Source organism: Ahaetulla prasina, chromosome 7 (assembly GCF_028640845.1).
Source record: "Ahaetulla prasina isolate Xishuangbanna chromosome 7, ASM2864084v1, whole genome shotgun sequence".
NCBI lineage: Eukaryota > Metazoa > Chordata > Lepidosauria > Squamata > Colubridae > Ahaetulla > Ahaetulla prasina.
The window spans coordinates 86,103,427-86,391,784 of NC_080545.1; the positions used below are offsets into that span (position 1 = coordinate 86,103,427).

The 288,358-nt window shown below is 42.4% G+C and overlaps 2 protein-coding genes across 2 annotated transcripts in view; one reads left to right on the forward strand and one right to left on the reverse strand.

Annotated features, from left to right (window-relative positions):
• LOC131202583 (perilipin-3-like) overlaps positions 1 to 5,267 on the forward strand; it is a 5,403-nt gene extending 136 nt beyond the window's left edge. The window contains exons 2-7 of the mRNA XM_058191687.1: positions 1,732 to 1,927; positions 2,713 to 2,795; positions 3,292 to 3,490; positions 3,718 to 3,905; positions 4,690 to 4,752; positions 4,866 to 5,267. Coding sequence (XP_058047670.1) covers positions 1,732 to 1,927; positions 2,713 to 2,795; positions 3,292 to 3,490; positions 3,718 to 3,905; positions 4,690 to 4,752; positions 4,866 to 5,267 — 1,131 coding nt within the window. The remainder of the gene's footprint in view (positions 1 to 1,731; positions 1,928 to 2,712; positions 2,796 to 3,291; positions 3,491 to 3,717; positions 3,906 to 4,689; positions 4,753 to 4,865) is intronic.
• A 29,482-nt stretch (positions 5,268 to 34,749) lies between these two features.
• Positions 34,750 to 198,049, reverse strand: RERG (RAS like estrogen regulated growth inhibitor). The gene is made up of 5 exons (XM_058191444.1): positions 197,803 to 198,049; positions 178,944 to 179,123; positions 61,210 to 61,266; positions 45,890 to 45,963; positions 34,750 to 38,016 (listed from the first exon to the last, which is right to left on the reverse strand). Exons 2-5 carry the CDS (start codon positions 179,002 to 179,004, stop codon positions 37,609 to 37,611), a joined length of 600 nt encoding a protein of 199 aa, XP_058047427.1. The 5' UTR covers positions 179,005 to 179,123; positions 197,803 to 198,049; the 3' UTR covers positions 34,750 to 37,608.
• Positions 198,050 to 288,358: the final 90,309 nt, after the last annotated feature.

The following is a 288,358-nucleotide window of genomic DNA, read 5'->3' on the forward strand; positions in this document are numbered from 1 at the left end:
GCTAATGAATGAGTAATATCAGTAGACATCTGTATATAATTTAGATAGGATAATAAAATTGCAGGGCCAATTTAGACTTTCATGCCAAGTAATATTTAATGCGATAGAAACAATGTTTTATGTAGAAGCCTGAACCATGCTATTTAATTAAAGATAATTAATTTTCCTCAGCCCAGTTATTTTTTTTTTAAGTAGCATTCCTCAGTCCATAATTCAAAAGCCAGGTCTTTTTACACCAAAGACTCCATGAATGTGAAATGCTTCCAAAGCACATTATTCCACTCTTAAATTAATTGAAACACAATTGAATGCTTAGCCTTAGTTTCTCATGGTTTGAAATTTTACATTCTATAAATTGTAGAGCGTGAACCAGTTTTGGTGTAGTGGTTAAGGCACCACTATGGACACTAGGATAGCAGAAGTTCCAAGTCCCCATTTATGCACAAAGCCAATTGAGGTGTGGGGACTTGCTTTGCACTTCCAAAAACTTGCGAAGAAACTTCCAGGGATTAATCCAGGTGGTCAACAGGAGTCAAAAAACTGATTCAAAGGTGCTCGGGGTTGCAAAAATTAAGGCAACCACTAGATGGCAGTGAAAATAGAAGGCTAAGTTTGGCGCTCTTCGGAATTTTTGCAGCCTGTATCTCGGAGCCCTGCAATATGCAAGGGAGAACGGATGCCCTGTCCTAGCTGTGTTTTTCTGACCTGGAATGTCAGCTGTTTTTCTAGGAATTGTCTATTTCTCTTCCACTCACTCTACAATAAGAACTTTCCTAACTTCCTGTCCTAGAATGTACTAAGCCTAAGTAATAAGCAGACAAAGCTTATTGAATGCCTGACATTGTCATCTATAAATAGGGGGTGGGTGGGGGGTTCCTTGGAATTAATGGTTGAGGGCATATTTTAGCATGTTGAGAGCAAGGAATGGACACACTCACAAAATGACTACCCCCGGAAGTTTGCTTACTCATAAAATACCTACTATGGGATAAGTGTGGCCAGTTGCAAAACATTCATGGTTCAAAAACTGAATAGTTCCTTCAAAAAACTCATTTCCCTCTGTATTTTTATATGGTGCAAAAGGATACTTCATAAAAGTAATGCTGGAATTTTCCTTCTAATATGCCAGCTTTGTTTTATTGTTAATTTCTATTTAACTTTCTAAACCTCTTTATGTTTTTTGTTAAAAAAAGGATGCTTGGACTAAAAGCCTCATAGATACCCAAGCACAGTATATGAGAGCATATTTGTTCCAATGGGCATTATGTGTTCTCCGTCTTATTTTTTTTTTCTTTTGTGCTAATTTATGTTGAGTATGGAGACAGTGAACAATTGGTTGGGTAGTTGTGGTTTAACAAAATCTGAAGTATAATATATTAGATAGCTGCTTGGTATAATGATCTACACATTCTATGTTTTGGTGCCTATGCCAACAAATGCTAAAATGTTGTGAATTGACCCAGTGTGGTTGGGGAGAAAGATTATCCAAAGGTACTGCTAACACAATTGTGTCCAAACCAACCCTCATCTATTGTGTGCCTTGTTTGGTTTTGGATCGCAACTTCCAGACCTTTCCGCTAGAAGGGTTGTTAGTCATATAAGCCTGGGAGTTATAGTCCCAACACATATGGAGGGTACTCAAGGAAACCTTGTCTCTGTAGGTATTAGCTATAGTCACATTTGAATATTGGGTTTATTTACTAACCTCTTCTCTCCTATCATACCCCAAAGGATGTTCTTTCAAGAGCTACCAACCTGCCTCTTGTCAGCTCCACTTATGAAATGGCAGCTTCGGTTTATACCTCGACTAAGGAGAACTGCCCCTATGTTAAAGTCGTCTTGGATCTGGCAGAGAAGAGCGTGAAGCATGTCTCCGAGATGGCTATGAGTAGTGCTCAACCTTTTCTGAGTAAGCTTGAGCCCCAAGGTAAGGCACTGCCTTCATTCCCAAGATTTTCTCTTTGTAGAAAGAGGCAGCAAATCTTTGGGGGCACCTCACAGGCTTATTTTCACTGTAGGTTTTGGGACTGGAGAAGGAAGATTCAGTGATTATTGATTAGAATTCTAAACATAGCTACGGTATTTTTCAGAGTATAAGAGACACTGGAGCAGGGGTCTCCAACCTTGGTCACTTTAAGTTGAAGTCCACAAGTCTTAAAGTGACCAAGGTTGGAGACCCCTGCACTGGAGTGTAAGACGCAGCTTAGTTTTTGGGGAGGAAAATAGGAAAAAAAAATCTGCCTACCAAGTATTCATCTGGCTAGTGTCCTTAGTCTAGTGAGCTTCAGCACATTAGTTTGCTGGTTTTTATCCCCTGCTTGGGGATAAAAAAACAGCTTCTAAAGCACAACTGATCTTTGGAGAGAGAAGCAATGAGAAAAGCAGGCAAAGCACGGGAGATCGCTTCACCCGCTAGCGCCTTGTTAGGGCTGAAAAAAAACTTCACAGCTGAGAGTCAGAGGGAACAGGCAAAGCAGGAACATTGCTTCTCTGAAAAAAAGCTTAGCACAGAGATCATTTCACTCGCTAGCGCCTACTTAGGGCTGAAAAAAGCTTCAAAAAGCTGCATTCAGAGTATGAGATGCCCTCAAATTTTCAGCCTCTTTTAGGAGGGAAAAAGGGGCATCTTATACTCCGAAAAATGCGGTAGTACATTTTGGATGTTATGTCAAAAGTCTTGCAACCTATCGGCTAAAGACTGCCTCTCTGTAGTTTCAGTAGCCAGCCACTATGCCTCCAAGGGTTTGGATAAACTGGAAGACAACCTGCCGTTCCTCCATCAGACAGCTGACCAGGTAAACTGAGCTGCCTATTTTTACTTCTGTCTTTTAATATCATTGTTGATGGGGGATAAATCTCCTGGTGCCCTCTAGAGGTTTGGGGGTGCAACTCCAACGTGTCTTAAAATCCCCTTATATTGGGGATAGTAATCCAGTGTTCTTATTTCTGATCAAGAGCATGAAGAAAAGATCCAAAAATATACTAGGATATAAAATTAGAAGCCGCTTAATCAGGGGATGCAAATGTGTGTGAAACTTGATTTCAGCATTGTATTGATTTATTTGATCTGATAGCTTGGGACAGAGCAGCTGCTGGGGGAGTAAATGGAGTCTAAAAAGCAATAGAAAGGACATGTTGCTTGTTTTCCAAATATAGATTCTGACAACCTAACATTTCGATGACTTTTTGCCTACCCAGAGTAATTCTTAAGAAAATAATGGTTAGAACAACATTACCTGCACTTCCCAAGACATTGAATGTTGCTGCTTTTGTTTAATGGTATCCTCATAGGTTATTTCTGAGACACAGGAATTGGTGTCCTCCAAAGTAGCAGATGCCAAAGAAGCCGTAGCCAAAGCTGTCCAAGATGGCAAAGAGATGATCATAGACACAAGAATGGGTAAGCTCGCCATACGTGGGGTAGAAGCAGTCCTGGAGAAATCAGAAGAATTGTTGGATCACTATCTACCAATGACGGATGAAGAACTCGGTAAGCAATGACGGATGAAGAACTCGGTATCCCAACCTTTCCAGTCTGGTGCCTGTGAGATCATAGGAATTTAGCATTTGCAATACTCCCAGTCTCGCTCAATTATCTTTTGTGAATATTGCTGTTTTCAAAGGCCATGCCTTTGGAAAAAGAAAATGGCTTCCATGTGTTGAAGCCTGAGCAGACCGTTTCAAAGAAGTAACATGGTTTTTAACTCTATCCCACAGCTAAAATAGCACAGTCTACACCGGAAGGGATCCCCCTGCCACCTGAACCCCAAGGTTATTTTGTGCAACTTGGGTCCCTGTCAACTAAACTCCAGTATCGGGCCTACCGGTATGCTGTGGCAAAAATTGAAGCAACCAGGGAAAACATCCAAAATATATTCAGGCAGTTATGTCAAGCCATTGGGCAGGTAGGAGAATTCACCTCCAGTCCCTTCTTTTTATTATTGTTCAATATGGAATGAAATATTCTTCAGCCCCATCCCTCCTTAACTATGTTCCCTTTATGATATAAGACAGGGTCTCCAACCTTGTCAACTTTAAGACTTGTGGACTTCAACTCCCAGAATTCTTCTGGGAGTTGAAGTCCACAAGTCTTAAAATTGACAAGGTTGGAGACCCCTGGTATAAGCAACTCATGCTATTGGGGCAAAGGAGCAGTAAGTACATAGAAAGAACACATGTATATGTAATGTTGAAGGGACTTCGTGTGACACATCCAGAAGGCAGCTTGTATGGGAAATGATTTATTTAATGGGGAATAAGAAAGCAAAAGGGAAGATGATGGAATGGGGTGCTTAAGATTAGATATCTAAACTTAAATTTTCTTACAACAAAATGCCTTGCTTTTAATTTTTTTCCCCCCATTTGGAAATTAGCAGCCTTATTTTTTTTTTTCATCTTTAGCCCATATTGGTATTTTTGTGAATTGTTCATGGCAAACCGTGGTTGCCGGATCACACTAAAAGAGAAAAAAGCAGGGTGGGAATGGCAAAACTTTTACCTGTTTGCATTTAAGTTGGGAGTGGAGACTCCAACTGATAAACGTTTGTATTATTTATTTAGTGCTTTGAGACATTTGCAAGGTGGGGGGGCGTGGATAGCTTGCTCTGGTCACTATCTTTCTGATGGCAAAGCAAATTGTATTGCTCTAAACAAAGCTGTACTAAAACAATTCCTTGTTTTGTCCACCAGCTAGAACATACCACGCAAGATACCCTTCAGATACCCCAGGAAGAAAAGGAAAAGCTCCAGCAGGTATGGCTGGATTAAAGTCATAGGGAGACCAAGAAAGCATGAGCTCTTGATGTAATAATTGTAGGGTCATTCTTGAAAAGCTAAAATATTTGCTGGTTCATTCCTTTTCCCAGATGGAATCTCATACTTTGGCCATGAGTTATCACATCACTGAACAGCTGCATATGGCATATGCCAACTTGATGGGAAGCATCCAAGGTCTACCTGATACCTTTCAGCGGAATATTGAGATGGTTCTCCATAGTATTGAGGAACTTCAATCTACCTTTACTGGTGCTAAATCTTTCCAAGATCTTTCTAGCAACGTTTTGATGCAAAGCAAGAAGACAGCCAGCATGGCCCAGAAGTACGTAGATGATATTTTGGACTATGTGCTGCAAAACACTCCATTATCCTGGCTTGTGGGACCTTTTGTTCCTGCACTTAAGAATACCTCGGGTGACTTGGAGCCTGCAAAACCTAATGAAAGGGAAGTGGAAACTCTGAAGCCAGAAGCCTCCAAGGAAACTCAGTGATTTAGCACTCAGTCCAGATGGTGGCATGCTATTCCTGAGATACAAAGGGAGTGTACAAAAGTGGTTGTAGATTCTCGAGGGGGAAAAGCTGAAACTAACATGATTAAAATATTCCTGTCTTACCAAGTTGTGTCACAGTGGCATTTTGAGCTCAATTATTCCAAAGGAAAGATACATGTTAGTTGATTTTCCTAAGGGCTTCACTTTGAGAAATAAAACAACTGATTCATGTTGTACTATAACTTTTGATTTTGAAGCTTCCCAGGTATACTGAATGGCATCACTGTAACTCGGTGACTCTGATTTGAAATAAATGTCATTGTGCAAAAAATACAGGCAATCGTTTGAAGTTTGTTGCAGGGTCTTGCTATAGATAATCCATGCTATGGGGTAGTGATTCTTTTTCAGTATTCTGAAATCTTGATTTCACAAGGACACGATATATTTATGTACTGGAAGAGAAGAGACTGTTCCACTGGTTAATTGTTCTCACTGTCAGGGAATTTGTCCTTAATTCTAGGCTGGATCTCTCTTTGATAAGTTTCCAATTTTTTTGTTGGAAACTTATCAAATCTCCAATTATTCTTCAGTTTCCAAATCAGAACTGATCCTAGGCAATGATTTCAATGTCTAGCTGGGCCAGGAGAGTTTACTTTTCTCCTATTTTAATATTGTAAGTCTCCGTTTGAAAGTCCAGCTTGTTTTACAATCTGACATTCTAAGGTTAAGGACGGGTGAAGGTTGACACAACTGGCCATTAAATTAAACTTCTTTATTCTAATATTTAGATGCCCAGTGGCCCAGGAGGAAATTAGTTTCTGGGCAAGAATAACCATCTGTGCAATTGCCTCCAAAGAATTTCAGCCAAATTTCTCAACTGATCTGCAGATTTTAAGATAATTTTCCTTTTACTACCTTGATATGTAGGTAGAATACATACTGTATGTACGGAGATTTCCTGAGCTTATAACCTATAAATTATGTCAACAGGTGATTTTGAGAGAGTCTGACATACATTTCAATATATCCAAAGCATCTCACCTTAAACCCATGCGTACATAACAGGAAAAAGGATTGTGAAGTCCTAAGCATTTGCCACTCAAAGATCAACTGCATACTGGAACTTTTAAAGTCCATCATTGCACCTAGTCAGAAAGCCACCTCTCAATTCTCCAAGCCTTCATTTAACACAGCAAACGGTCTAGCCAAAGGCTATGTTGATACATGAAGAATCTTGCCTTGAACTGTGACCAGCCGTCTCAAGATGCGCAACATGTTCTAAAAACCTGTCAGGCTCCAAAAACTCAACACACGTTGAGGTTCTTATAAGCAGTTTCTTTTATTGTTCCTCACCTACAGTAGGCAAAAATCTTGCCGAACTGAAACAGACTCCTTGTACCATTAAACATCGTTCAATTCTAGATAGAGGCCCTAGATGTAGGCTCGCCTGCTTGGGCAGGGGGTTGGACTAGATCAGGGGTCTACAACCTTAGTAACTTTAAGGTTTGTGGACTTCAACTCCCAGAACTCTGGGAGTTGTTTTTTTTTAAATTTGAATTTATATCCCGCCCTTCTCCGAAGACTCAGGGCGGCTTACACTGTGTTAAGCAATAGTCTTCATCCATTTGTATATTATATACAAAGTCAACTTTTATTGCCCCCAACAATCTGGGTCCTCATTTTACCTACCTTATAAAGGATGGAAGGCTGAGTCAACTTTGGGCCTGGTGGGACTTGAACTTGCAGTAATCGCAAGCAGCTGTGTTAATAACAGACAGACTTAGTCTGCTGAGCCTTAAAGCTACTAAGGTTGGAGACCCCTGGACTAGATGACCTGCAAGGTCCCTTTCAACTCTGTTAAAAAAAAAAACTTACATGAGAGGAGCTGTCTTAACACTCTTTCTCTCACACAAACTATCTAGGCTTCACTATTGTTTGCACCTCTGGAATTCACTTCTTCCTTTCTGGCAATCTGGACTACATCACAAAACCATACTCCTCCCACCCCACCCCACCAAAAAAAAAGAAGAGACTGATATCCCAAAGGTGGACTTTCCTTTTCCTTGAAAACGTTTCTTCAATTTCAATTTCTTCAATTTCAATTTCAACTGCAATAATACAAGAGCTACCAATAGATTTAAACTTAATGTCAACCGCTCCAATTTGGATTGCAGAAAATATGATTTCTGTAACAGAATTATCTGTGTTACCTGACTCTGTGGCCTCTTCTCATAACCCCAAAAGCTTTAACCAAAATCTATCCACTGTTGACTTCACCCCATTCCTAAGAGGACTTTAAGGGGTGTGCATAAGAGCACAAACGTGCCTACCATTCCTGTCCTATTGTTTCTTTCCCTATATATATATATATGCTTATACTTCCTTGTTTCTCATCATATATATGTTTACATATTATATAATCTTTTTGTGTGATGCTTGTATATATTGTTATGACAAAATTAAAATAAATAAAATTATTCAGAAGCTGCTTTGATGAGAGTGAAACGTCTTCAAGGAAAAACCAAATCCAGTTGTGTTTTGAAAAAGCATCTTTGGAACAACCATTTATTTATTTATTTATTTATTTATTTATTCATTCATTCACACAGTATATGTAAGCATAAGCATGAAATAACTATACAGTATATAAGCATATATGTAAGTATGAGTATGTAATAACTATATTAATTGGATATAACGAAAGGAAACAATAGGACAGGAATGGTAGACACGTTGGTGCTCTTATGCACGCCCCTTACAGACTTCTTAGGAATGGGGTGAGGTCAATAGTAGACAGTTTTTAGTTAAAGCTTTGGGGATTTTGAGAAGAGACCACAGAGTCAGGTAGTGTATTCCAAGCATTAACAACTCTGCCACTGAAGTCATACCCTCCGCAATCAAGATTGGAGCGGCCAACATCAAGTTCAAATCCATTATGTGCTCGTGCATTGCTGCAACCGAAGCCAAAGTAGTCCCCGACAGGAAAGACATTGCAACAGATGATTCCACGAGCCAAACTCAGGCCATGTCGAAGGCGGCGCATTCCAAACCTTCCAAACCCAGGACCTCAAGTCCGGTGGCACAAGGCACCATGACCTGAATGATTTGAGAATTTCCAAAGATGAGGACAGATTGAGGTTCCAAATGGCCAGTTAGGATAAGCTAATACAGACAGCTCCAGAGGAAACCTTCCCTGCTTCCTGACTTGCTGTCACTTGAATTCCAAAAGGTCATTCAAAGTTTGGGACTTTGATTCAGATTGAAGCGTGGATCAAGCATTGTTGTGAAGTATTTAACATAATACCTAGTGACCAAGGTCCACCAAGAATCACTTTTCACTCTTGCACCCGCCATCCCCCAATCATTCTCCTGTCTTTGCATATTTTGGAGCCCATCAAGCTCATTGCATAACTCAAAAAATGGTAAAAGTTATCAAGGAGACTCAATTCCTGTGAAATTTCTAGATTCAAATCCCAGCTAGTGAGTTCTAGTGCTGGCCTCTCTATTTAGCCATACTTTTACAGATGTGTAAAGAGCAGAGAGGCTCTATGACAATCCCAACCTTTTCTCCCTCCTGGAGTTGGGCTGGGCCTCTCTGGAGATCCACACGAAACTTTCCTTGGGTGGTTTCATGGGACAATCTTTGCTGAGTCTTCACTCGAAGGAGGCATATTTTTGTCCATAAAGCAGTTAGAATGGAAAATTACACCTTTATAAATCTCCAGTTTGGTCTAGTTAAGGCAGGGGTCTGCAAACTTGGCTCTTTTAAGACTTTTAAGTCCACAAGTCTTAAAAGAGCCAAGTTTGCAGACCCCTGAGTTAAGGTATCAGGTTAGAAACCAGGAGACTATAAATTCTTGTTCCTCCTTAGGCTTGAAAACCAGCTGGGTGACTTTGGGCCAATCATTCTGCCTCAACCGAATCCACTTCACATGGTGGTTTTTGGAAAACAGGAGGAGGAATAAGTATTGGGTATGTTTGCTAATTTGAGTTATTTATAAAAAACAATAGGCAGGATAATAAAGACACTGAGAGTGTTGATAACATGGCCTAAACATTTTAGAAGTGCTCCCTTATTTTTTTTATCTATCTATCTATCTATCTTTCTATCTATCTATCTATCTATCTATCTATCTATCTATCTATCTATCTATCTATCTATCTATCCATCCATCCATCATCTATCTATCTCTTTATCTCTCTATCTCTCTCTTTCCATCCATCTATCTATCTATCTATCTATCTATCTATCTATCTATCTATCTATCTATCTATCTATCTATCTATCCATCCATCCATCCATCCATCCATCCATCCATCCATCCATCCATCTATCATCTATCTCTTTCTCTATCTATCTATCTATCTATCTATCTATCTATCTATCTATCTATCTATCTATCTATCTATCTATCTATCTATCTAATCTCACAGCCTTTCTTAATTCTATGGAAAGAAAATCCGCTTTAAGGAAGTTGAAACTAGGTAGAACATGGATTATGCCTGCTGTGTCCTCTTCCTGTGTGTGTTCAAGATACATCTACATCTCAAAACCAGAAGAGACAAAAAAGAGTGATGCCTTAAAGCAGATGTTCCAGAAAGAATCTTTTATTTATTTCTCTTATTTTGATCATGCTTATATCAATGATTTCCCAAACAACATGTGTCAAGTCACAGTGGTAGGCTTGGAAAGAACCATGAGAAATAATGAAATGTCCCTCAGAGTCTGGTGTGCCAACTCATTCAGATTGGGTGGAGAGCTGAACTCTTTTGCGGAAATATCACAGGAGTACAAACTCTGCCCCAGGGCAGCAGTTTGGAAGAAGATATAGCTCCTTGCTTTTTTATAGGGTTGGGTTTTCCTCGCCTTTCATGAAAAGTTTTAGAATCACTAAAGATATCATACTGTAGGAGGAGGGACAGAACTTGGGGGTGGAGTTGAGAGAGTTATCAGTCTGGAGTTGTTGCATTGCTACAAGCATCCAAGTCCAGCCCCCCCACCTTGAATTCTGTTGACTCTTATCTAGCACTAATTTAATGCTGACCTTAACATGTGAGCCTGATTCCTTGTGCCTGACACATCAGGTCTGATATACAGAAAATGGTTAAAAGGGGGAGATTTTTATTTTTCTGCAATCTAACACAGACTTCCCCAACGTTTCTGGCTTATACAGATTGGCAGGGGGGGGAGAAAGAGGTTTGTTCTGCACCAGTGGCTGGCAAGCACACTTGTGCGCAGCTCTATTTGCAAAAGCGACATGCATGTGTGCCTCCTGCTAGTGGTGAAATCTAAATTTTTTCCTGTGGGCGTGGCTTGATGGGCATGGCTTGGTGGGGGAGTCATGTGACTGGGTAGGCGTGGCTATGTGACTGGGGGAACTAGACAAACACTCACTAACAATGTCCTGCTTGAGCAGGGTTGGACTAGATGACCTGCAGGTCTCTTCCAGCCCTGGATTATCCTCTGAAGCTGCGTCTAGTGCCAGGTTTGTAGTCCTTCCTTCCTCTCCTTTTTCCTCCCTCCCTCCCTCCCTCCCTCCCTCCTTTCTTTCTTTCTTTCTTTCTTTCTTTCTTTCTTTCTTTCTTTCTTTCTTTCTTTCTTTCTTTCTTTCTTTCTTTCTTTCTTTCTTTCTTTCTTTCTTTTTTTCTCTCTCTCTCTCTCTCTCTCTCTTTCTCAAACGAACCCCCCACCCCCCATTTTTTGCTTACACACCCCATTTTTTGCCTAGGAGGCTTTAGCTTTTTTACCTTTAAAACAATGCTTTTAAAAGAAAAAAAAAGCTTCTGATGATCAGGCACCTCAGCTGGGATTGTCAGAGCCTTGTTTTAACCCTTTAAAAGCATTTTTTGCAACCTTTTCAGCAGCAGAGGTTGTTAAAAAAATGCTTTTAAAAGTAAAAAAAAAAGGCTCTGATGATTGCGTGGCTCAGCTGGGCATGGGGTGTGTGTGCAGGGATTTTTACTACTGGTTCTCCGAACCACCTGCCGCCATTGCTACTGGATCAGCCGATCCGGTCCGAACCGGGAGCATTTCACCCCTGCCTCCCGCTCTCTTAAATGGAGAGTGCCCGCCCCTGCTGGTCACACAAGTGAGAATGCGCCTGCATGCACAAACTCATTGGTCATTTCTGTGTCCTGCTTGCAAACCTCTCATTTATTATTATTATTATTATTTTATTATTATTTATTAAATTTTTATACCGCCCTTCTCCCGAAGGACTCAGGGCGGTTTACAGCCATGATAAAAAACAACAACAGGATACACATAAAACCATAATTAAAAAACTTATTATACAAATGGCCGAATTAAAACATTTAGAATAAAACCCCAAATTTTAAAATGTTAAAACATTAAAACTAATTAAAATCCTATTAAAATCCTATGCCAGTCCTGCATGAACAAACAAATAGGTCTTCAGTTCTCGGCGGAAAGTCCGAAGGTCCGGCAGTTGCCGAAGTCCAGGGGGAAGTTCGTTCCAAAGGGTGGGAGCCCGCACAGAGAAGGCCCTCCCCCTGGGGATCGCCAGCCGACATTGCTTGGCGGACGGCACCCTAAGGAGTCCCTCTCTGTGCGAGCGTACAGGTCGGTGGGAGGCATTCGGTAACAGCAGGCGGTCCCGTAAGTTTTCCCACTAGTGGGCCACACAGCCCACAGGTTGGGGACCCCCTGATCTAACAAATAAAGTAGGGTTAGTATTGAAGTATGGTATTGTTCTTCTATTGTAACTATGGTTACAATTAATAGGTTATCATTCCACAAGACATTCATAAAAATGGGAGAGGCTTCGGTTACATGGTCTTAGGCTCCATCTTGATGTTTTAGGATCCCGCTCCCACTTCAATGTCCCTACTCTGTGCTAATATGTGGATGTAAGAAAAGAAACTGAATGACTCACGTAATGGATCTGTAATCCAGCTCTCCCAAATTTTCCAAGTCAATAATTTAACAGCCCTTTAATACAGAGTGGGATTGCTGTGCTCTGGAAAGTGTTTTTAAAACTTCATTTCTCTCCATTCTTCTTTCCCCCACCCCACTTTCTCTCTATCTGCTTTGATGTAATAATATCCATGCACTGCTGGATAAAGGGGGTGTTTCCAACTTGGTGGAAACGTGATTTTTGTTCCCAGGGTATTATATCGGTCGCAAGTGGGTACAGAAAGGGTCCACCCGAGCAATGCAGGAACACAACTGTTTATTAACAATTCAACTAACCAAAACAGTGTGAGGAACATTAACAGCGAAACCCCCCTTTGACAGCTCTTAAATACTCGCTGCCTCAGGAACTACACCAATGACAGGGCTTTAAACTCCCGCTTTAATCCTAGCGCGTCTTGACCAATGAGGGACTGCCTGACTGTTGTCAGGGCTTAAACGGGTCGTAACCGCGAGGACTTTATTGGAGCTAACAGATATAACACCCCTCCCCTCTTGGATCGCGCATGCGTAGTCATCTAAATACGCTGGGCGTCTCCGGCTCCGCCCTGATCTCCTAAGCTCCTGGGCGGATGATGTTGCCACAGGAGTGGGAGGGATATGGGCCGGACTTGCTACCAAGGACGATTCCCCCTTTGCAGAAGGATTAGGCGAGGCCTTTTCTGGACTCGCCGAAGATGAAGACTCCGCCCCAAGGGAAGGACTACTCAGCGCGGGAACTTCCGGAGACCCAGGTACGTGTTCCGGCGAGATCGCTCTGCGGTTTGAGGGTTGGTGTCCCTCTCCAGGTCCCTGGCTCGGCCGGCTGGCCTTTGCCGAGGATTCAGTATTGTCATAAAAGGCCGTAGGGGTATCCGGCCTAGCAGTTGGAACTAGTTGTTCGTGGTGTAATTCCTCCGTGCTCGGGACTCGTCATCTCAACTGGTTTACATGACGTCGCCATTCTCTTCCATCGGCCAGCCGGACCCTGTAAGAATAGGGTCCGGTTATGCGGGTAATCACGCCGGGCACCCACTTGGGGGCGGCCCCGAAGTTCTGGGCAAATACCTGGCCCCCCATGTCAAATGCCCTACTTATTTCTTCATAGTCCCGTGTATAGCCAGAGTCAAATTGGGGATGCAATCGGTCCAAGGTAGTCCGGAGCCGCCGTCCCATTAGCATTTTGGCCGGGCTTAGGTAGGTAACAGGGTCTGGGGTGGTATGTTGTGCCAGTAAGTACTGGCAGATGCGGTGATGCCAATTTGAGGGCCCCAGGCGGGCTAACGCCTCTTTTGCAGATCGAACGGCCCGTTCAGCCCGGCCGTTCGCCGCCGGGTGGAACGGGGCCGTGGGCGCATGGCGAATGCCATGCCTAGCCAAAAACATCTGGAAAGGTGCCGATGTAAATTGCGGCCCGTTGTCGGTCACCACGAGGTCGGGCAACCCGTGTGTGACGAACAACCGCTCCAGGAATCTAATAGTGGCTTCCGCCGTGGTAGATGACATGTTTGCCAACTCCACCCACTTGGAGTAGGCATCAACTACCACCAAAAAGGACTGACCTAAATATGGCCCCGCGAAATCCAAATGGATTCGGGACCATGGGGCACGGGGCATCTCCCATTCCCTAACGGGCACTGCCGGGGGAGCCGGCCTTGACTGCTGACAGCTCTGACAACTAGAGACACATAGCTCAATGTCCCTGTCCACTCCCGGCCACCAAACATAGCTCCTGGCCAGTAGTTTCATACGGACAATACCCGGATGGGCCTCATGGAGGGTCTTTAATATAACCTCTGTCAGTTTGGACGGAATCACAACCCTACTTCCCCACAGAAGGCATCCTTTAAAGACTGACAACTCATGCTGTCGCCGTCGAAAGGGAATGAATTCCCCTTCCACCGGGCTTCCCGGCCAACCCCTCCGGACCCAGTCCAAGACCTGGGCCAGGATCCGGTCCTCTGCAGTATGGCTCGCGATATCCGCAGCAGATACCGGAGTCCGCCATTCCTCGACCATTAATATAGGAACTGCAGGGGCTGGGTCAGTGAGCGGAGTAATTAGAGGGCAGCGGCTCAGGGCATCAGCATGCCCGATCTCCTTACCTGGCCTATAGCTCAGCTTATAATTATACGCGGCCAAGAATTCTGTCCAGCGGGACATTCTAGGTGACAAAATCTGTGGCGAAGGTCTATCGCCAGCGATAAGGCCAAGTAGCGGCTTATGGTCCGTAATCAAAGAAAAGAAACGACCATACAGATAGTGGTGGAATCTCTTGATTCCCGCCACTGCCGCCAGGGCCTCTTTATCTAATTGGCTATAGTTACGCTCTGGCTTCGAAAGCGTCCTTGAGTAATAAGCGATGGGTGCTTCGGCTCCACTAGGCAACACATGACTCAGCACAGCCCCGACGCCAAATGGTGAGGCATCACAGGCTAAAGTGACAGGGAGTTGGGGGTCATATTGGACAAGGACTGCCCGGGACGTCAGGAGGCTTTTAACAGCCCGAAACGATGCAGCTGCCGCCCTATCCCACTTCCACGGCACGTTAGTATCTAGCAACCGGTGCAAAGGCTCTGCGAGGGACGCCTTATGGGGCAGAAAAATCGCGTAAAAATTTAGCAGTCCCAGGAAAGCCTGAAGTTCCGTCTTGTTGGTGGGCACTGGGGCACTTAAAACTGCTTCCACCTTAGAGGGGGCAGGGCGAATTCCTTGGGAATCCAGGAGGAATCCCAGAAATTCCACCTGCTTAACACCTATCTGGCACTTTGTTTTCTTTAGCGTTAGTCCAGCCTTCCGGAAACGGAGTAAGACGGCCCTCAGTTTCACAGCTAGGTCCTCTGGGTCGTTAGCCGAGATGAGGACGTCATCAAAATACGGAACGACCCCCTCCAGTCCCTGAAGCACCCGCTCCATCAGACACTGGAATATCCCGGGGGCAATACTAACGCCGAACTGTAGGCGATTACATCTGAATGCCCCCCGGTGTGTTACAATAGTCTGTGCCAAGGCGGAACCCTCATCGACTGGCAATTGTTGATAGGCTTGCGTTAGGTCAAGTTTCGCAAAGACTGAGCCCCGACCCAAGGTGTGCAGCAAATGCTGCACTACAGGCACTGGGTAGGGATTCGCTTGGAGAGCCTTATTAATAGTTGCCTTGTAATCGGCACATATCCTAACTGCCCCGTTAGATTTTAATGAGATTACAATAGGGGTCTCCCAGGGGGAGTGATCTATCGGTTCCAAGACCCCCTGTGAGATAAGTTTATCTAGTTCCTCATCGACCTTAGCTCTCAATGCAAACGGCACCCTCCTGGCTTTTAAACGGACAGGCGTTACCTGGGGGTCTAAACTGAAGGACACCGGAGTACCCGAATATTTACCCAGCTGCTCGCTAAATACGTCAGGAAAATCTCGGGTGATGTTCTCATAACAGACTGAACCCAGAGAATGGACTCCCAAAACATTCAGGCCGAAAACCCTGAACCAATCCAACCCGAGCAGGGTTGGCAGGTCCCCTTTTACAACAATCAAGGGCAAATTTCCGGAGAATTCCCCATAACTGACGAAGACATCGCAGCAGCCCTTGACAGGAATAGCCCTCCCTTGATAGTCCTTGAGGGTGACTGGACATGGCCGCAGGCGGGCGGTAGAAAATGTAGGTAAACACCGCTTTAACGTGGACCAGGCGATCAAGGTCTTTGAAGAGCCCGTGTCCAGTTCCATCCTGCAGGGCTTGCCATCTAGGTTTACCGTAAGGTACATTTTATTACCGAGTGGGGTGGCAGTGGCATGCCCGATCGCAAAACATTCATCTCTCTGCTTGGGAGCCCGGACAGGAGGCTTCCTGCGTTGGGTTGGGTCCCCGGGGGCATCGGCCAGTATAGAAGTCGCACGGCAGACTCGGGCCAGGTGGCCCCGCTTCCCGCAGCGGCGGCAGACGGCGTTCCGGAAACGGCAGTCGGCTCTCTCATGGCCACCTCCGCAACCAACACAAGACGGGGAAGAATTTGCGGTTGGAGGTTTCAGTCGCCGGGGGGCCGACTGGAGGCGGCGCACCTCCTCGTCCTCGTCCGACGAGTCAGGGTGCCCGCCAGAGGGGCTAGTTTCCTCATAATGGACCGCCAGTGCAGGGATGGCCGGGGCGGTAGGCAGGCGGAACTTCCGAATCTCCGCCGATGCTTCAGCCATCTCCGCCGCCCGAGCCTCATCCAGCGCCGTGGTTAAGGTGACATCAGAACGAGCGAGCAGCCGCCGCTGCAGTCTCAAATCCGCAAACCCGGCCACCAATTGATCCAGTAAGACATCATCAAGCTGAGGAAAGTCACAGTAGAGGGCGGCGGAGCGTAGGGCTGTAATATAGTCATTTACCGATTCCCCTGGGCGTTGGAGGCGCTGCCGGAACGCATGCCTGCGGGCTATACGCGACGGCGAGGGGGAATAGTGGTTCCTCAGTTTCTCCAACAATTCGTCCCACGGAACTTCAAACACAGGTTGGGGCGCGGCCAGGACCCTGGCCGTCGCCAAGACGTCTCGCCCACAGAGACTCAGGAAGTAGCCGCGCTTACGCGGGGGGGGCAGGTCTGCAAAGTCCTGGGCGTGCATATAACATTGAAAACGCACTAGGAATGAGTCCCATGTCTCAGCAGCCGGCTCGAACGGTAAGAACAAGTGAGCGCTTGCCATCACGAGGAATGGAGTACTTCGCTGTGTGGACCCCCCCACACCTTCGTCGCCAGTATTATATCGGTCGCAAGTGGGTACAGAAAGGGTCCACCCGAGCAATGCAGGAACACAACTGTTTATTAACAATTCAACTAACCAAAACAGTGTGAGGAACATTAACAGCGAAACCCCCCTTTGACAGCTCTTAAATACTCGCTGCCTCAGGAACTACACCAATGACAGGGCTTTAAACTCCCGCTTTAATCCTAGCGCGTCTTAACCAATCAGGGACTGCCTGACTGTTGTCAGGGCTTAAACGGGTCGTAACCGCGAGGACTTTATTGGAGCTAACAGATATAACACAGGGAAAACAGTATAAAACCTGTTTAAAGCGAGACGGAGGAGGTTACTAACAAGAGGTTAAAATAGAAAAGCCAAGGGAACCCGTGGGATTGGGGCCAGCAAAGGGTTAATGGCTTCCATCAGAGCTCTCCAAAAGATGACCAATTGAAGGGCCGATTTAAAGTCTCCTCTTCGCAAAGACAGAAGTATGATGTCGTTTTGAACCTGATTAATGTGCTGATCAGCCTCGCAGAATGATGTAAAAAAAACTAACATTTTTAGCACTTCCTTACTCCTCTTTCAGAAATGAAGCATTCTGCCATGTCTCCTGCATCTATGTAAAAGGCTGAGGACATTGTATCAGATCAGAAGTGGGTTTCAGCAGTTCTGGAGAACCGGTAGCGGAAATTTTCAGTCGTTCGGAGAACCGGTAGTAAACATTCTGACTGGCCCCGCCCCCATCTATTCTCTGCCTTCCGAGTCCCAGCTGATCAGGAGGAAATGGGGATTTTGCAGTATCCTTCGCCTGGAGTGGGGTGGGAATGGAGATTTTACAGTATCCTTCCCCTGTCACGCCAACCAAGCCATGCCATGCCATGCTCACCAAGCCACGTCCACAGAACTGGTAGTAAAAATTTTTGAAAACTCACCACTGTATCAGATGTGCTTTCTGCGGTGTTATGGCGCCAAAAAACATGTTGGAGTTGCAACAGGTGAACTCAGGATTAAATACGGTTTAACCTGATATGGTATGGAACAGGGGTCTCCAACCTTGGTCCCTTTAAGACTTGTGGACTTCAACTCCCAGAGTTCCTCAGCCAGCTTTGCTGGCTGAGGGACTCTGGGAGTTGAAGTCCACAAGTCTTAAAGGGACCAAGGTTGGAGACCCCTGATTTAGCTCACTGTATCCTTATATCAGTGCCCCAGGACAGGGGTCTCCAACCTTAACAACTTTAAGACTTGTGGACTTCAACTCCCAGAGTTCTTGGAGTTGAAGTTCACAAGCCTTAAAGTTGCCTGGGTTGGAGACCCTTGCTCTAGGATACATATTTCTAAATGCAGGTAGTTCTCGACTTACAATCATTTGCTTAGTGACCATGACCACTCAATGTTACCATAGCACTGAAAAAAGTGACTGATGACCAATTTTCACACTTAGGGACCATTGCAGCATCCTCACGGTCATGCAATGGTGAAATCCAATTTTTTTTTTACTACCGGTTCTGTGGGTGCAGCTTGGTGGGCATGGTGGGCGTGGCTTGGTGGGCGTGGCAGGGGAAGGATACTGCAAAAACTCCATTCCCACCCCATTCCTGGGGGAAGGATATTGCAAAATCTCCATTCCTTCCCCATTCCTGGGGGAAGGATACTGCAAAATCTCCATTCCTTCCCCATTCCTGGGGGAAGGATACTGCAAAATCTCCATTCCCACCCCACTCCAGGGGAAGGATACTGCAAAATCCCCATTCCTGGGGAAAGGATACTGCAAAATCCCCATTCCTGGGGGAAGGATATTGCAAAATCTCCATTCCTTCCCCATTCCTGGGGGAAGGATATTGCAAAATCTCCATTCCTTCCCCATTCCTGGGGGAAGGATACTGCAAAATCTCCATTCCCACCCCACTCTAGGGGAAGGATACTGCAAAATCCCCATTCCTGGGGAAAGGATATTGCAAAATCTCTATTTCCACCCCACTCTGGGGCCAGCCAGAGGTGGTATTTGCTGGTTCTCCAAACTACTCAAAATTTCCACTACTGGTTCTTCAGAACCTGTCAGAACCTGCTGGATTTCAAACCTGCGGTCATGTGATGGAAATTTGGGCCCTTGACAACTGACATGTATTTATGATGATTGCAGTGTCCTGGGGTCATGTGACCACTTTTTCCAACCTTCTGACAAACGAAGCCGATGGTGAAGCCAGATAAATTTAACAACCCTGTTACTAGCTTAACAACTGGTGCGGGTGCGCTTCAAGGTTTTGGTAACTATCTTCAAAGCGCTCCATGGCATAGGGCCGGGTTATTTACGGGACCGCCTGCTGCTACCAAATACCTCTCACCGACCCTGCGCTCTCACAGAGAGGGACTCCTCAGGGTGCCGTCGGCTAGGCAGTGCCGGCTGGCGACGCCCAGGGGAAGGGCCTTCTCTGTGGGGGCTTCCACCCTCTGGAACGAACTTCCCCCAGGACTTCGTCAGCTTCCTGACCTCTGAACCTTCCGCCGCGAGCTTAAAACACATCTATTTATCTGCGCAGGACTGGATTAGATTTTAAAATTTAAATTGGTTTTAAATGGGTTTTATTATGTATATTGTTATTTTTAATTATTCGGCCATTTCTAATAAGTTTTTTAACTGATGTTTTATTTTGTATTTATATGTATATTTTTTATTTGGCTGTGAACCGCCCTGAGTCTCTAGGGAGATAGGGCGGTATAAAAATACGAAAAATAAATAAATAAATAATAAATAAATAAACTGCACTAAAGGTGCTTTTTTTCAAGAGGCAAGTGGAATTTCTAGGTTTTCTTTGCTTCTCATCGAAGAAGTTCCTTCAGAGCTGAAGAAGCTTTTGAATGAGAAGTGAAAGGTCTTCAAAAAAAAAAACAAAGAAAGTCCAGTTCCCTCTTGAAAAAAAGCACCTTTGGGACAACCATGACCTGGATGACTGAGGATCTCCATAGACACTTAACAACTGCAGTGTTTCACTTAACAACGGTGTCAAGAAAGGTTGTAAAATGCGGCAAAACTCACAAATGCTTCACTTAGCAACAGAAATATTGGGCTCAATTATGATCATAAATCGAGGACTACCTGTAGACTCAAACAACCTACTGAGCTAAGAAAATCCCCCCCTAAACCAGATGTCGTGTCCCACTCCTCCGCTGACGGCCGGGTCGGGGAAGTCCGTATCAAGCGTGCCTCTGCAGCTCTGCCAAAGTCCTATCAGAGTTCTCAAGGCAGGCAGGAGACCAGGAAGTGACTTCAGCAATCCAAGTTAGACTTTGCCTGTCTCAGAGAATGCCAGAAAGCAGATCCTTTATACAGGCCATGGAGTGTGGCTCCATGACTCAGCACTTATCCAGGCCTGCCCCTCCCTTCCTTTTGCTGACGTCGCCTCTCCATTCTCCGGAAGCATGGGTCTATCCATTGCATCGTTTCGTCTCCAGTTGTTGGTAATCTCAGCTCGTGGCTGGCTTCAGGCGCACATGCTATCGGAGGGAGGTTTGTTTGTTTGGCCTGTCCGGGCATGGTGCCAGGGCTGGGAGCTGGAGGCATGCCAGGACATTCTTCAGCACTATCAGCGTCTGGCAGGAGATAAGAGGGGCCCGGCTGCGGCAGGGGGAGCGGGCGAGACACAACACCATATCATAATTTGGCATTTTGTATGGGTTCAGCTTGTACCATTATATCTAAGTTGCTAAAAATCTGGGACAGAATCTAAGCCCCCAAATCTTTCAGCCGTTGCGAGATACTGAATGAAACCACCTTATAATGAAGCTCCCAGTTCCAATAATAATTTGGTGAATGCAAGGTACTGGTTTTCTTCATGTGAGGCAAGGCTCAAGTCCTTGCTAGTTTGGGGAGAAAAAAAAAAGGAAATCCACCTCGCCCTTCCAAAACAGCATTTGATAAAAACGTGGTTTTTTTAAATTTGAATTTATATCCTGCCCTTCTCCGAAGACTCAGGGCGGCTTACATTGTGTTAAGCAATAGTCTTCATCCATTTGTATATTATATACAAAGTCAACTTTTATTGCCCCCAACAATCTGGGTCCTCATTTTACCTACCTTATAAAGGATGGAAGGCTGAGTCAACCTTGGGCCTGGTGGGACTCGAACCTGCAGTAATTGTAATTGCAGGCAGCTGTGTTAATAACAGACTTCATTAGCCTGTTGAGCCACCAGAGGCTGCTTTTTGTTGCTTTTTCGAAGGAAGACAACCTGCCTGCCCTCAGCAGAGCTGAATTATGTATAGTTATGTTACGAGGAACATACGCCTGGGATCCCATGCTGTCAAAAACACGGAGCTGACAACTTTGGAAATAGCAAACTGTGAACATCAGATGCTCTGCTCCCAAAAGCATCTGCACTTTTGCAGAACTGCAAAGTGTTACCATATGGACGCCGGTTGAAACAGAATTTCCTCAAACGGGGCATTATTGACAGCATGCATATCTCTGCACGCACACGTACAAACCAGCCAGCCATTAAAAGTGCAGTTTTATAGATATCTATTCAGAAGTCAATCCCACTGAGTTCATTGGGGCTTCCTTCTCATCAAGAGGGCATAGGAAACCAGTCTAAATCAATCTTCTTATTTGTAGCCTATGGCTATCATTAAGTGTTCTAAGTGTTGTACCTTGATGAACGTATCTTTTCTTTTATGTACGCTGAGAGCATATGCACCAAGACAAATTCCTTGTGTGTCCAATCACACTTGGCCAATAAAAAATTCTATTCTATTCTATTCTATTCTATTCTATTCTATTCTATTCTATTCTATTCTATTCTTAACATAACATAATAACAGAGTTGGAAGGGACCTTGGAGGTCTTCTAGTCCAACCCCCTGCCCAGGCAGGAAACCCTACACTACTTCAGACAAATGGTTATCCAACATCTTCTTAAAAATTTCCAGTGTTGGAGCATTCACAACTTCTGCAGGCAAGTTGTTCCATTGATTAATTGTTTAACTGTCAGGAAACTTCTCCTTAGTTCTTAGTTGCTTCTCTCCTTGATTAGTTTCCACCCATTGCTTCTTGTCCTACCCTTAGGTGCCCTGGAGAATAGTTTAACTCTCTCTTCTTTGTGGCAACCCCTGAGATATTGGAACACTGCTATCATGTCTCCCCTTAAAGTCTTAAAGTGGCCAAGGTTGGAGACCTCTGATCTAAAGCAGGGGTCTCCAACCTTGGTCCCTTTGTGGACTTCAACTCCCAGAGTCCCTCAGCCAGCAAAGTTGGCTGAGGAACTCTGGGAGTTGAAGTCCACAAGTCTTAAAGGGACCAAGGTTGGAGACCCCTGATCTAAAGGACCAAGTTGGCTACAGATTATAATGGAGGAAAAAAAAAAGCTGGCTGAGGAATTCTGGGAGTTGAAGTCCACAAGTCTTAAAATGGCCAAGGTGGGAGACTCCTGCTTTAGATCTTCCAACAGTGCATTCATCACCACTGTAACTGAATTCATCCAGCTTGCTGCTGATTGTCCTCCTATCCTTCTATCTTTCCTTCTATCTTTTCTATCAGCATAGACTTCTCCAGAGAGCCAGGTATTTACATTATGAGCCCAAAGTATAAACATTTGAGTCTAGCCATTTTTGCTTCAAGTGAGAATTATGGATTGATTTGTTTCATGACTTTTTGGAATCGGAATTCATTTATCTCAGAACCACTGAACATAATCTTTCAGTGCTCTTGACACACGGGGAAACTATCAGAGGAGTGGAAAAGAGCTGATGTGGTTCCAATGTATATATATATATATATATATATATATATAAAAAGGTGGGGGGAGGGAAGTGGGTCCAAAAAACTAGACCAATCAGTCTGATATCAGTACCTGGAAAGAACTTAGAAAAAATAATTAAGCAGCCCATTTGTGAGCATAGATCAGAGTTTCAGCAGGTTCTGGAGAACCGGTAGCGGAAATTTTGAGTAGTTCGGAGAACTGGTTGTAAAAATTCTGACTGGTCCCGCCCCCATCTATTCTCTGCCTCCTGAGTCCCAGCTGATTGGGGAGGAAATGGGCATTTTGCTGTCACCTTCCCCTGGATTGCGGAGGTAATGGAGATTTTACAGTATCTTTCCCCTGGATTGGGGAGGGAATGGAGATTTTATAGTATCCTTCCCCTGGATTGGGGAGGGAATGGGGATTTTACAGTATCCTTCCCCTGGAGTGAGGTGGGAATGGAGATTTTACAGTATCCTTCCCCTGCCATGCCCACCAAGCCACGCCCACCAAGCCATGCCACGCCCACCAAGCCACACTCACAGAACCGGTAGTAAAAAAAATTGAAATCCACCACTGGCATAGATACCAAAGAAGGATGACTTAAAGGCAGTTCCAGGACCAAAACAAATGGCATAATGTTTATTTAAATTAGTTATAGCTCTAGGGGTGGGTGAGCCCAAGTGGCAGCTACAGTATCCAAAATTTGACTCACGAAGGGGTTGCTTTGGTTGGTTTTAGATTTTATAGCTCTGCAACCTCTCTTTTTCTCTTCTGCCCAGCTGCTTTGTTTAGGCATCAGCAAGGGAAGGTTACATATTAATGAGGATTAAATATCTAGCAGGATGCCTGCTACAACAAAAGCGGGAAATAATTATCTCATTAAGCACAGAACTGGACATTGGTCATCTCACAACTCAAAAAGGTAAATACAGCTGCCTTGTCCAAGCAGCCTCTCTTCCAAATGTTAATTAAAATATGCAGGTCAGTCATAGGACAGATGAGGTTTGTGATCTGCTCTTTTATAATCCTACAAGCATTTTCTCCTATCTGCCTGAAACGTAATGGATGAAAATAAGCACAGGCTTGTCTTTTGCTGAATCTGTCTTATGCTTGTGCGACTGTATTCAAGCCAAAATGCAAAAAAATTGCATTGGAAAAACTGAAAGGTTAATTCATTCTTAATCTGATCACTCTAGCCTACAATGAAGAGTCATCTCTGTGCTATCATTTTTCTTGGAGATTTTATCAATATCAAGACGTGCTTTCCTTCGCAACTTCTTCGGTCACCCATAGCACTCTACCGAATGATCTGTCAAGCTTGATATGATGAAAAAGACGAGGCAGGTGACAGGATAGCCAGCAGTTTTGCATCCTGCTGGATGGAGATGGTCTACTACAGCTTTTAGAGCAAATCTCTTTTTGTGATCTCCACAGAGACCTCTCTACCTCCCAATTCAATGGCATTTCCCACTGCAACTTAACAGAATAATAGAATTAGAAGGGAACTAATGAAATATGATAATTTGGGTGAAAATTTTTGGATAGAACATTGAATTAGATAAATGGGAGAAATTATGGAATAAACACTACAAACTGACAATGTCTGTAACCTATAAAGAAAATATATATAAAATGTTCTATAGGTGGCATTTGCCACCAGCAAGACTGGCTAAGATGTTTCTCAATACCTCCTCAACGCGTTGGAAATGCAAACAACAAAGGGGAACATACTACCACATGTGGTGGATGTGCCTCCAATGCAGAGATGGGTTTCAGCAGGTTCTGACCAGTTCTGGAGAACTGGTAGCGAAAATTTTGAGTAATTCAGAGAACCGGTAGTAAAAATTCTGACGGGCCCCGTCCCCATCTATTCTCTGCCTCCCAAGTCCCAGCTGATCGGGAGGAAATGGGGATTTTGCAGTAACCTTCCCCTGGATGTGGGATGAAATGGAGACTTTACAGTATCCTTCGCCTGGAGTGGGCTGGGAATGGAGATTTTACAGTATCCTTCCCCTGCCATGCCCACTAAGCCATGCCATGCCCACCAAACCACACCCAGTAGCTACCCAGAACCGGTAGTAAAAATTTTTGAAACCCACCACTGCCCCAAAGCAAAACAGTATTGGAGTAAGATTAGATTACAATTAGAAGAGATAACCAAACAACATATTGAGATGAAACCGGAACGAGGAAACAGAAAAAATGTAGTTTGTAGAAATGAAATTGTGTACACTGTTATTTATATGTATATATGTAACTAAATTAACTTGTATGTGTAAAGGATACATTGAAATAAGGGAGAAAAAAATGGACAAGTAAAAAATGTTTAACCATTACGAAATTGTTGGAAAGAAACTATTGTTTAAAGATTCTTTTTTGTTTTTTGAAAAATGTTTAATAAAATTGTTTTAAAAAAAAGAATTAGAAGGGAACTTGGAGGTCTTCTAGTCCAACCCGCAGCTCAACCAGGAAACCTTATATCATTTCAGACAATTGGTCGTTCAACCTCTTCTTAAAAACCTTCTATGTTGAAGCATCCACAACTTCTAGAAGCAAGTCATTTCCCTGAATAATTGTTCCAATTGTCAGAAAATTGTATTCCTTAGTTCTAGGTTTGTTCTTTCCTTGATTAGTTTCCATCCATTTCTCCCTATCCGTCTTTCTTTAAACTAGACATACCCAATTCCTGCAACCCGTCTTCATATGTTTTATCCTTCAGTCCCCTAATCATATTTATTGCTCTTCTCTGCACACTTTCTAGAAATTTAACAATTTTTATATGATATCAACCAAAACTGAACATTCCAGGTGTGGTCTTCCTAAAGCATTATAAAGTGGTATTAACTTCATGTGATCTTAATTCTATCCCTCTATTAATGCAGCCTCAGACTGTTGGCTTTTTTGGCAGCTTCAGCACACTGCTGGCTCATATTTAAGTGATTGTCCACTAGGACTTTATTATATATTACATACAGACTATATGACTGTAACTTTGTTGCTTGTATCCTTACGATTTATATTGATATTGATTTCCTAATTGCTTATTTGTACCCTATGACTATCATTAAGTGTTGTACCTTAGAATTCTTGATGATCTTTTCTTTTATGTACACTGAGAGCATATGCATCAAGACAAATGCCTTGTGTGTCTAATCACACTTGGCCAATAAAAAATTCTATTCTATTCTATTCTGTTCTGTTCTGTTCTGTTCTGTTCTGTTCTGTTCTGTTCTGTTCTATATACCATAAAAACAAAGATACTCCATTCCCACTCCCACACAAAACCCAGAAAAAAAATAAATCCTTGAGTGCCTTCCCATTTTGCTTCCTTACCCATATCCTGGGATCTTCTAGTTCCTGTCCCCCAAGTCTTCCACTGTAGTCCCAATCCTTGGAAGATTGTCCAATGAGACATTAGGGAATGACTGAAGTGTGAAATACTGTAGCATGTTCAACTTGAGGTCACACCTCAATCTTTTTCATTCAGAAAGTCATAGAATCATACAACGCTATGGTTAGAAATGATCTTACAGATCATCTAATTTAGTGTTTTTCAACTTGGGAACTTTAAGAAAGGTGGACTTCGACTCCCAGAATTCCCCAGCCAGCAGGTCCACCATTCTTTATTTATTTATTATTCACACTTTTATACCGCCCTATCTCCCTAGGGACTCAGGGCGGTTTACAGCCATATAAAAAAACATATATATATACAGGGTAAAACATTAATTTAAAAAACTTATTACATAGGCCGAATATTTAAAATAGAGATATAAATAATAAAACCCATTTAAAACCAAATTTAAAATTTAAACATTTAAAAATTTAAAATTCTAGTCCAGTCCTGCGCAGATAAATAGATGTGTCTTAAGCTCGCGGCGGAAGGTTCGAAGGTCAGGAAGTTGGCGAAGACCTGGGGGAAGCTCGTTCCAGAGAGTGGGGGCCCCCACAGAAAAGGCCCTTCCCCTGGGTGTCGCCAGTCGGCACTGCCTGGCCGACGGCACCCTGAGAGTCCCTCTCTGTGAGGCGCGGGTCGGTGAGAGGCATTCGGTGGCAGCAGACAGTCCCGTAAGTAGCCCGGCCCTATGCCATGGAGCGCTTTGAAGATCATTACCAAAACCTTGAAGCGCACCCGGAAGGCCACAGGCAGCCAGTGCAGTCTGCGCAGGAGAGGTGTTACGTGGGAGCCACGAGGGGCTCCCTCTATCACCCGCGCAGCCGCATTCTGAACTACCTGGAGTCTCCAGGTGCTCCTCAAGGGGAGCCCCATGTAGAGAGCATTGCAGTAATCCAGACGAGATGTCACGAGAGCATGAGTGACCGTGCATAGGGCATCCCGGTCTAGAAAGGGGCGCAACTGGCGAACCAGGCGAACCTGGTGAAAAGCTCTCTTAAAGCTTGGGAACTTTAAGATGATGGACCCGCTGGCTGGGGAATTCTGGGAGTCGAATTTCATCCATCTTAATGTTCCCAAGTTGAAAAACACTGATCTGGTTCAACCCATGTCTAGTACAGGTCCTGTGTTGCATTTCCCCATCTCACCTTAGAAGGATCACGTGGCAAGAACGGACATAATCTTTGACTGGATCCCCAGGCAGCAATTGCCAGCACATAATATGGGGATAGATGGTTAAATAGTTCAAACAGAAATAAGGCGGTGTCTGCAATAGGAGAGACGGTATGTTCTAGGAGAAGCCGTTCTGTAGTAGTGCTGGATCTTCTCCAGCATGAGTAATGTTTAATTATGTTTAGAATTCAACTAAATGCCCCAAACTTCAAGGTCTTCCTTTCCCCCCCCTTTCCCCAAATGTGCAGCACAATTATTCAGCATGATTTGCAACCAAATGTGGAATATAATTCAGACACATGAGATCATAGGAGAGCAAAAATGTGCGAGGCGCTCCACAAACTGGCACATTTATAATCTTTTCAAGAGATGGCAAAATGTCTTGACCAATAAGGTATCGGGATAATATGTCCTTTTCACTTGGTCTTGGATTTTCAAAGTGATGGACACCCTGGCAGAGGGATCTTAACATAATTGGTAGGAGTGGAGAATGCAAAAATAAATGCTCTCCCACATACATATCTCCCGAAAAGGAGCATCCCCAAGCATGGAACGTGAGGCTTTGTTGCAGTGGCTTCTGCACCCAAGCCAGGATGATTTTAAGCCAGTGCTTCACTACTGTAAACATTGAGAATGAATAAGACGGGAGCTTTGGCTACTTCAAGCATCTCAACATCAAAACAGGAATGAACAGCACAAATAAAATTGTGAGACCAGAGTTTCAATTACTAGACCATTTGTTTTTTCCAGTGCATAGCCTAACCAAGAGGGACCAGTTCATGGGAAAGATTTCAGATCCCTGAAGGTCCAATTAAACTGATATATTGCTACTTCACGCCTATGCACTGTAATATTCTCAACTAAGAGTTAACACCTGCTAGGATTTAGAGAAGGGTCAACTTATTACAAGGGGATTGGACTTAGTTTGTTTGCAACTACATAGAGATTCTAGCAGTGGTAAAATCTGAACCGGTTTACTACCGGTTCGCTGGTTGCACATGCGCGCTACGTGCCAAATGTGTGCTGCGCCCATGGATGTGCAGTGCGCACCATGCTCAACTGCAAGATGTGCATGCGCAGTGCACGCCAAAATGAGGCATGGGATAAATAGAACAGCGCATGTGTGTGTGTGTGTGTGATCAGCTGTGGTGTGCGATCTTTTTTTTTACTTTTAAAAGCATTTTTTTACAACCTATTCAGGCAGATAGGTTGTAAAAAATGTTTTTAAAAGTAAAAAAAAGGCTCTGATGATTAGGTAGCTCAGCTGTGATTGCCAGAGCCTTTTTTTACCATTTAAAAGCATTTTTTGCAACCTATTCAGGTGAATAGGTTGTAAAAAAAATGCTTTTAAAAGTAAAAAAAGTAAAAAAAGAGGCTCTGACAATCACATGGCTCAGCTGTGATCGTCAGAGCCTTTTTTTTAACCGTTTAAAAGCATTTTTTACACCTATTCCTACCATTTGGGTAGGAAAAGTGAGTGAGCCAGAAAGAAGCGGCAAACGGGCAAGCAGGCAAGCGGGCGACCGGGCTGGCATGGGTGGTTCTCCAAACCACCCGCTGCCATCGCTACCGGATTGGCCAATCCAGTCCGAACTGGGAGCATTTCACCCCTGGATTCTAGGCTGATCCCTCTTTTAAGTCCCCCCCCCTCCCGCAAACTTCTGGGACTCCTTCCCCTATGCTTGGCACTCTCTGGGCGGCTTACAATTGTCAGCATATTGCCCCAAACAATCTGGCTACAATGTTGGAAGAATGGGAGGCTGCGTCAGCCTTGAGCCTATCAGAATCGAACTCCAGGCAGTGAACAGAGTTAGCCTGCAATATTGCATTCTAATCACTATGTCACAGGGCTCCTGCTGTGGTTGCACTGTCCCAGTGTCATGTGATCACTATTTGCAACCTTTGCATCTCTCTTTCCACAAGCAGTCAATAAGGAAAGCTAGATTCATTTAGTGACTACAAGATTCACTTCTGCAGGGATTTGCTGAACAATTGTGGCAAAAAAAGTAATAGAATTCAGAGTGACTTAATAACCCACTTTGCTTAGCAACAGAAATTCTGGACCCAGTTGTGGTCATAAGTCACGGACTGCTTCTATATAGGCCACAAAACATATTTCTGGACAACAGTCAAGCCATGGTCTTTATAGCGGTTCAGACTAAGTAATATGTTGGGACATTCTGAAGAAGGGTATGATATGTACCCCTTGTAAAACAGCCCTACAATTGATATATTTCTACATCTCTATTTGCTAAATTACTATATGGCTTTAAAAAATATTACAAATATGAAAATCTGTTCTCAATCAACCAATCAACCAAAAAAACAACAACAGGTAACCCCAACAACAAGCTAAACTTCGCAACCCTGCTAGTGATCTGTTTCTGTATTTAACTCGCAAAAAGTCCCGAAACAGTTTCTAAACAACCATTTAAGCTCCCCAGTTATAATTTCACGGAAAAGTTTTATTTGATCAAGAATCAAGTGAGGATATTTGATCCCGGAAGGATCAGAGATAATGATTGCAGTGTGATGTAGTTTGAAATATTTTATTTGGCTCATTTGACTACATTTACAAAACTACCTTTGTGATTGCTTTGTGCAAGAAAAAAAGATTAGAGAAGAAAGCTAGAGTAGTTTATTTACTCTTTCTTCACATAACAGAGAAGTATTTTGCCTTTCTAGCATCATGACCTAGGAATTTATGTTAAAATTTTGAAAGTGTAATGGAATTAGAAACTGTTCCATTTTTTTAAATTCCTCCTCCTCACCTCCATTTCTTGTTACCAATATTGTCATGCTGTTTGCATTTCACCTGTAATGCTCAGAATGTGCCTGACTCTGCGATAACCACAGGAAAGCAATTGCTGCTTAAATGAAAATGCACAGGAGTACAGTGAGGTGCAATCCCCAGCAATTATTTCAAATGCAAGAATAAATAGAGAGGAGAGGAAGGTCTGTGCCTTGCTGTTAAGGAATCTCATATATATGTTAATATTGGGAGAATGTCAGCTTTCTCCAATTTGTTCTCTAACAGTCCTGCTGACTTGTCTTCTCTGTCTTTTCCAGGCTACTAAATTGGGAGGGTGGAATGGGGATGGGTTGAAGTAGTATTTATCTTATATCATCAAAAAACATCTGTGACTCGTATTACTTGGGTGCATTGTGCACTGCAAAGGCCCAGGTTCCTTGAGACAGGAAAGGAATAAACTGCTTAAACCTCAGTTCACATTTGCTTTAGGAGAAGAAAAATATGAACTTTCTCCCTTTTGTACACCCTGGAATAATTCCCCATCAGAAACACTGCTTGAAGCTCTGCAGCCTGGTATCAAGGTCTCTTGTGATCCAGGGAGATCTCCCCCCCCCCTCTCCTGCCCCCATTTGTTGGTGAGATATTCCTTAGCAGTATTCAAAACTTTATTGTATTTGACATTTTTTTCAAATTACATTTCTGCCTTGGACTCAAACTTCTATCTGACCGGTGACTTTGTTGTGTCTCAATCTCTGATGCTCGTTGATTCGTTTCCATGGATGATTGCATGCAGCACTTTAGGGACTGCTCAGCCTATTCAGAAATTTTTGCTTTCAGATGTTTTTCCCCCCAGATGTTTGCTTATGGGTCCTTTGAGTGACATGCTTGGGCAGATCATGGAGGGCTAACTATACATAGTCTTTTACTTATGCCATAGTCACTTGTCCTTTGTGTTTTTTTTCTCCAAGAGAGCTAAAGGCCAAGTAAAGACAAAGCTTTAGTGCAGGGCTCTCCAACCTTGGCAACTTTAAGACTTGTGGACTTCAACTCCCAGAATTCCTTTGCAAAGCTGGCTGAGGAACTCTGGGAGTTGAAGTCCACAAGTCTTAAAGTTGCCAAGGTTGGAGACTCCTGCTTTAGTGAACAATTTATTTTATTTTATTTATTTATTTGTCGAATATGTATTAGGTGACATATATATAAGTATAAGCACGAATTAAATATATAAAATAAATACAATTAAAAGGATACAATTTAATTTAATACAATAGATACAATCCAATCACTGTATTTAATACAATTAAATACAATGATTGGATTGATTGATTTGGACAGTAACAGCATGAGAGATAGATAGATAGGTAGGTAGATAGATAGATAGATAGATAGATAGATAGATAGATAGATAGATAGATAGATAGATAGATAGATAGATCGATAGATCGATCGATCAAGGGATACATGGAGTGAGTGAGTGAATGAGTGAGTGAATGATAGATACATGGATGGATGGATGGATGGATGGATGGATGGATGGATAGATAGATGGAAAAAAAGGAAATCTAGTTCTCATATAGTTTCTGTTATGGACTGAGATTTGGGCTGTGTGAATGTGCAATGCGAATGTGCAATGCGAATGCATATAAGAGAGACAAAGAACTTGGCTAGTGGGAGAATCTAACTTTGATCAGCTTTTTCAGAGAGTAATTCTCCTGACTTGTATCTTCTCTTTCCAGCTTCTAGGTCTTTCACATGTATTATGTATGTGCACTATAACAACGTTTAGAATTCTTAACGAACCAGGACAAGTTTACTCCTCCGGAGTAAACCATTGTAAATAAACCTCCGGAGTAAATAAACCTCCGGAGTAAACCAGAAATTTCTCTGGGGAAAAAAAGTGAATAGAGGCAGCATGCCTGCCTAGTCATCTTTCCCCATGATGGGCAAGTGTTTGTAATCTTTTGTGTGCATTATAACCTCAAAGGTTGAAAGCATTAAGACACATGGAAGGCACCAGAATGAATAACTTTCTTTTCAACCGTTAAGTCTGCCGATAAAATACAGCTTCTCAAAGGGTTGCATTCTGGCTTTGCATCAGAGGTGGGTTGCAGCAGGTTCTGACCAGTTCTGGAGAACCAGTAGCAGAAATTTTGAGTAATTCGGAGAACCGGTAGTAAAATTCTGACTGGCCCCGCCCCCATCTATTCTCTGCCTCTCAAGTCCCAGCTGATCAAGAGGAAATGGGGATTTTGCAGTATCTTTCCCCTGCCACGCCCACCAAGCCATATCCACAGAACCGGTAGTAAAAAAAAGTTGAAACCCACCACTGCTTTTTACGATTTCCACAGTTGGATGATTTGCTATCATGGACAAGGAGGCATGCTGTCAAAGGGCTGTCATGCTGTCACTCTGAGCATGTCCAGAGTGTGGTGTGGAACTTTATTAGGCTTCCACAGTGAATTTTGGATGAAATCTCCAAATGAAGCCTACTGCTAATCAAATACTTTTTGAAGGAAAATGTATAGCTGTTTAGATTGAACAGAAGTATTGTTTCAACCATTATATGCTAAGCCGATTGAAATAATCTTTGATGGGAAGTGGGTATAACTCATTGCAGCAGCCCGACTGTTATGCGCACCAAGAATCAAAATTATTCAGTTGCTTACCTCCCAAATGATTGCCCATAAACACTGGCTTAGTTGTAATGACATTGTTGCTCACAATGTGCCCAGAAAGCCAATTATGAGAAATATAAACCACATGACTATCAGCCCCCAGGAAACACAAATATTATTATTAAGGTTGGTTATAAACAGTTAAGATCTGTAACACAATACACAGTTTGTGGCATCTAAGTTTGGATTCCATTAGCGCATTCAATTTCTTGGTTATTTAGATTTTGAAGATTAATGCTGGGTACACCATGGAATGGTTGTCACCTAAACAATAATCAGAGCGGCAACGACAACTGACTTGTCCTAATGCTACCTCCTACACGATTAGTTATGCATTTGAAAGTTATTCTTCCTTACAGCAGAGGAACAGCATGTCTTTTGACCTGCAATTTTAAGGAATTAATCAACCGAATAACTAAATTGAAGTTGGCAGTATGAATTATAGTTTGGATTTTAAATCTCTAGGATTTAAGAACTCTGGGATGCCCATGCAAATGCTTATTCTTCTTTGGGAAGGAACCAACTTATTTCAGTTTTTATCTTTCAGCCGAAGCTGGTGAACCATTCAGGAGGGCAGCTGCGTGGGCAAAGCTAATTGCCAGCATTCAACTGCATCCATTTATGATGCAGTCCACATCGGCAATTTTAGAAAATAACGAAAGCCGGTGGGCTGTCCCCTAACTCCTTCCAAAAGCAAACTAAATAAATTGCGCTATGCTGATATGATGAAAAGCTAAGGAGTCAGTAGGAGAGCTGAGAAGCAATCTGATGCATTTGGGTTTTTTTCCCCTTTTTAATAAATGATATTTTGTTGTTGGCTGAAACTCATTTTATAAATAGTTAAGCTCACAATTTGCTGAGAGGACAACGCATTTGCAGAATCCCAATAGTGCTATGAGTGCTGAAAGACATCCTATCCCTGTAGCATAAAGACGATGCCTGAAGAAGATGGTGGTGGGTGGGCCAAGGGACAAAAACAAAGTTCAATAGGATAGAAGATGTGCTCCTTTTGTATTTGTGATGCAATGTTGCTTAGTGGTGGTCCATAGACCATGGTGGTCTGTGGACCACTGGTAGTCCGCGAGAAAATTTTGGTGGTCCACAGAAAAATTATTTGCATTTTTTTTATATTGCACTAAATCAGGTGTCCTTAAACTACGGCCCCTGGGATGGATATTTGCAATGAACGTTTGTGTTACTGCAGAGTGTCTTCTTCTTTGGGGTCTTTTTTTGTGGGTCGGGGGGGGGAGAAATTCCAACTTGGGGTCTGCTTCAGCCTCCTGGTGCAGGGCTTTGAGTGAAGGCTAGAGGAAAGTGCTGCTGGTGGCGAAGAGCCGGAAGGCCTCGTTCCAGTGGGACTGCATCATAGCCCGGAACTGGTTGACTATCTCAGCCTGCTGAGCCTCCAGGCACCGGTACCTGGCCTTGCACTCCCGCAGGTCTTCCCTCTGCTTGGAAAGCCTATGCTCCTAATCCTCAATGAAGTGCTTCTGCTGAGCCTCCTTCTCGGTCAGATCCAATTTGAACTGAGCCAACTGTTTTGCTAACTATTTTTCATGGTGACTGCTTAACTCCAACAACTGCTTCCTGTTGGATCCCTAAGGAGCCCGGGCGGGCAGGCGAGAAGTGGGAGGGAGGGGCATGGTGTGTAGAGGCCGGCGAGGCACCCCTTGATGTGATTGACATGGAGGTGGCCACGCCCACCCAGTCACATGACCATCTAGCCACGCCCACCCAGCTGATCATTAGGCAGATCATATTAGTGGTCCACGGAATTTAAAATTATGAGTTTAGTGGTCCCTGAGGTCTGAAAGGTTGGTGACCGCTGGCTTAGAGGTATGAAAGGGAGACATTGTTTTGGGCATTGCATTGGCACACTTGTGGATACCTCTGGCTGTACCCTACCTGTGTGAGATAGCTGCACAGAATAAGAACTACATGGATTTTATGACCCAAGAGGCAATCTCCTCCCTTAACAACTTTAAATGTTGTTTTAATGCAAAACAACAACAACCTCTGCTCTGTAAGATTAAATCTCCAATAGATTTCCCATGGCTCTCTTAAAAAATGGAAACATCATTCCAAAGTCCAGAGTTGGTTTTTTTTTAAATCACGCTTTTATTATAGATTAACATTTGAAAAGAAAAATAAAGTCAGCTATGTCAAATGCCCAAGAACTTTGGTTCTATTCAAGCCCCTCTAGTTTACAAATGTTTTCCCTTAAAGATGCATTGTTCAAAGCTTAAGCCGTTCAAAGCCAAGTCAGCTTCAAAGCCTCCACATCTTTCTGCAAGGAAAAATCTAGGTTCCCTTCTCATCGATGCAAAGACAAGTCAAGAAACGTAAAGCTTGCTCAATAGCCCTCATTCCCCAAAACCAACAAAAGAAAAATAACGTGGATAATAATCATTACAGCCCAAATGAAAGATAACAGGGGTTCCAAGTCGTTTCCCGTTTGGCTGCCTGCCGCCGTTTTTGTGATGCCTAATCATGAAAGGTAATGGATTGTATTGGTTCAAATGTCACTTATCTGGTACTGTCAATACCTCCACCTGCCCAAAAAAAGCATCTGCGACTGTCATTTTCTTCTTTTACATTACAGCACCCTTATGTCACACCATTTAAAAAAAAAACCACAAGAATTAGCAAATCAGGCAAAAGGAGGAATAGAAATATTTCCCTTTTGTTGGAGGATATAAGGACCCACAGAAAATTAAAAGCAGCCACTTTTCTCCACAGTCCTTCAAAATTGCTTTCCAATCAGTTAACTCTTGCAAGCTTACAACAATCTTGCAAGATTCATTGGAATGAGGCAGTGGGAAAAAGAACAGCCAAAGGGTAACCAATGGATTTTTATGGGTAAAGAAAGATTTGAAGAGGTGGTGCAAATGCAATTCTATGAAATAGATTTTGCACCTTGCCTAAAGGTAAAGGTAAAGGTTCCCCTCGCACATACGTGCTAGGCGTTCCCGACTCTAGGGAGCGGTGCTCATCTCCGTTTCAAAGCCGAAGAGCCAGCGCCGTCCGAAGACGTCTCCGTGGTCATGTGGCCGGCATGACTAAATGCCAAAGGTGCACGGAACGCTGTTACCTTCCCACCAAAGGTGGTCCCTATTTTTTATACTTGCATTTTTTACGTGCTTTCGAACTGCTAGGTTGGCAGAAGCTGGGACAAGTAATGGGAGCTCACCCCATTACACGGCACTAGGGATTCGAACCGCTGAACTGCCGAACTTTCTATCAACAAGCTCAGTATCTTATCCACTGAGCCACTGTGTCCCTTGTACCTTGCCTAGAATTCGCTTAGAATGCGTTGAATGTACATAGCACACTGCACGGTGATCTACTTGAGTAGATGTTAGGCTAGCAATACTGGGGCAGCGTAGTTTGTGGTTCAACATCAAGCAACCCTAGAAAAGCGGATAAATAATTCAAATTAAGTTTATACTTGTCCACAGAGACAGTGAGATCTTTTCCCAATGTGTTCAAGCAGAACGTAAGCCATCGTACTTTCATTCGGGTAGGGTAAAATAGGCCCAATGAACTCAATGTCCCCTTTCAAGTTCTAGGAATGAATGAAACCACAGTTAAGTTAACCAAGGGTATGTGCGCCATGTGAACTCAGCCAGGATCTTTGCACAATGCTTAATTGGGAGAATCATAAAGTATACAAAACTGTTTTTAAAAATCCAGTTGATTGCATTTTCCTTTTGGAGAAAAGTTGCTAGGTAAACCATTATTTCATCTTCATACATACATTTATATTTTACATTTTAGGATTTTATTTTTGAAACACGTTCAGATTGAGAAGACAGGCCAATCAAAAGAATATTGCTTTCATTGGGACTTATGTTCATTTTTTTAACGGTGCTCTAAAGTGATGGCAGTTGTGAAATGCATACTTACTTCCCCAAATGCATTCTTACAACTATACTATAGTTTCAACTGAAAAATACATGTCAAGTATTTATATCAGATGATTTTTAAAAAAAACTGGGGGGGAAATTGCACAGAAATTGTATAAATGCCATCTAAAATTATATCTATTAAGAAAAGTTTCTCCAAAAAGGTGTCTGAAATAATGCACTTTTTTCCCTTTAAAATTGCAAATTAATGCAGATGTAGAAGGAAATGAATGTAAGGTTTAAAAAAGGCAAACTTAAGTGAAATTGAAATTCACCCATTCACACAGCCATCATTAACACATTTTTTTTCTTGCTTGGACATTTGAACTAGATGAAGTTTTTTTTTTTTATTTGAATTTATATCCCGCCCTTCTCCGAAGACTCAGGGCGGCTTACAATATGTCAAGCAATAGTCTTCATCCATTTGTATATTATATACAAAGTCAACTTATTGCCCCCAACAATCTGGGTCCTCATTTTACCTACCTTATAAAGGATGGAAGGCTGAGTCAACCTTGGACCTGGTGGGACTTGAACCTGCAGTAATTGCAAGCAGCTGCTGTTAATAACAGACTGCATTAGTCTGTTGAGCCACCAGAGGCCCTGTGTGTGTGTGGCAATGTTCATTTTCTTTGGATGTCTCATGTCCAGGGATTATGAAGTGAATGTAGTGGTGCATTTACCAGAGTTAGTCATCTACTGCACCCTATAAAGCTTATATAGTCAGTCTCCTCTTAAACAATGATAAGCCACCATGTATTAGCCACATGTGAGCATGCAAAACCAACGGTGATGGGTAAATTTCTGAATCCATTCTGACACATCTTCAACATATTTTTTTTTTTGAAGATATGATTTGGTGATCAACAAAACTGGAGTAGAGCATGTATTATCATTCCTGAAACTTCTTTTTTTTTTTGCATCTCTTAACTTTAAGAATAATGAGGTGATTGTATAATAATAGTAATAATAAATGCAAAGCTTTGAGCATCCTACTGACAAACACAATTAAACCTTCCGTCCCTCCTTCTTGCAAAATACACTGCTTTTAAAAGGAAAAAAGAAGAGATTTTAGCTGCTGATTTTGGTAAGCATCTTGTTAATTGCTTGCTTCACATGAGTAGTGGAACTTCGCCTCCGAGTCTTGCCTTGAACCATTTTCCGACGTCGTACTTCCCGGCAAAGCTCATAAAAAGCTTCCATAATGTTGCCTTCTCCTGTACACGCAGAGCATTCGTAAAAGGCGCAAGCTAGTTCCGTGGCCAGCTTCTCCCCTTCCTCAGTGCTGACCTGCCTGGAGTGATCCAAGTCTGCTTTGTTCCCCACTAGGATCAAAGTAACGTTCTTGGGTTTTTTGACTTCATCCAACAAGTTCTTTAGGGGAAGGACTTCTTCAAAGCTGCCTCTATCTGTGATGTCATAAACCAGCACGAATCCTTCACCCCATCGTACGTGTCCTTCCTTCTGAATAACATCTTCCTATTTCAAAAAAAAAAGAGAGACATAGAAAGAAGATAGTTATTTGCAGGTCTACAGGAGACAAGGGTCGTACAGATCTTTGCACAGCAGAGTTTCTATGCAATGTTATATTTTGGGAAAATTCTCTAGGGTGTGTTTAGTCCACATTCAAGAGAACATCACCAGAACTGAAATATCTTTGTTCCCAATTTTAGACCACTGTATTATTCTAACATTCTGGCATTTTAAAAAAGATAACAGTTCTTCCCCATTGAACTTTGCATAGCCTGGCTATTGTGGTCACACTAAGTTACACTAATTGATGGTTGTTCTAAGGAATGGCATATGAATCTCATCTATCCAAGTGAGAACTATTTACTAAATCTGCACTATTAATCTTCTCATCGTTCCCATCACCCATCTCCTTCCACTTATGACTGTATGACTGTAACTTTGTTGCTGGTAATCCTTATGATTTATATTGATATTGATTGTTTCCTGATTGCTTATTTGTACCCTATGATTATCATTAAGTGTTGTATCATTAAGTGTTAAATTTGTACCCTATGACCATCATTAGGTGTTGTAAGTGTTGTACCTTGATGAAGGTATCTTTTCTTTTATGTACACTGAGAGCATATGCACCAAGACAAATTCCTTATGTGTCCAATCACACTTGGCCAATAAAAATTCTATTCTATTCTATTCTAAATATTTGCACTGTGGATGAAAATACCCATACACATCTGGCTGAAGAATTGTCTTTGAGATTCGAAGATCTGAAAAACCTAGAATTATTTTTGAATTTAGCGCTTGCTTCTCTAGGTACGGTGAACCTGTGTTTTTCAGAAACTGCTGAGTTGCTTGTTAAGATATTTAAATTTAGTAGCCGGAGCAGTGAGCCGGAACACACAGTTGTGACTGATTGGTTGGAGAGTGCAGGCTCCTGTGTGAGGCAATCTGCGTTGTGATTGGTTGCTATGGGTGTGTAGGAAGAGTTCCCCTTTTCCCTGCCCTTTTTCTTCTGTGTGCCCTGTGATTTACTGCATGATGCTCCTGATTGCCTATCTAGTTGGTTGTAAAAACTCTACACTACTAACCAGAGCATACAAAACATTTGCTAGACCTATTCTCAGTAGTGGGATTCAAGTAATTTAACAACCGGTTCTCTGCCCTAATGATTTCTTCCAACAACCAGTTTGCCAAACTGCTCAGAAAGTTAACAACTGGTTCTCCCGAAGGGGTGCGAACTGGCTGAATCCCACCACTGCCTATTCTTGAATACAGCTCACCTGTTTGGAAGCCATACCACATCTCTGACAGTAATACAATTGAACGAGTCCAGAAATATTTTACAAGAAGAGTTCTCTGCTCCTCTGTAAACAACAAAATACCTTATACCACCAGACTTGAAATCCTGGGATTAGAAAACTTAGAACTCCACTGACTCCGACAAGACAGAATCATCTATTGCAATGTCCTTCCTGTTAAAGACTACTTCAGCTTCAATCGCAACAATACAAGAGCAAACAATAGATTAAAACTTAATGTTAACCGCTTCAATCTTGATTGCAGAAAATATAACTTTTGTAACAGAGTTGTTAACGCTTGGAACACACAACCTGACTCTGTGGTCTCTTCTCAAACTCCTAAAAGCTTTAACCAAAAACTATCTACCATTGACCTCACCCCATTCCTAAGAGGACTATAAGGGGCATGCATAAGAGCACAAAAGTGCCTACCGTTCCTGTCCTATTGTTTCCTTTCATTATATATATGCTTATATGTTGTATAGTTGTTTCATGCTTATGCTTATATATACTGTTGTAACAAAATAAAATAAAATTTAAAAAAATATATTGATGCAAAATATATTTATTTATATAAAACTACAAGTAGGCGTCAGCTTCTATGATTTCATTTTTCAAGATTTTTCACATTTCAAGACTACTTCAGCTTCAGTCATAACAATACAAGAGCAAACAATAGATTTAAACTCAATGTTAACCACTTCAATCTTGATTGCAGAAAATATGACTTTTGTAACAGAGTTGTTAACGCTTGGAACACACAACCTGACTCTGTGGTCTCTTCTCAAACTCCTAAAAGCTTTAACCAAAAACTATCTACCATTGACCTCACCCCATTCCTAAGAGGACTATAAGGGGCATGCATAAGAGCACAAAAGTGCCTACCGTTCCTGTCCTATTGTTTCCTTTCATTATATATATGCTTATATGTTGTATAGTTGTTTCATGCTTATGCTTATATATACTGTTGTAACAAAATAAAATAAAATTTAAAAAAATATATTGATGCAAAATATATTTATTTATATAAAACTACAAGTAGGCGTCAGCTTCTATGATTTCATTTTTCAAGATTTTTCACATTTCAAGACTACTTCAGCTTCAGTCATAACAATACAAGAGCAAACAATAGATTTAAACTCAATGTTAACCGTTTCAATCTTGATTGCAGAAAATATAACTTCTGTAACAGAGTTATTAGTGCTTGGAACTCATTACCTGACTCTGTGGTCTCTTCTCAAAATCCCAAAAGCTTTAACCAAAAACTCTTTACTATTGACCTCACCCCATTCCTAAGAGGTCTATAAGGGCACAAACATGCCTACTGTTCCTGTCCTATTGTTTCCTTTCATTATATCCAATTAATATAGTTATCACATACTTATGCTCATATATATGCTTATATATTATATAGTTATTTTCATGCTTATGCTTATATATACTGTTGTGACAAATAAAATAAAATAAATTTTTGACACCTGGTGTGCAATTCTCTGACATTGCAACTTCCAGCTTGCTCCATTTAACAGAGGTGTGCAAAATGTTCTCCTTTGTAATATTTTGACTTTGGAATAGCCAATTTAAAGGTTGGTCCATTTCCATTAAATTCAGAACAGTTATTCTTAAAGTTAGAATGTGACATTCTGAAATTAACCAAATAACAGAGTTGAGAGGGACCTTGTAGGTGATCTAGTCCAACCCCCGCCAAGGAGGGGACCCTACACCATTTTTGAAGATGGCAGTCCAGTCTCTTCTTGAATGCTTCCAGTGATGAAGCTCCCAGAACTTCCAAAAGCAAACTGTTCCATTGGTTGATTGTTCTCACTGTCAGAAAATTTCTCCTTTATTTGTTTAATCAATTTCCATCCATTATTCCTTGTCTAGCCTTTGGGTGCTTCGGAAAATAGCTTGACCCCCTCCTCTCTGTGGCAGCCCCTCAAATATTGGAAGATTGCTATCATGTCTCCCCTGGTCCTTCTCTTCACTAGACTAGCCATGCCCAGTTCCTGTAACCGTTCTTCCTATGTTTTAGCCTCCAGTCCCCTTATCATCTTTATTGCTCTTCTCTGCACTCTTTCTATTATAAATCAGAACATTCTGACTGCAAAACATATTGTACATTTTAATTAGTCAGCAGGTCCAAGGGGAGAGCAATATTGGTGATTCTAGCTTATCAGGAGGGCTACAAGTTCCATATCTTTTAAAGGTAAAGGTAAAGGTTCCCCTGGCACATATGTGCTAGTCGTTCCCGACTCTAGGGGGTGGTGCTCATCTCCGTTTCAAAGCCAAAAAGCCAGCACTGTCTGAAGACGTCTCCATGGTCACGTGGCCAGCATGACTTAACGCCAAAGGAGCACGAAACGCTGTAACCTTCCCACCAAAGGTGGTCCCTATTTTTTCTACTTGCATTTTTTATGTGCTTTCAAACTGCTAGGTTGGCAGAAGCTGGGGCAAGTCACGGGAGGTCACCCTGTTACATGGCAGCACCAGGGATTCGAACCGCTGAACTGTCAACCTTTCGATCGACAAGCTCAGCTTCTTAGCCCCTTGAGCCACCCTTCCATATCCTTTAGTTTTGCATATAAATAGATTTTTTAAAACACACCCAAATTTAATTACTTCAGCTACAATGATATAAGCCATTGCAACTGAAAGTTAAGATTCACAAAGATGAATGCAACATTGAAAAAAAAACTATTTGTGGAAAAAGAATGCGCAGCAAATGTCACACCATTTAAAAATAAATAACGATAAATATTTCAGTCCCATTATTGGCATAAGCATGTGACATTTCAGTAAATTCAATGTAACCTTCATTGAATTTTACTTTTGTATACAGATCAGAAGTTCCATTTCTACTCTTAGCTATTGCTAAGACAGATCTCTGGCATCTAGTCTGTCTTGCAAAATTATTATCCACTCAGAACTTTCCTACATTTAACTGTGTATGTGAAATGTGAAATGATGTGAAAAGTAAACCATTTTTCAAATATTATTCTTCATCATCATGAACACACAGAGGGAAAAAAAAACACTATAAAGGCTGCTGACGTCATCTTTCATGCTCTTCCGTTAGTGGCAAATGATAAAATATCAGTATCTCTTTGTTCCAGTTGGGATATTCTACAAATGTTCGCCAATTCTTTCTTTTCCATAATTTTCCTAGTGAGCGGAGGGCTGTGCTGCTAAGTTCCGATGACAGAGGCAGGATTTCTTTATCTATCTGATTAATGTCAGTGGAGAATTACATTTCTATAATGGATGAAATTCCCTTAGAAATGACGTTATTTTCCTGTACTTTTTCATACAGGTCTGACTTCTACATATTTCTTCCCAATTGCTTGTGAGCAAAATTGTTGGAGGGGGCTGAAGGGAAGAGAGAAAAGGGAAAGGAGGGAGGGAGGAAAGAAGGAAGGAAATGCCATTAGATGAATCTGGGAAGGAAGGAAGGAAGGAAGGAATAAGGAAGGAAGGAAGGAAGGAAGAAAGGAAGGAAGGAAGGAAGGAAGGAAGAGGACGAGGCACAATACTAGTTCAAGAATAGTATCAATATTATATGCAAGTTGAAAAATATTATTTTGATTGGAAGACTTCACTGAACTCTATGCTCTGTACTCTGTATAAACTCTATGTACTCTGTATAAACTAGGGGTGCAGTTTTATCTTTGTTTGTATTCCTGCTTTTTAAAATCCCCTCCTCATTTTATTTATTTATTTGGGACCTCCCAAGCCAATCATATATAAATCAGTCCCCCTGGACTTGGAGGGGCTAACTCTCAACTGCAGTGAGACAGGATGGAATCTTTAGATTCTATGGAGTGAAACAACCCATAATAATGTTTCTTAAAACTGTCCTAGCCCACATTTTTCTGCAACAGACTTATATGCAAAGATTCATAATCAGATGTCTCATTTATGTTCCTTTCTAAAAAATTATTTAAAGCAGTTGTGTGGGCACTAACTCTAACTGAACTCTTTTACCTCTTTTTCCCCTACCCATTATATCATTTTTCCATTAGGGAAAAAAAAAAGCCACGTAGGGGAATATTTAATACTTATATATCCTCACCAACAGACCAAATGACAGCTCCTGGGACCAGTTCCACATTTCAATTCAGGTTTAGCCCTACTCTGTCTTTCAAAAATACTTGGAACGGAACTATAATTCTCCTCCTTCATCATCACTTGGTCTCTAAGACATCACTTCCTTTGGAACTTTCACAGTATTCTAGGACTGGAAGGACCTTGGTGGTCTTGTAGTCCAACCTCCTGCTGAAGTCAGGATTCTTATATAATCACAGTCAAATGGTTGTCCAGTCTATTCTTAAAAACCTCCAGTGACGGACACCCACAATCCCAGGAGGTGAGCTATTCCATTGATTAATTTTTCTCACAGCCAGAAAAATTATCTTAATTTCTAGGTTGGATTTTTTTAATAAGCTTTCACCCATTACTTCTTGTCCTGATTGACCTTTAGTGCTTTAGAGCAGAGGTCCCCAACCTTGGCAACTTTAAGCCTGGTGGACTTCAACTCCCAAAATTCTGGGGGTTGAAGTCCTCCAGGCTTAAAGTTGCCAAGGTTGGGGGACCCCTGCTTTGGAGAATAAGTCAGCTCCGCATTTCTTTGTGACAGGCCCTCAAGTCTAGTTATCATTTAAAGTGTCTGGAGATTTGGTCTCTTTTTTGTAGCATGGTGACCAAAACTGGATTCAGTATTCTCACCAGCGTGGTGTAAAGCAGGGGTGAAATGCAGCAGGTTATGACAGGTTTTGGAGAAATTTTGAGCAGTTCAGAGAACCGACAGCAGAAATTTTGAGTAGTTAGGACAGTGATGGCGAACCTTCGGCGTTCTCGCGTGCTGGCCCGCATGCCTGAAGTGGCATGCGAAACTGTCCTGTGCCGAATGTGTGGCCTCGCTGGCTCCCATCGCATTCCTATGCTCAAACGCACGCCGGTCAGCTGGCCATCGCGCGTGCGGTGCTGGTGACCCCGGCAGTGCGGTGGTCCACCGTGCATGCATAAGCCGCCAACCCAGAAGGCTGGGTGCCGGCTTGCGCATGATCGATGGACTGCCGTACTTCCGGCATCCGCCGGCACTGTGCATGCGACGGCCAGCTGACCAGTGTGCATTTGAGCACAGGAACGCGATGAGGAGCCGGCGAGGCTGCGCATTTGACATATGACGGTTTCGCGTGCTGCTTCTGGCACGCGTGCCATAAGTTCACCAACACAGAGTTAGGAGAACCAGCAAATACCATCTCTGGCTGGCTCCAGAGTGGGATGGGAATGAAAATTTTGCAGTATCCTTCCCCTGCCATGCCCACCAAGCCACCCCCACAGAACCGGTATTAAAAAATATTTGGATTTCACCACTGATATAAAGTGGTATTATCACATCTTGTTATCTTGACACTGTGCCTCTGGTGATGCAGTCTAGGACTGGATTGGTCCTTTTGGCAGCTGCAGCACGCTTCTGACTCATACTTAAGTGATGGTCCACTAGGACACCTACATCCTTCTTACAGTAATTACCGTTGAGTCAGGTACCACCTATTCCATACCAGTGCAACTGGTTTTTCCTTCCTAAGTACAGGACCTCACGTTTCTCACCAATGAACTGCATCTTGTTGGAGAGGGCCCAATGCTCAAGTCTGTCAAGATCCTTCTGGATCTTCAGTGTACCTTCTGAAATATTGAATATTCGTTCCCAATTTGGTGCCATCCAGGGGTGAAATTCATCAGGATCTGACAGGTTCTTGAGAACAGGTAGAGGAAATTTTGAGCAGTTTGGAGAACCGGCAAATACCACCTCTGTCTGGCCCCAGGAGTTGGGAGGGAATGGGGATTTTGCAATATCCTTCCCCTAGAATGGGGTGGGAATGGAGATTTTGCAGTATCCTTCCCCTGCCATGCCCACCAAGCCATACCCACCAAGCCATTTGAATTTCACCACTGGTGCCATCTTCAAATTTGATGAGTTCCCCTTCTATCCCCTCATCCAGATAATTTATGCACATGTTGAAGCGTACTGTCCCAGTCAAGACTGAACCTTGAGGTACCCATCTGCATGCTTCTTGGCTTTCTCTTGTTTTGCCTGAACTAATAAGCACATAAACCAGGGGTCAGCAACCTGCGGCTCTGGAGCCACATGTGGCTCTTTCATCCCTCTGCTGCGGCTCCCTGTTGCCAGTCGGCTCCACAATTGATAGGACTTTCAGTTAGGACAGGTAGAGGAAAAAGGATGCCACGCTAGGAGGAGACTCTATGGTGGGGGAACAGGACTTCCGGTCGGCTCCAGAATTGAATGGGGAGCTTTTGTGGTTCTTCGAGTGTTTAAGATTGATAACCCCCAACGTAAACCAATAAAAATCAATTGCGATTTCTGACGTTGTAAGAAACACTAAAACTACCAGGAATATGAAGCTTTCCTTTCATACTCTCTCACAGATGGCCTACTATTTTTTTTTTATTATTCTCCTTTGTCCCTTTATATTCCACACATAAATACTTGACAACTTTCCCCTAGTGTTAATTATAGTTTTCTGGCATTGGTATTTTGCTAAAGGGGTCAACAGTGTTCTTACCTGCCCAGCTGTATCTAGTATTTCCATGGAAACAACTTCATCATCAATGGTGGCTTGATGACGATAAGTGGACTCTTAAAAAAGGAAGGAGAAATAGTACATTAAAAGGAAACAAGCAGAGAGTATGGTGCATTTCTTTATTTCCTGCTCATTAAACCTTTTCACTACTTTCTGTTCCAAGAACTGTGTTATTACTTCAACCCATTTGGTCTGTTTCGTTAACAGGGGGGCAAACAAAGAAAATGTTATTGAAAACCAGTCGTTTTGCTATTCAGTTTCAACAGTATGATCTGGAATTGTTCTGGAGATCAAAAATGGAAGCAAAGAGTAGATGGTTTGTTGGCTTCAGGTTGCTGACTTTGGCATATAACAACAACAACAACAACAACAACGAAAACAGAGTTGGAAGGGACCTTGGAGGTCTTCTAATCCAACCTCCTGTCCAGGCAAGAAACCCTACACTACTTCAGACAAATGGTTATCCAACATTTTCTTAAAAATTTCCAGTGTTGAAGCATTCACAACTTCTGCAGGCAAGTTGTTTCACTGATTAATTGTTCTAACTGTCAGGAAATTTCTCCTTAGTTCTAAGTTGCTTCTCTCCTTGATCAGTTTCCACCCATTGCTTCTTGTCCTGCCCTCAGGTGCTTTGGAGAATAGCTTGACTCCCTCTTCTTTGTGGCAACCCCTGAGATATTGGAACACTGCTATCATGTCTTCCCTAGTCCTTCTTTTCATTAAACTAAGACATCCCAGTTCCTATTAATAACCCAAAGAGATGGCAACAATTGCCATGGCCACAAATAAGTTCGACTGCCTTTTGTTCTGGTCTATGGCTTGTCCAAGGGTCAGGGCAGAGGGTCAAGCTCCACTTAGCGCTAAGAGATTAAAATGTATAGTATTTGGAAGTTGATAATCATATTATAAAATACATGTGAATCGGAGCTAAAATTAACTCAGCTCCCAAAATTCATCGCATAATTTATTTCGAATAATTGCAACAGTTACAACAGATATTGGTATCTGTATTTGATGCTCGGTATTCTAATAGTTGATGGCCAATATGCAATAAGATTCGGTATTTGACCGATCATGAGGTCTGGATATAAAATTTAATCATGCCCCAAATTCTCATGTCATATTTTAGATTTTTTTCTCTCTCTATTTAAATCTTGGTCAAATCAAGGTCCCACTCTTTTGTTCATGTGCAAAAATGTGAAAAGTCTTCCTTTTCCAAGATGCTTTCTACTTGCATTTGTTATTCATCCTGAAACCTGAACCTTGAAACAGAAAATGGCTGTACTTAGAAGTTATTTTGGTTGCCCTATGATGTCTTGTGGTTGTCTAGTTGATGGAATATCCAGACTGAAACTGAGATGCAAGGCTTTATTTTTTTGACAATACGCAAAGGATCTTAGCATGAGGCTAAAATATATTTGTCGTTAAGATTATCCCGGATGGGATAAGACCTTTTCATACCCTGGATTATAAAGTGACATACTCTGGAGTTATAAATCCAGGAGTCTCCATTGTGTCAGCTTTAACTAGTAAGATTTTCTAGAGAATCCTGAGTTAAGCAGAATGCTGGGCTAGATGACGTCAGTCTCTTCCAACTCAGATCCTACAATTAATCAGAAAGAGGATGCATGAAAAATTTGGTAGCCAGATCATTTATAAGTATGAATATAGTCAGTGGTGGGATTCAACCAGTTCGCACCACTTCGGGAGAACCGGTTGTTAACTTTCTGAACAGATTGGCAAACTGGTTGTTGGAAGAAATCATTAGGGCAAAGAACCGGTTGTTAAATTACTTGAATCCCGCCACTGAATATAGTGATCTTGAACTTCTCAAGTGTAGAGAAGACTCCAGAACATAAATGCATGCTGAAATATTCACTCTGAAATGTGGTTTATAACTTGAAAATATCTGCAAAAAATATGTGCAAAAAGGTCTATGTTAAGGAAAAATAGATACCAAAATGATCGTCTGAAAATTTTAACCCAAATAGTATTTCCTCTTTACAGAAAACTGATCGTCAAAATATGTAAAGAAGGAAAAGTTCATTAGAACACCTACCTCTGAAGAAATATGGACAAATATATAAAAATGTGCACAAATATTGCTATGAGCCTTTGATTTTTTTAAAAAAAATGAGTCCGTATAAGCCGGTAAACCAGGGGTGAAATCCAGCAGGTTCTAACAGGTTCTGGAGAACCAGTAGCAGAAATGTTGAGTAATTTGGACAACCAGCAAATACTACCTCTGCTGGCCCCAGAGTGGGGTGGGAATGGAGATTTTGCAATATCCTTCCCCCAGGAGTGGGGAGGGAATGGGGATTTTGCAGTATCCTTCCCCCAGGAGTGGGGAGGGAATGGGGATTTTGAAGTATCCTTCCCCCAGGAGTGGGGAGGGAATGGGGATTTTGCAATATCCTTCCCCCAGGAGTGGGGAGGGAATGGGGATTTTGCAATATCCTTCCCCCAGGAGTGGGGAGGGAATGGGGATTTTGCAGTATCCTTCCCCCAGGAGTGGGGTGGGAATGGAAATTTTGCAGTATCCATCCCCTGCCACACCCACCAAGCCACACCACGCCCACCAAGCCACGCCCACAGAACCGGTAGTAAAAAAAATTGGATTTCACCACTGCACTAAACCCAACTTTGATCTGATTAAATCAGAATCTTGGCTATGATAAGAAGTGACAGCTTGTCTTTAGCTTCATGGGAAAATTCTTTTTCTTTTTTTTTACACTGACATTGTTTATATTTTTGCCCCTTGAGTCAGAGTTGACTCTCAGGAACTGCTTAAATTAGTCTCTGCAATCTTTTCGGGAAGATTTTCAGAAATGGTTTACCATTGCCTTCTTCCCAGGGCTGAGACAGAGGGACTGGCCCAAGGTCCCCTAATAGAAAATAATTTGTGTAGCTCAGGGTTGAACTGTGGAGTTCTTGATGTTGTTTGAGGTTGGCTGGGACAATGTTAACATCTTCAATGCTAGAGGGGAGGGGAATTTGCTCTCCTGGTCCATCCAGCTGGTTTTGTAACTCATGGTGTCCCAGTTTCTAGCTTTGTGCCATACAAATGGATTCAAATCCATAATAATCTATAAAACTCATCACCAGAAACTGTCAGCCTAGGAGGTTTTAGAACAGGATTTCCCAATACACCTTTGGTGTTATTACATATGATTTCTGGTGCAGATGCCAAAATGCAAAGTTAAAGGAAAATGATCCCAAATTGAGGCGATCAGTTCATCTTACATCGTTTCCCATGGAATTTCAGTTAGAAAAACTGTACAATTCAGCAGTCTGGCATCATTTTAACCTAGTATTGTTTAAATTCATTTTTATTTCATTTGGGGATCTTGTAATAGTCAATAACTAGGACTTTTCATGTACTAAGGCTTTTGTAATGCTACAGAGATCTGCATAAAGGGAAAAAATTGGGGACCGTTGCTTTAGAGTAAGGTTGGCAGTTCAGGTTGGCAATTCAGCGGTTCGAATCTCTAGTGCTGCCGTGTAACGGGGTGAGCTCCCATTACTTGTCCCAGCTTCTGCCAACCTAGCAGTTCGAAAGCACGTAAGTAGAAAAAATAGGGACCACCTTTGGTGGGAAGGGAACAGTGCTCCGTGCGCCTTTGGCGTTTAGTCATGCCGGCCACATAACCACGGAGACATCTTCGGACAGCGCTGGCTATTCGGTTTTGAAATAGAGATGAGCATCGCCCCTTAGAGTTGAGAACGACTAGCATGTATGTGCCAGGGGAACCTTTACCTTTATACATTAGGAGAGGGTAATGCAATACATGTGACTTTTTCCCTGGCATTAGTTTGGATCTTCTGCCACTGTCATTATTCAAATGATGGACTTGCATTTGATTATGTTTTGGTCTTGTTCCCTGACTGGCTTTAGAGCTAACATTCTGGAATATGTTAAAGCCTACCCTTCAACTATTGAGATCCATATTTGAGATATTAGTCTGGTGTTCATTTAAAAGCAGCAACAACACGGCAGGGTGGAGAATTCTGTATCACACCTCATCACACCGCTCTCTTTCCCACTGACCTTATTAATTTACTCGAAATTGCCAGTTACACCGCACTGACATAAAACAAAAACAAGAGGGGAAAAAATTAAAAGGAGACGGGGAAACAGAAAACAAAGAAATCTCTCCTGCACTGCTGTGAATTGTCTGGTTAATGAGTTTGTTGCAGGATAAATAACCTATATAAATAACAGTGGTGCCATCTGTTTCTCTCTTCCAAGTTATTCTGTGCTGATAGGAAAAATACCTAGAGCTAGTGGAGGTTGTGAAGTAAGAACTGGGTGGGCAATGAGGTGCAATATCATGAAAAAACAAAACAAAACCTTAAAGCTGATTTTAAAACATGGCAATCGTGGCTGTACCATCCAAATTTCAGCTATGTAATCTACAAAAAAGAAGGTGGCGCTTCAATTGTACTATTTTGTCTGCTATCTTGAGCTCTTGACCAGATCCGACATACATTTCTTTCTGTGTATCCTCCCACAAACGCAGAGACCCTCTCCAGTGAAATTCAGAAGCCACCTGTTATCAACATTTGGCAAGTTCTAAGGCTTTTAATTAGTTCTAATAAATTAATTATTTTAATTTTAATTAGTTCTAAGGGATGCGGTGGCTCAGTGGCTAAGATGCTGATCTTGTCAATCGAAACGTTGGCAGTTCAGCGGTTCGAATCCCTAGTGCTGCCGCGTAACGGGGTGAGCTCCTGTTACTTGTCCCAGCTTCTGCCAACCTAGCAGTTCGAAAGCGTGTAAAAAAATGCAAGTAGAAAAATAGGGACCACCTTTGGTGGGAAGGTAACAGCGTTCTGTGCGCCTTTGGCATTTAGTCATGCTGGCCACATGACCATGGAGACATCTTCGGACAGCACTGGCTCTTTGGTTTGAAACAGAGATGAGCACCGCCCCCTAGAGTCAGGAATGACTAGTACATATGTACGAGGGGAACCTTTACCTTTACCTTTTTAGTCCTGCAAAAAAGTGCTAAGGCCAGAGCTGAAGATGGATGCAGAAAATCTTATCTTTCACTTCAGTAAGCAGATCTTTGTCTGTTTTGGCTGAATGGGAATGATTGAAATGTGGTATAATGGTATGTAGGAAAGACTTTGGGAGACAGAAGGAAGAGTGGCTGGCATAGAGTAGCTGACTAGGGAATTCTGGGAATTAAAGTCAGCAAGCCTTAAAGTTGCCAAGTTTGGAGATCTCTGGATTAAACCATGGTCAGACAAGTGGCAGCTGAGTCTGCAGAAGGGATGGCGGCATGGCAAACATGTCAGAAGGGAAATGTCTATGAAGATTCTCACTCATCCAGGTCATGGTTGTCCCAAAGGTGCTTTTTTTTTTTCAAGAGGCAACTGGACTTTCTTGTTTTTCTTTGAAGACGTTTCACTTCTCATCCAAAAAGCTTCTTCAGCTCTGACTTCATGGTGGGGAATGGAAGGATTTATATTCCTTGTTAGACAACTGGTCATTTGCATTCTTTTAGAGAGTTGTTGAGGCTATTTGAAGGTTTATCTGTGTCCTCAGGGTCACCAGAGTAATGCAAATGGGTGTGGAGCATTTTTGGAACCGCTGAAAGGACCGTATTGTAGACTGTGCCGTATCCCTCCCCCTCCGTTGAAAGAATTGAGTTTGGACATAGATGGCCTCTTTGACCCACTTTGAAACTAGCAGTTCTTTCTGTCCAAAATGTGGACTTTGCTGTCTTCAAAAGAGTGGCTGTTTTCTTTTAAACACAGATGGTCTACTGAATCTTGTCCTGATGGGTTTGTTCTCCTATGTTGTGCCATGAGTTTATGATGTGGTTGTTTTGTTTCCCCAATGGACAGATCTGCACATGTCTCACTGTATTGTACTGCATATAACACGTTGCTCAGTTTGTCCAGTTGCCTCTTGAAAACAAAAGCCACCTTTGGGACATGTCAGAAGGGACGCTCCCTAGTTGCTTGGACTGTAAAAGAAATGGGAGAGAGATGTACTTTCAGACTTGCAAGATTCTCTTAATGGAACCTAACAATAAAGATAAGAGCTAGTACTCCTGAGTGAGCTTGTTGTTTGGACTATCTCACAAGGTTGATATTGAGCAAGAAGTGTTGAAATTTAGGAAACCAAAGTAGAGATGAATATAGATTTTAAAGGTCAGAATTTAAATGTTTAGGTAAATGCTTCCATCCTAATAATAATAATAATAATAATAATAATAATAATAATAATAATAATAATAATAATAATAATAATAATTATAATATCAGAGTTGGAAGGGACCTTGGAGGTCTTCTAGTCCAACCCCCTGCCTAGAACCCTAACCCTAACCCTAACCCTAAACCCTACACCATTTCAGACAAATGGCTATCCAACATTTTCTTAAAAACTTCCAGTGTTGGAGCATTCACAACTTCTGGAGGCAAGTTTTCCCACTAATTAATTGTTCTAACTGTCAGGAAATTTCTCCTTAGTTCTAGGTTGCTTCTCTCCTTGATTAGTTTCCACCCATTGCTTCTTGTTCTACCCTCAGGTGCACTTATCTTCACTGAGGGAAACATAATACCTCCTAAAAAGTGGTGATGGTGGTGAATGATTGCTTTTTATATATTCTTTCCTTTTAAAAAATGACAGATTTTGTTTGCCTGGTTGAAAACATGGACTGTGAATAGGAGTATCCATCATCAAAATTATAGAGAAAATGGGTTTTTGTAAGCTACCTACATGACAACTTTTAATTTTTTAAAGTACCGGTAATTGCAAAAGGTCAGCTAAAGTTTTGGGCTGCATCAGCAGAAGTGTTGTGTCTGTGCTACCCGAGCTGGGGCCCCTGCCAGAAAGTGACTCGGAAAGTGAGGGGGAAGGGCCATCAGGACTTAACTTTGGAGCACCGGCTTCCCTGGCTCAACTCCAGGAGCCAGAGGCAGGCCAGGTGGAGGAGATAACGAGGCCTCTGTCCCCTGATTCTTTCCCTCCCCCCAGGCCACGCCTCCAGACCTGGCTGATGGCAGTCAGGCCTGGCTGGACCCTAGGTTTTGTAGGCAGGAGAGGTGGGAACAACAGAAGCAAGGGTGGGGCAGGCCTAGGAAGTGCTGAGTCATGGAGCCACATCCCACAGGATATAATTTTTATTTTATTTTATTTATTTTATTTGATTTTTATACCGCCCTTCTCCCGAAGGACTCAGGGTGGTGTACAGGCATAATAAAACCGACAATACAATATATAAGTTTAAAATACGATTTAAAAAACTTATTTTAAATTAGCCCAATGATTAAAATTTCCCATACTAAAAACCCCGTTTAAAATAAATAAATTTAAACATTAAAATCCCAATTTAAGCCAGCCCCGCGCGGATAAAAAGATGAGTCTTGAGTTCGCGACGAAATGTCCGAAGGTCGGGTATTTGGCGTAAACTCGGGGGAAGCTCGTTCCAGAGTGTGGGAGCCCCCACAGAGAAGGCCCTTCCTGGGGCCGCCAGCCGACATTGTTTGGTGGGCGGCACCCTGAGAAGTCCTCTCTATGGGGCGTGCGGGTCGGTGGGAGGCGTGTGGTAACAGCAGGCGGTCCCGTAAGTACCCAGGTCCTAAGCCATGGGCGATTTAAAGGTCATAACCAACACCTTAAAGTGCACCGGAAGGCCACAGGCAGCCAGTGCAGTCTGCGCAGGAGGCGGTGTTACATGGGAGCTACGCGTAGCTCCTCTATAACCAGCAGCTGCATTCTGGACTAACTGAAGCCTCCGAGCGCACTTCAAGGGAGCCCCATGTAGAGAGCATTACAGTAATCCAAGCGAGAGGTAGCAGGCGCGCATGAGTGACTGTGCATAAGGCATCCCGATCAAGGAAGGCGCAACTGCGAACCAGGCGAACCTGGTGGAAGGCCCTCCTGGAGACGGCCGTCAAATGGTCTTCAAGCGACAGCCGATCATCCAGGAGGACACCCAAGTTGCGCACCCTATCCTTTGGGGCCAGTAACTCGCCTCCAACAGCCAGCCGCGGCTGCAGCTGACTGAATCGGTGCCGGCATCCACAGCCAATCCGTCTTGGAGGATTAAGCTTGAGCCTGTTTCTCCCCATCCAGACCCGTACAGCTTCCAAACACCGGGACAGCACTTGACAACTTCATTGGGGTGGTCCGGGGTGGAAAAGTACAGCTGGGTGTCGTCAGCGTACTGCTGGTATCTCACCCGAAACCACTGATGATCTCACCCAGCGGCTTCATGTAGATGTTGAACAGCAGGCGAGAGAATCGACCCTGTGGGACCCCACAAGTGAGGCCCCTCGCGGTGACCTCTGCCCCCTGTCAACACCGTCTGCGACGGTCAAAGAGATAGGAGGAGAACCACCGATATACGGTGCCTCCCACTCCCAATCCTCCAACCGGCGCAGCAGGATACCATGATCGATGGTATCGAGCGCCGCTGAGAGGTCTAATAGGACCAGGGCAGAGGAATATCCCTGTCCCTGGCCTCCAGAGATCATCCACCAATGCGACCAAAGCTGTCTCCGTGCTGTATCCGGGTCGGAAGCCGGACTGGAGCAGGTCTAGATAGACATCTTCATCCAGGTGTTGGGGCAGCTGTCGCGCCACGGCACTCTCTACAACCGCAACAAAGCGAAGGTTGGAGACTGGACGATAATTACCCAAAATAGCTGGGTCCAAGAGGGCTTCTTAAGGAGGGTCTCACCACCGCCTCTTTCAAGGCGGCAGGAAGACCCGTCCAACAAGCGTTGATAATCCTCTGGAGCCAGCCTCGTGTCACCGCCTGAGTGGCCAGTACCAGCCAGGAAGGACACGGGTCCAGTAAACATGTCGTGCCGTGAAGCCTCCCCAACAACCTGTCCACGTCCTCGGGAGCCACAGGGTCAAACTCAACCCAAATGTGCTCAACAAGACGTGCCTCCTCTCCCTCGCTTGGATCATCCCAATATAAAAGCAGCAACGGCTGCTATACCACTTCGTGGCAAGCAAATCAACTGCTTAGAGGGAGAGAATTAGAGCTGAAGTCCTGTCTGTTCCTGGTTTCCTGGCTGACTCATCGGCATCAAGAGAGATAACAGAGACACTTGGCAGACGCTCGCTAGTTTGCTGCCAGAGCTGATAGTTGCTGGCTAATTGTGTTGTAAATGTTGTACCTTGATGAACGTATCTTTTCTTTTATGTACACTGAGAGCATATGCACCAAGACAAATTCCTTGTGTGTCCAATCACACTTGGCCAATAAATTCTATTAAAAAAAAAAATAATAAAAAAAATTAAGTCATCGCTCGTGTCTCCCAGACTGCGGAGGGTGACAGAACAAGAAGTATCATTTCTAAATCAAAGGGAATCATAGTTTAACTTTCTCTGCATGGATCAGATCAGTAGTAGGTTTCAATTTTTTTTACTACCGGTTCTGTGGGTGTGGCTTGATGGGCGTGGCAGGGGAAAGTTACTGCAAAATTCCCATTTCCTCCCGATCAGTTGGGATTCAGGAGGCAGAAAATAGATGGGGGCGGGGCCAGTCAGAATTTTTACTACCGGTTCTCTGGACTACTCAAAATTTCCGCTACTAGTTCTCCAGAACTGGTTAGAACCTGCTGAAACCTACCTCTGGATCGGATCCTACTTCAAGGATTGTGTCTAGTTTTGGGTACCACTCTTTAAGAAGGATTTGAACAAATGTGAAGATAATAAATGTCAGTCTGGACATGGAGTTAAGCAACTCAAGCTACTCAGCTCTAGCAGAGAGGCTGCTCTACAGAGGCCACAGCCATCTCATCCCTTCACAAGCTAGGTTTCACATTCTGGTATCTGTGTAGTAGTGTCTTTGAAAGCCACAAGAATCTCCTGGATGACTACAGCTATTTGCCTCTCCACAGTTTGCAATACTTGCAGTTATAAAAGTCAAAGGGACATTTCAAGCTGACATTTAAGAAAACAACACATACATATACACATACTGTACATATCATTGCCAAAAAAAAGAGCTCTTGGTAGCTTAAACATTGGCTTATTTCTAGTGACTCTGGCAGCCTTTCACAAATCAGTTAAATTATATTTAATTTGTGGATGTCAGTGCCATATGCTTGGAGTCTAAAAGAATTGCCAGGAAAAAAAATGAGACAAATCGTGACTATAATCGATTACTCTAAGCCGCTATTCATTTTCAAGTAGACCGCCATTTCAAGAGCCAGTTCGTTTGGGTTTAGAGCAACTTGGAGAATCTGAATCATCAAGAAGGGAGGGATATAAGTATTTTCTTTTAAATCTAGATTGTTCCCTGCCCCTTAGGGATGAATTTATATTGTATCATACTCGAAATTTAACTATTGGCTTGTTGGGGTTACATCAGTTCAAAGTTGCATTGGCTAGCGTATCACCAAGAAAGAATACTTTAATAGCATGTGGCTTGGCTAGCTACAGAAAAATTGGGGTGGTTTTCATTACAGTGTCAGTTTATGGCATTGTTAGTAGGAGGAGTTTTAGATTGGACGTTGTACTCTGCTCTTAACAAACTGAGTAAAATCATATGCCAAGCCAATTTAGGGTTAAGAAAAATCCATTTCTTCCACATTTATACTATATATGTGTGGTGTGCCAGTTGCACCCATTCCTGGTTCATGTTCACTTACAGTTACTCACGCCCTGGTGACCTCAAGAATGGACTACCGGGACACACTTTATAGGTGGCTGCCCTTGAAAAATATTTAGAAGCTTTCACTAGTGGAAAGTGCAGCGGTACAAGTAGTTATGAGTGTGTCTAGAACAATACAGGTTAAAACTCTGCTTTGCAACTGTATTGGTTGCCGATTTGCTTCTGGGTTCTTTAAGGTCCTGTTTTTGACTTTTAAAGCTTCACATGGCAAGGGGCACCTCTCCACAATTACATCTACCCATCCCATCAGGTCTGGCAGGAGGGGAATATTATGGGTCTCTTCAGTGGTGGGATTCAAATAATTTAACAACCAGTTCTGTGCCCTATTGATGGATGGGCGTGGCCATGGTGGGCATGGCCAGGGGGTATGATAGGCAGTAGTTGGCCTCCTGCACCCCCCTGGGAGCAAAAATGGGCCACCGGGGGGGGCACCACCCCCCTGTGCTCGGTTTTGGGTTTAGTAGGCCTCCCTGCAGCCTCCTAGGAGCGAAAACAGGCCATGTGTGTGTGTGTGTATGTGTGGGTGTGGCGTGCCCCCCACAGCCCATTTTGGGCCTAGTAGACCTCCCTGCACTTACCAAAATGGGGTGCATGGGGACTCCTGCAAGGAGTGGAGCGGGGCCACCCAGCAATTTATCTACCGGTTCGTGCAAACCAGCCTGAACCAGCTATATTCCACCACTGGATCTCTTCTGCTAAAGAATTCTATCTTAAGGGACTCAAGAGGCAAGCTATTTCTGTCACAGCACCCACACTTTGGAACAAGTTAGATTGGCCCCAATCCAATTGGCCTTCAGTGAGTCCTTAAAAGATAGTTTTTCAAGCAGGCCTGGGGAATCCCACGGAAATAAGAAGCCCATGCGATTACTAATTCATTGTCTTACAGTCTTATTTGTTTTTGTGTTTGTTTTCAGTTATTGTTTTAGCTTTGTTTTTAACTCTTGTTGTATGCTGCCCAGAGGCAGATAGCTTGTGCAATAGGCAGGTACTTAATTTTAACCAAATAAATAAATATAGTATGAATCTCAGAACCACTGAACTATATCTTTCAAAGATCCTGGAGCACAGGGGAGCTGCCAGAGGACTGGAAAAGAGCTGATGTAGTTCCCATCTTCAAAAAAGGAAAAAAAACAGATCCAGGAAACTACAGACCTATCAGTCTGACCTCAATACCGGGGAAGATTCTGGAAAAGATAATCAAGCAACGAATCACCGAACACCTAGAAGCAAACAAAGTAATAACCAAAAGCCAACATGGGTTTGTCAAAAACAGATCATGCCAGACTAATCTTATCGCATTCTTTGACAAAATGACAAAATTAGTAGACCAGAGGAATGCTGTCGATATAATTTACTTGGACTTCAGTAAAGCATTTGATAAAGTAGACCATAACCTACTACTAGATAAAGTAGAAAAATGTGGGTTAGACAGCACCACCACCAGATGGATTCGTAATTGGCTGACCAACCGCACTCAACGTGTAGTCCTCAACGGAACTACATCCACAAGGAGGAAGTATGCAGTGGAGTACCCCAAGGCTCTGTTTTAGGCCCAGTACTCTTCAACATCTTCATCAATGACTTGGACGAGGGATAGATGGGGAACTCATCAAATTTGCAGATGACACCAAGCTGGCAGGAATAGCCAACACTCCAGAAGATAGGCTCAAGTTACAGAAAGATCTTGACAGACTTGAACATTGGGCGCTATCTAACAAAATGAAATTCAACAGTGAAAAAAGTAAGGTTCTACATTTAGGCCAAAAACAAAATGCACCAGTACCGTATATGTGGTACCTTGCTCAATAGTAGTACCTGTGAGAGGGATCTTGGAGTCCTAGTGGATAACCATTTAGATATGAGCCAGCAGTGTGCAGCAGCTGTTAAAAAGCCAACACAGTTCTGGGCTGCATAAACAGAGGATAGAATCAAGATCACGTGAAGTGTTAGTGCCACTTTATAATGCCTTGGTAAGGCCACACTTGGAATATTGCATCCAGTTTTGGTCGCCACGATGTAAAAAGATGTTGAGACTCTAGAAAGAGTGCAGAGAAGAGCAACAAAGATGATTAGGGACTGGAGGATAAAACATATGAAGAACGGTTGCAGGAACTGGGTATGTCTAGTTTAACAAAAAGAAGGACTAGGGGAGACATGATAGCTGTGTTCCAATATCTTAGGGGCTGCCACAAAGAAGAGGGAGTCAGGCTGTTCACCAAAGCACCTGAGGGTAGAACAAGAAGCAATGGGTGGAAACTGGTCAAAGAAAGAAGCAACTTAGAACTAAGGAGAAATTTCCTGACAGTTAGAACAATTAATAAGTGGAACGACTTGCCTTCAGAAGTTGTGAATGCTCCAACACTGGAAATTTTTAAGAAAATGTTGGATAACCATCTGACTGAGATGGTATAGGGTTTCCTGCCTGGGCAGGGGGTTGGACTAGAAGGCCTCCAAGGTCCCTTCCAACTCTGATGTTATGTTATGTTATGTAATTAGGCTTACGTTCACATATTGGTTGTCTCATTTACCCTGTGCTTCTGCTAGTCACGAGGAAGGTGAGTTGCATTTAAGCGCAGTCCTTGATTTACAATTTTATTTTTGAATTTGATGACCAGCAGTGAAACTTGCAAAAATGACAGACAAAGGTATTCCACTGGAGACATTTCAAAGGATTTTTGAAGAAAAGGGAAAGAAATTCACAGCTGCAAGAACAGCAACCATATCTCAGTAGTGGGTTTCAATTTTCTTCACTACTGGTTCGCTATTGGGAGCACACTCACTTTGTGAGTGCGTGGTGCTTCTGAGCATGCACAGAGTGTTTTTGCTGACATCTGGGCAGGTGGGTGGAGCTCCTGCCGCCGCTACCGGTTTACCCAAACTGGTGCAAACCGGTAGCAACCATATCTACTTATATGAATACACTATTTGAAAAAGATCTTAAAGAAAAAATACATAAGAGGCAAAGAAGAAGAATATGAATACTAGAAAATAAAATAGAAGTTGTGAGCTATAGCACAGAAATGAAAACTAAAGTTGGAATACAGATGATAAGCCAAGAGATGAAAAATGACCTGAATAATGTTCCATTACTGGATTTGCAAAAGAGAGAACTATTAAAGCTGGGAAGAAATTCCCAAGAAAATTTGGATGGAAATCAGATCTTATGACAGCATCTTAATGAAGCAAAGATTAAGAATGATGGGAGGAAAGGAAATGAGTATAAAGTTGACCTGCTTGATCAGGGTAAAAACAAGAAATACATTTATAATGTTCTGAGAACCTTTTATGGACTTTTTGCTAATCCAGGACAGAAACATTAATAATTGGGGAATGGTTTATGGATATTGAACCATTGAGATATGAGAAGAAGTCATTTATGTAATGTCATATCAAAGGAGATAGACTGATATTAAATTTGCTTGCCTTTTTTTTAAATAAAGAAGATCAGAAGTCACTTTAACCATTCTTTCCTTTTTTTTTCTGTATGCATTTTTTCCTTTTCTTTCTTTCTATTCTTTTGTTACTCTTGGATTTCAGATGGTTTAATTTTTTTTTTACTATTGTTAAAGCCTTTAATAAAAAGTAATTTTAAAAAATAATTTCAATCAATGCTTTCCCTATCCAAAAAAATTAAAGATGATTTCAGGGGGCATTTCACTCACCCCTGCACCAAGCAAAATTTTCTACAGTACTCTCATTTTTAAATAATATTGAAGAGATTGCATTAGACTCAAGAGTGAAAGTTGTGCAGTCCAAAGACTGGCTCAAAATGTTTAAAATCTGTGAATTTAGGGTAGTTGTTTTTTTACGAAATTGCTTGGCTATTTTGCTTTGTTATGTTAACAATATAATTATGGTTAATGAAGTCTGCTTACATTAAGCTTACTTTTTGCAATTTGACTGCCAAAATGGAAACACAGTCTTAAATGCCAGCACAAAAATCAGGCTATTGGTTCATAATACTGTTTGTTCAGTTTGTTGGTAACTCTCTAGGATTTTGGGTATGTGTCTTTTCCACAATCACTAGTAGCTTCTTGAATGGAAATATGCTGGAGATTGAACCTACATGCTAGGGTCTATGACAATTCACCACGGCCAACTCACCATGGCCAACTCGCCACTGTCAACTCACCATGGTCAACTCACCATGGCTAACTCGTCACGGTCAACTCACTGTAGCCAACTTGCCATTGCCAACTTGCCATGGCTAACTCGCTGCAGGACAAGAGTTACACTAATATAAAAGAAATTGTGGAATAGAATAATTAAAGAAAGGAGGCAAATAGAGGGACAGAATGAAATGAAAATAGCAAAAATTAAAATAATTTTTATTTATTTTAAATAATTAAATTGTCCTGCAGCGAGTTGTTCAGCGGCGAGTTGGCCATGGCAAGTTGGCCCGTGAGTTGGCCATGATGAGTTGGCTGCGACGAGTCAGCCATGGTGAGTTGTCCCATTCCCTACATGCTACATGCAAAGGTTATATTTCAAGACTGTTCTAATGACGTAGCACATATGTCTGTGATGGTATATTATTTTTATTTATTTAAGAAAATTTATATGGCCATCCAACCCAATTCTCAGTGACTCTGGGCGGCTTAACAAAGATAATAATAGCAGGACACAACAGGATACAACAGGACAAAAAAAACTCACCAAGAGTGGGGTCATACTCCCATATGAACCGCTTGGTCAGGAAACGTACAACGAGAGCTATAGGAAAGAAAAATATATCTGGTGAGTTTAAGAGACATAATAGCCCAAATGGTTTAAAGGAGTACAAATAAATTCTCAGTTCATCTTATTTCTCCAATTTGAAAGCCATTTGATATATCGAACTGGAACACAAAGACAATTTAGGCTGTTAAAATTCAACAGATTAGGGAAAATTTGTGTTAATGAACAAGTCTTTATTTTATGGATAGAGGCAGATTTTTTTTAAAAAAAAACACAATTTGTAAATCTACCCTTTAATGAACCATAGAAGATGGAATAGACTGCCATTCCCAGTCAAATTTATATTTTTTGTATTTGTTTTGAATGGTTTCCATGCTAAACTAAACATATGACATATGTGCTTTGGATCTGTTCTCACATACATTGCAGTTTCAATTACGTAAAATTTCAACTATGGGCATGTTTTGGATTAGAGATTTGACAACTGATCCTTTTTGAATTTTGCAAACAACACTTAAAATCAACAGAAACCATAATTGGTTCTGTAAAACTTAATTTTAGAGAAAATAGAAATTAAATTTAAAGAACAAAAATTCAAAACCATGTAAGAAAATTCATAACGGTTAATTCGGTTATTTTTTCCTCATAGTACAGTCTCACATTTTATTTCATCACTAGTCATATCCCAGATTTCCTCAGGATAATATATACTATTTTTCCTCAGGATAATATATACTATTTTTCCCCCCATTTTCTCCTGGCAACAGAGAAAATTGACTTAAATCTTTACTGACGGTGATTCAACACTTGGTGTATTTAATTTGTTACAAAAAAGAAAGAAATGAAAACATATCATGGCTCTCAGCTTTTAGCAGCATCAAAGAAAGAACCGATAAACTCTAATAAGAATGTTTTTTCATGCGTTATGATCTGTTCATCCATCAGCAGCAGGAGAGGCAAAATCTTGTTAAGAACATTTTAGTTGAATGAATCATTCACTCTCAAAAGAGTTCAAGTAAACACTCTTAATATTAGACCTCAAATTCACTTCTGCAGCTTCCAGAGCTGTAAATCTGTCTCTACGAAGTTTGAAGATACAATTAACAAAGATAAAAAAATAAATTCAGGATCTGAGTATTTTCTTAAGATGATATATGGAATATATGTCTAAAAAGATTGTGCAAACCAGCTGCAAATTTTCTTCTTGTGTTGCCCCTTGGCTTTTCAAGTTTTGCAGATTTATCAATCCTATTCACTAGTTCATAATTAAAAAATCCCAGAGTTTCTTTTGCAAAAACAGGGGTTTATGTCTGTAAGACAACAGGTGCTATCTCTGATTATTGGTAGTCCTCAACTTACAACCATTCATTTAGCGAACATTTGACGTTACAACAACACCAGGAAATGTGATTTATGACCATTTTTCACACTTATGGTCATTGCAGCATCCCCACCTGATCAAAATTCAGATGCTTGGCAACTGGCATGTATTTATGATATCTTTTAAATAGCGCATTCATACGCAGGATCTTGGGGTCATGTGATCACCTTTTGCGGAATGGGACTTGTCAGAGTGAACTTGCCATGGTCAACTGTAGGGTTTGAAATGGTATAGGGTTTCCTGCCTAAGCAGGGGGTTGGGCTAGAAGACCTCCAAGGTCCCTTCCAATTCTGTTATTCTATTCTATTATTTCTATTATTAATTCTATTCTATTCTATTCTATTCTATTCTATTCTATTCTATTCTATTCTATTCTATTCTATTCTATTCTATTCCATTCCATTCCATTCCATTCTATTATTCTATTCCTACGGGACAACTCACCATGCCCAGTTCTCCATGGGACAACTTGCTCCAGGACAATTCAACAATTCAATTTAACTATTTAAAAAATAATTTAAAAAATATTTTAATTTTTGTTATTCACATTTTCTTTTGTCTTTTTTTTTGGCATCCTTCCTTTAATGATTCTATTAGACTATTTCTTCAATATTAGTGTAACTCTTGTCCCATGGCAAACTGTCCCATGGTGAGTTGGCCATGGCGAGTTGTCCTAGACCCCACCTTTTGCAATCTTTTGACAAGCAAAGTCAATGAATAGAATAGAATAGAATAGAATTTTATTGGCCAAGTGTGATTGGACACACAAGGAATTTGTCTTGGTGCATATGCTCTCAGTGTACATAAAAGAAAAGATAAGTTCATCAAGGTACAACATTTACAACACAATTGATGGTCAATATATCAATATAAATCATAAGGATTGCCAGCAACAAGTTATAGTCATACAGTCATAAGTGGAAAGAGATTGGTGATGGGAACTATGAAACGATTAATAGTAGTGGAGATTCAGTAAATAGTCTGACAGTGTTGATGGAATTATTTGTTTAGCAGAGTGATGGCCTTCGGGAAAAAACTGTTCTTGTGTCTAGTTGTTCTGGTGTGCAGTGCTCTATAGCGTCGTTTTGAGGGTAGGAGTTGAAACAGTTTATGTCCAGGATGCGAGGGATCTGCAAATATTTTCACAGCCCTCTTCTTGATTGGTGCAGTATACAGGTCCTCGACCCCACCTTTTGCAATCTTTTGACAAGCAAAGTCAATGGGGAAGCCAAATTCACTCAACCGTTACTACCTTAAATACTGCAGTGATTCACTTAACAACTGTGGCAAGCACAGCTCACTTAACAAGTGAGCTTGCTTAGCCATGGAAGTTTTGGGTTCAATTGTGGTCGTACGTTGAGGACTAACGTACGCATAAAAATATTACTTTCTACATGTGTCCAATTACAGATGCCATCATTCACAATAAAGACATTTTGCCATCTACTTGCGCAATACATCTGAAAAGCAATACATTGAGAAAACGTTTTCAAAGAACTGTATTTTTTGGAGTATAAGACGCACCTTTTTCCCCAAAAAAAGAGGGTGAAAATCTGGGTATGTCTTATACTCCGAATGTAGCCCCACCCAGCTTCTCAAACAGAGATTTCAGAGGCTGAAAGAAGCTTCAGAAAAGAAGCCCTCAAACAGAGCTTCAGAAAAGAAGCCCCCAAATCAGGGGCCGGATAGCTCAGGCTGGTACAGCCTGTTATTAAGAACACAAAGCCTGCAATTACTGCAGGTTCAAGCCCGGCCCAAGGTTGACTCAGCCTTCCATCCTTTATAAGGTAGGTAAAATGAGGACCCAGATTGTTGGGGGGGCAATAAGTTGACTTTGTAAAAATATACAAATAGAATGAGACTATTGCCTTATACACTGTAAGCCGCCCTGAGTCTTCGGAGAAGGGCGGGGTATAAATGTAAACAAAAAAAAAAAAAAAATAGAGCTTCAGAAAAGAAGCTCCCAAATAGAGCTTCAAAAAAGAAGCTCCCAAACAGAGCTTCAGAGGCTTTTTTTCTGAAGTTCTGTTTTAGAGGCTTTCAGAAGCAGGAAAAAAAGCCAAAAAAAAAAAAAAAAGCAAGGCACAGAGCTCACAACCAAGGAACCTGTTGCTAAAATTCACCTCTGGGAACAGCTGATTGGGGGTATTCCGGGAGGCCAATCCACCTGCCAATCAGCTTTTTTCTTATTTTCCTCCCCAAAAACTAAGGTGCATCTTATACTCCAGTGCGTCTTACACTCCGAAAAATGTGGTACATAGAAGAGCAACATTTTTTTTAAAAAAAGGAAAGAAAAAGGTGAAAAGTCAGTTTCTAGCACCAATAACTGATTATTAGAAACTCTGCACTTTGCTTGGATGTTTTACCTGTTGTATCTGTTTAGTATTATTATTACTGAATAGTAATTTTAGTAATAACACTAAATTGGCACAATCAATTTTATTCGATCAAACTGAATTGGCGCAATCAGTTTTATTTGACCAATTCCCCATTTCTGTTTTTTTGATTCAGGAAAATCATGAATGTGCATGTATATATATTCTGTTTCTAAAAACAGATACACATAAGTATTTTGATCTGTTCTATCTACTTTACAGCCCTCAATCCATAACTCAATACAACTGTCAGCATCACATGGTTGGGTGAAATTATCCACGGTTTCTTAATGAAATGGAACAAGAGTACATTCTAGAAATACAGCACAATCAATAAATCAAAATTCCAAATGACAGGTGGATTTTTCATGGTCTGGATGACAAAATGGCTCCTTTACTTTCTTTTGTGGCTTTGACACGTGAACGAACCTAAATCATCCTGTTGTCGGGCTTGTGTCAGTGTGTGTGCTTAGTGGTAGTAAAAAATTATAAGGTGGCGGGAGGAGAGGAGGCTCAGTTCCTGAGATACATTTTAAAAAAAAAAGAGCCATGGAATTGAATCTGAAGGAACAGGGTTGGATTGTGTTTGTTCATTCAAATCAATAGTTTGAGCAGAACAGGGTTGGGTTCTACTTACGTTTACTACCGGTTCGTATGGTGCTTGCACGCTCTTCTGCACATGCGCAGAAACTTCTGCACATGCGTAGAAGAGTTTTGATGATGTTTGGGTCAGTGGGCGGAGCCTCCCGCCGGTTTTACTACTGGTTCTATAGAACTGGTACGAACCGGGGGCAACCGGTGGCTCAGCAGACTAAGTCTGTCTGTTATTAACACAGCTGCTTGCAATTACTGCAAGTTCAAGTCCCACCAGGCCCAAGGTTGACTCAGCCTTCCATCCTTTATAAGGTAGGTAAAATGAGGACCCAGATTGTTGGGGGCAATAAAGTTGACTTTGTATATAATATACAAATGGATGAAGACTATTGCTTAATACAGTGTAAGCCGCCCTGAGTCTTCGGAGAAGGGCAGGATATAAATTCAAATAAAAAAAAAAAACCACCACTTGAGCAGAAGCTTCCTCATAGCTGACAATCATATTTTTGGGTCAGATGCATCATCCCTATTCACCCAGTTGTTTCCTTCCTGATCTCCTGGAAGATGGGAGGGGATCACCTGGTTCCTGCTTTCCATCTCTATTCTGCTGCTCTGATATACATCAAAGGTTAAAGCTATAGGGTGTTGTGGTCTGTCACCAGCCTATGGAGCTGGCAACAGAGTCGGACAGCGATGAGGCTGAAATGAGGCCAGGGCCATCGAGAACTGAGGTGCGGACTCCAGAGCCTGATAGTAGTGAGGCAGAGGAACAGGAGGAGCCTGTTCCTAATGAACGCATGAGAAGAGCTGCCAGAAGGCAAGAGCAGCTCAAGCAGAGAGGACAGCTCGGGAGTAGGGCCAAGAGATGATTGTCCCCTCTCATAAGGCTTAAAACAGACCAGCACCGGTGTTTCAGCTTTGCTGGAAAACAATGTTGTAGCTGCGTCTTCTGCTTCGTCTTCTGCTTTGTGTCCGTCTTTGTTTTTGTGGCTTCTGGAAGTTTGCCAGGAACAGCCTTTAGCAGTTTGCCTAATTGGAATAAGGTTTGCTAGATAACTGAGGAATTTGTGTTGGGAGGCATTTGTTTTCCTTTGAGTTGAACAACGCTGGGAATGAAGTAATTCCCAGCTGTTCGAATAACGTTTGTTTTCCATGGACTAAGTTTATTACTACCTACTTGGGTCTGGGTCACAACATAGGGCAGTCTTAAGTATTGTTTTCAGTGGATATTTTGATATATCAAGATAAAGTAGATATAAAGTCCCCTACCATTTTTATCTCTAGGAAACTCTCCCACCTCTAGCTAAACTCTAGTTCCAGCCTCTCATGCTACAGGAACAATTAGAAAGTGACTGCAAACTTGGAGAGAGTCTTGCATCCTCTGGTAGCTCCTGCTATGGCTCCCAATTAAAAATGGAACATAACATGAAAGATTATCTCTTCTTCAGGACTCACCGATGTCCCATCCAAGGGATGGATGAGTGGCAAACAGCTGCTTAGCTGTGTCAGTATTATAGCAGGTGGTGCTCCTATTCTGTTCATTGACTCCGATCGGAAAGATACCAAATTGAAACATGAAACTAATTACTTATTTCAGCTTAATCTAGCCAGTTATTCAAAGTATGTCTTCTTGCCCAGAGGCTTCCTTGACTTCTACCACCAAGCACTTGCTACTTAACTATTTTTAAAGGGAATTATTTGATGGATGAGCTGCAGGCACAGGTAATATCTGTGCTTACCAACTCGCCAACTCTTTCCTTGCTAATAATGTTACTGGAGGAACTGAACTGCCTGGTTTCTGTCTGTCCTCAAATTAACCTGCAACATTGGCAGGATGGTGAAGGTGGTTAGATATCTGCTCTTTTAAAAGCTCAAGACTTTTCTGCATGCTGCAGAAACCAGGCAGGATAGCCTGACATGGAAGAAGAAATGGAGAATCAAGATAAAGCAGAAGCCATATCAGCTTGTTTTAATCTGCACAAACTAGTTTTCAGCATTCCAATTACACTATAATGGGCCTCCATGATAGATGGAAGCAGAATTTATGCATACTTTTAGACTGGTTGGGATTAATGGATAAAGAACTTGGGGAAAAAATGGAACTTTGATGATACATATGTTGACAGCAGCAAGAATACCCTATGCGCAAAAATGAAAGGACACTTTGATTCCCACAATGGATGAATGGATGCAAAAGTCAATTGACTTAACAGATGGCTAAATTTACTGGTTTGGTTAAAGAACAGAACACAACTTTGCTTGTACTTGGAATTCACTTTTGGAATTTGTGCTTTCGATGGAAAAAAAAAGTGAAACTTTGATTTCGGATTTTGCTGATTAGATAGGTTTGTTGTTATGGAAATGACTAGTATATACTGTATTATTATATAAAAGAAAAAAGTTGAGGTTTCACCTTATTCTACTGTTCCAAAAAGAGTCGGAAATCAAAGCTTTTCTTTTTCTTTTCCCCTTTCCTCCTCTATTTCCCCATTATGGCCATTTTTCTTTGTATTTCTGTATTTTATATTTTGATAAACTAATGAAATATTTACTGATCCTAATTTTAGATGGCTTGGATTTCCAGAGGCAAGGATGGACCAAAATCTTGTGCCAAAACTTCTTTGTTAGAAGGTCTCTTTGACATGTCTACTTAAAATGAGCAAGGAACAAGAGCTGGAAGCATCTCAGTTTCTTCCCTAGATCCTCCAGTTATCACTATAAATAGTTTCATAGGGTAATGCACTGCATATATCAAGAGTTTATCATTACTCAAGTTCTCCTTTCAACCATTTTACATTTTGCTTGTACATCCTAGTCAGTGGAGTTATGCCTCATAAGAAAAATGTTTTGGAAGAAATGCTTCAAACCTCAAGACCTCTTTGCTATTCTTTAAAGAACCCCATCTTTCTCAGGCATCTATATAAAAATGAGTAAAAATGCTGTTATTTTAAGGGATGAGTCATTAATGTTATTATGACTATCTGACAGGGACAATTTGTTTAGGCCCTCATGGAAGGTTAAAAGAAGTTGAGCTGTTTCAATGAACAATAAGTCTTATTCTAAATTATTTTCAAGGGGTCCACAAATGTAGAGAGCAAGGAAGATGACCTTGGCAATGATATGCAATATCCATCTCCAGAATGATGAAGAATGAAACATATTTTAATTCTACAACAGCCAGATAACATTCTGAAGCAGCTCAGACACTTCCCTAATTCTAATAATTCCCAATGCCTCACTGGAGGCTTTTAAGAAGAGACTAGACAGCAATTCCAGTATTTGAGAGGCTACCACAAAGAACGCGGGGAGGGGGCGGGTGTCAACTTATTTTCCAATGCACCAGTGGGCAGGACAAGAAACAATGGATGGAAACTAACCAAGGAGAGAAGCAACCTGGAATTAAGGAGAAACGTCCTAACAGTGAGGACAATTAACTAGTGGAACAGCTTGTCTTCAGAAGTTGTTGGTGCAACTTCTTAAAAACTGGAGGTTTTTAAGAAAAGACTGGATAATCACCTGTCTGAAATGGTGTTGGGTGTCCTGCTTGAGCAGGGGGTTGGACTAGAAGACCTCAATGGTCCATTCCAACTCTATTAGCTATAAGCAGGAGAGGAGGTACAACCGTGATTCTGTTATTATAGCCAATCCCAATAAAAACAGTTTTAACAATTCCTATGGAGCTGATTCCTTGATGTCGTCTACCTAATGATCTTGACATTAATTCTAACAATCAATAGTATAGAATCATAAGACAAAAAACCAGTAACCTATAGTTATTGCTTGCATTAAGAAAATCCTCAAAGCATAACCATTCGTGGATATGCTATGCAAAATTTCCATATGAACTACAGCCATTCCTGATCCAGGAATGATATGTGACCCAATATTTTGCCTCAGGCTTAATTGCTATTTATCCATACTTTGTTATCCTATTCAGAGGAACCCTTTTCCAGTTCAACAAACCTCACAAATCAAAAAGTCTTTCAATATAAAAAGAAGGACTACGGGAGTGACATTATAAGAACGTCCCAATATTTGAGCAGCTGCCGCAAAGAAGAGGGGGGGGTCAACCCAGGGGTGAAATCCACTCGATTCTATCTAGCTCGCTGAACCAGTAGCGCTGGTGGCAGGAGGCTCCGCCCACCCTCTGCACATGCACAGAAGGCTCTGTGCATGCGCAGAAGAGGTCCATGTGCGCACAGCCTGCGCAGTGCGCACACTCCCACGCACTCCCGTTCCCAAACCAGTAGCGAAGGTAAGTGGATTTTACCCCTGGGTCAACCTATTTTCCAAAGATCCTGAAGGCAGGACCAGAAACAATGGCTGGAAACTCATCAAGGAGAGAAGCAACCTAGAACTAAGGAGAAATTTCCTGACAGTTAGAACAATTAATCGGTGGAACAACCTGCATCCAGAGGTTGTGAGTGCTCCAACGCTGGAGGTTTTTAAGAGATTAGACAACAATTTGTCTGAAATGTTATAGGGTTTCCCACTTGAGCAGGGGTTGGACCAGAGGACCTCCAAGGTCCCTTCCAATCCTGTTATTCTGTCATTGAAACATATTCAATCTTCTATTTCCCTCATTCAGATTTTTTTTCCCTCTCTCTCTCTGAGGAGAGAGAAAGTCTGAAGGTGCCTCTGACAACTCAATTGCACAGATGACCCAGATAGAGTGTTTGTCAGTTAGAAAATAAGTGCTTTGGGCTATTTGGGCCAAAAGACCTTCAACGCTTACGAGCCGTTTCCAAGAAGAAGTCTAAGGTGCCTTATGATGTGTGACCCTTGGGCTCCCATCACAATTTTCTGACATGAAAGCTTTCAACAGTACAGCAAGCTTGGGGAAAAAAAGATTTGTATGGCTTCTTCTGCCCCTAGCATTTATGTATTAGTTTCTTGGGCTTAACATTTCTCAGATATATTAATTCATGGGAAGTGCCATGTTGGCAGGCATCTTCCTTAATGCTTGTTAGGCTTCCTGTAAAAAAAAATATCTGACTTCGTTTCATCATTTTTTCTTCATTATAGTAAGACAGACAGCAACACGAAGTATCAGATTTCAGCACGATTGTGTCCTGTTCTGAGCACAAGCTCCAAAAGGACACTGACAAGTTCAGAGATGGTTCAGAGAATGGACACCAAGAAGGTGAGGGAATCGGGAAACCAAGTCCTATGAGGAACGGTGAAAGGATCTGGATACATTTAGCCTACAGAAGACATGATTAATGGGAGATAAGCTAGAAGGATTTAGATATCTTAAACCAGAGGTCTCCAACCTTGGCAACTTGAAGACTTGTGGACTTCAACTCCCAGAATTCCTCAGCCAGCAAAGCTAGCTGAGGTAGAAGCAAAGCTGGCTGAGGAATTCTGGGAGTTGAAGTCTTCAAGTTGCCAAAGTTGGAGACCCCTGTTTTAAACTGTTGTCCGTGGAGATTCTCAATCAACCAGGTCATGGTGTTCCATGGTGCTTTTTTCAAAGGGCAACTAGACTTTCTTGGGGTTTTTTTCCCAACAGAGCAGGAAAGGTAAGATACCACCTATCTCCAACACAATCCTTTCAGCAGTCTTGAACAGATTCCATACTCATTTGCATCCTGATTCAGATGACTCTGAGGATCCAGATCAGTGGTGGTATTCAGCTGGTTGTATCCGGTTCGGGCAAACCAGTCACGGTGGCTGTGGGAGGCTCTGCCTACCTACCTGGACATCATCACGTCCTGTTTTTGATGCTCTGTGCATGTGTGTTCACATGCATGCCTACCGTCCCTGTCCTAATATTCCTTTTTATTTACTCTTTTCATGTATCCAAATTATGTTTATACTTTTACCTGTTATATATGACTGACAAATAAATAAATAAAATAATAAATAAAAAAATTTGCAAACCAGTAGCGAAGGTAAGTGGATACCACTCCTGATTCAGATAAACCCCAAAATGGCCTCGACTTCTTTCAAAGTACTAAGGACCGATCCTCAGAGTGCTAACAATGATCTTTCCATTCCTCAACAGTTAGTTAGAACTAAAGAAGCTTCTTGGATGAGAACAAAATATTTTCAAAGAAAAAAAAGACAAGAAAGTCCAGTTGCCTTTTTTTGGGGGGGGGGACACCTTGTGATGATTTTAAGCTGTTGATGTTGAAGTAGACTTATTCTCCAATTGCTTCAAGAGGAAGGACAAAAAAACAAACAAACCAACAGGTTAAAAATACAGGAAAGAGGCACAAGTTAGAATTTCCTGACTTATTTAGCTGAAAGAATGGATACCACACAAAATGGGGTGAGTTCAGCCATAGGGAATAAAAAAAGTGGATATCTGCAATCTAATACTTTCCTGGAAACCCTAGACTTACCTGCCCAGCATATTGAGTTGTTGCATTCTGGAATGTACAAAAGATACTTAAAGCAAGGGTCTCCAACCTTGGTCCCTTTAAGACTTGTGGACTACAACTCCCAGAGTTCCTCAGCCAGTTCTTAAAGGGACCAAAGTTGGAGACCCCTGATCTATATCCATTCCAGGTCCAATCAATCAATCAATCAATCAATCAATCAATCAATCAGGATAGAGCTGAAAGGGACCTTGGAGTTCTTCTAGTCCAACTTCTTGCTCAAGCAGAAGACTCTATACCACTTCAGATAGGTGGTTGTCCAGTCTTTTCTTAAAAACCTCCAGTGATGAAGCACCTACAAGCTGTTCCACTGGTTGATTGTCCTTACTGTTAGGAAGTTTCTCCTTAATTCTAGGTTACTTCTCTCCTTGATTATTTTCCAACCATTGTTCCTTGTCTTGGCTTCTGATGCTTTGGAAAATAAGTCGACCCGCTCTTCTTTGTGGTTATCTTGATAATCACTGACACATTCTCTGAGCAACATTTTAGTTAGGCCGGACACCTAGAAATAGTGTGGCCCCAAAGCCAAATCTGATTGTCTTATGTATACAAGGCACCTAAACCAGTGGTGGGATTCAGTCGATTTGGGATAACTGGTAGTTAAATTGCTGAGTGGCCCCATTTTGGCTCCCAGGTGCAAGGAGGCCTACTAGGCCCAAAATGGGGTGCAATGGGGTACCACCACACACCCCTGTGATCCATTTTGTGCCTAGTAGGCCTCCTTGCACCTGGGAGATAAGATGGGGTGTGTGGAGACTTCTGGAAGGGGCCGGGTGGGGCAGGGCCAGCCAGCAATTTAACAACCGGTTCGGCTGAAGTAGTGTGAACCGGTTGAATCCCACTACTGCAGAGAATGCTTTTTAGACCTTGATATTTCAGGGTTAGGAGAGAGATCTTGGTCCAATCCAATCAAAAGGCTTCCATGCATACAGAGATATCTCATCTCTTTCATGAGGGTCCTGTTGAGGAGCAATTATGCTCCATGCTATTTGAAGCACCCTTGATTTTTATGATCCAGCTACCTTCTAATCTAATCTGCTGTCTGGAGATTTGATCTCGGACAACAACATTGACAATAATAACTACACAATCGTGCCTACCGTTCCTGTCCTATTGTTTCCTTTCGTTATATCCAATTAATATAGTTATTACATACTCATACTCATATATATGCTTATATATTGTATAATTATTTCATGCTTATGCTTATATATACTATGTGACAAAAATAAAAAAAAGATCATATCAGTAATAATAACCCAGTATAGTGTCAATTTAAGTCATTATCAGAAATTGAAATATAGTTTTAATTGCCTGCAACATCATCAAGTAGTAACTACGTCCCAGAGGGATTTCAAGTGATGAAAATGTTAAGTATCCTAGAGCTGCTCCATTGCAGATTGTAACATAGTTACTGTTTACTATAATGGTAGGATGGAACCCGCTAGAACAGGGGTGTGTCAAACTCAAGGCCTGAGGGCCAGATGAGGCCCATGGGGTGCTTAGGTATGGCTCGTGAGGCCACCCTGGAAACAGCAAAGGGCCAGCCCGCAGTGCCTCTGCTAGTGAAAACAGTGCTTGTGAGAGCTGTGCATGGACCTCCCGAGCTCCATTTTCACTGGCAGAGTGCTCGGGCAGCACAGGCACCCCAACATGATTGATGTTGAGCTGGCCACACCCACCCTGGCCACACCCACTCAGCCCCTGAGGTCAAGCGGAAACCTGATGCAGCCCTCAATGAAATTGAGTCTGACACCCCTGTGCTAGAAGAAACTTTGCCAGCTTCCTCTCTGTAAAACTCGAGTCATTCATGCTACAAAACTTTCGTCTTTTAAATGTTACTTAGAAGTAAGCCTATCTATGTTATTGGAAAATATCCTTATAATTAATATGGAAAGTACAGGATGTTGCTGTCGTGTCCCACTCCTCCGCTGACGGCCGGGTCAGGGAAATCCGAATCAGGCTTGCCTCTGCAGCTCTGCCCAAAGTCCTAGCAAAGTCCTCAGAGCAGGCAGGAGACCAGTAAGTGACTTCAGCAAGATAAGTTCGACTTTGCCTGACTCAGAGACTGCCAGAAAGCAGATCCTTTATATAGGCCATGGGGTGTGGCTCCATGACTCAGCACTCATTAAGGCCTGCCCCTCCCTTCCTTCTGTTGCCTCCGCCTATCCAGTCTTCTGATGCGAGGGTCACTCCAATCAGCAGCTGTTGGAAATAAACTTTCCTCAGGCTCACATGCTGTGGAGGAGGGGGAGGGGTCTAGCTACTCCATTTGCCTGGGCATGGAGCCAGGGCTGGGGCCGGAGGGTGCTCCCTCCTCTGCAGCCTGCTTGGGCATGGAGCCAGGGCTGGGACCGGGAGGTGCCCCCTCCTCTGCAGCTTGTCTGGGCATGGAGCCAGAACTGGGGCCGGGAGGCATACATTCCTCCGTGTTCGGGAGCAGATAAGCAGACCCCGGCTGCGGTGAGAGCGGACAAGACACAACAGTTGCTTCTCCATAATCCATAGCTTCCCTCTTTTGAGAGGGGGGCTTGCGCTGTATTATAACTGTGAAGCTTTTAGATTCTGTCTCCAAAAAGAGGCTTAGACCTATGCCAAGAAAAGACCCAGCTGCTTTAAAGAGCAGCAGAAAAGTGTGTGCACCAATACAATTTCCAGATTAACAGAGTTGGAAAGGACCTTGTAGGTCATCTACTCCAACCCTCTACCCAAGCAGGAGACCCTACACCATTTCTGACAAATGGCAGTCTGATTTCTTCATAAAAGCCTCCAGTGATGAAGCTCCCACAACTTCCGAAAGCAACTTCTGTTCTATCGGTTGATTGTTCTCACTGTCAGAAAATTTCTCCTTATTTCCAGGTTGAATCTCCCCTTCATCAGTTTCCATCCATTATTCCTTGTCTGGCCTTCGGGTGCCTTGGAAAATAGCTTGACCCCTTCCTCCCTGTGGCAGCCCTTCAAATATTGGAACACTACTATCATGTCTCCTCTGATCCTTCTCTTCACTAGACTACCAGGCCCAGTTCCTGTAACCGTTCTTCATATGTTTTAGTCTAAGCATCCTGGTTGCTCTTCTCTGCACTTTTTCTAGGGTCTCAACATCTTTTTTATAGTGTGGTGACCAAAACTGGATGCAGTATTCTAGGTGTGGACTTGCTAAGGCTTTATAGAGTGGTTTTAGTACCTCACTTGATCTTGATTGTATCCCTCTGTTCATGCAAAGTAGGATTGTATTGGCTTTTTTGGCTGCCACTGCACACTGCTGGCTCATATTTAGCTGATTGTCCACTAAGATTCCAAGATTCCTCCCACAGTTACTGCTATTAAGCCTGGTTTCACCCAGTCTATATGTGTACTTTTGGTTTTCCTTGCCTAAGTCTTTACTTTTCTCTACCCTGAATTTCATTTTGTTAGATAGGTATATCAGTATTTCAATTTGAAATACTGCAAGGCCTTACTGACCTTTTCTCTCAGGAAAGCAGTTCTCACATGGTCTGAAATAAGCACCCTGATTATCAAAACAAGTTACAGATGGAAATTGTCTGTTTTCGTGCAAAGGAGATTCAGTTTTAGCTCTTTATGCATGAAAAATGTGAATGTTTATTTTGGTGCAAAGACAGCTCACACGTATTAACAAGCGACTCGACATCTTCCAACAAAGATGCTTTTGTTGAATCCTAAAGATTCACTATTTTGGCCATGTTACTAATGAAAATTGCTCCAAAAGTGTTTCTCCTGCAAATTACACAACATAGTTCCCTGCAGAAGGGTCCAACTTGTGGGTCATATACTCCCTATGGTGAATAATTGAATTCCCAAGATGGCAATGAGATGGGTCCCCCCAGTGCCAAACAACCAAGAAGATCCCTCAAAATACATGGCGAAGAATATTCATAGATGACTAGACACAAGAACAGTTTCTTCCCAAACGCCATCACTCAAACAAATAATTCCCTCAACACTGTCAAACTATTGACTAAATCTGCACTACTATTAATCTTCTCATCATTCCCACCACCCATCTCCTTCCACTTATGACTGTATGACTGTAACCTTGTTGCTTGTATCCTTACGATTTATATTGATATTGTTTCCTGATTGCTTATTTGTACCCTATGACTATCATTAAGTTTGTACCTTATAATTCTAAAGACTTTAAACATCACATGGGAAGACCCTGACATACTCACCCAAAACCAAAAACATTGGAGCTTCCTTGCTGCCCAATATGTTACATAATACAGGAGGATCTAATGCCTAAGAGCTCATGTTTGATACGCAGTTGAGGGATCTGTATCACCTAGTGATTGCTTGCAGCGATGAAAAGGTAACTTAAGAAAACAACAAACCAACACAATTGGAAGGGACCTTGGAGGTCTTCTAGTCCAACCCCCTACTCAGGCAGGAAACCCTTTACCATTCCAGATAAGTGACTGTTCAGTCTCTTCTTAAAAACCTCCAGTGTTAGACCACCCACATCCTCTCCTCTCCGACCAGATTCACCAGGAATCAAAGGGGGGGGGAAGTATACAAAATCCCATTAATTAGAGCTACCAGAACTGAGGTGCAAACAATTGGATGATTGCTAAATGACAGCAACATTACCACCGGCTAATATTTAAAATTTTTGTAATCCGACTCTGGGGGCCTTTACCACTTATTTGTGTAATGAATGATTTCAGCAATTTTGGGATAAATCTGCCCGAACCAGTGGAGCGCATGAGCAGTTTGTCAGTAGATGACATTGGTAAAGGTAAAGGTAAAGGTTCCCCTCGCACATACGTGCTAGTCGTTGCCGAATCTAGGGGACGGTGCTCATCTCCGTTTCAAAGCCGAAGAGCCAGCGCTGTCCGAAGACGTCTCCGTGGTCATGTGGCCGGCATGACTCAACACCAAAAGCGCATGGAACGCTGTTACCTTCCCACCAGAGGTGGTCCCTATTTTTTCTACTTGCATTTTTACGTGCTTTCCAAACTGCTAGGTTGGCAGAAGCTGGGACAAGTAACAGGAGCTCACCCCGTTACACGGCAGCACTAGGGATTCAAACCACTGAGCTGCCGACCTTTCGATCGACAAGCTCAACGTCCTAGCCTCTGAGCCACCGCGTTCCTATTAGATGACATTGGTAGCACCCTCCAAACAGAACAGCAGTTGCATTACATCAACAAGTCTGCTTTTAATGAGATTTCCTGGCAGCCTGAACATTGAAGAGGGATACCAGGCAGTTCCAGCCACCTCATTCAAAATAAAACTCTGACAACACTATCTCTTTAACGGCATGGAATTGTTGTTTGGGTTTTTTTTTTTTTCACCTTTAGGATGAGTCACTCCACACTTGATGTGGCACCAGAGGTTCGTCAACACTTGCTGTGGCAAAAACAGATAGAATTTAGAAGGAGGGGAGGCTCTCCTCTAAACACACAGTGACGCAGGGATGCTCGCAGGGAACAGCAGTCAGCCATGGCTGTTGGGTGCACATCTGCTGTGCATCTGGTTGCCCACATTTTTCTGTGCGTATTTAAAATAAATGTGTGTGTTTATTTCAAGAAACCCTTGAAAGAAATCCAAAAAAAAAGAAGATTTCATTGTTCCCTTTGATGCCATCAAAGCAATGCTGTCGTCAACAGAATGTCAAGTGACTTTGTGAATGTGATGCCACCGCTTAACAGAGGCCTCTAAACTCCATGTCGATTGACTCCATATCCCATGCTTGTAAGCCCCACTGATGATCCCTGGGAAATTAGAAATAGCTCTGTAGCATGCTTGCGTGGCACCAGATTGAGAAAAAGAAATTGCATTGCATTGGTTTCAGTTTGACTCACAATTGGAAGATAACTCCCAGGTCTTCCTAATGGCTGGTTAAGGTAAAGGTAAAAGTTCCCCTTGCACATATGTGCTCGTTGTTCCTGACTCTAGAGGGCGGTGCTCATCTCCGTTTCAAAGCCGAAGAGCAGCGCTGTCCGAAGACGTCTCCGTGGTCATGTGGCCGGCATGACTAAACGTCAAAGGCGCACGGAACGCTGTTACCTTCCCACCAAAGGTGGTCCCTATTTTTCTAATTGCATTTTTTACGTGCTTTCAAACTGCTAGGTTGGCAGAAGCTGGGACAAGTAACGGGAGCTCACCCCGTTACGCGGAACTAGGGATTCGAACCACTGAACTGCCGACCTTTTAATCGACAAGCTCAGCTTCTTAGCCACTGAGCCACTGCATCCATTAGAACGGCTGGCTAAATGACAACAATTTTATACTGGAAATGGATTTGAGAACTTGGCTATGGTGCACCCTGAACTGAGGCCTTCCAGATAGGATCAGACCATATCAAAAAGGACACTAGGGTGGAGAAGGAAGAGCTTTGGTACAGAATACTTGAAGCTGCAGTTATGGTTTAGGAAAAGGTGCCAGGACAAAAAGAAAAGAGAAAAATGGGACTATTTTACATAAAATAGATGTGTCATTATCAGTAGAAGCCAACTGTCTGTTGTGGACTTGAGTACTTGAATCTATAGCAGGAGTCAAACTGCAAAATGTCATGCCTGATATTAAATATTTCAGCCTTGTCAAAAATCATGAGCCTTCCCTGCTTAAGAGCATTGACAGATTAATTCTACAGGAAGATACATTGGCTGCTACATATCGGTATATTAAATTTGAATTCCTTTAAAAAGATCTTTGCATTTCCCAAATAGGCAGGGTCAAGATGGGTAACTGGTTATGTTTGTTGGACATTTCATGTTACCTCCAAATCACCCGTTTATCTAGCATTTCCTTCCATTTGCAACAAAGACTAAAAATACCAATATTGGAGGGGCTGCCACAGAGAGGGGGGGGGGTCAGCCTATTTTCCAAAGCACCTGAAGGCCAGACAAGGAATAATGGGTGGAAACTGAACAAGGAGAGATTCAACCTGGAAATAAGGAGAAATTTTCTGACGGTGAGAGCAATCAACCGATGGAACAGCTTGTCTTCAGAAGTTGTGGGAGCTTCATCCCTGGAAACTTTCAAGAAGAGACTGGACTGCCATCTGTCAGAAATGGTGTAGGGTCTGCTTGGGCAGGGGGTTGGACTAGATGACCTACACGGTCCGTTCCAACTCTTTTAATTTGTATCTCTATCTACCTTACAAATCCTCTGTGGCTTTCTGAAAAATTCAATAATATCTCTTAACTAAAGGAGAGGAAAAAACGGTACATTTTTTGTTATTGTTGCTAGTTGCAAAATCCTGTCCGACCCATCGCAACCCCATGGACAATGTTCCTCCAGGCCTTCCTATCCTCTACCATCCTCTGGAGTCCATTTAAACTCATGCCTACTGCTTCAGTGGAAGAAAGAGAAGATAATGGATGATGCACTACTATATATAATTCTATTGAAAAACCTATTCAATTATTTTCAGCCATTTATAATTTTTTCCTCATAATTATTTTCTTTAATTGGATATACCTAGTATTCTGTTATCATCTCCTTCCATGTCCTCTTCTTAATATTCTTAACAAGAATTAGTATTTTTAAAAAATTATTTTTGGATATGCTGAAATCTCAAGACAGAGGTAGTGATTTATCTGCAATTAGGACAAAATGCAACATGAACATGAAGCATTTCTTTAAAAAGGGGAATTTTATTTGCATTTGACCTCATCTTTCTCCTCATTCAAATGTGCCATTCACATTCCTGCATTAACAAAAGCATCTACCCGAAGCCTTCTAAATCCGGTATGTATACCTCCCCCTCCAGATATAAGCTATCATGATTTGTTTATAATCCTAAATTAATTCAACAAGCATACTGTGCTTTGAGTACAGGAGGTTAGAGAAGCAATTGTAAGAATGGCAAAAATAATTCCTATGAGTCACTATAAATAGGAGAAAGCCACGCTGCTGCCTTGCTAAAGTCTCTGAGAACGCACAATGTTCCATTTTAAGCAAAGGGTGGGGAACCTGTAAGCCCAAGGCTAGATTGTAGTTCGTGATCTCTCCAGATTTACACCTTCTGAAGCCTATCCAGTAATTGAATAGAAGCTAAAATTTCCCTCCGGGTTAAGGCCGGACACAACCCAAACTTACAGAATGAACATTAAAAGAACTGTATCCCAACTTGGAGAAAATCAACACACACACACACACACACACACACACACACACACACACACACACACACACACACAGAGTGATATGGCCTGCTGTAATGGTATGTGTGAATGACCTTGGGAGACAGAAAGAAGAGCTGCAGACTAGAGCAGGGGTCTCCAACCTTGGCAATTTTAAGACTTGTGTACTTCAACTCCCAGAATTCTGGGATTTGAAGTCCACAAGTCTTAAAGTTGCCAAGGTTGGAGACCCCTGGACTAGACAATGGACAGACAAGTGGCAGTTGAGTCTGGAGAATGAATGGGGGCATGGCAAACATGTCACAATGGACCTTCGCTAGTTTTTTTTTAAAATTGTAAAGTGAGAGGGAAATAGATGTACTTTCGGACTTGCAAGTTTTTGTTAATGTATCCTTACAATGAAGTTACAATGTGTAGGTGTGATTCTTGTCTGAACTACCTTGCAAGGTTGACACCTGCCCGTTTGTTTTATCATCACATTACTGCAGCCTTCTGTCAGGCCCAGCCCAAGAACAATATAGAGCAATACAGTCAAAGCTCAGTTCTGTATTTGCTCACACCCAACAGACAGAATCTTGCCAGACTAAACCAATGTTAACTCTCATTCTAACGAATTTAACCAGAGAGATTCTAGGGATTGGCTGTCCTAATTCTCTTTCTCCATCTCTGATCCAGCTCCAGGTTATGTTGCCTCTTGCCTCACCCTGTTCCTTGGAATATGCTCCCTCCTTCCTGGAAAATTCCTGCTTCATTGTAGTCCATCACACCACAGGGACCATCCCTTGCATCTTCAGTTCTATATAGTTTGTTACCAAACTACCAGCTACCAAAAGGATGCTCATCCTTAGCATAGGAAGCATAGCAAACTCTTACCTTTTTATATAATAAAGTCTTATACTCCAGCATAAATTACAAGCAGAGAAGAATTTCAGGGGCCATTTCAAGTTACCACCTTTAAAGCGCTCCATGGCATGGGACCGGGTTATCTACGGGACTGCCTGCTGCCACCAATAGCCTCCCAATGACCTGTGCGCTCCCATAGGGAGGGCTTCCTCAGGGTACCGTCAGTCAAACAATGCCGACTGGCGACGCCCAGGGGGAGGGCCTTTTCTGTGTGGGCTCCTGCCCTCTGGAATAAGCTGCCTCCAGGGATACGTCAACTCCCCGATCTCCGGACCTTTCGATGCGAGCTGAAAACTTTCTTGTTTTATCGTGCAGGGCTGGCCTAACGTATTTTAAAGCTGGGTTTCTATTATGGTTTTACTACTTTTTATTTACTTCGGCCTTTAATTGAATATAGATTTTAAATATTCCTTAATTTTTGTAACTCTGCTTTTTATCTGGCTGTAAACTGCCCTGAGTCCTTCGGGAGAAGGGCGGTATAGAAATTGAATAAATAAATAAATAAATAAATAAATAAATAAATAAATAAATAAATAAATAAATAAATAAATAAATAAATAAATTTCGACATCTGCCACACTTTGACCGATCAGCATTGATTCTGATAGGCTCTTAGAGCCCAACCACTTAAATTTCCTATATCCAACATCTTAAATATTTTGCACGGGTGAGAAAACACCAGCAAAGCTGTTGAAGTTTGTATTAAGCTTGACATTAGCCTTTTTCTGTTGTGTATGTATGCACATTGCACACACACACACACACACACACACACTATAAATTTAGACTGACTTAGAAATTATTTTTGGAGGAGTAATTTTTGGCTGATAGCTAAATTACTGATTTATCATGAATGTTTAAGCTGTTTCTGAAGTCATGTTTAGGAACAATAAAATGAAAAAAAAATCCTTAATAGCACAAACAATTGTAACATGAAATAAGGAAGAAAGAGAATTAATGAGAAGATGACTTAAAATAAATTTACAGACTTGTTAAGTCATCGAAGCTTAAATGAGCTGCTATAGAGTTCCTTTGCTGTCACTGTTGTACTAGCAATTAGGAAACAAACAATTCAAATAGGCTGCAACCAGACATTTCCAACTCAAAAGATTCACAATGTTTTCATTCTTAGTCATTGCGAGCAGAAACACAGCTGTCTGGAATGATGTCATAGCAGAGCTAGTTGAAGAACAAATTATTGTCTGTGAAGAACACTATTTAGATGCGGACAAATATACTGTGGCAATCCTGAACCTCAGAAAAAGAAAACAGATACAACAGCTTTCAACAAAATGAATGCCCACACAACTTCATCAAAAAGTTTTCCTTTTTTTCCTCTGAAAACAACAAAATACCTTATCCCACCAGACTTGAAATCCTAGGCTTAGAAAACTTGGAACTCCGTCGCCTTCGACAAGACCTAAGTTTAACTCACAGAATCATCTATTGTAATGTCCTTCCTGTCAAAGACTACTTCAGCTTTAATTGCAATACAAGGGCAACCAATAGATTTAAACTTAATGTTAACCGCTTTAATCTAGATTGCAGAAAATATGACTTCTGCAACAGAATCATCAGTGCTTGGAATACTTTACCTGACTTTGTGGTCTCTTCCCATAATCCTAAAAGCTTTAACCAAAAACTTTCTACTATTGACCTCACCCCATTCCTAAGAGGACCATAAGGGGCGTGCATAAGCGCACAAACGTGCCTACCGTTCCTGTCCTATTGTTTTTCTTTTCTTCTTCCTATATATGTTTATATGTTTATATACTATATAATCTTTATGTATGATGTTGTGACAAATAAATAAATAAATAAATGAAAAAGTGCCTGATCATTCATCTCAATACAGCATAATCAACACAAGCTGCGAAAATGATAACACTGCTTTACATCAAAAACATCTCAGAAACCACTATTATAACCACAGGGCATCACTGTAGCACACAAACCAACTAAAGCCCTCCAAAACATTCTAAGTAAACCAAAGAACCCAACAGCCCCACAGAAGAAAACACAGGACTCATCTACAACATACAACGTAAGGACTGCAACAGCCACTATGTAAGACAAACAGGCAGAAGACTTAAAAAGTGCATCCATGCACACCAATTAGTAATTAGAAGTCATGACAAAAACTCATTTCATAAGAAATGGACAGATTTAACCCTAATTTCAACTGGGAAACTGGCAGCATCCTAGACCAAGACAAGTCCAAAAATTCGAGAGAATTCCGGGAAGTCTTCACTCAGTCAAATTGGCCTTCAATAGGCACATAGAGATAAACAACGTCTATATTTAAAAGCGGCAATCAAAAAGCCAAACGGAAACAGCAAAACTAAAACTGTTACCTTGTGCCTCCCACCGACCCGTATGCTCACACAGAGAGGGCCTTCTCAGGGTGCCGTCCGCCAAGCAATGTCGGCTGGCGGCCCCCAGGGGAAGGGCCTTCTCTGTTGGAGCTCCTACGCTCTGGAATGAACTCCCCCCCGGTTTACGTCAATTGCCTGATCTTCGGACCTTTCGGCGTGAGCTGAAAACGCACCTATTTATTCAAGCGGGACTGGATTGAAATTTTATTGGGGTATTTATGTTTTAAGATTTTAAATGGTTTTAAAATTTCGGCCACATTATAATATTTCTTTTTAACTTCTTTTAATGTTTATATATTGAATTTTTACTTGGCTGTACACCGCCCTGAGTCCTCCGGGAGAAGGGCAGTATAAAAATCTAAATAAATAAATAAATGAAAAAGTGCCTGATCATTCATCTCAATACAGCATAATCAACACAAGCTGCGAAAATGATAACACTGCTTTACATCAAAAACATCTCAGAAACCACTATTATAACCACAGGGCATCACTGTAGCACACAAACCAACTAAAGCCCTCCAAAACATTCTAAGTAAACCAAAGAACCCAACAGCCCCACAGAAGAAAACACAGGACTCATCTACAGCATACAGCGTAAGGACTGCAACAGCCACTATGTAGGACAAACAGGCAGAAGACTTAAAAAGTGCATCCATGCACACCAATTAGTAATTAGAAGTCATGACAAAAACTCATTTCATAAGAAATGGACAGATTTAACCCTAATTTCAACTGGGAAACTGGCAGCATCCTAGACCAAGACAAGTCCAAAAATTCGAGAGAATTCCGGGAAGTCTTCACTCAGTCAAATTGGCCTTCAATAGGCACATAGAGATAAACAACGTCTATATTTAAAAGCGGCAATCAAAAAGCCAAACGGAAACAGCAAAACTAAAACTGTTACCTTGTGCCTCCCACCGACCCGTATGCTCACACAGAGAGGGCCTTCTCAGGGTGCCGTCCGCCAAGCAATGTCGGCTGGCGGCCCCCAGGGGAAGGGCCTTCTCTGTTGGAGCTCCTACGCTCTGGAATGAACTCCCCCCCGGTTTACGTCAATTGCCTGATCTTCGGACCTTTCGGCGTGAGCTGAAAACGCACCTATTTATTCAAGCGGGACTGGATTGAAATTTTATTGGGGTATTTATGTTTTAAGATTTTAAATGGTTTTAAAATTTCGGCCACATTATAATATTTCTTTTTAACTTCTTTTAATGTTTATATATTGAATTTTTACTTGGCTGTACACCGCCCTGAGTCCTCCGGGAGAAGGGCAGTATAAAAATCGAAATAAATAAATAAAATAAATAAATAAAACATCCCTCACTAGCAATCAACACCCTGATGACCAGAGCTTAAAATTAAGCTTAACATTAGACGAACAATCAAGAAGCAAACAACCCAATCAAGGAACCACCAATGCATACAAACAAACAGTAAATGATAGCCAATCAAGGAACCATCAAGATTACTTCCACCAACACTTGATGGGATAAGCCACTAGCATAGGGGTGTCAAACTCATGGCCCATGGGCCAAATGCATCACACGCTGGCCACGCCCACACCCATTTTAGCAAAGGGGGAAAAAGTCACAATACATCATGTGATGACAATGTGATGCCGCGAGTTTGACATCCCTGCACTAGCATATAAAATGAGAATAAACCCCACTCCCTACTAGCACTGATGATTGTGCCTAGTTTGACAATGAAATATCTGCAAAAAGCATCCAAGCATCCATCCATCTGGGAGCATCAAGGACCCCACAGTTCAACCCTGAGCTACAAATATTCTAGCAATTTATTATCTATAGAATAGAATAGAATAGATTTTTTTTGTATTGGCCAAGTGTGATTGGACACACAAGGAATTTGTCTTGGTGCATACACTCTCAGTGTACATAAAAGAAAAGATACCTTCATCAAGTACAACACTTACAACACTTAATGATAGTCATAGGGTACAAATTTAACACTTAATGATACAACACTTAAGGATAGGCATAGGCTGCATAGGCTATTATCCTGATTTTGCTTCAGAATGCAGAATGGAGGATATTTTGTATACCTCAAATAAGAAAATGTGGGGGTGAGGGGGCAGCTGCAATTTTTTCAATAAGCATCCAAAAGGCATATTGGCTTCTCAACCCCACTAGTTGGTCCAGAGCAGGGAAACCAACTTTATATGAAGGTTAAAACTATTTATATAGTAACATAATCTTACAAGTCTTACTATGCTATGCTGCCTCCTCCTTTTGCTTCAGTGAATTAGGGAGATATCTCCCTGAGCCACTTCTAAATATTATTGTTTTGGTTTCAACAAATACTTCAGTTCCTTTTGCTCCTATACATTTCTATCAAGGTTTTCTTCCTTGCTCTCTATATAACATTCCCTAATCTGTACTTGTCCCATGGTGATCTCGGCTGGAATTATTAGAGTTTCAGTCCAACACACCTGGAGACCACACTTAAAACTCTCTTCCTTATCACAAAGCCTAACTTTCAAGTTCTTGACAATACAGATCATGCTGCTTCAAAGAGGGATTAGCCACATAATATGCAAAATTGCTAAATATGTCACCATTTTAATAGGCTAATTAGGATTAAGGGATACCTAATATTAAAAAAAAACATGTCTTGCTAAATTGGATCGTATTCACCAGGGGTGAACACTACGGACATTGTTACACAGATGACTTCCCCAGCATCAATTTAAGTCATTTAGGAATAATGACATGATTCTGCTTGTGATATTAATCGGTGTGGAAAACAGGTCAGCTCCATCGCCGCCATGTCAATCGAGGGTTCACTGAGTCTCTTTCGAGATGGTGTATCTCCGGATACCGTCTGCTGTCAGGGTCCCCAAATTAGAACATGGTTGTAAACTTTCAATTCCCCAACAGCTAATTGCCTCCGTTAATGTAAAGATGCAGTTCCACCTTAATTCACAGGAAATTTAAAACTACAGCGGCTGCTTTGCCCATGATTCAAAGGCCTTTTTGTCCTGTGCTTCATAGCCTTGAAACCAGGTCGGTGTTGACATAACTGACATCTCAGGTGATGAGTGGAACAACATTATTGTCTTCTGGCTCTTATGTGGCTGGCTGTTCCAGGAAACTGAAAGCTAGGTTAAATAGACCTTTAGAACAGTTAGCAAAGGCTTCTTACATAGTTGATCACATTTAGAAGTAGGAACAGCCTTGGAGATCTTAATTAAATGAAGCTCGGTTCCTGGAAATGCTTGTCTCTCTTCAAAATGAGATGTTTACCTTCAGGTCACTTCTCGATATTTGAGCACACTTATTCTAGCAGAAGATGCTATTGTTGCTTTTATTATAAAATATAAGAAAGTAAAAGTTGAAAGGGATCTTAGACCAGGGGTCAGTGTTGTGGTCCACCAGCAGCCTGCAGAGCTGGCAATGGAGTCAGACAGCGATGAGGCTGAGGAAAAACATGGGCCAGCCCTGGAGGCTGGGGAAGGCCCAGATGAGGGCTCTGTGTCTGAGGCAGAGATAGGGCTAGGGCCATTGGGAAGTGATGTGCGGACTCCAGAGCCTCCAGAGGCTGACAATAGTGAGGCAGAGGAACAGGAGGAGCCTGTTCATAATGCATGCATGAGAAGAGCTGCCAGAAGACAAGAGCAGCTAAAGCAAAGAGGACAACTCGGGAGCAGGGCCAAGAGATGATGGGCCCCACCCATAAGACTTAAATGACCAGCAACGGTGTTTGGACACTTTGCTGGAAAACAATGTTGATAGCTTTGTCTTGTTGCATTTGTTTCGTATCGATGTCTTCTGAACTTTTGCCAAGAAAGGCCTTTGGCAGTTTGCCTGATTGGACCAAGGTTGGTGATAGGACTGAGGAACTGTGTTGGGAGGAATTTGCTTTAATTTAGTTGGACTACGCTGAGAATGAAGTAATTCTTAGCTGTTCTAATAAAGTTTGTTTTTACACTGACTGGGTTTCCTACTACCTACTTGGGCCTGGGTCAAAACAGTCAGCAAATCTGGAGCCGCATGTGGCTTTTTCATCCCTCTGCTGTGGCTCCCTGTCGCTCAAAATATGTGTCACAACCACCAATGTGCAATACCTGCTGGCACACAATTTATTGAGCTTTTTGACTCCCAGTAGGCCAACCATGGATAAATCCAAGAAAAGAAAAGTTTCAGAACACTTAATTCAACTACTTATGCTAGCTTTGTGGCTGCTCAGGAAATAGTCAAGCATGGGAAGAGTTTTGTGGCTCCCAGTGTTTTTTTTTTGTATTTGGGAAACGGGTCCAAATGGCTCTTTGAGTGTTTAAGGTTGCCGACCCCTGTCTTAGACCAACCGTCTGCCTGGTGCAGGAATCCATTTCTGGAGCATTCCTAGCAAATTGGGCTTCTGTGAAACACCCAGGCCCGCCTGAAAAAGAGAACCCACCACCTGCCTATATTACAGCTTCTCTGATTTCATTATTAAATTGCCCTCATTCTATAGCTTTCTGCTTCTTAAAATAGATCCTAAGGGAGAAGTTCATCTGCAGTATCTTTTTGGGATTCAATAATGTATGGGGAAACCAGAATGGCTGAAGACTGTTGGAGAGATAATTATACAGTGAAAGGTATTTATTTTTCATGAGAACGGATGTGATTAAGAGTAAGGACTTTTCCTGTTTACTTCCCAGGGGGTGGGGGGGCTGCATTTGTCCTCCTTTTCCCATCCTAAGAAGGTCACTTGAGAGACATATCTACTTCTAAGTCTTGGTTTGGTTTTAGAATTTATATATTTTAATATGGCTTTGGTCATCCTATTTTAACTCTCTTAGGCATTTTTGTATTTTTAAAAAGGTGTTTGCTACCTTAAGCATTCTAGGAATGAAAATAACAGAATAATAGAATTGGAAGGGACCCTGGAGGTTTTCTAGTCTAATCTTCTGCTCAAGCAGGAGACCCTATACCAATGGTGTCAAACTCAACGCCCGGAGGCCAGATCCGGCCCACAGGGTACTTAGATCTGGCCTGCAGGGCCACCCTGCAAACAGCGAAGGACTGGCACATACGCGGCCCTCCCAAGCTCCATTTTCACTGGCAGGGGATTGCAGGAGGCTGTGGCAACCGAAAACAGAGCTCGGGAGCCTGTTTTCGCTGGCAGAGCGCTCAGGTCACCACAGCGCCCCCGATGTGAGTGATGTCGAGCTGGCCACGCCCACCCTGGCCCCTGGCCCCCCGAGGTCAAACACAACCCTGATGTGGCCCTCAATGAAATTGAGTTTGACACCCTTGCCCCAGGGGTGAAATCCAGCAGGTTCTGACAGGTTCTGGAGAACCGGTAGTGGAAATTTGAGTTGTTCGGAGAACCAGCAAATAATACCTCTGGCTGGTCCCAGAGTGGGGAGGGAATGGGGATTTTCCAGTATCCTTTTCCCTGGAGTGGGATGGGAATTGAGATTTTGCAGTATCCTTCCCCTGCCACGCCCACCAAGCCACACTACGCCCACCAAGCCATGCCCACAGAACCGGTAGTAAAAAAATTTGAATTTCACCACTGCCTTTCCCTCTACTATTCTGGACAAATGGCTGTCCAATCTCTTCTTAAAAACCTCCAGTGATGGAGCACCCACACAAGCTGAAGGCAAGCCATTCCACTGATTAATTGTTCTCATTGATAGGAAATTTCTCCTTAATTCTAGTTTGGTACTCTCCTTTGTTAGTTTCCATCCATTGCTTCTTGCTCTGCTTTCAGGTGCTTTGGAGAATAAAACGCAGAATATACATTGACATACGTACATTCACCACACACACACACACACACACAGATATAGCTATTGATATATAGATGTGTGTGTGTGTGTGTATGTACCATATTTCCCTGAAAATAAGACCCTGTCTTATATATTTTTGAACTCTGATATAAGTGCTTGGCCTTATTTTCGGGGAGGTCTTATTGTTTTGGGGCATGTGGAGTAAGATGGGGCTCCTCTTGCCATCTTGCCTGATTTTCAACTCTACATTTAAATATTTTTGGGGACGGCTTATTTTTGGGGAGGGTTTATTTTAGTGCATGTGCTCAAAAGCCCAATTGGGCTTATTATCAAGGGATGTCTTATTTTCGGGGAAACATATCTATGTATGTATGTATGTATGTATGTATTCTCATACACAGAACAAATATAAAGTATATATACCCACAAACACACACACACACATTTATACATCCATACAAATACATATCTACAATTATACATTTATACCTATTTGGACAACACTTGCTTCAAATGGTTGAGAATTATGCCAATCCAGTATATTTAGAGTCCCACTGATAGTCAGAACAGATAATACCAGGTTAAATAGGCCTAGATACTCATATCATAATGTACTGATATGAAACCTGAGGCCTCTCGGTATTATGCAACACCCTAAAATCTTAGATGCTGATTGCTACAGCCTTTCCAGAAGTTATCACCAAATACTAATTTTTAATATGATGAAAGGGCAATGGCAGATTGGTTTATCATGGGCGATCAGTTTTTAAGGGTCCATGTTGCATTCAAATTGAGGATAGCAAGACTTGAAGCCCCAGTTACAGGTGATCAATGGTAGGAGAAGTATCTATCTTCTTCTTCTACTTGCAAACACTTCAGAGGCTTCTGACTGGCCACTGTGAGAAAGAAGATGCTGGACTGAGATCTGGATTCTTTTTGTATGCATTAAATACCTTGAATTGCTCTTGCTTTGAAAATGAAATTACTTCGGACTTCATATGAGCACCAGCCATCTTTAGTCTTCATTAAAGGAGTCTGAGTTTTACCAGACAGCCACTATTTTAAGGAACCCTTGAGACAAGGCTGAAAAATGTCTGGCTATTTTAATGAATAGCAGAGACTTGGTCCTGCAATCACCAAAACACTTCTTCCTAATCATTTCTGCAGCTCTATTAAGTAAACATGTACTTGTTCATATTTTAAAATGAATTTAACTGAATCAAAATTTCAGCTTAGTTAAATATTGGGAGAGGGATCTTGATCTACCCATTTTCTGGAATTTGTTTTCTTTGACCACTAAAAAGTTCTTCTCCGCCCAGAATAAGCTGTTCGCCTCTCTGGAAAAGCAAGCAAAAAAACCCTCAACTCACTCAATTTGCATCCCTGCAGTCCTTAGTTTTATGGAATGCCTTCTGCTGATTCATCTTTGGCAGCAAAATTGGCCTTGCGATTTCCTAGTTTATCACTCCTCTGTTGATATGCTGGTTTTTTTTTTAAAGAAAGACTTCTTATCTCATATTATGCCCCCTACAAGCAACCTAGGATGAGTGAGTCATAATATATTCACAACACAATACACAAGAGGTAAGTGGGCATAGCAACCAAAGTACTTAGTTTCGAACGTTATGAGTGGTATAAAAGCAGCTCGCCGAGAACACAATACTCCGCTAGATAGCGTGACTTCCATCAGTGTGCGACTGTGGAGGTGGGTGGGAATTTATAAAGGTTTGACCACGCAAAATATAATATTTCTCAGGGAGAAAATGAGGAGACACCTGAATACGACTCTGTGTTGTGACCCAGGCCCAAGTAAGTAGTAGGAAACTCAGTGAAAAAACACACAAACTTTATTCGAACAGCTGAGAATTACTTCATTCTCAATGTAGTTCAACTAAATAAAAGCAAATTCCTCCCAACACAAATTCCTCAGGCCTATCACCAACCTTGGTCCAATTAAGCAAACTGCCAAAGGCCTTTCTTGCAAACATTCAGAAGACACAGATACAGAAATAAACGCAAGAAGACGAAGCTATCAACGTTTTCCGGCAAAGCCCAAACGCTGTTGCTGGTCTTTTTTAAGCCTTATGGGAGGGGCCAGTCATCTCTTGACCCTACTCCTGAGTCATGCTCTTTGCTTGAGCTGCTCTTGCCTTCTGGCAGCTCTTTTCATGCCTGCATTAGGAACAGACTCCTCCTGTTCCTCTGAGTCACTACTATCACCTCTGGAGGCTCTGGAGTCCACACCTCACTCCCCGATGGCCCTGGCCCCACCTCAGCCTCATCACTGTCTGACTCCATTGCCAGCTCCACAGGCTGCTGGCGGACCACAACACTCTGTATAATAGATCTAGTCAAGTTGTTCCAAAGCCCCCTCTCATGAATTAACAGCACATGGCATGAGAAGATGCATATTCTACTTTTTTGTTCTCAGCAATAATTTAGATCAGTGCTTTTCTTCACTATAGATCCCCATTAAATACCTTTTGTGGCCACAGACCACGGCCACAAACCACCAAGACGTAAGATTTAAATCATAATATTTCTTCAAGCCTTCACCGGGCCCCCTGTGATGATATTGCAGCCCCTACCCCAGGGTCCTGCAGACCACAGGTAATGAACCACTGGTTTAGATTAATATTTTTCAAACTTGGTATTTTTAAGATATGTGGACCAACTCCCAAAATTCCCTGTCCAATAGGCTTCCATGCATTTATTTCTTGCCCTTCTTTAAGATCAATGAAATTAGTTTCTTCGCAGGGAGCATTGTACAGTAAATGTGTCATTCACTGATCAAGGCACCACAAAGTTTGAGAAGCTCACTAGATTAAAACCAAATTACCATATTTTTTGCACTATAAGATGCACTTTCCTCCCCCAAAAAGTGGGTGGAAATGTCTGTGTGTCTTACAGAGTGAATGTTGCCGAAGCCCCGCCCACCCACCCACCGGTCCCCACCCTTTGGCCATTTTTGGTCTCCGCACACCCCATTTTCGGCTTGTTTCAGGTGGCAGGGATTGCCACTGTTGCCTATCACCATCGATTGCTGTTACCATTCGCCCCTGCCGTTTGCTGCTGGCCCGCCTGAAATGGGCCAAAAACAGGATGTGTGGAGGCTGAAAACAGGGGGCGTGGAGCCGAAAACAGGACACATGGAGGCAGCGATCGGCGACAGCAGTGGCGATGGGCAGTGGCAATCCCCACTGCCTGGAACAGCTGTTCGCCGGTATTCCGGGAGGCCAATCAAACAGCCAATCAGTTGCTCCTGCTAAATCAGGTTGCGATAATGTGCCGAAGCTGACCAGGTTGTTTGCTGTTTGCTGCAAGGACACTTGCCAGATGAATACCGACGGATGGACGCTAGGAAGCAGAGGCAGAATGTTTTTCTTGTTTTCCTCCCCAAAAGCTATGTGTGTTTTATGGTCCGGAGTGTCTTATGGTGCAAAAAATATGGTATTTATAAATTAGCCAGATGTGTAAATCTAATCACTGAATCTTTGACTATATGAACCTTTCAACAGCTGACATCTCGGCCTTAACCTGTCTTCATATCTATCTATAAAGAACCAGAATCTACCACCTCTGCTTCCTTCATTGAGTGACCCAATTAAGCAGATTGCACTAGATCAGGGGTCTCCAACCTTGGCAACTTTAAGCCTGGAGGACTTCAACTCCCAGAATTCTGGGAGTTGAAGTCCTCCAGGCTTAAAGTTGCCAAGGTTGGAGACCCCTGCACTAGATCAAAAATGGTCCACACACTTCAAACACCAGGGCATAATTCAGAAGAGTGTAAGTTAAAATCATGGGAAGCTGCCTTATATGAAGAACGATGCCTTATATTTTTGAGCTCAGCAGGGAAAAAATTCTTCACATCACCTGCTATATAATCTTTATAAATGGACAAGGGATGATCCCAGGGCTTTTGGCATGCAAAACAAGTACTTTAATACTGAGCTATGACTCTTCCTACGAAATGATCTACAAACAAAAATAGCTTATTACACAAGTCCAGGAAGGATTTCAATGTCAGATTCACCCACGGAATATGTTCTTTCTCTGTGGGAGTACTTGGCCCTTGCTTTTGTTGAATTTCACTTCTGGATAAGGGATGAATTTGGAAGTTCCCAAACACTGTAGCAAAATGATAGAGTACTGGTAACATTTATAACCAGTTAATAATTCTTCTTTGCCAGTAATTCATCTGTCTCCCTTGACTTCATTTGAAATCGGCAGATGGCCAAATGCACGGGAGATGGGGAGGTGGGGGTGGGGGGGAAACATTTAAAGAAATTGAAGTCAATCCCGACCAGAACTTCTTTCCCTCTCTAGTCTTCAGGGATTTAAAATATTTAAAGTTCCTCATGAAGGTATGATAGTGGAAGTCACATACGGAATGTATAAGACAGAAGGAACTGAACAGAAATCAAATGAAAACCAGCTGCTGGAATGGAAAAGGGATTCTTTCTTTGAAAAGCCAAGTTGATTTTTTTTTTTTTTTATGCCAAGGGGGCTGAGAAATATTTTCCTTATGGGAAATATTTTCCAGCAGGATGAGATCCTCAGACAGTGTGCTGCAGCTGGATGTGAAGGATGTTTGAGTTCAATACATAACCGGGTAACCTTGGGTCATTCCTTCTCCAATAGGGATTAACCGACCTGCATCACTGCCGTTTCATTGTTTGCTTTTAGGAGTGCATTTATGATCACTCTGCTAAACAACGAATTCCCACAACACTGTGAAAACTATTTACTAAGACTGCATTACTATTCTTCTTCTCATCCTTCCTATTACCTATCTCCTTCTACTTATGACTATAACTTTGTTGCTTGTAACTTTACAATTATATTGTTTTATTTAGTTTCCTAGTATGATTTTGATTGCTTATTTAGTATTTTATGACTATCACTAAGTGTTGTATCTTATGATTCTTGATTAACGTATTTTTTATGTACATTGAGACCTTATGCACCAAAGACAAATTCCTTGTGTGTCCAATCACACAAGGCCAATAAAGAATTCAATTCAATTCAATTCAATTCAATTCAATTCAATTCAATTCAATTCTATTCTATTCTATTCTATTCTATTCAATTCAATTCAATTCAATTCAATTCAATTCTATTCTATTCTATTCTATTCTATTCTATTCTACTCTACTCTACTCTACTCTACTCTACTCTACTCTACTCTACTCTACTCTACTCTACTCTACTCTACTCTACTCTAGCTGGCTTTTATATTACAAATTCTCCAGATGAAACCTGACAATGGGAAGAAGTAGATTACTTTAAAGGTTTAACATTGACAGAGAAGTTCTCACTATTATTTAAAAGTGTGAGAAATTTATTACAATGTTATGGTTTTAAGAACACAGCTTTTCTGGTACTTCCTGGACAGGCCAGAAAATTGCAGTAAGGAGATGGCATGCTCACATTTATTCCATATATTAGTATTTATTCCTGAAAGTGCCAGAAGGTTTTTTTTCCCCGTCAAGGAAAAGAACAACCCAGTTGCCTTTTGAAAAAGCACCTTTGACACATATAACCTGGTTGACTGAGAATCTCCATAGAAATACCGCTAGAAGAGAACTTGCATTCTCAAACACATAAGCAAATGGAAAGGGTATTTGCAAACTGTTCTAAGTTATACTTACATTTTTTTAAGTTTGCATCAGGGAAATATGTGTGTCAAGGAACAAAAACAGGGTAAAAAAAGTACATTAAAAAAAATTCTTGAGCAATTTACATTCACAGATCTAAATTTTAGCTTAAAGGAAATGTTAAAACATTTTAGCTAACCTAAATATAACGTAACTGTTAACTTAAAGGGAAAATGCATGCAGAGTATCCATATGATTCAAGATGTTAGGAACGTAAATGGTTACAAGTTGTTCTCTTTTTTAGAAAAAAAAATCTCTGTAGAAAAATGCTGGACTGCGATATTAATAGAGTTGTCAAAGTCACAAATAATGTTCGACAAAATACCTGGCACCCTATCAATATCTTGCTTTTTGGTTTCCTAACCTGGCTTGGAGATCAGGCTCAACCCAGTGGTGAAATCTGAACCAGTTTACAACCGGTTCGCTGGCTGCGCATGCGCACCAAATGCGAGGTGCGCGTGCGCGCAGTGCACGCCAAAAGGAGGCATGGGGTAAGTAGAACAGCACACTGCAGTTGGGTGGTGATCAGCCATGGCGCGCAATCTCTTTTTTTAACTTTTAAAAGCATTTTTTTTTACAACCTATTCGGCCAAATAGGTTGTAAAAAAAAAAGCTTTTAAAAGTAAGAAGAAAAAGGGTCTGATAATCAGGCAGCTCAGCTGTGATCGTCAGAGCCTTTTTTTAACCTTTTAGAAGCATTTTTACAACCTATTTGGCTGAATAGGTTGTAAAAAATGCTTTTAAAAGTAAAAAAAAAGGCTCTGACGATCAGACAGCTCAGCGTCAGAGCTTTTTTTTAACCTTTTAAAAGTATTTTTTACAACCTATTTAGCTGAATAGGTTGTAAAAAATGCTTTTAAAAGTAAAAAAAAGGCTCTGACGATCAGACAGCTCAGCGTCAGAGCTTTTTTTTAACCTTTTAAAAGCATTTCTTTACAACCTATTCGGCGGAATAGATTGTAAAAAATGTGCTTTTAAAAAGTAAAAAAAAGGCTCTGACGATCACAGCTGAGCTGCCTGATTGTCAGAGCCTTTTTTTTACTTTTAAAAGCATTTTTTAAAAGAAGCGGCAAGCGGGCAAGCAGGCAACTGGGTGATTGGGTGGGCATGGGCAGGGTGGGGCGGGGCAGGGCAGGGATTTTTGCTATCAGTTCTCCGAACCACCCACCACCATCACCCCTGGATCAGCCGATCTGGTCCGAACTAGGAGCATTTCACCCCTGGCTCACCATATTTCTTTCAACTAAGTTCTATTTCATAATCCAGGCAGGATTTACACCAATTGGGCTCAAAAAAAAAATCATGTTGTTTCAGTGCATCATGGGAATCCCACCCCTGATCATGAAGTTCATACTTTTGTCGTCAGACTGGGGAATTCTGGTAGTTGAAGTCCACACAACTTAAATTGCTGAGATTGAGAAACACTGGTTTATTGGGTGAAACACAGAAAGCTAGGGTCATTTGCATAAAACTTAATATTTCCCAGGATTTGTGGGAGGAAAGCTGTGGTATATCAGGATGGATTTTCCCTGTTCCCTAAACTTTTATGAAACATAAATATTTCCTCTGACATAGATGTTTACCTTGGACAGTGGAAAATTATTGTTTCCTGGCCTGAGCAGAATTAGGAATGTAGTTGAAATATGTAATTACATACTACAGCATTCAGATCTCTCCAACTCCTGCTAGTGCCAAAGAAGCACAATTTTGTCTGCTAAGAATAGAAAAATAAAATGAAAAGGACCAGAAGTTAAAACATCTGGCCAAAGAATGTAAGAATCCACATATTCAAAAATAAGGAACATTTTAAATCAAAGGAAAAAGACCTTCAGGTCAGGGAGTCCATTGGATGTGAACAAGTAACATCTCTGCAGACCTCCACAGATTTTCACATTGCTCACAGCTGCTGTGAAAACAGGTTTTGTTGTATTTTGTGATTTATGATGAATGTATTTTTATGAGACGATGATCATGATTTATCACTTGTTGCTTGTATGTACACTGAGACCTTGTGCACCGGAGGCAATTCTTGTGTGTCCAATCACACTTGGCCTATAGACGTATTCTATTCTATTCTATTCTATTCTATTCTATTCTATTCTATTCTATTCTAGTCTAGTCTAGTCTAGTCTAGTCTAGTCTAGTCTAGTCTAGTCTATTCCCGTCCCATCCCATCCCATCCCATCCCATCCCATCCCATCCCATCCCATCCCATCCCATCCCATCCCATCCCATCCCATCCCATCCCATCCTGTCCAATCACACTTGGTCAATAAAGATTCTATTCTATTCTATTCTATTCTATTCTATTCTATTCTATTCTATTCTATTCTATTCTATTCTATTCCAGTCCAGTCCAGTCCAGTCCAGTCCAGTCCAGTCTATTCATAGCTGTTGTGTTGGAAGCAAATTTGCTCATTTGGTCTCAGTGCAGCACCCATAGTGGGGCCTTTGTGCCCGAACTCTGCATCCTGCCTTCCTTTCTGCAGATGCAGTGGCCCAGGGGCTGTAACTCAGGGTGTGTGCAGGAGATCTAGGGCTGGGCTGATGGGGCACGAGCAGCAGGAACTGCCTACTACGGTGGGAGAAGGGAGGAAGGAAAAGTGGTGATGGAGGCTTTGGCATCAGGGTGGCAAGACTTTGGAGGTCCAAGTATTAAAGGGAGGGATGCTGGAGGTTGCAAGGCACCAGTCCCTCTCTAGTTTGGCAAAGATCCTTGGGAGAGGAAGTAGAAAGAGGAGGGTTGAAAAAGGAGAATCTGAGGACCGAGATACATGAAACAAGTATAATGATTTTGTAACTTCAGGTCTATATTTGAGCCTGAATCTTCAGTGGTTCCCCAAGGCCTGAAAAATATTTCAAGGATTCCTCCAGGCTGCAAAGGTTGAGAAATGTTGCTTTAACGATGTTGAGTGCACAGGTCTGCAACAACATTTTAGAACCAGTGACATTGTTAGTAGAGGCAGGACAGGACAGGACAAGATACAAGACAAGATAACCTTTATTGCCATTTTTTTTTTACTGTGAGCACACTGGCCCACATTAAAAATGAAATTCTATTGCCTGCTCTCAAGAGAAAATATGTATCTACCCATACCCATAAATCACACACTCACACGCACACACATTAATCACTGTACATTTTGAATACATACTAGAAAGCCTCGAACTACGTTGTCTACGTTTCGACCTATGCTTAGTTCATAAGATTATTTACCAAAAAGTTCTACCTGTAAATGAGTACTATAATTTCAACCATAATAACACAAGGGCCATCAATAGATTTAAACTCAATGTAATAATAATAATATCAGAGTTGGAAGGGACCTTGGAGGTCTTCCAGTCCAACCCCCTGCCCAGGCAGGAAACCCTACACCATTTCAGACAAATGGCTATCCAATATTTTCTTAAAAATTTCCAGTGTTGGAGCATTTACAACTTCTGCAGGCAAGTTGTTCCACTGATTAATTGTTCTAACTGTCAGGAAATTTCTCCTTAGTTCTAGGTTGCTTCTCTCCTTGATTAGTTTCCACCCATTGCTTCTTGTTCTACCCTCAGGTGCTTTGGAGAACAGCCCGATTCCCTCTTCTCTGTAGCACCCCCTGAGATATTGGAACACTGCTATCGTGTCTCCCCTAGTCCTTCTTTTTATTAAACTAGACATACCCAGTTCCTGCAACCGTTCTTCATATGTTTTAGCCTCCAGTCCCCTAATCATCTTCGTTGCTCTTCTCTGCACTCTTTCTAGAGTCTCAACATCCTTTTTATATCGTGCTGACCAAAACTGAATGCAATATTCCAAGTGTGGCCTTACCAAGGCATTATAAACTAGTATTAACACTTCACATGATCTTGAATGTAATTTGCTCTAATCTTAATTGTAGGAAATATGACTTTTGCAATAGAGTAATAAATGTCTGGAACAATCTACCTGATCCTGTTGTTAGTCTCTCTAATTCCCATACTTTTTACCATAAACTGTCTACCGTGGTCCTTTCATGTTTCTTAAGAGGTCCCTAAGGGGGCGTGCACAAGCGCACCAGCGTGCCTACTGTCCCTATCCTAATGTCCCCAATTATATCTAATCATTCTATGTATTTATGGCTATGTTTTGCCTATTTATATCCTTTTTTTGTGTGTGCCAAAAAATTTTCATGTGTCCATGTCTATGTCTACTCTGTTACTTGTTTTCTTGTATTTGTTGACAAATAAAACAAACAAATAAATAAATATGTAAATTGCTCTTAAAATCAGAAACAGAGAGAGAACAAGTGAAACATTGCACGATAAACTATCTGATTTTTTAATGCATGACAAAAATGGAAAGATTTATTGAAAAAAAATCACTAAAACTGACCCCATATTGTAATTTAAGAGAAAATATTTTACAGATGATACATAACCCCATGAATATTGGTACCCAGAAAAAAAAAAGATAAAGTATATTGGAATATTTTAAAACAATACAAAAAGAAAACTTAGTAAAGTTTATATTGCTTTATTGTTATATCCTTCTTAAAAAAAGATGGTGATGATGGATGGATGGATAGATAGATAGATAGATAGATAGATATAATGTAAAGATAGATGTAGCGTTTTTGAAAATGTCCTAATTAAAGAATATTGTATTTTCTCCTTTAGAATTTTATAGCAAATTCCTGTCCCCAAACTGTTGTTGTTATCATTGAATCTTCTATTTGAATCCTTATAAATTCAAATAAATAATGAATAAAGAGAAAACTTGAGAGTTCACAAGGTTGACACCATCAGAGGCTCTCTTGCTTCCATGGCAGTTTGAGAGTCTCCTAAAATTTCCTCAAATATTTCAAGATTTCCAGGATTTAGTATTCTTGTGCAAAATCACAGCTGACAATGCCAACATTCCACAAAAAATTGGCCAGCTCAAGAAGTTTGGGCCATTTAAGAGATTTTAAAGATTATACCTTCATTTAACAAGCTTCCATTCTACCACCTTGGGAATGAATTTTTGTTCTCAACTTTCCCAGATAGACCAGACAGGAAAAACAAAACAAAACCAGATGAGCTAATTCTATTTGATTGTAAGGCTACATTACCAAAATCTTGCAAATCTGAAAGTACAAATCTCCTGCCATCTCCTTCATAACTTGGGAACATTTTTAGAAGGAGCGCTCTCCTTCTACCCATTTTGGAACTTCGGCAGTGGTGGTTTTTAAAAAAATATACTACCAGTTCTGTGGGTGTGGCTTGGTAGATGTGGCATGGCTTAGTGGGCGTGGCTTGGTGGGTGTGGCAGGAGAAGGATACTGTAAAATCTCCATTCCCTCCCCACTCCAGGGGAAGGTTACTGCAAAAATCCCCATTCCCTCCCGATCAGCTGGGACTTGGGAGGCGGAGAATAGATGGGGGTGGGGCCAGTCAGAATTTTTACTACCGGTTCTCCGAACTACTCAAAATTTCCGCTACTGGTTCTCCAGAACTGGTCAGAACCTGCTGAAACCCACTTCTGGGCTTTGTGCTTCTCTTCTCTTATCTGACTCTTCCCTAGGCAGCTTCTCTCTGCCCCACATCCCAAGATCTTTCCCACATACCATTATATCTTGTCAATTTGAGAAAACTAATTTTTAAGCAAGTTTGAGGAGTTTTAAAAAGTATAAACCTGGTCCTTAATGCTACAAACATGCAAAAAGAGGAGGCAAAATGTTTGATCCTACCCAATTGTGAGGGACTCTGGAAACCTACAGTAATGGCCAAAATTGTGGAAACCTTTTGGGAAAAGTGTATTTTCTAAAACTAGCTAATAACACCACTTTTTTTTTGGGGGGGGGAGTAGTACCATAAAATTATATATCAATGGAAACATAATTTAATCAAGATTGTAATGCAATAATTTTTATTTATGTATTTATTTTGTCGAGTACATATTAAATAATATATATAAGCATGAATTGAATATATAAAATGAACACAATTAAAGGGAACATTAGGACAGGGACGATAGGCACGCTGGTGCTCTTATGCACGCCCCTTACAGACCTCTTAGGAATAGGGTGAGGTCAATAGTAGACAGTCTTAGGTTAAAGTTTTGGGGATTTGGGGATGAGACCACAGAGTTTGGTAGTGCATTCCAGGCATTAACAACTCTGTTACTGAAGTCATATTTTCTGCAATCGAGTTTGGAGAGGTTCAGTTTAAGTTTGTATCTATTATTTGCTCATGTATTGTTGTGGTTGAAGCTGAAGTAGTCATTGACAGGAAGGACATTGTAGCAGATGATTTTATGAGCTATGCTCAGGTCATACCAAAGGCGGCGTAGTTCTAAATTACTATATTAAATTACTATATTATTTATTGATTATAAATAAATTTATGAAGGATTTGCTATTAGAATAGCAGTTACAGAACAAAGTAGAAAAGTGAAACACGTAGAAAAAACGAGATATACAAAAATTATCATGTCAGTTAATACTTAGTTGGGTAACCTTTAGCATGAATTATGGCCTTACAATGTCTTCCCATGGAGTGAACCAAGTCTTTTAGTTCTGTAGCTGTTATAATGTGAAACCAAGATTGAATGATGGCTTCTATTAACTGGGTTTTATTGCTGGTCGCTTCTGACTAACAAGTTTCTTTAGTCGGCTCCATAGATTTTCAGTTGGGTTAAGATCTGGGCTATTCCCAGGCCATTCCAACAGTGGAATAGGATTATCTTGAAACTCAAAAAAAAAAAATTGCTGTTATTAGCCATCAAGCCTCAAAAATACACTTTTTCCAAAAGGTTTCCACAATTTTGGCCACTACGATACAAAAGTTATGTTCTAAAAGTTATGCAACCACAATCTGGGCGTAGGGGTAATCATATAATGGATTTTGTAGCACTTGCTTCTGGGAAGATATACAATTATCAGATTAAGAATGATCTACTTTTTATTTGCCCCTTCCCCCACACACAAAGTATTAACAGATGAAGCAGCTGCATTAAGGGAAAGTAATTCTTTTCCTCACGAATCTGGGCAAACTGTCTTAGCTACAATGCCCTCCCAAAATTATAACAACAAGACAAACCGCTGCTAAATTAACTTGCAAAGATGAAACGAGAAGGAAAAAGAAAGACAAAATGTTTTGCGTGTAATCCGAGTAAAAATTCCCTTAGGGCTGCAGCACTGGAATCCTGAAAAGAAATTGCTACCTAAGCAGAGACATTGTATGTTGACTGCTGTCTACATAAAAAAAGTTACAGATTCTAGTGATTAGAATAATTTATATAATCCTTGCACATATGTGTTAGTTGTTCCTGACTCTAGGGGGCGGTGCTCATCTCTGTTTCAAAGCCAAAGAGCCAGCGCTGCCCAAAGACGTCTCCGTGGTCATGTGGACGGCATGACTCAATGCCAAAGGCGCACGGAACGCTGTTACCTTCCCACCAAAGATGGTCCCTATTTTTCTACTTGCATTGTTTACGTGCTTTCGAACTGCTAGGTTGGCAGAAGCTGGGACAAGTAACAGGAGCTCACCCCGTTATGCAGCACTAGGGTTTCGAACAGCAGAACTGCTGACCTTTCGATCGACAAGCTCAGTGTCTTAGCCACTGAGCCACCGCGTCCCACTTGTATTGTATACCATACTGTATCTACGTATTTTCCAACAGCCTGAATGAATCAAGGCACAGTGCTCTGGTTATTTTCTGCTGCTGTACATGAACGCAAGTCTTTTCTTTACAAAATCAAACTACCTGAAACCTTTTAAATGTAGTGCATGGTCTGGCCTTCAGAAATCCCTGTGTCTTGCTTCTTGGAAGTTGAACTTTGGGTATTCTATTTCCAAAAGCAACATTTTCTTGGATTTCAAATCTCAGTAACCACCAATTTAGCCAACAATTTTCACAACATTCCTGCACTCATAGCAGCCATGGGTCACTGTTAGCTCAATGGTTTTTATTGTGCAGTTGCTCCACATTATTCAAGGGATTTTATGGCTGGTTAAGACATATTCTGTATCTACTTGAAATCTTATTCTGCTTTCCAAAGTTTCTTCCACCATTTCCTCTTCAACAACAAAATCCATTAAAAAGGACAGAATAGCGATGAACTGTCTTCTAATTAGCAGATCTGGGAACTGTCTGCCTTGAAATGTTTAAGAGGTATAGATCAGGAGGTTTTTAAAACATTTTCAGACTGAAAAATCAAACAAAATAGAATTATTGTTCAAGAGGCAGAATTTCAGTGGAAGAAAATTGGTTTTGTTCTAGTGAACTTGGAGAGTAAGGGTGTCCTCACAGAACCTTGGACTTCCATAGAACACAGCTGGGGGAAACCCTGCCCTAGATCACTCCATCTGAACATGCCTTCTATGGTATTGGAGATGTTCCCTACGTGTGCAATCTCCTTTTCTCTGCTTGTTATGGAGTTTAGGAGCTAACAAGTTTCAGAATGGAGTTTTAGCAATTTTATAATTGAATTTCTTTCTCTTTTGTTCTTTGCTTTATAATCTTCCAAAAAACTCACCATGAACCATCTAGTTCACATTGGGCTACGTGAAGCTTTTCTTTGATATCAAACTGACCTTAAGCTTTCTTTCTAAAAAAATAGCAACTGACTGTAGCAGTCCACTCGTTTCCAAATGCCAGTAATTAATACAGAACAATTTGTTTCAGCAAGCGGTCTGCTTATTTTGAATTAAAGGCAGGCTTTTATATGGGAGAATGTCACATCACATTAGTGTAACATTTTGGCCACCATTATTCACACAAACGAAGTGTACAATATGGCCTTCCCTTTGCAGGCTTTTAGAAACTTGTGGATGTAGTGAAAGTTCCAATTTTCTGATTGGTTTTACATTTTATTTTGTTTTACATTTTTGTAAAACATTTTTGTAAAAACATTTACATCATTTGTTTTACATTTTACATTTTTACAAAGGGCCTCTGGTGGCTCAACGGACAAAGTCTGTCTGTTATTAACACAGCTGCTTGCAATTACTGCAAGTTCAAGTCCCACCAGGCCCAAAGTTGACTCAGCCTTCCATCCTTTATAAGGTAGGTAAAATGAGGACCCAGATTGTTGGGGGCAATAAAGTTGACTTTGTATATAATATACAAATGGATGAAGACTATTGCTTAACACATTGTAAGCCGCCCTGAGTCTTCGGAGAAGGGCGGGATATAAATTCAAATTTAAAAGAAAATCAATTTAGAGAGATTCAGCAAAGGGCTTATTCACAGGAACATTAGATTTATAATAATAAAATAAGGTTGCACATAATAATGGATTATAATTACCTGTCTTCATATGCAGCTTTTAAAAGTCATCATGCCATTGATCTTTTGATTATGTCCCAAAACAAACGTACGATGTGTCAACGAATATATAACAAATGGTTTGCTATGTAGTGGAATACAATGTCTCTTCATTGTTAGGGTACACATTTCATGCTTGTAGGACAACTGGGAGTATCATCGTGACCCTGATGGGACCCCTGTAGTCATTTCCAGCTAATTGAAAATTCAGGAGATAGTTTTCCCTAGTTAGAAGAGCAATACACCATTAACAGACAAATGTGTAGCTTAGGCTGGAGTAGAAAACCAAAATAAGAAGTTGCTTTAAGAATTGGATGATTATTTCACTGCTGAATAAATTCAGGAGATATCTACTGAACTTGAATCCAGAGATTTTTATGGCTGCCTTTGAAGATGCCGGAGATGGATTTTTCCATATGTATATGATCTTTCACTGAATTATACGCTCTCCGTATTCCACAGTAAATATGCTTACACACATGTGCGCATGCACACTCCATCACATTCCTGGCCCTGCTTTTTATAAGTTTAACAGTGTTGGAAGGGACCCTGGAGGTCTTCTAGTGGCTCAGTGGCTAAGACACTGAGCTTGTCGATCAGAAAGATTGGCAGTTCGGCGGTTCAAATCCCTAGTACAGGTCTCCTGCGACAGCAGGGGGTTGGACTAGATGACCTCCAAGGTACCTTCCAACTTTGTTACTGTTATTCAACTCCCTGCTCAGGCAGGAAACCCTACACCACTTCAACTTCCAGTGTTGGAGCATTCACAACTTCTGGAGGCAACTGGTTTCACTGATTAATTGTTCTGTCAGGAAATTTCTGCTTAGTTCTAGGTTGCTTCTCTCCTTGATTAGTTTCCACCCATTGCTTCTTGTCCTCCTGCCCTCAGGTGCTTTGGAGAATAGCTTGGCTCCCTCTTCTTTGTGGCAGCCCCTGAGACAGTGGAAGACTGCTATCATGTCTCCCCTAGTCCTTCTTTTCATTAAACTAGACATACCCAGCTCCAGCAACCGTTCTTCTTATGTTTAGCCTCCAGTCCCTAATCACCTTTATTGCTCTTCTCTGTATTCTTTCTAGAGTCTTAACATCCTTTTTATATCATGATGTCCAAAACTGGATGCAATATTCCAAGTTTGTGAAAAACACACCTTTGCCCTGGAGACAAAATCTCTTCCTCAAAAATCACATTATGAGTGGCTTGCTCCTTCCACAGTGCACAGCACAAATAAAGTGTTTAACGTTCTAGTTTGAAGATGACTAGGCTGGCAAAGCAGCATCAGTCTTAAGAGTGTGCAAAATTAGAACACAGAAAGGCATATGGATTTATAAGGCACATCACTGATGCTAACAGACTCCTAGCAGCTTAGCTCAAGGAGATCCCAATTAAGAAGACAAAAGAAAGTACTTCATTACTTAGGAGTCAGGGGGAACAAAATGGAACAACACAAAGTAGATGCAGCACTGAAGTTCCCCTTTATTTCACCCCAACCAATAAATAAATGAAAGAACTCCTAATGCAGCTGGAAAGAGTACAGTGGTGAACTAATCTTCCTCAATGATGCACCAGGAAATAATTTTCTCTAGACCATTTGGGCTTCTGATGCTTGGGTTTGTTTTACTAAACATTTGATCCAGATGCACTCTTTTGATCTACTGAAAACCAGCATGGCAAAGTGGGTAAAGGGTTAGGTTTTGTGACTGATGGCTTAGGGTTTGACTCTTTGTTTGACCTTAAGGCAGCTCATAAAACTTCAGTCAAAGGAGAAATTTTACAAATGGTCTTTCTTAGTTGTTAGGACAAAGTGGAGGTAAACAACTATTACAACAAAAACAACAAAACCCCTGATGCATAAATGTTAGTGCAGGAGGAGGAAAGACAGTATTTTCATAATTTCTTGTTTACTATGACATTTAACTCCATTAACTTAGTGAACTTGGCAGAATTACTTAATATTGTCTTCTCTGACCAGCTCTGACTCTTCAAAATCTCCTGAGACTACCTAGTTAGATCAGCACTGTCTGAATGAGATGGCTTTCTAAAGGCTAAAACGTATGATGAATGATTGAGAATAGCATAGCATAGCATAGCATCGCATCGCATTGCATAGAATAGAATAGAATTCTTTATTGGCCAAGTGGGATTGGGCACACAAGGAATTTGTCTTAGGTGTATATGCTCTCAGTGTACATAAGGAGAATAAAATACATTCATCAAGAATAAAAAGATACAACACTTAGTGATAGTCAAGGTTACTAATAAGCTATCAAATCGTACAAGGAAACAAATAAAAACAATATAAATTTAAAGATACAAGTGACATGGTTATAGTAATAAGTGGGAAGAGATAGATACTAGTAAGGAAGAGAAGAATAATAGTAACACAGTCTTAGTAAATTATTTGACAGTGTTGTGGGAATTAGTTGTTAAGCAGAGTGATGGCATTCGGGGAAAAACTGCCATTGTGTCTAGTTGTTCTGGTGTGTATAGCACTATAGCATCTTTTTGAGGGTAGAATTGAAACAATTTATGTCCAGGATGTGAGGGGTCTGTAGATATTTTCACAGCCCTTTTTTTGACTCGTGCAGTATACAGGTCCCCAATGGAAGCAGGTTGGTAGCAATTGTTTTTTCTGCAGTTCTAATTATCCTCTGAAGTTTGTGTCTGTCTTTTTGGGTTGCAGAACCAAACCAGAAAGTTATAGAGGTGCAGAGTGTAATGTATTACTGTAAGTTTTGGCGGGAGTTTTAGGCGGGAAATATCTCGTTCCTGATTGGTTGCAGCCTCAGGCTGAAGTGTATATAAGGAGAGGTTTTTCTCCAGAGTTTTGCTGGGTCACACTATATTAAAGAGCTGTTGTCACTAACCTGGTCTCCTGCCTCGTCAATACCCGAACATAACATTGGCGACGAAGGTGGGATCTTGAGGCAGAGCACCAGAACAGAGCTGAACTCACTACGAGAATCAAACCCAGCAAGGTGATAGCGAATGCAGCGATGACCGGCTACACGCCACCCACTCCGTTTGACCCTGCCCAGGAAACATGGGGAATATATATGACCCGTTTCGAAAGTTTCCTGGAGGCAAACGAGTTACAGGGAGTCTCCGACAACCGCAAACGGGCTTACTTCATAAGCCACTGTGGGTCCGCAGTCATCGCCGTCGCAGAAGCCCTGGCGGAGCCAACACCGCTACACTCCGTGTCGTGGCAGACCCTTCAGACCCTCCTGAAGAATCACTTCGCACCGGCCCCGTCCAAATACGTTCGACGGTACGAGTTTGGGGCGCAGGCAACAAGAAGGCGAGTCTATCAGCGACTACATGGCAGCCCTGAGACAAGCCTCCAAGCATTGCGAGTACCGCGATCTGGACGAAGAGCTGCTGGAACAACTTATACGGGGGGTCAGAGACATCCGTTTGAGGAGACGGTTGCTAGCCAAGAGCAACCTGACATTGGCAAACGCTCTGGACGAAGCCAGAGCCCATGAGATGATCAACCATGCAGCAGACACCTTACAAAGCGACTCACGCCGATGGCGGGCGCAAAGCCGAGCACAGTCCACCACGAAGAAACCTATCGTGAGTCAACCAGCGAAGAGGAGGAAGAAGTCCACTACACCGGAAAATCGACAAGGAAGACCCGGAGGAATGCGGAAGTTGCGGGCGACATCAGCGCCAAAGATGTAAGTTCAGGGCGCCATTTGCCGGCGGTGTGAGAGAAAGGGCACCTGGCCCAAGTCTGCCGAGCACCCCAACCTTCCGCCGAAAATTCAAATCGGCCAATCAGAGCGGCTCTGAGTCAGAGATGCAAACCCCACATTCCGCCGAAATTTCAAACCAGCCAATCAGAGCGCGAATCGGCAAGGCGACCCGCGATTGGCCAGGAAAGAAAGAGCGAAGTCAAACCGAATGACTGTTACCATAGACCACGCAGCTACCCGCATCGAAGAAAAGATCTTCACTAACCCAACAATTGAAGGCGTACCGTGCGGCTGGAAGTAGACACAGGATCAGCTATCACAATCATGTCCTGGGACACTTTTGTGAAAGCCTTGCCGCACCTCGCAAAGCGCAAGCTACAGAAACAACGGCTCCGGGTGCAGGATTACCAGGGCAACCGCATCCCTGTTCGAGGGACAACGACCGTCGAGGTCAAGTACGGGACATACGAAAAGACCCTGCCCATCACCTTAGTCCTGGGAACCTTGCCAAGCTTGCTGGGGCTAGACTGGTTCAGGCGTTGGGAATGGGGTGACTGGCGTCCACGGGCGGATGCAACCTGCAAACGCCCTAATGGAGGAATTCGCAGACGTATTCGAGGACCGTTTAGGCAAGTACAAGGGGACCCCTATCTCCTTCAATTTAGACCCCCAAATAGCTCCCATTAGGTTAAAGGCAAGGAGGGTTCCTTTTGCACTCAAACCTAAAATCGACAAAGAGTTAGATAAATTAGTCAGCCAGGGGATACTAGTGCCAGTTGACCATGCCAAATGGGAGACGCCAATCGTCACCCCTATAAAACCAGACGGGTCCATAAGAATTTGCGCTGATTACAAGGCTACCTTGAACAAAGCATTGCAAAAGAGCGCCTACCCAGTTCCAGTAGTGCAACACTTATTGCACTCACTAGGGCACGGACAAGTTTTCGCCAAATTAGACTTGGCACAAGCTACCAACAGCTACCCGTAGATGCTAGCACAGCTGAAGCCCAGACCATTGTAACGCACGGGTGCCTTTAAGTGCACCCGGTTACAGTTTGGGGTGAGTGTGGCCCGGGCTATTCAAAATTTGATGGGCGGCTCCTACAAGGGTTACCGAGTCGTGCCCTATTTCGATGATGTGTTGGTATCAGGGAAGATTTAAGAGAACTGGGAAGCGATTAAGGAAAGTTTTGGCCATTTTAGGTCGGCAGGATTAAAAGTCAAAGCAAGCAAGTGTCAGATAGGGGTCGAATCTGTTGAATTTTGGGCTATAGAATAGACAAAAAAGGGATTCACCCCACGGAGAGCAAAGTCAAGGCGATAAAGAGAGCCCCAGCACCCAAAAACAAGACAGAACTCCAGGCTTTCCTGGGTCTGGTAAACTTTTACGCCGTGTTTTTAAAGATAGGGCAACCATTGCTGAACCGCTGCATAAATTGCTTGGAAAAAACACTGTTTGGTCGTGGGGGAAGTCAGAGAATAGGGCATTTGAGGCAGTAAAAGTTTGCTATCAAGCGATAGCCTGTTAATACAATACAACAACAGACTGCCGTTAGTATTGGTTTGTGATCGTCCCCTATGGAGTAGGAGCTGTACTTAGCCACAGACTCCCAAACGGCACTGAAGCCCCTATAGCGTTCTATTCACGAGCGATGTCCCGGCTGAGAGAATTACAGCCAGCTAGATAGGAGGCTCTCGCAATAGTGTCAGGGTGAAAAATTTCACGAATACGTTTTGGGAGAGACTTTGAAATTATCACTGACCACAGACCACTATTGGGATTACTGGCTGGCGACCGCCCAAGGCCAGTGGCACTATCACCCCGGCTGACCAGATGGACTATCTTTTTGGCCGCCTACTCTTACAAACTGCAGCATCGACCTGTAAAAGAGCTGGGGCATGCGGACGCACTGAGCAGATGCCCATTGCCGGGAAATCGAGGACCCTACTCCGGGCACCCCGTTCTACTAATTGACTCTTGGGACTCTGGGCCAGTCACATCGCAGGAAGTGGCTCGGCCTCCTACCGGACGTTGTTTTAAGAACTGTAATCGGTTGGGTTCAAGGGATGGCCATACCGGGCGACGTTTAGAGAATTTGTAAAGAAAAGAGGGAATTGTCTGTGCAAGGGGTGCCTGCTCTGGGGGATAGGGTGGTAGTTCCAGAGAAGCTGAGGAAAAAGTCCTGGAACTACTGCATGAGGTCACCCAGGAATTGTAAGGATGAAGGGTTTGGCTAGGAGCTATGTCTGGTGGCCCCTAATGGACAGGAAATCAGTGACAGGGTTGGCGATGCCAGGTATGTCAGGAATCAGACCACTACCACCTCGGCCCCAGTGTTGGAGTGGGAGAAACCCCAAGGCCCTTGGTCCCGCATACACATTGATTTTGCGGCCCTTCCACGGCCAAACATTTCTAATTGTGGTGGATGCATTCTCCAAATGGCTGGAGATCATCCTAATGAAATCCACAACCGCTGGAGCTGTCATCTCAGCACTAAAACACCTTTTCGCCACGCACGGGCTACCGGACACCCTCGTGTCCGATAACGCCCACAGTTCACTGCAGCATTATTTGAAGGGTACCTGGCTGAAGAGGGCATCCGACATGCCCTCTCAGCGCCGTTCCACCCTGCGCCGAACGGCCTTGCTGAACGCTTTGTTCGGAGTGCGAAAGAAGCGCTATCACGAAGCGGCCCGGCGATTGGCAGGCACAAATCGACGATTCCTAACCGTCCAACACAGGACCCCTGTGTGGCCACCGCCGCAGCCCAGCCGAGCTATTAATGGGCGGAAGCTACGGTGCCCGCTAGACCGGCTACACCAACTACGTGCAGGACGGGTTCAAAACAAAACCAGATAGAATCCGGGAATTAAACATAGGAGACTCAGTGTGGGCCCATAATTACAGCGACGGCCCAAACTGGAAGAGGGGATAGTCATAGACAAACGGGCCCCAAATCTTATCTAGTGGAAATAGACGATGGCAGAGTTTGACCTTAAGGCAGCTCATAAAACTTCAGTCAAAGGAGAAATTTTACAAATGGTCTTTCTTAGTTGTTAGGACAAAGTGGAGGTAAACAACTATTACAACAAAAACAACAAAACCCCTGATGCATAAATGTTAGTGCAGGAGGAGGAAAGACAGTATTTTCATAATTTCTTGTTTACTATGACATTTAACTCCATTAACTTAGTGAACTTGGCAGAATTACTTAATATTGTCTTCTCTGACCAGCTCTGACTCTTCAAAATCTCCTGAGACTACCTAGTTAGATCAGCACTGTCTGAATGAGATGGCTTTCTAAAGGCTAAAACGTATGATGAATGATTGAAAATAGCATAGCATAGCATAGCATAGCATCGCATCGCATTGCATAGAATAGAATAGAATTCTTTATTGGCCAAGTGGGATTGGGCACACAAGGAATTTGTCTTAGGTGTATATGCTCTCAGTGTACATAAGGAGAATAAAATACATTCATCAAGAATAAAAAGATACAACACTTAGTGATAGTCAAGGTTACTAATAAGCTATCAAATCGTACAAGGAAACAAATAAAAACAATATAAATTTAAAGATACAAGTGACATGGTTATAGTAATAAGTGGGAAGAGATAGATACTAGTAAGGAAGAGAAGAATAATAGTAACACAGTCTTAGTAAATTATTTGACAGTGTTGTGGGAATTAGTTGTTAAGCAGAGTGATGGCATTCGGGGAAAAACTGCCATTGTGTCTAGTTGTTCTGGTGTGTATAGCACTATAGCATCTTTTTGAGGGTAGAATTGAAACAATTTATGTCCAGGATGTGAGGGGTCTGTAGATATTTTCACAGCCCTTTTTTTGACTCGTGCAGTATACAGGTCCCCAATGGAAGCAGGTTGGTAGCAATTGTTTTTTCTGCAGTTCTAATTATCCTCTGAAGTTTGTGTCTGTCTTTTTGGGTTGCAGAACCAAACCAGAAAGTTATAGAGGTGCAGATGACAGACTCAATAATTCCTCTGTAGAACTGAAACAGCAGCTCTTTGGGCAGTTTGAGCTTTCTGAGTTTGCACAGAAAGACCATTCTTTGTTGAGCTTTTTTGATGATGTTTTTGATGTTAAGTGTCCATTTTAAGTCTTGAGACATGATAGAACCTAGAACTTGATATGATATATGATATGAGATATTGAGATATGATAGAACTTGAGGGAGCTAGATATACCTAGCCTATGGAAAAGAAAGATTGGAGAAACATGATAACAGTTTTCTAATACTTGACATGCTGTCACAGAGAAGAGGGGATTGACTTGTTCTACAAAACACCAGAGAGCAAGACAAGAAGTAATGGGTGGAAGCTTTTTAAAGAGATATTCAACCTGTAAGTAAGAGAAATTTTCTGACAGTGAGAACTATTACCAATGGAATACGGTAGCTTGCCTCATGGAGTTACGGGTGCTCCAGCCAGGGAGTTTTTCAGGAATAGATTGGACAGCCGTTTGACCAGGATGGTATAATATCTCCTGCCTTGAGCAGGGGGTTGGACAGAAGACCTCCAAGATCCTTTTCAACCGTATGATTCCATATTATATGTGTCACTGGAGTGTCAGCAGGATGGAAAGTAGCGTCTCAACCCAAACTTTATGCTCAGAACAACTTTGGGAATGTTGTTGGGTGCCTGCCCTCAAAGTTCATGTAGCACACAGAAAACAAATCTGCCGCTAATGGCAGCCCAACTCTGAAATGCTCTCCTCAAATATATCTGTTTATGGCTTTGTTTTTAAACAGAACAGTCTCAACATAGTACGAAGAGTGAATGTGGAGGAGGTATAAATATTGTTAAGGAGTAACAATTGATAGTGGCTGGGATGCCAGATTTTCCTTTGGATTTAAGAAAGGATTCCTCCAACGTGGCATTTATAGAATGACAATTGAACAAGTACCCTCTTGCAACTTACAACCGTTTTAGAGAGGCTGGTTGTTAGGCACCTCTAGACTTCATTTATTAATTTATTTGGATCATTTTTTAAATTTTTATTCCAAATACACTCTAAGCTACTAGGTGGAGAACTGTTTATTTCCCTCTGTCTTCCCTGTGAAACAGATGGTGAACAGATAGCTAGAACTTTTGAAAAGAAATAGCTGAATAATTCAGTCAACTAAAAGTTAAAAATTAAGCAAATTATATTTCCACCTAGAGTTTATCAATGCAGTAATAAAAGAATCAAATTATTATTTCCAGATTTAAAATGTGAGACTTAGGTTTAGGTGTGAGGCAGTGGTGGGTTGCTACTGGTTCGCCCAGGATCGGGCGAACTTGTAGCAGCAGCGGCGGGAGGCTCTGCCCACCCGCCCGGATGTCTCTGCGCATGTGCAGAAGCTTTGCGTGTGAGCACGCCCACAAGCAAAACAGTACCGGCGAGATTTGAATCCCATTACTGGTGTGAGATCATTCAGGTCCTCAAAGAATGAATGATGGTCACAAGGTCTATGCATTCTTCTCTGCTTATATTTTTAATTTTGTTGTGAAATAATTCTTGCTATCCATCCAAACATTCTTACTTCTTTTTAATTGTAGCTCACCCTCATTTTACTACTGCAATCGGGACTAGAATTTCAGTTGCTAGGCAATGCTGTCATTAAGTAAGTCATCACACCCAATTTTACAACCATTTTTACTGTGATCGTTAAGCAAGCCACCCAGTCATTAAATGAATCACACGGACATTAAGTAAATCTGGCTTTCCCCATTGATTTTGCTTGCTGGAAGCTGGCTCTGAAGGCTGTAAATCACAATCATGTGACTGCAGGATGCTGCAACCATCATACAATCATGGAACACACAGGTGGTGCAATGGTTATAACTTCAAGGATGGATTGTAAATATCTTTTTTTCCAATCTTAACTTCAAACCATCCTTAAAGAAATGGCCATAAATCAAGGACTACCCATAATGGTCAATATGATTTAAAAAAGTTTAGCTATTTCAAGGAACATTTGGAATCGCCTGGAATTTCCCCACATTGTATGTTTACAATGAACTGTTGTGGTCTACCAGCAGCCTGCGGAGCTGGCAACCGAGTCGGACAGTGATGACACTGAGGAAGAACATGGGCCAGTCCTGGAGGCTGGGGAAGGCCCAGATGAGGGCTCTGCATCAGAGGCTGAGGTGGGGCCAGGGCCATTGGGGAGTGAGGTGCGGACTCCAGAGCCTCCAGAGACTGATAGTAGTGAGGCAGAGGAACAGGAGGAGCCTGTTCCTAATGCACGCATGAGAAGAGCTGCCAGAAGGCAAGAGCAGCTCAAGCAAAGAGGATGACTCGGGAGTAGGGCCAAGAGATGATTGGCCCCTCCCATAAGGCTTAAAACAGACCAGCAACGGCATTTGGGCTTTGATGGAAAACAACATTGGTAGCTTCGTCTTGTTGCATTTATTTTTGTATCGGTGTCTTCTGAACTTTTGCCAAGAAAGGCCTTTGGCAGTTTGCCTAATTGGACCAAGGTTGGTGAAAGGACTGAGGAATTTGTGCTGGGAGGAATTTGCTTTAATTTAGTTGAACTATGCTAAGAATGAGTAATTCTCAGCTGTTTGAATAAAGGTTTTTTTTTTTTACTGACTGAGTTTCCTACTACCTACTTGGGCCTGAGTCACAACATGAACCCTTTAGGACATGGGTCTCCAATCTTGGCAACTTTAAGCCTGGCGGACTTCAACTCCAAAGTCTGCCAGGCTTAAAGTTGCCAAGGTTGGAGACGCCTGAGTGCAGTCCTGCAGGCTACTTCTGCTGACTGCTGGCTGACTGCAGTTTGGCAGTTCAAATCTCACCAGGCTCAAGGTTGACTCAGCCTTCCATCCTTCCAAGGTCGATAAAATGAGGACCCAAATAGTTGGGGGCATTAATGCTGATTCTGTAAACTGCTTAGAGGGGGCTGTAAAGCGGTATATAAGTCTAAGTCCTATTGCTATTTACATTTTAATATAGGGAGTCCCTCACTTAAACAGTAATCAAGGGCATCTCTCATTACTAACTCAGGAAACACCTGATCGATAAGAAAGAAAACTATGTAGAACCACAGAATGTTAATTGTATTCTCTTGAATAAATGCTTATAAATGCTACATTGTGGATATCTTGCAATTGCTTGGGTGAAATAAAGCACTTTGTAATTACTGACAGGTCATGCAAACAGGATGGGACGGATTTTAATTCAAAGGACCATTCACACTTAATTTCAGTGTATTGAGATTGTTCCATCTCTTGTACAATAGCTGACTCATGTTAGAAGCACTGTTTCTGTCAGAAGCATTATTTCTGGGACTTTAATTGCAGCAACATGAATGTTAAAAAAAAGATGTTTATTTGCAAGCTGTTTGATCATTACCAATGCTGAAATATTTCATCTTCTTGATTATATTCCATACCGGATCTGACTACTGATTAAACTGTCTGCTGCACCCTTTTATGTTCAACTATCTAATGAGTACTAATGACAAAGTACTGATCCCATACTAGCAAAATGCCTGTCGGTATGATTCACACTGTGTTCATGGGGAAACCAGATGCATAGACTGCAAAGACTTTGTTTTGTGCTGCCAACTATAGACACAGCCAGCTTCAGATAATGAACTCAAGATATTTGCTGCAGTCGTAAATCTTTCAGCAAAGAAACACAAAACACACTCCAAAGTAAAAGTGTTGTAAATGTTGTACCTTGATGAACGTATCTTTTCTTTTATGCACACTGACAGCATATGCACCAAGACAAATTCCTTGTGTGTCCAATCACACTTGGCCAATAAATTCTAGAAAGCGGGCATAATAGCTTACTTTGGTAAGAGGCTTGAGAGACTAATCTCACATTCAAGAAGATTGGGAGATTACATATGCAAAGGATGAGATAGATAGATAGATAGATAGATGATAGATAGATAGATAGATAGACAGACAGACAGACAGACAGACAGACAGACAGACAGACAGACAGATAGATTTGTATATACAATAGGTAAGTAAGCAGGGAGAAATGGAGAGTTTCTCCATATACAATAGGTAAGTAAGCAGGGAGAAATGGAGAGTTTTCTATATATAATAGATAGGTAGATAATATAGATTAATTTAGGATAGGTTAGACTAGTTTGGATTAAATTAGATTGACATACAGATTTATATATACCGGTACTATATATATATAGCAGGTAGATAGGCAGGTAGTTAAGGATAGATAGATAGATAGATAGCTAGATAGATAGCTAGATAGCTAGATAGCTAGATAGCTAGATAGATAGAGATATATGTATAGTTCAAGATTGCAAATAATCCATCCACAGCATACAGATAGATCCATAGGTGGAATACTCATTGGAACATATACATATAGACATATGTATATGTCTATACATATCTATCTATCTATCTAAAGATGCCACAAGTGCCATCTCTTTTACCTTAGCCGTTTATCTGTTTGACTAACTGGTTGTTATCTTCCTTCCTTCCTTCCTTCCTCCTTCCTCCTTCCTCCCTCCCTCCCTCCCTCCCTCTCTTTCTCTCTCTCTTTCAGAGCTTGACTTCCTTTGCTCTTCTTAATTTGCAATGGGTGGCTGGGTTTAGGACCTTGCTTACCTCAGGTTCTAGGCCAGTTACTCATCCTGCATCTGGGTCCCCTCAGATGGCAAAGTTCTCCAACAACTTCCTGCAGGCAGGCTGAAGCTCAGACTAACCAAGTTTTTTTCATTTCTAAATGTGAAGGCTCAGACTGATCCTTAACAGACACCTTCATTGTAACGTTTTATGATTATAAAGCTGAAGGAAAAAAAAAGAGTGGGAGGAAAGCTATTCATTCTTTTCTTTTCTCAGGAAAAAAATGCTTTAGAAGCAGTAGCAATTCCTTAGAATAGCCTAATTTTTGCACTCGTAAGTGTCAAATTGAATTACCAAGTCCAGGGCGGGGTAACTTTTATGTAATCAAGTGGAAAACTTTTTTTTTTTTTGGAAGAAAAAAGGATTTGGAGGCTGAAAGGAAAATGGCTGACGGGGCCTATACTTTCTGGCCCTTTTAAAAATGGTTATTTGGGGGGGACAAGCCATAAAGCAGGTATATTAAAACCAGTCTGACTTGCTGGCTTCTTGTTCTGAGCTATATAGCACCGCCAACTTGACGAAGACAAGATGTACTAGTGAGAAAACACAGAAAAATTATGAATAATTCACTCCTACCTCTGCATCAAAAGTGGTATTCAGTCAGTACATACCGGTTCAGGCGAACCGGTAGTGACGACTGCAAGTGGCCCCTCCCCCATCCACCCCGCCCCGGCATAATGCCATCCTATTTAGCCACATTTTCGAGGCCGTGTGCATGCGCAGAAGGCACGTATACAAGCAAAGTGCATGCGCAGAAGGCCGGACACATGTGCGGAAGGCGTGCGGGCGGCAAACCAGTCATAAGAGTTTGTGAAACCCATCGCTGCTCTGCATGCCGACTTTCCTCATTTATCAGCAGGAAGACTCAAATCTAGGAAACCTCCAGTGGCACTTGCAGAACATCTGCCCCACAGCTTTAACACTGATTCCCAATGGAAAGCCAAATGGGTCGCTGAAGGCCCAGTCTTAGGGAGACATATAAATGACCCCACAAAAAAGGTGCAAGGATTTGAACTACCATGGATAATCCTGAAGAGGATTTACACCTCATAAGGCGTCAGTCGGGACGCTCTATAAATGGGGCATAGTATCCTTCCCTCAGTGTGACTGCGGGGTCCCCCAACAAACGGTAGATCACACTGTGACCAGCTTTAAAATGAGGTCACATATTCCAGCCCAGTAACTGATTTTTTTTAACTATAAACTATGCTGCACTTCAATAGTTGGATGGCCTAGACCAGTGGTTCTCAACCTTTATAGTGCTGCGACCCCTTTAATACAATTCCCCACGATGTGGCGATCCCAACCGTAAAATTATTTTCGTTCATAGGCTTGCCCTGATGCGCTTCAGGAAGACCGCTGATTGATTTCATCACGGTGATAGGCAGAGATCTCAGGGCGCCTCAGCAGCCACAGAAGGGGGAAAAAAGTGGCAAACTGTTTTTTTTAATTTATCGCGCCTGAAGCCGTATTGGCTAGCGATCTGAACTGCTTGAGATTGCCTTGAGGACGGAGGCATTAAAGCGGAGACTCCTCCCCTATTAAGTTTATCGCGCCTGAAGCCAGATTAGGCTAGCGATTGGGAGTGATTGCAGCTGGCTTGAGAGGGAGACATCAGAGCAAAGATTTCTCTCTTTTTTAATTCATCGTGCCTGAAGCCAAATTCGGCTAGCAATTTGAAGAGCCTGCAGCTGGCTTGTGGAGTCAACCATTGGAGCGCGATTCTTCGACTCGCAAGTATACTTCCCATATTTCCCATGGTCTTAGGCGACCCCTGGCAAATCGTCATTAGACCCCCAACAGGGTCGCAACCCACAGGTTGAGAACCGCTGGCCTAGACATTGATATTTGAACACGGATCTTTTTAAACATGTATATTTTATTGGGTTCTACTAATCTAGATGAAATGTTAATATATATTGCTAGTCCATGTAGGACTAGGGGGGGTCAAACTCGCGGCCTGCTGATCAGATGCGTCACGTGCTGGCCATGCTCCCCCCATTTTAGCACAGGGGGGGAAAGTCACGATATGTCACATGACAACTTGATGCTGTGAGTTTGAAACCCCTGATGTACGATATGCCACATGATAAATAAATAAATAAATAAATAAATAAATAAATAAATAAATAAATAAATAAAGGATAAGTAGATAGTTTGAACGGGAACTGGTTTAGTCATAATAAAAGGAGGAAGTAGAACCACAGAGATACGAATTGAGGAGAGTTCCCACTTAAAAGCAAGCTCTCCCTGAGCCTCCACAGAGCTAATATCTCCAATTACAGAACAGAAGTTTTATGAATTGGTGTTTAGAACTTCTAAGCAGTGTCAAAAGGACATTTTAATCCACGGGGAAGCAATTTTTGGCAGAAACACTTTATCAAAGCCTCACATGGAAACCTCCTTCAGTATGGGAATTCGGCTTTTTCAAAACCGCCTAGCATCAAGGTCCAAGAAATCCTATCTCTCGCAGCCTGAGTTCTGCTTGTTTTTATAATATAGCGATGACACACTGTTTGCCTTTCCCACGGGGTGTTTGTATGGCTCTCCACGGAGTGAAATAATACGGGAGAAGCACTTTGAAAATTCAAGGCCATTGCAAGAACCAAGGCCCCATGAATGGTGAAATATGAGCTACTTAGGCAATATTGAGGCTGAGATACAAAAATGCAATGAAATCAGGAGAACTTTTCCTAATAGTGAAAGCTCTACGTTTCTGCTGACATCTACAGGTAGTCCTTGACTTACAACAATTCCTTCAAAGTTACAACAGCATCAAAAAAAAGTGACATGACTGTTTTGCATACTTACAACCATTGCAGCATCCCCTGGGTCACATGATCAAAATTGGGACACTTGGCAACTAGCATGTATGTATGACAGTCGCTGTCGTGCCCCAGCATATAATTTTTATATACTGTTGTTGCTCTCTAGCCCCATCTAGTGGCCTGAGAGACAAATACCAAGTATATTGTTTGAAGCTGACCCCACCCCATTGCCCATCAGCCTGCACTCTCAAAACAAGTGCATGCTGGGAAACCAGATTCCATTTCCTTTAGCATTTGGAGGAGGCAGAAGCACAAAGAAGAATCCATCTTAATCTGTGGCACATGTTCATCCAAGGACAAACCCACATCCCACACACAGAGCATCGCTGGTGAGACTTAAATTGCTTGTATTTATTAATTGTTATGTTCAGGAGTAACTCAATGCTGTCTATCTTGTATTTGTATCCCTATTTTCCCTAGTTTCACCATATCCTGTTGTGACTCCAGCCCCCGAACCTGGTCCCATGCCCGAAAGTGACTCCGAAAGTGAGGGGGAAGGGCCGGTAAGGCTTACCTCGGGAGCACCGATTCCTTTGGCTCGGCTCCAGGAGCCAGAACCAGACCAGTCGGAGGACATAATGAGGCCATCATCCCCTGATTCCTCCCTTTCCCAGGCTACGCCTTCAAACCCAGCTGATAATAATAATCAAGCTTGGCTTGACCCGCGCTTCAGAAGATTAGAGAGGTGGCATCATCAAAAGGAAGGGTGGGGCAGGAGCCCCACCCCACAGGATATATAAGGAGCTTTGGGACTGCTCTCACTCCACGGGAAGCAAAAGTTTAGCTGAACTGTTTCAAAAAGAGCTGAAAGTCTTGCTACATGAGTCATTTGTTTGAATTTTGGCAGGCAGCTGCAATTTCTCTGCCAGGACTGATAAGAGCTGTGAATCCATTGGCTGAAGGCCAGCTCGTGAGTCTAAAGTGGGGAAGGAGACAGAACATATCCTGTTCTTTCAATAAAGCATTCAGATCTATGCACACAGTCTATTTTATTGGAGGATAGGTGGGTTTAGCTGCATGTTGAGCTGCAGCTACACAGATTAACATGTAGTGAGGACAGAACAGTCACAGTGTCCTTGGGTTAATGTGATTCTTCTACAATCTTCTGACAAATGAAGTCAACAGGAAGCCAGATTCACATAACAACCTCGTTACTGACTTAACAACTGCAGTGATTCACTTAGCAACTACAGCAAGAAAGATTGTAAAATGGGGCAAAACTTACTTAACAATGCTCTTGATTAACAATCCAAGATGGCGGTGCACATAGATGCTACAGCTTTGAGCTCCTGGTATTATAGTGGAGTGAGTGGGCAAAAACTAGTCTATACCCATGGCAGGGGTGGGCTCTACTTACCTTTACTACCGGTTCGCAACGGGATTGTGCATGAGCAGATGATCTGTGACAACATTCGCAAGAACCGGACCAAACCGGGGGCAAACCACCACTGACCCGTGGGGAGTTACTAAAGATTGGATTTTCTATTCGACTAGATATTACCAGCGACTTCCAGCAGTCTCATAATATACCGAGTAATATAGTAAGAATGCCAGGGTCTCCATGGATCGTTTTTGGGCTTGGGAGGTGGTGTCAATGTCAGCTTTGGAAGCCATACTAGGCCGAAGGCTTCCTCACGCTGCCACTTTCTCCTGTGTGGGAAAGTAGGAGAAGGGGGTGGTGGTACAAAGGGCTATTAGACATAACCACATTCTTCCTGCCGGTCAAGGTCAGGCTGAGCTCACGAGAAGGAGTAGCCAGAGTGATGTCTCAACATGGGACGGTTGAAGATTGGAGCATGTGATCGGCAGAGGGGTCATGAGGTGGGGATTTTGGAGTTTGTATTACTGAGGGAGGAACCCGGATCCCCAGATTCGGATTTCATCCAACTGTGCCAGTTTACTCATGCTAGTAAAATAACTTTGAAAGATGTTTGCTTCGGAGTCTTTTCTGCAGGAGGGGTTTTCTGGAACGCTGACAGTCAACAGCGAAGAGAGAAAGCCTCACAGACCAGCATTACCAAGTATTTTTCTAACCAATGCTAGATCCTTTGTCAACAAAACTGATGAACTAGAGCTATGGATGGAGGTGAATAAGCTCATTCGCGACTGCTGTGCGATGATTATCACAGAGACCTGGCGTCATCCACTTGTACCAGATGCGTCAGTGGAGCTAACCGCACCACACACCACTTTGACAGAAATGGCAACTCTGGTAAAAGCAAAGGTGGAGGACTTTGTACTTGCACACATAATGACTGGTGTAGTAACAGTAGAGTTACTTATACACATTGTTCTCCATATGTGGAATTCTTAACTGTCATTTGTCAGCCATTTTCTTTACCTAGAGTTTAACCAATTTCATTGTATATATGATGTACAACGACGATAAAGGCTATACTACTATCAATGGAAATTTTGGGATCAATTGTGGTTGTAAGTTGAAGACTACCTTAAGTAGTTTTTGTAATTTTTTTTGCTGTCCAGATCAAATTAGTTACTACCAGTTGCGTTTTCAGGATCCAGCTGGCAAACGATCTTACACAGCACATCAATGTACCCAAGCAGAGTTGAAAAATAAGATGAATAAAACAATTTCAAAACTGAACAACTTAAACAGCCATTAGGAAGAATTCTCCCCATAAGATTTGCAGGGGTAAAAAAATGGTGAGATCCTGTTGCTTTTTCACTTCCAGCAGAGAAGTGAATTTTGGGAGACCCTGAGAATGATAATCAAACCAGAAATACAAACCTTTTGAGATTTTTTTTCCCCCTGCACTATTTTTGACGTTTGCATTCCTCGGAGATTGGCAGGCTCATACGTGTATTATTTTAAGCTTTTCCCAACCATTCCTTTTTGTATGGCAAGTCAGAATCTGCTGAGTCTAAGATTGCTGTCTCGCCTGTAAACCTGGATAGCCATTTCAGTCTGGCCAAGGACTCAGTTCCATCTAAGTTCCTCACTCGGGAGAGGCTGGGAACCAGTCTGTTCCCACACAACCTGGCATCAGAAGGAGTGTTAATGAGCTGGCAGAGAATGGCTGTCCTAGACTTTCATAGCAGGGACACCTTGGCTTAACTACAAAAGGTTATTAAAGTTTAGAGCAGGGGCATCCAATCGTGGCAATATTAAGACTCAGTGGTGGGCTTCACCTAGTTTAACAACCGGTTCTGCAAGCGTGCGCTTTGCATGCACACGCAGGCTTTGCACGCACGCCTAACGCGCTTACGCGCAGTGTTCAAAATACAGCAATTTGAAGGTCAGCTGCTTACCTTCTAAGGCAGCCCTGCTAAGTAGAACAACGGAGGCGCGGAAATCAGCTGCGCCATGCAAATCAGCTAAGCCAGAAAGAAGGAAATATGGGACAGGATAGGGTGGAGACGGGTGGGTGGGCAGGGCCAGCTCATTGTCGGAACTACCGGTTCGTTAGAACTGGTCCAAACCGGCAGCAGCCCACCACTGTTAAGACCTATGAATCAGGGGTGGGTTCTACTTACCTTTGCTACCGGTTTGTAAGGGGAGCATGTGTGTGCTTGCTTCCCTCACACATAGCGCTTCTGCGCATGTGCAAAACGTCCATGATGATGTCTGGGTGGGTGGGCGGAGCCTCCCACTGCTGTTACTACCAGTTCGCAAGATCTGGACCGAACCGGTAGCAACCCACTATTGCTATGAATCAGTGGTGGGTTGCTACCAGTTGGCACCAGATTGAGTTCAAGCACAAATGAACCAGTAGCGACGGGATTTGGAACCCACTCCTGCTATGAATGGCTAGCTGTGGACTTCAATTCTGGGAGTTGAAGTCCACAGGTCTTAAAGTTGCCATGGTTAAATGCAAGAGATTCCATATTTAAGATAATGTTAATATATCATATAAAAAAATACAGGTAGTCCTCAAGTTACAACCACAAGTGAGCCCTAAATTTATTTTGCTAAGTAAGACATCGGTTCTATCATATCGCAAGATCTCAAATGGACAGCTAACATCAAAAACATCATTAAAAAAAGACAACAAAGACTGTTCTTTCTGCGCCAACTCAGTAAGCTCAAACTGCCCAAGGAGCTGCTGATCCAATTCTACAGAGGAATTATTGAGTCTGTCATTTGCACCTCTATAACTGTCTGGTTCGGTTCTGCAACCCAACAAGAAAAACACAGACTTCAGAGGATAATTAGAACTGCAGAAATTGCTATCAACCTGCCTTCCATTGAGGACCTGTATACTGCACGAATCAAGAAGAGGGCCATGAAAATATTTACAGATCCCTCACATCCTGGACATAAACTGTTTCAACTCCTACCCTCAAAACGACGCTATAGAGCACTGCACACCAGAACAACTAGACACAAGAACAGTTTTTTCCCGAAGGCCATCACTCTGCTAAACAAATAATTCCCTCAACACTGTCAGACTATTTACTGAATCTGCACTACTATTAATCGTTTCATAGTTCCCATCACCAATCTCTTTCCACTTATGACTGTATGACTATAACTTGTTGCTGGCAATCCTTATGATTTATATTGATATATTGATCATCAATTGTGTTGTAAATGTTCTACCTTGATGAACGTATCTTTTCTTTTATGTACACTGAGAGCATATGCACCAAGACAAATTCCTTGTGTGTCCAATCACACTTGGCCAATAAAAATAAATAAATTCTATTCTATTCTATTCCATTAAGTGATTTTTTTTTTGCCCCATGTTACGACTTTTCCTGCCACAATTGTTAAGTAAAACACTACCGTTGTTAACCTAGTAACATGGCTGTTAAGTGAATCTGGCTTCCCCATTGACTTTGCTTGTCAGAAGGTTGCAAAAGGTGATCACTTGACCCCAAGATATGGCAGACGTCAGAAATATGAGCCAGTTGCCAAGTGGCCAAATTTTGTTCAAGTGACCATGGGGATGCTGCAATGGTCATAAGTGGGAAAACCGGTCATAAGTCACTTTTTCAGTGCTGTTGTAACTTTGAACGGTGAATAAATGATGACCACGTAAATTGAGGACTACCTGCAATTACCGTACTGGTTCTGAATAGTCATACAATTAAGGACTTTTTGAAAAAGCCAATTCTTGGAAGACCATGAAAGTGGAAGCCAGCGATGACTTGGAGGTGGGCTATTCCAGTGACAGACATCGTATGTCATCTCAGTGCCCCATTCCAGGAGGGGATATTCAGTAGGTACTCCCTGTCCATCCGGATTGGGTGATCAGAATCTACTTGAGCAAGGAACTCTCTTAGATACTTAAGCCCAAGGACAATAGGGCTTCGTAACTGAAGAACTGCACTCAAAATCAATGAAGCTGTAAAATGGCATTGCCAGTACTACCCTATAAGCACAGATTATTACATTTGGACCAGTGATGGGTTTCAATTTTTTTTACTGCTGGTTCTGTGGGTGTGGCTTGGAGGGTGTGGCATGGTTTGATGGGCATGGCTTGGTGGGCATGGCAGTGGAAGGATACTGTAAAATCTCCGCTCCCACCCCACTCCCACCCCACTCCAGGGGAAGGTTACTGCAAAATCCCCATTTCCTCTCAATCAGCTGGGACTTGGGAGGCAGAGAAGAGATGGGGGCGGGGCCAGTCAGAATTTTTACTACCAGTTCTCTGAACTACTCAAAATTTCTGCTACCGGTTCTCCAGAACTGGTCAGAACCTGCTGAAACCCACCTCTGATTTGGAGCAGGTGAAGGTTCCAAGCATTCTTCAAGGGATGTCAGATCTAGAATGAATTACAATAATCCTATCAAAAGATGAGGAGACCATATGTGACTCCACTCAGTGCATTCTGCTGCAAGGAAGGTTGATTGCAACTGACAGACTAGCCAGAGTGGATAAAGGTCCTTCTAACAATGAGCCAGGAAGGACCTCCATGTTCTGTATCTGCCCTCTCTCAGAGACAGGGGTGGAGTCCTGAGGGTTCAGGCGAACCTCTATCCAAAGATTGCTGGGGTTTGGCAAATCCCCAAATGCCACCACTGGCTTGCCCCTCCCCTCCCCTCCTGCCCCTCCTCTCCCGCGAGTCTCTACGTGGCCCGTTCATCATTCCAGGCAAATGCAGGAGCCGCACGGAGGGACTGGGAGGGCAAAAAACAGGCCTACCGGAGGTTCCGGAAGTCAGAAAATGGGCCTGTTTCTGGCCTCCAGAGGTCCTCTGGAGCCCGAGTGAAGCAGTTTTCGCCCTCCCGGAGGCTCAAGAAAAGCCTCCGGAGCCTGGGGAGGGTGAAAAATGCCCCCCACCCCGCTGTGGTGCAGGCGCCTGACTAGGCCATGCCCACCATGACCACGCCCACCCAGCAACTGGGTAGTGTACCCTTTGCTAAAGGATCTGAAGCCCATCTCTGCTCAGGGACAACCATCATGTCAAGTGTTACATTTGGTGGTATCCTTGAATAAGCTGCTTTCTGAATTAGCAGAGATTTTGTCTTGCCTGGAGCTCTTGAAAAACCTGGCTCAGGATAAATTCAAGACATATGTTCATATATATATATATATATATATATATATATATATATATATATATATATATATATATATATATATATATATTATTTAATTGTGAGCCACTGTGAGTCATTTCTTGAGATGGGCAGTTATAGAAATCAAATAAATAAACACATATAAATAAATATCCAAACTATTATTTATATTCTGAGCATTTTAAAACTTTACTAGATTGCTTTTTGTTCAATTGCTTTTGGGAGGTTCCTCCATCCCTCCCTCCCTTACCTCACCTCACAGTATGGGAGAGTTGGAAAGATAAATTGGCGGTGGGACAATTCCCTTGATTCCCTAGCCAGGTTCAAAATGTACTACAATCTTCCAAATAGGTCAATTTTTTTTGTTTCTCTTTGCATCCCAGGAGTGTCCAATCATGACCTATGGACTTCAACCCTCAGAAGTCCATAGGTCATGATTGGACACCCCTGGGATGCAAAGAGAAACAAAAAAAATTGACCTATTTGGAAGATTGTAGTAAATTTTGAACCTGGCTAGGTGGCAGCAATTAGCTGATTTTGGCTGAATTTAAAGATTAATCCCCATGAAGTGGAAGGAGTTGGGTGGTGGGAACGATGAGATTAATAGTAGTGCAGATTTAGTAAATAGTTTGACTGGGTTGAGGGAATTATTTGTTTAGCAGAGTGATGGTGTTCGGGAAAAAACTGTTCTTGTGTCTAGTTGTTCTGGTGTGCAGTGCTCTATAGCATCGTTTTGAGGGTAGGAGTTGAAACAGTTTATGTCCAGGATGTGAGGGGTCTGTAAACATTTTCACAGCCCTCTTTTTGACTTGTGCAGTATACAGGTCCTCAATGGAAGGCAGGTTGTTAGCAATTATTTTTTCTGCAGTTCTAATTATCCATTGAAGTCTGTGTCTGTCTTGTTGGGTTGCAGAACCAAACCAGACAGTTATAGAGGTGCAAATGACAGACTCAATAATTCCTCTGTAGAACTGTATCAGCAGCTCAGTTTCACACATATTAGAATTAAGGTGGACCTCAGCTTTCTTGCTCTCTGAGACTTAAGTATAACATTGTTCTCATCTTCATGCCACATAGAGAAATTAACACAATTCACAATTGGCTTCTCCCTTAATATTGGCCACAGGTTAGAATCCTCCATCATAGCTTGTTAGGTGGTTAGGATTGGCAGTGCAGTCAGACATCTCCAACGAACACCATGATGATGTCACATGCATCAGGATATCATTTCACGAGCGGAACACAGGATACTATTTACGTCAGTTGCAACTTGCATATGCAATTAACATTACTTGTTGGATGGCATCATGATGCACATGGACAAAACTAGAACGACTGTGGTAAAAGAAAGCAAAAGTAGTGCCAATATTTATAGGGGCCTTGGTTGCAATCCAAAAACAACTGGAGCACCACTTGAGCATCATTGGCATTGACAAATTCACCATCAGTCAATTGCAAAAAGGCAGCTTTACTTGGAATAGATTACATCCTGGGACGATAGCTGAAACACCATCAAATATCCACATCTGCCTATCCCAGATCCTTGGAAAGGACTAGATAGGTAGACAAAAATGCCAAATCCAGACTCAACATCTGGCAACAAACAATACAACATCTGCAAAAATACAGCCAGCACCCTTTCATCCTTTATGTTGGGACATTTTTTTTGCATTGTGAGGCTGCTCTGTAGAACTTGTGTGGTTTAATTCTGAAGAGCACAAACACAATATGCAGCCAACTCAGAAAGAATCCCACCCTTTAAAACACTAAAATACCCACTGTGGCCTCCGAAAACCTAGAAGTAAACTGAACAAGGTCATTGCCAAAAAGGAAGGCGTCTGCTATGGACTCTCATTCCAAAGATCCAGAAATGTATTCATTCCCTTTAATTGTACTCTTGAGTGAAGAGAAACTCCGTGTGATGCTGTAATTCAGAAAGGGCCTGATTTAAGACCATGACTTCCATGTACCCCTTAAAGAGATTCTGATCAGGTTCAAACTGCACAACTGGAGCAGGCTTACCACTTTTCAAATCTGATGTGTCGTTATTGTTTTCTTTGCATGGAGTGTTACCTTTTTATACCTTTAAGAGCTGAGTGATTATAATTTTTGCCCAAGGTATAGTTTGGAGCCTTTATAAACAGACACCGGATTTGCATATTTTCTCTCTTAATCCCTTCTAAGAATTACTTGTTAACAGGTGGAGGTTGTTTTGTTTTTTTGTTTTGTTTTTGGGAAAATTCAGAAAGGCAATCATACTGGGTGAGTCTGAAAAAAGTTTTATGCAAAACTTTTAAAGACAGAAATATTTTTATTTTGGCATAAACAGCAAAAGGGTAATTGGAACGTTGATTTTGTAAAGGTATAGAAGGTTTAAGGGGCCAGATAGAATTGAAATAAAACTTTGTAATTAATTACAAGAACCCTTCTTGTCAATTGTTTTGAATTTTATATATATATATGTATGTATGTATGTATGTATGTAAAGGTAAAGGTTCCCCTCGCACATATGTGCTAGTCGTTGCTGACTCTAGGGGGCGGTGCTCATATCCATTTCAAAGCCGAAGAGCCAGCGCTGTCCAAAGATGTCTCCGTGGTCATGTGACCGGCATGACTCAACGCCAAAGGCGCACGGAACGCTGTTACCTTCCCACCAAAGTCCCTATTTTTTCTACTTGCATTTTTACGTGCTTTCGAAACTGCTAGGTTGGCAGAAGCTGGGACAAGTAACGGGAGCTCACCCCGTTACATGGCAGCACTAGGGATTCGAACCGCTGAACTGCCGACCTTTCGATCGACAAGCTCAACGTCCTAGCCCCTGAGCCACCGTGTCCCTATTTTTTATAGGTCTTTGGTTATTTGGGTTTTCTCCCACGTAAAATTGGAAGTGTCTTGGCGACGTTTCGACGAAGTCTCATTCGTCATCTTCAGGCTTCAGCTTCGTGCTTCTGGGAGCAAAAAGAAGCACGAAGCTGAAGCCTGAAGATGATTTAATGAGACTTCGTCGAAACGTCGCCAAGACACTTCCAATTTTACGGGAGAAAACCCAATAACCAAAGACCTACATACAAACACCTGCGAAAACCTCAGAAAACATATAATATATATATATTGTTCGGTTTTCTCCGCACGGTTGAAGCCTGAAGATGATTTAATGAGACTTCGTCGAAACGTCGCCAAGACACTTCCAATTTTACGGAGAAAACCCGAACAACCAAAGACCTATATATATATATATATATATATATATATATATATATATATATATATATATATATATATATATATATATATATATATATATATATATATAGGATTGGAAACTAATTATAAAAAACCATCCTGTGGGAAAATGATGCTGATTACAGAAAAAACATAAGCAGATTTCAAAAGTTGGATTTTAAAGGGAACCAGAAAGAAATAAAGATAATGAAAGGACTAGAGGCTCATTAATACAAAATGGAACAAAATATTCTAATTGTGGAGACTTCAAGGATATTTGGAAATAATGCATGCAGATGTTTCTCTCAAATTGCCTGCTAGTATAAAAATGGGACTTAAAGAGGTTGTAAAACAGATCTCATTGGACAGAACTCAGTTAATTCAAAAGTGGATAAGAGGCTACAAGAATGATATGGAACCTCCTGCGCAGACTGCCCTGGCTACCTGTGGCCTTCCGGGTGCGCTTCAAGGTTTTGGTAACTATCTTCAAAGCGCTCCATGGCATAGGGCCGGGTTGTTTACGGGACCGCCTGCTGCTACCGAATACCTCTCACCGACTCGTGCGCTCTCACAGAGAGGGACTCCTCAGGGTGCCGTTGGCTAGGCAGTGCCGGCTGGCGACGCCCAGGGGAAGGGCCTTCTCTGTGGGGGCTTCCACCCTCTGGAACAAACTTCCCCCAGGACTTCGTCAGCTTCCTGACCTCCGAACCTTCTACCGCGAGCTTAAAACACATCTATTTATCTGCGCAGGACTGGACTAGATTTTAAAATTTAAATTGGTTTTAAATGGGATTTATTATGTATATTGTTATTTTTAATTATTCGGCCATTTGTAATAAGTTTTTTAACTGATGTTTTATTTTGTATTTATATGTATATTTTTATTTGGCTGTGAACCGCCCTGAGTCCCTAGGGAGATAGGGCGGTATAAAAATACGAAAAATAAATAAATAAAAATAAATAAAACAATAAAACAAGAAGTTATGTTGGACTTATAAATGAAACCAGAGGATGTTTTAATAATTAAAAGGGATATACAAATAGCAGACTGGAAGGGGACTAGAATAACTTTTTTATTTTGGATTTAGAAATGAGAACGGTTAAAAGTTTTAAAGGAGTTTTTGAGAAGAGACAAAGAGAAACTTAAAAGAAATCAAAGACTGGGGCATTGATTAAAGCAGTGGTTCTCAACCTTTATAGTGCTGCGACCCCTTTAATACAATTCCCCACGATGTGGCGACCCCAACCATAAAATTATTTTCATTTTGAATTTATCACGCCTGAAGCCGTATTGGCTAGCGATCTGAACTGCTTGCGATTGCCTTGAGGACGGAGGCATTAAAGCGGAGACTCCTCCCCTATTAAGTTTATCGCGCCTGAAGCCAGATTAGGCTAGCGATTGGGAGTGATTGCAGCTGGCTTGAGAGGGAGACATCAGAGCAAAGATTTCTCTCTTTTTTAATTCATCGTGCCTGAAGCCGAATTCGGCTAGTGATTTGAAGAGCCTGCAGCTGGCTTGTGGAGTCAACCATTGGACCACGATTCTTCGACTCGCAAATATACTTCCCATATTTCTGATGGTCTTAGGCGACCCCTGGCAAATCGTCATTCGACCCCCAACGGGGTCCCGACCCACAGGTTGAGAACCGCTGGATTAAAGGGATTAAAAACCAAAACAGTTAAACGAATATAAAGTTGGGTTATTCAATCAAGATATGTCTGTCTCTGTGTGTGTTTGTTTCTGATAACTCCTAATGGATTTTTGCTATCCAGGACCAAATGATGAGGCTTTAAAGATTAATTTATAATTGGCTATACATAAGAGACATGATATGAGAAGAAGGGATTTTTAATTATATTTTACAGAAAGTGGTAAAGGATAAAGAGGAGAGGAGAGGAGAGGAGAGGAAAGGAGAGGAGAGGAGAGGAGAGGAAAGGAAAGGAAAGGAAAGGAAAGTTCATTTTATTAATGTTAAAATATATATGTTGTTATTCCTGGTAATTCTTAATGGACTTTTGAATATTATGATTGAATGACAGAGCTTTAAGAATTTGTTTATTGATAGGAGATGAGATGTGGGATGCAGAGACCTTTTGTTGTAGTATCAGAGGTGATAAGTTACTGAAATCGTACTTGTCTTGATGAAACCAGAAGTCATTTCTTTGTATCTTTTTCTTTACGATCTTTTCCATTTTTTGTTTGTTTTCTTGCAGCTGTTTCATTAGCAAACGGATGAAGTTACCTACTTTGGCAATGAAACATCCGCAAAAAAAAACAAAAAACAAAGCTCCGTGAAGACCACAGTCATGCTCTACTTGTCACATCACTGGATTTGCCCTTCCTTTCCATTGGCCAAGTTCATACCACATATGGTTCAACATGTCTGAGAAATTCAACCACTGTCTTCTTAGCACATTGTAGTATAGTCTCCAACAAAAAAAGTTTATTGTGCATTAGAAATGGTGAGTACTGCAACTATGCATTTCCTGCATCGGATAAGGAAAGCAGATCTTTCTCCTTCTGTCCTGGCCACTGTTTACAGAGGCACGATTGAGAGCGTTTTAACAAACTGCATCACTGTTTGGTTTGGTGGTATCAGTGCCTCAGATAGAAAGTCCATACAGAGAGTGCTAAGGACAGCCGAGAAGATTCTAGGAAGCTTGCTTCCCATTATTCAGGATACTGCTTATAAGTGCTATGTGCTTAGAGCTCGAAAAATTGTTAAAGACCCCACATACCCACTTCACAGTCTGTTTCTGTTGCTCCCCTCTGGGAGGAAGTTTCAAGGTATTTCTACCAGGACTACCAGATTCTGTAACAGCTTTGTTCCTTATGCCATCCGTCTGGTAAACTCACAATATTCATTTTTCTTGAACTAGACTATGTTGTTTCTCAGTGTCATATAATATATGTAGATATGTAGGTATATGCATGCATTATTTATTTATTTATTTGTCATGTTTATGTAGTGAACATTGGAGGTGATGACCCTTTGAGAGCTGTATGCAATGAAATGTCATTTTAATGTATGCCAATTAGTGTACATTTAAAGTGACAATAAAGTTATTCTAAGTTTTTTGAAACTCAAAGTTAGGGTCGAGTTTATTGTGCGAGACCAGCCATGCAATGAGAAACAATTTTCTAGGAATATTATTTTCTCCAGCAATGTTACGGTGGCCTCAAATACATTCCAACCTGTATGTTATTCATATTCTGTAAATTTTGTGTATTGAAGCCTTGTATTTTTTGTATACAGCCCTGAAACCAGGGTTTCGCTGCTGTGGGTTCGCAGAAGTTTGGGAGAACTTCTAGCTAAGTTTCTGTGCAGTTCGGAGAACCCCCCCAAATTTCACTCCTGGCTGGTCCCGCCCACCCCACCCCGCCCCTCCCAGGAGTCCCCACATGGCCCATTTCAGATGCAGGTAAGTGCAGGGCACACACGGAGCCTTGAGGAGGGCGAAAAACGGGCCTACCAGGAGTCCAGAGGGCCTCTGGAGCCTCGGGAGGCTGTTTTCACCCTCCCGGAGGCTCAAGGAAAGCCTCCGGAGCCTGGGGAGGGCAACACCCCCCCAGTGGTGCAGGTGGCCATACCCATCATGGCCACGCCCACTCAGCAACCAGGCAGAGAATCCCTTGCTAAAGGTTTTGAAGCCCACCCCTGCCTGAAACCCTTTTGTTTTTGCCTTGCTATAAGCAGTCTTGACTTAGACTTTTCCTTTTCCTTCGCCTTCTCTTCTGGCTTTCTTTGCCTCAGAAATTGAAATACAGGGAGTCATTTTCATGGTATAAGTCACTCTTGCTGAAACATTGATGAGGTGATGGCAGAATTTCAAAATCTTACAAGATAGAAAAGAAGGTTGTAAGGCAAATGTGGATGATTTTTAGTTTTTTTAATTTCTAACCTTAATTTGCAGCGAAAGGCTGACTGAAATGACCTATTGCTTTTCCAAAAATACAAAGCCCAAACTCTGAATAAAACAAGGGCGCAAGATATTGATGGGTTATTTCAAGGCCTGCAAGCTGGAGAAACTACCTTTGTCATTAAAGGTACAGCCAATGGTGTACACGGCTCTTGAATTCGAGATGCGGAAAATAGAAGACAGATCCTCCAAAGAGATCCAAGCAGTGATGGGATTCAAGTAGTTCAACAACCGGTTCTCTGCCCTAATGATTTCTTCCAACAACTAGTTTACCAAACTGCTCAGAACGTGAACAACCGGTTCTCCCGAAGTGGTGCGAACTGGCTGAATCCCACCACTGGATACAAGGGCATGATAGAAAGTGTGATGGCATCATAGGTCATTATTTCATTCTGCAAGTGATATGATACGCAGAATAATAGAGTTGGAAGGGCCCTTGGAGGTCTTTTAGTCTAATCCCTTGCTAGAGCAGGAGACAGGATACCATTCCAGAAAAATGACTGCCTCTTCTTCAGTCTCTTCTTGAAAATCTCTACTGATGGAGCACCCACAACTTCTGGAGGTAAGTCACTGATCCATTTTCTCACTGTCAGGAAATTTATCCTTGGTTCTACATTGTCCCTTTCTTTGATAGGTTTCCAGCCCTTACTTCTTGTCCTGCTCTCAGGTCAGTGGTGAAATTCAATTTTTTTACTACTGGTTCTGTGGGCGTGACTTGATGGGTATGGCAGGGGAGGGATACTGCAAACTCTCCATTCCCATCCCACTCCAGGGGAAGGGTACTGCAAAATCTCCATTCCCACCCCACTCCAGGGGAAGGATACTGCAAAATCTCCATTCTCACCCCACTCCATGGGAAGGATGCTGCAAAATCTCCATTCCCACCCCACTCCAGGTGAAGGATACTGCAAAATCTCCATTCCCTCCCCATTCCAGGGGAAGGATACTGCAAAATCTCCATTCCTACCCCACTCTGGGGCTACCCAGAGGTGGTATTTGCCGGTTCTCCGAACGAATCAAAATTTCCGCTACTGGTTCTCCAGAACCTATTAGAACCTGCTCGATTTCACCCCCTGCTTTGGAGGGTAAGTCAAACCCCTTTTTTCTGTGACAGACCCTCAAAACCCTATCATGTCATCCCCTGGTCCTTTGTTAGGCTAGCCCAGGGGTCTGCAAACTTGGCTCTTTTAAGACTTGCGGACTTCAACTCCCAGAGTTCCTCAGCCAGCAAAGCCTGGCTGAGGATCTCTGGGAGTTGAAGTCCGCAAGTCTTAAAAGAGCCAAGTTTGCAGACCCCTGGGCTAGACATATCCCATTCTTGCAACTGTTTGTCTTATGCTTTAGCCTCCAGTTCTCTAATCATCATTGCCACTCTTCTCTAAGGTCTCAACATCTTTTCTGTACTGTCGTGAGCAAAACTGTACTCCAACTGTGGTCTTACCACTATGAAAGTTAGCTCTCAAGACAACTACAAACAAAGCGTCTGATACCAAATCTGTTTGTTGCCACAGCAAGAAACAACTCAACATTTGTGACACTCATGCTGATGCTGTCATTATTTATGTAGTGTCTCTTGCTCCCTTGTTCCCCATCCTTCATGCCAAAGGATACTGTTATTTTTACTTAGAGAACAATGATAAACTGTTTTAATATTGCGGATGAAGGACAGTTCACACTCCAGACTAGGACTGAGTAAATCTGACCTTTCCTGTATTCATTGGGTTTCTGAATTCTGTGAAATACTTCTGATTTGGAGGCAAATGACTGAATGGAAGCATCCTGGTAGTCTTTTTTTAAGTTAAATCAAAATGGTTTGGGTAAATGTTGATGGTAGGGGCTACTCTTAGCTTCTTTTGTAGAGGCTATGGTGTAACCTGTAGATGAAGCACAGACACAAATTCGGAAAAATCAATTATGCACATGGAAAAGATGTTTAGATTAGATTCGGTAGGAAATGTAAATGTAAGATGCGCACTTGCATACATAAACTCAGGAAGGACTTCTTTAGCCCTCTTTTCACAATTGTTATTGTTGCAACCTCCCACAATCTAAGGGTAGGACCAGGGGTGACATCCAACAGGTTCTGACAGGTTCTGGAGAACCAGTAATGGAAATTTTGAGCAGTTCGGAGAACCGGTAGCGGAAATTTTGAGCAGTTCGGAGAACCGGCAAATACCACCTCTGGCTGGCCCCCGAGTGAGGTGAGAATAGGGATTTTGCAGTATCCTTCCCCTGCCATGCCCACTAAGCCATGCCCACCAAGCCACACCACGCCCACCAAGCCACACCCACAGAACTGGTAGTAAAAAAAATGGATTTCCCCACTGCATCCAACCCCTCTGAATTCTGTTGACTCTTATTTGGCACCAATTTAGTGCTGAACTTCAGTCAACTAGATTCTTATGTATAGCCTTGAATGAATCTTCTTTGTTGCAACTTAATGAATGGTCTTGATTCTTTGGACCTGCGAAGGCCCAGAAATCTGATATCATCTCCCTGAGCCAGAAACCACATCCTGCCCAAGTTCCCTACAGCCTATAGTATTAGGCCGAATGTGTAACCAAAATGAATTATGATGTATCAAAATGAATTGAATTATTTTTTATGCGTACGTGGAGAGAGCTTGCTCTACAGACAATGGCAGTCAGGACAAGCGAGACTTCAAGTACCTTTTCTCTTTCACTGCAAGTTATATTACCAGCTTAAACTCCCATTAAAAGCTCAAGCCATAAAGCACACTAAAATCAAAGGATGTCATAAAAACTCCAGAATAAATAAAAGCGGGGGTGAGGTAGGTGGGGAGAATATAGCAGCAGTAATTCCAATAAGGCCTCAGCTCAGCACGAAGAAGAAAAAAAGAAAAAAAAAAGATTTGTGTGTCTCCAAAGGCTCAGTGGAACAAAATAGTTTTAACGGAGCTCTTCAAAAGCCAAATATCAAGACAGCTTTCCAATCTTCTCAAAAGAATGTTTATTAGCGTGACGTAAAATATCCCCTGCATATAGAAAGCATGCATAAAATGAGATGTATTGAAGTAAGTCCTTCATGGCATCCCTGCCAATTTCCACGGGAGATTAACAGGGGTTATTTGAAAATTCTCCTGGCCTCGATGTCTTTTGGCTTTGACATTTTTGTGGCATTAAACCAATTCCCCTTCGGCAGGCTTTATTTGCTTGCTTCCCTCGGTGTCTGGGCAGTGTTGAAACAAGCTTTACAAGATAATCAAGTTTGTTTAAACAGTAATGTGACATATAATGTGGAAACAATGATCTCTCCTACCCGCGGCATGAGATCTTCAGAAAAACACACTCTTCTTAAATGAGGATGAACAGATAAGCAAGCAGTTTTCCAACTTTGGATTTCGGTACGGAACAGTAGTCCTTTTGTTCCACTTTCCAGAAAAGAGTTGCTGGCTATTATGGCCCCTCACTAAATCATCACTGGTTGATCCACTTGCACCATTACAAACTCTGCTGACTTGTTTTCCTTCAGGGATCAATAGGCCAACAGAGGTCAGGATGAGAAAGAGGGAGGCGGTGATGAAGTTGTCTTACAGACCTTCTCAGATCCTTCCTGGTGGAGTCACCCAGTTCTGTGAAGCTAAACATTAACTACCATATTTTTCGGAGTATAAGACGCACCTTTCCCCCCCCAAAAAAGAGGGTGAAAATCTGGAGCCCCGCCCAGCTTCTCAAACGGGTTTCAGCCATCAGAAACGAAGCTTCAGAAAAGAAGCCCCCAAACAGAGCTTCAGAGGTTTTTTTTCTGAAGCTCTGTTTCGGAGCTTCCAGAGGCAGGAAAAAGTTCCAGAGACAGAAAAAAAAGCACACACACACAAAAAAAAGCAAGGCACAGAGCTCACAACCAAGGAACCTGTTGCTAAAATTCACCTGTGGGAACAACTGATTGAAAGTATTCCAGGAGGCCAATCCACCTGCCAATCAGCTTTTTTCTTATTTTCCTCCCCAAAAACTAAGGTGCATCTTATACTCCGAAAAATAAAACTTGTATTTTTCCATAAATCTTCACACTATCCAACAAATCCATGCATGAGTGCATCTTTGCATCTTCCACAACTTGGCTCTTCTCCAGTGTCCCAGTTATAAGAATTTCTTGCCAACATGATCATTGGAGAACCTTAAATGAAGAATGCAGTCGACGAATTGTCTTACCTCCCTTACAAAAAAAAAAAAAAAAAGGTGGGGGGGAAATATGATGAAGTAGATACACCGGAGGCGAGGAACTACTTGGCCTCCAAATGTTGTAAACCGCATCTCTGTACATCCATAATTTGTGTAGCCAATGGTAAGGAATGCTAAGGTTGTAGTTGACCCAGTGACAAGATGATTGATCTATGATTGGCCACATTTATCAACAACCACTTTTCTGCATTGTGTTCATAGAGCTGAGAGACTATGATGCTTTCAAATTCCTCAGCAAACAATAGTACAAATAGATATGTTTTCCCTCCTACCAGTGCTTCTTCAACTTTCAATTCTTGTGGTGACAGTGGGATAAAAAGCGGGAAATCTAGAAAGGAAAGAAGGCAGCAAAGTTATCCCTTTCTCTTCTCCATCATCTTTTCCATTGATCTGCACAGCTGGGAAGTGTAGTTCTCCTCTGATGCAAAATTTAGTAACTGATATGGAACAAACATGAAAAGCAATATTTTTCTGCAGCTTGGTCCAATTCAACTTTGGAGATAGATCTCTTTTCAAATTAAAGCTTGATTCACCACCATTACCTTTTCAGTAGCAGGCACTCATTTCCCTTTTTTCTTCTTTTGGGTATTCAGACAAAACGCTTTTTCCTGTGGAAGCCTTATTTTAGGATGTTTATACTGATTCACCGATAAGCTACCTGATAATGCGGAACTTGAAAGGATAATATTGATTGTTAGAAACGCACCTAGCAACCTTGCGAGGTTCAAAAATGTTCCGTGGCAAAATGCCAGTACTTGATGTATTAATATGTTTATTTGTCTTGGATTTTGTCTTTGAATATTTGCCAAAGGCCTTCATCCAATAAAAAAATGTTATTTTGTTCCTAAGGGATTCACCGCAGATGAAAATTTCAGGTTTCTTAGGTCTAAATAAACATTCCCCCCTCCATCCTAGTATTTAATGATTCATTTTTCTTTTTAAAAGTTAGAATTTTCCGTAAAACTGCATCCTTTTCCAATGTCCTAGCTCAGAGGTCTTCAAACTTGGCAGCTTTAAGACGTGTGGACTTCAACTGCCAGAATTCTCCAGCCAACAGAGGTCCTGAGCTTTCCTGCCTTAAAAGATCAGACCAATCTTCTCCAATCATGAACCCATTCTGTGGAATCATGGCAATGGAAGTGCTTACGGTTTTAATGTTAGCAGCCTGGTGAAACCTGAAGATGTCCAGCTTGCTCTGTGTGTTCCTCATTTGCATTTGCAGTCTTTTCCTTATGTTATAATTCTTTGATACTTTTGCCATCTAGGTTGTTTATTCTGGTTTTCTGAATCCTTTTAATCGGTGGTGGGATTCAGCCAGTTCGCACCACTTCGGGAGAACCGGTTGTTAACTTTCTGAGCAGTTTGGCAAACTGGTTGTTGGAAGAAATTATTAGGGCAGAGAACCGGTTGTTAAATTACTTGAATCCCACCACTGCTTTTAATGCTATCTGAGATGCGCTTATTATTCCTGGAGTTGGTTTTAATGGTTGGCATGTGGCTATTCTTTATTTGTGTGTGTGTGTGTGTGTGTGTGGTTTGCTTTTCTCTCTGTCACACATACACTCAGAGCCACAAACACAGAAATCCACCAGCTGCTTGGAGCGTCTAACGTTTTAGTATAAATAAATAATTTTCTTAGCGTTTTAGTATTGAAAGACTCACAGCCATCCCATAAATGTAGTTTATTAGCTTCAGATGGTTAGAAAAGCCCATGTACCACGATTAATACATAAACACTTGGCAACTCAACACTTGAGTCATCTATAGTCTTCTGCAAAAGTTGAAAATTGGTGTCTATTGTGCTTTGTTGGGGGCATTATAACTGAATCACAGAAATAATTCCTAAGGTCTAAGAGTCCTAAAATGAGATCCAGAGACTGACTTGCCAACTTCTGCAGAAACCCTATTGCTTCAAGGGTCACACTGAGAGAGGGAGTTTTGGAAGTTAAAAGCCGTGAATTGGGAACTCTATATCCATTTCATCCTTAAAAGGACTCGAATGTTTAAAATGGACATAAAAGAAAGATGGTAGCAAGCCAAAATTAGATCTGGCCTGAACTTCCAAACAGGCTTTTTCAGGAGGCGACTGGACTTTCTTGTTTTTTCTTTGAAGACGTTTCCCTTCTCATCCAAGAAGTTTCTTCAGCTCTGACAGGATAAAGGGGAATGGAACGATTTATATTCCTTGCAGACAGCTGGTCATTTGCATCATTTTATGGGGTGGTCAATGACAAATGAGCAGCTGTCTGCAAGGAATATAAATCCTTCCATTCCCCACCATCCAGTCAGAGCTGGAGAAGCTTCATGGATGAGAAGCGAAATGTCTTCAAAAGAAAAAAAAAACAAGGAAGTCCTGTTGCCTCTTGAAAAAGCACCTTTGGGACAACCATGACTTGGATGATTGAGAATCTCTACAGACTTCTGGCCTGAACCGTTTGCTCTCTATCGCTTTCTCAGGTTTGGTTCCATAGCATATCTATTCTTCTTTGAAGAAACTCCTTACAAATAGTGGGGGTTTTTTTTGAGTGGTTGCAAGATCAATATGGCATGTTAGGACTTTGCCCAAAGACTAGTGGCTGTTCTGAAATTTATGTAACATGTATGATAGTCGAGGCTATAACCAAAACCCATCTCAATAATCCTGAAAGAGATCATGTGAGATCTTGGGGTTCTTACACAAGATTTGGGTATTTTAAAAAATTATATTAGTTTGCAAAAAGCAGAAATACTTTTGGGAATGGAAAAATATGCCATCCATTGAATGGCCCAACAGGAATCTGTATTCATTCGTTAGTCTCCCCTATGCAACATCCATCCTATTTCATAAGAACAGGCAGAGTAAGGGAATTCAGAGATATCCCTTTCTACCATTGTGTGAGCTTTCATGCAGAGCAAAAAGAAATGTTTAACCCAAACAAGCAAGCTTGTCAAGGGAAAGTTTCAGATATCTCATGTTGCTGCTAAGTAGCTTCTGCATCAAAGGGAAGGGAGGAAGCCAAAAGATCAGGCTTCTACCAAGAATGCAGTTGTTTATTCTGCCCCCTCACTTACTGTCCTTGAGCAAAGAAGATTGGGAAGGAAAACAATAATAATGTAGGTTTGGCTCAGCAATTTTCTTTTTAAGCACGTTGTTGAATCAACTATACCAGTGTCTCTTGGGAGGGCAAGTGGAGAAGGAAAGGGCGATCTATCTATCTATCTATCTATCTATCTATCTATCTATCTATCTATCTATCTATCTATCTATCTATCTATCCATCCATCCATCCATCCATCATCTATCAACCTATCATCTATCTGTCTATGTCTATCATCTATCTATCTATCTATCTATCTATCTATCTATCTATCTATCTATCTATCTATCTATCTATCTATCTATCTATCTATCTATCTATCTCTATCTATCATCTATCAATCATCTATCATCTATCTACCTATCTATCTGTCTATGTCATCTATCTATCTATCTATCTATCTATCTATCTATCTATCTATCTATCTATCTATCATCTATCTGTTTATGTCTATCATCTATATCATCTATCTATCTGTCTGTCTGTCTGTCTATCTATCTATCTATCTATCTATCTATCTATCTATCTATCTATCTATCTATCTATCTATCTATCTATCTATCTATCTATCTCTAGCTATCTATCTAGCTATCATCTAGCTAGCTATCTAGCTATCATCTATCTATCTACACACAGATGATGTTGTTCTCTTCTCACAAGACCTAGAAAAGCAAAGAAGATACTTATAAGAGCTGCACAAAGCAGGAGAACCAAGTGGCTTAAAAATAAACCTGAAAAAGAGCCAGGTTATGTTTAATAAATTCACCAAAGAAAGAAAAAAATTATATTTGGAGAAGAACTAGACATAGTAGACCACCACATACACTTTGGCCAATGGATCTCAATGGAAGGTGATACAATAAAGGAAATTGAACTGCGTGTTAAATGTAGTTGGCAGTCATTCAGCAAGCTAAGCATAATTTTCAAAAACAACCTCCTCCTATGCATGAAGAGAAAAGTTTTTGATCAGTGTGTGCTACTTGCTCTAAAATGTGCCAGTGAAACATAACCTCAGAATTGATGCAAAAGCAAAGAGTGGTGCAAAGAGCCATGGAAAGATACATGCTCAGCATCACAAGGCAAGATAGAAAGACCTGCACATCAGTGATGGGTTGCTACCGGTTCGCCCCGGATCAGGCAAACAGGTAGTGGCAGCGGCAGGAGGCTCCGCCCACCTGCCTGGAGATTTCTGTGCATGTGCAGAAGCTTCTGCACATGTGCAGAAATCTCACACGCGCATGCAAGCATGCGGGCCCACGAGCAAACCAGTAGCAATAGGTTTTGAAACCCGCCCCTGCTGCACATGAATTGGAGAGCGAAGTAAAATATACGATGAGAGACCTTCCTGTCTGCAGAATAGTTGGCATAGTGGGTACACTGCATTATATGCTTGTTCCAAAGAGAATCCCACTCTTAAAGAATAGTCTAGGCTAAAATAATATGAATTTCTCCCTCGGGTAATTCCCTTTCAGCCTCCCTACAGTCAAAATAAGGATCGTTGCTAAGTTTGCAGATGATCTCAGAATAACAAGGACAATCAACTATAACCTGGAATCCAGAGCTGGTCTTTCATGACATGTGGTGGTCTTATTAATGAATAAGGAATATAAAATGAAATCTTTGTGACAAAGGACTTGGAATAAATATCCAGATATTCAAGGTGAAGTCAAAAAGGGATAAAGCAAATTGCAGAGCTGAAGGTAATAGTAGGCCAGATTTCCATCTGGGATTAGACAGAAAGAGAAAACTAAAAATGAACATGTTAACATCCCCTGGAGCAAGGGGCTGCAAACTTGGCTCTTTTAAGACTTGTGGACTTCAACTCCCAGAGCTGGCTGAGGAACTCTGGGAATTTAAGTCCACAAGTCTTAAAAGAACCAAGTTTGCAGACTCCTGCCCTGGAGTAATGGTTGCCTAATCTCTGGGATACCCCCCAAGGGTCTGAAAGTCTCATGTGCGCTACACATCACCCAATCTTGCCTTAAATAAACCAGGAATTGGAATTCATAATTGAATACCAAAAGCAGGGGTTTGTTTTTTTCATCACCACCACTCTGGTTTCATCAAAGTTATATTTTCAAGTTATATTTCATGGCTTGTCAAAGAAAACGATTCCCTTAGCTATGTGGAATTAACATCTCCTACAAAAAGGGCAATACCAACTTTGATGTAATACATTTTTCACCCACACAAACCTTAGTTCAATAAAAGGTCTTGCCTAGCTTGTTAGCTTTGAATACAAATACGATTGAGCGGGTCCAGAGGTATTTCACGAGAAGAGTCCTCCACTCCTCTACTCACAATAGACTTGAAATTCTGGGCTTGGACAATCTGGAACTGCACCGCCTGCGGTCCAATCTAAGCATAGTACGCAAAATTGTCTCTCTGTGTGTTCCTCCGTCGTCTTCCTCTCTCAGGTGACAGCCAGGGCTTCACTGCCTCCTCTTTTCCTAAGTGGGTCAGTGTCTGCCTCCAAGTCCTTGCAGACACACACACACACACACACCCTTGTTGCCCCCACTGCCACTATTTTTGTTGTCAGCTTCTCAGCACTCTTAAAGTCGATCTGGAAGAGCTGGAAGATGTATCCTCAGATCGCCTAACGTCAGCAATCTAAGGAAACGTCTTCTTACACCTTCTCCTCCCCATTCCCCCTCTCGTTTTTCCATTTCTGTGCCTGGATTCTGCTTCTTACACCTTCTCCTCCCCATTCCCCATTCCCCCCCCCCCGTTTTTTCATTTCTGTGCCTGGATTCCGCTTCTGCAAGAGAAGGCTCCAATGTTCACTTGGGTGGCGGAGGGAAACTCAAAGCACTGGGGGCTTCAGAAGGGCAGAATGTGCTTCAAAATGCGCAGCTCCTGGCTCTAACAGTGAGCAACATCAAGTTGGCCATGCCCACCTGGTCACATGATCACCGAGCCACACCCATCAAGCCACGCCCACAGAACTGACATAGTGTAAGCTGCCCTGAGTCTTTGGAGAAGGGCGGGATATAAATGCAAATAAAATAAAAAAAATAAAAAATAAAAAAACCGGTAGAAACCTTTTTACATTTCACCCCTGCATGAGATGGTCCCTCAAGTAATTAGCAATGGCATGGATGAGTGCGAACTACCACTGGTATACCTATCTGAAGTGGTGAGAGGCATCATCTCTTACTTATGTCACTTTATTGAATTATTTAAATCAAAAGGAACAACTGGTGATACATGAGCATGTATGGTCCTGGTGGTTCCAGCAGAAGGTTGGGTAGGAGGAACTGGATAGTAGCAATGTGCCTCTTTCTTTAGCCGCGTGGTATGCAGAATTCTTTAGTCCTATGTAATAGCTGAGTCTGTAACACAGAATTAAGCAAGCTCTTATTTTAGTTGCCAAAGGGTTATACTTTGTTATGCCCCATCCTTGGTTGGACATCCATGTTTTTTATTTTCCCTCATCTTCTCTTCAATTAACCTTGAGAAACAAATGCTCTTTAACTCTGAGATGGTCTCCCTGCCACCTGGTATCAACAAAGACTCCTTAGCCTTGATGGTTTTGTTTTTTTGGCAGAGCTTAACAAAGCCGGCCTAGCACACGATAAGATAAACTTGTCCTTGGCAAACTCCAGCCAGATGAAACCTTCAAAAAGGCGGGTGAGTAACGGTGGTTCAGACCCTATATAAGTTAGTCAAGATTCCCATGGGATGAAACTTGGATGCCAACCTAACTCTCAGTGCTTGCTGGCTTTGGAGGGATTCAACATCGGTCATCCCTCTATGCTTCCCTGACCAGCAGAATGGATCATAAGATCTTTCTTTCTTTGTCACTCTTATTTCTCACCAATCTGGAATATACATTGATAGCTCTCTCGTCTTAAGTCATTATTTATTTCCTTACGCTGCTGTAGAACAAAGCCTTCACTATTCACTCCACGCAGTCATTGCTTCCAAATCCCCCAAAAAACCCTGTGACCCAACCCTACTGGACTCCAAACACGGCAATATGACATGTCAGTGTGGCTTCAGTTAATTTGGTGTTGCCTTCTTCCAAAGCAAAGTTAAAATAACGGCACTCCAGCACGCTGAATTTGATTTTTTTAAAAACTTTGGCTCCAAATCCATCTTCTTTTCACACCCGTTCTAAACCAAAGACAAATGTTTCCAAACTTCGAGGCAAAAAACTCCCCCCCTCTTTGCAAAAGCCTACACAACCTTTGGCAAGGAAAGCTTTAGCGATGCCTAGCAATCCTTTGGAGTACAGGTAGCCGTAACAGATCAGAGCATGCTTTCATAGCCTTGGACTGGGGGATTCATGTTTCCCTTTATATTACAAAAAAGGAAAAGACAGGAGGGGGCCAACCATCCATCCCTCCAAATGGAACAAAGAACATCCTCTGATATCAGCCCAGATATAGATTCTTGAATCAAGAATGATTGATACCCTAAGATAACAAATCGTTTCAAGTTATTAAAAGAAGGGGGGCGGGGAATCTGTTTTCAGAGTATCTTTGAGTTAATCATTCAAAACCGGCACATTATGTCTCGTTTGATGAAAAGAAGGACTAAGGGGAGACATGATAGCAGTGTTCCGATATCTCAGGGGCTGCCACAAAGAAGAGGGAATCAAGCTATTCTCCAAAGCACCTGAGGGCAGGAGAAGAAGCAATGGGTGGAAACTAATCAAGGAGAGAAGCAACCTAGAACTAAGGAGAAATTTCCTGACATTAATCAGTGGAACAACCTGCCTCCAGAAGTAGTGAATCCTCCAGCACTGAAAGTTTTTAAGAAGAGATTTGATAACCATTTGTCTGAAATGCTATAGGGCTGTGATGGCGAACCTATGGCACGCATGCCGGAAGTGGCACGTAGAGCCATTTTTCGGGGCACACGAGCTGTCACCCAACTCACTTGCAGCTATGCATGTGCGCATGCCCCAGCTGGTGTTCGGGCCTCCAGTGTCCATGCGCACAATTCAGGGGACCAACCTGATGTTTGGAACTCTCCTGCGCATGTGCGTGCGTTTGTGCATGTGTGCAAGAGTGCTGGTGCACAGCATGCGCGAGCACAGATGGCATTCACCTGTGGGCATTGTGTGTGCGAAAACCACATGCATGCACAGATGGTGCGATTGCGTGCACAGCACACAGTGGGGCACGCGTGCGAAAGCTGTGCGCAGGCTCAAATGGTGTGGTTGCATGTGTAGTGCACAGAGGGGGGCGGCCACGAAAGCTGTGTGCATGCACAGATGGTGCGGTTGCATGCACAGCACATGGGGAGGAACCGCACATTAGTGGGGATGGCACACACGGGCACAAAGCACACAAAGCATGGACCTGTTCGGCACTCAGTGAGTACTGTACTGGCTGTACTGAAGGCCACCACTGCTATAGGGTTTTCTGCCTAAGCAGGAGGTTGGATTAGAAGGCCTTCCAACTCTGTGATTCCAGTTCTAATTATTAATCTTGCTGCTGTCAATTGCAAAGGAAACTGCCTCAAAAACAATCAAAAACAATCGTTCGCAAAGAACCATATTAATTGTCAAAGAAATATGTTTTGTTAGTTTGTAGCTTCGGTGCCAACGGTGTTTAGCTGCAAAAGCAAACAGAAACAAAATTCTCCAAACATACCAAGAAGGTCTCATCTATTTTATGACCCACCAGTTCATAAGCATTCTTCCCCCTTTAAAAGGTTTGTGTTGGTGAAGCTGAATCCAATAGCCACCATCAACAAAAAGACATGTTTTTTTTATAGATGTATTTCCAGAAATATTCTAGATCAGAAGGACCACTTTCTCTGGGCCATGAGTTTTTGAATGACATACTCAAAATCACATGCGAAAAAGTGATGGAAGGAGCCAGAGAAAAATTAAATTTAATATTATTTACTTTTCCATGTAATTACAATTTCTAAAGAACCATCCTCCAAACTGGAGCTTTCAAGGTACACCGACATTTTGAACATGGCAGTCATTTGCACATCTAAAGTTATTCTAAAAATAATACAGCTTGGTTCATTCATAATGCTGACCCATAATACAGATGAAGTCCCACATGTCAGGCTCATACGTTCAGTTGCAGTTTAAAACTTAAGCATCTACTCCAGGGCTCTCAAACTCCTGGCCCGCAGGGCTAGATGCATCACACGCTGGCCATGCACATGCCCAATTTAGTGAAGGGGGGGAATCCCAATACGTCACGTGACGCCACGGTGATAATGTGAGTTTGACATCCCTGATCTAGTCAATTAAAGTTCAATATTAAATTGGTGCCAGAGGAAAGTGCAAAGGAAATTCAAGAGGGGTTGGACCTGGACCGTTTGTGGGAATGTAACAATTTTAAGCTGATGATGCACTTAACTCTGCTCCCCAGCTCTGCCTGTTCTTCTTCCATAAACAGTTCCCAGTATTGCCAAATCTCAACCAACAAATGCTTTGTCTTACACATTGGCAAAAAGAATCAGAACACAAAATACAAGCTAAGTGGACATGACCTTGTAGACGACCCTCACTCTGTCAAGGACCTTGGAGTACTCATATCAAATGATCTAAGTGCCAAAGCCCACTGTAACAACATCGTCAAACAGGCATTAAGAGTTGTAAACCTAATCTTGCATAGCTTCTTCTCCAGTAATATTACACTACTAACCAGAGAATACAAAACATTTGCTAGACCAATTCTCGAATACAGTTCATCTGTCTGGAACCCACACTGCATGTCGGACATTAATACAATTGAGAGAGTCCAGAGATATTTCACAAGAAGAGTCCTCCACTCCTCTGTTTGCAACAAAATACCTTATGCCACCAGACTTGACATCCTGGGTTTAGAAAATTTAGAACTATGCTGCCTTCAGTATGACCTGAACATAGCTCATAAAATCATCTGCTACAATGGCCTACCTGTCAATGACTATTTCAGCTTCAACCACAACAATACACGAGCACACAATAGATACAAACTTAAAGTAAACAGCTCCAAACTCGATTGCAGAAAATATGACTTCAGTAACTCTGAAGTTGTTAATGCCTGGAATGCACTACCAGACTCTGTGGTCTCATCCCAAAACCCCCAAAACTTTAACCTAAGACTGTCTACTGTTGACCTCACCCCATTCCTAAAAGGTCTGTAAGGGGCGTGCATAAGAGCACCAGCATGCCTACCATCCCTGTCCTAATGTTCCCTTTAATTGTATTCATTTTATGTGTTCAATTCATGCTTATACTTATATATATTATCTAATATGTACTCGACAAAATAAATAAATTAATAAATAAAATCACTTTTTCATGGCCTTCCAAACTCAATCATGAAGTTGGATGGGGTCATAGCTCTCAATCTAGATTTCGATGTGGTCATTAATACCTTTTTTATATTTTTTTATTATTTAGTTTGTCAATCACATATAAGATAACAGGTAAAAGTATAAACAATTTGGATACATGAAAAGAGTAAGTAAAGAGGCACCGTAGGCACGCAGGTGCACTCCAACTTCCTGCTCTGGGCACGAATCCAAGTGAAAGCAACTCTGGCATATGGCTATCCAGACTCCTCTTTCATATATCTACACCAGGGGTCAGCAACCTGCAGCTCTGGAGCTGCATGTGGTTCTTGCACCCCTCTGCTGTGGCTCCCTGTCACTAAAAATATACATCACAACCGCCAATGTGCGACACCCACAGGCACACGATTTATTGAGCTTTTCAACCTACAGTAGGCCAACCATGGATAAATCCAAGAAAAGAAAAGTTTCAGAAGAAAACAGAACGTTTAATTCAACTACATATGCTAGTTTTGTGGCTGCTCAAGAAATAGTCAGGCATAGGAAGGATTTTGTGGCTCCCGATGTTTTCTTTTCTGTGGGAAACGGGTCCAAATGGCTCTTTGAGTGTTTAAGGTTGCAGACCCCTGATCTACACAAATGAAGCCACCATAGCCACAAATCCCTTCTTCCCCCACTGACATGCAGCCAGCAAAGGGTAAATTCCAAAGAGTAAGCTCACATCTAGTGACTCAGAATTACATTATGTGTGAACTCTTGACAAGTTTTCCACACATGGGATTTTGAACTTGTTTTCCCCATTCTTTGCTGACTCCCTCATCCAAAGTTGGGGAATCCATCAATACATTGCGGTGACATCAGTGTCTTGATTTTTATTTTTATTTTTTTGCTAAGCTACTGGATGCCAGAGTCCTGGAAAAGTCATCCTCCAGATTTTGCGCAACCATCTTTTCCATTAGTTAAGCTGGCTGGAGCTTCTATGAAGTATAATTCAACAGCCTCCAGAGACTCAAGTTTAAACATGAGTATAGCTCTAATTTGAACACAAGTAACTGTGGAGTGGATTTTGACCCTGATATTTAGCATTTAGTCTTCCCCAACAAAAACTATTTTAATTTTTGGTTCCTTAGACTACATTCACTATAAATAAACTCTCCACATTTCAAGACTTTCTATTGGAAACATGGGCTTGGTTCATAAAACATGCTAAGCCTTCATTCTCATTTCTGACTGAACATGTTTCATTCTTGCTTAACAATATGTTAAATGAACGCAAGCATTATTATTTGTTTAACAAGCTATGTTTCTTCAGTTATTAATCCAGGTTACCAACTGGGCTCAAATATGGAATTACGATATGATGGATTATTTGAATCTAATCACTTTCAGGTCAAATCTCTGCCTTGAAGATTTGCTTGTGGCTTAGAATTTTTTTTTTTTAAGAATAGATTTTTTTTTATTGGCCAAGTGTGATTGGACACACAAGGAATCTGTCTTTGGTGCATACTGTAGGCTCTCAGAGTACATAAAAGAAAAGATACGTTCATCAAGAATCATAAGGTACAACACTTAATGATAGCCCTAGGGTACAAATAAGCAATCAGGAAACAATCAATATCAGTATAAATCGTAAGGATGCAAGCAACAAAATTACAAAGGAGATGGGTGATGGGAACTATGAGAAGATTAATAGTAATGCAGATTTAGTAAATAGTTTGACAATGTTGAGGGAATTATTTGTTTAGCAGAGTGATGGCGTTCAGGAAAAAAACTGTTCTTGTGTCTAGTTGTTCTGGTGTGCAGTGCTCTATAGCATCATTTTGAGGGTAGGAGTTGAAACATTTTATGTCCAGGATGTGAGGGATCTGTAAATATTTTCACGGCCCTCTTCTTGATTCGTGCAGTATACAGGTCCTCAATGGAAGGTAGGTTGGTAGCCATTGTTTTTTCTGCAGTTCTAATTATCCTCTGAAGTCTGTGTCTGTCTTGTTGAGTTGCAGAACCGAACCACACAGTTACAGAGATGCAGATGACAGACTTAGTGCAATGCTTCTCAAAATTAGCAACTTTAAAGTATGTAGACTTCAATTCCCACAATTCCCCAGGCCAGTATAGCTGGCTGGGAAATCCTGAGAGTTGAATCCACATGTCAGAAAGTTACCATAAAAATTTAATAAATAAAAATAAAATAAATAAAATAAATACCATGGCTGAGAAACACTAGCCTAGTGTGTTATATCAGGTCAGAGAAATTTAAAATAATTACTGGAATAAATTCCATCTCCCTCTCCTTCTCTCTCTGAAAAACTGGCAATATATATTTCTGTCTTCTTTCCCTTGAAGTGTTTTTGATTTGCTGGTGCTTTCTGTGGAAACTCCCCCACGGAGTGGTGGTCTTGGCCCATGAATGCAATAGAAGAGGCCTTTGTTTTCCAGTTATCTGTCAGTTTCAAGGTAGTGTGGGAATATTGCTGGAAATATTTGGGTTTTGCAATGTGGAGGGGAAGCCAATATTAAATGTTGGCTCCCTCAGTGAAAGATGTTGACTATAAATCAAAAAGGCTTCTCTGTATGTCTTAAACAAGAAAACTCCACATCTTGGCTGCCGAAATGATAAGAAATGTATTTTTGGAGGGCTTGCTTTTCTTTTTCTTTTTCTCTCTCCCCCCCCCCCACCTCCTTTGGTTATTTGTCTGAATCCTCAGAGAACCTTTGTAAACTTTCCAGTGGAGCTATTTTCAACACACAAGTAGCAGAACTATACAGAAGTTTGCTATATCCAGGCTGCAAAAAGCCAGACGACCAAGTGGAAGTTAAAGAGGTGCAAAGTAAGTCTCAGAATTGCCTGTTTTTCCACCGCCCTTCCATGACAACTTTTCATGTAGAGCAGGAGTGTCAAACTCAAGGGTGCTTAGATCTGGCTTACCTTCACTTGTTGTTGTTAGTTGCAAAGTCGTGTCCGACCCATTGTGACCCCATGGACAACGTTCCTCCAGCCCTTCCTGTCCACCATCCTCTGGAGACCATTTAAACTCACACCCACTGCTTCAGTGACTCCATCCAGCCACCTCGTTCTCTGTCGTCCCCTTCTTCTTTTGCCCTCAATCTTTCCCAGCATTAGGCTCTTCTCCAGTGAGTCCTTCCTTCTCATTAGGTGGCCAAAGTATTTCAGTTTCATCTTCAGGATCTGGCCTTTTAAAGAGCAGTCAGGGTTGATCTCCTCTAGGACTGACCGGTTTGATTGCATTGCAGTCCAAGGGACTCTCAGGAGTCTTCTCCAGCACCAGAGTTCAAAGGCCTCAATTCTTTGGCGCTCAGCCTTTCTTATGGTCCAACCTTCACAGCCATACATTGCAACTGGGAAAACCATAGCCTTGACTATACGCACTTTTGTTGGCAGGGTGATGTCTCTGCTTTTTAGTACGCTGCATGCACCACCTTTGCACATCCGCAGGGCCTTCCGCGCATGCGCAGAGCATAAAAAACAGGACATGATGACATCTGGGCGGGTGGGTGGAGCTTCCCGCAGCTGCCGTTTTACCAGTTCACACGAACCGGATAGAACCGGCTGAATACCCCTATTGGATCTGGCCCGCCACCCTGGAAACAGCGAAGGACCGGCCTGCGGTGCCTCTGCCAGTGAAAACAGAGCTCAGGAGGGCCGTACACGGCCTTCCCTAGCTCCGTTTTCACTGGTAGAGGGTTGCAGGAGGCCGTGGCAGCTGAAAACGGAGCTCAGGAGCCTGTTTTCAGTGGCAGAGCGCTTGGGCCACCACAGGCGCCACCGACACAAGTGATGTCAAGCTGGCCACACCCATCCTGGCCATGCCTTCCCCACCCTGCCCCCCAAACACAACCCTGATGCGGCCCTCAATGAAATCAACTTTGACACCCCTGATGTACAAAGCAACCCAGTTATCCAAGTTCTTCAACTGGCATGCAGAATATGCATATCTCAAATTACGGCTGGAATTCTCCCATTCACCTTCCAATGAGAGGTCCAGACATTTCATCTAGCCATGATGTCATCAGTTTGGTTCTTATTAACATGTTGTCTGAACTGTGGTTTATATACTGTGATTTATGGCTATAGCAGGATGTCTGCACCCTGTTCTCCTTTGTGTATATAGAGATTTCATTCACACATAGGATCTTGTCAAATAGCTTTGGTTTTGACTAAGCACATGTGTGGCTATCTCAAGAAAGAAACCATTCATTATTTTCAACCAATCACAATTCAAAACTTTGGCTTTGCTTAAGTTTGTAAATCTTGGCTGTATCTATTTGTTAGATTGAGATGAGATCTCACATTTCTTCCTAGAAAGCAAGGTCACCAAGGTAGCTGTCGCTCCAACAGTTTATTCCCTGCAACAAACACACCGTGAAATAAGACTGGGTAGAATAAGACACGCTATCTTAAATTAATCCAGTGAGCTTCTGTAACTGAGATGGACATGATCCTGAGTCTTCCAGGTCCTAGTCCCACCCTGTATCTACAATACACTGACGCAATAAACCATGAGTAATTCTATTTCATATTTTGAAGATATTTTGATCACATATGCAATCTATCCTTAGTCAGTTCTATGAACCCCTTGACCTAAAATACACATTATTATCCTACCTACACCTCCTTGTGTGCAATTTGAGCAGGCCACAGTATTTCAAATCTGCTATGCTGTTGCTGACATTCTATTGTAGGTTTTTATTTAATTCCCAGTAGAAAGAAGGGTAGTTAATATCGACCCTCCTGCCAGATTAGAATGTTGTGACACTTCTTTTTCCAACGTGCAAGAAAAAACAGAACAAATTACAGTACATACAATTTTAGAGCCCACACCTCCTGTTCAGTAATCCTGGGTGTGTATCATCCTTTTGAGGAAAAGGCCTAGTATTCCCATTTTTAAAATAATAATAACAATAATTAGAGGCCGAAGGGCATGGAGAAAACCATGTGGCTTTGAATTGTGTTGAATTCCCTTGTTGTTGGTTTTTTTTTAGGTAGCACAGCCAATCTTCCTGGGTGGCCATACAGCAAAACCAGTCCAAAGAATGTGGCACCTTGGAGCAAAGCAGGCTCAGCTGCGGTTTAGTATATACTACATGCATTTTCTTTGGTGTATAGGTACTTTCTCTCTCTGGTCAACAGGTTAAATGCAAAACACCACAGGACATGCGACCCTGAAACCAAAGTCACACTTTGAACGAAGCTGCGGCTTGTCGAATGAAGCGTAACGGGTCTGGGTTTGCAGAACCTAGGAAAGCAAAACTAAACCAAGCCAAGCCAAGCCAACCACAAAATAGCTTCTTTGAACCTTCTTTGCTGGTATGCAAAAACACAGTGGAAATGAGTTTGCAGAACAATGCTAGGATGAGGCTAAAATCGGAATGGTAGTTTGTGGTTCTGACTACCATGGAACACCCAGCTAATGACTGAGAACATTGAGGGATCCACGTCACCACACTCCGCTATAAAAGGATTTGTGTTCAAAACACATCTGTGTTTTGATCACCTATTTAGGGTAAGGGCTGTTACAAGGGGTGGGCTTCCAAAATTTTAACAAGGGGTTCTCTGCCTGGTTGCTGGGTGGGCATGGCCATGCTGGGCGTGGCCTAGTCAGCCTCCTACACCATGGCGGGGGGGGGGCGTTTTTGCACTCCCTGGGCTCCGGAGGCTTTTCTTGAGCCTCCGGGAGGGTGAAAACGGCTTCCCCGGCTCTGGAGGCCCTCTGGAGGCCTAAAACGTACCCATTTCTGGCCTTCCTGAACTTCCAGTAGGCCCATTTTTCGCCATCCTCAAGCCTCCACACACGCCCTGCACTTACCAAAATAGGCCATGTGGGGACTCCTGGGAGGGGAGGGGTGGGCGGGGCAGGGCAGGGCAGGGCCAGCCAGGAATGGGATTTGGAGGTTCTCCGAACTGCACAGAATCTTAGCTAGAGGTTCTCCCAAAGTCCTGCGAACTCCCAGCAGCCCATCTCTGGCTTGTTACTAAACAGCAAAGATCAAAATATTATATTGCTCAATACGCTCCCGTCTTTTCAATTATTCGTTTTCACGCTTGTGATTTTTAATGTACTGGAACTTCTGCTGGGAAAGTCTGATTTGAAAGGGTGTCATCACCCCCCCCTCCACCCAAAATCCCTTAAATAAATATATTATGCAAATACCAGGCAAAAATCGCCTTCCATCTGGCTAGAACTGAGTTCCTTCGACCGGCAGAAGCTCTGAAGGGTTTCAGACAGAAGCTCTTCTAAGAAAGAATTGGAAAACTCAATGGGAAGAATGCCTTGTAACAAACCATGCACTTCGCTGCTGAGTTATGGCCTCTCTGAAGGAGGGAGGCCTTCCCCAGGCTCAGCTTGCTTGCCAAAAAGGTTGGCTACTATTGCCTTAATTTCATCCAGATGTAGCTACTCCTGCACTGGCTGGCTGAGAAATGGATGAAAACTAAAGCACAGGCAACACAGACATTCTCTCTCCGGAGTGTTTTCCTGGTTGCCTTGCGTTCCTTTTCCTTCCACCCAGAAGATGTTTTGGAAACTCTCACGAGAAGTTCCAAGAATAACCTCCCTTCCTTCATTCTGATGAAATGTCACTCCTGGCTCAAAAAGTGGGAAAAGACCAGGGCTGTGGGGGTGGCGGGAGAAATCCTGCCTGGGTTATTATGCAAGATTTGGCCTCTCAGGATCCAACTTTTCCATGGATCAGGTGGGACCTCTAAGAGAGAAGCCCAGATTAAAAGAGAAGGACAACCGCTTGCAAGACTGTTAGGCTTGGTGTTCTGTTTCCCTCCCCCAATACTCCCAACAAAGAGTCAGTCAAAGGCCTTCTCTTCTAATTTATTTACATAGATAAATGTCCTGCCCACGTCTACCCACGGGCCTGCCAAGTCTCTGGAGATAACGAGGAAATTATAGATAAAGCCAGAATTACTCACGAATATATTCTTCCCTCCATTGATACAGTTTGCCCACGCAAATTCATTGCTTTGTCCAAGACAAAAAACCAGGAAGTCCCGCCTCCTTTTTATAGTCTCTGCAGATGTCACTGCATGGCCATCATTCTTTGGCTTTGTCCCAACGCTTCCTCTGCTGCACGCGCCAGTCACGTCTGCGCAGTCTTGCATCACTCCAAAACTGTTCTTGGAGCGTTGCCGAATCAGAAGAAGGCTCGGGAGAATAAGGCCTTGCCGCCCCTCCTCCTCCCTTTGGGTGGGTGCCAGGGAGGGAGAGGGCCCAAGAGAAGCAGGCCTTGCCAGGTCTTCTCCCTCACTTTCTGAATCATCCGAGTCCAGGAGTCCGGGTCCAGGAACCTGGGTCACAACACTTGATTTCTCAGCCCCAACTTCCAGCCTCTTCCTCCAAAGATACTACACTGGTACTATGAAGCTGTTGGCTCGTAACTAACTGAACTTCTTCCATCAGCAGCAAGAAGGCACACAGTGCTCACCCGAGAAAATCCTGGAATGACATTATTTGTTCCATATGGATGACATCAATTTCATCATGAGGGCTTTCAAATGTCAACCCATTTACATGGCTTCTGCATTCCCTGGCAGTGGCTCCTGAACACTGAAATGCTATAACCACAAAGCAATTAGATTCATCCTTTTAAAATATATATATATATACCATGGTTGTTTTCACACTGCACGCAAAACCCCAAATCATCAGTGCCTTCAGGCTATAGTACTGTCAAAGCAAGTAAAATGGTAGAAGCGGCATTGCAATCCAAGCCATAAGCTTGAACTGTGGTGTTAATGCCAGCATATTACTCTGTGGTTGTAGCTGCCCAAAACATAGATAAACATAGATAAACAAAACACAGCTATGTTCACTTTACACATGATACCCAAATGAATTAATCCATACGGTGTCTTCCTGTGATGGCTTGGTTCACACACTATGCTAAATCTTTGCTTGAATTCTCACAACATGCTCAGCCATAAAATGCTCAAACCTTTTTAGCTATATTTGTGTGGTTTTGAAGTCAGCCCATGAGAGTTACTTTCTAAGGATCCTTAAGGTATTCTATAGGCATAACACAAATGGGGCCTCTCTCTTAACTTTTAGCACTAAAGCACAGATCTGAGTGTGAATATCTTTTGAAACTCTTCATATGTCGAAGTTCCTCACCCTACAAGATTAAATGCTACTATTTTCTTTTTCTTCTTCAAGCATTTCAATTTTAAGCTGGATTCTCACATTAACAGAATAACAGAGTTGGAAGGGACCTTGGAGGTCTTCTAGTCCAACCCCCTGCCTAGGCAGGAAACCCTATACCACTTCAGACAAATGGTTATCCAACATCTTCTTAAAAGCTTCCAGTGTTGGAGCATTCACAACTTCTGGAGGCAAAAGTGATGTCAAGCTGGCCTTGGTTTACTAACCCACATGAACTGATTTAAATCACAACCGGATAAGCTCACAAGTCTTTTTACATCAAAAACTACAGATTACATAACCACAATGGCAAGGTTCCTGCCACACGCATTATATGATTTTACGCAATGTAGGAACCAAGACTTAGCTTCAAGCTAAAAATGTAGCATGTAATCAAAAGGTAAAAAGATGGCAATAAAGAACAAATAATTCTGTAATTACCAGTAACATTTTTATCCTGGGTGATGGGTGCTTTGGAGACATAAGCGAATCTTTTTTAAAAAAAAATCTAATGGTGGCAGTTTAAAAAAAAAAAAAGGCTTGTGAATACAATTGACTTTATTATGCTCAGAAACTTGTTTTCCGTTCAGTTAACGCTCTCTGTATTTCGCAGTCACATATACAAAAGTAAGTGATTTGTTTTTCCTTGTGTCAACTCTGATCATGGCCTGCACCGAGAGAGTGGAGCCAAATCTCATTAAAATCAAACAAATCACCTTCTACTATCTCTCCTAGCCTCTCAACCTCTAGGCCAGGGGTGTCAAACTCAAGGCCCGGGGGTCGGATCTGGCCTGCGGGGTACTTTGATCTGGCCAGCGTGGTCGCTCTGGAAATGGCAAATGACCGGCCTGCAAAAAGAGGCTCCTGAGTTCTGTTTTTGGCTGCCATGGCCTCCTGCAACCCTCTGCCAGTGAAAACAGAGCTCGGGAAGGCACGCGGCCCACCCGAGCTCCGTTTTCACTGACAGAGGGTTGCAGGAGGCTGTGGCAGCCGAAAACGGAGCTTAGGAGATTGTTTTCTCTGGCAGGTGCTCAGGCCACCTTAGGCACCTTTGACAGGAGTGATCTTGAACTGGCCACGCCCACCTGGCCACTCCCCCCCAGACCCCCCTTCCCCAAGGTCAAATACAACCCTGATGCAGCCCTCAATGAAATCCAGCTTGACATCCCTGCTCTAGGCAATCTTTCTAAGTGATGGCAGCCATGGACAGTCTACGCAAAAGATTGTGGTGGAAAAAAGGCAAATCCAGATCAAAATGCTTTCGCTAAAAGCCCGGAAATGTTGACTAAAGCTTTTATTTGACAAATGAAAAGAAGGAAAAAAAGAGAAAGACAAACAAGCTGGGTCATCAAGGATGTCAGAAAACCAGCACTATCAAAGGGCCCTTTGTTGAACCTAAAAAACTGCATAATCTACAGGGTCAAATGGGCAAATTTGAAGCAATTGTGTCTTTTGTCTTGCATGGAAGGAGGCATTTTTCACACTGCAGGATGGTGGCACCGAGCAAAAAGTGTTGAAAGACAAATAAAATTCCTGGAACTGACTGGAACAAGCAATGCTAAAGGTCTTAAAAGGCTGGTTCTGATGGCTCGTAATGTCTTATTTTGGAGCTGGAACACATTTGTAGGCGTTGAAAAGTACGTTCTCTGTATCTCAAGCAGCTTTACAAAAACGGAGCAGCTTCCTTTTTCTAACAGAAGAAAAACCACCCAAATACTTCCTAATTGTAGAACTTTTAAACCAGAGTGGAAACGGGCACGACTCCTTGTCAAAACCCATTGGAGAAATGCATAGCTATTGGAAGGCCATTTACAGATATAGGAAAGCTCGATTCTGGTTCATTGCAGACACAACGTTCCTGGCTTCTTCTAGTTGTGGTTAAGAGGAACATCTCAAACTCATTTGCCTGCTTTTTTTTTCTTCCACTCATATTGCTCAAATTCTGTCCCTCTACCCATCTCCATTTTCAGAGATAATGTCAACCTTGATTTAATGTCATTTCTTTCCACCCCTATGCAGTGACTCCCATGACAACAGAAAAACAGTGATGGTTTCCAATGATCTTACCTTCATCTCATCTCAACATCCATGATGTTATTTGGAGTACAAGTAGAATTTTTCTCCTCTCATTCCAGCATTAGACAAGAATAGTCCCGATGGGTGTAAAATCTCTTCGATTTTTATCACTCACTACCTCGGAGAAACAGTGCCGATAAAGATAGGATAGAGATTGGCAATGGCACAACAAATCTCATGGCAGGACTGTTTGTTGATGAGTCATGCTTGGATGGAGGGCACTTTTACTAAGCACTGGAGAAAGGCCTGGTACCCCAGGCAGTGAGAAGAGAAATGGCAAATGCTCCCAAATTGAGTTCATAAGTTCCTTGTGTGTCTATCACGCTTGGCCAATATAGTTCTGTTCTGTTCTGTTCTACTCTACTCTACTCTACTTCTGGGATAAATTGTTGCAGGGGGAGACAGCAGGTGAACTATTGCCTATGTGCCTAGTTCATTAACTTCCTAGACACACCCAACTGGTGAGGGTTGGCTACAAAATGATATATTACCCTAAATAGAATAGAATAGAATAAAATAGAATTTTTATTGGCCAAGTGTGATTGGACACACAAGGAATTTGTCTTGGTGCATATGCTCTCAGTGTACATAAAAGAAAAGATACGCTCATCAAGGTACAACATTTACAACACAATTGATGATCAATATATCAATATAAATCATAAGGATTGCCAGCAACAAGTTATAGTCATACAGTCATAAGTGGAAAGAGATTGGTGATGGGAACTATGAAACAATTAATAGTAGTGCAGATTCAGTAAATAGTCTGACAGTGTTGAGGGAATTATTTGTTTAGCAGAGTGATGGCCTTCAGGAAAAAACTGTTCTTGTGTCTAGTTGTTCTGGTGTGCAGTGCTCTATAGCGTCGTTTTGAGGGTAGGAGTTGAAACAGTTTATGTCCAGGATGCGAGGGATCTGCAAATATTTTCACGGCCCTCTTCTTGATTCGTGCAGTATACAGGTCCTCAATGGAAGGCAAGTTGGTAGCAATTATTTTTTCTGCAGTTCTAATTATCCTCTGAAGTCTGTGTTTTTCTTGTTGGGTTGCAGAACCGAACCAGACAGTTATAGAGGTGCAAATGACAGACTCAATAATTCCTCTGTAGAATTGGATCAGCAGCTCCTTGGGCAGTTTGAGCTTACTGAGTTGGCGCAGAAAGAACATTCTTTGTTGTCCTTTTTTAATGATGTTTTTGATGTTAGCTGTCCATTTGAGATGGACAGTGAAAAGCCAAACTTTTCACTATAAACCAGTGAAAACCAGTGAAAAACCAGTGAAAAGCCAAACTTTTCCGGACCGAGTGCCCAAAGCATGTGCGTTCGCCCGTGAATGTGCCCCGCACATGCATGCACGCCCCCATATGCGCCCCACCCCCCGCATGCATGCATGGGCCCCCGCACTCCCCCCCACGCATGCTCAAACCCCCCAAGCATGTGCCCTACTCCCCACACATGCAGGGCAGAGAACAAAGACCAGGTGATTGGCGGGAGGCACACACGCATGTGTGGCAGATCTGAACTGAGGTGATGGCTCACGTGCACACAGAGAGGGTGCTGCGTGCCACCTCTTGCACACATGCCATAGGTTCATCATCACAGCCCTAAACCTTCATGTACACAGATTGAGGTGTTCTGATGTTGGGAAACTCTAGGCTAAATCTGACCTAGATGATATGTTTGCAACCCAGTTATCCATCCCAGGCATTCATGGGACATGACCATAACGACTGCCTTTTCCAGATAGGTTTTAATCCATTTCAGTTGACCTTCCTTCTTTAACCATTCTTAAAATCAACAACTGTCTCCACACAATGGCAGCGTTACGTCAAATGGCAGGTTTAAATGATGAGGGCATTTAAACAAATATAAAGTTCATTCACCGTATGTAATCTGTACCAATGTGTGCATACATTGGTATGTCCATGTGTACATCACACAAACACATACACACCTATGTGTGGTGAGACCTCAATGGAATTCTCAATCGACAGGCCAAATTTCCGTGGGAATTCATGGCATTTGGGTAACAACCTCATCGTACAAATGACATAAAATAGCATCAATTCTGTGTCGGATTTTGTGTCATTTGCATAATGTCAACCTCAGGAATTGACATAAATCTTTTCAATGACAGACTGTATAATTTCTTAGACAGTTGGAAAGAACAGACAGCTCCCTCTTTCTTGCTGGTCCACTAAAGTTAAGCATTTCATTGTTTGTACATAAATAAATGGGACACAAAGGCTCAACGGTTAAGACATTGAGTTTGTCAGCTGGAAAGCTAACAGCCCAGGTTCGAGACCCGAGCTTTGTGTCTTGGATGAGCTCCCATTATTTCTCTCAGCTCCTGTCCACATAAAAGTTTGAAAGCATATAAATGTGAGTAGATTAATAGCTACCACTTCAGTGGGAAAGTAACACCATTTCATACTCCTTCGGTGTATAGCCATGCTGGCTGCATGACCACGGAAATTGTCTTCAGAAAAACGCTGGCTATCTCAGCCAAGAAACGGAGATAAGCACTGTGCCCGAGAGTCAGACATGACTGGAAGGGAAACCTTTTATCTTTTTACATAAATATATAGATGCAAACAAACCTATCATAGAGAAGCACATGGGCTGGCTAGGCCTTCTGGGAATTGTATCCCCCATACATTTGGACACTACCAAACTGGACTAAAAAGCAGAGACATCACCCTGCCAACAAAAGTGCGTATAGTCAATGGCTATGGTTTTCCCAGTTTCCCAGTTGTAATGTATGGCTGTGAAAGCTGGACCATAAGAAAGGCTGAGCGCCAAAGAATTGAGGCCTTTGAACTCTGGTGCTGGAGAAGACTCCTGCGAGTCCCTTGAACTGCAAGGCAATCAAACCGGTCAGTCCTAGAGGAGATCAACCCTGACTGCTCTTTAGAAGGCCAGATCCTGAAGATGAAACTCAAATACTTTGGCCACCTAATGAGAAGGAAGGACTCACTGGAGAAGAGCCTAATGCTGGGCAAGATTGAGGGCAAAAGAAAAAGGGGACGACAGAGAACGAGGTGGCTGGTTGGAGTCACTGAAGCAGTAGGCGTGAGCTTAAATGGACTTCAGGGAATGGTAGAGGACAGGAAGCCCTGGGAGGAATGTTGTCCATGGGGTCGCGATGGGTCGGACACAACTTCGGAACCAACAACAACAATAACAAAACTGGGAGAAGCCAACACATCTACACCTGACCCAATAGGGCAGTGCTTCTTTCTTTTTTCTACTGAAGGAAAAAAAAAATATTGGCAGGGAGAGGCTCAGGAAGAATTGTCTGGAGTCCCTGTTCAACTTTAAGAAGCAGAAAGCATTTCCCTACTAGTTCTGCCCCAACTGTTTTCTATTTCAAATTGATAGTGGTGTTATTGTTTTTTTTAATAACTCCAGCTTGAGAACATACTATGATCAATGTGTCCCGAGGGATTTTGTAGGCCTGCGTTTTTCAACGCATTTCTGCCTTTTGATAATCCCAGTGATGAATGTTTCAAAAAACAACAACAACAACAACAACCAAAAAAACCGAACTGCCTGCCAGATTTCTCTGCTAATCCTCATTTCATAAATATGCCTATGGGCCTTGATCCTTTTAATTTTTGGTTTAAAGTTTCTTTTTGGGCCATTTCTCTTGAATACAGCATTCAAGATATTTATAATTTCCTGGCAATATTTCATGCTTTAATGGAACAGGTTTAGGAAGGAACATTCAATAGTCTACCCAGGGTAATAGCTTGTTGCAGAAAACACCAAAATGTTGGTTTGTTTGGGAACACTTGTGTGCATGGTTAAATTACACAGGGGCACCGATGTAGTTGACCACAAGTGCGGTTGCTCCTGCTGAATTGTGAATATTTAGTTATTTCACCGAGATCAGATATTAATGAACCTTATTAATACATTAGAAAGCAACCTAATGCTCAGTTATTAACCTAAAGCTCTCATTGCTGCATACAACTGCTTAAAATTTCCAATGTGAATAGAATAAATGTTATGTAGACACTTCTTCAGAAAAAAAAAGGTGATTTTTTAAAGCAGAAATGGACACTCTTCATCCAAGGGTTGTGCATGGTTAAATTACACAGGGGCACCGATGTAGTTGACCACAAGTGCGGTTGCTCCTGCTGAATTGTGAATATTTAATTATTTAACCGAGATCAGATATTAATGAACCTTATTAATACATTAGAAAGCAACCTAATGCTCAGTTATTAACTTAAAGCTCTCATTGCTGCATACAACTGCTTAAAATTTCCAGTGTGAATAGAATAAATGTTATGTAGACACTTCTTCAGAAAAAAAAAGGTGATTTTTTAAAGCAGAAATGGACACTCTCCATCCAAGGGTTGTGCAGAGCCCATCAACACTTCTTTTGTGGCCGCCCAACAGGAGCCTCACAATTTGTCACTGAAATTTGGAAACAAAACGTCCAAATTTCAATGGAACAATTTCAGATTATTTGGAGGGGATTTCAGAGTAGGTCTTGCAATGGTTTAGTTCCCAGTCCCCTCTTCCCTTTCTAACTATAATGGGTTGGGGGGAAAAACACACTCTAGCCCAGGGGTCAGCAATCTTAAACACTCAAAGTGCCACAAAGGTCCTAACCGGAAGCCCCCCGTTCAATTCTGGAACCGACCAAAAGTCCGGTTCCCCCATCATAGTCTCCTCCTAGTGCGGCGTCCTTTTTCCTTTGTTGACCAGAAGTCCGGTTCCCCCACCGTAGAGTCTCCTCCTAGCACAGCATCCTTTTTTCTCTACCTGTCCTAACCGAAAGTCCTATCAACTGTGGGGCCGACCAGCGACAGGGAGCTGCTGCAGCAGAGGGATGGAAGAGCCACATGCGGCTCCAAAGCCACGGGTTGCTGACCCCTGCTTTATCCTATCCATCCTCCTCAAGTCCTAGGCTGCCCCAAGGCATCTGCTTGGCTAGACTAAATTAGCTCTCAGTGTGATCCATCAAGCTGCTTGACTAAGGCCTGGATGGAACCATGTTAAACAACTGGCAGTGCCAGCAATGTTCTTCACCAGCTCTAGTATCATGTTGAGGTTGGCCTCTTTGCTTATTTATGGTACTAACACTTTGATTGCTGATCTCGTTAATCTATACACATATCAAACTAGTGGAAAAATGAAGCAACGGGTCCTCCTAAACTCTGTTCGGTTGAAGAGCAAATCCGTAAATTTTCGGCACTGCTGCTGGGTTGCATTTTACAACAGTCAACTCATTGAAGGTTTATCCCATTAATTTCTCGCCCTTCCAAACAGTGAGTCTCAAGCAGTGTAAACCAACAGGCTGCTAGGATACATGAGCCTCAGATGGTTTGCAGAGTGAAACAGGCGGTTTGTACTAATTAGACTCCACAGCATGATTAACCACGTTCTGGGATGAGGTGGCCTACTTTCTTTTGAGGGGATGATCTCTAGGTCTTCAAGGGATGCAAACATTTGAGCATGACATCATGACATTAATGGACTGAATGGTTCTCATAATTTCAAGTCATTTTCTTGAGGAGGTCTTAGAAGGCTTACATAGTCTCTTAAGTGAAAAGGAAAGAATTAAGCGATGGGACAAAATGGGGTTTAAGTAGTGTCTTGTATGTGCTTTTGTTCCAGAAATCCCTGCAAATCGCCCAAGAAAAAGGGGTTCCCTATAGTATCAGGGTATCAAAGGATAGTTAGTCAGTTGTGTCAAGGATTTTATGAATGTGGACTACTGTGTAGAAATATATTTCCAGCCAACAAGAATCAAATTGGAGGTTAAGAAAAGAAGGAAGGAAGGAAGGAAGGAAGGAAGAAAGGAAGGAAGGAAGAGCAATAGCAATAGCAATAGCAATAGCAATAGCAATAGCATTTAGACTTATATATTGCTTTGCAGTGCTTTATAGCCCTCTCTAAGTGGTTTTTTTACAGAATCAGCATATTGCCCCCAACAATTTGGCTCCTCATTTTACCGACCTCAGAAGGATGGAAGGCTGAGTCAACCTTGAGCCTGGTGGGATTTGAACTGCCAAATTGCAGGCAGCCAGCAGGCAGCAGAAGTAGCCTGCTGTACTGCACTCTAACCACTGCGCCACCTAGGAAGGAAGGGAGGGAGGGAGGGAGGGAGGGAGGGAGGGAGGGATTCTCTCCTTGCTTTCTGCAGCCTTATCCAGAGATCAAACAAAATGAATACCAAATACTCCCATAAGATTACAAGGGAAACTGGAAAACAGAAAACTATCAAAAAGTTTGGGAAGTTATTTTCAGCAGTAGTTCCCTAAATAGGAGCATGGTGAACAGATGCTACTTCAAAAGCTACTTGTTCTATGGTGAAATGTTCTGCTGTGAGGAAGTTGTCTGGACTTCCCTGAGCTTATTTTCATAAATCGATTTGAAACAGACAATGGTATTTAAAGTAATCATTGAAACGTTCTTGCTCGTTTTCCTATTTATGATAATATGCTTTTTCTGTAGTCTTTATCTCCTTTTTTGTATTTCATTCAATTTCTTAAAATCAGATTGTACCTCAGGAATGTCAAACTCAATTTCGTTGAGGGCCGCACCAGGGTTGTGCTTGACCTTGGAGAGCCAGGATGGGCATGGCCAACTTAACTCACTCCTGTCGGGGGCGCCTGTGGTGGCCCAAGGACTCTGCTACCAAAAACGGAGCTCAAGAGAGCCGCATGCAGCCCTCCTGACTCCGTTTTTGGCTGCAATGGCCTCCTGCAACCCTCTGCCAGCAAAAACGGAACTCCGTTTTCGCTGGCAGAGGCACTGCAGGCCGGTCCTTTGCTGTTTCCAGAGCAGGCCCCATGAGCCAAAGGTGGCCCACAGGCCTTGAGTTTGACATCTCAGTTGTATCTACATTACAGTACAATGTACAGTGCCCTGAGTTTGCTATCTTATGTCTTGATCACTGCCTAGTTGGTGTTGTGACCGAGGCCCAAATAGTGATTACCAAACACAAGTCAGGCCTGAATAAACTTATTTTATTAAAACAGCTGAGAATTAATTCATTCTCAGATTAGTCCAAAACAAATTCATCATAAAAAGTCCTGAGGCCTTATCACCAACCTTTGTTGTCTTTGGCAACTTGCCAAAGGCTTTTCTTGGCAACCCCCCCACAAAGTTCAAGGCACGTTGACAAGAAACAATGGAATCAATGTTCTTTTCCACAAAGAACCCAATGGCTTGTTGCTGCTCTTTTAAGCCTTATGGGAGGGGCCAATCATCTTCTGGCCTTACTCCCAAGTCATCCTTTTTGCTTCAGCTGCATTCTTGACAGCTCTTCTCATGCATGCACTAGGAACAAGCTCCTCCTGTTCCTCTGCTTCTCTGCTGTCAGCCTCTGGAGGCTCTGGAGTCTGCGCATCGCTCCCAGATGGCCCTGGCTCCACCTCTGCCTCCAATGCGTCCGGGCCTTCCCCTCACTCCAGGATTGGCCTATTGTCCTCCCCACCCTCCTCACTGTCCGATTCCACTGCCAGGTCCGCAGGCTGCTGGCAGACCACAACAGTTGAATTACTACAACATACTCTATGTGGGACTCTCTTTGGAGATCAGCCCAAAGTTACAGCTAATACAAAATGCAGCAACTAGAATATTGGTCCGACAATCCCACCAGCATAGAAGCAATTTTATTGTTGCTGCACTAATTGCCAGTAAGTGGATTCTTACCTTTAAACCTTCTTTGATGTAGCAGGATACAACCGGTGACTCCTTGCCAAAATTGAATTTGCCTATCTCTCACTTGGAAGGGACAATTATTATTATTTTTATTTGCATTTATATCCCAACCTTCTCCAAAGACTCAGGGCGGCTTACACTATGTCAAGCAATAGTCTTCATCCATTTGTATATTATATACAAAGTCAACTTATTGCCCCCAACGATCTGGGTCCTCATTTTACCTACCTTATAAAGGATGAAAGGCTGAGTCAACCTTGGGCCTGGTGGGACTTGAACCTGCAATAATTGCAAGCAGCTGTGTTAATAACAGACTGTCTTAGCAGTCTGAGCCACCAGAGGCCCCTAAGACCTCCCCACCATGAAAAATACATAAGGAGGAATCGGTGGGGGTGGACCAGGCAGCAGAACTTTTCTGTAGTAGGCTCCCACTCTTTCAAACACCCTTACTCAGGGTATATATCAGAAATACTTAGATCGACGGATTTAATTGTTATGTTACTCACATATATTGTTTTTGTAACTGTTTGTAACTTCAAAGGTAGTGGTTCCAGTGCAGGGAAAATATGACTAAGAAGACCTGAAGTCTCATTAAACCTTCTTGTACCTCAAATGATGTACAGTTATGGACTTCCTTGCCTTTTTCAATCACATATCTATTTTTTATTGATCACTTGGTGGAACTTTGGTAGAATCATAGGCTGAATATCTGGTGTCCCACTGGTCTATTCTCTGAAACATCCTTTGCCTAATTGAATCAGTTTGATGTCAGGGCTTGAGATCTGTGTCTAAACCAGTTCTCTGCCATAATCTTATACCCATCTGTGTATCATTTCTTCTCCTATCCTATTTCATACAAGCCTATTTCTGTCCCTTGTATTATTGATGGCACCATTTTGAATTCTCCATTATTGCATTTGATCTGTAACTTGATCTCAAGTTTGTAGACGACTGGCTTGATCTCATGCAATAGTTATCCAATTATCCTGACACATGGGGTTTTTTTATAGCTGCTTTTCTGACATCTGCTGTTTTATAAGATGCCCCCAGTTATGGGGTAGAAGATGATGCTATTATATAATTTAAGAAAGTATAAAACTCATATTTAGAACTTTTGTAGGATTTATTTTTTCTTCAAGGTATTGTGAGAACAATCTCAGGAATGTTAGGAATGCCAGTAATCAGCAATCAAGAGACATTTCTGAAGCACCTTCTCTCTCCCTCCCTCTCTCTCTCTCTCTCTTCCTCTCTCCCCTTCTCCCTCTGCCCCCTCCCTCCCTCCCTGCTCCTCCCCCCTCCCACTCCACTCCTTCTCTTCCCCCATCTCCTCTCTCCTCCCCTCCTCTCTCACTCCCCTCCCTCTCCTCTCTCTCCCTTCCTTTCCTCTCCCTCTCCTCTCCTCCTCCCTCTCTCTCTCTCCCTCTCTCCCTATCCCCCTCCTTCCCTCTCTCCTCTCCTCCTCCTCCCTCTCTCTCCCTATCCCCCTCCTTCCCTCTCCTTCCTCCTCTCTCTCTCTCTCTCTCCCTCTCCCCCTCCCTCCCCTCTCCCTCTCCCTCCCTCCCTCTCTCTGTGCGTTTATGTATGAAAAGAGGAAGTATGGGAAGACTTCAGGGAAGAAATTGAGGACTGAAAATGACTCTGAGAAAAGCAGAGCCAATGACTGCAGTGGAATGAAGAGCTAGCAAATAGACCTTTTCTTTGATAATTCCTCCCTGGACAAGGGAAGGACTTGAGATACCCATAAGTGCATCACAGAGTTGTTCCTCACAAAAAGGCTGCAAATCAGACAAATTGTCTCTGGTTGGTTTAGCACTCTGGAAGACAAGAGAAAGTCATGTTTGAGGCAAACATGACTTTCTCTGGCCAGCATCTATGAAAGGTTGCCAGATTTGGATACTTCCTTTTTGTAATCCCTTTTGGAAATTGTTCGTTAACTGCTTTCCAACAATTAAGAACTTTTGCATCAACAGGTTTTACAGCATCAAGTTTTTAAAAATCAATTTTAAAAATTTAAATACAAGTTTAAGGACTTTATTGATTTTAATAATAATAATAATAACAACAGAGTTGGAAGGGACCTTGGAGGCCTTCTAGTCCAACCCCTGCCCAGGCAGGAAACCCTACACCATCTCAGACAGATGATTATCCAACATTTTCTTAAAAATTTCCAGTGTTGGAGCATTCACAACTTCTGCAGGCAAGTCGTTCCACTTATTAATTGTTCTAACTGTCAGGAAATTTCTCCTTAGTTCCAAGTTGCTTCTTTCCTTGATCAGTTTCCACCCATTGCTTCTTGTTCTACCCTCAGGTGCTTTGGAGAACAGCCCGACTCCCTACTCTTTGTGGCAACCCCTGAGATATTGGAACACTGCTATCATGTCTCCCCTAGTCCTTCTTTTTATAGGGCCCCAGATAAATTTGAAATAGGGTTTTGGAATTAATTATAAAAAAATCCTTCCTGAGAGAAAAGTTTTTGTTTTCAATTCTTAAAAAGAAAAAAAGATAAAAGATAAAAAATTGGATACTAGAGAAAACTAGAACAACTAAAATTTACAGTTAAAAAGAACTTGACTTACAAATACAAAGTGAAGCAAAATATTTTAACATTGCACATATTAAGAATATTTTGGCACAATGGACCCAAAAAATAATTTTAACCCTCTAAACAGAGATAGGCTATGTTTAAAAGATGTTATGAACAAGGTTTACCTGATAAGAGTGAGACTGATTTAAAAGTAAAATAATTTTCCTATATTACATTTACAAAGCAGTTTTGTTAAAGCTTTGAATAATTTTGTGAGAAGGGATAAAGGAAATAAATAAAAAGAAAGCAACTTCTAGGACATTATTTGAATGGACTAAAGATCAAGATTGTTAGAAGTAAAAAAAGGGGGGGGGAATATAAAGTTAGTTCATTTGACTAAGGTTAAAATAAATATGTTTTTGTTTCTGGTAGCCCTTAATGGACTTTTGCTAACATCACAACTGAAATGAAATTACTTTAAGGATTTGTTTATAGATAAGAGGTGGGATATAGGAAGAAGAGATAATTCGTTGCATTTTAAGATAAGGTGATAACTTACTAAAATTGTTTTTGCTAGTTGTGATGAAGGAGGAAGTAATTTCTTTATATATTTTATTTTCTTTTTCTTTATTATATTTTTCTTTTCTTTTTCTTTTCTTTTTTCTTTCTTTTCTATTTTTCTATTTCTTTCCATGTTTTTCTTTTTTTGCATCTTCTAATTTTCTTTATATTATTATTTTTTATTTGAACTTATATCCCGCCCTTCTCTGAAGACTCAGGGCGGCTTACACTGTGTTAAGCAATAGTCTCATCCATTTGTAAATTATATACAAAGTCAACTTTATTGCCCCCAACAATCTGGGTCCTCATTTTACCTACCTTATAAAGGATGGAAGGCTGAGTCAACCTTGGGCCTTTTAATTTGTGTTTAGTTTTTATTGTTATAATTGTAATTTTTAAAGACATTACTACTGAAAAAATGAAAAGGAGAAATACATTCTTTCTTAATTTATTAAAACATATTCTAAATTTTAACCATTAAGTGAATAGCTATAATAAAGATGAATCATTTTGCATACATTTCTATTTATCTGCATTACTAGGAACACTTGGAATCAAATGAATATGAATAGTGCTGAGTTCTATATTTTGGAAGTGAAATCTCTGGCCAAAAACCATAGTAAAAAGGCAGCCAACAGCAGTGGTTGCTTAATTCCATGCTTCCAGTTTAATCCCAAGTACTCCCTAAAATTTGCTCTCCACAATCTTCTTCCAAGCAAAAGACCATTTAAAAAGCAGAATATTAACACTGATTTCACTTTATTACCAAAGGAAATGCTCCAGCGCACAAATCAAAGCTCTTCATTGTATTATGGTACCACACTATCCCATGCTAAGTTTTGCCAAGGAATGAATTAGTCTAAGGTTGAATTTACTAAAAAGATTCAAGAGGGCCAAAATGATGAAAGAGGCAAGTGTCATTTAGGGGGAAAGAGCAGCTACATTTCCTTCAGCACAAAAGCTCTTATTGGTCATACTAGAGCAGGTAGGTAAAGGTAAAGGTTCCCCTCGCACATACGTGCTAGTCGTTCCCAACTCTAGGGGGCGGTGCTCATGTCCGTTTCAAAGCCGAAGAGCCAGCTCTGTCCAAAGACGTCTCTGTGGTCATGTGGCTGGCATGACTCAATGCCAAAGGCGCATGGAACGCTGTTACCTTCCCACCAAAGATGGTCCCTATTTTTCTACTTGCACTTTTTACATGCTTTCGAACTGCTAGGTTGGCAGAAGCTGGGACAAGTAACGGGAGCTCACCCCATTACATGGCACTAGGGATTCGAACTGCTGAACTGCCGACCTTTCGATTGACAAGCTCAGCATCTTATCCACTAAGCTACCGCTTGATGTAGGATAAGGACAGGCAAAGACTGGAGGCAAAGTCAAGTGAGAAATCAGCCTGGAATCATTATTCTCAAAAGCAGTCTAAGTTCAACCCCTCTTGAAGTCCACCAACTCTTATCTAGCAGCAATCTAGTGCTGACATAAATTGAGTAGATTCTTGTGTTTAGGCATGAGTAATAAATCGATTTCCTTGGGATGTGGTGGCTCAGTGGTTAAGACTCTGAGCTTGTTGATTGAAAGGTCGGCAGTTCAGCGGTTCGAATCCCTAGTGCCACATAATGGGATGAAATCCCGTTACTTGTCCCAGCTTCTGCCAACCCAGCAGTTTGAAAGCACGTTAAAAAATGCAAGTTGAAAAATGGGGGCCACCTTTGGTGGGAAGATGACAGCGTTCTGTGCGCCTTTGGCATTTAGTCATGCCGGCCACATGACCACGGAGTTGTCTTCTGACAGAGCTGGTTCTTCGGCTTTGAAATGGAGATGAGCACATATGTGCGAGGGGAACCTTTACCTTTATCTCTTAATAAATCAGTTTAACTAGACTGAATGTATGACACTAATGGCAAAAGCCCCTTGATTAATAGATGGAGTGTATTTACAGTACTTCCCAATGACAGAGCCGCTAGCAATAATATAATTATTGGCTAACACAAGATTAAGTGTTACAATAAATTCTGAAATAATAGTGAAATAACAATAATAAATATTATTTCAGGACACAACTTTCACTCCCCACTCTGGTGGAACAGAATTCACCATCTCCATTATTTTTGGCTTCTAGAAGGCAAGTTCATGAAAATCCAATTCATTCAAAGACCCTTTTCAGCAGGGGTGAAATGTAAAATTTCTTATTACCGGTTCTGTAGGTGTGGCTTGGTGGGGGGGATAATGTGACTGGGTGGGCATGGCCAAGTTTTTTTTTTTTACTGTTAAAAGCATTTTTTCTACAATCTCTTCGGCCCAAGAGGTTGTAAAAAACATGCTTTTAAAAGCCTGTGATGATCAGGCAACTCAGCTGGGATCGCCAGAGGGAAAAAAGCTATTAAAGGGTTCTGACAATCCCAGCTAAATTGCCTGATCGCCGAAGAGCTTGTAGAAAAGATGCTTTTAAAGGGTTCTGACGATCCCAGCTGAGCTGCATGATCATCAGAGGCTTTTTTTTTACTGTTTTCGGCTGAAGAAAAAATGCTTTTAAAAGTAAAAAAAAAACAACCTCTGATGATCTCGCAGCTCAACTGGGGCGGGGGACGGACGGACAGGGATTTTTGCTACTGGTTCTCCGAACGACCTGCTGCCATTGTTAACGGATCGGGTGATCCGATCCAAACCAGGAGCATTTCACCCCTGCTTTTCAGGTAATTTTACTGGTAGTTCTAGCTTAGTGACCACAACTGGGACTGGTAACTTTGTCAGTAAGCACTGCGGTTACTATTAAGTGGAAAGCCACATGACTGCAACAGAGTTGCAACCACACTTCTGCTTTTGTCATTAAGTGAATAACTCTGGTCATTAAAGCCATAGCTGTGATTTATGATTTTACTTCCACATTCATCATGAACTCTGCTTATCCCAGGCCAATTGCAAAGCACACAAACGGCAATCCTGTGATTGTGGAATCCTGTAATGTTATAAATGTGTGTTGGTTGTGTGAAGTGCATGAATATACCATTTCAGACACTCTTTTAAACCTCTTCTTAAAAACCTCTAGTGATGGAGCACCCACAACTTTTGGAGGCAAACTGTTCCACTGATTCATAGTTCTCGCTGTCCGGAAATTTCTCCTTAATTCTAGGTTGGAGCTCTCTTTGATAAGTTTCCATCTCTTGCTTCTTATTCTGCCTTCAGGTGGTTTGGAGAATAGCTTGACCCCCCTTTTCTTTGTGGCAGCCCCTCAAATATTGGAAGACTGCTATCATGTCACCTCTTGTCCTTCTCTTTGTTAGGCTAGACATACCCAGTTCCTGCAACCATTCATTGTGTTTTAGCCTTCATCTCCCTAATAATCAAAGCCAGGAAGGGAAAACTGGGGGGGGGGGGGAAAGGAGCACTTATGGCTCAGGGACTAGGACATTGAGCTTGTTGATCGAAAGGTCGGCAGCTCAGCGGTTCGAATCCCTAGTGCTTCCGTGTAACGGGGTGAGCTCCCATTACTTGTCCCAGCTTCTGCCAACCTAGCAGTTTCGAAAGCACGTAAAAATGCAAGTAGAAAAAATAAGGACCACCTTTGGTGGGAAGGTAACAGCGTTCCGTGCGCCTTTGGCGTTGAGTCATGCCGGCCACATGACCACGGAGATGTCTTCGGACAGCGCTGGCTCTTCGGCTTTGAAACGGAGATGAGCACCGCCCCCTAGAGTCGGCAATGACTAGCACATATGTGCAAGGGGAACCTTTACCTTTACAGGCATTGTATGCTAATGGTCCTGATGCATACAGTATGTACCATTTCAAGTCAATTGTTGATTTAAATGTTCCCTTCCTTTTGTTTTACAAAATGCCTTTAAAGGGTTCTGACAATCCCAGCTAAATTGCCTGATCGCCAAGAGCTTGTAGAAAAGATGCTTTTAAAGGGTTCTGACAATCCCAGCTAAATTGCCTGATCGCCAAGAGGTTGTAGAAAAGATGCTTTTAAAAGCCTGTGATGATCAGGCAACCCAGCTGGGATCGCCAGAAGAAAAAATGCTTTAAAAGGGTTCTGACGATCCCAGCTAAATTGCCTGATCGCCAAGAGCTTGTAGAAAAGATGCTTTTAAAGGGTTCTGACAATCCCAGCTAAATTGCCTGATCGCCAAGAGCTTGTAGAAAAGATGCTTTTAAAAGCCTGTGATGATCAGGCAACTCAGCTGGGATCGCCAGAGGAAAAAGCTATTAAAGGGTTCTGACAATCCCAGCTAAATTGCCTGATCGCCAAGAGCTTGTAGAAAAGATGCTTTTAAAAGTAAAAAACAACCTCTGATGATCTCGCAGCTCAACTGGGGCGGGGGACGGACGGACAGGGATTTTTGCTACTGGTTCTCCGAACGACCTGCTGCCATTGTTAACGGATCGGGTGATCCGATCCAAACCAGGAGCATTTCACCCCTGCTTTTCAGGTAATTTTACTGGTAGTTCTAGCTTAGTGACCACAACTGGGACTGGTAACTTTGTCAGTAAGCACTGCGGTTACTATTAAGTGGAAAGCCACATGACTGCAACAGAGTTGCAACCACACTTCTGCTTTTGTCATTAAGTGAATAACTCTGGTCATTAAAGCCATAGCTGTGATTTATGATTTTACTTCCACATTCATCATGAACTCTGCTTATCCCAGGCCAATTGCAAAGCACACAAACGGCAATCCTGTGATTGTGGAATCCTGTAATGTTATAAATGTGTGTTGGTTGTGTGAAGTGCATGAATATACCATTTCAAGTCAATTGTTGATTTAAATGTTCCCTTCCTTTTGTTTTACAAAATGCCTTCTGGGAAAGCAATCCAGATTTCATTCATTTTCTTATATTGTGACACCCCCACCCACCCAAATCCTACAACTCTAAAACCATAACCTGCCTTCAAATGTGTTATGAGCAGCCTTAAAGCAAAGGGAGGGGATGCAGTATTGAAGAGAACAATACTTAAGAAAGATCCTGACTTTGTGTACACCATAACTTTGGATTGAGTTTTGCTTGATTTTTCAATAGAAAGTGGAGAAATAAACAGGTCTAACATAGCATGGAGAAAACAATCCTTTTTCATCCCAAGAATTGCATTCATTTGGACTTTGGGATTCACTGATTAGATACGCTTGTTGTTACAGAAATAGTCAGTATATATTAAATATGCAACGTAAAATGTTGAGGCCTTTATTCTAGTGCAGGGGTCTCCAACCTTGGCCACTTTAAGCCTGGAGGACTTCAACTCCCAGCTTTGAAGCAAAGCTGGCTGGGGAATTCTGGGAGTTGAAGTCCTCCAGGCTTAAAGTGGCCAAGGTTGGAGACCCCTGTTCTAATGCACTGAAAATTATTGGAAGTTAATGCTTTTTTTCCTCTTTTTTCCCTTTACCCCACACTTCTCTCTTCCTCTCCCCGCCCCACTTCTTAATATCTCACTATCTTTATTTCATTTTGTTTTATATTTTGATGACAGAAGACAGCAGTAGTGTAAGATCTAGTGGGTGCCAAGTGACAGAAACTGGAGAGTACCAGGGCCTGAAGGAAGAACGAGAGAGCATGTGGAAAGCAAAGGCCAAAGTGATCCCAGGGATGGCAGGAACTCTTGGAGTTATGACTCTTAAATTGGGAGAATGGCTCCAAAAACCCCAGGAGCAACATCAGAACTGTCTGTCCAGAAGGGTCCAATGTTAGGAAGAGCTAAGATACTGCACAGAACTCTCGAACTCCTAGATCCTGATAGAAGACTGGAGATTGAGGAAAACACATCCTACCCATAAGGGTCTCATTTCTTTGATTGTAATATTTGATGGGGCTATAACAGTGTGGCTAACGTTTTCGGCACCGAGTGCCAAAACTGGAGCACGTGCACCAGAGCGCTGGAACCCGGAAGAGAGTAGCTGGCCGGTGAGCATGCGTATGGCAGCCAGCTGCTCTTCCGAGTTCCGTCATGCGCACATCCGTGCCAGTCAGCTGGTCTTAGTGTGAGGACCAGTTGTTGCACCAGAACCCGGAAGAGAGCAACTGGCCAATACGCATGCGCATGGCAGCCAGCTGCTCTTCCGAGTTCCATCATGTGCTTGCGCTCCAGCCAACTGCTCTCTTCTGGGTTCTAGTGCGTGCATGCGCTCCAACTAGCTGGCTGGCGCGCTGGTGTGCGATGGAACCAGAAAGAGCAGTTGGCAATGGCCACAAAGAAGGCTCAGCATGCCACCTCTGGCACACATGCCATAGGTTCACTGTCACAGGGCTATAAGATAAAAAAAAATGAAAATAGTTGGACTGAAAGCTGCATTTTATTTCATTTCCCCCCCCACCTCATCTGATTTTGATCTCCCGCTCCACCAAGCCGATTATCCAAACGTGTTTTCAAGAGTCTTTGATGAAGACAAGAATTCTTCCTCCCTCCAGCCATTTTCAAGGAGGCAGAATTAATTTCCTAGACTTTTACATTCGGGGAGGTGACTTCCTTACAAATTGATTTGCAGAGAGGAATGAAAAGGCTGCCGTCTCCAAAATGACTTGCAAGCAGAGCCCATCCCCTACCAAATATCACTGTACCTCAATATTTCTCAACCCTGTTGAGAATAAAAGAAAGTATTTGAGGAGTTTAGATCCTCACATCTTAAAGTTGGTAAGGTTGAGAAACACCACTGCACTTATTCTCCATCACTTTTCAATGGTTCAGGTTTTCTTTTCCTATACTTTCGTCTAGCTCAGGGGTCTCCAATCTTGGCAACTTTAAGTCTGGAGGACTTCAACTCCCAGAATTCCCTGGGAGTTGAAGTCCTCCAGGCTTAAAGTTGCCAAGGTTGGAGTCCCTGGTCTAGCTGAAGGCATCTCTAGCAGTCTGGATACCCTACAGCGCTCCAAAGTAGTTTTAAGGATTTGGGACCAGCTGTTTTACTTTAGGAAAAACTCATTTTCAAGAACACCCAGCCTTGCTTTTGATATATTCTAACTTGGCTCAGTATCCGGATATTATCCAAAATGGATGCACACCCACAGTTTAATCCTCACATTTGCCTGCTGGGTGGGTGGGTGGGTGGAGGGAAACAGAAGCAACAGAAGAGCATATATCATAATAAAACTCTTGTTATGAACTTCTGGGAACCATGCATTGCCTCCTTTGTTATGTGTTTGATCACAGACTCCTTCAGGTCCTTGGCAAACTTTTCAGTTAATATTACTTTCAACTGTCTGGCCAGGATGGCAGCATAATATATTCAGCACAAACCACAATTCCAGAAGTAATTGTGAGGGATATGCTTTCTTTCTGGCAATTTTACAGAATAGAATAGAACAGAATAGAATAGAATAGAACAGAATAGAATAGAAGTTTTTATTGGCCAAGTGTGATTGGACACACAAGGAATTTTTCTTGGTGCATTTGCTCTCATGTACATAAAAGATACCTTCATCATGGTACAACACTTAATGATAGTCATAGGGTACAAATAAGCAATCAAGAAACCATATCAATATAAATCGTAAGGAATGGTCTTCCCATCTTTATAGATCAGAAAAAATGCAGACCATCCGTGATCAATCTTTTTGAATCCAAGCTACTTCCCTGAGAGCCTTGTGAGGTAGTTCAGACAAGAAGAACACTCAGGAGTACTACCTATCCATCTTACTTTAAAGTTACACTAGCAAGATTTTGCAAGTTTAAAAATACCACTCTTCCCACACACACACATATACACACCTTTACAAGTCCAAGAAAACAAGAAGGGTTCCTCCTGAGACATTTGCCATATCCCCATTGCTACTCTGTGGCTCTTCCTCCTGTCTCCCAAGGCCATTTTCACATACCATTACATCCAGGGGTGGGCTTCAGATCTTTTATCAACGGGTTCGCTGCTCTGTTGTTGGGTGGGTATGGCCATGGTTGGTGTGGCCTAGCCGGCTGCCTGCACCATTATGGGGGGGGGGTGTTTCACCCTCCCCAGGCTCCGGAGGCTTTCCTCGAACCTCCAGGAAGGGCAAAAACTGCTTCCCCTGGAGTCTGGAGGCCCTCCGGAGGCTGGAAACAGGCCTGTTTCCGGACTTCCGAAACCTCCGGTAGGCCCGTTTTTTGCCCTCCCAGACACTCTGCGCGGCCCCAGTACTTACCTGGAATGATGAATGGGGACTCCTGGGAGGGAAGGGGCAGGGCGGGAGGGGCAGGGCAGGGTGGGGCGGGGGTGACAGCCAGGGGTGGCATTTGGGGGTTCACTGAACCCTGATGATCCTTGGCCAGAGGATCGCCTGAACCCTGCAGAACCCCCAGGAGCTCATCCCTGATTACATCACCGAGTGCTGACTGAGTAATTTACATATATTCTGCTCTCAGAGCAAGCATCCAGCCTCTTTAAGAAAAATAGACTCTACTGAGAGTGTCAGTAGGAAAAGATGAAAATTCTTCGGCCGAAGAGGTTGTAAAAAAAATGCTTTTAAAAGGCTCTGATGATCCCAGCTGAGTTGCCTGATCGTCAGAGCCTTTTTTTCCTTTTAAAAGCATTTTTTTTGCCTTTATATTATGATCAGGCAACTCAGCTGGGATCGTCAGAGGCTTTTAAAAGCATTTTTTCTTGTTTTTAAAAGCCTCTGAGAATCCCAGCTGAGCCACGCGATCACCAGAGGCTTTTTTTTTACTTTTAAAAGCATTTTTTCGGCTGAAGAAAAAATGCTTTTAAAAGTAAAAAAAAAACCTCTGATGATCACGCGGCTCAGCTGGGCATGCGGGGGAGCAGGGATTTTTGCTACCGGTTCTCCAAACCACCTGCTGCCATTGCTACCAGATTGGGTGATCCGGTCCGAACCGGGAGCATTTTACCCCTGCTCACTGGGTAACTTTGCCCATACACTCTGTGGTCCTTAAACTGGAAGTAATGGGGCGTGTTCTGGGGGTAACACAGAAATGCATTTTTCAGAGGCAGCTCTTGCTGCTGTAGGATGTCTCCCTTTTCTTTTTTATTTCAGCTACTCTTTTGCCTTTTAACTCTCCCTCAATATTCTTTGGCTTGGAACAATTTCTACTACTACCAGAAGGCCTAAATTAGCAAAAATTATATGTGATTTTACAGGGAAGCAAGCCATGGGAGAGACGAATGCCTTTTTCTGGCAAACCAGATTCTCCCCTAAAGTGACAATGCTCTGAATACAGGAAATTGCTACAAAATCAGGTCTTTTCAGAAATTCGCACGGTCCTCATCAAGGGAAGCATTTTAGTTCTCTGCGGTGCCACTAACATGCTACAATAAAAGAGAAGTACTTAGCGGGGCAAACTGGATTCATGCACTTTTCAGGAGAGGGCGGGTGGGTTGATGCTCGTAGCGATCTGGATTATTACTCTTTGGAAGGAGTGCCCCAGGATGGGGGTACCCCACCTTTCCTGTAATATAGGAATTAAAACAAATGCCACCCAGAGCATTTCTTTTCATGCCTGGTACATATGAAAAACCACAGATTGCTTGAATAACCTTATTCCGCTAATATATACCTTGATTTGCAACAGCCTCTGTAGGAAGGAAGTTATATACTGTAACACAATTATATTTTTTGTACTAGAATGTAGGTATTAAAACTGCATGCTCAAAATTGCATGGCTAGATGGTATTGCACTGATTTTTCTACAACTTTACAGGTGCTAGAAACAAATCTGATTATTCCCCCTCCTTCCCTCTTTCTCCTTCCACCTCCACTCCTCTTCCTCAACCACTCTGTGCTTTCACTCTGTGAAAACTTTGACAAGTTTTCAGAAGTTTTTTTTTTTGCCTTGGCTTTCTTCGTGCTGAGAGAGATAGGAACTGGCCCAAGGTCATCCAGCTGGCTCACAGTCTGATGGTTTCTAGCCTGGTGCTTCATACCAACACATCAAACTGGTCATTTTCACCGAGGGGAGAATAGTCGGAAATGCTACCAATTCGTAAAAAGTTATTCACAATGCCTACCTGACATTAGCAGGTAATTCAGTGGCAAATAGAGATTCGGTAACCTCAACGATAATGGACAATCTAAACCCCAAAGGTGCTTTTTCAAGAGGCAACTGGACTTCCCTTCTTTTTCCTTGAAGATGTTTTACTTCTCATCCAAGAAGCTTCTTTAGTTCACTTGCAGAAAAGACCCCACCAAACCACAATCTGGATGACTAAGGATCTCCATAGACAAAACCTAAATCCAGTGGTGGGATTCAGCCGGTTTGGGCCGGTTCGGGCCAGTTCAGGCCGGTTCAGGCGAACTGGTAGTTAAATTGTTGCTGGCCCCATTTTTCCTCCCAGGTGGGTGCAGGAGGCCAAGTGCTGCCTGTCATACCCCCTGGCCACACCCACCAAGGCCACGCCCACACAACCGGTCATTAGAGCAGAGACCCGGTTGTTAAATTATTTTGAATCCCATCGCTGCCTAAATCAGGGGTCTCCAATCTTGGTCCCTTTAAGACTTGTGGACTTCAACTCCCAGAGTTCTTCAGCCAGCTTTGCTGGCTGAGGGACTCTGGGAGTTGAAGTCCACAAGTCTTAAAGGGACCAAAGTTGGAGACCCCTGGCCTAAATCCCAACTTGTTTTTTAATGACACTGACTGAATAAACTCCAGTGATTTGCAGGTGACAAACCAAGGAGGAAAAAAAGAAACTTACCTGACTTTCCTACTCCAGCTCGGCCAAAGATGGCCAGTTTTACCTCCGCGCTCTTAGCCATGGCAAAGGGACACACCGCAGGCTGGGGGCTTCGTCACTGATGTGTCCGAACTGAATCAAAGGATGACTTTCCCAGCCCAGCCTTCAACCTCATCGTATCATCACGTTTTCCGAGGAGAGCTGTGAGAAAAGACCCACCAAGGAGAATTAAAGAGCTCATAAGGGGAAGGAAGCGGATACTCTCGACTCTAGGCAATTTTTTGATTGCTACCTTCATAGCACGTCAGAAACTCCTTTAAACCAGTTACTGTACTGTCATCTGCATTGAGCACACAGTGGCTGAGTTTCCATAATACCAAAAGATCCAGATAAAATGGGGCGACCGATCTGTCCTTCCGCATATTGCCATAACATGTTCTGTGAACCACACCATCATATATCATAGCCTGGCTGGACAGCTCATTGGCTAAGACACTGGACTTGTCAATCAGAAAGGTCGGGAGTTCGGCGGTTCGAATCCCTAGTACAGGTCTCCTGCACAAGCAGGGGGTTGGACTAGAAGACCTCCAAGGTCCCTTCCAAACTCTGTTACTATTACTGTTACGTCAAGGCACAGTATTGCAGGATCCAAACTGGGTCAGACACTGGGACCAGACGTTTTGTCTTCTGAGCTTTTGGACTCATGCTGGAGTCACGTTCACCTTCAGGGAATGTCTCTCTAGCAGAGGTTGTGGCCCGAGCTAGCTGCAGAGTCAGAGGAGGAAGAGGTTGAGGGAGGACTTGGGCCAGCTTTGGAGCCTTTGGAAGGCTCTGATGAGGAAGCAGGATCAGAGATAGAGGCAGAGTTGGGGCCTGAGCTGAGTGAGGGGGATGAACAGATGGGGCCCACCCCAGATGCGCATATGTGCAGAGAAGAAAAGAGAGGAGAGCAAAGGAAAACAGTAAGCCGGTTCTCAGGGAGAGGCAGATGCAGACAATAACCAGCCCCTCCCTGGCTGGGAAATAAATAGGAGGGGCTTGGGTGTGGCTGGTGGTCGCAGACAACTGTTCATTTCTAGTATACAGCAAGAAATTCAGATTTCTTGACTAAACCCAGCTTTGTTGGGACTACAACAAATTACGTTTGATTTTTTTGTTTATCCATGTGAATAAAAGACTGTTATTGCCCTGTTGTTAGAAGGGGGCTGTTTTACTCGTGAGTAAACATCTTATCACGACTTGCGAAGGCTGGGTCAGAACAGCAGAGTGTGTGAAAATTTTCACACCTGACACCTGCTTTGTTATCCTGCCATCAGTTCTCTCCATTTCTTGACATTTTTAATGTCTTTCCTGGTGGCTTTTTTTTTTTTTAATAATTTGTAAATAGCCAGAGTTGCTGGAAATTGGATGGCATATAAATTTAATGAACCATCATTTTCAACAGCAGCAGCCGCAATTTGCACTGGAAAGGTATGAGTTGAAGTCCTGGAACTGCGGTGGCACGGTAATTAGAATGCAGTAATTGCAGGCAAACTCTGCCCACAGTGAATAGTTCGATCGTGACAGGCTCAAGCTTTCCATCCTTCCAAAGTCAGTTAAATGAGGACCCAGATTGTTGGGGGCAATATGCTGACTCCGTAAACTTCTCGGAGAGTGTGTTGTAAAGTATTATGGAATGATATATACATCAAGTGCTATTGCTGTGCTCACCACAACATTTATGCAGAGATTTGGGAAAACCTTCAAAACATGGGCACTATTTTTTTTTTAATCGACAGACTAAGTTTGCCTTGTTTCTGAGGGGGAATTCTACCGATTTAGACCGGTTCGGCCGGACCAGTAGCTCCAACTATTAGCCCACCTGCCCTTGCGCTTTACGTACCTATAACTTTGCAGCTGATTAGCGTGGCAGAGTGGATTGCCACATCTCAGCTGTTTTAATTCCCTAGCACTAACGCAGAAGGTGATTTTTCATTCAATTGTGCACATGCGTGTAGCGTGCTTCTGGCGCGGGCACGCTCGAAGTGCATGGGCATGCGCAAAGCAACCGCATCAGTCGTAAAACCAGTAGGATCCCACCACTGGGAATGTTTAACGTAGGGGTGTTCTACTTTCAAAGGACTTTTTTTTAAGCCTTTCAACAGTAAGGAAAGAATGACCTAAAAGTTTTATTTGCTCCCTATAAAATATTCATTTTCTACATTTGGAGAGATTTGCTTTTAGTGTATAACTACATAACCGAATAAAGTATCCAGATGCATCAAGGTTCAACTTATAGTACTGCTATTTCTTTTTTTAAAACTCCACTTTTCCATTGTTCAGCGGGCCAAGACAGCTTCAGTGATTGTTCCCAGCATCTGGCCTTGAACAGTAACTTTTGAAGCATTATCTGAAATTGCTTCATGTATGAAAGATACATGAAACCTTTGGCAAAGCACTGGGAAAAAAACCCAGAGTTTACAATAACCCTCTTTTTATTAGTCAGCAGGAATTACTTTAAAAGCTCGACTAGTGGGGGAAATGAAGCTATCTTGACATTTCTCCTAAACAAAGTTTTGCACTAAAGGTATTCAGAAGCTTTTTGGATAATCAGCATCAGATGCAGAAGGCAGGATTGGAGAAAGCTGGAAATGTTTGGTTGAAAATGTGCTCCCTTGAAGGAGCACAGAGCTTACCCCCCTCCCCATCTAATTCTTCCCCATCTGTCGGATGGAGATATTATGATCCAGAAATATACGAGTCTGGGGCACAGAGAAATGATTCCCTGTTCATTGACGCTGAATCCAAGATCGTTATGCCTCTTAACCCAGGGGAAAAGATACGACACATTGATGTATTTATTCTTGTTGTGTTCCTTTGCTATTGTTTACTTTATCGTTCTACTGTTTTACACTTCAGGGGTGAAATCTAAATTTTTTTGCTGCATCTAGTGCCAGGTTTGTACTCCTTCCTTCCTCTCCTCCTTCCTTCCTCCCTTCCTCTCTTCCTTCCCTGCCTCCCTCCCTCCTTTCTTTCTCTCTCTCTCTCTCTCTCAAAAATGAACCTTCACCCCCCGTTTTTTGCCTAGCAGGCTTCAGAGAAGCCTGCTGGGAGCAGAAATGGATTCCCCCCACTCCCACCCTCATAAAAACAGGCTCCGACGTTTGCGCGCCACAGCTGTGATTCTCGGAGCCTTTTTTTGCCTTTCAAAAGCATTTTTTACAACTTATTTGGGCAATAGGTTGTAAAAAATGCTTTTAAAAGATAAAAAAAGGCTCTGATGATCACAGCTGTGGCATGTGATTGTCAAAGCCTTTTTTTTACCTTTTAAAGGCAGGAAGTAATGACACCTGGGTAGGTGGGTGGAGCTTCACTACCGGATCACCAAACTACCGGCCATGATCACTACCGGATCGCGCGATCCAGTTCGATCCGGGAGCATTTTACCCCTGGTTTACATGTCTTTCATTTTTCTTCCTTTTTATTACTGTAAGCTGCCTAGAGTAGCCCCAAAGGGAGATCGGCAGCAAATAAATTTAACAAATAAATAAAAAGAGGTTTGATATATGTCCTTTTTTTTTTAATGATATGAAACTGCTACCTTTGGAAGCTTTTTGGCTTTTTCCATTCAATGGTGTCCAGTTTTTGGAGACTACCTGAACAAAGCATACTCATCACTGCTCATGCCACCACATTCTGGGCCAGTTGAAGCTTGCAGGTGGTCTTCAAGAGCAGCCCCATGGAGGGCACATTGCAGTAGTCAATAGTCCAAGACAGGAGTCTCTGTGGAGGTTTCTTTGTCACAAAAAAAAAAAGTCAAGATGATAACCTCAACTAGACAACCAAAGCCTTCAACACATGTAAAAAGTCTTTGATCTTATGGTTATGGCTACAATCTTGACCTTTCTTTACACAAATACCCCTCGGACACCTCTGGTCTAATATGTTAGCCTGTGACAGTTTTGAGTAAACTAGGAAAATGTGAGGAAGCTCCATTCCCACATTAGTGCATTCTTTCTTTCTTTTTCTTTTTTTTATTTGTCACACAGTATATATAAGCATAAGCATGTAATTAGGCTCAAGCTTAATCCCTCCAAGACGGAGTGGCTGTGGATGCCGGCACCCCGATTCAGTCAGCTGCAGCCGCGGCTGACTGTTGGAGGCGAGTTATTGGCCCCAAAGGATAGGGTGCGCAACTTAGGTGTCCTCCTGGATGAACGGCTGTCGTTTGAAGATCATTTGACGGTCGTCTCCAGGGGGGCCTTCCACCAGGTTCGCCTGGTTCGGCAGTTGCGCCCCTTCCTTGATCGGGATGCCTTGTGCACGGTCACTCATGCGCTCGTTACCTCTCGCCTGGATTATTGTAATGCTCTCTACATGGGGCTCCCCTTGAAGTGCACTCGGAGGCTTCAGTTAGTCCAGAATGCAGCTGCGCGGGTGATAGAGGGAGCTCCGCGTAGCTCCCATATAACATCGCTCCTGCGCAGACTGCACTGGCTGCCTGTGGCCTTTCGAGTGCGCTTTAAGGTGCTGGTTACGACCTTTAAAGCGCTCCATGGCTTAGGGCCTGGGTACTTACGGGACCGCCTGCTGTTATCACATGCCTCCCACCGACCTGTACGCTCTCACAGAGAGGGACTTCTCAGGGTGCCGTCCGCCAAGCAATGTCGGCTGGCGGCCCCCAGGGGAAGGTCCTTCTCTGTGGGGGCTCCCACACTCTGGAACGAACTTCCCCCGGGTTTACGCCAAATACCTGACCTTCGGACATTCCGTCGCGAACTGAAGACGATCTTTTATTTGCTGGGCTGTCTTAAATTGAATTTTATCCTTTATCAATTTTTAAACGGGGTTTTTAGTATGGAAATTTTTTAATTTTAGGCTAATTTAAATAAGTTTTTTAAATGGTATTTTAATCTGTATATTGTATTGTTTTATCTTGCCTGTACACCGCCCTGAGTCCTTCGGGAGAAGGGCGGTATAAAAATCAAATAAATAAATAAATAAATAAATAAAATAACTATACAATATATAAGCATATATATAAGTATGAGTATGTAATAACTATATTAATTGGATATAACAAAAGGAAATAATAGGACAGGAACAGTAAGCACGCTTGTGCTCTTATGCACGCCCCTTACAGACCTCTTAGGAATGGGGTGAGGTCAATGGTAGACAGTTTTTGGTTGAAGCTTTTGGGATTTTGGGAAGAGACCACAGAGTCAGGTAGTGTATTCCAGGCATTAACAACTCTGTTACTGAAGTCATATTTTCTGCAATCAAAATTGGAGCGGTTAACATTGAGCTTAAATCTATTTCTCTCACACATTCCCATTGTAATATAGGGAAGGGCTTAGAAGAAGCCAGATCATGCTATACTGTAAATGGCTGCCATGGGCATGACCTATCATTATCAGTCACTGTCACTGTCAGCCACACCCACCTACGAAAAAAACCTGGGGGGAAAATTAAAATGAGAGGACTAGAAAGCCTGCAGGCAGTATATGAAAGAGCCGCAGTGGCGCAGTGGTTAGAGTGCGGTGCTGCAGGCTACTTCTGCTGATCACCAGCTGCCAGCAGTTTGGCAGATCGAATCTCACCAGGCTCAAGGTTGACTCAGCCTTCCATCCTTCTGAGGTGGGTAAAATGAGGACCTAGATTGTTGGGGGCAAATAGGCTGACTCAGTAAATCACTTAGAGAGGGCTGGAAAGCACTGTGAAGCAGTATATAAGTCTATAAGTACTATTGCTTCTATACTATCATCCCTTTATATCGTTTAATATATAGCAATAGCACTTAGACTTATATACCACTTCATAGTGTTTTACAGCCTTCTAAGCTGTTTTACAGAGTCAACATATTGCCCCCAACAATCTGGGTCCTCATTTTACCCACCTCAGAAAGATGGAAGGCTGAATCAACCATGAGCTGATGAGACTCAAAGTGCCGGCAGCCGGCAGTCAGCAGAGGTAGCCTGCAGTACTGCTTTCTAACCACTGTGCCACCATGGCGCCACCTTGTATATAGCAAAAAATATAGGAAGAGTTAAACTGGATTAGCACCCAGCAGCTTGGTAGCTGGTGTTATAGTTCAACCTCAGCTCTTTCATTTTTGGTAAATGGGCATCATTTGATCGGTCCTGTTCATCACTGCCACCATTTTGTGAACTATCAACCTTTTCCCACTGAAAGGCATTTTGTGAGAGAACCACCATTTTTCTTCAAAATTCCAAAGACAGAGTAGAGAATTAACTACTCTAAATGCTGGACTTAATTAATGCTGGACTTAATTGTAACTTAGTAAACTCAAAAGCATCCAATTTGTTCTTTTCTTATTCCAGAGAGGTAGGGTCCTTTTTAACTGCTCTGCTATCTTCCATATCACTGCCTCACCAATTTTGGCAAAAGCAAGACTGTTGCAACAATGCCCTTTTTCTCTCAAATTTTCCCAAAGACCAAAAAGAAAATTCTTCATAAAGCAATGGATCCTATGGAGCAGGGGTCTCCAACCATGGCAACTTTAAGACTTGTGGACTTCAACTCCCAGAATTCCTCAGCCAGCAAAGCTTTTTGCAGCATTTCCAAGCAGGTAGGAATATATTATTTTCCTGTTTTCTCCCTATCCCACTCACAACAACCTCTTTTGTTTCAGCACTTGAACCAGCAGGACGCTGGGTTATTTTAAGTCTGTTCATTGATTTTCATAATTTATGTATAAATAGTTTTGCCAGCAATCCTTCCAACTGAAGAATCAGAATCATAGGGCTGCAAGGGACCTTGGAGATCTTCTATTCCAACTACTTGCCCAAGACAGGAGACCTTATATCATCCTGGACAAAGGGTTGTCCAATCTTTTCTTGAAAAACCTCCAGCTGTTGTGACCCAGGCCTAAGTAGGTAGTAGGAAACTCAGTCAGTATAAAAACAAACTTTGTTAAAACATTCTCAGCCTAGTCCAACTAAATTAAGCAAATTCCTCCCAACACAATTCTTCAGTCCTATCACCAACCTTGGTCCAATTAGGCAAACTGCCAAAGGCCTTTCTTGGCAAAAGTTCAGAAGACATCGCTACGAAACAAATGCAGCAAGACAAAACTATCAAGATTGTTTTCCAGCAAAGAATCCAAACTCCATTGCTGGTCATTTAAGCCTTATGTGAGGGGCCCATCATCTCTTGGCCCTACTCCCGAGTCGTCCTCTTTGCTTTAGCTGCTCTTGCCTTCTGGCAGCTCTTCTCATGCGTGCATTAGGAACAGGCTCCTCCTGTTCCTCTGCCTCACTACTGTCAACCTCTGGAGGCTCTGGAGTCCACACATCACTCCCCGATGGCCCTGGCCCCACCTTTGCCTCCGACGCCGAGCCCTCATCCAGGCCTTCCCCAGCCTCCAGGACTGGTCCATGCTCTTCCTCAGCCTCATCGCTGTCTGACTCAGTTACCAGATCCACAGGCTGCTGGCGGACCACAACACCAGCGATGAAGCACCCAGAACTCAGAGAGGTAAGTCATTCCACGGATTAATCATTCTCACTGTCAAGATTTTTTTTCTTTAGTTCCCAGTTGGATCTCTCTTTAAGGAGCTTCGGCCCAGTGCTTCTTGTCCTGTCCTCAGGTGCTTTGGAGAATAAGTCTTCCCTGTGTGTTGTGGTGTAAGGAAAGAAAACTGCATTCTAGAACTCAGCAGCTGGCTGCTTTCAAGAAAGGTTCATTTTGAGAAATATCATATTTTTCAGAGTATATGACGCATTGGACTATAAGACGAACCGGAATATAAGACGCAGCTAAATTTACAGGAGGAAAACAAGCAAAAAAAAATAGTTTTTGGCCTCCATGCATTGAATTTTTGCCATCCCAGGCCCCCCGAAGCACTCTGCAGTGCTCCGCATGCCCCATTTTTGCCAAAAATGCACCATTTTTGGCCTGCAGAGTGCTTCTGGGGGCTGAGGAGAGCAAAAATGCAATGTGCGGAGGGCTTTGGAGCCCAAAATTGGGCCTGTTTTTAGCAAAAATGGGCCATGCGGAGTACTGCAAAGTGTTTCTGAGGGCCAGGGAGTGTGAAAATCTGACACACAGAGGGGTCAGGAGGCAAAAAACACCCGTATTTGGTCTATAAGACGCACCTAAATTTTCACCCACTTTTAGGGGGGGGGAAGGTGCATGTTATATTCCGAAAAATATGGTAAGCTACATCTTACAGACTGGAGAGGATCCCTCAGTAGGGTGTTAAACAGGAACAAAGGGTCAGAAGTCAATGTGCAGCCAAGACTGAGGGCAAGCAGAAGTGGTGGAAACTAAGATTCAGGAGTTTCACTGGAAAGCTACCAAAACAAGGTCCGCAGATGGATCTACTTGGAATCTCAGAAAATTCTAGCTCAACCCATAGATCATGAGAAATAAAGATAGAGAATAGAGATCTGAACTCAGGAAGACAAATCCGATGTGATGATTATCACTGATATTTGGTGGAATGTTACTCACGATTAATACAGCAGTACTGGAAGGCTACAACTTACTCAAAATGAACAGAGCTAGTAGAAAAGGCAGGGATATTACACAGACATTCTGAGTAACAAAAACAATTTGGGGGGTGTATTTTTCCCCCTTTTGCCACAGGAAATATTAATCCTTGTGTTTCTTTGGGTGGAAATGTAATATAGCAACAAGTACAAGTAATCATTGGGTTATAACACGATTGGGACCAGAATTCCTGTTGCTAAGCGATGTGATTGTAAAGAATGACATCGTACAACTAAATTGCTTAGTGATGGAAATCCCCACAGTCCCGGTTGCCATTGTAAGCCCCGGGCTATGTGAGTCATTAAGTGAGGACCTCTTGTGGATATGATGATTATGGTATGTGATTATGATGCGGTCATAATCACATAGGGGAAGAGGCAGGAAATCTAAGCAAGCAGGCTGGTGGGAGAGAGCTGAAGGTAAAAGCTACATGTGGGCAGATGATATGGACAGGCAGGTAGGTGCTAGGTGCAGATGCTAAGGTGCACAAGAAGGGGTGTATGGTGCTGCATGTGGGCAGGGGGGCTGTTGACGGGTGCCACAGAATGTGGGCGGGCAAAAAAGCAACGGGAGCAACTTTTGACTTCCTGCTGGCTTCCCCATTGACTTTGCTTCCCCCATTTGACATTGTTAATTGCAAGCTGGATACTGAGTACAGAGTGTCTCAGTACAGAGTATCTCAGTACAGAGCACATGACCACAGGAATGCTGTAATGGTCTGAGCTCCAAAAATCAGTTACAAGTCTCATCATTCATCCCCACTGTAACTCTGAGTGGTCACTAAACGAATACTCCTAACCAGAGGACTACTGTACCTGTAGCTTTCAAAAATCTAAGCTTTCATAGAACTTAACCTATCTGTCTTATTTTGCAATGCTGATTTTGGTTGTGACCAGGGGTAAAATTCAAAAATTTTCCCTACCAGTTCTGTGTGCGGGGCTTGGTTGGCATGGCAGGGGAAGGATATTGCAAAATCTCCATTCCCACCCCACTCCAGGGGAAGGATACTGCAAAATCCCCATTCCCACCCCACTCTGGGGCCAGCCAGAGGTAGCATTTGGCGGTTCTCTGAACTACTCAAAATTTCCGCTACCGGTTCTTCAGAACCTGTCAGAACCTGCTGAATTTCACCCCTGGTTGTGACTGCTGCTGGATCTCCATTTATTCCTTTTCTCCTTACTTCCCAAGTTAAGAAGAGACTGGATAGACACTTGTCTGAAATGGTAAATTAGACTAGAAGACCTCCAAGTTCCCTTCTGACTCTATTATTGTGTATCCTGTATCTTCGTGTTTTTCATCTATTACAATGTTTCTTTCTAGTTTACGGAACACAGAAAACATGAAAATCCTGTAGAAAGAAGTTAGGCATGAATAAAACGACAAAAAAACGGAAGTCCTACTATTGTGGGGAGCTTATTTTTCCAGATACAAAAGTCGCTTATGATGTTCTTCACAAAATGGTACAGGCAGTCCTTGACTTACGACCAGTTGGTCAGTTGGACCGTTCCAAATTCTGATGGCGCTGAATGAGGGGGGGCTTGTGACGGGTCCGCAAAGCTGCAGCTGTGCCAGGGGGTCCCCACAGTCATGTGATCGGGATCCAGACACTTGAGTATGCAGCTCACAATTACAACATCACAGCAAACCATTTATGTGATCACCATTTGCATCCCTGCTGGCTTCCTGCAAAGTCAGTGGGGAAGCTGGCAAGAAAGGTCACAAGTCACTTCTTCCATTTTTTTCCCCATTCCTTGGGAGTAACACACACACACACACACACACACACACCGCCTGTCTGTGCTTCCAGTGCCTGCCCATCGCCCTAGCCAGCCTGCCTCCTGGCTCCCTCAAAGCTTAGATCAGGGGTCACCAACCTTTCAGACCTCAGGGACCACTAAATTCATAATTTTAAATCCCGTAGATCACTAATATGATCTGCCTAAGGACTGGCTGGGTGGGCGTGATCAACTCAATGTCACTCATATCGAGGGTGCCTTGTTAGCCTCTATTCGCCCCTTCCCTCCCCACCCGGGCTCCTTAGGGCCCCAACAGGAAGCAGCAGTTGGAGCTAAGAGAAAGAGTTGGCAAAACAGCTCAGTTCAAATTGGATCTGGCCGAGAAGGAGGCCCAGTAGAAGCATCTTACTGAGGACTAGGAGCATAGGCTTTCCAAGCAGAGGGAAGACCTGCAGGAGTGCAAGGCCAGGTACCGGTGCCTGGAGGCTCAGTGGGCTGAGATGGTCAGCCAGTTCCAGGCCATGATTGCAGTCCCACTGGAACAAGGTCCTCCGGCTCTTTGCCACCAGTGGCAGTTCCCTCCAGCCTTTGCCCAAAGCCCCACACCAGTAGCTGAAGCAGACCCCAAGTCGGAATTTCTGCCCCCCCTCTGATCCACACAAAAAGACCCCGAAGGGGGAGACTCTCTGCAGCAACACATAAATTCATTGCACGTATCTGTCCCAGGGGCTGTAGTTTGAGGACCTCCAATTTAGTGCAATATAAAAAATGCAAATAATTTTTCTGCGGACCACCAAAAGTTGGTGACCGCTGGCTTAGCGCACAGGACTGAAGGAACTTTCTCCTGGGCTCTAGGCTCTTCAACCTCTTTATCAATGAGCTAGGGGAAATTCTTTCCCTTGTACAATATAATCCTCCCCCCACCCCTCAAAAAAAAGATATTATAATGGATTGGGGCAATTTATCTATCTCGTTAAATGAATTTTTTTGATCACATGACTGTGGAGATGCTGCAACGGTCATGAGTGCACAAACCAAGTTGTAAGTCACTTTTTCCAGACCCATCGTAACTTTGAAGGTCTAGTCATAAATTGAGGACTAGTCATAAATTGAGGACTGCCTGTGCCGTACTTGCAATAAATGGAATATCTCTATCTCTATCTCTGCGTGTCTGTACAGGTAGTCCTCGAGTTACGACCAGGCCAAAATTTATGTTGCTAGGTGGAACATTTGTGAAGTTGACTTTGCCCCATTTTATGATTTTTCTTGCCACGATCGTTAAGTGAATCATTGCATTTGTTAAGATAGTAACACGGTTGTTAAGTGAATCTGGCTTCCCCCATGGGCTTTGCTTGTCAGAAGGTCGCAAAAGGGGATCACATGAGAGACGACTTCCGGTGTCCAGTGGCAACGGTCGTCTGGAGGCGCTTCTCCTGCCTCCAGTGCCCGAATCCGGCCGCCGCCGAGGCCCCTAGGGGCCAGGTGTTCCGAAAAGGACACCTGCCGCACGGACGGCCCGCCAGGGGCCTCCCAGCCGACATACAGGACTGGGGGGACCGATGCTGGCGCGTCCTAGGCTCGGCGGGGTTCGGAGGCCACAGGCCACGGCCATTACTTTGGTCGTCGCCTGGGCCGCTGTGCCCGGTGACACCGGGGCTTTGGATTTATAACTGCAGCAGCCTGGTGGTGAACAGGGAACGGAGAAGAATTGAGGAATGGAGAAGGGAAGGGGATATCGGTAAACGCGAGTGGAGTGCTCCGGAGTGCGGGGGGGTTTTTCTCCCCTGCGGCTGGAAGGAGCACGAGTCATTCTGGAGAGAGGAGAACTTAAAATAAGAAGATTACCGGTTTTGTGGAGCTCTGGAGAGAAGAGGTGATGGAGAAATTTAGGAGGGAGGGTTTGAGGCCCCCCCTCCCTCTGGGGAACAATGGTGGCGTCCAGCTTCCGCCTTCACTATGAGAATCTTGATGACATCACTTCCCTTCGGCTTCCTGGTTGACTAACTGTACTCTGGACTCGTTGCTCCTGTGAGTGCCCCCTGGTGGATCCGGAGGAAATTACAAGGATACTGTGCTTGCCTGAGGATTTTGAAAATTTTTTAAATGGCAAAAGGTCAGAGACCAACTGCTGGAGAGATGGAGAGAATTCTGGAAAAGTTATCCAATATGGACAAGAAACTGGATGATTTGCAAAGAGGCCAAACGGAAATAAGAGCAGAAATTGTGACTATCCAAAAGGATTTAAAGGATACTCAACAAGTCTCAGCAGAAAACAAGCAGAAAGTGGAGGGTCTGAGGGTGAGATGCGGGCAGTGCAGAAAAGAGAGGAGACGACAGGCAATGCTGTGCTTGACCACAGATGGATAAAATGTCTTATTTCCTTAGGTTTCAAAATTTGGAAGAAGTGGACCAAGAAGATTTGAGAGATGTTGTGACTAAATTGTTGGGAGAATTTCTTGGGAGAGGTGTTGATTTTATGAATTGGGATGTGGATCGAGTTTATAGAGTTAATTCACAATATGCACGCACGCATGCAGTTCCCAGAGAGGTTCATGTCAAATTTGTGAGAAGAGAGACGAGAGATGAAATTCTTAGAAAACATAGGAGTGGGGCACTGACTTATAGGGGCAGGGAGATAGCCATTCTGAGGCAGATTCCCAGACAGGTACGTGAAATGAGAAAGAAATATTACTTTTTGTCAAGCAAATTGTACCAGAAGGGAGTAGGCTTCAGATGGCTGATGCCAGAGGGATTGATGATTTTCCGGGAGGGCATTACGAAAAAAATTAGTACAATTGCGGAGGCTGCGGCCTACGTGGAGGAACACAAAGCCCTCCTGGAATTAGATGACCCAGGAATTGAAGAAGGGGAGGTTATAGACCATGGGGCGGAGGCGGCTGCCGCTGTTGCGGCCCTGGGGTTGGGTCAGGGTGGACCCAGAGTTCTGGGATCCAAAACTAGGAAGTGACAAAGATATTTGGTATTGTGTTGGTTTTCCTTATTCTCTTCTGTATGATATTCTGTTTATTCTTGACCCTTCTTTATTGCGTATGTAAGATTTGTAAACTTAGCTACTTCGTGTTACCTGCTTGCCATATGGCTGTTGTATGTGTTTAAAATCTGAGCAAAATTCTTATCTTGTATAAGAAAAATGAAAATTTACCATACCTGATATGTATTTGTATAAATCTTTTTTGACCAATAAAAACTTTTTTGAAAAAAAAAAAAAAAAAAAAAAAAAGGGGATCACATGATTTCCCCCCTCCAGGACCTGCAACCGTCATAAATATGAACCAGTTGTCAAGCATCTGGACTTTGATCATGTGACCATGGGGATGCTACAGTGGTCATAAGTGTGAAAAATGGTCATAAATCACTTTTTTCAGTGCCGTTGTAATTTTGAATGGTCACTAAATGAACTGTTGTAAGTCCAGGACTACCTCTATCTATCTATCTATCTATCTATCTATCTATCTATCTATCTATCTATCTATCTATCTATCTATCTATCTATCTATCTATCATCTCTTTATGTCTATCTCTAACTCTCTCTCTCTCTCTCTCTCTCATTTGTCTGTCTATCGCTATTTATCATCTCTCTATGTCTCTCTCTATATATCTCTATCTCTCTCTATCTCTCTATCTCTCTATTTATCTAACATTTGTCTATCTATCTCTATTTATCATCTCTCTATGTCTCTCTCTTTCTCTCTCTCTCTCTCTCTATCATTTGTCTATCGCTATTTATCATCTCTATGTCTCTCTATATATCTCTATCTCTCTCTATCTCTCTAACTCTCTATTTATCTAACATTTGTCTATCTATCTCTATTTATCATCTCTCTATGTCTCTCTCTTTCTCTCTCTCTCTCTCTCTATCATTTGTCTATCGCTATTTATCATCTCTCTATGTCTCTCTCTATATATCTCTATCTCTCTCTATCTCTCTAACTCTCTATTTATCTAACATTTGTCTATCTATCTCTATTTATCATCTCTCTATGTCTCTCTCTTTCTCTCTCTCTCTCTCTCTCTCTCTCTCTATCATCTGACTCCAAACACCACAAGATTCATACTTTTATTCTGGAGATTTTGTAATAAAACAAGACAACCCAGCTCCCGAAATCAATTGGGTTACACGTAATTTGGTATGCAAACAGAGAGCCTTTTTAAAAAAATTATAACATTGTTTCCTGCTCTATCCAATAGCTCAAGAATGTTTATGACAGAGATATAAATCAATCTGTTGAAAGTCTCGGTAGGATGAAAGGTTGGGATTAAAAAACAACAAACCCAAGCTACCGTCACAATACAAAGGTTACATGTTTCAAGCACATTCACAAATTTGTCAAAGCTTCAATTTTAGAGGATTTCAAATGCCCAGAATATTATTTATTTATTCGAGATAAAGAAAGGAAATGTCAAAATCTACAGTCAGTCAATACCTTTATTTGGCTCGGACAAACATGAGTAACATTCTAAATGAAAACTTCAAGGCACTTTCTAGAATGCTTTAGAAGGCTCTTTCTTGGAGGATTTTAAAACCAAAAGCCATCAACATCTAAACATTTTCAAAGAACCCACACAAAAGAGCCAAATTTTTGTATCTCTCTGTTTCCCAACCTCAGCACCCTTAAGCTGCATGGAATTAAAATTCCCAGAATTCTCACTTTGAGAAATATTGCTATGAGAAATCATATGTAAATCCTTTCATAAAACAAATATAAAGAGTTCCATCAAAGGCAAAACTTGACATCCCTCCTATGACCTGGAACCCGTTTTGCATGCAAATGTTTAGATTTGGAACTAGAAGTTATTCTCGGGTATTTGATGTTTGATATGCCAAATGGAAAGAGAAGCACTGTTCCCCCCTTGTCTATGCTTTAAAACAAAGCGTAGACAGACGCATTAACTTCCTTCTCTAATATTTTTTGTCTATGGGTAGTCCTTGACTTATGACTACAACTGACACCAGAATTTTGGCTGCCTAAGCAAAGCGGTTGTTGAGTGAGCCACGCCCAATTTTACAACCTTTCTTGCCGTGGTTGTTAAATGAATCACTGTCCTTAAGTGAATCACAGGTTACGTCAATATGGTTTCCCCCGTTGACTTTGCTTGTTGGGAGCTGACCAGGAAGCTTACAAATAGCAGATACAAGAACCAGTGTTGGGATTCAAAAAATTTTACTACTGGTTCTGTGGGCGTGGCTAGGTGGGCGTGGCTTGGTGGGTGTGGCAGGGGAAGGATACTATAAAATCTCCATTCCCACCCCACTCCAGGGGAAGGATCAGTGGTAGGTTGCTGGATTGGGCGAATCAGTAGCGGCGGCAGCAGGAGGCTCCGCCCACCCACCCAGATGCGTGGCACTTACACACGAGCAAACTGGTAGCAAACTAAATTGAAACCCACTCCAGGGGAAGGATACTGCAAAATCCCCATTTCCTCCCGGTCAGCTGGGACTCGGGAGGCAGAGAATAGATGGGGGCGGGACCAGTCAGAGGTGGTATTTACCGGTTCTCTATAATTACTGAAAATTTCCACTACCGGTTCTCCAGAACTGGTCAGAACCTGCTGAAACCCACCTCTGACATGAACCCAGGATACTGGAAATACGTGCCTGAATTCTGATCATATGATTGTGATGATTCTGTTGACCAGGGGTCTGCAAACTTGGCTCTTTTAAGACTTGTGGATTTCAATTCCCAGAGCAAAGCTGGCTGAGGAACTCTGGGAGTTGAAGTCCACAAGTCTTAAAAGAGCCAAGTTTTCAGACCCCTGCTGTTGACAATATGAGGAAGGGTTTTTCTGTGCCGTTGTAACTTCAAATGGTCACTAAAGCAAGTGGTTGTAACCAAGGACGAGCTGTATTTGTTTCCTTAGCGGACCAGAGAAATACCCCTAGAACAGGAGCCCCCAACCCCTGGGATGTGGCCCACTACTGGACAGCAGCCTATTCGGAATTGGCCAGAGTGAGTGCTGGCCAGAGCGAGCACAAGCGCGTGACTCAAGTTGTGTGAGTGGCAAGCCGGCAGGAACTTGGCTGAGTGCGCACCAGCCCACCGCTCTCATGGCCCAGTTCCCCTCCACACCCCAGCCAGGCCGCCAAGCCGCAAAGGTTGGGGACTACTATATAGATAGTCCTTGGCTTACAACAGTTCATGTAGTGACCGTTTGAAGTTACCAAGGCACCGAAAAAAGTGACTTAAGACATTTTTCACACTTACAACCGTTGCAGCATCCCCATGGTCACGTGACCACAATCCAGACACTTGGCAACGGATTAATATTTATGACGGTTGCTGTGTCCCAAGGTCATGTGATCCCCTTTTGCGACCTTCTGACAAGCAAAGTCAATGGGAAAGCCAGATTCACTTAAGAACTATATTACTAACTTAACATCTGCAGTGATTCACTTAACAACTGTGGCAAGAAAAGTCGTAAACTGGGGCAAAACTCACTTAACTCTCTTGCTTAGCCACAGAAATGTTGAGCTCAAATTGTGGTCATCAGTGGAGGATGACCTGTACATGGAAGATGAGAAGTCAGCCACTAGCAGCTAAATTTGTCATCCCAGCTGCCAATCTGAAACATAGTGGAGCCCTGCAGACCATATTATTACAAGAAAGTTGTATGTAATTTAGGATGCTGCTTAAAGTAATTTGTTCTTTATGCTACAAGTCTGTTCAGGAACCAGATGGCGTTGAGGTAAGATTTTTACAGTTATGTGCAGACTTTTGTAATCATTCCCAAGTTTCCTAAAGAGTATTTGATAGCGACAAACATTTCCAGGGACAGGATATGGTATGTCGAGTTAGTTTTACCGATAATGTTTAAGAAAATGATTTTTAAAAATAGTAACAGACTACTTTATAACAGGGGTCTCCAACCTTGGCAACTTTAAGACTTGTGGACTTCAACTCCCAGAGTTCCTCAGCCAGGCTTTGAAGTCCACAAGTCTTAAAGTTGCCAAGGTTGGAGACCCCTGCTTTATAACACATACAGAATTCCTGCATTCTGTGGGATTACATCTTTTTCTCAGCCTCAATAACTTTTAAGCTGCTGGCTGGAGAATTCTGGGAGTTAATGTCTAGATACCTTAAAGTTGCTACTGGCGAGAAACATAGGATTAGATTAAGCAACCAAGGTGTCCCCAACTCATCCAAGATCTTTTGAAACTGCAAATGGTGAAACCGTGAACCTGAACAGCCCTTAATCACATCATTCTCCGAAGATTGCAAAAAGAGAGCAAGGGGGGGGAAAATCACAGCCCAAAAGTTGGGATTTCTAAAACATTTATGTGGAAGACTGGGTTCCAAACCTAGCAATCTGGTCAACCTCTTTGCAATACCTGTAGGATATTTTCAGCTGGTGCAATTCTCCACCCCCATTTAAAACAGACAAGCTTGGAGAGTCCTGGTTTTTCCTTCAGGTTTGGCAAAGATGTTGCTCCAACCCAGGTTACAAGTCCTTAAGATATTCAGTCCCCAGGTGTGTTAAAAGTAACCTAGGCAGGTTACTTTTAACTTCTGCAGGTTCTGCCTGGCCAGGTGGCTCAGTGACTAAGACGCTGAGCTTGTCGATCAGAAATGTTGGCAGTTCAGTGGTTCGAATCTGCGTGTGCGGGGGGGGGGAGGTTGGACTAGATGGCCTCCAAGGTCCCTTTCAACTCTGTTACTGTTAGGTTAATGAAATTACAAGAACCGAGTTTGTACATTCTGCTGAAAGAGTAGCTGGTTAATATCCAGTATGAACGGCTGCCCCTCCCCCCAAGTATTTTCCTCTTCAACCTGTCAGAACACCCCCTTCTTCCATCTCATGCTCCCTTACAGATAGTCCTCGACTTACAACAGTTCATTTAGCGACCATTCAAAGTTACAACGGCACTGAAAAAGGCGACTGATGACCATTTTCCACACTTACGACCATTGAAGCAACATCCCTGTGGTCAAAGTGATCAAAATTCAGACACTTGGCAACCGACTCATACTTACGACGGCAATAGCGGCCCAGGGTTTATACGATTTCCCTTTTGCGACCCCCTTCCACGAAAGGAAGCCAGGTTCACCCAACAAGCGTGTTACGGGCTTAACAACTGCAACGATTTCCCCATCTTAGGTCGCGAAACGGTGCAAAGCTCACTTGGCCAATGTCGCACTTAGCAACATAAATCCCGGGCTCAACCATGGTCGTAAGACAAGGACTATCTGTCCTTGGTTAATCTGGCCCTCCTAACTGAATGGGATTTTTTTTTTATTTATTTTTTTGCCTCCAAGGAAGAAGAGTTAGTTGTCAGGAGCTTCTTTTGTATCATTTTCCACCCTGCAGAGCAGCACCCCCAGAAAGTGTGTGTGTGTGTGTGTGTGTGTGTGTGTGTGTGTGTGTGTGTGTGATTAAATCATTATTTTCTCGCCCCCTCTGCCCCCGCTCCCCGGTTAAGACAAGGGTGATCTCTAAGAAAGTGACCCACCGCTTCTTGGATAGAGAAAGAGAGCCACTCACTCGCCTCTCTCTCCAGCGACCCGCAAGCTGTCGGTTGCGCTTTTCCAACCCTCGGCCAGTCCCCACGGCTGCGCTTGGAAATCTCTTTTCCCCCCCCCTCGCCTCCCAGCGTCACCTCGGAGCTTCACTTCGGACTCTTTCGCGGCTCTCACCTCGCCAGACGTCCCGGGACAGCCCCGCGCTTGGCCGAGCATCCGCTTTCCTCGGGTCCTGGACCAGAAGATGCAAACTGCGCAGAGGATCCGGCGGGAAAGGCAGCGCCGTCCGTCCGCTTCCCCTGCAGCGACCTTTAGAGAAAGTACCGCAGAGAGCGGCGGGGCGAGGAGGGGGGCGGGTGGTGGAGAGAAAGGGCGACCGGCGCGAAGAGATCCGAGCGGAGTTTGATCACCGCCTCTGCCTCCTTCGGCTGACATGCAACCCGGTGGTCGCAACGCGCAGCCCGGCTTTTTTTTTTTTTTTCCTTTTCTTTCTCTGTGTTATTTTTAAAGGAGGCTCGGCGGCGTCACCTGCCGGCTGTCAACCTGCACTGCAGATCGCGGGAAGGGGGAGGCGAGATGCGGCCGGAGGCGAAGGCGGTGGCACAAGAATAGAATAGAATAGAATAGAATAGAATAGAATAGAATAGAATAGAATAGAATAGAATTTTTTATTGGCCAAGTGTGATTGGACACACAAGGAATTTGTCTTGGTGCATATGCTCTCAGTATACATAAAAGAAAAGATACGTTCATCAAGAATCGTAAGGTACAACACTTAATGATAGTCATAGGGTACAAATAAGCAATCAGGAAACCATATCAATATAAATCGTAAGGAATGGTCTTCCCAACTTTTATTCTTTATTGGCCAAGTGTGATTGGATACCCAAGGAATTTGTCTTGGTGCATATGCTCTCAGTGTATATAAAATATACCTTCATCAAGGTACAACACTTACAACACATAAGGATAGTCACAGGGTACAAATTTAACACTTAATGATGCAACACTTAATGAGAGTCATAGGCTACAATTAAGCAATCAGGAAACAATCATGGACAGTATAAATCGTAAGGACACAAGCAACAAACAACCCGAAATCCTGTCCGCATGCACAAGCGGACGCGTAAATGGAGACGCACAGACCAGAGATGGATTTCTGCAGGTTCTAACCAGTTCTGGAGAACCGGTAGCGAAAATTTAGAGTAGTTCGGAGAACCGGTAATAAAAATTCTGACTGGCCCCACCCCCATCTATTCTCTGCCTCCTGAGTCCCAGCTGATCAGGAGGAAATGGAGATTTTACAGTATCCTTCCCCTGCCACGGCCACCAAGCCATGCCACGGCCACCAAGCCACGCCCACAGAACTGTTAGTAAAAAAAATTGAAACCCACCACTGGCACAGACACACACACACACACACACACACACACACATCCTGAAAAGTTCACTTTGTTGCCAAGGGCCGCCGATCTCTCCCTTAGGTGCATGGGCGCTGATGCCCTTTTGGCTATTAGTGAGTAACGGCACTCAGAAATCGCCAGCCTGGGAAAATAAGCTTCGATTTTCTCACCATCGCCGATAGGATGTGTGTCCGCACCCACGCACAAATGGACACACAAACGGAGACACACAGACACATCCAGAGACACACACAGAGAGAGAGAGAGAGAGAGAGACAGACAGACAGACAGACAGACTAGGTCGATCAGAAAGGTTGGTGCTTCAAATCCCTAATACAGGTCTGCAGGGGTTGGACTAGATGACCTCCAAGGTCCTTCCAGCTCTGTTACTGTTACATACAGAGAGAGAGAGAGAGAGAGACAGACAGACAGACTAGGTTGATCAGAAAGGTCGGCGCTTCGAATCCCTAGTACAGGTCTCCTGCGTGCGTAGGGGGTTGGACTAGATGACCTCCAAGGTCCTTCCAGCATGTTACTGTTACATACAGAGAGGGGGGGGTCACTTCGTCCCAAAGGGTGGCTGACCTTCCCTTGGGTTCACGGGCACTGACGATGCCGTTTTGGCTCTTGTTGGCGAGTAAAGGCGCTCAGCATCGGCAGCCTGGGAAAATAAGCTTCATTTTTTTCTCACCGTCGCAGGCAGGAGAACGATTGCGGGCAAGGCTAGGGGTTTGCTTTGTGACCTTTGCTTTGCTCTCAGTCTAGGTTGGGATGGTGGGGGAGGGGTTGTGGGCGGGTTGCCGTTGGTTTCTCCCTCTTTTTGGGTGAAGGTGAGGATTCCCCAGCTGAGGATGATGGGGAGGGGAAAGTCCAAAGTATTTGGAAGGCAGTGGTGAAATCCAATTTTTTTTACTACCGGTTCTGTGGGCGTGGCTTGGTGGGCGTGGCAGAGGAAGGATATTGCAAAATCTCCATTCCCTCCCCACTCTGGGGCCAGCCAGGGGTGGCATTTGATGGTTTTTATTTATTTTATTTTATTTATTTTATTTTGTCATAACAATATATGTAGGTATCATATAAAAAGATTATATAATATATAAACACATATATGAGTAAATATAAGGAGGTATAAGCATATGTGTATATAGGAAGAAGAAAAGAAAAACAATAGGACAGGAACGGTAGGCACTTTTGTGCGCACTGCTCAAAATTTCCACTACCGGTTCTGCAGAACCTCTCAGAACCTGCTGGATTTCACTCCTGCTGGAGGAGGGAAGGATCGTGGCGTGTGTCACGCATGGGAATTGAGCTTTCAAGGTCGCCGCGCCGTGCCAGATCTGCAGATTTCATCGCCTCATTGTGCGATTGAGTAACACTCGTTGAAAGATGGTGCTTCTTGCTTAACTTTTTATTGTAGGTTTGAGCTGACAGGCAAATGAAACGCTATTTTTTCCTTAGCCTTCTCCCGTACAAAAAAGCACATTGTATTGTCTTCTTTCCCACCCCCCTCCTGTTCTTTAATCCTTTTAATATACATGGGAATATTCCCACAACAGACCCTGGTAAGCCCACGTTTGCCATAAAGACAAATGGCGCCCTGCTTAAAGGGTTGGATATTGGAATTTGGGAATTCCGGGATTATATCCCCCATCAGTCATGAAAGTGCCTGGTTGAGCCCAGCATATTCTCTCAGCCTAACCTACCTTACAGGGTTGTTGTGAGGATAAAACTGGAGGTGGGAGCTAGAGTCTGTGTCGCAGTGGTGGGTTTCAATTTTTTTTACTACCGGTTCTGTGGGTGTGGCTTGGTGGGCGTGGCATGGCTTGGTGGCGTGGCATGGAGGACTTGGCGGGGGGAAAGTTACTGCAAAATCCCCATTCCCTCTTAATCAGCTGGGACTCGGGAGGCAGAGAATAGATGGGGGCGGGGCCAGTCAGAATTTTTACTACTGGTTCTCCGAACTACTCAAAATTTCCGTTACTGGTTCTCCAGAACTGGTCAGAACCTGCTGAAACCCACCTCTGCCGCGCTGATGAAAAATTGACTAGGAATGTAAGAATCTCCACTCAAACCTCAGTTACAACCAGTCTCTGCTCTCTGACAAATGTGCAGTTTCTCTTTTAAAGTATCCCTTTCTTCATTATGTAGGAAGTTAGCACCGCACCCCACTCCTAGGAAAAATGAAATATTCTATAGAAATATTAAAAAGGCAGAATATTATATTATTATATTATATTGTCCTGGATGAGAAATGGAGAAATGGAGAAATGGAGAAATGTTTTTAGGCAGGAAACAGACTCACTCTTAATAGCCCCCACCATCCTTAATAGCCCACAGCAGATGTCCACACTTAAGAGATAAAGAGATAGCTAGGTCTATTCATAGGCAAATGCCCTCACCCAAGATCCAACAAAGGTAGGATTAGCCCTCTACCCATCTAGCAACAGAACTCCCCACATGGCACCTGGGGAGATTGCATCACCCAGCAAGGCTCAACCAAACCTAGGACACAGGACAACCTACAAAGTTGCCCCTGCATGGCCCCATGGGAGTCTGACAACCAATCGGAATACAAGCTCAAATTCAAAAGTCCAGAGAGGGCATAAAACTCAGGCACTCTCAGCATCTATCCCCCACTTTTTTTCTTCACCCAAGATCTTCAAGGCATGTGATCCTGTCCACCATTAAAAACCATCTTTCCAAACGGTCTCCATGTTTCCAGTGTCTTTTTCCCCACTTGGAACTGAGCCCAGATGGACATTTCTTCCAACAATTATACACCTGGATATTATACACTTACAATATACACTTCATTATACACTGGGATCCAATATTGAGAAAGTATACTATCAAGTGTGTAGCAGACCTTGTGTTCAGATCCGTCCTGTGGTTCCTCCAAATGTTCAGAACCAATTTAGAGATGTGTGTGTCCTTGTCTGCAAATCTGTGTGTTCATCTACAGAACGTGTAGAATAATGTGCTGCATAAGATCTACGCATGTTAGTGGATTTCCATGTTATGTGCACCATATCGTATGGCCCAGGGGTGGTATTCACTTACCTTCTCTACTGGTTCGCAAATCTGAGCACATGCACAGAGCATCAAAAACGGGATGTGATGACGTCTGGGCAGGTGGGTGGAGCCTCCCACAGCCGCCGCTACCAGTTTGCCCGAACCGGGTAGAACCGGCTAAATACACCACTAGTGTGGCCTGAAAGAGATACTTATTAGGGTCTTTGTTAGTGCACAAAGATACACTGTTGAAGTGCTGTCCCGGTGCGTGGAAGCCGTACGGGTCTGGATGGGGAGAAACAGGCTCAAGCTTAATCCCTCCAAGACGGAGTGGCTGTGGATGCCGGCACCCCAATTCAGTCAGCTGCAGCTGCGGCTGACTGTTGGAGGCGAGTTATTGGCCCCAAAGGATAGGGTGCGCAACTTAGGTGTCCTCCTGGATGAACGGCTGTCGTTTGAAGATCATTTGACGGCCGTCTCCAGGGGGGCCTTCCACCAGGTTCGCCTGGTTCGGCAGTTGCGCCCCTTCCTTGATCGGGATGCCTTGTGCACGGTCACTCATGCGCTCGTTACCTCTCGCTTGGATTATTGTAACGCTCTCTACATGGGGCTCCCCTTGAAGTGCACTCGGAGGCTTCAGTTAGTCCAGAATGCAGCTGCGCGGGTGATAGAGGGAGCTACGCGTAGCTCCCATATAACACCGCTCCTGCGCAGACTGCACTGGCTACCTGTGGCCTTTCGAGTGCACTTTAAGGTTTTGGTTACTACCTTTAAAGCGCTCCATGGCTTAGGGCCTGGGTACTTACGGGACCGTCTGCTGTTACCATATGCCTCCCACCGACCCGTACGCTCTCACAGAGAGGGACTTCTCAGGGTGCCGTCCGCCAAGCAATGTCGGCTGGCAGCCCCCAGGGGAAGGTCCTTCTCTGTGGGGGCTCCCACACTCTGGAACGAACTTCCCCCGGGTTTACGCCAAATACCTGACCTTTGGACATTCCGTCGCGAACTGAAGACATATCTTTTTATTCGCGCGGGGCTGGCTTAAATTGAATTTTATTAAATTTTAATTTCTTATTAACTAATTTTAAATGGGGTTTTTAGTTCATTGTATACTTTTCAGGCCAATTTTTAAAATAAGTTTTTTAATTGCATTTTAAATTGTATATTGTACTATCTGTTTTATTTTGCCTGTACACCGCCCTGAGTCCTTAGGGAGAAGGGCGGTATTAAAATCAAATAAATAAATAAATAAATAAATACACACATGGTTGAAGTATTTAATTTTCTGCCCTTATCTCACCGCCAACTGTTAAATATTTGGGTGGGGTTTCTCATTGTAGAAAAGACTGAGGACATCTTCACCTGAGACAGGGGTGAAATGCTCCCAGTTCGGACCGGATCGCCCAATTCGGTAGAGATGGCGGTGGGTGGTTCGGAGAGCCGGTAGCAAAAATCCCTGCTCTCCCCCACCCCACCCCCCGGCCCAGCTGAGCCGCGCAATCATCAGAGTTTTTCTTTTTTTACTTTTAAAAGCATTTTTTCTTTGGCCGAAAAAATGCTTTTAAAAGTTAAAAAAGCCTCGTATAATTGCACGGCTCAGCTGCGATCATCAGAGGCTTTTAAAAGCATTTTTTCTCAAACTCTTCGGCCGAAGAGGTTGTAGAAAAAATGCTTTTCAAGGGTTCTAGCAATCGGCCGAAGAGGTTGTAAAAAAATGCTTTTAAAAGGCTCCTCTGGTGATCCCAGCTGAGTTGCCTGATCATCAGAAGCTTTTAAAAGCATTTTTACAACCTCTTCAGCTGAACAGGTTGTAGAAAAAATGCTTTTAAAAGTAAAAAAAAAAAGTTGGCCATACCCACCCACTCACATTGCCCCCCACCAAGCCACGCCCACAAAACCCATAATAACAAATTTTACATTTCACTCCTGCCTGAGACCTTCCAAGATCAGTTCTGAACTTCTATGGTCTCGCACCCTAATCTGCATTTTCAGCCTCTTAATTTGATTTCTCTTCAGCTCTGATGGAAATCTGATGGAAGGATTTATATTTCTTGCAGACAGCTGGTCATTTACATCCTTTGAGCATATAAATCCTTCCATCTCCACTATCCTGCCAGAGCTGAAGAAGCTTCTTGGATGAGAAGCAAAATGTCTTCAAAGAAAAGCAAAAACCAGAAAATCCAGTTGCCTCTTGAAAAAAACACCTTTGGGACAGTGGTGAAATCCAATTTTTTTTACTACTGGTTCTGTGGGCATGGCTTGGTGGGCGTGGTGTGGCTTGGTGGGCATGGCAGGGGAAGAATATTGCAAAATCTCCATTCCCACCCTACTCTGGGGGCAGCCAGAGGTGGCATTTGCTGGTTCTCCGAACTGCTCAAAATTTCTGCTACCAGTTCTTCAGAACCTGTAAGAATCTGCTGGATTTCACCCCTGCTTTAGGACAACCATGGCCCCAATGACTGAGAATATCCATGGACATCTCAGTGTTCTCCCTCTCCCTCCCTCCCTCCCCCCCCTCTCTCTCTCTCCCTTTTCCCAGAAGTGCTCCATTAACTTCCAAAGTTGCATAATTCTCGAAAGTTCTGGTGAGCCCATGGGCATAAATCTAACTCTCCCATCCATCAAACCCAAGTAACAATAGATGCATTCTAAAAAGTGTCCCACAGGGCTACTCCATAGACTTTAGCAAACTCCTCCCTGACCACTTCATCTTCCAAGTAACGCAGATCGCCTGCCCACTGGTCCTGAAGCCCATAAATCACTTGACTTAGAAAATCACCCACCTATGATTGAACAATTCCTATTACGGGAAAGAGTCTCAAACGAATACGTCGTGGTCTTTAGAGCGCCAAGAACAACATCATGTACAATGCTTGTCTGACATAGGTGAACCACTACATCATACCTCTCAAGTTCAGTATGGACACCATGCAATTCATCACAATCCAGAAAACCCAACGATCCAGGGCCTCTGGTGGCTCAATGGACTAAGACAGTCTGTTATTAACAGCAGCTGCTTGCAATTACTGCAAGTTCAAGTCCCACCAAGCCCAAGGTTGACTCAGCCTTCCATCCTTTATATGGTAGGTAAAATGAGGACCCAGATTGTTGGGGGCAATAAAAGTTGACTTTGTATATAATATACAAATGGATGAAGACTATTGCTTGCCATAGTGTAAGCTGCCCTGAGTCTTCGGAGAAGGGCGGGATATAAATGCAAAAACAAAAACAAAAACAACCTAGCAGCACTGGATGGGCAATAATATGTGTCTGGTTTCATACTTGGGTCCAAGTGTACAAGACATTTCTGAGATACAAATACCATGGTTCCTGCTGCAGGTTGAAGGCCTTTCTGTTTGCTCTATTCTTGGGCTCCTGGTGAATTCGTGAGATTGATGGTGCCTATTTCAGTCTATCTCAAAATCTTGGGAATACAATTTCCTTCTCCTTGGACAAAAGAAAGCTACAAGAGAAGCTTAGGAAAAGAGTGACCTTCTATACCAGGGTGTTGTTGCTCCCACCCCCGACCCTGGCCCCATGCCCAAAAGTGCCTTGGAGCCGGGCCTGCTGCCAGAAAGTGACTCAGAGCTGGGCCAGCGGCCAGAAAATGATTTGGACAGTGAGGGGGAAGGGCCGTCAGGACTTACCTCGGAAGCACCGGCCTCCCTGGATCAGCTCCAGGAGCCAGAAGCAGGCCAAGTGAAAGAGATAACGAGGCCTCCTTCTCCTGACTCTTCCCCCCCCCAGGCCACGCCTGCAAACCCAGCTGACAGCAATCAGGCTTGGCTCAATCCCAGGTTTCGTAGGCAGGAGAGAAGGGAATGACAGAAGCAGGGGAGGGGCAGGCCTAGGAAGTGCTGAGTCATGGAGCCACACCCCACAGGATATAAAAGGCAGCAAGAGTTGGTGTGTCTCTTTGTATCAGGCAAATCCACAGATTGACTACAGCTGAAGGTTGTGACTCACCAGTGTCTTGGCAACTATTGAGGGCTCTTGGCAGACGCTGGCTCTTTTGCTGCCAGAGCTGATAAGAGCCGGCTAATTAAGCCATCGTTCGGACGGAGGCGAGGAGGACACAACACAGGGGTCTCCAACCTTGTCAACTTTAAGACTTGTGGACTTCAACTCCCAGAATTCTGGCTGAGGAATTCTGGGAATTGAAGTCCACAAGCCTTAAAGTTGACAAGGTTGGAGACCCCTGTTCTATACAGAAATGCAGCATTGGAGTTTGAAGACTTTTATGTCTGCAGGTAGCTTCCCTGAGACCATAACTTTCAAGTGGCTTTTGAAACTACATCAGAAAAGAGATTTATTTATAGGAAATATATTACAGGAAGAAGCAACATCTGGCACAAGCTAACAACAGGTAGTCCTCGACTTACAACAGTTTGGTTACTGACCGAAGTTACAACAGCACTGGAAAAAAGTGACTTACGACCATTTTTCACACTTACATTGCAGCACCCCCATGTCATGTGATTTACATGCAAATGCTTGACAACTGACTCATATTTATGACGGTTGCAGCGCCCGGGGTCATGTGATCACCTTTCGCGACCTTCTGACAAGCAACGTCAATGGGGAAGCCAGATTCACTTAACAACCATGTTACTAATTTAACAACTAGTGAATTAGGGCCGCGGTGTGGCTCAGGCTGTAAGAAGCCTGTTATTAAAACACAGCTGCCTGCAATTACTGCAGGTTCTAGTCCCACCAGGCCCAAGGTTGACTCAGCCTTCCATCCTTTATAAGGTAGGTAAAATGAGGACCCAGATTGTTGGGGGGGCAATAAGTTGACTTTGTAAATATACAAATAGAATGAGACTATTGCCTTATACACTATAAGCCGCCCTGAGTCTTCGGAGAAGGGCGGGATATAAATGTAAACAAAAAAAATCACTTAACGAACATGGCAAGAAAAGTTTTAAGATAGCAAAGCTGACTTTCCTCACATTTCTCACTTAGCAGCAAAAATTTTGGGCTCAACTCTGAAGGGGGAGGCTCTGCAGCAACACAAACGTTCATTGCATGTTTCTGTCCCAGGGGCGGTAGTTTGAGGACCCCTGATTTAGTACAATAAAAAAGAAGACAAATAATTTTTCTGCGGACCATCAACATTTTCTCATAGACCACCAGTGGTCCAACTGATCACCTGTTGGTGATCACTGTGTTAGACAAAGAGCAGACAGAATGAAAAATAATTCTTAAAGTCTAGCTACACACTACCTCCCCCTTGTGGTCATAGATCTTAAGAAGCAGAAAATTCAATGCCAGAGGCTATTCAATCTCCAATCAATAATGCGGTATGAGTGCCCATACCTGCTCCGAAACAATTTTTGTTGTTGTTTTGAATCTTGCATCTACTTAGACTTGTTCATCAGAAAGCAAAACATAAATCAGGTCCCCAAGGCCAGGAGTTCTTAACTTAATTTATTTAGCTTTCCTGTGCAATCCAATCAAGCTGATTCATTAATTTTTATTATTTTTATCCAAGACACTGTCAATTCTTGGCCCCAGTGCATCCAATTTTATAAATGCAATCCCCAGAATACAATGCAGCTCTCATATTGAACAGGATTGCATATTATTGCCCTAAACATCTATACAGTTGTTGTCTTTTTCATTGCAGTAGACCAGCGCCTTCAAATCAGAACATAGGTGTAGACTGTAGACAATATGTCCTAGTTAATAAAAAAAAAATCTAACTTGTTTCAGATCAGATATTCATCTTTCTAAATTCATCGTACTACATCTAATGTAAGAGCCACATGCAATCCCAGTCTCATTTTTGTACTGCCAGATCTCAAGATTTCATGGCTAAAAAGTAGTGGTGGGTTTTAAATTTTTTTACTGCCGGTTCTGTGAGTGTGGCTTGGTGGGTGTGGCATGGCTTGGTGGGCGTGGCTTGGTGGGTGTGGCAGGAGAAGGATACTGTAAAATCTCCATTCCCACCAAACTCCAGGGGAAGGTTACTGCAAAAATCCCCATTTCCTCCTGATCAGCTGGGAATTGGGAGGCAGAGAATTGGGGGCGGAACTAGTCAGAATTTTTACTACTGGTTCTCCGAACTACTCAAAATTTCCACTACTGGTTCTCCAGAACTAGTTAGAACCTACTGAAACCCACCTCTGGTAAAAAGTCAGAACCTCATGGTAGCCACCATACTTCAATAAGACAAAATGGTGATTTGGGGCAGCAAGATTTTTATTTAATAATAATAATAATAATAATAATAATAATAATAATAATAATAATAATAATAACAACAACAACAACAACAACAACAACAACAACAACAACAACAACAACAACAACAGAGTTGGAAGGGACCTTGGAGGCCTTCTAGTCCAACCCCCTGCCCAGGCAGGAAACCCTACACCATCTCAGACAAATGACTATCCAACATTTTCTTAAAAATTTCCAGTATTGGAGCATTCACAACTTCTGCAGGCAACTTGTTCCACTTATTAATTGTTCTAACTGTCAGGAAATTTCTCCTTAGTTCTAAGTTGCTTCTTTCCTTGATTAGTTTCCACCCATTGCTTCTTGTTCTACCCTCAGGTGCTTTGGAGAACAGCCCGACTCCCTCTATTTTTAGTTTTTAAAAAAGAAACTCAACTCCCCAATTGACCCCTTTTTTCTCTCTCTTTTGTGGTGTGGCCACCCTTTACTTGGGTCACAGGCCAAATAAATAGCTATAAAGCAGGGATGTCCAAACTTGGCCCCCTGATGAGTGGTGGACTTCAACTTCCAGAACTCCCCAGCCAGCAACTTGCTCATATTTATAGCTCATGCTGGATGGGAAATTCTGGGAGTTGAAGTCCACCACTCTTCAAGTGGCCAAGTTTGGACACCCCTACTATAAAGCCTAGCCTCACCCACCAAATGAAATGGTCCAGTTCTGCTCTGCCTCTCTAGAAATGTCACCTAGAGCTAATCTGGATTTACAGAAACGTTTATGGAACTCTTGCCGAATAAGCCCCTTTTCACTGATTTGAGAAGCTTAGAAATACTTTAGTCATTCGTTAAAGTTGCAAAGTGCCAGAAAACAAATCTTTAGTTGAACAATAATATCCGGTAGCTTTGCATCAGAGGAGAAATTTCTATGCCTGATCTGATTGCTTTCATAGTCAAAAGTCTGTAACGGACACTATCAAAGAAGCATGCCTTAATGTCCTTCCTCCCCCCAAAAAAACAGCCAACAATCCATGTTTCTAAAAGACTGCCCTTTAGCAAAACAAGCAGCTGATACATTCATACAGTAACTGCATTGATATTCACTAGGTTCAGAACTTGGTTTTTAAGATTTAGGATTTCAACTCCCAGTGTTCCTCAGCCAGCAAAGCTGGCTGAGGAACTCTGGGAGTTGAAGTCCACAAGTCTTAAAAGAGCCAAGTTTGCAGACCCCTGCACTAGGGCATTCAACATAAACTCATATGTCGTGTCCCACTCCTCCTCTGACGGCTGGGTCTGGGAAGTCTGTATCAAGCGTGGCCACGAAGCCTCTGCAGCTTTGCCAAATTCCTGTCAGAGTTCTCAGGGCAGGCAGGAATCCAAGGTGTGACTTCAGCAACCAGATGAGACTTTGCCTGACTCAAGGAATGCCAAAAAGCAGATCCTTTATATAGGCCATGGGGTGTGGCTCCATGACTCAGCTTTATCCAGGCCTGCCCCTCCCTTCCTTTTGCTGATGTCGCCTCTCCATTCTCCGGAAGCGGGGATCTGTCCACTTTTCGTCCTCCTGCTCAGCTGCCGGCAATTCTAGCTCATGGCTGGCTTGGTGCTCACACGCTGTAGGGAGGTTTGTTTGCTCAGTCTGTCCGGGCATGGTGCCAGGGCTGGGGGCTGGAGGCATGCCAGGCCATTCTTCTTCACTATCAGTCTCTGGCTCAGATAGCAGGAGATGGGAGGGAGGAGGGCGGGCAAGGCACAACATCATATGACTGTGCCCTGCACACTGACTCAGAGTGAGAGATGCAAGTCATTCGTCTGTAGTCCTAAAGTTACAACCGAAAGGAAGCCTTCCCATTATGGTCATAACTAATGACAGTTGTTCATTCAATCACGTATATTACCAACACAATTTTTTTGGCCTTTTTATAGCGGTTGTTAAGTGAACATTGCAGTCATGCAGGAGGTAAATGCTGGTTTTGGCAAAACCATCATAAAACGCAATAACGTGGGTGCGGGATGCGGCAGACAGCAGTAAATGAACCCAAATCTAGCTTGTAAGTATCCTCCAGCGATAGCCATCATAACTTTGCGACCGGTCATAAATTGGGGCCTACCAGCATGGACACATTTTCTATGACTTGTGACAGCTTTGGACACAACATCAATATTCAAAGAACAAAGTCATGCACCTTCTCCTGAATAGTGATCTCTAGGGGAGGGGAGCAGGCTGAGCTAGAAGGTGGAATTAAATGTCTCATCAGTTTAGAATCTGTTGCCACAAAAGATCCAAATCCAGCCCCTCCCTCTAGGAATTCCACTCATCGTCCTCTAGCACCAATTGAGCTATGACCATTTCTTGACTAGATTCTTGTGTATAGGTAACAATAATAAACTTTTCTGTGCAATGAGCTTATTGAAAGCTACTGGTTACTTGTTCTAGACATGTCCATTGATGTAGAACAGGAGTAGTCAACCTTTTTATACCTACCGCCCACTTTTGTATCACTGTTAGTAGTAAAATTTTCTAACCGCCCACCAGTTCCACAGTAATGTGCCGTGTATCGTCGTCTGCGCATGCCTCTCATGCATCGTGGATTGGGTTTGGGGGGGCGCCAGCTACCAGCTCTGCTTGTCTGTTACAGCTGGGTGGTGGGGGAGATGCGCGAGCTATTCTGGGATGAGGCTCTTTTGTTTGCGGTTGCACTATAGCGCCTTTAGTTTCACGTACGTAACGTGAACTAAACTTATGTGCGGGCGATATAAATAGTATATTTTCAAAAATTTAAATTGTCACGGGGAATTTTATGAAAACCTAATGAAAATGTTTTTAAATAATGCTATGAAAATTTTTTTAAAAGTCAAATTAAAAAAAAGGAAAGTGCTTCAGTATCGGACAAAACCCCTACCACCCACCATGAAAGCTGGAATGCCCACTAGTGGGCAGTAGGGACCAGGTTGACTACCACTGATGTAGAAGTTAACTGCAGAATTGCAAAGGCAAATTCTGGGTTCAGTAGACTGCGCTCCATTGTGTGGGAACATCAAGGAATTAGTCTAACAACAAAATCTACAGGGCTGTGGTACTTGCTACCTGTCTCTATACCAGAAGTGGTATTCAACAAGTTCTGACCAGTTCTGTCTCTATACCAGAAGTGGTATTCAACAAGTTCTGACCAGTAACGGAAATTTTGAGTAGTTCAGAGAACCGGTAAATACCACCTCTTACTGGTCCCACCCCCATCTATTCTCTGCCTCCCGAGTCCCAGCTGATCAGGAGGAAATGGGGTTTTTGTAGTAACCTTCCCCTGGAGTTGGGAGGGAATGGAGATTTTACAGTATCCTTCCCCTTCCACACCCATCAAGCCATGCCATGCCCATCAAGCCTCGCCCACAAAACCGGTAGCAAAAATGTTTGAATCCCACCACTGCTCTATATCCATGAAACCTGGACATGGACTGTAATATCAAAGGCGTGATGACAACTCAACCATTTCCATAGAACTGGCCTTTGCAGAATTTTAGACATCACATGGCTAAATGAAATACCAGACACTGAAATTCTCTCCACATCAAATCTACCACCAGTCCACACACTGCTGAAGAGAGCATGGATCTGATTGGCAGATAATCAGTATCAATAAAGGAGAATGTTTGTAGCTCAGGGTTTGAAATTTAGGGGCCCTTGGTGGTCTCTGAACAGCAGTATAAATGAACTCAAATGGAATGTAAACATTGCAAGGAGCAAGTGAAAATAGAATGATGTTAGATGAGCAGTCTCATTGGTGTGAGAAGCTAGCTTGCTTGCACCATCTACAGGTCATATTTATTCTCAAAAAGTTATTCAAATATTGCTCTGGAAACCATCAGCATCTTCTGTTATTTTTTGCTCAAATCAACCAAAAACATTCACTATTTTTTTTTAAAAAAGGAGGGACACTATGCAGATACTGAATTGCCTATCTCAGGGGTCTCCAACCTTGGCAACCTGAAGACTTGTGGACTTCAACTCCCAGAATCCCTCAGCCAGCAAAGCTGGCTGAGGAATTCTGGGAGTTGAAGTCCACAAGTTTTCAACTTGCCAAGGTTGGAGACCCCTGGCCTATGTTGTTGGCTTGAGCTCCAAGCTTGGCAATTTGGTTGCAAATGTTTTGTCCCCATTCGAGGAGACCTCTTCAGTGTTTATTTATTTTATTTTTATTTATTTAGTTTGTCGAACATGTACTAGATCAGGGGTCTCCAACCTTGGTCCCTTTAAGACTTGTGGACTTCAACTCCCAGAGTCCCTCAGCCAGCAAAGCTGGCTGAGGAACTCTGGGAGTTGAAGTCCACAAGTTTTAAAGGGACCAAGGTTGGAGACCCCTGTACTAGATAACAGGTATAAGTATAAACATAAACATAAATGAAGGAAGTAAGTACAGATAAATGGGGACAGTAAGATAGGGACGGTAGGCACGCCTTCTTACGAATGGGATGCACTTTTGCACTTTTTAGTTGCACTTTTGCACGCCTTCTTAGGAATGGGATGAGGTCCACGGTAGACAGTTTAAGGTTGAAGCTGTGAGGGTTTGAGGATGTAACAACAGAGTCAGGTAGAGCATTCCAGGCGTTGACCGCTCTGTTCCTGAAGTCATATTTTCTGCAATCGAGTTTGCAGCAGTTTACCTTGAGTTTGTATCGATTGTTTGCCCATGTATTGTTGAGGTTGAAGCTGAAGTAGTCATTGACAGGTAGGACATTGTAGAAGATTTTTGTGTACTATGCTTAGGTCAGACCGTAGGCGGTGTAGTTCCAGTGTTTTGGATTGTGCTGGGGGACCACTGGCCTTTAAATAACTAACCCTAACCCTAACCCTAAAGCAGTGGTGAAATCTGAACCAGTTTACTACCGGTTCGCTGTGTGCACGCATGCGCAGTGCGCACCACACACCAAATGCAAGGTGCACATACTCAGTGCATGCCAAAAGGAGGCATGGGGTAAGTAGAACAGCGTGTGTGGGGTTGATCAGCTGTGACGCACGATCTCTTCTTTTACTTTTAAAAGCATTTTTTTACAACCTATTTGGCCGAATAGATTGTAAAAAAATGCTTTTAAAAGTAAAAAAAAAGGGCTCTGATGATCAGGCAGCTCAGCTGTGATCGTCAGAGCCTTTTTTTTTTACCTTTTAAAAGCATTTTTTAAAAGAAGCGGCAAGCGGGGAAGTGGGCAACCAGGCATTGGGTGGGCATGGGCGGTGGGAGGGAGAGCAGAGATTTTTGCTACCGGTTTTCCAAGCCATCTGCCACCATTGCCCTAAAGATATTTAAAGTCCTACAACCAAATTGCCAAGCTCGGAACCAGCAACATGCCTACCAACCCGAGCTACTAATATTCAAAGACATTTCAGTGAAGTGCCTGTCTAGTCTTACACTAATGACCAGAGTATAAAATGTATTTCTGTAATGCTCATTTGGCCCCTATGACACTCCAAACAAGCATTGAAAACCAGTTACTGGTTAACAGCTGTTTTGCAGTAACAGTGTCAAGAGAAGGGTTTGCCAAAACTGGTGGTATTGCAAGATACCACCATTCCTTTGGTCCATACTCTGATACTGCCAAATTAAATGTGTATTCAAATAATTTTCCTAAAAGTCAAATTTGCATGAGATCCCTAAATCCTGCAGATATTTCTGTGAGTTCATCTAAGACTTCAGAGTGAAATTAATTGAGATCACATCATTTGAGATGTCGTGACTCTGCAATCTTTGGAAAAGTCTTTGACGGAAAATGCTTCTGACCCCTGGCCTACAACAGCCTTTCCCAGCCTGATATTCTCCTGAGGAAAAGCTGAATTAAATTGCCTTTCAATCCATCTTTAAAGGACCCGGCTGCTGTCAAGGCAGTCCTAAAATAGGGAGCAATTTTTTTAAAAAAAAATCATCACCTTTCTATCTAGACAAGCAGATTACATTTTCAGAGAATGGGAAAAGGTAGCTAAGCATATCTTAATGCTTCACTGATGGCATCTGTTTCGCAGAGAAATCTCTAAAGAGGATTAGTTTTTAACACAAACTCTGTAGCGCATACGATCTGCCTGGGTTAAACACACTGTTTGCATTAAACAAATTGTTTTATGCAAGCTTCCACAGTCCACTTGGTGTTTCAGAGAAAGTCACGGCAACATTTTTCAAGTGGACCTTCCGTACGCAGGATTCTCTAGAAAGGAAATCTGCAACTGAATATCACATTTGCGGGATTCTGCAGGCACTCATTATCTCACTCCTATCATTCCATGTCTTTATGAAGCTGTTTGGGAGATCATCCACTGGCTAGGGTGAGGCATCACCAGTACACTGAAGAAACTGAGCTGCACATACTGGTCCAAGGTGAAGATGCTCTCAAGATCTTGGATGGATGTCTGAAAGCTGCAATGGTCTATATGTGTCAGCCATATCAGGCAAGTCAGACCTACATACTAAAATCATGAATACTAAAACAACCTTCATTAAAGGTTATAGTAACAGAAGCTTGAAACTCTGGCTATGCCTCTCCTTTCCTTGCTTGTATTTAAAGAGAATCAGGCAGGTTCAAATCTGAGATGCTTACTCAAATTACATTCCTGCTATGGGCTGAGATAGCTCTTATTCTGGCCATTGCCTTGGTTGTGGCTCTTTCTTTTCTTCCTCAAGGTTATTCTCACAATCCATTACAAGATGGGACAAAACAAGTTGAGATTGATTCCAGACAGGCTGTTGTTTGTCTAAAGATCATCTGGTTTTCTGTCATCTCCAGCATTATTTTGAATGAGGTGTCATTACCTCTAAAAGAGTTACCTTAGCTCCCTCTAGTGTTCTATTTCCAAAATTGTAAAGTTTCCAATCTCTGTTATGACTTAATATTCCGAATTCTTCTGGATCTTTAATTTGTTTATAACGTTCTTAAGTCAAAATCTTGTGGTTTTTTTGTCATTTATTTTCAATTCTTAAAATTCTTAAGCTTGCAGTTAATTTTTCTCTTGTTCAAGAATGAAGGTAAACTCACCAGTTGGTTTTTTTCTTTTTCAAACTTGTCATTCTGAAGATCTCTAATAGCCTTAAGGTAATAAATAGATAATTTTCAAAAGTGATTAGAAAGTGAGAATAATATTAATATTACTAATTAATATTAGACTTGTACGTATAAAGGATACTTTAAAATAAGGGAGAAAAAATGGACCAGTAAGAAACGTTTAACGGTTGCAAAATTGTTGGAAAGAAACTATTGTTTAAAGATTCTTTTTTGTTTTTTGAAAAATGTTTAATAAAAATTATTATTAAAAAAAAAGTAAAGATGATAAAATTAGTGTCTTTTAAATGGCTCCACCATGGCTGTTATTTTTTGTCCTTTGTCTCCCAATGCTCAAACCCATGAAAATTTGCTATTCTGTAAGTCTTCTTGGGAGGAGCAGCCACCTGTGCTCATGTGGGACCATCTCTTGTCCTCTCCTTATCCAGATGGGTTCCATAGAATTGGTCCAAACACCAGTTTTTTGGCCTTTGTTGCAATTGTTGTTTTCATTCACTCGAAGACAGTTAGTTTGCCAAGTCTCCTTTGGAAGTAGTCTAATATTTCTAAACTCAATTTTAAAAAAGACATCCATGAGTGTGCCACACTTAATAAACTGTACAAAACATTGAATTGGGCATTATCTATATCAGGAGGTATGTTCACAGGGCAGTAGTAGTTTTGTCCCTCTGATGACCTGTCATGATGAAATGGAAAAGCATTCATTATTAGAAATAAGATGGGAAACCAAATAGACTTTATTGTCCCATATACAGTAAACAAACCCTCTTCTGCATTAAATGAGGTTTATACTGTAAATTTAACAAGAGATGACAGCGCTTATAAACTTTATTCCAAACACTCTCTCAGGTTCCTATTTCATAAGCGACACATCTTATTTTATTTATTTGCTTGCTTATTTGTTTATAAGGATTGCCATGGCACCTATCTCATGTAATGATAACCTCATAACAATTCACAAAAACACAAAAACAATGCACCAGATCAAACAGCCTCCAACTCAGTCCCTGTCCTAGCTTAATGTCTGGCCAAGAACCAGATCTTCACAGCCTTCCAGAAGGTTAAAATGATAGGAGCCCTCAAAGCTCAGATGAGAGGCTGTTCCAAAGGATTAGAGTGGCTATGGAGAAGACAGATAACATCCGATGACAACATTTAAGGGAGTGGCAGCGGTGGGATTTAGCCAGTTCGGGCCAGTTTGGGAAAACCGGTAGTTAAATTTCTGGCTCGCCTCACCCCGCCCCTTCCAGGAGTTCCCCCCCCCCCGCAATCTATTTTGGCTCCCAGGTAAGTGCAGGAAGGCCTCCTAGGCCCAAAATAGGGCATGTGTGTGTGTGTGTGTGGCATGCCCCACCCCCACGGCCCGTTTTCGCTCCCACGAGGCTGCAGGGAAGTGTTGTGTCTTGCCCGCTCTCACAGCAGCCGGGGCCTTCTTATCTGCTCCCGAACACGGAGGAATGTATGCCTCCCGGCCCCAGTCCTGGCTCCATGCCCAGACAAGCTGAAGAGGAGGGGGCACCTCCCGGTCCCAGCCCTGGCTCCATGCCCAAGCAGGCTGCAGAGGAGGGAGCACCCCCCGGCCCCAGCCCTGGCTCCATGCCCAGGCAAACGGAGCAGCTAGACCCCTCCCCCTCCCCCACAGCATGTGAGCCTGAGGAAAGTTTATTTCCAACAGCTGCTGATTGGAGTGACCCTCGCATCAGAAGACTGGATAGGCGGAGGCAACAGAAGGAAGGGAGGGGCAGGCCTTAATGAGTGCTGAGTCATGGAGCCACACCCCATGGCCTATATAAAGGATCTGCTTTCTGGCAGTCTCTGAGTCAGGCAAAGTCGAACTTATCTTGCTGAAGTCACTTTCTGGTCTCCTGCCTGCTCTGAGGACTTTGCTAGGACTTTGGGCAGAGCTGCAGAGGCAAGCCTGATTCGGATTTCCCTGACCCGGCCATCAGCGGAGGAGTGGGACACGACAGGAAGCCTACTAGGCCCAAAATGGGGCACGGGGTGGTGCGTTCCCCCTCCATGGCCCGTTTTTGCTCCCGGGGGGGGTGCAGAAGGCCGAGTGCTGCCTGTCACACCCCCTGGCCACGCCCACCCAGCCGGTCATTAGGGTAGAGAACCGGTTGTTAAATTATTTGAATCCCACCACTGAGTGGACCTGGACCCTGACCTAGTGGGATGAGCAGACACCCTCAGCGAGAAGTAAAATAATCTTTGTAGTGCCATGTAGGGCTTCAAAGCAACAACCAGCACGTTGAATTGCACCTAGAACAGGGGTCTCCAACCTTGGCAACTTTAAGCCTGGTGGACTTCAACTCCCAGAATTCCCCAGCCAGCTTTGAAGTCCACCAGGCTTAAAGTTGCCAAGGTTGGAGACCCCTGTTCTAGGTGCAATTCAACGTGCTGGTTGTTGCTTTGAAGCCCTACATGGCACTACATGTGGGGACCAGTGCATAGCATAGCAATGGTGTTACTTTGGGTGTTACTACAGGGTGCCCAAAGCTGCTCATGCCACTGCATTCTGAATCCGTTGCAGCTTCCATGAGATCTTCAAGGGCAGCCCCGTGTTGTGTTTCTCCAGCAGCCTGCGGAGCTGGCAACGGAGTCAGACAGCGATGAGGCTGAGGACCAGCATGGGCTAGTCCTGGAGGCTGGGGAAGGCCTGGATGTGGGCTCTGCGTCAGAGGCAGAGGTGGGGCCAGGGCCATCAGGGAGAGATGTGCAGACTCCAGAGCCTCCAGAGGCTGACAAAAGTGAGGCAGAGGAACAATCGGAGCCTGTTCCTAATGCACGGATGAGAAGAGCTGCCAGAAGGCAAGAGCAGCTCAAGCAAAGAGGACGACTTGGGAGTAGGGCCAAGAGATGATTGGCCCCTCCCATAAAGCTTAAAAGACCAGCACTGCTGTTTGGCCTCTTTGCCGGAAAACAACATTGATAGCTTAGTCTTCTTGCATTTATTTTGTATTGGTGTCTTCTGAACTTTTGCCAAGAAAGGCCTTTGGCAGTTTGCCTAATTGGATCAAGGTTGGTGATAGGACTGAGGAATTGTGTTGGGAGGAATTTGCTTTAATTTAGTTGAACTACACTGAGCATGAAGTAATTCTCAGCTGTTCGAATAAAGTTTGTTTGTTTTTACACTGACTGAGTTTCCTACTATCTACTTGGGCCTGGGTCACAACATAGAATGTATTGCAGTGATCATGAGTAACTGTGAGCCTATTGCTTTTCTCTCTAGACTTTGAAAGGGCAACTGGGTACATGTGATTGAGCTTTAATACTTCTCTAGCAAAGCCCCTTCTTTTTCTTCCTGGTACCTAGTAACCTCACATGACAAGGATTTTACTGAGTTGCAGAGGCCTGCAAAAATATTTTACAATGGATCTACTTCTTTCTCCAAAACCAAGCCCAAAGTCTCCAGCGTGGCGGGTTAATAAAGCAATCTGAGACACTTAGCGGTGTTACCGTAAATTTCAATAAATTTCCAATGCATTAAGTAATGCTACTTAAAACTGCTGCGAGTGGTTAACGAGAGTCTTATTCCTGTGGGTGAGATGCATTTGCTAAAAGATCCCATTCCCCATTCTTTCTCACAATAGAATGCTAAGCACTCAATATATTTTTAATACTGATTTAATTAATTCCACTGCTAGAGTGCTAATTTATTCAGCAGAAATTGTCACAAATTAAATATGCCAGATACGGTATAGAATTGAATGTTTTGAGTAATCTGGGGCTGTTCTAATTTAATGCAGTGTATTGACATCAATCTTCATTGTGCCTTTTTTAAAAATCAACATTGCTGATGATATCCTGAAATAATTAACAGACTTTTTTTTCTCTGAGTAAAACCCTTGGTAACAAAAGAACCAGTAATTACTAATGTGCCCAGTAATATAGAAGTGATGCATGAGTTCTACCCCAGCTCTCCACAGCTTTTTCTATCAACAGTAAATAGGTCTGGTTTCTAAATGTGGGTAATTTTTTCTCTCTCCTTCCATTCCCTTCCTTTCTTGCTCTGTTTTGCAAAGAAAATATCCTTCTGCTTCTTTGCCTCCTGACTCTTTCAGGATCCTTAAAAATAAAGTTTGTGTTAATGATTTCATTTCAGCAAAAAATCCTTTGCAGAACGTGCAAAGGTCCCATTCTAAAAGAATCCATCCAATCTCATTTCTTGGATGCAGAGTTTAGGGTTAACGCTATAGCAATAGCACTTAGACTTATATACCACTTCATAGTTCTTTGCAGCACTCTCCAAGTGTTGTGGTCCGACAGCAGCCTGTGGAGCTGGCAACAGAGTCAGACAGCGATGAGGCTGAGGAAGAACATGGGCCAGTCCTGGAGTCAGGGGAAGGCCTGGATGAGGGCTCTGCGTCGGAGGCAGAGGTGGGGCCAGGGCCATCGGGGAGTGATGTGCGGACTCCAGAGCCTCCAGAGGCTGAGAGTAGCGAGGCAGAGGAACAGGAGGAGCCTGTTCCTAATGCATGCATGAGAAGAGCTGCCAGAAGGCAAGAGCAGCTCAAGCAAAGAGGACGACTAGGGAGTAGGGCCAAGAGATGATTGGCTCCTCCCATAAGGCTTAAATGACCAGCAACGGTGCTTGGACTCTTTGCCGGAAAACAATGTTGATAGTTTTGTCTTTTTGCATTTGTTTCGTATCGATGTCTTATGAACTTTTGCCAAGAAAGGCCTTTGGCAGTTTGCCTAATTGGACCAACGTTGATGATAGGACTGGGGAATTGTGTTGGGAGGAATTTGCTTTTAGTTGGACTAAGCTGAGAATGAGTTAATTCTCATCTGTTATAATAAAGTTTGTTTTTACACTGACTGAGTTTCCTACTATCTACTTGGGCCTGGGTCACAACATAGAATGTATTGCAGTGATCATGAGTAACTGTGAGCCTATTGCTTTTCTCTCTAGACTTTGAAAGGGCAACTGGGTACATGTGATTGAGCTTTAATACTTCTCTAGCAAAGCCCCTTCTTTTTCTTCCTGGTACCTAGTAACCTCACATGACAAGGATTTTACTGAGTTGCAGAGGCCTGCAAAAATATTTTACAATGGATCTACTTCTTTCTCCAAAACCAAGCCCAAAGTCTCCAGCGTGGCGGGTTAATAAAGCAATCTGAGACACTTAGCGGTGTTACCGTAAATTTCAATAAATTTCCAATGCATTAAGTAATGCTACTTAAAACTGCTGCGAGTGGTTAACGAGAGTCTTATTCCTGTGGGTGAGATGCATTTGCTAAAAGATCCCATTCCCCATTCTTTCTCACAATAGAATGCTAAGCACTCAATATATTTTTAATACTGATTTAATTAATTCCACTGCTAGAGTGCTAATTTTATTCAGCAGAAATTGTCACAAATTAAATATGCCAGATACGGTATAGAATTGAATGTTTTGAGTAATCTGGGGCTGTTCTAATTTAATGCAGTGTATTGACATCAATCTTCATTGTGCCTTTTTTAAAAATCAACATTGCTGATGATATCCTGAAATAATTAACAGACTTTTTTTTCTCTGAGTAAAACCCTTGGTAACAAAAGAACCAGTAATTACTAATGTGCCCAGTAATATAGAAGTGATGCATGAGTTCTACCCCAGCTCTCCACAGCTTTTTCTATCAACAGTAAATAGGTCTGGTTTCTAAATGTGGGTAATTTTTTCTCTCTCCTTCCATTCCCTTCCTTTCTTGCTCTGTTTTGCAAAGAAAATATCCTTCTGCTTCTTTGCCTCCTGACTCTTTCAGGATCCTTAAAAATAAAGTTTGTGTTAATGATTTCATTTCAGCAAAAAATCCTTTGCAGAACGTGCAAAGGTCCCATTCTAAAAGAATCCATCCAATCTCATTTCTTGGATGCAGAGTTTAGGGTTAACGCTATAGCAATAGCACTTAGACTTATATACCACTTCATAGTTCTTTGCAGCACTCTCCAAGTGTTGTGGTCCGACAGCAGCCTGTGGAGCTGGCAACAGAGTCAGACAGCGATGAGGCTGAGGAAGAACATGGGCCAGTCCTGGAGTCAGGGGAAGGCCTGGATGAGGGCTCTGCGTCGGAGGCAGAGGTGGGGCCAGGGCCATCGGGGAGTGATGTGCGGACTCCAGAGCCTCCAGAGGCTGAGAGTAGCGAGGCAGAGGAACAGGAGGAGCCTGTTCCTAATGCATGCATGAGAAGAGCTGCCAGAAGGCAAGAGCAGCTCAAGCAAAGAGGACGACTAGGGAGTAGGGCCAAGAGATGATTGGCTCCTCCCATAAGGCTTAAATGACCAGCAACGGTGCTTGGACTCTTTGCCGGAAAACAATGTTGATAGTTTTGTCTTTTTGCATTTGTTTCGTATCGATGTCTTATGAACTTTTGCCAAGAAAGGCCTTTGGCAGTTTGCCTAATTGGACCAACGTTGATGATAGGACTGGGGAATTGTGTTGGGAGGAATTTGCTTTTAGTTGGACTAAGCTGAGAATGAGTTAATTCTCATCTGTTATAATAAAGTTTGTTTTTACACTGACTGAGTTTCCTACTACCTATTGGGCCTGGGTCACAACACCAAGCAGTTTACAGAGTCAGATTGTTGCCCCCAACAATTTGGGTCCTGTTTTACCAACCTTGAAAGGATGGAAGGCTGAATCAACTTCAAGCCAATCAGGATTGAACTTCTGGCAGTGGGCAGAGTCAGCCTGCAATATTGCATTTTAACCACTGTGCCATTACGGCTCTTCTAGTTGAAGGTTAACTCAACTATCAATGAAAGCTAGAAGATATTCAGTACAAATTCAGGAAGGAAGACTGTAAGAAAGTTGAAGAGGCCTTGGTTCCTGTTCTTATAGAATCACAATGCAGAAGTCCAATTTATTTGACTGGATCAGAATTGCACTTTGATAAAGGACTCTGGAGATTGTGTACATGTAGTAGCGACCTCAAACGATACACTGGAGGACATTCTTTCGGCAAAGTCAGCACATGAACAATGCCAGAAGAAGTCTGAAAATATATATTTCTGGAGTTTTAATTTTATTCTATGTCTTTGGAAGAATGAAAAATGGGGACAAACCAAAAACACTGTCAGAAGATCTGTTTTAACATACAATTTATCATTTAAAAAAGAACAGTCTACTTTATTTTTAAACTCCTCTGAAATCAGTGTCCTCGTAATCTTATGATTATCACTTGTTGTTTGTATTTATGATTATGATTGTATCTTATGATTTATGATCTATGACTTATCACTTTATTGCACTCAGTATACACTGAGATTTTATGCACCAGAGACAAAATCCTTGTGTGTCCAATCACAAGTGGCCAATAAATAATTCTACTCTACTCCTCTCCTCTCCTCTTTTCTTCTCCTCTCCTCTCCTCTTCCCTTCCCTTCCCTTCCCTTCCCTTCCACTGTTATGGGGAAAACAGGAGGTAGAAAGAGTATTAGGTATGTTTGTCCCCTTACTTATAAAAACAATAAAGGGGGATTTAATGAATGAATTAATTGAAAGCTTTGATGAACTAAAAACAGAAATACTAGGGCTTCAAAATGATTACTGAATCCTGAGTCCTGTGCATCCTTAACATTTCTCAGAGGTGTGTGTACGTGTGTGTGTTTGTCTGAGTGTGCATCTCTGACTGGTGGCACAGTAGACTACAGTGCAGAAAATGATTTTATCATTGGCCTACGATTAATTCAAGGAGCAACGGTGTTCCACTGAAGTTTCTTGTTCATCCTACAAGATATAACCTATTTTGCAGAGTCATTTCATTACCGTTCCCAAACAATTTCCTGTTTCTTGCATGCATTATTTTGTAACGGAGGGTCAAAGAAATAGAAGACAGATTGCATTGGGCAAATGTCATTGCCCTGATTGTTAAAAAGATAATTGGCAAAATGGTATGAGAAAATAGCACCGGAATGGCAGGATATTATTATCTGCATATGTATAGAGTGAGATGTCTCAGAAAGATTGGGAAATGGTAATTGACTAATTTATTGCTGGAATTACAATCTGTTATAAATAGAAGTCAAGAGAAATGTCTCATCAATAAGGACGTTAATGATAATAAGGTCAGGGTATTGGTACTTATTCTGTAAGGTAAGGGGAGGAAAAAAACCAGTAACGGCTATGCTTGGCAAGCAGGAGGGAAGTAGAAAAAGAGAACTCAAGAGGTAAATTGGACAGGATCAAAGGGATTATAAAACTGTCACCGGAAGATCTAGAGGTTATTACTGATGACAGGCTGAGAAGATGAGTTTTTGAGCATGGAGCCATCAGGAATGAGTTCAGCTCGATGGCACCTAACTAACTGGCTAAGACAGAAAGACAAGATGCATTACTGTAATTTATTGGAAACATTGCAAAAAGGAAATCTTACATAAAACAATCAGGCAGATTTTCTCAACCAACGCACTCCACAGATGTGTGAAATTCAATTAACATACCCTCAGCAATGATTGTGCTGGATGGGGAATTCTGGGAGATGAAGTCTACACATTTTTCCAGGTTGAGAGGCTATCCTGAATGAAGTATCAGATCAATCTATCCGTTGCCTGGGACATAAGTAACTGTGTTGTGCAGCTACCATCACAGGTGTAGGCAGTAGATGTTAATGGTAATCTATACATTTATGATGATGGCTGCATATTTTGAATAAGAATAATAATGCAATGTACAGGTAATCCTCAATTTACAACCATTCATTTAGCAATCGTTCAAAGTTACAGTGACAATGAAAAAGGTGAGTTATGACTGCTCCTTGCACTTACCTATTGTTCCAGCTTCCCCATGGTCCTCCAATCAAAATTCAGGCGTTTAGCAACTGATGTGTATTTACAACAGTTGCTGTATACCAGGGTCATAGAATAGGGTAGGGTAGGGTAGGGTAGGGTAGGGTAGGTAGGAATGGAATGGAATGGAATAGAATAGAATAGAATAGAATAGAATAGAATAGAATAGAATAGAATAGAATAGAATAGAATAGAATAGAATAGAATAGAATAGAATTATTGGCCGTGTGATTGTACACACAAGGAATTTGTGCATAATCCGGCACCTGGAGGAAGCTGTCTATCTAGACCCGTTCCAGTCCGGCTTCCGACCCGGTTACAGCACGGAGACGGCTTTGATCGCGTTGGTGGATGACCTCTGGAGGGCCAGGGACAGGGGTTGTTCTTCTGCCTTGGTCCTATTAGATCTCTCAGCGGCTTTTGATACCATCGACCATGGTATCCTGCTGCGCCGGTTGGAGGGATTGGGAGTGGGAGGCACCGTTTATCGGTGGTTCTCGTCCTATCTCTCTGACCGGTCGCAGACGGTGTTGACAGGGGGGCAGAGGTCGTCCTCGAGGGGCCTCACTTGTGGGGTACCTCAGGGGCCGATTCTCTCGCCTACCCTGTTCAACATCTACATGAAGCCGCTGGGCGAGGTCATCGGTGGTTTCGGGGTGAGTTATCATCTGTATGCTGATGATACTCAGCTGTACTTTTCCACCCCGGACCACCCCAACGAAGCGGTCGAAGTGCTGTCCCGGTGCCTGGAAGCCGTACGGGTCTGGATGGGGAGAAACAGACTCAAGCTCAATCCCTCCAAGACGGAGTGGCTGTGGATTCCGGCACCCCGGTACAGTCAGCTGCACCCGCAGCTGACTGTTGGGGGGGAGTTAGTGGCCCCAAAGGAGGTAGTTCGCAACTTGGGCGTCCTCCTGGATGGTCGGCTGTCCTTTGATGAACATCTGGCGGCCGTCACCAGGAGGGCTTTTTACCAAGTCCGCTTGGTTCACCAGTTGCGTCCCTTCCTTGACCGGGATGCCTTATGCACGGTCACTCACGCTCTGGTTACGTCTCGGCTGGATTATTGCAATGCTCTCTACATGGGGCTGCCCTTGAGGTGCACCCGGAGGCTGCAGTTAGTCCAGAATGCAGCTGCGCGAGTGGTAATGGGAGCCGCTCGTGGCTCCCACGTAACACCACTGCTCCGTAGTCTGCACTGGCTTCCTGTGGTCTTTCGGGTGCGCTTCAAGATCCTGGTTACCACCTTTAAAGTGCTCCATGGCTTAGGACCCGGGTACTTACGAGACCGCCTGCTGCTACCTTATGCCTCCCATCGACCCGTACGCTCTCACAGAGAGGGCCTTCTCAGGGGGCCGTCCGCCAAACAATGTCGGCTGGCGGCCCCCAGGGGTAGGGCCTTCTCTGTGGGAGCACCGACGCTCTGGAACGAACTCCCCCCTGGCTTACGTCAAGTGCCTGATCTTCGGACCTTTTGTCGTGAGCTAAAAACATATTTATTCACTCAAGCAGGACTGGCATAAATAGTTGATTTTAAATTGGGGTTTTAGTGATTTTAAATTTTTAAATTTTTTTTAAATTATCGGCCGTTTATTAATAGTTTCTTTTAATTTCTTTTAATTGTATATACTCTGTATTTTATTCCGGCTGTACACCGCCCTGAGTCCTTCGGGAGAAGGGCGGTATAAAAATCTAATAAAATAAATAAATAAATAAATAAATAAGCTGTCAGTATATATAGAAGCAACAAAGTGATGTCATAGATCATAAATCATAAGATACAAACTACAAGTGATAATCATAAGATTATGAGGACACTGATTTTAGAGGACTTTAAAAATAAAGTAGACTGCTCTTGTAAATGATAAATTGCATGTTAAAACAGATCTTCTGACAGTGTTTTTGGTTTATTCCCATTTTTCATTCTTCCAAAGAGATAGAAGAGAATAAAAACTTTATTATCACTTTAAATATACACTAATCAGCATACATTAAAATGAAATTCTATTGCATTCAGTTCTCAAAGATAACCATTATTCATATACTCACACACACACAAAATTTATGACCTTCCCAGCCAGCTTCCAACAAGCAAAGACAATAAGGAAAGCTTGATTCACTTAACGACCATGTGGCTCACTTAACAACTGCAATGATTTACCTAACTGTGGCAAAAAAAAATCAGACATGACTCATTTATGAAACTCCTTGCTTAGCAATGGAAATTCTGGTCCCAGTTGGGGTTTTAAGTCAAGGACTACCTGTAATGTGTCACACACAGGTTCAAACACAGAGCTACAGCTTCTCCAGGATCTGAACTTCAACCAAACCATGTCCGTCTTTGCCAACACATCGTTTTTTCTTCTTCATAGAGAAAGTCCTCTTGGACATCAATATTCTGCTGACTCTTCCGTCTCTTTCTTCCTTTACTATCTCCAATTCCTTTGAAGGTACGGTCATTGTGTCCTGCTGCTCACCATTTTTGGGATTGTCTGGATATGCAGATGTGCCAACTTGGCTTCAAAAGCAAGAAAAGTAGGACTAACCACCCATTTAATTTAAGTACTTCATGAAAATAAACTCCAGGATGAAAAATGCAAACTATTACTGAAATATAAAACAAGATGAACAGCAGGGACTGAATACCTTTTTTTAAAAAATAAAAATAAAACTATAAATTGATGTCAGTGTTTCCCATCTAATTCAAATTGTTTACTGGAAGATCATGCATTAATAACACAACAAATCTGAATTAAAGATAAAATCTCTCAGTGAAGCTCAGCTCCTGGTGATTTCATTGACACAACCATATAATTTTCTTGACAGTATTATGGAAATATTTTTCCTAGTATCTTTTTCATGGATTGTTTTCATATTTCCAGTCTTGGATTTCCCTGTTATTTCCCATCTGGACTAACTTATGTGTTGGCTTATGTGCCCTTGTTAATATGATTCTGGTCTTTGTAGGTGCAAACACTGAAATTACACCCAAGTAGCTTTTGACATTTTTAATGTTCAGCTAAGGCATCTTCAGTGTATTGTAGGAAATGTTCAGAGATATGCCCTCCAAATGATTTTTAAAGGCTTTACTTGATCTCAATTGCATACATATAGCAAATACGGATCGACCCAGCTGAGCTTTTAATTATATAGCAGGAAATATATATTCAAAAGAGAAATAAGTTTCTTAGAAGTCAACTAGACAAGTTGAAGTTGAACTCTCACAAATTAGGGTGTAGCTATTGTGTCTGAAAGCAGATCTTATTTTCCTTTTCATGTGCCAGGGTCCCTCCCACCCGAAAACAGTCAAAAACCCAAATTTTTTAAACAACGGAGCAGAACTGCAGCCATTATTATTCTACGCCTGTATAATTTGCTTCAGAAAAAGATAAAAGCATTTAAAAGGAATAATCAGATACCAGGAAACCCGATCAGCCTTAAAAATAAGATATTTGACTAGAAAGATGCTTTTTTTTCTGTTGCTCCTCTTTGCCAGGATAAAAATAACTGAAAACGTGAAAAGTATTGGTTTCATACTTCTTCATTTCTTTCACCAACACTTTGAGACAGTTGGCTTAGTCACAAGCTGTTCTTAAACAGCAACCCATTTTTTGTCTACTCTGTTCATCTTCCAGTTTGGAAATATAAGCCTTCTCTTTATCACTCCGTTACCGTTTCATTTTTTAGTCCAGAACTCTGCTATCCTACCCTTCTCCTGGGTGTCATAATTCCCAATTCCTGGCTGTGCTTTTGAGAAAGATGATGGAAGAGGCAGTCTGGAGAAAGCTCGTGGATCTCCTTAAATAATTTCTTCAGGAATTTTAGGACTTTACTGGCCTTTTATTCACTCTCAAATCCTGCATAAAAACTCTTTTATGATTTTATCACTCCTTTGTCCCTGTGTTCAGATTTTAGGAGTTTTTAAGTGTTGAGAGCAATTTCAAAGCCTTGCCATTTAGCAGTAAATACCGTAGGTTGTCGTAGGTTAGTTTTTAACACAATGGTTAAATAAATTACATAATCTTGCAATAGGCAAGATTACTTTATTCAGAAATAGAATCTTAAGGTTTAAAAATCATAGTAAAAGAAACACAGGAGCAGGGAATAAGAAATTTCACATCTGATAGCTTTATTGACAATGTCTTATCTCTGGGCCTTATTCCCATGGATGCAGAGTCATTGCACACAATGATCCTTATTAAACTATTATTCATTCACAGCTAGGTTCATATACTGTAGTAGATTTTAAGCAATGATTTGCCAATAGTGTTTTGAGTAAGCCATAATTGGCTGAGTTATACACACAGTATGCCATAAACCGTGGTTTACAAACCACGCATCTTGATCCATCTTCAACCACTGGATCTCCTCCGATTCACAAAAATATCTCCATCCATGTTCCCTCTGCAACTCTCGCCTTGAAAACCATCTTCCCAAGCCTGATGTTCTCCAGATAGGTTTTGATTAAAACGGTCAAAACTGTTTTGATTTTCCTTGAAATTTGTAGTCCCAACAATCAGAGGACCTCAAAGAAGACTGAACTATATGGTGCCACCTTTTTTGGAGTGTGTGTATGTGTGTGCAAATCCCTGCTTGTAACCTTTTTTAAATCTACATCTCCAGACTAGAGTATTTTTGTCCGTAGACTGCATGAAGCATAGAAAATAGAGTAGAGTAGAGTAGAGTATAGAGTATAGTAGAGTAGAGTAGAGTAGAGTAGAGTAGAGTAGAGTAGAGTAGAGTAGAGTAGAATAGAATAGAATAGAATAGAATAGAATAGAATAGAATAGAATAGAATAGAATAGAATAGAATAGAATAGAATTTTTATTGGCCAAGTGTGATTGGACACACAAGGAATTTGTCTTTGGTACATCCACTCTCAGTGTACATAAAAGAAAAGATACCTTCATCAAGGTACAACATTTACAACACAAATGATGGTCATAGGGTACAATTTAACATGTAATGATACAACACTTAATGATAATCATAGGGTACAAATAAGCAATCAGGAACTGGAAGGAGCTGGAAAGGATAAATTAAGACCCTGAGTCCAAACTCCTGTTCCACTGCCACTGCAGCCTCCTCTTCCTCCTCCTCCTCCTCCTCCTCCATCTCCACCATCTGTACTGTCTACTGTACTGTAACTGTGCTATTATCAAGATGGCAAGTTCCTTGGGATTTGGATTTGCCTGTCTACTAATGTTTCCCTGTAAAACGCCACCTCCACTAACATGCGCTAAGAAACAGACATAGAGAAAGATCAAGGTATCAAAGTCCCACAACACATGGGTGACATCCTTCATTTAGGTGAAACTTCCGTAGTGATTTGGGAGGCTGCTTAGGCTGGCATAGCACTGTTTGTTACTATCAGGGGCAACCCTGTGAGGAAGATACTTCAGCTTCAACCAAAACAATACACGAGCAAATAATAGATACAAACTCAAGGTAAACTGCTCCAAACTCGATTGTAGAAAATACGACTTCAGTAACAGAGTGGTCACTGCCTGGAATGCACTACCTGACTCTGTGGTTTCTTCCCCAAACCCCCAAAACTTCAACCTTAGACTGTCTACTGTCGACCTCACCCCAGTCCTAAGAGGGCTGTAAGGGGGCGTGCATAAGCGCACCAGCATGCCTACCATCCCTGTCCTAATGTCCTCTTTTATTCTTATCCATTTTACATGTATTTATAATTATGATTACAATTGTATCTGTCATAAAATACATGCTTGATGAAATAAATAAATAAAATAGAAAGGAAGGAAGGAAGGAAGGAAGGAAGGAAGGAAGGAAGGAAGGAAGGAAGGAAGAATTAATTAATTAATTAATTTTTTATTGGCCAAGTGTGATTGGACACACGAGGAATTTGTCTTGGTGCATATGCTCTCAGTGTACATAAAAGAAAAGATACCTTCATCAAGGTACAACATTTACAACACAAATGATGGTCATAGGGTACAATTTAACATGTAATGATACAACACTTAATGATAATCATAGGGTACAAATAAGCAATCAGGAACTGGAAGGAGCTGGAAAGGATAAATTAAGACCCTGAGTCCAAACTCCTGTTCCACTGCCACTGCAGCCTCCTCTTCCTCCTCCTCCTCCTCCTCCTCCTCCTCCATCTCCACCATCTGTACTGTCTACTGTACTGTAACTGTGCTATTATCAAGATGGCAAGTTCCTTGGGATTTGGATTTGCCTGTCTACTAATGTTTCCCTGTAAAACGCCACCTCCACTAACATGCGCTAAGAAACAGACATAGAGAAAGATCAAGGTATCAAAGTCCCACAACACATGGGTGACATCCTTCATTTAGGTGAAACTTCCGTAGTGATTTGGGAGGCTGCTTAGGCTGGCATAGCACTGTTTGTTACTATCAGGGGCAACCCTGTGAGGAAGATACTTCAGCTTCAACCAAAACAATACACGAGCAAATAATAGATACAAACTCAAGGTAAACTGCTCCAAACTCGATTGTAGAAAATACGACTTCAGTAACAGAGTGGTCACTGCCTGGAATGCACTACCTGACTCTGTGGTTTCTTCCCCAAACCCCCAAAACTTCAACCTTAGACTGTCTACTGTCGACCTCACCCCAGTCCTAAGAGGGCTGTAAGGGGGCGTGCATAAGCGCACCAGCATGCCTACCATCCCTGTCCTAATGTCCTCTTTTATTCTTATCCATTTTACATGTATTTATAATTATGATTACAATTGTATCTGTCATAAAATACATGCTTGATGAAATAAATAAATAAAATAGAAAGGAAGAAAGGAAGAAAGGAAGGAAGGAAGGAAGGAAGAAAGAAGGAAGAATTAATTAATTAATTAATTTTTTATTGGCCAAGTGTGATTGGACACACGAGGAATTTGTCTTGGTGCATATGCTCTCAATGTACATAAAAGAAAAGATACCTTCATCAAGGTACAACACTTAAAATGCTTAATGATAGTCATGGGGTACAAATTTAAAACTTAATGATACATTGTATCTGTTTATGAGGAGTATTTCATCCATCTTATTAGCAAGTGAACTAAATAAATAAATAAATAAATAAAGTGAAATAAATAAATAAATAAGATTGCCCTAAAACAGGGGTTTAGTTATGGCAAATCTCGACAGTGTACTAAAAAGCAGAGACATCACCCTGCCAACAAAAGTGCGTATAGTCATGGCTATGGTTTTCCCAGTTGCAATGTATGGGTGTGAAAGGTGGACCATAACAAAGGCTGAACGCCAAAGAATTGAGACCTTTGAACTCTGGTGCTGGAGAAGACTCCTGCAAGTCCCTTGGATGGCAAGGCGAACAAACAAGTCAGTCCTAGAGGAGATCAACCGTGATTGCTCTTTAGAAGGCCAGATCCTGAAGATAAAACTCAAATACTTTGGCCATCTAATGAGAATGAAGGACTCACTGGAGAAGAGCCTAATGCTGGGCAAGATTGAGGGCAAAAGAAGAACGGGACGACAGAGAACGAGGTGGCTGGATGGAGTCACTGAAGCAGTAGGTGTGAATTTAAATGGACTCCAGAGGATGGTAGAGGATAGAAGGGCCTGGAGGAACGTTGTCCATGGGGTCGTGATGGGTCGGTTCGCAACTAACAACAAAACAGGGGTCTCCAACCTTGGCAACTTTAAGCCTGGTGGACTTCAACAGCTTTGCTGGCTGGGGAATTCTGGGAGTTGAAGTCCACCAGGCTTAAAGTTGCCAAGGTTGGAGACTGCTGCCCTAAAAGACAGGTGGGTGCATTCCCCATTTTTCCCGGCCAACGAACCCAGGACTTCTTAGAGACACAACCCATGTTGCCACAACCATGCAGAGGAAAAGGAAAAGAGATGAAAGACTCGGAGGAGACCCCGTTGCCTCGGGAGGTGGGGGCTTGATGTCGGGAGAATCAGCTGGAAGTAGGGCGGGGGGGGCGGGGTCAGGGAGACCCCCAAGGGGTGGAGCGTCGCGACGGTGGGTGGGGTGGGGGAGATGAACCAAGCGAAGTGGAAGGTGGCGCCTCGTCCATTCCGGCCGGCGGAAGCTCTGGGCACGAAGCCGACCCACCTCGCCCCTCGCGCCCACCAGAGAGGCGAACTGAGGGGAGCGGAAACTGAGGGGAGCTCAGACGGGAGCCGGCCAACTCCGGTCGGGGCGGGTGAAGAGGAGACCCTTCCGGCGCGGAAAGAGAGGAAGAGGAGGAAAGGGGAAGGCGGCGCTATGGGTCTCCGGCGCGAAGGCGAGGCTGCTCCGCGGGTCTGAGAGCCCCGCAGCACCAGGGAGGGCTCGCCATTGTAAACCTCCCCCCCGCCCGCCACACACACACTTTGAAAAGGCGTGTGCGCGCGCATTCACACACACTGACACGCGCCTGCCTGCCTGCCTGCCGGACTTGGCGCTGGCTCGGCGGCGGCGTCTGTGGCTCTCGCGCGCCCTACGGACTTGGTCTTCCCCGCGCCTCGGCCGGCGGGCGGGCGGGACGAGCGAGCGGGGCTTGCTGGCGAGGCGGGCGTCGTCGGCGTCGTGACGGCCTCTGGCGCCCCTTTCCTTGCTTCAATGCCCGCCGCTCTCGGCCCGGCAGGAAGGTGCGGCGCCCTGATGAGCGGCTTCTCCCGGCTCTGGCTCTTTGTTTTCCTGCTTGAGGTAAGAGCGAGTCCTCCCGTCCTGGAGGCCGAGCGGTCCCGCCGCCCGCAAATTCCTCGGCCAAGCGGAGCGGAGACAAGCCAGCCGGGGACTCTCCGTCTTCTCGGGTCCTTTCTCTCCGGAAGGGTCCGGCTTCGGGGCCACGGCGACCCCAAAAACCCGCCGCCTCCCTTCCTTTAAACCCTTGCGATTATTTACCCGGTGGTGTGTCCCCCTTTTTTTGGGGGGGGGAAGCGTGGCTAATGGGTTGGGATCGGCTTCCCGGGGCGAAATGGGGGTGTGTGTGTCTTTCTTAGCACCAGACTTGATTCTCTGAAGAGAAGGCCGATGGAGGAGAGCCGAAGAGGGGAAGGAATGGGGGAGTCAAGAACCGCCCGAGAAATCAGCGCGGCGACGAGGCTGCCGCTGCTTGAGCCAGAGGGAGACAAGGAGCTGGGGGTGGACGGTGGGAAAGCTGAGAAGATTGGAGTGTGTGTGTGTGTGTGTATGGGGGGGGGGAAGGATCTTGGGGCCTCCTCTGGGTCCATAGTAAGTAGAGTAGGGGGTGGGTGGCAAATCAGTGTATGCTGAGCTCAGGGGAAGGCCAGGGTTGGCTTTCCGGTGAGGCGAATCAAAGTTTGGGATCTGGCTTTTGGCCTCTTTGTGCTCAGCATCTTTTTAAGGTTGAGATCTACTGTTTAAAGAGAGGAGAGAGAGAGAGAGAGAGAGAGAGACAGACAGACAGACAGACAGACAGATAGATAGATAGATAGATAGATAGATAGATAGATAGATAGATAGATAGATAGATAGATAGATAGATAGATAGATAGATAGACAGAGACAGACAGATAGATAGACAGACACACAGACACACAGATAGATAGATAGATAGATAGATAGATAGATAGATAGATAGATAGATAGATAGATAGATAGATAGATAGATGATGGATGGGTGGATGGATGGATGGATGGATGGATGGGTGGGTAGATGATGGGTGGGTAGGTGGAGAGAGAGGGGGAGGGAGGGGGGGAGAGATCATCTATATATACCATGTTCTTCAAGCAGAAGTAAAGGGGGGGGGAAGCAAAGTCCCTGGAATCAAACTCAACTCCTGAATGCCATCCTTGCAGTTTTTTCTTTCTTTCTGGGCAATGCTATGGAAGAAGTTTGCTGTTGCCCTTCTACCCAGTCCAGTCTACAACGGTGGGGTATCTAGCAGCTTCCCTTCAAGCAATTTCATTTACATATATGGATGTGCACCTTGTCTTTGAACTGTGAGTAGCTAACACAACCATCAACAAAAAATTAAAAAAAAAAACCCTCTAGAATTAAAACTTCTATGCATCAAGCAAAAACATGATTAAAAAAATCACAATACAATACAATTATTGGAGCATTTTTGGTCTGACTTTGGTTAGTTTTGGTTAGTTTTGTTGGAGCCCTAGACAAAGGAAGGGGGCATCCAGTGGACAATCTGGCTACCTCCTACAAGGATGTCTTCCAGATGTGTTGGAGTACCCCTCCCATCATCTCCAGCCTAAAGTGTTATAGGAATTTGATCAGTGGCTTTTCCCCTCCCTGCTAAAATCAGCCAGCTATTTATGTACATTTTCTGCCTGCTAACCCCACCCTCAGAATCCTTGAGCAGAAAATTCTTGACATCTAATGAAAGAAATACAGTCAAATAGGCGATTTCTGGTTTGCCATCTAACATCTCTCCAGATTCCAGAAAGTAAGACAGGAAAATAGATTATCAAGAAAGCAAAGAAAAATATTGGGGGTTATTTTAAGACTCATCCTCAGTTTGTATTAGGAGATGTTGTAAGGTAAAATGATTGGTGCAAATGTTCAGCTATGCCATTGCAAACCAAAATACACACTCAATTCTATGCTTTCTCTCTTTGTGCTCAGCATCTTTTAAGGTTGAGATCTACTGTTTAAAGAGAGGAGAGAGAGAGAGAGAGAGAGAGAGACAGACAGACAGACAGACAGACAGATAGATAGATAGATAGATAGATAGATAGATAGATAGATAGATAGACAGACGATAGATAGACAGACAGACAGACAATAGACAGACAGACAATAGATAGATAGATAGATAGATAGATAGATAGATAGATAGATAGATAGATAGATAGATAGATAGATGATGGGTGGATGGATGGATGGATGGGTGGGTAGATGATGGGTGGGTAGGTGGAGAGAGAGGGGGAGGGAGGGGGGGAGAGATCATCTATATATACCATGTTCTTCAAGCAGAAGTAAAGGCGGGGGGGGGGGAAGCAAAGTCCCTGGAATCAAACTCAACTCCTGAATGCCATCCTTGCAGTTTTTTCTTTCTTTCTGGGCAATGCTATGGAAGAAGTTTGCTGTTGCCCTTCTATCCAGTCCAGTCTACAACGGTGGGGTATCTAGCAGCTTCCCTTCAAGCAATTTCATTTACATATATGGATGTGCACCTTGTCTTTGAACTGTGGGTAGCTAACACAACCATCAACAAAAAATAAAAAAAACCCTCTAGAATTAAAACTTCTATGCATCAAGCAAAAACATGATTAAAAAAATCACAATACAATACAATCATTGGAGCATTTTTGGTCTGACTTTGGTTAGTTTTGGTTAGTTTTGTTGGAGCCCTAGACAAAGGAAGGGGGCATCCAGTGGACAATCTGGCTACCTCCTACAAGGATGTCTTCCAGATGTGTTGGAGTACCCCTCCCATCATCTCCAGCCTAAAGTGTTATAGGAATTTGATCAGTGGCTTTTCCCCTCCCTGCTAAAATCAGCCAGCTATTTATGTACATTTTCTGCCTGCTAACCCCACCCTCAGAATCCTTGAGCAGAAAATTCTTGACATCTAATGAAAGAAATACGGTCAAATAGGCGATTTCTGGTTTGCCATCTAACATCTCTCCAGATTCCAGAAAGTAAGACAGGAAAATAGATTATCAAGAAAGCAAAGAAAAATATTGGGGGTTATTTTAAGACTCATCCTCAGTTTGTATTAGGAGATCTTGTAAGGTAAAATGATTGGTGCAAATGTTCAGCTATGCCATGCAAACCAAAATACACACTCAATTCTATGCTTTCTCTCTTTGTGCTCAATTGTACCTTTGTAAGTTCTAGAGTTGTTTCTTAACCCCTCCAGGATCGGCAAACATGCCAAGGGAGCTGTCAATACATTTCATTAAATAACAATTACTGACAGGCAATTTCTTTGTAATGAAAGTCAAATCGTTCCAGGAGTTGAGGGGATTTCTTTTGTTGAACTGGTGCTGTTTACTGTTGTTGTACAGCAACGTATGGCAAGTCGAAGTGCTGAACGGATAGCTCCCTGATCTTAGTTCCTCCTGCTGGTAGAGACACACACAATGCAATCTATCAATTCTAAGGGTTTTGCACTAGTGTTTGCCAAACCTGGGTAAATTAATCAGATTTTTGTAGAAGTGTTTTTTCTTTGGGTAATGTTACAGGAGCCCGTTGCCCATAACTGGGACATTTAATTTTACCTACATCGGGTTAAAAAGGGACTTTCTGATAAACGGTTTTGGGTAAGGAAGGAAAAAGAGTTTGGAAAATAGTGGTTTATACATTCAGGTATGAATTCGTTCCCTGCAAATAAATTCAGTTAGACTCAGTAGAAATTACTTCCGCACACTCTGTTCAGGATTAGTTTGTGAAACTGCACCTATAAAGTCCATCTAAGCGAGAACAGTTTAGTTACAGCTCTTTTGAGTTTCAGTTGGGATATTTCTTAGCCTTACCAAGAGATGGTAAGGATTGAACCTGATGCTTTTTGAATGCAAATCAGGTCTTCTGAGGTTCTTTTGATTATTCCAGATGAATGAGGGAACAAAGAGTGCCTATGGAGGGGATGTAGATTGGATAAGGATTGCCTTTTTCAAGTATAATCAGTTAATGCTGTTAGTGAACTCAAGTGTAAAAACTGATGTTTCTAGAAATGTAAATCACTTTGACATTTTGAACCTGGGGTGTGGCTACTTAGGTATATTTGTGTATTGATTAAAGTCTCATTTGCTTCTTGAGAAATAAGCAACCGAGTAAAAAAAAACCAAAAACAAATGTCAGGGAAGAGAGAAATTGTCAATTATGGAAGTGAAATTCTACTGTATTAGAAAATGTTAGGATTTGTATGGTTGATAAAGGTTGATAGAGTTGCTGTATGAAAAGTCTTTGAGGCTAAGGTTGGAGGGAGTTTTCTTAATCTAAAAAAAGGCAGACTAAATGATGATTTATTTCAGGTTGCTTTGAATCTCCTTGAGACTCATACAATTTCTTCATATATCAGCATATTTTTTCATGATATGGCAGTTTCTTATTACATTCCAGGAACTGTTCTGTTTGGGAGTATGGCCATTATAGCCCTTGTAATCTATGGCCACCCAGCAGAAGGAATCTTTGCTTCTGAGTCATCTGTCTTGTAATTGTCTCTGATTTTCTAAAGTGCCTTTTCTCTATGCTACTTATTTTATGGGATGGTCTCTCTAGGGACATCAATACCAGTATTAATTGCCTTCCATTTCTCATTCAAGTTCTTTGCATGCCCAGTCCCTGAACTGATTATTTTTTGGGGTGTGTGTATTTGTGTTTCTTACTCTATATTTCTTTACAAAAAAGATAATGAAAGATACAGACAATATGTGGAGTGCATTAGGGATTGTAGCATTCTTATTTTCTGAGCAAGGTAGAGCTATAATAAATTCAAGCTTCTGAACTTTGCATATTAATGGGTAACAGGAGCTCTGTTCTTGTAGAGGGCTGTACATAATCCTAGAGAAATGGTCTGTCTTGGTGGCTCCATCTTTGACAATAGAGTTGCTTCTGATTCTGCCTGCTTAATTCTATGAATATGCAAAAGGATTTTGCACACCATCAGCTACTTATTTATAGGTCCCTTGGCTGTATTTGCAACACATATTTACACAGGTTCCTGTAAATAAACAGTGGGTTGTGTGCAGTTTTTCAACCAAACTTGTATGCACAGATGTCAAGGATACATAGGCATCTTCCTCTGGATAAAATTAATAATATTTACACTTTTACTCAATGGCTTTGACATTCCTTTTCTCTGCTTATGAAAGAGAATATACTAAAAGCATGTTTGGCTCATTGTGACTGATATATGCAATAGAGAATCACGCTCTATTTTTGTATTTTAATTCTCCCTCAAACCACATTTATCCCTTTAAAGCCTTGTGTGCAATTCCAAGAGTCCAACCCCCAATGGTTACAAAATTATATCTTTGAATAAGATAGTATAAAAGATTATTAATTACCTTGAGAGTAATCATTGAACAGATTAAATTGATTTACTTCAATTAAAATTATTGGTACATTAAGTGCATTCAGTTCTTTTTCTAGCCTTGCCAGCAGTTCGATTCTGACCGGCTCAAGGCTGATTCAGCTTTCCATCCTTCCGAGGTTGATAAAAATGAGGACCTAGATTGTTGGGGGCAATATGCTTACATTTGTAAGCCTCTTAGAGAGGGTTGTAAAGCACTATGGAGTGATATATAAGTCTTAAGTGCTACTGCTATTATCCAGGACTCCATATAGCCATGTACCTTGAGGTATTTGGGTATCTTTAGTTGAGATGATAATGCCTTGTTGTTTGATTAACCAGTCTTTTTGTCTTTGAGAATTTGTCCTAAAAATAGCTTTCACTTCACAAATCTAATTTTATTTATTTATTAAATCTATTGGCCACCCATTCACCACTGGGTAACCCTAATGTTTCTGGGGCTTGCAGTTTTAAAGACCCAAATATATCAAGAACAACTGCTAAGCAAGGTAGTTGTTAAGTGAGTTATTCCTCATTTTATGATCTTTTCGCCATCATTACAGTTGTTGGGTGAATCATGTGGTTCTTAAGTAAATCTGGCTTCCCCTATTGACTTTATTTATCAGAAGCTCTCTAGGAAAGTTGCAGACGACAATCTGAGGATGCTTCAACCATCGTAAATATGCTGTACATGCTGGTTGATGGCACCTGAAGTTCGATCATGGGGTCATGGGGATGCTGCAATGGCCATGAGTGTGACAACTAATTATAAGTCAATTTTTTTCAGTGCCGTTGTAACCATGAACAATCATTACATGAATGGTTGCAAGCCAAGGACTACCTGTATTATAGAATCAAGAGTATATTCTTGATGTATTTGGGTCTTTGAGTTCTTCTTAACATTGCGAGCTTATTGCACATGCAATTTTACTCAGTATTCCTGTTCCTCCTCCTCTTCCCGTCTCCGTCTTTTTCCCTGGGTACATTTCTTATGCTCCGTGAAACATTGTTAAATACAAAGCTGACAACCACCCAAGCTTTGCACCATTGATTCTAGTGAAGATTGTGCTCAAAGGACAATATCATTAGCATCTTGTGTAAGCAAGAAAGGAAGAATCCTTTCCTATATTTTTTTGCAACATACTGTAGTTGCAGTCTCTATCCTCAGAGAAATATTTGCTTGTGATTTTCATATGACTAACTTTACTCCTTGGAAGCGCTGGGAAGTGCATGGTGGATTCTGCCATCCTTGAGTTACTGCCATCTTGAGATAAGATGGCTGGCCGATAAATATTATAAATAAATAAATCCTAAAATCTTTGGATTCCCCTGAGAATCTCCAGGATCTCCAAAAGGCATCCCATAGTTATCCCAGATTAAATACCGAATGAAAAATAAATTAAAATTTACTCTGAGAGCGAGATGGGTGGTTTCTAAATTTGATAAATAAATAAATAAATAATCTTTAATGAAGTCACCATATTTTCTCTTGTGGTTTGGTATTCACCTGAGATTTTGGAAGAAGTTACTTTGTATTTATTCTGGAAATGGCTAGTATCAAGTAATCCAAAACACGCTATTTCATTTATAAGATTTATATATTGTACATCTCATTCTGCAAAGTGACCATTATAGTGATTATGAGAAGAGCTGTGATGGCGTAGTATAGAATGCAGTATTCCAGGCAAATTCTGCTGATTGCCAGCAGTTCGATCCTGCCTGGCTCAAGGCAGGCTTCCATCCTTCCGAGGTGGGTAAAATGAGGAGCCAGATTGTTGGGGGCAATATGCTGACTCTGCAAACTGCTTAGAAAGGGCTGGAAAGCACCGTGAAGCGGTATATAAGTCTAAATATTATTGCTGTTATCACCAAGGAAGAACTTGTAGAATTTTCTGCACTGCTCCTACAAATAATCTATCTAGCATTGGATTTTTATGCATTTTATATTGGAGGGAAGGGAAAGTTGATACTATACCTCACATAGCAGGAAACTTTGGGCTAGATTTATTAAATCGTATAAATAAGCAAGTATAGTCTTAAGATTTGGAAAGGGAGGGTTTGTGATTGAAGGAAATAAATAAGTTAGATCAAGAAGGAGAGATAGGAGCACAACAGTGTAGGCCACTTCTGCTAAAGATGCTGATTATTTGGGATGTATGTTCTGCCTAATGGAAGGCTGGAAAAAGGTTGAGCAGGTTCTTCATTTCAGAGCTTAGCTCAGGCCAAAGGTAGAATTCATGGCAGATTAGAATTGAATGGGTTAGATACAAACCTCTGGAAGATATTAAATGTATTCACACAATATGCTTAACCTGGGTTCTGAATTAATCATTTATGGGTTTGCACAATACACCAAGCTACCAGTTAATCAAATGAGTAAGATTCTAAATAACCAAACTAGTGAATGATGGAGTACTAAATATATTTCTTTCTTTTCAACTCTATTGACTGTAACTGAACTTTAGTGTTCACCACCTATAACTGAGGAGGCTTTAGAGTTGATATTTTATTTCACCTTTATTAACAGCATTAGGTGACAGGCAATAAAATTTATTGCTGAGAATACTATATACACGTAGTCCTTGAGTTACAACCACAATTGTACTCAAAATTTCTGTTGCTAAGCAACAGAAGGTAGTTCTTAAAGGTAGTTGTTAAATCAGTTTTGCCACAATGACGATTTTGGCCACAGTTTATTTTATTTATTTTATTTATTTTACTTACATTTATATCCCGCCCTTCTCCGAAGACTCAGAGTGGCTTACAGTGTGTAAGGCAATAGTCTCATTCTATTTGTATATTTACAAAGTCAACTTATTGCCCCCCCAACAATCTGGGTCCTCATTTTACCTACCTTATAAAGGATGGAAGGCTGAGTCAACCTTGGGCCTGGTGGGAATCGAGCCTGCAGTAATTGCAGGCTGCTGTGTTTTAATAACAGGCTATCTTACAGCCTGAACCACCACGGCCCTTTGTTGTTAAGTGATTCACTGCAGTTGTTAAGTTAATAACACGTTTTTTAAATGAATCTGTCTTCCTCATTGACTTTGCTTGTCAGAAACATGCAAAAAATTATCACGTGACTCCAAGACATTGCTACCGTCATAATTGTGAGTCAGTTGCCAAGCATCCAAATTTTGATTACGTGACCATGAGGATGTTGCAATGATCATAAGTGTGAAAAACAGTCCTAAGTCACTTTTTAGTGCCGTTGTAACTTTGAATAGTCACTAAATGAACTGTTGTAAATCGAGAACTACCTGTATAGTGTGTGTGTCTCTCCCCCCTCCCTACAAAATCTCTAGTTCCTTCTAGCTTTGGTTCACTCACAGCTTTGATTTTCTATTCATTAATCAGATAACAATTCTCTGAAATTCCATTACTTTTGTTGTGTGAAACTGAGGATCAAGGAGTCAAGTTGTATCTTTGCTGTGAATAGCACAGTGTGTGCCTCGAAGTGTAAAACAATGGGCAGAAGGGCTGGATATATTATATGCTGAAGCTAGCACAAAGCTGTGAGTCCAATATCCAAGCAGTCAGTGTCAAAATTATAACATGTGCTTTTCTCCCCATGAATAAAGTAGAAAATCTCTTTTTCCTCCCGTGGAGGAGACAAATGTTGGAGAATTAGAAGATTTGTGCCAAGCTCTCTTAGATGAATCAGCCACATTCTTTCAGCAGGAATGTGGAGTCAAAATCTATGAAAAGAAGAAGCCACACGCCAGTTTGTAGCTTCTGAGATTTATAGTGTTTTCTTTTAATTTGTCTCAGGTCCTGATACTTGTCAGAAATGCTTATCAAGCAGACTGAAAACTGAGAAAAATATTTAGCATGCATTGGTGGGTGCTCCCTTTCATCTGTGTGCAGAAAGACAAAAGAGCAACCTAATTGACCAGTGAATGAAGGCGAGACTGAGATACACAGAGAGAGAGAGAGAGAGAGAGAGAGAGAGAGAGAGAGAGAGAGAGAAAGGAAGAGAGGGGGGGAGGGAGGGAGAGATATTATAAGGATATCTGAACTACTAGCAGCAGCATACAGTAGTCCAAATAAAACCAATACAATATTTTCTAGGTTTCTGTTGGATGTGAAACAAAGTAAGCCAGAAATATCTAGGTAGACCTCAACATACAACCACAGTTGAGCTCAAAATTTCCATTGCTAAGTGAGTTTTGCCCCATTGTATGACTTTTTTTTTTTTGGCCAAAGTTGTTAAGCAAATCACTGCAGTTCTTAAGTGAACTATGCGGTTATTAAGCAAATCTACCTTTCCCCATTGACTATGCTTGTAGAAAACCAACTGGGAAGGTAAGAAATGGTGATCACATGACCCTAGGACGGTGCAATTGTCACAAATATATCCCAGTTGCCACGTGCCCAAATTTTGATCATGTGACCATGGCGATGCTGCAATGGTCATAAGTATGAAAACTGGCCATAAGTCATGTATATATAGCAAGGATTGCCAAAAGAAAGCTCAGGTTGACTCAGCCTTCCATCCTTTATAAGGTAGGTAAAATGAGGACCCAGATTGTTGGGAGCAATAAGTTGACTTTGTATATAATATACAAATGGATGAAGACTATTGCTTGACATAGTGTAAGCCGCCCTGAGTCTTCGGAGAAGGGCGGGATATAAATGCAAATAAAAAAAAATAGGTTGGAAATATGTAGAAGAGGCTTTCATTCTGCAGTGAATGTTGTTGTTAGTTGCAAAGACATGTCCGACCCATCGTGACCCTATGTATGTATTATGTGTGTGTATGTATGTATGTATGTATGTATGTATGTATGTATGTATGTATGTATGTATGTAAAGGTTCCCATTCCCTTGCTCCCTTCTCTCTAAGATCTTTTTTTGGACTTTATTTTTTTATTCCTTCTCAAGACTTCCCTAAAGAGCTTTTGTTTTCCTTTCAACTTATTTCTTCAGAAGACTGAGATCGCCTTTATAAGAGATTTGATTAAGCTTTTTCATGAGAGTCAGAAGCCTTCCTATATTCTTTCCATCAATCAAAACCTGCCTCTCCCAATCTTTCTGGAACTAGACAAATTAGATGTCTTTTATACCGGGACTTGTTGACAGCCCATAAAATAGATTTTTCCCAGCATTATCATTCCAGCGATACCATTTAACATCGAGGCTGAAACTGATATCAATCTTATAATCAACAGCAGGCTTTGCAAAAACACTCCTGGATTGGCAGTGGTCAGAATCATCTCTGAGCGTTTCTAACTTGCTCTGGATATAGTAATAATAGTTTTGCTGGAATGAAATTGGTATGTCCTGTGACTTATCAGCTGGTAGATGGAGCTCAGGTTTTGGATCCAACATATACCTGTATGGCTGATACTGGAGGAATTCAAAGTTAGGTTCTGCAAGGATGGAATGGATGACTTTCTAACCGTTGGGCCTCTGGTGGCTCAACAGACTAATGCAGTCTGTTATTAACAGCAGCTGCTTGCAATTACCATCACAGATTATGACCATAATGGGCAATCTCCATTATGGTTGTAAGCCGAGGTCTATTTATCTATCATCTATTTATCTATCTTTCATCTATCTATCTATCTATCTATCTATCTATCTATCTATCTATCTATCTATCTATCAATCAATCAATCTATCTATCATCTATCTCTATCTCTATAGATATCTCTATCATCTATCTATCATATCATATCTCTATCTGTCTGTCTGTCTGTCTGTCTGTCTGTCTGTCTGTCTGTCTATGCAAAAGGACATGTACCTAATCTGGTCAAATTTTCTAGAGTCATTTTGTTCCTTATATAAGTTTCCAGTTTTTCCTTTTCCTCCTTTTCCTTTTTATAGAAATAATTTTCTATCTCACTGACATTATCGTTACTTTTTTATTGCTGTTTAATAAAACACTTCACAAAAATAAGCAGGGGGAAACTAACTTTTCCCAGTTCTTTGATGAGGTACTGATTTTATTTATTTGTTATTAAAAATGTTGAAAGTTGTCCTGTTGTTGAAGCATCTGGGTGGTTTACAATAAAACAAACAGAGCAATAATAAAAACCATATTCAATGAAATACAAAATTAAAAACCATATGTCAACTGAGAAACTGTACAGCAGTCATACCAAAGGTGCTTTTGCAAAAGGCAAACTGGACTTTCTTGGGGGTTTTTTCTTAAAAATGTTTTGCTTATCATCCAAGAAGCTTCTTCAGTTCTTCAGCAGGCTGAAGAAACTTCTTGGATGAGAAGTGAAACATTTTCAAGGAAAAAAAAACCAAGTTAAGTCCAGTTGCCTTTTGGAAAAGCACCTTTGGGACAACCATGACTGGATGATTGAAAATCTTCATAGACATGCAAGGCAATCATTCAAATATTAAAACAGTATAATGTCAGAGTTCTTCATTGGAATTGCCTAATATTCAATGCTGGACGTTAAATTACGACTAAGAAAGTCATAGAACATCTCAGGGTACAGATAATCATTGACTTATGATCTTACTGACTATTTGAAGTTACAACCGACCCTTCCTCCCCCAAAAAGCTACTGTATTTATGATTTGGTTTTGAAGTTCTGATGTCACCCCTGTGATTATATGACTACATTTTGAGCATTCCTCATCTAGCCCACTTTTATGGATGTTTGCAGGACCTCACGGTCACATGGCCATGATATATGACGTTTTTGCTAGAAATTAGTGTTTCTTTTTGGTTTCTGGAAAAACTGAGCCTTAGTGAACAACGTGTTCACTTAATGACCACTGCATTCGCTTAACGACTGCCACATTCACTTAGCAACCTTCACACGCATTTAATGACACTGCAAAAAAGATCGTAAAATTGATCTGGGGATGTGGTGACTCATTTTATGCCATGATGGCTTACAACCGTAATTGCCAGGTTCAAGTGCGGTGGTAATTTAAGGACCCCAGTATTGAGATTGGCTATGTCTGCTGAACCCTCAATCCAGCAGTAACTTTAAGTAACTTTAAGTAACTTTAATGTATCTTTTCTTTTATGTACACCGAGAGGGTATGCACCAAGACAAATTCCTTGTGTGTCCAATCACACTTGGCCAATAAAGAATTCTATTCTATTCTATTCTATTCTATTCTATTCTATTCTATTCTATTCTATTCTATTCTATTCTATTCTATTCTATTCTATTCCTACTCTACCCTATCCTACCTTACCCTACCCAAATTCCTTGTGTGTCCAATCACACTTGGCCAATAAAAATTCTATTCTGTTCTGTTCTGTTCTGTTCTGCTCTGCTCTACTCTATTCTACTCCATTCCTACCCTACCCTACCCTACCCTACCCTATTCTATTCTATTCTATTCTATTCTATTCTATTCTATTCTATGGGAGGGGAAAATTATTTCAACCAACATTCCCCCACTCACAACACACACCTGTCCAGGTTTCTTTCCATTTTTGGAGAGCTATACCTCCTCTACTTCACTCATTCTTATAACTTGGCATCTTTTAATGAAAACCCTCTGTGTCTTCTTATGCAAAAGGAAGTGATTTATATTATGTGTCACTGGAATGTTACCATGCAGGGAGAACATTAAAATGCATAATTTCAGGAGCAACAGTATTTAGAATTCAGAATGGCCCATTTAATGCTAATGTTCTGACTTAAATACTGTGCTTTGTCTTAATTAGACAAAATAATCCTTCAATGCCTGGATGGTTCAGTAAATTGCTGGCTGGCCTACCTCCTCCAGATTCATGAACATGCATTGCTTAATCCTTATGGATTTTGAAAAGAATGGGAAATGGAAAGAGATTAATATATTTGCTCATGCTCACTGCTCTGAGCCCATTTTGCATCTGTGTTTAAATCATATTGCATAATCCAGATTAAGAAGGGTTAAAAAAAGATGTGATTTAGGAGGCCCATCCAGAGGGAAAACTGTAACTGAATTCCTACTACCTCCCCCAAGCTGCTTATGACAGCCTGTGAATTATTGGTGACTATTTAAGGAGAAGTTACCCATTTCCAAGGTTTGCATCTTAACTAAATCATAATAAAACTGCATCAACTTATTTTTCATTTTGACTTTTACAATAGATTTACAAGTAAATTATTATGTGAGAAACATTTGTTTAAAATTGGGGTAAATCCTCCCCATTTATTTTCTCTGTTTCCTTTCTATTTTTTTACCTTCTGCCATTAAAAATTCAATTTTAAAATGAAGATAATTATTTGGGCTAAGTGAAAATGACACATGGTAATGAAAGACAGAGGTGGAAAAGAATGAGTTGCAGATGAATGAATTTGGAGAAAAGTTGAATTAATTTGTACATAAACTTGTTTTTTTAAAAAAACAAAAAACCAGACCATCAGAAATAAATGATGAATTTGAAAAAAAAAACACTAATCGAAGCCTAGCCCTATGCCATTATGCCCTGAGGCTGCACTCCTTCTATGTACCTTATTCTGATTGTATTGTAGGAAGTTAGCACCCACCCCCCTCCTAGAAGAATGAAATATTTTAGAAAATATTTAAAAGGTAGAATATATTTCCCTGGATGAGAAATGGAGAAACATGTTTTAAGGACAAAGCAGCTCCCTGCAGCTTCCTGACTCCTCCCACCTTTGTCAATGGGTCAGAGAGAAGAAACTCACTCCCCCCACCTTTGTCAATGGGTCAGAGGTAGAAACTCATTCTCCCCACCTTTGTCAATGGGCCATCATCTGCAACATAATAGGACCCATCTAGCAACTGAAACTCACCACATGATACCTGGGAAGATTACATCAGCCAGCAAGGCTAGCTAAGACCGCCACCCCCTGGGAGTCTGACACCCAATCAGGATACTCTTCCTGTGCCCCAGAAAGTTCAAAGCTCAGAAAAAGCATAAAGCCAGGGAGCGCAAAGGATCTCATCCCTTTTCTGTTCAGAAACTCAAGCCATGTGATCCTGGCCACCATTAAACCATCTTTCCAAGCAGCCTCCATGTTTCCAGTGTCTTTATCCCCACTTGGCATTGAACCCAGATGGACATTTCTTCCAACAATATGAAAAAGATAAGGGCCCTGCTAGTTGGAATTAAAATGTCAGGTGCAAGAAATCAGAAACCAGGGTAGTTCAAAACTACCTATAAACACCAACCTGAACTATTAACAGTCAAGGTGAATTGGCATCACAATAAGTCAGCCTACTTCAAGGGGGACTGGATTTAGGTCTCTTACGGGAATGTAGAGATTCCAAACTGATGATGCATTTGACTCTACCCTCTGGCTCAGCCTAGTCATCTCTGCATCCAGAGCTACAGTCCTGGCTGGGCAAAAACAGTAAGGGATTCAAGGAAGAACTTTCAAATGTAGAATCTGAACAGAAATGATGTTTATTGGGTGACCATAGAGCAGAAATAGATAACATTGAAAAGGGTGAGGGCACAATCCAGCCATACCACTGCAGAAAGAAATATCCTTCTGGGTTCAGTTCCAAGTGGGGAAAAAGACACTGGATTCATGGTGGCTGTTTGGAAAGATGGTTTAATGGTGGACAGGATCACATGGCTTGAGATCCCGGGCAAAAAAAAAGCCACATGGGTGAGAGAGGGAGAGAGAGAGAGATTTATGCCCTCTTTTGAATTTGAGCTTGTATTCTGATTGGTTGTCAGACTGCCATGGGGCCATGTAGGGGTAATTTTGTAGGTTGTGTTTTTGAGTCCCAAGCTTGGTGGAGCCTTGCTGGGTGATGATTTAATGAAATGGATTTTGGGCAATTCGTATTATGGCTCTACCTGAAGGAGGTAGATCTTTGTTATGTAGAATTATGACTGGCCCAGGCCTTAATGGCCCATTGACAAAAGTGGTGGTGATGGGGCTGAGCTTCTGCCTCCCTTTTAGGGGAAATATTCAGCCTTTTTAATATTTCCTAAAATATCTCATTTTTCTAAAGAGGAGTGGGTGCTAACTTCCTACGCCACCTTCTAAAGGGCCATAAAAGATAATCCACTGATGAAATGGTACCGCTGGAACAGGCATGGCTGAATAGATTTGGTCTATTTTTAGTTTTCTCAGGTGAGGGTAAAGGTAAGAGGTCCTTAAAGATGAGGGTAAAGGTAAGAGGTCCTGGGAGATAAGGCACTTCCTTTTATATCTCTAAAGCCTCTTGCAAGCTTGAAAAAAAGAGTTATGGATGAAAAATGGCTCATTTTGTTGTCAAAATTCTTTGAGGTGACTTTGGGATGCAGGACAGAACAGAAATCAGATACTGGTGTATATGTAGCTCAGGATGTGATTGATTATTCAGTTGTAGTATATCCATATACACAATTTTAGAATTGTAGTCCTCTGTGCCATTATTCTTTCTATCCTTGTGGTCTTCTACATTTTGGGGACCATTTTTTAGGGCGGGGAAAAAAGTACCACCAGTGAAGGATTTGAGACTATTAAATTTTCTCAGATTTTTAAATTGTTCAGGGAATATAGTTGGCTCCCCACTGCATTCATTTGGAATCTACTGTGTGAAAGACTGTGGAAACGGATAATAAACAGAGCCGAAGCCATCAAATTAATCTCATTTGAGTATGAAATTTTAATTATGGCTAGTCCAATCTCCTAATCTGCTTTAATTGTGGTCTGTGAATAAAATGAGAGTGGGAAGGTCAGGCATGCTACTGTAGAATTGTTGTCGTTGTTAGATGATCTGTGATCCAGAGGCTCTGGTGACAAATTACAGTCTATCATTCCAACACAACTGGAGGTCAATAGTTTGGGGAAAATCTACTTTAAGTCATCATTCTGCTAGATTGCCAACTGGAAGGCAACTATGCCAAGAGCTGCAGTTCTTAAGCTGTAGGTCATGGCACTTCCTGGCAGACAGACCCATTTACTTTCAGATAACCACACAATAAATCTGACATTATTGTGCAGCCCGAGTTGAAGTTGATCTCATTGCTTGGAATAACCATCACGTTTCATTGTTTCCAATCAGATCTTCTGAGAGTGCTCATTTGTGGATAAACAATAGGCTTCCCCTGACACTTATTTCTGATACTCCCTTCTGTGCTGAGCCACTATATTGCCTGCTTGCAGAAAACATAAGTATTTCACTTTTTGGATGTGAAATAACTATTTCGGATATACAAAACTATGTAATTTCCCAGTAATGACTGCTTAACAGCAAAAGAGCTATACAACCTGTATATCAGAAGACTATTATCTCATATTTAGAATATAATACGATTGTCTGTTCAGTGCTCTTCTAGTTGATTGATTCACAGGGTGACTCAAGAGCATTTCCACCCTCCATTATTGCTAATAATCCTCAAGTACACTTAACATCCAATACAATCATATTTGAGATGAGAGTGGGTGGGGAAGAATGAAATATCTTTCCACTGAAGACATTGCTTTGACCTCCATCTCCAACAAGGTTTTAAACTTTGCAGTTATTTATTAGAGCATCCTATGGATTACTCATTGTCTTTAAATGGAGAAAACAAGTTCGATTAATTGTTAGGACATCAAATAATAAAATATACATTTATTGTCGAAGAATGCAAAAAGTATTATGTTGCGTAGCTTGGTTCATACAACACACCTAATCTAGTTAATGGATTGAGCCACATTCCTACAATACATTGAATCATAGAAGTGGCAAACAGACTGGTCTTGCCCAGCTTTCTACACCACAAACATCTAGCAGAACTAGACAGTCTCCAAATTTATCAGATTGTCTAAATGCAGCTGCTAGGTTTTAACCGGCCTGATTGACAGTATTCCATGAATTTTGTTTATGAGGTTAATTGAGTGCAGAATATGCTGGCTCTTTTCCCGTGAAATACTTAACTGAGTTGTGGCATGGGTGAGTGAGGTTTAGTGTGACATAGAAGTACCAATAAGGGGCAATTGATTTAATAATTAATTCCAGAGTAGTTAGATTTAGTCCTAAACAGATTATTTTGCTTATGTTTAAATTGACTCCATTTAATGAGCTGCACTATGGAATATCAGTGCTTAGTTAGCTGCTCCATTTTGCCTTCCTAGTCCACCAGAAGAAAGAGCTAGAAAGAAAGAATGGTTTAAAAAAACCCAGAAGCTTCTCTATTACATAATTCTTTACAAGACTTAACAGCACAGGAGGTCTTATCGGTGCTGAGCCTGAGGTCAGACTTCTGGAGGAATGCTCTCAGATGTAAGAAGGGGAAATGTCCTTCCGTGGGAACCCAAAAATGCAGTGGGAAATAGAGAACTAAACCAAATGAAAGATGATATCATTGCTTCCACTAATCTCAAAGATGGTAGCATAATGATCAAACCTGGTGGAAGAATCCAGCAATACCACCATGATGGCTGAGGCAAACCAAGTCATGGGCAACCCAATAGAATCACTTCCAGTGTTTGACAGTGATTCAGTCAGGGTTGATTGAAATGGGGAAACGAGATTTTCATTCAAATAGAGGAGGAAATGAGAGAGAAACACTTGCTCAATAATCTTAATAAAATAGTAGAAATTGAACAAAAACTAGTGCAAACTGAAGCATTCAATGAACTGGCGGAAGCGCTAGTTAGAGCAAAGGCAAGGTGTATTTCAGAGAGTATGGAAAAATACCTTCTCTAAGAGAACAATTGGGCAACCTCATAACAGAAAAGAAGAGCTTTATAAAAGGTGGGAAGCCAAAGGATCACACAGCATAGGGAACTTCTGAGACTCGAGCTATTGCCGTCGTCTTCTTCTTCTTCTTCTTCTTCTTCTTCTTCTTCTTCTTCTTCTTCTTCTTCTTCTTCTTCTTCTTCTTCTTCTTCTTCTTCTTCCTCTTCCTCTTCCTCTTCTCCTTCTCCTCCTATTCCTCCTCCTCCTCTAGATCCAATGTTAAACTGCCAGAATGAAGCCACCTTCTTGGCTTTGCCGTTGGTCAAAAATAAGTCATTATTGGTACATGTTTCTGGTAGTAGCTGACCTATCAGCAGATGGGCCAGGCTCTGTGTCTCTCCATATTCACATAGCTTGTTGTTATCTGCTAAGAGCCTCCACTTGATCACATTAATTCACAACCTATTTAGGGTCCTCCACATGTTATAAGGGAGGTCAGATCCTTCAGACATATCCTCCTTTAATGGTAGTCCTTGATGGTCTCCTTCCTCCATCTTTTGATTCAATTGTGTTCTTGTGTATTCTCAAGAATATTTGTTCTTGGCATAAAGCATTTCCTGGATCTGAGTCAGTGGCCTTGGGGCATATGTCCATTCAGAGGAATCAAGGATTTTTCTCTTGTTTAGTTCTCTCAACATCTGCTGCTACTTCTCTCCTGGTCTTAGGTGGGACAATCCAGTAAGTGGATATATTTTCTCAGTTGGTGTAGGCTTGAGACAACCTGTCACTAAGTGTACTGCTTCACTGAAGTGATATCAACTTGATTTGCATGTGCAGATGTGCCCCAGACTGGAGCAGCATACTCTTCTGCAGAGACTTCAGCTACCACCCCTGGTTTAGTAACTGAAAATAACAAAAGAAGTAGATGAATACTCACTTGGAAAATCAAATGAAATGAGGCACAAAGCCTGCATAGAGAGGAAAGTTTGGAGCGTTTAAGTTTTATACAAGTGTCTTACAATGTACTCATGCAAGCAAAGAACTATTGATAGCACAAGACAGAGACGGAGGTAATAGAGATTTGCAAAACGCTAAGTAGGGACTTTGCTTGAGTGGGAATTAAATTTAATAGCACTGTTTGGCTTGCTTTAGCAAGGCAAAGCAATCGTGACAGCTCTTGACCCACTTAGCATAATTGTGGGGTTCCAGAACCTTGGATAAGGAGATCTGACTAGGTTAATGGTGGACTATCTTACAAGTAACCTCAACTTACGTCCATTTGTTTAACAATGATCTGGAATTATGATGATCATTGCAAAATGTTGTACCACTACCCCCATGGGTCTGGATGGGGAGAAAATGTTTCACCACTACCAGCCATACGGGTCTGGATGGGGAGAAACAGGCTCAAGCTCAATCCCTCCAAGACAGAGTGGCTGTGGATGCCGGCACCCCGGTACAGTCAGCTGCAATTGTGGCTGGCTGTTGGGGGGCGAGTCATTGGAAAGGGTGCGCAACTTGGGCGTTCTCCTGGATGGACGGTTGTCTTTTGAAGACCATTTGACGACCGTATCCAGGAGAGCTTTTTATCAGGTTTCCCTGATCCGCCAGTTGCGCCCCTTCCTTGACTAGGATGCCTTATGCACGGTCACTCATGCTCTGGTTACCTCTCGCTTGGATTACTGCAATGCTCTCTACATGGGGCTCCCCTTGAAGAGCACCCAGAGGCTCCAGTTGGTTCAGAATGCAGCTGCGCGGATGATAGAGGGAGCCTCTCGTGGCTCCCCTGTGACACCACTCCTGCGCAGGCTGCACTGGCTACCTGTGGTCTTCTGGGTGCACTTCAAGGTGTTGATTACTACCTTTAAAGCGCTCCATGGCTTAGGGCCGGGTTACTTACGGGACCGCCTACTGCCACCGATTGCCTCTCACTGACCCGTGCGCTCTCACAGAGAGGGACTCCTCAGGGTGCTGTCTGCCAGACAATGTCGGCTGGCGGCCTCCAGAAGTAGGGCCTTCTCTGTGGGGGCTCCCACCCTATGGAATGAACTTCCCCCAGGACTTCGCCAACTTCCGGACCTTCGAACCTTCCGCCGCGAGCTGAAGACATATTTGTTCATCCGCGCAGGTCTGGCATAGGGTTTTTGATTTTATCTGGTTTTAATTTGATTGGGTTTTATTCTTTTAATCATATTTTTAACATGGGCCAAATGGAATCAGTTTTTTAAATTGTATTTTAATCTGTATTTATTTTGTTTGGTGTTTTTATCTGGCTGTAAACCGCCCTGAGTCCTTCGGGAGAAGGGCGGTATAAAAATTTGATAGATAAATAAATAAATAAATAAATAAATAAATAAATAAATAAATAAATAAATAAATAAATAAATAAATAAATAGTTACATGGCCCAGCAATTTGGGTGCTTGGCAACCTGTTTGCACTGGTTGCTAAGCACCCTGCAATCATGTGATTGCCATTTGCAATCTTCTGTGCCAGCTTCCCCAGAAGGATGCTGCTGGCAGCCATCAAGCTAAGATTTCCTCCTGGCAGGCAGCTCTTTGAGAATCTCAGCCAGATGGAAATTAAGTACTTTGGACATTAAGTAAATCTGGTGTCCTCTATTGACTTTGCTTGTCGAAAGCCCCCTGAAAAGTTTGCAAATAGTGAGCCGGTTCCCAAGCACCCAAATGTTGATCACATGGCTGAAGGGACACTGTGATGGAAGTGTGAGGATCAGTCATGAGTCACTGTTTTCATGCTGTTGTGACTTCAAACAATCATTAGATACGTGTGTAGAAAGTTAGCATCCACCCATCTCCTAGAAGAATGAAATATTTTAGGAAATGTTAAAAAGGCAGAATATTATATTTCCCTGGATGAGAAATGGAGAAACATGTTTTTCTTGAAAGACAGAAAGCAGACTCAATCTCCCTCCCTCCAGCAGATTTTTGTGCCCATTGAGAAAGATTGGGCCAGCCTATCTACAAAACAAAAGACCTTCAGCTCCACAGTGAAAGGATTAAAACACAACCTTCCAGGACATAATAGGATTAACCCACTTCGTAGCAGAGTTTACCACATTGCACAATCACCTGGGGATCAGTCCAAACTTCAAACTACTTAAGCTCAGACAAACATGACCCCTACAGGGCCCCATGGGAGTCTGACAACAGCCAATAGAATACATGTTCTTGCATAGGAACAGGAAGCTCAAGTTCAAAGCCCAAGAGAAGGTATATAAACCCCTCACTCTCAACTCCATGTGGTCAGCTGCCCAGAACCACCCATGTGATTCTGCTTCACCATTAAACCATCTTTCCAATCAGCCTCCATTATTTCCAGTGTCTTTCTCCCGGCTTGGAACTGAACCAGATGGATTTGGTTCTAAGTCCAGGACTATTTTATTACTTTTAGTTTGGGGAAAACCTGCAGAATATACCTCTATCTCTTATTTTATGAAGACCCCAGAGACATCCAGTTGGCTACTGTGCAAAATAAAATGTTGGTCTAAGACTGTCTAAGCCAGCAGGGTTACTTTAACTGTTCTTATTAACTTGGAAGTTCACTATAAATTGACAGGATGAAAGAAAAGGCTTCTTTCTCCTTTAATGTGCTTCTGAGATAGAGTGTAAACCACAGATTTTGCGATTAATTATCCCTCTCAATTTTGTGGTAATACAAAAGGTCGATCTCAGGAGAATCCATTACTCACTAGATTCTGATGTGAAATTACTGTAGTAGTGGATAAGGAATGCCCAAAAGAGAAAATTGTAGCTTTTCAGAAAAGAAACATTTAAAGGTTGGTTTGCTTCATTTCCTGCTAATTACAATTTTGACTGAAAAGCATACAAAAACATCTGGAGCTAGTGAGAATCAAGCAAATTGCTTTCTTTGAATTCCTTACTACTACTCAAGGAAACTATTGCAATTAAAATCGGAATTTCTGTTGCTGCTTTTCTTAAATAAAATTGACAAGTCTTTTCTCTGATTTTTATGTTCAGTTTTGATACTTCCATAACCTGTTGGAATTGTGTTACCTCTGTGTTACAGCCCTTAGTTCACCTTCTAAACCAGCGGTCACCAACTGGTGGCCCGCGGACCACTGGTGGTCCACGAGAAAATTTTGGTGGTCCCTGGAGAAATCTTCGTATTTTTGCCGGTGCACTCTGGTGGAGGACCTGCGGCACAAGCAAGCCAAAGCAGTGATTGCGATAGCTGGAAGCTGTGGGAGCGAAGCACTGCTTGCACTTGTGCAGCATCAGCATTCTGCCTTGGTATATTTGCCCAGCCAGTGGCACAAAGCAGCTCTTGTCTCCTGCCGCTTGGGACTTGGAGTGGTAAATGGCGACTAGTCTGGGGAGCAGCCAGATTTTGCTCTCTATTGCGGACGCCAGATCGGCCCTCTGCAAGCTCTCATCTCTCGAGGAGTGCTCGCTGAGGTGGCTTGGGAAACTTCGGGCGGACTCCTTGAGAGATGAGAGCTTGCAGGGAGCCGATCTGGTAGTCCGCAATGGAGAGCAAAATCTGGCTGCTCCCCTAACTAGATGACGTTTACTGCTCCGAGTCCCAAGCAGCAGAAGACAAGGGCTGCTTTGCTCCACCGGTTGGCGCAAATATACCGAGGTGGAATGCCAATGCCACGCAAAATGAAATAGAGAAAAAGAGACAGAATGAAAGACAGAGAATCAGAGAGAGAAAGAGAAAGAGATCGAGAATCAGAGAGAAAATCAGAGAGAGAGAGATTGAGAGAGAGAGAGAATGAAAAAGAATCAGAGAGAGAGAATGGGGGGAGAGAGAAAAAGAGAATGAGAGAGAAGGAGGGGGGAGAAAGAGAGGGGAGAGAGAGAGAAAGAGAGAGAGAGAAAGAGGAAGAGAGAAAGAGGGAGGAAGAGAGGGAGAAAGAGAGATGAGAGATTGACTGGGAGAGAGAGAGAGAGAGAAGAGAAAGAGAGAGAAAGAGTGGAAGAGAGAAAGAGGGAGGCAGAGAGGGAGAAAGAGAGATGAGAGATTGACTGGGAGAGAGAGAGAGAGAGAAAGAGAGGGGGAGAGAGGGGGAGAGAAAGAGAGAGAAAGAGTGGAAGAGAGAAAGAGGGAGGCAGAGAGGGAGAAAGAGAGATGAGAGATTGACTGGGAGAGAGAGAGAGAAAGAGAGGGGGGAGAGAGAGAGAATGAGAGAGAAAGAGTGGGAGAGAGAATGAATGGGAAAGAGGGGGAGAGAGAATGAGAGAATGAGAGAGAGAGTGAGAAAGGGGGGAGAGAGGGAGGGAGAGAGGGAGAATGAATGGGAGAAAGGGGGGAGAGAGAGGGGAAGAAAGAGAGAGCGGAAGAGAGAGAAGGGAGAGTGCCTGAAGGACCCCATCCCATCACTGGGAGTCCAGGCGCTTCAGCAAGCAGCGCGCTGGATTCATATTAGTGGTCCACGGGATTTAAAATTATGAACTTGGTGGTCCCTAAGGTCCAAAAGGTTGGGGACCCCTGTTCTAAACAGATCAATTAGCTATTTTCAAATTAATACATGCGCCCATGAAAGCAAGTCTGTCAGCTATTATAGGCTGACCATCAACTTTCTCCAACAACCTGTATATTCTATTTTTTTCCCTTCCTTCATGGTCAGTTCCAGTCAATACTGACAGGGGGAGAAGAGGTTATCCCATAGCCCTCTTCCATGTGGGGCGATACAGAATTCCATGCTCCCTCACCTCCTGTTTAACATATATATGAAACTGCTAAAAGAGGTCATATACTGGTTTGGAGTCCAGCATCATCAATATGCTGATGATATCCAATTATATATTTTGACCTCAGGGCAGCCAAGCAAGGCTCCTGTCCCGATGTCTGGAAGCTGTATAAACCTGGAAGGGAAGGAACTGACTCTGACTTAATCCTACCAAGACTGAATGGCTGTGAATATACAGACCTCCTGGAATTGAGGATTTTCTACCCATACTCTAGTTTTGGTGCAGAGCCAGAATTGGTACACAATTAAGAGGTCCTTATGGACTTATAATTCCTGCTCAAAGAGAAGGGGGCAGCTGAGGCCAAGAGGGCCTTTACACAGCTCCATCTGGTAGTGCCAGGTGCTTCTAGGCCTAGTTCAAGATGCTGGTTATCATTATAAACTACTGCATGACATAAGGCTAGGTTATTTCAGAGTTTGCTGTTTCCCATGGCTTCTCCATGGTCAATACATACTGGCAGAGTTGGTGCACTTTCAAAACACAGCGCCATCTGAAATCTGTTTAGCTATCACCCCATTACATAAGTTCCATAAGGGATGGGAAAAAATATAAAAAATATAAAGGACTACACAGGGATTAATAGAGAAAAATAAAAAATGGGGGAAGGGAAGAAAAGGAGAATGGATAGTAATACAGGACAAGCAAAGAGAGCAAAGAATTTTAAGGCGAAAAAAGAAAGAGGAAAAAGAGAAAAAGGGGGAAATAAAAAGAAAAGAAAAGAACTGAAATAAATTATGGGTTGAAATACTAATGAGATCTGAAATATATAAATATTGAGATTCTTTGAAATGATGAAAATGCTTGAAGGTTATTATGTTTTTATTAAGAATAATGTAGAAGTTAATTTGAAAAAAAAAATAGAGTTTTGCTTGCCTTTTATTTTCTTTCTAGGAGTATGGTTAATAATTTAAAAATTGTCATTGAAATGTAAAGATAGGATTGATGTTGATGTAATGTAGAAGATTGAAAAGAATGAAATTAGTAAATGGGAATATAAGGGTTTAACATAAACGGGAATAAAAAAAGAGGGGGGGAAACAGGGATAAATTTGATTAAAGATTAAAATTGGGGGTGGAGGGTAAGATTAGATTTTTAAGAGAAATGCAAATAGGGAAATAAAAATGAGAGAAAATATATTGATGAAAGCATGTAAGAAGTGTTGGAAAAGACCTAATTGGATGTGAACACATACCTGGCTGATATTTTGTTCAGAAAGGATACATTGTATGTTGTTGTTTGTGTGTAAAAAATAAAAAAATTCCATAAGGCCTTGAAGACACAGTTGTGCCCTGGGTTAAAAATGGGTTTAAAAGTTGTGTCCCTTAAAGATTGTATGTATATATGTATGTATGTATGTATGTATGTATGTATGTATGTATGTATGTATGTATGTATGTATTTATTTATTTATTTTATTGCATTTTTTTCTCTTTACATATCTCTATTATATATTTAACAGATCTGTGACATTATTCCATACAACTAGAATCAATATTCAATACATTATATACATTCTATTTCTAAGCGTTCTATTCCTTTATGTACATTTTCAATCCTTATTTCTATTATCTAACCCTTAAAGTTGTGTCCCTAGTTGTGTCCCTTAAAGATGGTATTTTTGACTGCTTTTATATAGAGTGGCCAAATCCCATTGTACAGAAAAACAGAACTGAAAGGGACCTTGGAAGTCTTCTACTCCAGGGGTCTCCATCAGTGGCAACTTTAAGTCTTGTGGACTTCAGCTCCCAGAATTCCTCAGCCAGCAAAGTTGCCTGAGGAATTCTCGGAGTTGAAATCCACAAGTCTTAAAGTTGCCAAGGTTGGTGACCCCTGTTCTAGTCCAACCCTCTGCTCAAGCAGGAGACTCTACTCCATTCTGGACAAATGGCTGCCCAATGTCTTCTTAAAAATCTCCAGTGATGAAGCACCCACAACTTCTGAAGGTCAGCCGTTCCATTGGTTAATTGTTCTCATTGTCAGGAAATTTCACCTTAGTTCTCGGTTGGATTTCTCCTTGATAAGTTTCTATCTATTACTTCTTGTCCTCAAGTGCTTTGGAGAATATGTTGACCCGCTCTTCTCTGTGACATCCTTACAAATATTGGAACATTGGTACATGTCACCCCTACTCCTTTTCTTCATTAAACTAGTTCCAGTTCCTGGAACCTTTCCTCAAATGTTTTAGCCTTCAGCCCCTTAATCATCTTTGTTGCTCTTCTCTGCACTCTTTCTATAGGGTCAACAGCTTTTTTTAAAATTTTCTTCTGTACTGTGTTTTTATGGTTTACTATATTATGAACTATCCCGAGTTAGTCTGGAGTCAGATGGTGCATAAATTGAATCTCACACATCCGTACATATAAGAGGCATATATACATATATCCACAGGTAACTTTAACCTGTACGACCATAATTGACCCCAAAATTTCTGTTGCTAAGTGAGACATTTATTAAGTGAATTTTGCCCCATTTTATAACCTTTCTTGCCACAGTTGTTAAGTGAACCACTACAATTGTTAAGTTAGTAACATGGTTATTAAATAAAACTGACTTCCCCATTGACTTTGCTCGTCAGAAGTCTACAAAATGTGATTATGTGTCCCCTGGCATACTGCAACCGTCATAAATATGAGTCAGTTGCCAAGCATCTGAATCTTGATCATATGACCATGGGGATGCTGCAATGGTCGTAAGTGTGTAAAATGGCCATAAGTCCCTTTTTTTCAGTGGCAGTGTAACTTCAAATGGTCACCGAACAAACTGTTATTGTAAGTCGAGGACTACTTGTATATCCTCATTTGGATACAAATACAAATATAGATTTAAATCTCTGGAAGAAAGTACAGGTTTGAAAAATGTTTAGGCAGAAAAGCATAGTTATCCACCCATTGCATTCTATGCCATCTTGAAATGATTGTTTTCCATAGCATATTAATAAAACTCAATGCATATGATACATCGTCTGCTTTTCAATGAAAAAGATGGGAAAGATGATAACAGCCCTACTTGCTTCTCACCTCAATGGGGTAAGAGCTAAAATGGGAGGCACAAGGCATGTGAATGTCTCAGAGTAATCAATGCTGAAATAATTATTGGCAAAGTAGAGTGGAAGAGACAAATGTATATGTCACACACTCTCTCTCTCTCTTTCTTTCTCCTCCCCCCCACCTCTTACGCACACATATTTTTCAAAGGGCGGTGGGGGTAGGGTGGAGAAATCTTATTAAAAAGGTACTGTTTGCTGATCAAATATTTATGCAAGGCAGACCTCAGCCATTGGGTTAAGCTTTCTTTGACCAGACAATGAGATTTTGCTGCAGTGCAAAAGGATGAAAAAAAAAAACTAAACAAGGGGATTGAAAGGAAGAGAAAGTACAGACAGAAATCTAACTAAAACCAAATTAATTTAGAGGGTGACAGGCTAAGGCAGCATTGATCCCCTATTCTTTCGTGTGTATTTTTATCAGCAGAAATGGTTGAAATGAGTATCTCATACATATTTGCTCCCCACCAAACAACTCATTAATCAGATTCAAAATGCTTTGAAAATTATACATTGGTGGAACATAATTGTGCATAAAACTAGCTTACTATAAAAGTGCTTTTCAACGTTGGCAAGTTTAAATCCACCTATCTTAAATTGCTAAAATTGAGAAACACTGATCTATATCCTTTTGACACCATTTTGTGGGTCAGGAGAAACGTAATTAAGTGTATACCATAATCGAATAATCATCGTAGCAAGTAGCTTTAGGGTCAAACAATTCTGGGAGAATTTAGAGCTACACCACTTCTCTCAGTCAGTACTGTATGTCATGCGGGGTGTGGGGGTGGGCAGGGAGATTAATAGATGATCTTCCTTTAACTAGCGTAGTCCTAAAGCAGCTCTGTAATCAGTGGTGGGACTCACGTAATTTAACAACCGGTTCTCTGCCCTAATGATTTCTTCCAACAACCAGTTTGCCAAACTGCTCAGAAAGTTAACAACCGGTTCTCCCGAAGTGGTGCGAACTGGCTGATTCCCACCATTGTAACAATGGGATTGGTTCTAGAAATTCCTCTTGCTCGTCCTACATTCCCCCTGCAGCCATGCAACTGTGACCTGAGAGGTTTTTTAAAAGTAAATTAGTTGGTTTTCCATGATGGTGTCTATCCCTGTTGGGCCCCCATAGATTTTTGTTCATAAAGCTATTTTTAAAAGGGGGCAACAAGTAACAATTTTCTAGACACATTTGTAATGTCCGCAGGGTCTCTCCAAGGTAATTATTGATAGTTTTAGCAGGTCATCCCTGAGCATGCTCCATCACAGCACTGTAGCGAATACTTATTTGGATAGTTATTAACAATATCATTTAAATACAGCCAAATTGTTGCACAAGGCTTTAGAATTCCCAGGATATCTTTTCCATACCAAAAAGAGGTACCCGATCTTGTAAGGCAGGGGTGTCAAACTCAAGGCCCGTGGGCCAAATCTGGCCCACGGGATGTTTAGATGTGGCCCGCGGGGCCGCCCTGGAAATAGCAAAGGTGCCTCTGCCAGAGAAAATGGAGCACCGTCATTCCAGGATTGTGGAAAATGGGGCTCCATTTTCACTGGCAGAGGGCTGGAGGCACACGACACCCCCCCCCCCCCCACGAAGCTCCATTTTTGCTGGCAGGGCGCTCAGGCCACCACAGGCACCCCCAACACAAGTGACATCAAGCTGGCCACTCCCACCGTGGCCACTCCCCCCCACGAGGGCAAACACAACCCTGATGTGGTCCTGAATGTAATCAAGTTTGACACCCCTGGTGCAGGTGTGAAATGCTCCCGGTTCGGACTGGATCACCCGATCTGATAGCAATGGCAGCGGGTAGTTTGGAGAACTGGTTGCAAAAATCCCTCCCGCCACCCCACATGCCCAGCTGAGCCGTGCGATCATCAGAGGGTTTTTTTTTTACTTTTAAAAGCATTTTTTCTTCGCCGAAAAAATGCTTTTAAAAGTAAAGAAAAAGCCTCTGATGATCCCATGGCTCAGCCGGGATTGTCAGAGGAGCCTTTTAAAAGTATTTTTTCTCTACGGCTGAAGAGGTTGTAGAAAAAATGCTTTTAAAAGTAAAAAAAAAAAAATTGGCCACGCCTACCCAGTCACATTACGCCCCTCCCCAAGCCGTGCCCACAGAACCGGTAGTAACAAATTTTACATTTCACCCTGCCCTGGTGTAGAGGAAATCTAATGTTGGATTTTCTTTGTCTCAAGATAAAAACACCTGTGCTGTAGGTCAGTTGGTGGGAGTGCTGCAGATTTTTAGGTTTTTCTGCTTCTATCATGATTCACTCAATTTTATGACAATTTTGTGTTGATCATTAAGTGAATCCAGCTTCCCTACTGGGTGTGTTTTCGTCATAAATTGGCAAAAAAAAGCTTGCAAGCTGCAGTCCCATAACTGCAGGGTACTTCCACCAGTTATAAATGTTGCCAAGTGCTCCAGTTACAATTGAAAGTACAGGTCATATATCACAGTTTCAAAGGCTGTCATAACTTTGAACCATTGTTAAACAAATAGTCATAAGTTGAGGTCTACCTTTATGAGGTTATTGTCTGTTGCTTGCAAGGGACCAATTTAGGTTTTATTGACTCTCCATTTTAACTTAGGAAGAAGGGCTGTTTTTCATTCTCTCCTGTGTCAGTCCATCAGGTTTGTGACTGCAGCTGTTGTAGCAAAAATTGCTTAGGGAAATGGAAAAGCGATTCTAGATGACATCAGTCATCGGAGCTAACATGCATTGTGGCCTTCAGAAGTTTAGTTCACAGTGTTGTTAAATTTCAGGATGCTACAGAATTCTTTTTGTTGGGCTGCTAATACAGTATGCAGTATTTTTTTACCAACTGATTGCTCATGGTTTGGTTTTTCCAGCGAAGGAGAAAAAACAAGAAACAAGAAAAAGGACATTATGATGGTGCGATCAAGTTGTTCAGAGCAATCATGAAAGTAAAGGTGGAAGACTAAACTTACTTTCTGTGCAACTTACCACCCTGTATTACCATGCATAGGTCTAAAAAACAAAAAGAGGAAGCTTCCCATTTTCCAGGACCATTCCAGCCTTCTGCTTCGGTCCCTCTCAGCATCTGGAAGCTGGAAGAGAAATAAACCTTCTCTTCTAGAATCAAGGCCAGAAGACATTGGTTAGAACAATTACCTAGGAATTTAACTTTAGTACACTGCATATTTTTTTTTATCCTGATCTTCATAACTTTTATGATTGGGCTATAATCTTCAGATGATATGCCAGACCTTTGATTGACCTAGCTTGGTAAGTTGCATGAATAGAATAGAATAGAATAGAATAGAATAGAATAGAAGATTAGATTTTTTATTGGCCAAGTGTGATTGGACACACAAGGAATTTGTCTTTGGTGCATAGGCTCTCAGTGTAGATAAAAGACAAGATACATTCGTCAAGAATCATAAGGTACAACACTTAATGATAGTCACAGGGTACAAATAAGCAATCAGGAAATCAGGAATACAACTGTTATAACCATCAAAAAACATTTATTTATTTATTTGTTTGTTTGTTTTGTCACAACATTATATATAAACATATATAATGAAAGAAAACAATAGGACAGGAACAGTAGGCACTTTTGTGCTCTTATGCACGCCCCTTATAGTCCTCTTAGGAATGGGGTGAGGTCAATGGTAGACAGTTTTTGGTTAAAGATTTTGGGAGTTTGAGAAGAGACCACAGAGTCAGGTAGTTAAAACATCCTTTTAAGGAAGGATCTCTCAAATTTTGGAATGAATTCCCTTGGGTGTTAGAATTCTCTTTCTGCTTTTTCTGGTAGGGTGAAAGACCCTTTATCTTAAGCAATGCTTTTTCAGTTGTGGCAATAACCTTGGATGACTTTTGTTTGTGTTTCAGTTGTTCATATTTTTACTCTTGTAGTGCTCTTGCAATGATAAAAAGCGGAGTATAAATCTAAATAATAAAGGAATTGCAGTCTTGGTTCATTGTAACTTGCATCCATTTCCACTTCATTTATACCTTCAGGCAGGCATATTATGTCCGTGTTCATTTGTTTTCTGATGCGAAGAAACTGAGCTGGATTACGGGCTCACACAGGTATAAATGTTACATGATGGGGTCCAGCAGACGAATATAGTGACTTCAGTGTCTTGCAAATAACCATGGACTTGATCTTGAGGGGTCCTTGGTCCTTTTCTCTGAGCTTGCTTTTTTTCTTGCAGACGTTTCATTACCCAAACTAGGTAACCTCATCAGTGCTATACTAAGGAGCGATGTTTGCAAACAGCACTCTTTACTGGCACTGATGAGGTTACCTAGTTTGGGTAACGAAACGTCTGCAGGAAAGCAACCCAGATCAGAGAGCACCAAGGACCCCTCAAGTCAACCCTGAGCGACAAACGTTCTCCTTTATTAAGGACTTGATCCTGCAACCTGCTGGTTCAGGAAATCTCTTGCTAGACCAAAGCAAATAAAGTGGACTTTGTAGCGAAGCGAAGCATCAGCAGTATATGGAGCAGAACAAGGAATCTTGCTACAGGAAACAATTGCCCTGCCTATTAAAAGAAGCCTTTTTGAGGGCTGCATTCCACCTCCAACGTGGCTTGAGAGAATTTTGCCATTTCTGCCTTTTAAAGAAGATTAAAGGCATCCTCCTCCAGTGACCCGACAATAAGAAGTAATTAACTCCCCTAGCCACTGTTTAATCACACAAGCATTTTGCATGCAATAGCTGCTCGGCCAACAGAATGACAACCTCGGTTGAAGGCAAACATTCAAGGAGATAATGGAATGTCATCTGCCTGGTCAGCAACCCCTTTGGCAGACTCAGCATTCCGCAGGATTAGGTCCTTACCAGAGATGGAGTGGAAGCAATCCGAGGAGAGGGAGAGGGGCAGCTTTCAACAGCTCCTCCATCATTTCATTTCAGCTCTCTCCCCCTCCTCTCTATCTCTCTAATATGCCCTGCAAGTCAGCTATGCTTGCCTTTGACGTGAATCTAATTCTTGCTTCTTTTCTCCTTTACACTCCTTCACTCCATTTCTACCTGATTGCTCTGGACGAAGAGAACAGCAAAAGACCATTTAACACAGTTGTAAAAGAAGAATCTCCCTGGCAAGCAGAGGAGCTCTGCTCAATATAAACCACACTGCAATTTCCCCTCCTTTGTTTGAAAACTGCCTGAACACCAGTAACTGGTTTGCCAATGACTAGATTGTCCCCCTCTTCCTTGTAAAGAAGATGCATGGCTGCCTCTGAGGGTTTGAGGCATTGTGTTGGGTCCCTCAGAGAAAGGAGGTCAAGTGTTGGGTCACTGTGCAGTTTCTTGGTCTCTCACTGGGAAACCAAGGTTTCTAAGTGTCAAAAGGGTAAGAACACTCCCGCTTGGGTTGAAGAATGGGTCCCTCTCATCTGTCATTCTGTTTCCAGTCATCTTATTAGATGTCCTTGAGAAGCCGAAGAACAAGTCTTAACAGGGATGCTCAACTTTTGGTCTTCTGAAGTATCTTGCTTATAAGCACAAGGGTACTGCTGACCATTTTCTGTACAAAGGTAGGGAAAGATATTTCTGTTTTTGCAACTCCATCCACCCACTCACCCATCCCAAGCTCCATTCAGAATAACGGAGTTGGAAGGGATCTTGGAGGTCTTCTAGTCCAGGGGTCTCCAACCTTGACAACTTTAAGACTTGTGGACTTCAACTCCCAGAATTCCTCAGTCAGCTTTGCTGGCTGAGGTATTCTGGGAGTTTAAGTCCACAAGTCTTAAAGTTGCCAAGGTTGGAGACCCTTGTTCTAGTCCATCCCATTGTTCAGACAGGAAACCCTATACCAGGGCTGTCAAACTCCCAGGATGTGTCAAGTGTTGCCCATACCCGGTTGAGTGAAGGCGAAAAAAAGTCCCGATATGTCACATGATGCTGCTGTGATGACATGAGTTTGACACCCCTGCCCTATCCCATTCCAGACAAGTGGCTGTCCAGTCTCTTCTTAAAAGCCTCCATTGATGGAGCACCCAGAACCTCTGAAGGCAAGCCAATAAAAATTGTCACTAAATCTCTCAGGGGATTTGAACTGTAAAAACAGCAATATGTGAAACATTGCCCCAGCTTTAAAAAAAACAAACAACGTTCGGTTCTTTAATGGCAAACTGCAGAGAAAATATTGTATTTGTATTAAAATAATGGATAATTTAGTTTATTTATTTATTATCATTCTGTGTCACCCATCTTACTAAGACAGCAACTTTGGATGTTTCACAATATAAAGTTAAAAAGTGCTAAAAGGAATCAAAATTAGAATTAAAAAATTGAAAGTCAAAGTTAGCTGATTAGAGATAAACCTGAAATATTTTTTTCAAGACCGTTTATAACTCAGCTGTAAAAAAAAAGCATTTCTCCGCCCTACTTTATTTGAAAGAAAAATCTCTATGTGTTTAGCGGAATTTGCTCTTTAACAATGCGTGATTATAACTGCAGCTCTTGACATAAGGATTTAAGAGGATTTTGGAAATAATATCTTGGCCATGATTATTTTATATTGCAAGAAAATGATCTATCGGAAACTATGAAGGAATAAAAAAAATGAGTATGCTTTGAGGAGGAAGCAGAGATAATAAAGGGAATAAAATGAAAGTTTGCAGTAGGGATTAAATCTATTGGAAGATATGAGTCACACGCAGAAACAGAACCATAAGGGATGGTGGCAGATTTAGCGATAAATTGGACTCCTCCATAATATGTAGGCTTCTCAGTTAAAATTTAATGAAAGCAGGAAGAGAAAGATCATTCTGCTTCCCTTCTCGGACATAGTTCCACGTATAGTTTGAATGTGCGAATAAGGTTTAATTGAGTTCTCTTGCCTGTTTCCCATGGTGCTTATACGTACACTTTATTTGTTTATTTTATTTTATATTTATTTATATTTATATATTAAATTTAATTGGCTGCCCATCTTACCATAGGATAACTCTGGGCTCCTTACAGTTATATAGAGATTCTATCCTTCTAATAGAGGGATAGAATCAAAATCATGTGAAGTGTTAATACCACTTTATAATGACTTGGTAAAGCCACACTTGGAATACTGCATCCAGTTTTGGTCACCACGATATATATAAAAATATTGAGACTCTAGAAAGCATGCAGAGAAGAGCAACAAAGATTATTAGGGGACTGGAGGCTAAAACATATAAAGAACAGTTGCAGGAACTGGGTATGTCTAGTTTAATGAAAAGAAGGACTAGGGGAGACATGATAGCAGTGTTCCAATATCTCAGGGGCTGCCACAAAGAAGAGGGAGTCAAGCAATTCTCCAAAGCACCTGAGGGTAGGTCAAGAAGTAACAGGTAGAAACAAGCAACTTAGAACTAAGGAGAAATTTCCTGACACTTAGAATAATTAACTAGTGGAACAACTTGCCTCCAGAAGTTGTGAATTCTCCAACACTGGAAGTTTTTAAGAAGAGATTGTAGAACCATTTGTCTTTTTGGACTAGAAGACCTCCAAGGTCCCTTCCAATGCTTGTTCTGTTCTGTACTAATTTTTCTTCTTCTTCTTCTACCTGTTCCTGTTCCCTATCCTATCCTATCCTATCCTATCCTATCCTATCCTATCCTATCCTATCCTATCCTATCCTTTCTCTAAGCTAAAACATAAAAAGCTAAAATCAAACCTTAAAAACCAAACAGACACAGGGGGAGGACAGGGGCAGAGTGGGGTAGGGGTAGGTTGGATCAGTTATTAATCAACCACCTCCATTGCACTGTTCCCCCACTGGAGCCCCAAGCCAACTGTCATATCCATGTTTCTAGGCCCTAACAAAAAGATAGGAGGGTTGGGTAGATAGAATAGAATGGTCTGTGGCAGGCTGGGTACTTTATGTGCCATGTAAGACTTGGGTGTAGCTCCAATCTATTCATCCAACCCTTCCTTTTCCCTCCCCGAGTTGTCACTTCTCTTGTTATTGATACAGGTAGTCCTAGAATTACGACCGCAATTGAGCCCCAAATTTCTGCAAGAAAGCATTAGTTAAGTGAGTTTTGCTCCATTTTTACAACCTTCCTTGCCATGGTTGTTAAGTGAATCACTGTTAGTAACATAGCTGTTAAGTGGATCTGGCTTCCCCATTGACTTTGCTTGTCAGAAGGTCGTAAAAGGGGATCCCATGACCCAGGGACACTGCAACCGTCATAAATATGAGTCAATTGCCAAGCATCTGAATTTTGATCACATGACCATGGGAATGCTGCAACGGTCATAACTGAAAAATGGTCACAAGTCACTATTTTTCAGAGCCTTTGTAACTTTGAATGGTCACTAAATGAACCATTTGTACATTGAGGACTATCTGTGTATGGTAGGTTTAAAAAAAAATCTACCAGCAGCGAACATTTAATTCCCAAAAAGAAACTGCCCACAGCCATCTCCATTACTCATCCTCCTTCAAAATGAGGAAACACGGCAGAAAGAAATTTATGAGCTGACTCTTTGTGCTTTTTCTTCTATAACATAGCTTGAACCTAAACAACTTCTTGGTTTGTGACCGCAGAGTGGATTTTGTTCCTGGACTGTCTAGTAAAAATTAAGTTGGCTCTAATTAACTGAAGCCAAATGCATGAAATCTTAGGCGGCATCATTTGGCTTTCAGCTCAAGTAATTCCCAGCAGAAGAATATTCAAGATTGTTGTTCTTAATTAGAAGAATGAAATGCAGCCTTTCCATTTCTATTTTTCATCTAGACTATGTAACCTTTCCAGTCTATCTGTTGCTCCTCAATTCCCATGCACATCCCTGATAGAGTTACCACCCACATCGGTTTTGCACCAGATAATGAGTTGGGTTAATGACCTTGATTCTCAGAAGCAAATTGGAGACTTTTTGCCAGCATGGTGGGTAATTAAGAAGCTCAGCTGTTGTAAGCGCGATGAGCTTGAACTGTCAATGAATCAGATCCAAGGAAAAAGTAATTACAATTTGGTGCCTCCAAAATGCAGAGCTATGTGCTATAATTATGTTCTACTCCAAGTTGTAGGCCTTCCTTCCTTCCTCCCTCCCTCCCTCCCTCCCTCCCTCCCTCCCTCCCTCTTTCTTGCTTTCCTTCCTTCCTTCCTTCCTTCCTTCCTTCCTTCCTTCCTTCCTTCCTTCCTTCCTTCCTTCCTTCCTTCCTTCCTTCCTTCCTCCTCCTCCTCTTTCCTTTCCTTTCCCTTCCTCCTCCCCCTCCTCCTCCTCCCTCCCTCCCTCTCCTCTCCTCTCCACTCCTCTCCTCTCCTCTCCTCTCCTCTCCTCTCCTTGCTTATCTGAAACTGAAGATAGGATGGCAGAGGGGAAGATGCCAAGAGAAACAAGTTAACAGTTATGCTGAAATAACTTATTTTGCAATCGAAGCAAAATGCTATAGGATGCTACAGAATGTGTTTGCAATTTTGGGTATGTGGCGTATGGCTGTCATCACATTCATCACAATTGGGCAGTCAATCAACTTAGACAAGCAAGCCAACAAACTGTGTTTTGCTAAATAACCCACAATTGTTTAAGACTGTTCAACATGGCTAGGCCATAAACCAGTGGTTCTCAACCTTTATAGTGCTGCGATCCCTTTAATACAATTCCCCACGATGTGGCAACCCCAACCATAAAATTATTTTTTTTTAGGCAGCGATCTTAGCGCGCCTCAGCAGCCGCAGAAGGGGGTTTTTTGAATTTATCGTTCCTGAAGCCATATTGGCTAGCGATCTGAACTGCTAGTGATTGTCTTGAGGACGGAGGCATTAAAGTGGAGACTCCTCCCCATTAAGCTTATCGCGCCTGAAGCCAGATTAGGCTAGCGATTGGGAGCGATTGCAGCTGGCTGGAGAGGGAGACATCAGAGCAAAGATTTTCCGATGGTCCGATTCCCTGGCAAATCGTCATTTGACCCCCAACGGGGTTGTGACCCACAGGTTGAGAACCGCTGCCATAAACCATGATTTACAAACTACAGTGACTGGAGTCCATGCCTCAAGCAATGTGGCTTAAAATAACATGTTAGAACATGTTTTGATGCATAGAAAGGGTTCTCGCTTTTTATTGTTGTGGGCTGCCCAGATGGGTGAGATCATGGCTATATAAATTTGTTTGAAATAAATAAAATAATACATAAATAAAACAAAGCAAACAAACAAATTAATAAATAAGGAACCATATATAAATACAAATATACTTTCTCTGTGGCATAGATTGCTTGATCTTAATCAGCTCTGGTTGGGGATGACCTATATGTAGTATTACCAAATCAGGGCTACAGAAATCTGGGCAACCATTAAATGGCGACCAAGAAATAGAATAATCTTTGTTTCTGTTTGGTACCTGTCCATTTTTTTTGCAAGTTGAAAGTCTTACTGTGAAATTTTATGGAAGCTTGTTGAAGAGTTTAATTGAATAATTATATTGTTACAGTACTGTTGGAAGAAATGTCCATCTGGGTTCAGTTCCAGGTGGGGAAAAAGACACTGGAAACATGGAGACTTCTTGGAAAGATGGTTTAATGGTGGACAAGATCACATGGTTTGTGTTCTTGAACAAAAAAGGGCCAAGATGCTGAGCATGCCTTGGTTTTATGTCCTCTCTGAGCTTTTTTTTTTTAAATTTGCATTTATATCCTGCCCTTCTCCAAAGACTCAGGGCGGCTTACACTATGTTAACAATAGTCTTCATCCTATTTGTATATTTATATACAAAGTCAACTTATTGCCCCCAACAATCTGGGTCCTCATTTTACCTACCTTATAAAGGATGGAAGGCTGAGTCAACCTTGGGCCTGGTGGGACTAGAACCTGCAGTAATTGCAAGCAGCTGCTGTTAATAACAGACTGCATTAGCAGTCTGAGCCACAGAGCCCCTTTGAACTTCCTGGAGCACAGGAAGAGTGTCCTGATTGGTTGTCAGACTCCCAGGGGGTGGGGGTCTTAGCTAGCCTTGCTGGCTGATGTAATTTTCCCAGGTGCCATGTGGTAAGTTTCTGTTGCTAGATGGGTCCTATTGTGTTGCAGATGATGGTCCATTGGCAAAGGTGGGGAAGGGAATTGGGTTTCTGCCTCTGGCCCATTGACAAAGGTAGGGGGGGGGAGGCAGGAAGGTGGGAGCTGCTTTGTCTTTAAAACATGTCTCTCCATTTCTCATCCAGAGAAATATATTCTGCCTTTTTAATATTTCCCAAAATATCTCATTCTTCTATGAGAAGGGTGGGTGCTAACTTCCTACAGTATGTAGTGTCATAGAGATGGAATGGCATCTTGGCTGCTCCTCCTCCTCCATTCTTCTCCTAGTCAGATGTATTGGGAAAGAAAGAATTAAAACCTCACCTATCAATCTGCCATGTGGGCGTTCCCTCCCATCCTTCTTATCGAGCAGGGGTCTCCAACCTTGGCAACTTTAAGACTTGTGGACTTCAACTCCCAGAATTTTCCAGCCAGCCATGCTGGCTGAATGTTGGTCCTATTAATCTTCTCATCGTTCCTATCACCCATCTCCTCCCACTTAGGACTGTAACTTTATTGCTTGCATCCTTACGATTCATATTGATTGTTTCCTAGTATGATTTGATTGCTTATTTGTACCCTATGACTATCATTAAGTACCTTATGATTCTTGTCGAATGTATCTTTTCTTTTTTATGTACACTGAGAGAATACGCACCAAAGACAAATTCCTTGTGCGTCCAACTTGGCCAATAAAGAATTCTACTATGTTGGTCCTTAATTCAATGATATAGGAAGCCATAAAAGATGAATGCGCCCTCAGAACTAGCTGTTTCCTAATCAAAGGCAACTCTATTAATTTAGCAAGTTTTGCCCTGTGCAACAGAAGCTGCCCTGCTCCACAATTAAAGATTCAACCGGGGCTCAAATTCCCAGTGTGCAGTCATGCTTATCTTGGCTGCAGCTGTCAGGATTTTTCAGTTGCAGGTGCCTTTGTGCAGATAACAGACAATTACATGTTACCATCTCTGTTAAGATATGACAGTTCAGCTGAATTACGGTTCCGCAACAGGTTCTGCAGCGTCCTCCTAATGTAAAGCATATTGGCTTGACAGATCTTGCAAGGACTGATTAAGTGGGGATCTTTGACAATGGGCAGGGCTGTTGAGAAGTAATCAGACTCCTGGGACTTTGGCTTTTCAATCCCCCTGCAATGTATTGATCACAAGAAGAAGAAAAAAACACTTTGGAAAGGAGCAGCCCTCAACAGGTAACTGGTTCAGCTGAGCCTAGGATTTAGGAAGTCCTTGGTTTGAATTTCATACAAGCCACCAATTATTTACCCTATGTAATTAATGATTAATAGTGCCTTAAAATAAACACCAACTCTTACACGTTTATGTTTTCTGATTTGAATGCCTGAATTGGACTTCAGTAAAACTATTGCCATGGTCTGACTGGGTACATAAATCATGCTAAGCTGCAGTGAGCTTTGTTACGTTTTAGCTTAGCACAGAAGACAGGAATTAGGGGCTTTGGGCTGCCAAGGCATCCACAGCAGTAACGCACACACACACACACACACACACACATACACACACAGATAATAGCACTGTGCAAAACATTTGGAAGGATCATAGCTGCTCAAGAGCAAGCTATTCAAACTAATGTGAAGAAGGCCAGAACTGAAAAATCATCAAATGATTCAAAGTGCAGATTGTGCAAAGAAGCAGAAGAAACGGTAGATCATATGCACAGCTCCTGCAAAAAAGATTGCACAAACTGATTATAAACAATGAGGGTAACACAGCTGCCAAAATGACTCATTGTGGAAAATCTGTGAAAGATTTCGTGTGCCAGGAATGAATAAATTGGTGGGAACCTATGATTGAAAAAGGTAGTTTCAAATGAGCAGGTTAAAATATTATGGGATTTCTGAATGCAAGTGATAAAATCTTGGTGCATAACGCACCAGATTAAGAAGAAAGTATGGATAAGTGATGTGGCAATCCCAGGATATAATATAAGGCATAGAATTGGAACAGGTCACAAAGTATTAAGTTCTGAAAACTGAAGCTGAATGATTATGGCATAAAGCAGCCATAGTGGTCCCAGCATACTGAGTACATTGGCAAAATTCCCATCTCTTGATTGCAAAAGGCCACACTGCTTGGATCCACACAGATACTATGCTGGGACATTATGAAATCCTAGGTCCTTGTGAAGAACTCACTGCAAATGAAGGCCAGCACCAGCTAAAGAACTAGTAGCTGTGATTTCTCATTGTTCTGTATATAATAATAATTTGTAATATTTCTATGCCATCTGAATCTCAAAAACTCTAAATGACTCATAATGATAAAATATATTACAATAAAACATAAAAAATTAAAAAGTTGGCAAGCACAATGTGGGTGGGTGGGCCTCCCTCCAGGGGTGGGCTTCAAAATTTTTAGCAAGGGTTCTCTGCCCAGTTGCTGGATGGATGTTGACTGCCAGGTTGTTGAGTGGGTATGGCCATGGGGGCATGGCATAGTTGGCCTCCTGCACCATGGAGGGAGGTGTGTTTTTGCCCTCCCCAGGCTCTGGAGGCTTTCCTCAAGCTTCAGGGAGGGCGAAAACAACTTCCCCAGGCTCTGGAGGCCCTCTGGAGGCTGGAAACTTCTGGTAGGTCCATTTTTTGCCCTCCCTGAGCCTCCACATGTACCCTGCACTTACCTGCATCCAAAACGGGCAATGTGGGGACTCCTGGGAGGGGTGGGCAGGGCCAGCCAGGAATGGGATTTGGGGGTTCTCCGAACTACACAGAATCTTAGATAGAGGTTCTCTACCTAAGAACCTCTACCGAAGATGAGGTGAACCCCCAGCAGCCCACCCCTGCCTCCCTCTCCTCACCAAAGGCCTGCCTCTTCCCAGCTCTTCTAAGCAATAGCAGAATGGAGAACCTCAAGAACCTCATTCCAGAGGACAGGTGCTGCTCAGTTCTTTTAAGGGGAACTGCATTTGATGTCAAGTTTTGCAGTGTCTCACAATTCTTTGTTCTGTTGCAGGAAGGAATTATTACTTATGTCTCCCGCCATGGATTGACAGCTAAGATGATACATAGGCTAGGTGGATTAGACTTCAACTCTTATGATGCATTTACAGGATATAGTTGCATTGGGCATTGAATCAACACATTTCTTGATTTGTCCTATGCAAAGAACAATACACTGAGCAACAGGCTGGATTGGCATAATATGCTAAGGCATACGCAAATCTAAAATTCATATTCACCAAGTCTAGCATTTTGTGCAAATGCATCTGCTGGGTCTTTAACCAGCCTGATTAAGCATTTTGAGTCTCAAAGCCAACTTGTTCAACTCCAGGGGATTCCTCTTTTAACTACAGGCCAGTCCTTTTGAAGGGTCCCATGTTGGGGAAGGTAAATTCATATTAACTGGCATCAGGATTTCAAGAAGTAATTGTTCCAACTTGATTTGATGTATTTAAGATTTTAATGTAAAGCATGTTGATTTGCTATCACTTATGTACTCACTTTTCTTTTATGTACACTGAGAGCATATGCACCAAGACAAATTTCTTGTGTGTCCAATCACACTTGGCCAATAAAAAAAAATTCTATTCTATTCTATTCTAGTCTAGTCTATTCTCTGTAGTTTTACTTGAATTGATTAGAACTACTATACATACTTATTCCTCCCCCAAGTAAGTCTAAAAACCATTTTAATGGGTTCGATTCTATTCAAGACAAAAAAAATCTAAAAACAATGAATGAAACAATAAATTAATGGCCATACACTATAATGCTATGGATTTGTTGTCTTCACATTCTCTCTCCTTATCATAATAGTATAAAGTGTTGTCTGATACTTCTTTGAAGCTTCTTCAGAAATGAAGTTTCTGATTAGCTTTCCACCACATCAACACAGCTTTATCTGTTTATATTTAATTTCATCCCTATAGTCAGCTTGCTCAAATCTATAGATTTTCAAATTCATCCAACCGTGTTTTGGCCTGATGTTTGAACTTTGGTTTGATGTCAATACTGTCTGTTGCTCCGGAGACATCATCAGTTGATTTGCAAGCTTATTTGTCATATCTGCCTCTCCGGGAGAGAAAGATGAACAAGCTAATTTCTTATTGCCGATGAATAAAGCTGAATTTTCCATAACAACTTAGCCAGAAAAGCTCCTACACCCACAATGATCACGTTCTACCCGGGGTGAAATGTAAAATGTGTTACTACCCGTTTTGTGGGCATGGCTTGGTGGGTGGGGTAAAGTGACTGGATGGGCGTGGCCAACTTTTTTTTTTACTTTTAAAAGCATTCTTTCTACAACCTCTTTGGCCGAAGAGGTTGTAAAAAAATGCTTTTAAAAGCCTCTGATGATCAGGCAACTCAGCTGGGATCGCCAGAGGAGCCTTTTAAAAGCATTTTTTTTCTGCTGAAGAGGTTGTAGAAAAAATGCTTTTAAAAGGTTCTGACAATCCCAGCTGAGTTGTGCGATCATCAGAGGCTTTTCTTTTACTTTCAAAAGCATTTTTAAAGTAAAAAAAAAGCCTCTGATGATCAGCTGGGGGGGCAGGGATTTTTGCTACTGGATCTCCAAACCACCTGTACCCATCACTACCGGATCAGGCGATCCGGTCCGAACCAGGAGCATTTCACCCCTGGTTCTACCCCCTCAGCAGTCAGAATGGAACAACTTGTAGCAGTGGACTCCCCTTGGCTGTCTTGCCCCAGTCATCTTGCCCTGGCCAACTACAGGACAACTCAAGTAGAATTGCAGTTCACCCCAGCCTCGAGGACTTCTAACTTGAGGAGGTTCAAACCTAAAGCAAGACAAGTCCTGCTGCAATTAATAATAATAATAATAATAATAATAATAATAATAATAATAATAATAATAATAATAATAATAATAATAATAATAATAATAATATCAGAGTTGGAAGGGACCTTGGAGGTCTTCTAGTCCAACCTCCTGCCCAGGCAGGAAACCCTACACCATTTCAGACAAATGGCTATCCAACATTTTCTTTAAAATTTCCAGTTTTGGAGTATTTACAACTTCTGCAGGCAAGTTGTTCAATTCACTTGTCCCTCTCTTGAATTATCCCACGTTGAGTTGTCTGGGGCAAGTTGTCCCACCATGAATTGGCCATGATGAGTTGTCCCACGGCGAGTTGGCTGGGGCGAGTCAGCTGGGATGAGAAAGCCAGAGTGAATCAGTCAGGGTGAGTTTTCCTAAACCCTTCAGCAGTCATGCAGTTCAGAATCACAATACATGCTTGACTAGATGCATAAGACTTCACTGTTAAAAATACAACAAACCCCACTAAAAGTCTTTTTTTGCAGGATGCCGAAGACATCTCTGAGGTATCTGGGAATCAACTTATCAATTTGTCAGATGACAAATCTCATCTGAAATTCGTTATCGCGGTCATGTACACAAACACGCGTCTTTTTCTCTTTATCAAAAGCAGCTTGTTCCTCATTTCAATCCAAAGTCAAAGCAAAAAACAACAACCCCAAAATCAATTGAAAACTAACAGAGCTTACAAAACACATCACACACACAGTCTTCAAACGTAGTAATTCTTCAGATCAAAAGCCTGAGTTTTTTTCCATGTTGGAAAAGAGCTGATTTGCATGTTTCCTTAATATTTGGGCATTCTCATTGCATCTCTCAAAGTGTCACTCAAGATTAAAAGCTGGGTATAGAAATGAAAGTTCATTACTATTATTACTACAGTTGTATTTGCTGTAATAATAAGACAGGAGGATGATTAAAGGAGATGACTGAAGAAACGTGACAAAAGAGACAGATGTTCAAAATATCTCATTCTTCTATCTGAAACTTACGTATCCCCTTAGTATAAAATGCTCTTAAGCATATTTATCAAAGTACTTTTCATTTAGTGAAAAGTAAGTTTGCAGTCTTCTAACTAATCTCAAAAAGTGAAGCAAGGTCACACCATATTAAGTCTGACCATACTTGGACTGAAGACCATAAGGAAAACTCAGAGGAGTAGACTAGAACTGGGAAGTTGCATCAAAATATTCTGTCAAAAGATAGTAACAAATAATCCTTGCCAAGAAAATTGTACGGACATATCCATGTAGCCCCCGGGAGTCCAGTTCAATTCAAGTGGGTTTAATTTTTTTCATAAATATAATTAGAATTTCAGCCTGATTATATCTCCTGTCATTTCTTAGAGGATGAATGTTTTGCCTAACCATAAACTAACTATTCATTTAGCTTTGGATAACAGAGTGGGCTATGTCTGCGGAATATTTAGTCAGCCCATTGTTACAGATTGCATTTAATGCATTTCTTCTTAATTGCAAGCTGACTCATTGCTTGCTAAGCCAAATCTTATTATGAATTACCATGTTCTGCAAACTAAGGCCATTTCACAACAGGATGCAGATTCCTTCAGAGATTTGGAATAAAACACAGCTTCTTCCCATTTGCAGTTTTTGGATATTTATAAAAAAAAAAGCAGTGGGTTTTTTTTTTATTCTTTGGATGTACCAAAGGGCCATAAAATGGGTAGCCTGGTTCTTCCCATCTCCTAATGCCTGCTTTTGTGACATGCCAGCTAGACTTGTGTGAAGAGGCAGAAGTATAGCACAATACACAGCTTGGTGGCCTGTCATCATCACAAGTGGGATTTTAGTTTTTAGAGAAGGCTCAAATACTTCTGATTCTACTGGCTGGGGAAAAAAATTGGAGGCAATCTAAAGCCCCCTTTCCCCTCTCCAGGTTTTTATCCTTTACAGACATGCTTCTAAGAAATTTCACCATGAGGTTCAGTGGTAGCCCTGTCATAAAGTGTTTGTTTTGCTTCCTTCTTCTCACTTGTTATTCCACGAACAAAGTTGCTCATATTTTTATGGCAAGTTATTCACTGTTTGTTGAACGTGTAGAAGATTCTTTTTTCGTTCTGATTCCACCCCCACCCCCTTTCTTTTAAGCAATCATTGATGGGTTTTGGCTAGCACAGACTCACAGATGCACTCTTAAGTATTTTACAGTGGGAAATGGTTTGATAGTTCAGTGTGAAACCTAGACTCTCTGTGTTGGCTGGCAAAAAAGCACTGACTGTCTAAGACACTTCTGTGATTATCTGTTGACGAGACTGGACCAGTTCTGACTGATTGTTGCTTCTTTGCCAGGATTGTAGAGACATATAGAAGTAGACATGCCTGTACCTATAGTCAGAAGAGCATATTTAATTAGCCTACTTGGTTTTAACTATAAATCCAGAAGATGTTAGTAATAAAAAGGCTGGTAAGTCGCCAGATTGACAAACTCAGTTGGTTGAGGTTCTACAGGCAATTAAACAAGATAATTGCATCCTCCCAATACACACAAATAAAGGACAACCTAGGTTCTTTTCATTTACAACATCCTTAAAATGTTTTGCAGCTTTGCATAGCGCTAATGTAATGGGCAACCTTGAGGAAAAGGGAGAAGAGATACCACTTAGAATAGAATGGGACAACTTGCCAGAGCCAACTCGTTGCCATCAACTCATCACAGTCAACTCATTGCGGGACATTTTTCTTGGGACAACTCACCCCACAGAACAATTCAACAGATACAAATGTTACATTAATTTAGACAGAGTTAAATTAATTTATACCAGTTGCTTAATGTTTAGAAGAAGAAACTAAAGAAGAACCTGCCTTAATGGAGCAAGCATTAAAAATGGAGGCCTGGGAATTTGTATTCTCAGGCTTGCAAGATTCTATTAATGTAGCCTTGAAATAAAGTAGAATTAGCTCATTTAGACAAGTTTACCCTGTCTGGTTTACCCAGGAAAGCCCATAGCTATTTTCTAAATTTATATTTATCTGTCTTAGTGGTATCTATGTTACTAAGTGGCATATATAATCTCTAGCATCACCTCTTTTGCATCCAATATACTAGAATATCTGGCACAACAAAGCATCTGCGGAGGTTCTCTCCAGAATCCTGCTGTAGCTTGGGGTTCTAATTGATTAGTCTTTGGATCAGGGGTGAAATCTACCTACCTTCCTTACCAGTTCGGAAGTGCATGCGCCGCCGTGCACGCTTGTTTCGCTCATGTGCCCATGTCACATGCATGTGCAGACCTGTGCATGCGCAAAAACTTCTGCGCATGCATAGAAAATAAAAAACACATTACTTCCTGATTAAAACCAGGAAGTAATAACACCCCGGGTGGGTGGGCAGAGCTTTGCTCCACCATCGGTACCGGAACGCCGAACTACTGGCCACGATCGCTAGCAGATCGTGCGATCCGGTCCGATCCAGGAGCATTTCACCCCTGCTTTGGATGGTGTGAGGGAAAAGTGTTAAGCCTTCAAGGCCCATGATGGACATACAAACTTTGAAGTGAATTATGATTGAACTTTCACAGTTTAACCGGCAGTATGAACCATTGACATTTAATTACTAAAACAGCATGTCTACCCAACTTATGGTAAATAGGAATAAATAATGCAGAGAATTTGAAAGAACTTGGCCAAGGTCTTCCTGAGGTCTAAAGCAAATATACTACTGATAAAGCAGATTTTAAAAAAAATAAAAATTGTGCAAAAGATGGAATGAATAATTAAACCCATGAAGGGGAAAAACTTGTGGCCTTTTGATTGCTGCTTGCTGTATGACTTGGGGGGACAAAGAGAACAAGAGAGTAAGAGCTCATTATTTAAATAATTTTATATAAATAAAAATAAATCCTATGGTTTAGAGTCAGTTTTGATTCCTTGGCAACTGTCTGAATACGTCTCTGCAGTTTACTTGCCAACATTTTTGGAAGTAATTAGCATTGCCTTCTTCCTAGGGCTGAGAAAGAATGACTGGTCCAAAGTCACAGCTGGCTAAGGCTCCACAACTTAAACTCCATTAAATCCAGCCCCTAAAATTATTTCAATGCTTCACTGCCAAGTGAAATTCAGAAAGTATTAAATTGCCAGGTTTCCTATAAATACCAGTCTTCACCTAATCATGAGGGTCATTTTTGTCTTCTAACTTAATATTATTAATGAAAGGAGCCCATATGTCAAAAGATATACACAGGTCCAAGACCAACTGTGAAATAAAAAAATAAAAAAATTGTATTGTAAAAGGTAACAAGGGACAATGTAACTGTCTGTTATACTTCCTTTGGTATCTCTTTTTGTCATTATTCTTTTCAACAAGAGGTGAAATCATGTCTCATTGATTATCATATGGTCTAAAATGCAAATGCATGTCAGCCTGCATTAAGCTAATATTGTTCCTTACGCTATTCCCACCGGGGCCTTCTATGCTGCAAGTAGGTCACTAGAGATCTAAACATTGCATTTCCTTCCCTTTCTTTTCTTTTCTTTTCCTTCCTTTCCCTTCCTTCCTTTCTGTTGCATCTGTCTACAGTTGGAATGTATGTATTTACACTCAACAAAGGGTCAAAACTGGGCTGGCATTTTGCCCTAAGGATGAATAATTTTTCTGGCCTTTCATTAGTCCCAAGTAAGATATTTTCCTTTGAGATGGAGAAGTAAATAAATGAACTGAAGTGTCTTTTAATCATTATCTGAATGAGGATTTTCTACCTAGTCTAAAGGCAGATTGCACCATAAATCATTAAATAATGTAAAATCAGACATGAAGCTACATTATACCGAGGCAAATTATAGGCCTGTTAGCTCAAAATTGCCTATAATTAGTTTGGATGGTGCCCATAATTTAGATCACACAATTCTTGAAGTATAAAGCAATTCCTGAAACTGGGAGGGGAAAAAAAAGTCTTATAGAAGACGTTTCTATTATGGGAAGATGTATATGAGGTGCAAGACAAAATTCCCTTTGAAATATTAATGTTCATGAAGTTTTTGAAAGGTACAAAAATGATTTAATTATGAGACAAAATTAATTTGTGATATACCGTATGTATAACTTGTAGCTGACAAGTCCAAGGAATATTATCTATTCCTAGACTAGAAAATTGTCCCAGATCATGCTACAAACTTGGTTTCAGTTCTACTAATTGAACTAGACATTTTAAATGGCAATTCACTGTATATAGAAAGAAAAGGAAAGAGTGGCAGAGCTTCTGCCTGGGTCAACAATTTGGCAGAGAAACTTCCTAATAACTCCACACATTATATACACCACTGTCTGGTAGGAAAACATTGTGGCTGTGTTTGTAGAACTGACAATCAGAACTAAGCTGAAACAAGGCCAGATCTGTAATACAAGCTAGGCTAAACTAAATTGTAGTTTATTTATTTATTTATTTATTAGATTTCTAGACCGCCCTTCTCCCGAAGGACTCAGGGCGGTGTACAGCCATATTAAAACACATAGGTACACAATAAATTTAAAGTATATTTAAAATGAAATATTTAACCGGCCAATTTAAAACTAAAAACGGTCAAAAGACCGATATAAAACCCTAAAATATAAAATTATAAATAGATTAATACAGTTTAAAATTCAATTAAAACTAAATTAAACTAAAATCAAATTAAAATAATATTTAGGCTAGTCCCGCCCGATTGAATAGCAGAGTCTTTAGTTCCCGCTTGAAGGTACGGAGGTCGGGAAGTTGGCGTAACCCAGGAGGTAACTCATTCCATAGGGTCGGTGCTGCCACAGAGAAGGCTCTCCCCCTGGGGGTCACCAGCCGACATTATTTGGCTGATGGCACCTGGAGCAGGCCCGCTCTGTGGGAGTGCACAGGTCGTTGGGAGGCTATCGGGTGGCAGAAGGCAGTCTCGTAAATAGCCCGGTCCTAAGCCATGGAGCGCTTTAAAGGTGAGCACTAACACCTTGAATTGCACCCAGAAGGCTACCGGCAGCCAGTGCAGGCCGCGCAGGATAGGTGTTACATGGGAGCAACATGATGCTCCCACAATTACCCGCGCAGCTGCATTCTGGACTAGCTGGAGCCTCCTGTTGCTCTTCAAGGGGAGCCCCATGTAGAGAGCATTGCAATAGTCCAGGCGAGAGGTAACAAGGGCGTGAGTGACCGTGCGTAAGGAGTCCCGGTCAAGAAAGGGGCGCAACTGGCGCATCAGGCGCACCTGATAAAATGCTCCCCTGGCGACGGCCATCAAATGTTCTTCTAAAGACAGCCAATCGTCCAGGAGAACGCCCAAGTTGCGCATCCTTCCCCTGGGGGTCAGAACTTCACCCCCCACAGTCAGCGAAGGCGTAAGCTGACTGTACCGGGACGCCGGAACCCACAGCCACTCTGTCTTGGTAGGGTTGAGTTGGAGCCTATTCCTCCCCATCCAGACCTGCATGGCTTCAAGACACCGGTCCATCACCTCGACAGCTTCGTTAGGGTGGTTCGGGGTGGAAATGTACAGCTGAGTATCATCAGCGTACAGATGATAATACACCCCGAAACCACGGATAACCTCATCCAGTGGCTTCATATAGATGTTGAAAAAGAGAGGCGAGAGAACCGACCCCTGAGGCACCCCACAAGTGAGGGACCTAGAGGTCGATCTCTGCCCCCCTGCCAACACCGTCTGCGAACGGTCAGAGAGATAGGACGAGAACCATCGATAAACGGTGCCTCCCACTCCCAATCCCTCCAACCTCCGCAGCAGGATACCATGGTCGATGGTATCAAAAGCCGCTGAGAGATCTAACAGGACCAGGACAGAGGAACATACCCTGTCCCGAGCCCTCCAGAGGTCATCCACCAACGCGACCAAAGCCGTCTCGGTGCTGTAACCAGGCCTGAAGCCGGACTGGAACGGGTCTAGAAAGACAGTTTCTTCCAGGTATTGGGGAAGCTGATATGCCACCACACTCTCAACAACCTTTGCCAAAAAGCGAAGGTTGGAGACTGGACGATAGTTCGCCAATACAGCTGGGTCCAAGGAAGGGTTCTTGAGGAGGGGCCTCACCACCGCCTCTTTCAGGGCGGCGGGAAAAGTGCCCTCCAACAAGGAGGCGTTGATAATTCCTAGGAGCCAGCCTCGTGTCACCTCCCGTGTGGCCAGTACCAACCAGGAGGGACACGGGTCCAATAAACATGTGGTGGGATTCAGCCTAGCCAACAACCTGTCCATGTCGTCAGGAGTCACAGGATCGAACTCAGCCCAACTAATATCCACAAGACTTGTCCCCGTCCCCTCGCCCGGATCTATCCAATCAGTGTCCAGCCCGTCCCGGATCCGAGCTATTTTATCGGACAGATACTGTACAAAATCCTCAGCACGCCCCTGCAAGGGGTCCTCCTGAGCCTCCTACGAGAGCAGGGAGCGGGTCACCCTAAACAGGGTGGCTGGGCGGTTATCTGCCGATGTGATAAGAGCAGAGAAATAGGTATATTTCGCTGCTTTTATTGCCACTAGATAGGTCTGAATACAAGACCTAACTAGTGTTCGGTTGGATTCGGTGAGGCTGGACCTCCAGGCACTCTCTAGGCGTCTTTTCCGGTGCTTCATCTCCCTCAACTTATACCAAGGAGCTGGGCAAGTTTGGCGCCGGGTCAGAGGCCGCAAAGGCACGACTCGGTCCAAAGCCCCGGCAGCCGCCCCTTCCCAGGCAGCCACCAGTTCTTTGACTGAGTCGTGGGCTAATTCCCTAGGAAACGGCCCAAGCTCCATCAGGAACTTCTCCGGGTCCATCAGGCGCCTGGGATGGAACCATCGAACTGGCTCCGTCTCCCTGCGGCAGGGTGCAGCGGTTCAAAAGTCTAGCTGAAGGAGTAAATGATCTGACCATGACAAGGGCTTAACAATTAGTTCCCCTAAATCCAGATCATTTAGCCACTGTCCCAAGACAAAAATCAGGTCCAGAGTGTTACCCCCAGTGTGGGTGGGACCATTAACTACCTGGGTCAGGTCCAAGGCCGCCATGGAAGCCATGAACTCCCGAGCTGCCGTCGACGATTCGCCCACCGATGGCAAGTTGAAATCCCCCATAACCATAAGTCTGGGGGTCTCAACCGCCATCCCGGCTATCATCTCCGACAACTCGGGCAGGGCTGCTGCCACGCAGCAAGAGCCAGGTACGTAACCAGCATGCCCACCTGTACCCCACGGCCCCACTTTACCAAAAAGGTTTCACAACCGGCTATCTGCGGGACAGTGACCTCCCTCGGTTCTAGACTCTCGTGAATAACAACCGCTACCCCCCCACCCCTACCCTGGGCCCTCAGTTGATGGAATGCCTGGAAACCTGGTGGGCACATCTCGATAAGGGGAACCCCCCCTTCTGCGCCCAACCAGGTCTCCGAAATGCCCATCAGGTCCGCCCCCGCCTCTTGAATAAGATCGGCTATGAGGGGGGCTTTATTCACGATGGACCTGGCATTGCATAGCATCAACCGAAGGTCCAGGTTCCTGGAGGCGTAGCCACTCGGGGAATGAGGCAAGCTTGGGGGCCCGGAGCATGCAATCGCTCGCAAACAGTGAGAGTGTACTCCCCGAACATGATATGAGCCCCCGCTTCTGCCATATCTGCCCCTCCCTCTTACCGTGCCGATGGACATACCCATAAATGGTTGAGTTTTAACCTCCATAACTATCTCCGTATCAAGAACCTCCAAATCAGGAAATCAGCCTAACCCTCCGTGGGTGTCCCTCCCCCATCCAATCCACCCTTTAAAAATCCTTCCCTCCCCGTAGATGATTTATTTAAAAGTTTAGTAAAACACAAATTTAAAAAAACCCTAAGCCTCTTTTTAGCCGCATGCCACCTCTCGGGATTCCAAAATCCGTCATCAAGGTAGGCCTTCGATAACGTAGAGGGCCATGTCCGCGAGAGGGGGGAATCTCGCAGACTGAGAAGTTGTGTCGTTAGATACATCTCAGAAATATATGGAGATGGCCAAATCCAGTCCCAGACCAGTCTTTAAATATGATGGTAATGCAGATGTAATACTACATGGTAGGTCTCAAACCGGGAGACAAGAGTGTAATGGTCCGAGGGTGAGAAGAGATGGTCCAAAGATGTTCAAGAGATGGAAATAATCCAAAAGGTGGAGAGTAAAAGTGCATGATGACAAAGATGACATAGATGACAGTAAAATAGGCCTTAAAAAGGCCATGGGGGGGGAGACGGCATTACTATCACCGCCATCAACACCACACCACTTCCGACACCAAAGTGGCGGGGGGGCACCTCCCCATGCATCAGCCGATTTCAAAGACTTCATGGGGGGGGGAGGCGCCCTTGCCCCTCCACCACCGCCGCCGCCATTCACAGTCACTGCCGCCGGCGGAAAGTGGCAGACATGGCGACCAACACCCCCGTCAAGTCTGTGGGGGCCAGAGTCCAAACCCACACCTCGCCTCAACTAACCGTGTTCTTTTTTGGGGGATAAACCCCTCTTCAGGCGCTGCCGCTGCCAACCGCCAAAAAACGGCCAGACACTGGCCACCACCCCAATCCAGTTAGCAGGGCCTACATCCGCATCCCCCAACCGGCCAAGAATGCCTCCACAGTTCCACTCCCTCTCCAAAGCACAATCTCCTCGGATCTCTGTCTCGTCAAATGCTCCCCAGGGGAAAAAACCACCTCTGGTGCCCCAGGCGTCGAACGTTGCCGCCTCTGCCATCACCGAAGGGAAAAACGACAAAGACGCCGCCGCCGCCCCAAACATGCAGGACAAGCCGGCGGCCATGCCCTTGTCCCACCGGCCAACCGAAACTCCTCCCGGGGGGCGAAAACCCCTCCTTGGCTTGGCATGATGTCCCACGATGTTCCATCCCACTGGACACGGTGTTCCGTCCAGTTGGGAGGGGAAAAATCCTCTTTGGGTACTCTGGGCGCTGGATGTTCCAGCCTCCACTACCGCCGAAAGAAGCAAATGACGGAAAACGCTGGCCGCCGGCCGCCGCCCCAAACATGCTGGGTAAGCCGGCGGTCGCGTTCTCGCCTCACCAGCCAGCCGAAACTCCACGAGGGGGGGTAAAAAACCCCTCGTCGGCTTGGCATGATGTTCCGCCCAACTGGGAAGGGGGGCCAAGTTGTCAGAAAGCCCCCTCCCTACCAAAAACTGGATAGGGGAGATTTGCCATCCCCCCGCTGCATCTAGTTGGACGCCATCTCGCGCATGTGCTTAGAGGTAATTTAAGTTGAGTTGTAGGGCTGTGGGATGCTTCAGATTTAATTTTAAAAAGTTGCTTTGATCTCATTTAGGATAGCATCCATCTTGTTGTTATTGTTAGTTGTGAAGTCATGTCCAACCCATCACGACCCATGGACAACATTCCTTCAGGCCTTCCTGTCCTCTACTATCCTCTGGAGTCCATTTAAACTCACGTCTACTGCTTCAGTGACTCCATCCAGCCACCTCGTTCTCTGTTGTCCGCTTCTTCTTTTGCCCTCAATCTTTCCCAGCATTAGGCTCTTTTTCAGTGAGTCCTTCCTTCTCATTAGGTGGCCAAAGGATTTCAGTTTCATCTTCAGGATCTGGCCTTCTAAAGAGCAGTCAGGGTTGATCTTCTCTAGGACTGACCGGTTTGATCGCTTTGCAGTCCAAGGGACTCTCAGGAGTCTTCTCCAGCACCATAGTTCAAAGGCCTCAATTCTTTGGCACTCAGCCTTCCTTATGGTCCAACTTTCACAGCCATACATTGCAACTGGGAACACTCTTAACTATACACTTTTGTTTTCAGGGTGATGTCTCTGCTTTTTAGTACGCTGTCTAGATTTGCCATAGCCTTCCTCCACAGGAGCAAGTGTCTTTTAATTTCTTGGCGGCAGTCCCCATCTGCGGTGACCTTGGAGCCCAGGAAAATAAAATCTGTCTCCACCTCCATTTCTTCCCCATCTATCTGCCAGGAATTGAGAGGTCCGGATGCCATGATCTTAGTTTTCTTAATGTTGAGTTTCAAGCCAACTTTTGCACTCTCCTCCTTCACCCGCATCAAGAGGCTCTTTAGTTCACTTTAGTTCCTCTTCATATCATCATGCAGATGATACCACTCTAATGGCAGAAAGTGAAGAGCATCCATCTACAATTCATTAAAACAGCCATTTCTTCTTTCCCATGGCAGGTACAGAGAATGTTGCAGAATCCTGGGAAATAAAGCATAGCTGTTTTAATAAGTTGTAGACAGATGTTTTATTCATTCTCTGCATGTTCTAAAGCATTTTTTTCAAGTTATTTCTAAAATGTTCTGCAGATCCACTAGTAGTTTATAGCTGAATGTGCTGTGGAAAAGCAAGCCATTGTGTTAGGCTGTTATGGGAATCAGACATCACGGTAAGTTACAATACAGTTTATTTCTAGCATATTGTAGAAGCGCAATCCAGTATGTTAGCATGACAAAGCTCTGATGTCAAAATAATGCAATTACATCCTTCCTGGCTGAAGCTCCTGGATTATTCACAAAAGAAATAAACAGGACAGAACAGTCTTTTAAGACTTGTTTATTCTGATTTAAATGCTGATTAAGTGTGAACCCCTAGCAGCATTTTGGCAATATAGAAGAAGAGCCGAAAAGAGGAGAAGCATGGGAAGAGAGAAGGTGGACAACGCATGAATTAAGCCCTGCGGTCTCTGTTGGAAGCCTGATGAAAATACAGATAATTAAATTAAATTAAACTACGAATAAATAAATAAAATAGAGCAATGCCTAAGTGTTTGGCGAGGGGAAAATCATAAACAATGAGATTAGAGCAAATGAATGACAATGGTCATTATGGCAAATGATGCCATTTGCAAACATTGCTCCTGATTGTATGGAATTCCTGACATTACACAATTAATACATGCCAAGGATAAATTGTAGTTCTACCAATGATGGAAATTAAGCTTCTTGATAAATAGTAATCAAGAAATCAATATACTGCAAGTTCCTTTGGAATTTCTTTTGTTTCACATTAGCTGTATTTAGGACAATGTGTCAGAGAAAGCCGAACACTAGTTTCTGAATATCGCCTTTTCTCCTATTGGATGTGGGTGAAGTGTGGGGGTGGGGTTTATATTATTTTGCATCAAATTATTTTTCAGGCTGGTCTATTTGTTCTGTGCCCCAGTCAGTGACAGCACCCAGACAGTCTTCAATAACCTTTGTTAAGCAACATCAGAGTTGATTAATAGAGGGATAGAAATAGAATACAGCAAGGCCTGTTTAGGAAGCAAAATGTGGTTGAATCTCCAGCTAAACTGAGGGAGGTGTTAAGAGGGGACCAAGCTTAAAGTCCTTGCACTGCAGAAAGTGGCACAGCCCTGACCTCCTCCAGAATATCTGAATCTTATCGTTCTCAAGCCAATGCGATTCTTCTAACCTAAGAGACTAATAATAAAGCTGTTATTTGAGACTATTCATGGGGGGTGCTGGCTGCTTGCACCTGACATAAAAACATAAAACGAAATTTAAAAAAGTAAAAGATTAATCATATAGCTTTTCCAGTACATTTTCACAAAACTGTCTTTGCTATCTCTGGGTGTCAAAATCAAGTCAAGGGAATCTTCATCTTTAGAATGATGTTGTGGCAGTAGTATCATATGTCATGTGTGTTTATTTAGCTTCAGTGTTGTGGCTAACATTATTAGAGGGCCTAAGCAGAGACAGAATTGGCCTTTTTGTTGGTTTGTTTCATGTTATTGCCCCTGTGTTTGTGTCTTTATAAGGTGCCTTGATTTAGTTGGTGAATCACAATTTTAGGAAGCAGAGTATCTTAACTAAATGCTGAAGTTATCAAAGGCATCCATCTTTGGAAACATAACGAATCAAATGAGGTTGCCCTAAATGACTTCATTATTGTTGTTCAGCTGCTCAGTTGTATCTGACTTTGGCTAACCCAACAAGCAACTAACTCAATACCAGGATTGTCTGTCAGGAACAAGTTCACAGATATGTGATCAGTCACAGGCATCGACCTTCTTTTCTTTTATTAGCCTCTTTCTAATCCCTTTGACTTTTCCCCTTAAAAAAATGAGACTCTTTTCCAAATTGATTTTGCAGGCTTTCAATTTTTAGTGTCTCCAGCAAGCAGCCTTGTTTTACTTCCTCTACTATTAAATGATTTGTTCTTCTTGCATTCCAAATTTTTCTCCATAATCTCCTCCATCACCATAATTCAAAGACATCAATTTTTTTTTCATTCAGCCTTTCTGATGGTCCAGCTTTCAAGCCATATGTAACAGCCAAGAAATATGGCCTTACTTTCCCCCGTTTACCAAGGAAACAAATTCGATCT

Coding starts and splice junctions, on each gene's coding strand:
- RERG (XM_058191444.1), bottom strand. CDS start 179,004: ATGGCTAAGAGCGCGGAGGTAAAACTGGCCATCTTTGGCCGAGCTGGA. Junction 61,267..178,943: donor AGCTGGAGTAGGAAAGTCAG/GTAAGTTTCTTT, acceptor TCTTTCCTATAG/CTCTCGTTGTACGTTTCCTG. Junction 45,964..61,209: donor GGAGTATGACCCCACTCTTG/GTGAGTTTTTTT, acceptor TCCTTTTTTAAG/AGTCCACTTATCGTCATCAA.